Genomic DNA, 288,358 nt, shown 5'->3' on the forward strand with positions numbered 1-288,358 from the left:
TATGTATTCATTCTCCTCATATCTGCATGGCCATGTTTTCCCTGTATTTCATATGTATTCATTCTCCTCATATTTTTTTTTTTTTGGTTTTTGGGGGTGCATTTGAAATTGTTTTTGTGCGCGGTTTTTTGTGGGAACTAACCTCAATTTGTTTCCCATCTTTAAGGGGCCCAGCGAAGACTACGCCGTCAGCGTCCGGCCCGACGACGATCCCGGCCACTCTCCCCAACCCCCAGCCAACACTCCAACTCCACTCCTTCCCCTATTCCCCACTCCTCCCCAGGTGGTCGGACCTGCAACGGCGGACGCCCCGCTTGCTGGCATGCTTTCGCATGCAGATCGCAGAAAGTAAGTTTTATGGATTGTGGTTTTCATGTTTGTCTTTGTGGCCCTAACTGCATGGCCATGTTTTCCCTGTATTTCATATTTATTAATTCTCCTCATATCTGCATGGCCATGTTTTCCCTGTAATTCATATGTATTCATTTTCCTCATATCTGCATGGCCATGTTTTCCCTGTATTTCATATTTATTAATTCTCCTCATATCTGCATGGCCATGTTTTCCCTGTAATTCATATGTATTCATTCTCCTCATATCTGCATGGCCATGTTTTCCCTGTATTTCATATTTATTCATTCTCCTCATATCTGCATGGCCATGTTTTCCCTGTAATTCATATGTATTCATTCTCCTCATATCTGCATGGCCATGTTTTCCCTGTATTTCATATTTATTCATTCTCCTCATATCTGCATGGCCATGTTTTCCCTGTAATTCATATGTATTCATTCTCCTCATATCTGCATGGCCATGTTTTCCCTGTATTTCATATTTATTCATTCTCCTCATATCTGCATGGCCATGTTTTCCCTGTATTTCATATGTATTCATTCTCCTCATATTTTTTTTTTTTGGTTTTTGGGGGTGCATTTGAAATTGTTTTTGTGCGCGTTTTTTTGTGGGAACTAACCCCAATTTGTTTCCCATCTTTAAGGGGCCCAGCGAAGACTACGCCGTCAGTGTCCGGCCCGACGACGATCCCGGCCAATCTCCCCAACCCCCAGCCAACACTCCAACTCCACTCCTTCCCCTATTCCCCACTCCTCCCCAGCCTTCCTACACCCTCTGCCAGATTTTTCTGGCCTCCTTCCCCTCCGTCCCAATTCCCCCTCTCCTCCAACCACCCCTCTTAGAATGACCCCCTCCCCGGAGTCGATCATTACCCCGCCCCGATCTTTGGGGAATGGACCCACCTCCGAGGAGGACGATGGAGGGCCTTCTGTAGCTGGTGTTGGGTCTTCCGGTATGTTTTTTTTTGTGTTTATTTATCGCCACAAACTGTTTGTATGTAATCATGGTTTTTTTTGGTGTTTTTTTTCAAAAAATTTTGGGTTTTGGGCGATTGCCGTAACCTGTTACTGCTGTTTTCAACATACACATAGCACACCTGTCAGAATTTGGACATAGGCCTTGTATTTTTGCCCTACACCATTTTAGTTTGATGAGTTTTAATGCAGTTTTTGAAAATTGATTTTTGTGGAATTTTTTATAAAAATATTTGGTAATGTGGTTTCACTATTGTTGTATTAATCCCCACACTTTTCTCACCCACAGAGGAACAGAGGCTTCGGGACAATTTATCCGCCTGTGTGGCCCAGATGCACTCCAATATCATCGGGGTGCTGGTGGTCCTTGACCGTATGTCGGTCCTCCTTAGGGAGTAGTTTTTTATTTTTGGCCCATTCTGTAAATAAATTGTTTTGTTTGAAGTTACGTTCTGGCTCATTCATTTTTTCAAAACCACATATTGTTTACCCTGACATAAGTAGAGTGTTCCTGCAATGATTTCAAATTTTGGACAATAAGAGTGTGTGTTGTATTTTTATGTCCAATAGCCACAAGAAACACCTAACAGTACCAATCTGATTTCCCTTTTTTGGTGTAGTCACAATTAGATATTTCTACATTTTACAGGTTCCTAGTTGGTGTGCAAGCAGCTTAGGGCAATATTACGAAGCAAAAGGATTGTACAGGCTTCCTTTTGGTGTTGGTTTGGACCCTGAATAAAGAAAACATATTTTCTCAAATGGCATCAGTACTGGATTACCCCTTAGTCAAATGTGACGTGTGTGAACCTGGTTACACTTGGTGGTAACGTTCCCAAAAAGGGACAACATTTCACTCTCAAAACATTTATTATCAGCATAACTGAAAAATCAAAGTGGTCACTCACAAACAAAACACACAGTGATAATTTCAAATACAACACATAACAAAAAAACCACATCACATCCCAAAAATCAAGAACTGGTTAACGAAGGACCATGCCAACATGATTCCACATATATGGCGTTGCAATAAGGGTTCCAGAATATATCCCCAAAATATCCACATACAGGTTTTGTAAGGGTAGCAGGAAGTAGTCATCGTTGGAGTGCCAAAGATTATGTAAAAAAACAGAAGATGGAGCAAAAAATTAGCCAAAAATTAGATGTTCTCAAACAAATCCAACCACATTAGGTATCAACACTGTTTTTTTACAAATAATTACCTAAAAAATCTGGCCACCACATCATCGCGTATGGCCCCCCCACATACTGACCTCCAACCAACCTCGGGGGGGCCATCCTCAGGTAAGGCATCCTCTGGCTGCATTGGGACCCCACTCCTTATGGCGATGTTGTGAAATATCCCACACAGGACCACAATTTTCGAAACCATATCCGGCCAATACATGAGTTCGCCACCAGAGCGGTGGAGGCATCTGAATCGGCCTTTTAAAAGGCCGATACAGCACTCCACCACTTGCCTGGTGGCTGTAAGTGTGGAATTATACTCACTTTGTGGCCCTGGTGTGGGAGCCAAATAAGGAGTGAGCAGCCAGGGCGTGCAAGGGTAGCCACTGTCTCCTGTGAAAAAGAATAGACAACATCAGGCTCACTCTGTATGAAGCTTAACATTGTTATGTACTAAAGGTCTCCACTTACCCAGAAGCCACGCATCACCAGCTTGTAGGTTGTTTAATTTGTGCCATATCCCTGATTGCCGGATGACGAAGGAGTCATGTGAACTTCCTGGTAATTTTGCATTCAGGGACAGGATCTGGAGGGAGGCATCACATACCACCATTACATTGAGGGAGTGATAGTGTTTACAGTTTCTAAATATTGCCTCCAGCCGTGCTGGAGGCTGAAGTGGTATGTGAGTACCATCCACAACCCCTATGATGTGTGAGAAGCCAGCTATTTGGTAAAAATTGGCCTTGGCCACACTAAGGGCACCCATATCCAAAGGCATTTGAATAAAATGATGGAGGTGCTTGAAAAGTGCCTCCATCACTGCCCTCAGGATCCGGGAAAAGGAGGATTGTGAGATGCCCGCCACTATTCCCACCGTTGTTTGGAACGATCCTGAGGCACAGAAATGTAACACCGCCATAAATTGCGTAAGTGGTGGAATTGCTGTAGGACTGTCAATTTGCCACTCAAGATCACTCTCTATTAATGAGAGAGTGTCTATGATGATTTTTGGAGGAAGACGGTATCGTTTTAAAACCTCATCATCTGGCATTCCAAAAAGGGTGACACGTGTTCGAAATATCTGGGGCCTTGCACGCCTACGATGCCTACGCCTGGGACGAGATTGAGGTTGGTCGGCTTCCGGGAGCAGGGCCAGAACAATCCGACCCATATCAACCTGAAATGACAACATTGGAATGTCAGCCTTTTTACCCCACCCATTAAAAATACATGTAACTTTGCTTGAAAATACCATCCATTGATGCTTACATGCCGGGGTATTGTCATGATATGTTGTAACTGCAAATAATAACATCAAAAATATACATCATTTTATGCTGGCCATGTCATTATCACAAATTTAAGCAAGACAAAACATAAAAGGGGACACACACACATTTGGGCAAAGAGCAAAACGACGTTGCGCACACTACGTCAAATTGAGGCCAAATGTAAGCAACCAATGCTCCACCAAAAAAAAAACATTTTTAAGGGATGAATACACATTTCACAAAGCGCTAATTATTTCGCAAATACAAGGCACAATAGGAAGTAGTAAAAATGCGCTAATTAGTTCGCAAATACAAGGCACAATAGGAAGTAGTAAAAATGCGCTAATTAGTTTGCAAATACAAGGCAAAATAGGAAGTAGTAAAAATGCGCTAATTAGTCCGCAAAATAAGGACGCATTTATAAATACGTCACGAGACAAAAACACAATTCTGGTGTATTTCTAGTTTGAACATCACACATGGCTACAGACCAGGGAAACAATGGACAACAGTCAGGCGGTAAGTATTTCATGCATTTTGACTCAATGATTAATTATAAACATAATATTGTGCACGTTGTGAAGTTGAGAATTCTGCAAATTTACCCAAATAGGTGAGGAGGATGACATGGAAGAGGCTGCTGGGCCCAGTATTCCGGGCAAAGCTGCCAAAAAGAAAAGGCAGCCACAATTCACAAGAAAGGAGATGGAGGTTTTGATTCAGAAATGTGTGGACATCCTGCCACAGGCAGACAGGAATATGAGTGCAAGCCAGAAGTGGAGAATGTGGGAAGAGGTAGCCGTGGATGTCAATAGGGTGGGTGATTATGTCCGTCTAGCCCGGGATGTCAAACGGCGGTAAGTAAACACTTGACCACCATAAAACCAAAAACCAAAACAAATTAAAAGTAATGTTTCCAATTTAACCCACAGATGGCAAGACTTCAAATATCGCCTGAAACAAAAAATGGCCGACAGGGCTAGGCATGCAAGGGGGACAGGTGGAGGTCCCACCCCTGTGTCCTTGGAGTTTAATGATTTAGAAGAGCTGGCACAGGGGTGTGTGCAGCCTGTGGAGGTGTTTGGCGTGTCCAACATGGATACGGACATGCCAGACTTTGCGGCTCCTCATGTTGTCCCAGGTAAATGTTGTGATGTCACCAACTGTGAAATGTTATTGTGCCAATATGTAGATTCTAATGTGAGTCTTTTCTCATTTTTCCAACAGAGACACAGGCGGATGAGTCTGCTCCAGAGGGGAGCCTTGGCCGCAGAATTTCTGCTGGCTCTGCAGGGGAGGAACCAGTACATCCGGCTGATTACCCTGCAGAAGCCAGTCCAGGGCAATCCCCCTCGCAGGCAGTGTCCCTCCTCACAGAACTCAATTTTAAATCGGATTTCCATACGGAGATTCTGCAGAGGATGGACGCCAGTCTGGTATGGGTGGCTGAGGCCCTGGAGCAAAATGCTGCGGCCAACGTGACCATTGGTCAGGCCCTGACGGAAAATACCAGAGCCAACATCCGCATCGCCACTGCCCTGGAGCAGCTCGTTCGCCAGCACATGGTGGAGCCGACCTCCCTTCCTGCCGGAACATCAGGATCCTCCACCTCTGGCACAACATCAGCCAATCCTCCAAATGTGCCTAGCCCTGTGCCTAGTCCAGAGGCCACAACATCTGCCTCTGGACAGGCCAGCCCGATGACATCCCGGACCCGGTCTGGCGCCCTCCCTCCCCCAGCCAAACGGGCGAAAAAACGGTGACACCATTGGCTACTTTTCCCACACTCCTTCTGTGCTTGCCTCATATTCCTTTCTGGCCAAAACTTCCCTCTCCTTTCTTGTGAATTGTTTTTAATTTTTGCATTTACGTTTACCCAAAAATTATTGTTTGCACAATTAATAAATATTGTGGAACACTGCCAAAAATGTTTGAGATCAATATGTGTATTTTTTTTTGGGTGGATACCAATAAATTTGGGTGGATACACATGTACGACTTTGTATTCTAACATTATTGAAAAAATGGGTTACTTTTAATCCGGGCCCACAAGCCAACAACGTTCAAAATTAAAAATTACACATTGAAAAAAAAGTGCTCGTTAATTAACGTTTAAAACATTACCTAAGGAGGAATAAACACCTTGCAAACACAAAATGAGGGACCAAACCTAAACATGATGACATTATTGTTACAATAGTCCAAAAACGAACACATTGCGGCCAAAATACACCCCCACAAATGTACGCTAATTGATTGTGTAATCCAGACATTAGCAGCTATGATTTCCACCTGCGTTCGGTTTTGTGCTATCCAAAAAAACTGCTTTCAAAACACATACCAAGCCGTTTTTCAATCCAACACTAATTGAGTTTCTGACAAGCCGTGATTAATCGATACAACATCGTGGAGTGCCGGGACGGAGGAGAAGGCCATCGCCACTGTGGTCGAGTTATCCAGCCCCTAAGCTGTGCGAGCATTTTGAAGGGAAAGAGGATCATCCAGTGACGTATGAGTTGGTACGAACACATTTGACGTTCGCATTTGTTAATGTATGTACGCCCAAAAAACGCCTCGCCACGCCTGCGTTTTTCCATCTCCACCCCCGTCAACGCCCCAAAACACCCTGTTCTGTCAATCACATTTGACATGTCACTTCCTGTACGCTATTTGACGAACGAGACAAAAAAAACTCGCAATCTGCCGTACGCACATGCGCAGGGTAACACTGGCGCATGCGCGGTTACTCAACATCGGAACGCAACGAGCGTACTGCCTTTAACGAACGGCTCTGAATCAGGGTTCAGCATGTGCGGGGACGAGTGAAAGTTCAGTCTAGGCACATCACTAGCTATACAAACGACAGCACGATTGCAATGTCGTAATCGTGCTGTCGTTTGTATATCTACTAGTGGATACCCCCCTTTAGAGGTTTGGCAAAGCCTCTTGTTGGTGTGCAGCATTGTATACAAGCAAGGGAGTGAGATCAATACACTGCCACTGGAGCTTGGGGTATTTTTTGCTTTTTCGACAACTAATATGTCAACATTTAAAAATGCAGACATGGTTAAAATGTCGACATACAGTTTTTTACTTATTATAGCGTAATCCTAAACCTAACTCTAACCCTAAAGTATAAAAAAAACTGTATAGTGTCATTCTGGAGTCGACATATTAAATATCGACATTATAACCATGTCGACATTCAGAACTTATTGACGTTCTGGTGTCGACATTGTGACTGTCGACATGCTGACCGGATCCTGTCTGAGTGCATGACGTACTTACGCAGCAATTATTGACTTATTTCTCTTTCTGGTTTTCAGAGCCTTATTGCTAATGGATTTAAGTGGTATTCATTTTCTTTTAATAGAATGCTAGTAGCAGAGAATAGGTCATTGTTTTCTGTAAAAGAGAACTCCAGACAAAAGTTTTAATTAAAAAAAAAAAATAAATGTGAATAAACATTACCTATTTACCATTCTCTTTTTCTTTCTCAGCTTGCCGAGTCCACGTGAAGTCACTCCTTTCCCCAGTGCTGCTTAGGCTGTAATGGTCCAGAAGCCGCACTCATCGACAATATATTGCCGCATGTTAAAAAAAAAAGACAGCCCGTGTCATCCCCCGTCCCACTGTGCATGTGTCACGCTCCTTCGTGGATCGAACAACAAACCCTCCTGCCTGCTGTTCAGGCACACACAACAGTCACAAGGCCTGTCAGGTCCAATCTCAAAGAAATGATTTTAATTATTTTTGGAGCTCTAATTAATACACAAAATATGCCAAAATAATACAATGAAAGAAGCTGAGGCTGAAATTCTTCTTGAATGTATTTTGCCTACATTATAAATGTTGCATGCATCTTTATGCTAACGCCGCAGCCAATGGGATTCGTACAGAGTCGCCCACCGGCTGTGGTGCTTATCCGCCACTGTGTGCATTAAGGAGAACCATCGGCCGCACGGGTCGCACCATTGGAGTTTGCACCAGCACTATGGCGGTGCAGAATCTCCGTATGAACATGGCCACCGTTGTCACTGGTGACATGCCCACGTCTGAATAGCCACCCCTCTATTACCACCCAGAAATTCCAATTGCAATTGCCTCTTTCTGCATCCACATTCTGCGGCTTTTGGTGGTAGCCATCGGGGGGCGCATGCGCAGTGCAACACGGACTTAAAACATTGTCCGCTTGCGTGCAGCATCAACATAGCCTGCCCCTCTGAGTCAGGTTCTTTAACGTATGTTTAAATGCATTTACATTTTAAATCATCTTTCTAGTTGGAAAAAAAAACCCTCTTTAATTGTAGATCGTTAAAGTGTTTTAAAAGATATTTTTACTTTGTACTCTGCGACTCAGGAACTTTAGGTTCATACACAGAGGGCCCATCCTAATGGACTAATCTCTCAATTGAGACCTTACAGTCTGTTGAATAGATTTTATTGTGTCTTTGGACGATCAAAGGCTTATTATTGTATTGATCTATGAAAATATGAGGCAGAGGTCATTGACTCACTTTGTAATCCCTCAGGCAACAAGCCATTACCGTCATTAATAGAGTCTTTCGGTGTAAAATAGCTGCACAACTGCAAAGACTCTGACCTTAGTTATAGAATTAGGCTAATGAAACCGCCTTCACCAGCAGACTAGCTGTACAGCTATGTGCATTCTTTTGCAAGCGATGGGCTTAGGAAACACATGAAATAGTAACAACCTTCACTGGGTATAAATAAAGACAGATGCTATTGACATACACAGATGATAAAAGTAACTATCATTACTGTCTCTCACTTAATACATTGCACAAAGATGTAGGAGGTCAATGAGTAGTAAACAGAGGAGACCATGAAGTGTAGTGGAGTATTTCAGCTTCTATGAGCTTACAATGTAGTCAGGAGTATATAAGGGGCACTGGAGACATAACCAACCTGTCCGGAACCGTGTCTCTGAATATTCTAGGGTGGTGCCATTATCCTTATGAAGGACATGGTTAGTACCAATAATAGTATTCTTACCACTAGTAGTAACAATAATTTATATAGTAGAACTCTGTCACTGTATGAGTCTCCCTCAGTATTCCTGGAAGACTACTCTGGGGCTTATATTTACTAATGTGAAGTGAAGTGAATGTTAGAAGTGAGAATGTTGCCTATAGCAACCAATGAGATTCTACTTAACATTTATCTAGCACCTTCTAGAAGATAATAGCTAGAATCTGATTGGTTGCTATGGGCGACATCTCCACTTCTAAAGACCCAAACTTTAGTAAATACACCCCTGGGAATCTATCACACTTTCTGTTACCTTCCAAAGTGTGTCCCCTTCTTATAGAAACTCTCTCATATTTAAACGACTGTCTCCCTGAAAGCTGTTAATACATTTATACATAATTACAGTTGTCTCCTTCCAACATAGCCTCCCCCTGCAGTTTTTTGCCTTAATTTTACTCCCTTTGATTTTTTTTTCTTTCGCTAATGCATCTAAAGGACGTTTTGTCCCCACTCTCACTGCCTGAGTAATCTTTTCTTATTGAGCTTTAGCACATTGTATTGTGTGTTTAGTCTCTTTTATACTAGCTTTAAATGTTTTTTTTATCCACCTCTGATTGAGCCTGTTTTTCTAATATGCAATTTTCTTATCACTTACAACAACTGTCGCTTCCTTGGAGAACCATATTGTCTATACATTTCCATTTGCTTTTACTAATAAATCTAACATAAATCTTTGTTGCACTTGATAATGCATTTTTGTATTATTTCTTCCACTATCCATGTGCTCCATTCCCACATTTTTCGGAACATCACATAAATGGTTTTGCCCTTTGACTAAAGTCAGCATTTCTAGAATATAAAACCCTTTTTGGCTGTAATTATTTATTAGCACACACATATTCTGCAGAACTTTACAGAGACTATTTAGTCATTTACATCAGTCCCTGTCCCCGTGGAGCTTACAATCTATGGGGTCTATGTACTAAGCCTTGGACACAGATAAAGTGGACAGTGAAAAAGTGCCACCAATCAGCTACAAAGTGATAGGAGCTGATTGGTTAGCCCATTATCTCTGTCTATTTTATCTCTCTCCACGGCTTAGTACATAGACACCTATATTGGGATGTAGTTAATATACCTACATGCAGCATCCCGGCTGACGAAATCCCGGTGCCAGAATGCCACTACCCGGCCAGAATATCGGTGCCGGCATACCGACAGTAGGTGACATGCCGACGCCGGAATCCAGACAGCCAGGATGACGAGCGTAAGTATAGCGGGCTTGTCAGGTCTTAGCCGCGGGTGGGGGGGTTAGGTTTACCCATCACAGGAGGGGGTTAGGGTTAGGCTAGGGGAGGGGGAGGTTAGGGTCAGGTACCATCAGGGGTGGGTTAGGCTCCACTGGGGGGGAGAGGTTAGGTTTAGGCACTAAGGGGAGAGGGTTAGGTTTAGGCACCAAGGGGGGAGGGTTAGGTTTAGGCACTAATGGGGAGGGTTAGGTGAAGGATGGGGTGGGTGAAGGTTAGTGTTAGGATGCAGGAAAAGAGGGTTAGGGTAGTGCTTTAGTCTCTTGACCAGGTTGGTTTAGCCTTAAAAAAAATGCATCTTTCAATCTCATGGCTAAATCGATGAAAGCTCATCTTTTGATGCAACTCCAAGGCTATTACATTTGGCCCTACATGTTCACATGTGAGAACTAAATCTACGATTGCTGCCTTGCTTGAAGGCTCCTTGGCCATTTGCTTGGTATCAATGCTAAATATAGTGATAGTAATAATAAATTCTACTAATATTATTTTAATAATGATAATAAACAAATACACAATGATGTCGCTACTTTGCCTACAATGTTGGCGAATTTCCTTGCACCTGTTACAACTTTCTCACTCGCCTAACATGTCATTTGCATGTTTCTACTTAGGACACAGTGCATTTAGTTATTTCATTCTTCAGGATTTTGGCTTCCTAATTTAAGTGATATTCCTCCCCTGCTCCACATTGCATATGTTCAGTGTCTCCCTGCTGCCTCCAGCCCTATAAAACAACTTATCGTTCTGCTTGAAGAATGGAAGAAGTTGTTTAGTATCAGCTGTTACACTGTTTCCTGGCAACCAGGGATATTCCATCCTCTGCTTTCACATTTCTGTATGCAGAAGATTCCTAGATTGTGCTGTGTATAATATGCGTCTACAAACTACAATGACAGCTGCCTGCGTTCGCGGGTTATAGAATGCTGGAAACATCTTTAGCATGGATAATACATTGGAGAAGCATTCTAGCAGTTGAGTATAATGTTTTGCATAGGGACACTATCTAACTCTCTAGGAGACCACACTTGTGTTGAATGTATCCTATAAAATGTTCTCGAGTTATTGCTGCACCTGGTATGATTCCAAGACTTGAGGTGGATCTTGGAGCGTAGGTGGGCATGGTGTTGTATTTACGGACTGGGCCAACTTATCTTGTTCTTCATTATGAAGACCTACTTATCTTGTGTATCACCAGATAATAACAGAGACATTGTCAAAGCAAACTATCAACTAATCCAGTGTTGCCCAACCTTTATGAACCTAGAACCGAGGTGTCAAAATGACATTGCTTTGAGATATCAGAAGAGGCAGTTCCCAGTGCAATGTGATGAATAACTGACAATCAAGAGACACCAAAAACAGAATGATCCCACCCTACATGGGTGTGGAACACTAGGTCTACAATAAAAAGGTAGACAAAGTTTAGGTAGACAATACAAGTTAGATAGGTCGACAGGGTCTGAATGTCGACAGGGTCTGAAAGTTGACACACTAAAGGTCGACTAGTAAGAAGGTCGACAGGATCATTAGGTTGCCAAACAAATGGTCGACACATAAATTGTCGACACATGGTTGTTGTTTTTCTAGCCCTATTCTTCACCCTAACCCTCCCTCCTGGTGCCTAACCCTAACCATCGGGGTAGGTGCCTGACCCAAACCGTCCCTTCTAGTGCCTATGTCTAACCCTCCTGTAAGTGCCTAACCCTAACCCTCCCACCTGGTGCCTAACCCTAACTGTCGGAGTAAGTGCCTAACCATAACCCTCTGGTAAGTGCCTAACCTTAACAAAAATAAAAACATTTCTCGACCATTTTTGTGTCGACCATTTGTATGTCAACCTTCTGCCTCTCTTGACCTTCTTAATAGTCGACATTTCGACCTTCAGACCCTGTCGACCTATTGCCTGTCTAGCTTGCATTGTCTACCTAATGTCACGATCAGGGCAGAGAGGCTGCCAAGATCGCGGTCTTTACCGCTCCGGGCACTCTGGCTAGGGGCCCCGGCGGGGGTGCAGGGTCCTGGAGAGTGGCGCTGGGCACAGTGAACTTCTGCAGATTAAGGGCTTCCATCTGGAGGCAGGTGAGAGGGGGTGAGACTGGCAGCACTTCCGCGCTGTAGGCTGCTGGGTGTGGCCATCTTGGATTCTGGTCAGATGTCTGGTTTGGGCCAATCCGGTCACAGCCTGGGCTGGGAGTGCTAGCAGCCAATCCTGCACTACCTGAGGGTACTAAAGGGCTGTCAAGAGGTCCTTTAGTTGCCAGTGCAATGTCTATCACAGCGTATGCTGTGAGCTTGTTCTCTGCGCTCCCTTGCTCCTTAAAGTGCCGTAGTTCCAGTGTGTCTCTAACAGTTTCACCTCTTAGCCTTGTTGCGGTCCTGCTCCTGTTTACTACTCGCCTCATGTACCCGCAACCTGCTGTCTGTCCTGCCGACCTCGGTCCACTGAGTACCGCCAGCGTCTCCTCAGCTATACCTCACCCTACGTGTGTACCCGAGTTACCTTTGCATTCATGAGTCATACCCCCTAAGACCGGCTGCTTTCCAGTACCAACAAACGAATCCTCACTCATCATCCAACTCCACTCCGGGTCCAGGTGCATGCCAAGCCGTGACACCTAAACATTGTCTACCTTTTTATTGTAGACCTAAAGACCGGATACCGTTGCTTTTGGATTGTTCTGTCTATGAGGTGAGGGGCGAGCCTCCACCAAGGCTTCACTATCATAGGTTCAGCATATACATCATTCTTTTATTGCCATCTGGCAGCTAACCACCCTCTTTCTCCTTCCCAACAACAGCAGTGTGCCTTATAACTAATGCAGGGAAATTATACTAATGATCCTATTTGAATGTATATATCTCTGTTTTTTTATTGTAATATAACAGCTTCATAATGGGAGTAAGGTCAATTAGGGAAATTACTACACTCTTCAGGGAAACAGGGAGATTGCTACTATTTAGGGAGTCTCCCTTACAATGAGGGAGAGTTGGCAAGTATGGGCCCCGCCCCCCACTTCACAATGTCAGTAACTGCGGCATTGTGTAGTGGCGTCAAGGCCACAATGACTTAATCGCAACATCACGTACACCGGTCTGCCATCTTTTCTGCTGAAATCCCCCCCTTCACTGCTGAGCCAAACTAGATGCCCCCCCCAACACATGTGCCAAGAATCATGCCTCTATTCGTAATCCTGCAGCATGGACCCAGGTACTTGAAGTGGAGGGAGCCGCAGTTTCTGAATTATGATCAATGCGACCAACTCTATAAGTTACACAAAAACATTTCATTTTATTGTTTTGCAGACAAACGTTGTGAATCTGTTTGCTTGCAACTCTGAATAAGGACCCCAGTGAGTTCCGCAGAACACCTCTGTTCTGTATAGGTCCCATCTGGATAGACCATGCAGCGTACAAAGATCACATGTAGTTTTTGCTCAGGAAACATTTACATAATGTAGAAGTGCAGCTAGAGAGTGTTAGGAGAGGAAGAAAATGGTGGAAGGCCGCACTGCAGTATAAATGCCATGGCACTGTACCACACTTTCAGTTAAACATATTGCGCAATTCAGCATCTGTTACGGCTGATGTTAAACATGATAGTGAGTGGACATCGGGACTGAAACGTGGCAATTGTATTTGTGAGGAGGTTCTTACCTGAGTATCATTTCTGGGCTACGTAGAGGCATTGACTCCATATCAATGAGGCTGACAAAAAAAATCTGTCCATTTTCCACATTTACAATAGTGCTTCAACAAATATACCAATTGCCATTGCAATACATTATGGCTCTATTTGTGAGAGCTCCAGCTGTGGACGCTTAACACACGTTTCAGTAGATGGTGAATGTGCTGCAAAAAGCAATTACAGACTGCGCATTTGCTGCACCAAGCATACGCACATAGGTGTATTTATAATGGGTGCCGGGTGTCCGATGCACAGAGGACCCCACATCGCACACCTCGCACCCAAAGTATACTTACCTTGCTCTGTTAAGTGAGTCCCTCCTCCTCTGCGGCGCCATCTTCCCAGTGACATCATCGGGAAGATGGTGCTGCGCAGTGAAAGCAAAGACTCTGGCATGTTCCTGAAATATACGTACTGTGGTGGAAGGGGTTACTTACCCTCAGAGCCCCCCCCTTAATCCAGCCATGATCAGCGCCTAACCCCCTCCCCGTCTCCTCACAGCCTAACCTCCACCATCAGCATCTTCACACATGTCACATGGCAACAGTTCAGATGTCATTCAGCATTGTGTCCGTATAGAGCAATGATTTTACATTTTTTTTAAATCGAGGCACACTTCATAAGATTTAAAATTGCCAAGGCACACCATCCGGCGATGCGGCATGCGCAACCTATGGAAAACACACTACATTGGCCCCCGCAGGAACAAAACACACTACATTGGCCCCTGCAGGAATAAAACAATCACATTGGTTGGCCCCCACAGAAAAAAAAACATATTGCTCCCCACAAAGAAAAATCACATTGACCTCCACGAGATAAAAACGCACATTGCTCCCCAACTGAGAAAAAAGCATATTGGCTCACCCCACAGGGCTGGCTGGCCACGGGTGGGAAGGGCTGGCTGGCTGGCCATGGGCAGGAAGGGCAGGCTAGGTCACTGGTGCAGGGCGGATGGGAAGGGCTGGCTTGGTCACTGGCGGGGTGGGCGGGCTGGCAGGCAGGCAACGTGGCGTGCATGGCCTGTGATGTCACGCCGCCACGTAAGGCAGGTGATGGTCCGGGCGTGCCTGAGCCTCCCATAGGAGCTCAGCGGCAGCCCAGGCTGCAGTACTGTATAATGTGCTCTGACCGCCGTGGCACACTTTACAACTGCCGCTTGAAAACCGCTCGTATACACTTTCTCAGGATGTCGACCTGGTGCCTTTCGACAGTTTGAACCATGTCGACATTGTGGTGTTGAGATTATGAATGTCAACTTGGTTACTATCGACCTTCTGACCGAATACTGTTTCCCCTAGTACAATCCAGGAAGAAGAGTGACAGAAGGCATTCAATATGCCTGGTGGCCATTCAGACACTAAGGGGTAAATGTAATAAAGGCAATTTACCCAATGTAACCATTGGCAGCAGCATGTTTAGCAAAGGCCTGCACAGATCAGTGAGATTGAAAATGTAAAAAAAAAAGGGAAACAATATATGGGGTCCCCTCAACAGCAAAAGCAGCACCAGGCTCTGGGAGACGGTCCTGGTTATGAAAATACGGGCAGGGGGGGACCAAGGGGTCCCCCATCTTTTCATCAACCAGCACCGGGTTCTATGAGCCGATCGTGGTTGTGGTAATATCACAATCCCACACTAGTCAGCCCAGGCTGGAGGTTTCTCGGGAAGTACTGATCAGACCTGAACAGACTGATAGCCAGGGGCTATCCTCCACACACATGGGCAGTGGGTGCAGAGCTGATTGTGTCAAAAATAGAAACAATATTATCCTTTAGAGGGGGATTACAGGTCCCAGCAAGCCTGCCCCGCTTGCTGACACTTGGAGGCCCACTGGTACCTGTAGTCCTCCTATAACAGAAATAGTAAAATAAAGACAATACACACACACCGAGTGTTGTAATATTTTATTATATACACACGCACACACAGTAAATACTTGCCTTTATTCCCTGGTGCCGGTCGGTCCTCTTCTTTTGGACAAAAAAAAAATACTCACCAACCCCTTGGTTCAGGTCCTCTTCGGTCCTTGTAGAACGTCCATAGGTCTTGGGAAAATAAAAAATACAAAAAAACAATTTGTACTGTACTATAAATAGAGTACTACGCAAATAAAGCTTCATCCGTGGTCTTTTCCATATAAATCTATCGGCGGACCATTGATTGGCTGAGAGAGCCGAGCCCCTGGCTCTCTCAGCCAATAAACGCTTCTCCATAGACTTCAATGGTGGAAATTACTGCAAATAACCTGCCCATCCCCAGCATTAAAGTATTTCTGTCAGTAGTTTAGTCTTGTTAGTTTATTGGTTAGGCTTGTAGTGGGTGGAGTCAGGGGTGTGTTTTTGTGTCAGCTTAGGCTGGCTGGAACATTCTGTTTCCTCTATGATTGTTTACCATCCCGCCCTCTCTCCCTAGTTGTCGGCTTTTGAGGGTTGCGGGAAAGAACGACTGCAGTGACTGTCTCGTCATTAGATTTTGAGGTGCTCATCCTCCCAATACACAGGCTAGGCTGATTTTACCCTACTGGGGTCAACGGCACCATTGGTCCAGATGGGCCTTGTGTCTTGTTTCATTGGGAGGGGAGTTATACATTTCAAGCGGAGTTTCATGAGAGGGCTGAAGACCCCCATCTAGGCCTGATGTATTGTTGTTATTGACGAGTTTAGTTCATTGCCGATGAGTAAGGCCGTTCTTTCTTTCACCGCCATACTATGATATAGCTAATTTCAATAAATAAAGCTGACCTTTGTAACTGACAATAATTGTCTGTGTCATTATTTTAGATAAGTTATGTTTTGATAACTGTCTGGGAGATGTCTGACATCACAGGATAAGTAGTTTATGAGTCCAAGTGGCTTTAAACTTCTTAAACTATCAATATGTGATATTTGCTTATTATATCCCTAGTTCTGTGATTTGCCTGATTGCCCATTGGACCAAACCTTTGGTAACTTGGTATCGAAGTATCTGAAATTTCACCAGTATTCCTGTTTTGTTTTTTTTTATTTAATTTTTTGCTTGCATTCAAGTTTTTTTTTTCAAAATAAAATGCAAAGACCAATTAAAATATACAGTCCATACCAAAATAAATAAATAAATAAATAAATAAATAAGGGCATACAATTATACCATTTGATATACAAATCTGTGCTGATTCATTTTAATGAGAAAATAGAGGGTATTAATTACATCTAATTATGTTAATATATGTCTTGGCATGTTATGCACATTTTGTAGACATAGGGATGCCCTGTCATGGTGCCAATTTAATAATAAAAAAAGTAAATTAAAAATAATTGTACTAATTGTCTTAATTAAACATGTAATTAACATTGTTCTGAACATTTTTTTAGATGATGCATGTTATAGCTTCTTGATCTTTTTCTTTGCCTTTAATAAAATTAAGTTTCAGATTTCATGTTTCATGTTTTCAAGTAAATCTGTTAAATCATTAATGTTGATATAGTAAAATTCTGTTTAAGAACTTATATTAAGCCCAGTGGAGGGCTGGAAGGATTTGGCTTGGACTTACCTATGATTCATGTAACATCCAAATAATAAAAATAAATAAAATGCAATACAACAGCCATGCTAAGTGAACTAGAAGCTTTCCCTGAGAATGTGTGGCCTCCTCTTGAAGCTTTTCACTATTAAATAAAAGAAAACTCTGTTTTCTCCAAACACTTTAAAATTTATATTCCCAAATAAAAATATAGTATATTGTATCACCTATAGAGGGGAATTCATTACAGCTGAATGTGCCTCCGTGATATTTGGCTGCACACACTGACACTTAATGTTGTAGCCACAAATTGCTGATTCTCCACTATAGGGTAGAAGGGAAAATCAGTGATGTTACTGGCCACAAGGTGCCTTCGTTTGAAGGCATTTTACAGACATTGCACTGAACAGCTACACTACGCCACCTGCATCTGGCTAGCAGGGTGCCTGAAACTGCATTCTGTGGCCAGTAGCCCTGCATCCAAAGGACGGTCTTTGCACGCACCCTGCAGTGTGCAAAGCAGCCCAGAACCTCCTGACAGCGCTATAATTTCTCCTGCTGTCTGCTCCGTCCCCCTCGAGTGACGTCAGCTCTGATCCAGTGCTGACAACACCACCTTGGTATAGTAAAAATGTACATAAGATTATCCATAAATAAATAATGTGCAGATATAATTGGTTAATTGTCGCCATGGACGATTCTGTTTTACGTGAGCATCCCTCCCTATGCACAGTGCCTGCCACCTAGAGCTCTTGAACATTTATCCCAGCCTGGGGCCACCACCAGTGTTTGATTGCAGCCACGGCCAGAGATGTTTCATAGAGAGAGGAGCAAAGATCTTCCATCATTGGATCTTCAGGATTCACATACATTGGGATTGGACATCTGTAGTGGAAAGCAACACTGGATTGCATGGGAGACCTGGCCATCAAATCAGTTATAATATCCACAAGTTCCATCCTAGAAGACTAATGGAGCATACACACGGTCAGATTGAACGATTTGAACAATCTGAACGATCTGAACTATTTGATGAACGATTTGACCAACGATTTGAACGATTTGAACTATGAACGATTTTTGACAGCATTAATATGAATGGAATCGTCCAAATCTGACTGCAAACACATCAGATGTCAGATATCTTTATTTGACCATCGGGAACACGCATCATTCATCGTTCAGACATGTCAGGTATGTCAGATTTTCCTTCAGATATGAACGATTGAACGATTTTTTAAATTGTTATCGTTCAGATCTGAAGAAAAATCTGACCGTGTCTATGCACATAAGCCGTTTGGACAGCTCCTCTTCTTATGTCACACCATGAACCGGTGGCTGTGATATTGTATCTGCTGAGGAACCCCACAGTAGTGGTACATGGTGGACTCATAAGACGGGGGTTGCTCAAGCATGGACAATGGATGAAGACAGCTGTCTGTAAACCAGCTTGTACAGGGTTCAACCAGTCAGAAAGCAGTGGGTAAGATGATGATCATTACAATAGTACAGAGTTGTAATCCTCTAATACTTGTGCCTAACATTGACTAAGTATAATTATGTCTAAGATTAATGTAGCCTCAAACATACCATATAGATTTCATTCCATTTCTCCCAGCACGCAGAGTGCCATTACCGAGACAGCCTTTTCTTCCCTTTAGCATTGTGACTGATGGGATCACAGTCAGCTTGTGCTCATTTTAAACATCATTTGCTTCTATCCAAAACTATTTGACCCATTTCCAAGCATCCAGCAGTGCACAGTACAGTAGCAGCTGATGTAAGTAATGATTATTAGAGGTGAAAAGTTCATTTTATTTTTCCTAAAGCTCATCCGAGTATTTTGGTCACGTTCAGAATTCCTACATTTGTTTTGAAGTGACTGATAATTATGCAGGAAAAGTCAGGCGAACACTAATTATTAATAAATAGCAGTGTCAAACAGGACGGTTAATGGGCCTATTTATCAAGCCATAAACATAAAGAAATTGCTGTTTCTGCATGGTTTAGAAATATTTTCATATCAGGCTATTTAAGAAAGGTCTAACTCATGAGAAGTCAGAGATATTGTCTGTGTTACACAAACTAATGCAGGATACCAACCACAGCCCCCATGAGTAAGTGGTCTAGTGCAACTTATCAAGCTATGAATAAACTTAGCTCTTTGGAGTTTGACCCTGGGATAGTGTTGGCCACTGTTGCCTATAGGCTAAAGCAGTGGTTCTCCAACTGGGTGCCACAGAGCACTTGCAGGGATGCCATGGGATGTTGGTCCAGGACTAATTCTATTTATGGTCAATGTGATAGGCAAAACCAGTACTGGGGCTGCCAATCATAAAATATGTGGAAAAACCCTGTCTTCCACCACATAACTAACCCTAAGGATGACAGATAATTTACTTAATTCAATATTTTTTTTCTGAAATTTTCAAGAAGAAACTTTTGGACTAGGGCTGCTGTGAAAAAAATGCTGATACTCTAGGGTGCGGTGATTCAAGAAAGTCTGGGAACCACTGGATCAGACTAAAGCATCACTGGAGAGCAGGGTCGGACTGATTCAGTGGAGAATCGGGTATTTCCCCGGTAGGCCACGCCGCCTGAGAGAACCGCCCCCTGCCATAAGGGGGTGGGGCCATCGTTTGTCATATCTCTGGTTGTGCAATTTGTAGAATTAAAAAAGCCATATGTGCTACATTACTCTCCCCCTAGATCGCCCAATGGGTCAGATGACTGCTATCATGATCAGAGCTGGCCAATATTGCTGTGAGGAATAGAATGTCTCTGCTTCCTCCTCTGCCTTAGAATCTGCCTCTATGCATGTCCCTGTTCCTTTCTCTCTTCTACCTTGTCTTTGTCCTTCTCCTCCTCTAGTCACCACCCCTAGTCCCTGCACCATCCTCTACTCTACCTGCTTCTAGATGTATCCATTCCTCCTCCTCCTCTGGAGCTCCGCAGTGTGCTGAGACCAGGTAACTTTCTTTATGGTGAGTTAAGTATCTGGGGTGGGGTAATGGGTGAATTATTGCAATGGGGGTGAGGAGGATTAATGTTGCTGTCATCTGGGATGTGTGTATGTTAATTTAAATGGGGGTGGGGGGAAGTGTATTAATATTATGAAGGTATATTTTTGTTATAAGGGGGTATATTCAAGCTGTTTTTGGGGGTATAGGAATACTCTATTTGGATAATACGGGTGAAGTAGTGGGAGCAAATGTGGTAATGTACTAATGCTTTCCATATAAACACACATATATATTTATACATTTATTTTTTTATGCTTTCAGAAAAGTGTATGTGTACACCAGAGCACCTGTCAGGCCAATGTTGCTGGTTCCCATTCAAAGAAGTTAATTTACTAAAGTGCGAGTTTTACAAAAGTGGAGATGTTGTCCAAAGCAACCAATCAGATTCTATTATTTTCTAGAAGGTACTAGATAAATGATAAGTAGAACCTGATTGGTTGCTATGGGCAACATCTCCACTTTTGTAAACTCGCACTTTAGTAAATTTACACCAAGGACTTTAAACTTAGCTGGTTCAATAAGTATTTTTTGCTACGTATGGGGAACATAGGATCCACCTTCCATAAGGTAATACTGTCCCAGCCAGTTTAGCATGGAGATGAATTCCCTAGGAAAATCGGGCGCACAAAATAAAACAGCTCTGAGCTGAAAGAAAAATACCTAGATTGACATCTCATACGAGTTGTCTAACTAGAACACTAGGCAGGATATCTTCCACAGAGTCATGGTTTGGAACATGTTTTAAGTATAGTGTGGTGGTATACAATCGGGAAGCCGGCTGCAGGTATCCCGACAGCCGGCTTCCCGACTGCTTTATCCCGGCATGGGGTAAATGACGGGCGTCTATATCTAGACGCCTGTCATTTCCCCGATGCCGGGAGACCGGCGCCCGGCATCCCATTCGAAGGGATGCCGGGAGCCGCGAGTGGACAGCCGCTGGGGGGAGGGTTAGGTTTAGGGCACCCGGGGGGGACGTAGGGTTAGGCACCCCCTGGGAGGGTTAGGGTTATGCTAGAGGGAGGGAGGGTTAGGGTTAGGCACCCCCGGGGGGGACTCAGGGTTAGGCACCCCCCGGGGGACTTAGGTTTAGGCAGCGGGGAAGGGGGCGGGTTTAGGGTTAGGCACTTAGAGGGGGGATTAGGGTTAGGCACTTGGGGGGGAGGAGAGGGTTAGGCACCCCTAATGAGGGTTAGGGTGTTAGGTTAGTTCATACTTACCTTAGCGACGATCGGGATTTCCAGCGCTGTCGGGCTTCCGCTGCCGGGAACTCTGCTTTTGTTGGCAAGGCGCTGCCGGGAATCGAACAGCCGGCCGTATTTCATACCGATTCCAGTGTGGTATATGCTTACTTTCTAATGGTGCTATGCTCACAGTTATATGCTAAAAATTATGCTTTGAGAAATTTCTAAGTGTTTGTTTTCAAAACCACCTTGTCTTTGGTGGTTTTAAAAGGGCAAAAAAATTAAATACAAAACGCGCCTGTGTTAATAACATAGAGAACTTGCCAACTCTCTCTGATTGTCAGAGACTCCCTGAAACAATTGCAATCTCCCTGTCTCCATGAAGAGTCTAGCAATCTCCCTGATTGCACCTAACCCCGATTATGTAGCTGTTATATACTTGGGGGGAAAAAATAAATCAGTGATATATCCACATTCAAATGGTATAATCAGTGCCATCTCCCTGCATTGGTTATAAGATACAATGATCCCTATGGCTACACGCATTTGCATATAAGGTTTCTCTTGGCCACGTATATGGAACCCTTTGTAAAACACAATACATGAACAATCCCTGAAAAGTTTCAGTGTGTTTTCATCAACAAGTAGATCTTACTAAATGATTTGAGGCTCATTTACATTTTGATGTAAGTCAAATTTTATGACACGCCTCACAGACGCAGCAGTACACGTACACTTTAATGCCTCGCTCATAGGTGGTGCTTTCACAATCTCTCTGAAATGCTTTTTCAAAAGTAGGCAGATATGGTTAATAATAGTATTGCCACTTTAAATCCAGGGACAGAAACTGTCAAAGAAGCAGCAACTTTGCCAGCACCGCTTAGCAGGACCTGCAGTCAGGGTATGCAGGGGAGGCAGAGCCTCCCCTGTCATACTCCCTCCTCTATCATACTCCCTGTCATGCTACAGAGTTTTGTTATAGAAACTGTATTTTTATTAGGGGTGTGCACCGGCCACTTTTCGTGTTTTGGTTTTGGATCTGGATCTTTCTTCGTGTTTTGGATCTGGATTGGTTTTGCCAAAACCACCCTTCCGTGTTTTGGGTTCTGGTTTTTGTGTTTTGGATCTGTATTTTTTTTTTAAAAAAAGCATAAAAACAGCTAAAATCACAGAATTTGTCGGTTTTTCTGCTCATATGCTATTATTAACCTCAATAACCTTAATTTCCACTCATTTCCAGTCTATTCTGAACACCTCACAATAGTGTTTTTATGTCCAAAAGGTTGCACCGAGGTAGCTGGATGACTATGCTAAGAGATACGAGTGGGCGGCACAAACACGTGGCCCATCTAGGAGTGACACCGCAGTGGCAGACAGGATGGAAGTTTGAAAAACTAGGCCCCAAACAGTACATAATGCAAAGAAAAAAAAGAGGTGCAAGATGGAATCGTCCTTGGGCCCTCCCACCCACCCTTATGTTGTATAAACAGGACATGCACACTTTAACAAACCAATCATTTCAGCGCCAGGGTCTGCCACATGACTGTGGCTGAAATGATTGGTTCGTTTGGGCCCCCACAAAACAAGATGGCAATTAATCTGTCCCTGCACAAACTGGCTCTACGGAGGCAAGATGTCGTCCTCATCCTCCTCATCCACCGATTCCTCACCCTCTTCAGTGTTGTGTACATCCTCATCCTCACAGAGTATTAATTCGTCCCCACTGGAATCCACCACCACAGGTCCCTCTGTATGTTCTGGAGGCTGGTCTCCCTGGAAGAGTTGATAATTAATTTTTATGAACATCATCTTCTCCATATTTTGTGGAAGCAACCTCCTACGCCTTTCGCTGACAAGGTTCCTGGCTGCACTAAACACTCTTTTGGAGTACACACTGGAGGGGGGGGCAACTCAGGTAAAATAGAGCCAGTTTGTACAGGGGCCTCAAAATTGCCTCTTTTTCCTGCCAGTACAGGTACGGACTGTCTGACATGTCTACTTGGATGCTGTCACCGACGTAATCCTCCACCATTCTGTCAATGGTGACAGTATCATATGCAGTGACAGTAGACATGTCAGAAACTGTTGCCAGGTCCTTCAGTCCGGACCAGATGTCCAAACTTGGTCCTGCCTGCCCTGCATCACTGCCAGCGGGTTGCTTAGAATACCTAAGTTTTTTCCTGGCAGCCCCAGTTGCGGGAGAAAATGAAGAAGGAGCTGTTTACGTGTCACGTTCCGCTTCAGCTGACAGTGTTTTCACCAGCAGGTCTTTGCACCTCTGCAGGCTTGTGTCAGCTGGAAAGAGAGACACCACATAGGCTTTAAACCTTGGATCGAGCACGGTGGCCAAAATGTAGTGGTCTGATTTCAACAGATTGACCACCCTGGAATCCTGGCAAAGCGAATGAAGGGCTTCATCCACAAATCCCACATGCCGAGCGGAATCGCTCCATCTTAGCTCCTCCTTCACTTTCTCCAGCTGCTTCTGCAAAAGCCTGATGAGGGGAATGACCTGACTCAAGCTGGCAGTGTTGAGTTCACGTGTGGCAAGTTCGAAGGGCTGGAGAACCTTGCACAACACGGAAATCATTCTCCACCGCGCTTGAGTCAGGTGCATACCCCTTCCTTTGCCTATGTAATAGGTTTATGTATAGGCTTGATTGGCCTTTTGCTGCTCCTCCATCCTCTGAAGCATATAGAGGGTTGAGTTCCACCGCATCACAACCTCTTGCTTCAGGTGATGCCGGGGCAGGTTCAAGAGTGTTTGCTGGTGCTCCAGTCTTCGGCACGCAGTCGCTCATTGGTGAAAGTGGCCAGAAATTTTTCGGGACACCCAAAGCGTCTCCTGCACGCCCCTGTCGCTTTTCAGAAAATTCTGCACCACCAAGTTTATTGTGTGAGCAAAACATGGGACGTGCTGGAATTTGCCCAGATGTAATGCCCGCACAATATTGGTGGCGTTGTCAGATATCACAAATCCCCAGGAGAGTCTAAGTGGGGTAAGCCACTGGGCGATGATTTCCCTCAGTTTCTCTAAGAGGTTGTCGGCGATGTGCCTCTTACTGAAACCGGTGATACACAGCGTAGCCTGCCTTGGAACGAGCTAGCGTTTCTGAGATGCTGCTGCTGGTGATGCTGCTGTTGTTGCTGCGTAAGGTGATACATCTACCCAGTGGGCTGTCACAGTCATATAGTCCTTAGTCTGCCCTGTTCCACTTGTCCACATGTCCGTGGTTAAGTGGACATTGGGTACAACCACATTTTTCAGGACACTGAGGACACTTTTTCTGACATTTCTGTACAGTCTCGGTATCACCTGCCTAGTGAAGTGGAATCTAGACGGGATTTGGAACCGGGGACACACTACCTCCATCAATTGTCTAAATCCCACTGCACTAATGGCGGATACCGGACGCATGTCTAACACCAACATAGCAGTCAAGGCCTCAGTTATACGTTTTGCTTCAGGATGACTGCTGTCGTACTTCATCCTCCTTGCTAAGGACTGTTGGAGGGTCAATTGTTTAGTAAAAGTAGTGGTGTTCCTACTTCCTCTCTGGGATGATGAACGACTCCCAGCAGCAGAGCAACAGCAGCAGCGGCAGCAGGAGGCGTAGCAATGCAGGATCCTCCGGAGGAATCCCGGATAGGAGAGTCAGTCATGCCAGTGACATGGCCTGCAGGACTACTTCCGATCCTGACTAAGGAGGAAATTGACAAGGAGGGAGTTGACGGTGTGGTTTGCAGGCGCTTGGATACACCAGGACAACGGGATTTAGGTGTCCCTGGACTGCTTACGGTCTTAGCCGAAGTTTCTAAACTTGACAGTAACTTTTTATGAACGCGCTGCAGGTGCCATATAAGGGAGGATGTTCCTAGGTGGTTAACGTCCCTACCCCTACTTATTTCACCTTTACATATGGTACATATGGCAAGACAGTTGTTGTCCGGATTTGGATAGAAATATTGCCAGACCAAAGAGGTGGAATGTTTGGTCTTCTGCCCAGGCATGACCGTGATGGGCTTTTTCATCCCACGGACAACAACTGTCTCCCCCGGAGCCTGATTTAAACAAACCACATCACCATCAGAATCCTCCTCGCCAACTTCCTCCTCAGCGCCAGCTACACCAGTATCCTCATCCTGTTGTACTTCAACAGTGACATCTTCAATTTGCATATCAGCAAGTGGACTGTGGGTGCTCCTTTCAGCACTTCCAGGGGGCGTGCAAATGGTGGAAAGAGCCACCTCTTCCCGTCCAGTGCTGGGAAGGTCAGGCATCGCAACCGCCACCACCCTTGGACTCTCCTTGGGGATTTGTGATATCTTCTTAGAATGCACAGTTCTTCGCTGTGCTTTTGCCAGTTTAACTCGTTTGATTTTTTTTTAGTGGGAGGAGGGCTTCCATCATCATGTGAAGCTGAACCACTAGTCATGAACATAGGGAAAGACCTTAGCCGTTCCTTGCCACTCCGTGTCGTAAATGGCATATTGGCAAGTTTACGTTTCTCTTCAGATGATTTCAATATTTTTTTCAAGGCCATTTTCCTGAACTTTGTCATTTGGGATTGTATGTGCCCACTACTATGACATTGGGCATCGGCCTTGGCAGATGACGTTGATGGCATGTTATCGTCTATGTCATGACTAGTGGCAGCAGCTTCAGCACTAGGAGGAAGTGGTTCTTGATCTTTCCCTATTTTATTTTTATCTGAGAAAGTTTGGTCCTCGATTTATGTTATATTGATATATACGTGCGCACACAAACACAGAAAATATTTTTTTATTTTTGTTGGAGACTAGTGCACTTTGTGGGTTACACCACCCTTTAAGAAATGAGCCAGCCAGCTCTTTACTTATGAGATACAGGCGCACGCTTGGCGCTGCTCCTTTGTTGATGCACGTGCAGCCACAGTGCACACAATTCACAAACACAGAAAATATTTTTTTATTTTGTTTGGAGTGCACTTTGGGGGTTACAGCACCCTTTAACGGTCAAGCCAGCCGGCCCTTTACCTATGACACAGGCGCACGCTTGGCGCTACTTTGTTGATGCACGTGCGGCTACTGCGCACACAATTCACAAACACAAAAATATATATTTTTTTATTTTGTTTGGAGTGCACTTTGGGAGTTACAGCACCCTTTAACGGACAAGCCAGCCGGACCTTTACTTATGGGACACAGGCGCACGCTTGGCGCTGCTCCTTTGTTGATGCACGTGCAGCCACAGTGCACACAATTCACAAACACATAAAATATTTTTTTATTTTGTTTGGAGTGCCCTTTGGGGGTTACAGCACCCTTTAACAGACAAGCCAGCCGGACCTTTACTTATGGGACACAAGCGCACACTTGGCGCTGCTCCTTTGTTGATGCATGTGCAGCCACAGTGTACACAATTCACAAACACAGAAAATATTTTTTTTATTTTGTTTGGAGTGCCCTTTGGGGGTTACAGCACTTTTTAACGGTCAAGCCAGCCGGCCCTTTACCTATGACACAGGCGCACGCTTGGCGATACTTTGTTGATGCACATGCGGCTACTGCGCACACAATTCACAAACACAAAATAATATATTTTTTTATTTTGTTTGGAGTGCCCTTTGGGGGTTACAGCACCCTTTAACGGACAAGCCAGCTGGCCCTTTACTTATGGGACACAGGCGCACGCTTGGCGCTGCTCCTTTGTTGATGCACGTGCAGCCACAGTGCACACAATTCGCAAACACAGAAAATATTTTTTTATTTGGTTTGGAGTGCACTTTAGGGGTTACAGCACCCTTTACCGGTCAAGCCAGCCAGCCCTTTATTTATGACACAGGCGCACGCTTGGCACTACTTTGTTGAGGCACGTGCGGATACTGCGCACACAATTCACAAACACAGAAAAAATGTTTGGTTTTTTTGCACTTGGGGGGAGCACCCCTTATGTACAGAGCACCCCCTAGACAACACTATAGCACCCCTTTAGGACTGAGACACTGCACAGGACTTTGTAGTGGACACAGCCCCTATGGACAACTGACTGCACAACACAGTCCAGCCAGCCCCTATTGACTTTGGAGGAGTGGACACAGCCCCTATGGACAACAGCAGCACAGCACAACACAGCCAGCCCCTATGGACTTTGGAGGAGTGGACACAGCCCCTATGGACAACAGCAGCACAGCACAACACAGCCAGCCCCTATGGACTTTGGAGGAGTGGACACAGCCCCTATGGACAACAGCAGCACAGCACAACACTACACTGCACGACACTACACTACACTACACAGCCCAGCCAGCCCTAACTCCCACCCTCCCTCTTCACTGTCCACAGCCGAGTGAGAAAATGGCGCCGACGCGGGTACCTTATATAGAATCCAAAACCCGTGAGACCCGGAAGGCGGGATGATGACGTTTTGCCTCGATTTCAGATCCGAGTCAGGCGGGAAAAGTCAAGCCTGTCTCGGATCGGCCTCCGATCGGGGGGGTTCAGATTTCTGAAATCCGAACCCGCTCACCCCTAATTTTTATACATGTGTGCCTCCACAGCCATTGACCTCACCGCACATCACTGCAGCTTAGTAAATTTACTCCTTTGGCTTAATTTAAAGCTAGAAGAAAATCCACCAAAATGGTGCAAATTTAAACCTAAATAACACTGCTGTGATGCAATGGGTCATAATCAATTAGCCACGCCAGACCTATTCAATTAGCGGGGAGTCCCCGAGACCCCACACGCAAGCCCCCACAGTCGGACTTTACCTCCCAGCTCATGGAGGTGTGAGGTAAAATCCACCAAATTGGGCTCGCTCGCGGGGAAAACACCCATTGATTCCGCAGTTTACGTGGAATCAGTGTGTTTCCACTTGTGAGTTCCAATTTTTCCACATGGGAAAAAGGCTATTTTATTGAATAGCTTTTCCCTGCGCTGCAGGGATTTTGGCCGGCAATTGGTCGCTGGGGTAAACCCTGTGGCTAATTGAATACGCCCCAAGGAGTGCAATTGCTAACATTTTTACATGCAAGGAAAGTACTACCTGCTTCTGCTAATAAACACTAGGCAGCTTTATTTTAGAAGTGCATTAGGGGTAGAAATCTAGTAAAGTGTGGTTTTGCAAAACAGCACATTTTTTAGCGCTTTGATGTGGGATTTGCCAAACTTGCAGTTAATTAAAGGCCAAACCACACATTAAACGTATCAGTGAAACCTAGCAGGTATGAAACCATAATGCTGATGTTTAGACCTGGTACATATGCAATCCATAGCATTTACTAAGCAGCGGTTTATAAAAGCGAAAACTAAAAGACGTGGTTGGCCCCGGCTGATGTTTATCGATGATTGCAGCTTCATCCCCAAATGTTTAATGCCTCGATACACTTCATTCTGCAGCAAGGGGATTACAATTTGATTCAATTATGCGAATCACGTTATCAAGCCCCAGACTGCCCATATTCCCTCCCAGGACTACGAAATGTAGGAGTCTCCTGGACATTCTGCTACAGTAGGTTATTATGCCTTGAAGTGACATATTTATGTTACACTGGACGCAATCCTGCAAATGGTCATGCAAAGCATCTGTACAGAGGCACGCCAAAAAAGAGGAATGAGATTAAGTGGCTGAATATGTGTACGGTGGTCAAAAAGGTTGGTTTACGCAAATCGTGTAGCAGATCGACATTTCACTCTGTGAATTTAATATTGGAGAATGTGACTCAGCAGTGAGACAGTTTATTGCTTGGTCTGCTATATAAGCCTCCTTGCACATGAGGCAACAGAGCCTCATCTCACTACTTCTGGCCCCATCTATTGCATCACTTTACTAAGTTTACTATGCTCTGGAAATAGCTTCCTTCTGAGTAGTTTTTATGTTTCTAGATAGCACGTACTTTGCCTATCTTCTGTGTCCCGGTGGTCATGTGAGTGTCATTTCCAGCGGAGTCACCTGATGGAGCCGCGTTCTGGTAAGTTCAGTCCCCCAAACACTGATCCCTAACACTCCCTCTAGTACCAAACTGCACCCCCGCCCCTCAAAGCTTAATTCTAGCCCCCTCCTAGTATAAAACCCGTGTCGATATTCTAATACCAACATGTGCTTGTCGACATTTTAACAATGTCAACATCATACATGTCGACATTGTTATTGTCAAACTAATGACTACATCCTGGTTTACCAGTGTTTTTATGGTTCAGCCACCCGCATATGAATACTGATTTCCCTAGGTTTATGGTACACAGAGCAGATACCTCTTCTTACTACTTAAAATGAAAATTCAAATTCCATTATTTAGGCCTCTCCTGCTTAATTTCAATATGCACATTAAGGGATACAGTTGAGTAAAAATGATTATGCAAAGTTTAATATTCCGTGTATTTCAGCATTTTGCAGCCCACTAATTAATTTATGAAGGTCAAGGTGAAAAACTGCAATCAAGCTATAAAAATCTCTCATACTATAAGACAATAATTACTTTTATATTATAAACAACTTTTTATAATATCTTGCAACCAACTTTATGTGGTTAAAAAGGAACCATTACATTCTGTGAATCAATTCTCTAGGACTTTTTGATCAATCCATTGTGCTATTCATTTATTGGTTAGGACTAAATTTTTGATGGTGGGGCTTATTAATATAATATAGTGGTGTCATAAAGCTGTTTATTACTTTACGGTGGATTGCTATTTATTACATATGAATACTAATACAGATGGATATAGGTTTATTTATTCAATGCGAATATTATAGGTATCACTCATTGGTAGACCTTCCATAACTCATGCACCTACCCTTTTTCCAGAGTCCCAACATTCCAGGATCCAAATAAGAAGAACCTTAAGACATACTGTAAGAAGCAGCAGCAGGTATTGAAATCTGCGTGAACAGATAGAGAGAGTGTGAACAGCCCATCAGCTGTCCTGATATCTGGTGGGGCATTCCTGATTTTTGGTGGCTATTCCATTCACTCAGGACTTCACTTGCATGACGGTCATACCCATTCTGGCAGCACAGCATGGAAACCTCTCTTTAGAAATCCTGCATTTGCCCTGACCTACTCTTATAATTAATATTAGCTGTTGTCCGTGGCTTTGCCCATGGTGAAATTGCTTCTGCCAACATTTTTTTTTATTTGAGGTGTTCTAGTTGTATTGCTTTGCATAGGGGCCCTGTCGCAGGAGAAGACCACGTGACCAGCAGCGCTCTATAGACAGGTGGTAGCAGCGCCTTCACCCACCACTCACACCAATGTCACTGTGTGCCCTGTGCACAGACTGTTATGTAGCCTCTCCTATTCACCCACCACTCACACCAATGTCACTGTGTGCCCTGTGCACAGACTGCTATGTAGCCTATCCTAATCACTCACCACTCACACCAATGTCACTGTGTGCCCTGTGCACAGACTGCTATGTAATATGTATCCTATACTATTCACCCACCACTCTCACCAATGTCACTGTGTGCCCTATGCAAAGACTGCTATGTAGCCTATCCTATTCACCTAGCACTCACACCAATGTCACCGTGTGCCCTGTGCACAGACTGCTATGTAACCTATCCTATTCACCCACCACTCACACCAATGTCACTGTGTGTCCTGTGCACAGACTGCAAGGTAGCCTATCCTATTCACCCACCACTCACACCAATGTCACTGTGTGCCCTATGCAAACACTGCTATGTAGCCTATCCTATTCACCTACCACTCACACCAATGTCACCGTGTGCCCTGTGCACAAACTGCTATGTAGCCTATCCTATTCACCCACCACTCACACCAATGTCACCGTGTGCCCTGTGCACAGACTGCTATGTAGCCTATCCTATTCACCCACCACTCACACCAATGTCACCGTGTGCCCTGTGCACAGACTGCTATGTAACCTATCCTATTCACCCACCACTCACACCAATGTCACCGTGTGCCCTGTGCACAGACTGCAAGGTAGCCTATCCTATTCACCCACCACTCACACCAATGTCACCGTGTACCCTATGCAAAGACTGCTATGTAGCCTATCCTATTCACCTACCACTCACACCAATGTCACCGTGTGCCCTGTGCACAAACTGCTATGTAGCCTATCCTATTCACCCACCACTCACACCAATGTCACCGTGTGCCCTGTGCACAGACTGCTATGTAGCCTCTCCTATTCACCCACCACTCACACCAATGTCACTGTGTGCCCTGTGCACAGACTGCTATGTAGCCTAACCTATTCACTCACCACTTACACCAATGTCACTGTGTGCCCTGTGCACAGACTGCTATGTAATATGTAACCTATACTATTCACCCACCACTCACACCAATGTCACTGTGTGCCCTATGCAAAGACTGCTATGTAGCCTATCCTATTCACCCACCACTCACACCAATGTCACCGTGTGCCCTGTGCACAGACTGCTATGTAACCTATCCTATTCACCCACCACTCACACCAATGTCACTGTGTGTCCTGTGCACAGACTGCAAGGTAGCCTATCCTATTCACCCACCACTCACACCAATGTCACCGTATGCACTATGCAAAGACTTCTATGTAGCCTATCCTATTCACCTACCACTCACACCAATATCACCGTGTGCCCTATGCAAAGACTGCTATGTAGCCTATCCTATTCACCTACCACTCACACCAATGTCACCGTGTGCCCTGTGCACAAACTGCTATGTAGCCTATCCTATTCACCCACCACTCACACCAATGTCACCGTGTGCCCTGTGCACAGACTGCTATGTAGCCTCTCCTATTCACCCACCACTCACACCAATGTCACGGTGTGCCCTGTGCACACAATGCTATGTAGCCTATCCTATTCACTCACCACTCACACCAATGTCACTGTGTGCCCTGTGCACAGACTGCTATGTAATATGTAACCTATACTATTCACCCACCACTCACACCAATGTCACTGGGTGCCCTATGCAAAGACTGCTATGTAGCCTATCCTATTCACCTACCACTCACACCAATGTCACCGTGTGCCCTGTGCACAAACTGCTATGTAGCCTATCCTATTCACCCACCACTCACACCAATGTCACCGTGTGCCCTGTGCACAGACTGCTATGTAGCCTCTCCTATTCACCCACCACTCACACCAATGTCACTGTGTGCCCTGTGCACACACTGCTATGTAGCCTATCCTATTCACTCACCACTCACACCAATGTCACTGTGTGCCCTGTGCACAGACTGCTATGTAATATGTAACCTATACTATTCACCCACCACTCACACCAATGTCACTGTGTGCCCTATGCAAAGACTGCTATGTAGCCTATCCTATTCACCTACCACTCACACCAATGTCACTGTGTGCCCTATGCAAAGACTGCTATGTAGCCTATCCTATTCACCCACCACTCACACCAATGTCACCGTGTGCCCTGTGCACAGACTGCTATGTAACCTATCCTATTCACCCACCACTCACACCAATGTCACCGTGTGCCCTGTGCACAGACTGCAAGGTAGCCTATCCTATTCACCCACCACTCACACCAATGTCACCGTGTGCCCTATGCAAAGACTGCTATGTAGCCTATCCTATTCACCTACCACTCACACCAATGTCACCGTGTGCCCTGTGCACAAACTGCTATGTAGCCTATCCTATTCACCCACCACTCACACCAATGTCACCGTGTGCCCTGTGCACAGACTGCTATGTAGCCTCTCCTATTCACCCACCACTCACACCAATGTCACGGTGTGCCCTGTGCACACAATGCTATGTAGCCTATCCTATTCACTCACCACTCACACCAATGTCACTGTGTGCCCTGTGCACAGACTGCTATGTAATATGTAACCTATACTATTCACCCACCACTCACACCAATGTCACTGGGTGCCCTATGCAAAGACTGCTATGTAGCCTATCCTATTCACCTACCACTCACACCAATGTCACTGTGTGCCCTATGCAAAGACTGCTATGTAGCCTATCCTATTCACCCACCACTCACACCAATGTCACCGTGTGCCCTGTGCACAGACTGCTATGTAACCTATCCTATTCACCCACCACTCACACCAATGTCACCGTGTGCCCTGTGCACAGACTGCAAGGTAGCCTATCCTATTCACCCACCACTCACACCAATGTCACCGTGTGCCTTATGCAAAGACTGCTATGTAGCCTATCCTATTCACCTACCACTCACACCAATGTCACCGTGTGCCCTGTGCACAAACTGCTATGTAACCTATCCTATTCACCCACCACTCACACCAATGTCACCGTGTGCCCTGTGCACAGACTGCTATGTAACCTATCCTATTCACCCACCACTCACACCAATGACACCGTGTGCCCTGTGCACAGACTGCAAGGTAGCCTATCCTATTCACCCACCACTCACACCAATGTCACCGTGTGCCCTATGCAAAGACTGCTATGTAGCCTATCCTATTCACCTACCACTGACACCAATGTCACTTCGTGTCCTATGCAAAGACTGCTATGTAGCCTATCCTATTCACCCACCACTCACACCAATGTCACCGTGTGCCCTGTGCACAGACTGCTATGTAACCTATCCTATTCACCCACCACTCACACCAATGTCACTGTGTGTCCTGTGCACAGACTGCAAGGTAGCCTATCCTATTCACCCACCACTCACACCAATGTCACCGTATGCCCTATGCAAAGACTTCTATGTAGCCTATCCTATTCACCTACCACTCACACCAATGTCACCGTGTGCCCTGTGCACAGACTGCTATGTAGCCTATCCTATTCACCCACCACTCATACCAATGTCACCGTGTGCCCTGTGCACAGACTGCTATGTAACCTATCCTATTCACCCACCACTCACACCAATGTCACCGTGTGCCCTGTGCACAGACTGCAAGGTAGCCTATCCTATTCACCCACCACTCACACCAATGTCACCGTGTGCCCTATGCAAAGACTGCTATGCAGCCTATCCTATTCACCTACCACTCACACCAATGTCACCGTGTGCCCTGTGCACAAACTGCTATGTAGCCTATCCTATTCACCCACCACTCACACCAATGTCACCGTGTGCCCTGTGCACAGACTGCTATGTAGCCTCTCCTATTCACCCACCACTCACACCAATGTCACTGTGTGCCCTGTGCACACACTGCTATGTAGCCTATCCTATTCACTCACCACTCACACCAATGTCACTGTGTGCCCTGTGCACAGACTGCTATGTAACATGTAACCTATACTATTCACCCACCACTCACACCAATGTCACTGTGTGCCCTATGCAAAGACTGCTATGTAGCCTATCCTATTCACCTACCACTCACACCAATGTCACTGTGTGCCCTATGCAAAGACTGCTATGTAGCCTATCCTATTCACCCACCACTCACACCAATGTCACCGTGTGCCCTGTGCACAGACTGCTATGTAATCTATCCTATTCACCCACCACTCACACCAATGTCACCGTGTGCCCTGTGCACAGACTGCAAGGTAGCCTATCCTATTCACCCACCACTCACACCAATGTCACCGTGTGCCCTATGCAAAGACTGCTATGTAGCCAATCCTATTCACCTACCACTCACACCAATGTCACCGTGTGCCCTGTGCACAAACTGCTATGTAGCCTATCCTATTCACCCACCACTCACACCAATGTCACCATGTGCCCTGTGCACAGACTGCTATGTAGCCTCTCCTATTCACCCACCACTCACACCAATGTCACGGTGTGCCCTGTGCACACAATGCTATGTAGCCTATCCTATTCACTCACCACTCACACCAATGTCACTGTGTGCCCTGTGCACAGACTGCTATGTAATATGTAACCTATACTATTCACCCACCACTCACACCAATGTCACTGGGTGCCCTATGCAAAGACTGCTATGTAGCCTATCCTATTCACCTACCACTCACACCAATGTCACTGTGTGCCCTATGAAAAGACTGCTATGTAGCCTATCCTATTCACCCACCACTCACACCAATGTCACCGTGTGCCCTGTGCACAGACTGCTATGTAACCTATCCTATTCACCCACCACTCACACCAATGTCACCGTGTGCCCTGTGCACAGACTGCAAGGTAGCCTATCCTATTCACCCACCACTCACACCAATGTCACCGTGTGCCCTATGCAAAGACTGCTATGTAGCCTATCCTATTCACCTACCACTCACACCAATGTCACCGTGTGCCCTGTGCACAAACTGCTATGTAACCTATCCTATTCACCCACCACTCACACCAATGTCACCGTGTGCCTTGTGCACAGACTGCTATGTAGCCTCTCCTATTCACCCACCACTCACACCAATGTCACTGTGTGCCCCGTGCACACACTGCTATGTAGCCTATCCTATTCAACCACCACTCACACCAATGTCACCATGTGCCCTGTGCACAGACTGCTATGTAGCCTATCCTATTCACCCACCACTCACACCAATGTCACTGTGTGCCCTATGCAAAGACTGCTATGTAGCCTATCCTATTCACCTACCACTCACACCAATGTCACCGTGTGCCCTGTGCACAGACTGCTATGTAGCCTATCCTATTCACCCACCACTCACACCAATGTCACTGTGTGCCCTGTTCACAGACTGCTATGTAGCCTCTCCTATTCACCCACCACTCACACCAATGTCACTGTGTGCCCTGTGCACACACTGCTATGTAGCCTATCCTATTCACCCACCACTCACACCACTGTCACCGTGTGCCCTGTGCACAGACTGCAAGGTAGCCTATCCTATTCACCCACCACTCACAACAATGTCAACGTGTGCCCTGTGCACAGACTGCTATGTAGTCTCTCCTATTCACCCACCACTCACACCAATGTCACTGTGTGCCCTGTGCACAGACTGCTATGTAGCTTATCCTATTCACCCACCACTCACACCAATGTCACCATGTGCCCTGTGCACAGACTGCTATGTAGCCTCTCCTATTCACCCACCACTCACACCAATGTCACCGTGTGCCCTGTGCACAGACTGCTATGTAGCCTATCCTATTCACCTACCACTCACACCAATGTCACCGTGTGCCCTGTGCACAGACTTCTATGTAGCCTATCCTATTCACCCACCACTCACACCAATGTCACTGTGTGCCCTGTGCACAGACTGCTATGTAGCCTGTCCTATTCACCCACCACTCACACCAATGTCACTGTGTGCCCTGTGCACAGACTGCTATGTAGCCTATCCTATTCACCCACCATTCACACCAATGTCACCGTGTGCCCTGTGCACAGACTGCTATGTAGCCTGTCCTATTCACCTACCACTCACACCAATGTCACCGTGTGCCCTGTGCACAGACTGCTATGTAGCCTATCCTATTCACCTACCACTCACACCAATGTCACCGTGTGCCCTGTTCACAGACTGCAAGGTAGCCTCTCCTATTCACCTACCACTCACACCAATGTCACTGTGTGCCCTGTGCACAGACTGCTATGTAGCCTCTCCTATTCACCTACCACTCACACCAATGTCACCGTGCGCCCTGTTCACAGACTGCTATGTAGCCTATCCTATTCACCCACCACTCACACCATTGTCACTGTGTGCCCTGTGCACAGACTGCTATGTAGCCTCTCCTATTCACCCACCACTCACACCAATGTCACTGTGTGCCCTGTGCACACACTGCTATGTAGCCTATCCTATTCACTCACCACTCACACCAATGTCACTGTGTGCCCTGTGCACAGACTGCTATGTAATATGTAACCTATACTATTCACCCACCACTCACACCAATGTCACCGTGTGCCCTGTGCACAGACTGCTATGTAACCTATCCTATTCACCCACCACTCACACCAATGTCACCGTGTGCCCTGTGCACAGACTGCAAGGTAGCCTATCCTATTCACCCACCACTCACACCAATGTCACCGTGTGCCCTATGCAAAGACTGCTATGTAGCCTATCCTATTCACCTACCACTCACACCAATGTCACCGTGTGCCCTGTGCACAAACTGCTATGTAGCCTATCCTATTCACCCACCACTCACACCAATGTCACCGTGTGCCCTGTGCACAGACTGCTATGTAGCCTCTCCTATTCACCCACCACTCACACCAATGTCACGGTGTGCCCTGTGCACACAATGCTATGTAGCCTATCCTATTCACTCACCACTCACACCAATGTCACTGTGTGCCCTGTGCACAGACTGCTATGTAATATGTAACCTATACTATTCACCCACCACTCACACCAATGTCACTGGGTGCCCTATGCAAAGACTGCTATGTAGCCTATCCTATTCACCTACCACTCACACCAATGTCACTGTGTGCCCTATGCAAAGACTGCTATGTAGCCTATCCTATTCACCCACCACTCACACCAATGTCACCGTGTGCCCTGTGCACAGACTGCTATGTAACCTATCCTATTCACCCACCACTCACACCAATGTCACCGTGTGCCCTGTGCACAGACTCCAAGGTAGCCTATCCTATTCACCCACCACTCACACCAATGTCACCGTGTGCCCTATGCAAAGACTGCTATGTAGCCTATCCTATTCACCTACCACTCACACCAATGTCACCGTGTGCCCTGTGCACAAACTGCTATGTAACCTATCCTATTCACCCACCACTCACACCAATGTCACCGTGTGCCCTGTGCACAGACTGCTATGTAGCCTATCCTATTCACCCACCACTCACACCAATGACATCGTGTGCCCTGTGCACAGACTGCAAGGTAGCCTATCCTATTCACCCACCACTCACACCAATGTCACCGTGTGCCCTATGCAAAGACTGCTATGTAGCCTATCCTATTCACCTACCACTGACACCAATGTCACTTCGTGTCCTATGCAAAGACTGCTATGTAGCCTATCCTATTCACCCACCACTCACACCAATGTCACCGTGTGCCCTGTGCACAGACTGCTATGTAACCTATCCTATTCACCCACCACTCACACCAATGTCACTGTGTGTCCTGTGCACAGACTGCAAGGTAGCCTATCCTATTCACCCACCACTCACACCAATGTCACCGTATGCCCTATGCAAAGACTTCTATGTAGCCTATCCTATTCACCTACCACTCACACCAATGTCACCGTGTGCCCTGTGCACAGACTGCTATGTAGCCTATCCTATTCACCCACCACTCACACCAATGTCACCGTGTGCCCTGTGCACAGACTGCTATGTAGCCTATCCTATTCACCCACCACTCACACCAATGTCACCGTGTGCCCTGTGCACAGACTTCTATGTAGCCTATCCTATTCACCCACCACTCACACCAATGTCACTGTGTGCCCTGTGCACAGACTGCTATGTAGCCTGTCCTATTCACCCACCACTCACACCAATGTCACTGTGTGCCCTGTGCACAGACTGCTATGTAGCCTATCCTATTCACCCACCATTCACACCAATGTCACCGTGTGCCCTGTGCACAGACTGCTATGTAGCCTGTCCTATTCACCTACCACTCACACCAATGTCACCGTGTGCCCTGTGCACAGACTGCTATGTAGCCTATCCTATTCACCTACCACTCACACCAATGTCACCGTGTGCCCTGTTCACAGACTGCAAGGTAGCCTCTCCTATTCACCTACCACTCACACCAATGTCACTGTGTGCCCTGTGCACAGACTGCTATGTAGCCTCTCCTATTCACCTACCACTCACACCAATGTCACCGTGCGCCCTGTTCACAGACTGCTATGTAGCCTATCCTATTCACCCACCACTCACACCATTGTCACTGTGTGCCCTGTGCACAGACTGCTATGTAGCCTCTCCTATTCACCCACCACTCACACCAATGTCACTGTGTGCCCTGTGCACACACTGCTATGTAGCCTATCCTATTCACTCACCACTCACACCAATGTCACTGTGTGCCCTGTGCACAGACTGCTATGTAATATGTAACCTATACTATTCACCCACCACTCACACCAATGTCACTGTGTGCCCTATGCAAAGACTGCTATGTAGCCTATCCTATTCACCTACCACTCACACCAATGTCACTGTGTGCCCTATGCAAAGACTGCTATGTAGCCTATCCTATTCACCCACCACTCACACCAATGTCACCGTGTGCCCTGTGCACAGACTGCTATGTAACCTATCCTATTCACCCACCACTCACACCAATGTCACCGTGTGCCCTGTGCACAGACTGCAAGGTAGCCTATCCTATTCACCCACCACTCACACCAATGTCACCGTGTGCCCTATGCAAAGACTGCTATGTAGCCTATCCTATTCACCTACCACTCACACCAATGTCACCGTGTGCCCTGTGCACAAACTGCTATGTAGCCTATCCTATTCACCCACCACTCACACCAATGTCACCGTGTGCCCTGTGCACAGACTGCTATGTAGCCTCTCCTATTCACCCACCACTCACACCAATGTCACGGTGTGCCCTGTGCACACAATGCTATGTAGCCTATCCTATTCACTCACCACTCACACCAATGTCACTGTGTGCCCTGTGCACAGACTGCTATGTAATATGTAACCTATACTATTCACCCACCACTCACACCAATGTCACTGGGTGCCCTATGCAAAGACTGCTATGTAGCCTATCCTATTCACCTACCACTCACACCAATGTCACTGTGTGCCCTATGCAAAGACTGCTATGTAGCCTATCCTATTCACCCACCACTCACACCAATGTCACCGTGTGCCCTGTGCACAGACTGCTATGTAACCTATCCTATTCACCCACCACTCACACCAATGTCACCGTGTGCCCTGTGCACAGACTCCAAGGTAGCCTATCCTATTCACCCACCACTCACACCAATGTCACCGTGTGCCCTATGCAAAGACTGCTATGTAGCCTATCCTATTCACCTACCACTCACACCAATGTCACCGTGTGCCCTGTGCACAAACTGCTATGTAACCTATCCTATTCACCCACCACTCACACCAATGTCACCGTGTGCCCTGTGCACAGACTGCTATGTAACCTATCCTATTCACCCACCACTCACACCAATGACATCGTGTGCCCTGTGCACAGACTGCAAGGTAGCCTATCCTATTCACCCACCACTCACACCAATGTCACCGTGTGCCCTATGCAAAGACTGCTATGTAGCCTATCCTATTCACCTACCACTGACACCAATGTCACTTCGTGTCCTATGCAAAGACTGCTATGTAGCCTATCCTATTCACCCACCACTCACACCAATGTCACCGTGTGCCCTGTGCACAGACTGCTATGTAACCTATCCTATTCACCCACCACTCACACCAATGTCACTGTGTGTCCTGTGCACAGACTGCAAGGTAGCCTATCCTATTCACCCACCACTCACACCAATGTCACCGTATGCCCTATGCAAAGACTTCTATGTAGCCTATCCTATTCACCTACCACTCACACCAATGTCACCGTGTGCCCTGTGCACAGACTGCTATGTAGCCTATCCTATTCACCCACCACTCACACCAATGTCACCGTGTGCCCTGTGCACAGACTGCTATGTAGCCTATCCTATTCACCCACCACTCACACCAATGTCACCGTGTGCCCTGTGCACAGACTGCTATGTAGCCTCTCCTATTCACCCACCACTCACACCAATGTCACTGTGTGCCCTGTGCACACACTGCTATGTAGCCTATCCTATTCACTCACCACTCACACCAATGTCACTGTGTGCCCTGTGCACAGACTGCTATGTAATATGTAACCTATACTATTCACCCACCACTCACACCAATGTCACTGTGTGCCCTATGCAAAGACTGCTATGTAGCCTATCCTATTCACCTACCACTCACACCAATGTCACTGTGTGCCCTATGCAAAGACTGCTATGTAGCCTATCCTATTCACCCACCTCTCACACCAATGTCACCGTGTGCCCTGTGCACAGACTGCTATGTAACCTATCCTATTCACCCACCACTCACACCAATGTCACCGTGTGCCCTGTGCACAGACTGCAAGGTAGCCTATCCTATACACCCACCACTCACACCAATGTCACCGTGTGCCCTATGCAAAGACTGCTATGTAGCCAATCCTATTCACCTACCACTCACACCAATGTCACCGTGTGCCCTGTGCACAAACTGCTATGTAGCCTATCCTATTCACCCACCACTCACACCAATGTCACCGTGTGCCCTGTGCACAGACTGCTATGTAGCCTCTCCTATTCACCCACCACTCACACCAATGTCACGGTGTGCCCTGTGCACACAATGCTATGTAGCCTATCCTATTCACTCACCACTCACACCAATGTCACTGTGTGCCCTGTGCACAGACTGCTATGTAATATGTAACCTATACTATTCACCCACCACTCACACCAATGTCACTGGGTGCCCTATGCAAAGACTGCTATGTAGCCTATCCTATTCACCTACCACTCACACCAATGTCACTGTGTGCCCTATGCAAAGACTGCTATGTAGCCTATCCTATTCACCCACCACTCACACCAATGTCACCGTGTGCCCTGTGCACAGACTGCTATGTAACCTATCCTATTCACCCACCACTCACACCAATGTCACCGTGTGCCCTGTGCACAGACTGCAAGGTTGCCTATCCTATTCACCCACCACTCACACCAATGTCACCGTGTGCCCTATGCAAAGACTGCTATGTAGCCTATCCTATTCACCTACCACTCACACCAATGTCACCGTGTGCCCTGTGCACAAACTGCTATGTAACCTATCCTATTCACCCACCACTCACACCAATGTCACCGTGTGCCCTGTGCACAGACTGCTATGTAGCCTCTCCTATTCACCCACCACTCACACCAATGTCACTGTGTGCCCCGTGCACACACTGCTATGTAGCCTATCCTATTCAACCACCACTCACACCAATGTCACCATGTGCCCTGTGCACAGACTGCTATGTAGCCTATCCTATTCACCCACCACTCACACCAATGTCACTGTGTGCCCTATGCAAAGACTGCTATGTAGCCTATCCTATTCACCTACCACTCACACCAATGTCACCGTGTGCCCTGTGCACAGACTGCTATGTAGCCTATCCTATTCACCCACCACTCACACCAATGTCACTGTGTGCCCTGTTCACAGACTGCTATGTAGCCTCTCCTATTCACCCACCACTCACACCAATGTCACTGTGTGCCCTGTGCACACACTGCTATGTAGCCTATCCTATTCACCCACCACTCACACCACTGTCACCGTGTGCCCTGTGCACAGACTGCAAGGTAGCCTATCCTATTCACCCACCACTCACACCAATGTCACCGTGTGCCCTGTGCACAGACTGCTATGTAGTCTCTCCTATTCACCCACCACTCACACCAATGTCACTGTGTGCCCTGTGCACAGACTGCTATGTAGCTTATCCTATTCACCCACCACTCACACCAATGTCACCGTGTGCCCTGTGCACAGACTGCTATGTAGCCTCTCCTATTCACCCACCACTCACACCAATGTCACTGTGTGCCCCATGCACACACTGCTATGTAGCCTATCCTATTCAACCACCACTCACACCAATGTCACCATGTGCCCTGTGCACAGACTGCTATGTAGCCTATCCTATTCACCCACCACTCACACCAATGTCACTGTGTGCCCTATGCAAAGACTGCTATGTAGCCTATCCTATTCACCTACCACTCACACCAATGTCACCGTGTGCCCTGTGCACAGACTGCTATGTAGCCTATCCTATTCACCCACCACTCACACCAATGTCACTGTGTGCCCTGTTCACAGACTGCTATGTAGCCTCTCCTATTCACCCACCACTCACACCAATGTCACTGTGTGCCCTGTGCACACACTGCTATGTAGCCTATCCTATTCACCCACCACTCACACCACTGTCACCGTGTGCCCTGTGCACAGACTGCAAGGTAGCCTATCCTATTCACCCACCACTCACAACAATGTCAACGTGTGCCCTGTGCACAGACTGCTATGTAGTCTCTCCTATTCACCCACCACTCACACCAATGTCACTGTGTGCCCTGTGCACAGACTGCTATGTAGCTTATCCTATTCACCCACCACTCACACCAATGTCACCATGTGCCCTGTGCACAGACTGCTATGTAGCCTCTCCTATTCACCCACCACTCACACCAATGTCACCGTGTGCCCTGTGCACAGACTGCTATGTAGCCTATCCTATTCACCTACCACTCACACCAATGTCACCGTGTGCCCTGTGCACAGACTTCTATGTAGCCTATCCTATTCACCCACCACTCACACCAATGTCACTGTGTGCCCTGTGCACAGACTGCTATGTAGCCTGTCCTATTCACCCACCACTCACACCAATGTCACTGTGTGCCCTGTGCACAGACTGCTATGTAGCCTATCCTATTCACCCACCATTCACACCAATGTCACCGTGTGCCCTGTGCACAGACTGCTATGTAGCCTGTCCTATTCACCTACCACTCACACCAATGTCACCGTGTGCCCTGTGCACAGACTGCTATGTAGCCTATCCTATTCACCTACCACTCACACCAATGTCACCGTGTGCCCTGTTCACAGACTGCAAGGTAGCCTCTCCTATTCACCTACCACTCACACCAATGTCACTGTGTGCCCTGTGCACAGACTGCTATGTAGCCTCTCCTATTCACCTACCACTCACACCAATGTCACCGTGCGCCCTGTTCACAGACTGCTATGTAGCCTATCCTATTCACCCACCACTCACACCATTGTCACTGTGTGCCCTGTGCACAGACTGCTATGTAGCCTCTCCTATTCACCCACCACTCACACCAATGTCACTGTGTGCCCTGTGCACACACTGCTATGTAGCCTATCCTATTCACTCACCACTCACACCAATGTCACTGTGTGCCCTGTGCACAGACTGCTATGTAATATGTAACCTATACTATTCACCCACCACTCACACCAATGTCACTGTGTGCCCTATGCAAAGACTGCTATGTAGCCTATCCTATTCACCTACCACTCACATCAATGTCACTGTGTGCCCTATGCAAAGACTGCTATGTAGCCTATCCTATTCACCCACCACTCACACCAATGTCACCGTGTGCCCTGTGCACAGACTGCTATGTAACCTATCCTATTCACCCACCACTCACACCAATGTCACCGTGTGCCCTGTGCACAGACTGCAAGGTAGCCTATCCTATTCACCCACCACTCACACCAATGTCACCGTGTGCCCTATGCAAAGACTGCTATGTAGCCTATCCTATTCACCTACCACTCACACCAATGTCACCGTGTGCCCTGTGCACAAACTGCTATGTAGCCTATCCTATTCACCCACCACTCACTCCAATGTCACCGTGTGCCCTGTGCACAGACTGCTATGTAGCCTCTCCTATTCACCCACCACTCACACCAATGTCACGGTGTGCCCTGTGCACACAATGCTATGTAGCCTATCCTATTCACTCACCACTCACACCAATGTCACTGTGTGCCCTGTGCACAGACTGCTATGTAATATGTAACCTATACTATTCACCCACCACTCACACCAATGTCACTGGGTGCCCTATGCAAAGACTGCTATGTAGCCTATCCTATTCACCTACCACTCACACCAATGTCACTGTGTGCCCTATGCAAAGACTGCTATGTAGCCTATCCTATTCACCCACCACTCACACCAATGTCACCGTGTGCCCTGTGCACAGACTGCTATGTAACCTATCCTATTCACCCACCACTCACACCAATGTCACCGTGTGCCCTGTGCACAGACTCCAAGGTAGCCTATCCTATTCACCCACCACTCACACCAATGTCACCGTGTGCCCTATGCAAAGACTGCTATGTAGCCTATCCTATTCACCTACCACTCACACCAATGTCACCGTGTGCCCTGTGCACAAACTGCTATGTAACCTATCCTATTCACCCACCACTCACACCAATGTCACCGTGTGCCCTGTGCACAGACTGCTATGTAACCTATCCTATTCACCCACCACTCACACCAATGACACCGTGTGCCCTGTGCACAGACTGCAAGGTAGCCTATCCTATTCACCCACCACTCACACCAATGTCACCGTGTGCCCTATGCAAAGACTGCTATGTAGCCTATCCTATTCACCTACCACTGACACCAATGTCACTTCGTGTCCTATGCAAAGACTGCTATGTAGCCTATCCTATTCACCAAACAACTCACACCAATGTCACCATGTGCCCTGTGCACAGACTGCTATGTAACCTATCCTATTCAACCACCACTCACACCAATGTCACTGTGTGTCCTGTGCACAGACTGCAAGGTAGCCTATCCTATTCACCCACCACTCACACCAATGTCACCGTATGCCCTATGCAAAGACTGCTATGTAGCCTATCCTATTCACCTACCACTCACACCAATGTCACCGTGTGCCCTGTGCACAGACTGCTATGTAGCCTATCCTATTCACCCACCACTCACACCAATGTCACCGTGTGCCCTGTGCACAGACTGCTATGTAGCCTATCCTATTCACCCACCACTCACACCAATGTCACCGTGTGCCCTGTGCACAGACTGCTATGTAGCCTCTCCTATTCACCCACCACTCACACCAATGTCACTGTGTGCCCTGTGCACACACTGCTATGTAGCCTATCCTATTCACTCACCACTCACACCAATGTCACTGTGTGCCCTGTGCACAGACTGCTATGTAATATGTAACCTATACTATTCACCCACCACTCACACCAATGTCACTGTGTGCCCTATGCAAAGACTGCTATGTAGCCTATCCTATTCACCTACCACTCACACCAATGTCACTGTGTGCCCTATGCAAAGACTGCTATGTAGCCTATCCTATTCACCCACCTCTCACACCAATGTCACCGTGTGCCCTGTGCACAGACTGCTATGTAACCTATCCTATTCACCCACCACTCACACCAATGTCACCGTGTGCCCTGTGCACAGACTGCAAGGTAGCCTATCCTATTCACCCACCACTCACACCAATGTCACCGTGTGCCCTATGCAAAGACTGCTATGTAGCCAATCCTATTCACCTACCACTCACACCAATGTCACCGTGTGCCCTGTGCACAAACTGCTATGTAGCCTATCCTATTCACCCACCACTCACACCAATGTCACCGTGTGCCCTGTGCACAGACTGCTATGTAGCCTCTCCTATTCACCCACCACTCACACCAATGTCACGGTGTGCCCTGTGCACACAATGCTATGTAGCCTATCCTATTCACTCACCACTCACACCAATGTCACTGTGTGCCCTGTGCACAGACTGCTATGTAATATGTAACCTATACTATTCACCCACCACTCACACCAATGTCACTGGGTGCCCTATGCAAAGACTGCTATGTAGCCTATCCTATTCACCTACCACTCACACCAATGTCACTGTGTGCCCTATGCAAAGACTGCTATGTAGCCTATCCTATTCACCCACCACTCACACCAATGTCACCGTGTGCCCTGTGCACAGACTGCTATGTAACCTATCCTATTCACCCACCACTCACACCAATGTCACCGTGTGCCCTGTGCACAGACTGCAAGGTAGCCTATCCTATTCACCCACCACTCACACCAATGTCACCGTGTGCCCTATGCAAAGACTGCTATGTAGCCTATCCTATTCACCTACCACTCACACCAATGTCACCGTGTGCCCTGTGCACAAACTGCTATGTAACCTATCCTATTCACCCACCACTCACACCAATGTCACCGTGTGCCCTGTGCACAGACTGCTATGTAGCCTCTCCTATTCACCCACCACTCACACCAATGTCACTGTGTGCCCCGTGCACACACTGCTATGTAGCCTATCCTATTCAACCACCACTCACACCAATGTCACCATGTGCCCTGTGCACAGACTGCTATGTAGCCTATCCTATTCACCCACCACTCACACCAATGTCACCGTGTGCCCTGTGCACAGACTGCTATGTAGTCTCTCCTATTCACCCACCACTCACACCAATGTCACTGTGTGCCCTGTGCACAGACTGCTATGTAGCTTATCCTATTCACCCACCACTCACACCAATGTCACCATGTGCCCTGTGCACAGACTGCTATGTAGCCTCTCCTATTCACCCACCACTCACACCAATGTCACCGTGTGCCCTGTGCACAGACTGCTATGTAGCCTATCCTATTCACCTACCACTCACACCAATGTCACCGTGTGCCCTGTGCACAGACTTCTATGTAGCCTATCTTATTCACCCACCACTCACACCAATGTCACTGTGTGCCCTGTGCACAGACTGCTATGTAGCCTGTCCTATTCACCCACCACTCACACCAATGTCACTGTGTGCCCTGTGCACAGACTGCTATGTAGCCTATCCTAGTCACCCACCATTCACACCAATGTCACCGTGTGCCCTGTGCACAGACTGCTATGTAGCCTGTCCTATTCACCTACCACTCACACCAATGTCACCGTGTGCCCTGTGCACAGACTGCTATGTAGCCTATCCTATTCACCTACCACTCACACCAATGTCACTGTGTGCCCTGTTCACAGACTGCAAGGTAGCCTCTCCTATTCACCTACCACTCACACCAATGTCACTGTGTGCCCTGTGCACAGACTGCTATGTAGCCTCTCCTATTCACCTACCACTCACACCAATGTCACCGTGCGCCCTGTTCACAGACTGCTATGTAGCCTATCCTATTCACCCACCACTCACACCATTGTCACTGTGTGCCCTGTGCACAGACTGCTATGTAGCCTATCCTATTCACCCACCACTCACACCAATGTCACTGGGTGCCCTATGCAAAGACTGCTATGTAGCCTATCCTATTCACCTACCACTCACACCAATGTCACTGTGTGCCCTATGCAAAGACTGCTATGTAGCCTATCCTATTCACCCACCACTCACACCAATGTCACCGTGTGCCCTGTGCACAGACTGCTATGTAACCTATCCTATTCACCCACCACTCACACCAATGTCACCGTGTGCCCTGTGCACAGACTGCAAGGTAGCCTATCCTATTCACCCACCACTCACACCAATGTCACCGTGTGCCCTATGCAAAGACTGCTATGTAGCCTATCCTATTCACCTACCACTCACACCAATGTCACCGTGTGCCCTGTGCACAAACTGCTATGTAGCCTATCCTATTCACCCACCACTCACACCAATGTCACCGTGTGCCCTGTGCACAGACTGCTATGTAGCCTCTCCTATTCACCCACCACTCACACCAATGTCACTGTGTGCCCCGTGCACACACTGCTATGTAGCCTATCCTATTCAACCACCACTCACACCAATGTCACCATGTGCCCTGTGCACAGACTGCTATGTAGCCTATCCTATTCACCCACCACTCACACCAATGTCACTGTGTGCCCTATGCAAAGACTGCTATGTAGCCTATTCTATTCACCTACCACTCACACCAATGTCACCGTGTGCCCTGTGCACAGACTGCAATGTAGCCTATCCTATTCACCCACCACTCACACCAATGTCACTGTGTGCCCTGTGCACAGACTGCTATGTAGCCTCTCCTATTCACCCACCACTCACACCAATGTCACTGTGTGCCCTGTGCACACACTGCTATGTAGCCTATCCTATTCACCTACCACTCACACCACTGTCACCGTGTGCCCTGTGCACAGACTGCAAGGTAGCCTATCCTATTCACCCACCACTCACACCAATGTCACCGTGTGCCCTGTGCACAGACTGCTATGTAGTCTCTCCTATTCACCCACGACTCACACCAATGTCACTGTGTGCCCTGTGCACAGACTGCTATGTAGCTTATCCTATTCACCCACCACTCACACCAATGTCACCATGTGCCCTGTGCACAGACTGCTATGTAGCCTCTCCTATTCACCCACCACTCACACCAATGTCACCGTGTGCCCTGTGCACAGACTGCTATGTAGCCTATCCTATTCACCTACCACTCACACCAATGTCACCGTGTGCCCTGTGCACAGACTTCTATGTAGCCTATCCTATTCACCCACCACTTACACCAATGTCACTGTGTGCCCTGTGCACAGACTGCTATGTAGCCTGTCCTATTCACCCACCACTCACACCAATGTCACTGTGTGCCCTGTGCACAGACTGCTATGTAGCCTATCCTATTCACCCACCATTCACACCAATGTCACCGTGTGCCCTGTGCACAGACTGCTATGTAGCCTGTCCTATTCACCTACCACTCACACCAATGTCACCGTGTGCCCTGTGCACAGACTGCTATGTAGCCTATCTTATTCACCCACCACTCACACCAATGTCACTGTGTGCCCTGTGCACAGACTGCTATGTAGCCTATCCTATTCACCCACCATTCACACCAATGTCACCGTGTGCCCTGTGCACAGACTGCTATGTAGCCTGTCCTATTCACCTACCACTCACACCAATGTCACCGTGTGCCCTGTGCACAGACTGCTATGTAGCCTGTCCTATTCACCCACCACTCACACCAATGTCACTGTGTGCCCTGTGCACAGACTGCTATGTAGCCTATCCTATTCACCCACCATTCACACCAATGTCACCGTGTGCCCTGTGCACAGACTGCTATGTAGCCTATCCTATTCACCTACCACTCACACCAATGTCACCGTGTGCCCTGTTCACAGACTGCAAGGTAGCCTCTCCTATTCACCTACCACTCACACCAATGTCACCGTGTGCCCTGTGCACAGACTGCTATGTAGCCTCTCCTATTCACCTACCACTCACACCAATGTCACCGTGCGCCCTGTTCACTGACTGCTATGTAGCCTATCCTATTCACCCACCACTCACATCATTGTCACTGTGTGCCCTGTGCACAGACTGCTATGTAGCCTATCCTATTCACCCACCACTCACACCAATGTTACCGTGTGCCCTGTGCACAGACTGCTATGTAGCCTATCCTATTCAAGTGACTGCGGGCCCAAAGAAACTTTCCCCCCACCCTTTACTTGCCACGCGCATGGTGCCTCACCTATCTCTTGCATGGATGATGTCAGTAAAAATATTTTTTTTTGTTATTGCTCAGCTTTAACTTGACGGATCGAAAGAAACAAAGTGCAGGTTATTTCTAGGAGTTTCCACTACAAAATGATGCTGTTTTCATGAAAATCAGGACCTCATTTAGAGTCGGTTGTAGCGGTCGCATAGTCGTACGCATCCGATGTTTGTCTTTCTGCGCCTGCGCACGGCTAGCCGTGCGCATGTGCGTACAATCTCTACCGATGCAAAATACTGTTGGTCGTAGGGCTTCCGAAACGGAAGTGGCTTGCGAAAGTTCATTGACAGGAAAGTCCGTTTGTGGGTGTATACAGGGGTGGTGGTCTGCAAACGGAGGCGTGCTTCAGCGTTTCCAGGCATTTTAGGGGAGTGCATAAATTATCTGCTTCGTACGACCATGAATTGTGGATGCATGACAACGTCACTCTACGAACAGGGTGATCGTACAGGCTAAGGTAGGCAAGAAGCGTCCGTAAGCCACAACAGTACAATCGTTAATCCGATGTTACTTGTGATGTTTCTAATTGGATTCATACAAACCAAGCAGGTAAGATTGGTGCATTGTAACTGGTGGTTCTGTGGGTTGTCCCCACAGCATTAATAGCCCTGGATATCTCCTCCCAAATCCTGTAACCTTGTAAATGATTTCACTTGCGTGTGCATTAGGGAATTCGTAACACAACTGTTTATTTGTGCTTTTTTAACTTATTTTTTTCGGGCATTGTTTAAAACATATAGCATTGTGTTTTGCGTAGCAGCCTTTTCAGATACCATACTTTTTAAACCATGTATACATTGATATAGTTAAATATAGACATTTTGTTAATAAATTTTTTTTTTTTTTTTATGAAATTAGCCTTTATTCACAATTTTAGTTACAATTGTTAGGGCAACATTTGCCTATAAATAAAAATAAAAAATAAAAAACACAATTCTAAAATTAAAATAAAGAAAAAAAAAAGAGCTTGAGACATTGGTGACAAGAAATATGGGGACTGGACAAGAGGTGAGGGAGGAGATATCCAGGGCTACTTGCGTTGTTTGGGCCAGCTCAGAGGAAGAGGTAAGCTACGGACAGCCGACTGGCGTGTAACCCGCCGACTGGCCTGGCCAGAGGTAGATGGTATTTCCTCAAGCCTAGGCATAGGGCTCTCCATACTTGCGGGGGTGGCTATTGGGCTGCCAAAGGTGGTGATCCTGGGAGGAAGGGAGTATCGCTCCATCATGGCAGGTGGGTTTGCCTGCTCCTGGGTATTGGCCCAACGATCTATGGCCCCAGCAATGGTCTCCAGGGCCACCGCCACCCTCACCAGAGTGGTCTCCATCCTTAGAAGAACACATCTGTTCTCCTGAGTTTGGGAGACCAACCTGGTGAGGAGAGGCACTGCTCGTTTTGATGATTGCCCTGGAGTAGACTCCACAGGGTCCCCAGATGGAGTACTTGGATCCTCCCCTGCAGAGTCTCCATCTGTGCTGGACCCAGACCTGACCTCAGGAGCAGACACTACCTCCTCTGAGTCTGGAAAAAAAAAAAACCGCATACACGTTTTAGCTTTATACTTTTTTGAGTCCCAAAAATATTTACATTCTTGCACATGTGGAACGTTGAAGTCGGCCATGTCAGTGTCCATAGTGGACACGCCGACTATCTCCTCTTCCGTCACACATCCCTGAGCCAACGTCTCCAACCTCGTCAAGGTCAGCTCCTCAGGGATGGGACTACCACCTGTCCCCGCAGCATTGTCCACCCTACTCCGTAGCTTCCTCTTCAGCTGGTATTTGAAATCAGTCCATCTGACAATGTGATTTGGCATTTTTTAAGGGTTAGTTTATTTATTTAAGATCTCGCTTTTGACTTAAGTACACTCACAATATCATTTTTTTACCTTTTTTTGACGACTTTCATGGTTCTGTGGGTTGTCCCCACAGCATTAATAGCCCTGGATATCTCCTCCCAAATCCTGTCTTTGGCTCCAGCCATATTTCTTGGGGCATGGACAAGGTTATCCATTGTCATGGTCACCAATGTGTCAAGCTCTAGCCTTGAAAACGGTGGCTTTCTGGGCCTTGGCCTGCTTCCCAGCACCTACAATATTTTTTATTTTTGTAAGATATGAACTGTTATTGTGATTTTTAAAACAATGTGTTTAACACTTACCTGCCTCATTTGTCCTCTGCCCACCATGCTCCTCGCTTGCCTTTTTCAAAACTTGTTAGAGAGCTTGAAGAATAGTGCTTTTGATGACTATTTTATAGATGTGAGCGCATCCCTGGATTGGTTACCCATGCATCCCTATTTGCCTACGTACAATGCACACCTTGCCTGCATTCCGTAATCACTGCGTGGGTTGTCCGAGATGTGAGCGCATCACTGGATTGGTTACCCGTGCATCCCTATTTGCCTACGTACAATGCACACCTTGCCTGCATTATTCAATCATTGTGGTTTTTTTGCCTTATTTAAGGCAAAGCCAAATGTTCCCTTACTTTTGGGTTGTAGTTGGAGTGATTTGTGGTGCAGGAAGTGATTGCTAGTGTTTACAGTGTTTGGAGTTGTTTGAGTGGTGCTTGTGTGTGTTGTTTGAGTGGTGCTTGTGTGTGTTTTTTAAGTGGTGCTTGCGTGTGTTGTTTGAGTGGTGCTTGTTTGTTATTTTTTGTGGGGGGGTGGGATTTTTCTTTCTTTTTTGGGGGGGTTCCATTTTTTTTGTTTGTTTTTTGGGGGTTCCATTTTTTTTGGGGGGGGGTTGTTTTTTGGGGGGTTCCATTTTTTTTGTTTTTTTGGGGGGGTGGGTTTTTTGGGGGGGTTCCATTTTTTATTTTTTTTGGGGGGGTTCCATTTTTTTGTTTATTTTTGTTTGTTTTTTTGGGGGAGTTATTTTTTAATTTTTGTTTGTCCATAAATTTACCAAACCCAGTTACTTTGTGTGTTTGGGTGGACGTGTTTTTGGAGGAACAAAATAACAACGTTCTTTGCAGACTCCAGTAAGTATGCCAGCCTACTGCAAGCTGTTTTAGGTGTTTAACAGTCCAGTTTGTACTGGATTCAGGTAAGTGTCTATTTTTAAAAACCTAAGTTTGCCGTATTTAATAATAAAGTGTTTTATGCTGTCTTTTTTACATTTAATAATGCATTTGTGCTTTTTATTGATAAAACAATAATTATGTTTTCAAATATTTATATTGCCCAATTTCAAAGTTAAGGATTGTTTTAACAATAATAGTAGTAATAGACGTGTTTTTATTTCAAAATATTATTTTCTTTTTCTTCCATAAAATAAAAATCTGTACACAAACAACACCTGTAGGGGTTCCCGAAGATGGCACAGCCCGACCCTGTAAGAATATGCACCATTATTACTAAGCTAAGTATTTTTGGAAAAATATTGAAAATTCTTTCTCAACACCACTTATTTTTTTAAATTCCTGCTTTACAGAGCGATGTGGGCCAGCTAATAGTGGCCATGTTGCCCCCCACTAACCTTCCTCAGCCTCCTCCTGGGCATAGGCATAGGAGGCATGCAAGGGCCAAGATATATAGAACACGTGTCACCCTTTTTGGAATGCCTGATGATGTGGTTGTAACCACTTATCGCCTGCCTCCAAATATTATCCTAGACACTCTTTCAATAATAAAGAATGATCTAGAAAGTCAGATTAACATTCCTACAGCAATCACACCACTTACACAGTTGTTGGCGGTGTTACATATCTGCGCCTCAGGGTCCTTCCAAGCCACTGTGGGGCTGGTGGGTGGCCTCTCCCAGCCCTCATTTTCACGGATCCTGAGGCATGTGCTAGATGCATTCTTCAATCATATAGCACATTTTATTAGTATGCCTTTGGATACGGAAGCCCTTGATGTGGTAAAGCAGAATTTTTTTGAGATTGCAGGCTTTCCACACGTCATAGGGGTAGTGGATGGCACTCACATAGCACTTCAACACCTTGCATGCAGGGAACAAATCTATAGGAACCATAAACATTTCCATTCGCTAAATGTAATGGTGCTATGTGATGCCTCCCTCCAGATCCTCTCCCTGAATGCCAAATTTCCAGGCTGCAGCCATGATGCGTACGTGATCCAGCATTCAGGGATTTGGCCAAAATTAAGCACACTGCAAGCTGGTGACACGTGGCTTCTTGGTAAGTATAAATCCAGTATGTAGCTATAGTAATAGTGTAAACATGTTTTCATTGACAATTTATGGATCTTTTGGTGTCCCATTTCCATCAGGTGACAGTGGATATCCTTGCACGCCCTGGCTGCTGACTCCTTATTTGAATCCCACACCAGGGCCACAAACTCAATATAATGCCGCATTTACTGCCACCAGGCAGGTGGTAGAGCACTGTATCGGCCTTTTAAAGGGCCGGTTCCGGTGTCTCCATCACTCTGGTGGTGCACTCATGTACTCGCTGGATATGGTTTCTCGCATTGTGGTCCTATGTGGGATTTTACACAACATTGCAATAAGGAGTCGAGTACCCATGCAGCCAGAGGATGCCTTGCCAGAGGATGGCCCCCCCAGAGGAAGGTGTTGTGATGCTGTTGGGGGGGGGCCAGACGCAATTCTGTGGTTTCAAGATTTTTTAGGTAATAATTTTTTACTTTATTTTTAGTTTTACACTTAGAGCAAATGTATTTTAAGGTGAACCTAATTTTTTTTTTTTTTTATTCTCAAAAAACCAATCACTTTCCGAAACTGAAAAACTAATGGAACCCATTGGCAATACCCTGTACTGTTTTTGGACAAATAACATAATTTTTCCGGATATACCACCACATGTTTAGTTAATTTTGATTCATTTTTTTTATTTTGTCTGTTAAAAAAGAAATATTATTATTGAGTTTAGCTTTTGTTGTTTATGTCTAAGCAAGATATTTTATTTGAGAAAAACCTGAGGCCATTTTTTTGTGTGATTCTGTGATTAAATGCTTTTTACAATTAAAAGCATGTTGGCAACATGTTTGTTATTTAATAAATGTTTTACCAAAAAAAGGTTTGGTGTAAATGTATTTTGAAACCCATTTTGAGGTGGATAATGTAGGGCAACCCCAAACAAAAAACGAAAAAAACATTACTGCAAATGTTCTTAAGGTTAAAATAAACATTTTTGTTTTAGTTACACTATGAAAAGGCACCCAGCTTTGTTAACAAAGTATTTGAAATGCAGAATTACACCATTTAATTTTTATGAAAAAAGAGGACAAATGTTTTTAGAACAAAAACTTTACTTGAATTGTAAACATTTTGAAATATACAATGGGAAAAAAAAAATGCTCCAGACTCCCCACAATCCGCTGTAGGCAGCAGTAGGCCTCCAATAAATGGCCACTTGTTCGAGTGAGCTCCTCGAGTATTCCAACAAGTATGTTGGTTAGATCTGTGGACAGAAAAATTTATTTGTAGGTTAAAAACATCTAAAAAATTACCCACATTTTAACATTAAACATTATTCAATGTCCCAAACAGTGGGTACACACAATGATGTTAGGGTGTGTTCTAAAGTTTACTCCACACAACATTATTATTATGTCTAAACTTTTATGGTGTAAAATCACTTTGAAACCCTAACTATGTGGCATAATCAAAAATACCCTAGGATGATTTATAAACAACTGGGAGGTGTATTCTTAAGTCATGATGGCCATATCCTTAAAACACACTGCACGTATTCACTTCTAGAATGTTCTTGATAATCCAAAACTACAATGTGTTTGTTTGCTATGGCTAACATCACTTTTCCTAATGAAGTTACATCTTAGTACATTTTAAACACAGTATACACAACATTAACAAGGTTAGTCTGGTTCCTATGACCTTCCCAAGTTCTGTGACATGTTTTATTTAAATCTAAAATACAAATCAAAATGTAATCAATTTTTACACCAAAAAAAAAGCATTTTGTAAACCCCAAAAGGCATACATTTTTGGGCACCCCCCAAAAAAAAGGGCCCAGGCACAAAACATAACCACAAAATATTGAGTAACAGGATTACTGCGCAATGATTATGACACCCATACTGTAAAAAAGAAAACAAACACACAGCCAAAATATAAAAAAAAAAACATGGATAACAACAACACAAAAAAAAAGTCAAAAAACATAATATTAAAAAACACATACCATCAGAACCTGGCAAGGAAGCACCCGATGGAGATGGTGCTGGAGATGGAGATGGCGAGAAAGTTGGAGTTGGTGGAATGGTGGTAGGGGAAATGGACTGGAAAAAATCCAAGGGAGGGGATATTTGGGTTGAGGACTCGGGCACGGGAGTGGTGATTTGGGATGAGTGGGCAGGGGAGGGAGGAATACTAGGGGAGTTTTGGAAGAGGGAGGGAGGGTTCAGGGCCGGTTCTAGACATTGTGGAGCTCAGGGCGAAAGTTCACAGTTGCGCGCCCCCCCCAAAAAAAAACAACAACAACTTTTTGTAGATGACGTTCCTCTGCACGCGCTGAAAGCACACGCGTTTCCGGAAAGGGGGTGTGTCCTTGCGGAACACCCCCAATTCAAACTGTGGGGCATGCCCAGCACTTATGAAGGTGCTGGGCTTCCCCCAAGCTCTCCCCTCATGGCGAATAATTGCCATGTGCACTAATGCACCTTACACAGTAATGCCCTTTATAAATACATTATGCCACATGTAGTAATGCCCTTTATAAACAAATTATGCCACATGCAGTAATACCCTGTATAACACATTATACCACACACAGTAATGGCCTTTATAACACATTATGCCACACGTAGTAATGCCCTGTATAACACATTATGCCACACGCAGTAATGCCCTTTCTAATCACATTATACCACACGCAGTAATGTCCTGTATAACACATTATGCCACACGCAGTAATGCCCTGTATAACACGTTATGCCACATGCAGTAATGGCTTTTATAATACATTATGCCACATGCAGTAATGCCCTTTATTATACAGTATCCCCAATTCAAATTACGCCACACATTAGTCCCTTATTCATGTTATGACACACAGTGGTGCCCCTTTTACACAATGCCCAAATTAGTGCCCCTTATACACAAGGCCCACAGAACTGAGTAGTAGTGCCCCTAATACAATATCCACAGTAGTAGTGCCCCCTATAGTAGTGCCCACATTAGTGGTGCCCTAGTAATAATGCCCCCTATAGTAGTGCCCACAGTAGGAATGCCCCCTATAGTAGTGCCCAAAGTTGGAATGTCCCCATTAGTGCCCCCTATAGTAGTGCCCCCAGTAGGAGTGCCCCCTTATAGACATGTCCCCAGTAGTAATGCCCTCTTATAGACATGCCCCAGTAGTAATGTCCCCTTATAGACATGCCCCCAGTAGTAATGCCCCCTTATAGACATGCACCCAGTAGTAATGCCCCTTATAGACATGCCCCCAGTAGTAATGCCCCCTGTAGTAATGCCCCTTATAGACATGCCCCCAGTAGTAATGCCCCTTATAGACATGCCCCCAGAAGTAATGCCCCCTTATAGACATGCCCCAGTAGTAATGCCCCTTATAGACATGCTCCCAGTAGTAATGCCCCCCTATAATCATGTCCCCAGCAGTAATGCTCCCTTATAGACATGCCCCTAGTAGTAATGCCCCCATGCCTTCCTTCTGAAAAATAAAAAATACAAACACAATACTTACCTTAGGCCCCGCTCCTGCATCCACTGCCGTCCAGTCCGACCACGGCTCCAACACGGATCTATGAGAGAGATGTCATGACGTCCCTCCCATAGTGCTCTCTGCTGGAACCGGAGCTCTGGAGTGAGCTTTGGCTGCCTTTGCAGGGAGGGAGCCGGGTGCCCGCTGATAACAAATATCAGCGGGCGCCCGGCAATGCAGGGGGAACCGGTGCTGTCTTTTTTTTTATTATGGGATTTATTTATTTTTTACCTTCAGTGGACTCAGTGGCGCCCTCTAGGGTCCGGCGCCCCGGGCGATGGCCCTGTTAGCCCACCCCTAGAACCGCCACTGGGAGGGTTACTGGGGGAGTATGGTTGTGGGGAGGGAGGGCTGGGTTGAGCGGATGGGGAAGGTGAGGGCTGCAGGTTGGGACCAGCATTGCGGCCAAATCTGCGGGCCCTTCTCTGTCTCCACTGTGGTTCTAAAATGTAAAGATATTAAAAAAAATCTAAGTTTAGTTTTCACTTTCGGCTACACAATACAAGTACACTTTACACATTCAGGACAATAGGGACATCATACAGGAGGGTTTGTTTACATTTAATAAAAGAATTGGAAAAGGAACAGACATTTTTAACAGTCCACTAATTTTAACATTTATACAAACGCATACTTACGTCTGCATAATCGCGCCCGCAAATTTGCCAAAAGGACTGGCGACCGGCGGCGCAAATCAGACCACCGCCTCCATAGTTGCGCTATATTGCGCCGAAATCCCGCTCTGCAAAGGGCTCTCCTCACCTCCGCAAAGGCCGCACGCTTTAAGTGGTTGGAAATGGGAGGCTGGGCGTTTGTAAGCCGCCTGTCCAAAATGTTTACCAGGATGCTCAATTCCCGACGGGTAAAGGCCGCAGCTCTCATGATGGCAATGGCCGATTTTACAGAAAACATGAAATATACATGGGTAAAATAAAGATGATTGGCTAAAATATTTACTCAGTTTCCTAAAAAAAAACCACTATTGGACAATCCTTTAATCATGTGACCCGAAAAATAAGGTCAGATTTGATTGGATAAAACACGCAGTGTGCAATTGCAAACATAAGAGTGCAAATGATCCTAACGCAAAATGCACATGCATTTTTAAAGTTAACACAATTAGCAACAGTACATTCACAGATAATAAACATTACTTTGTTTTGGAATTAAAAAAAAAAAACGAGAATGGGGAAAATCCCCACAAAAAAAACAAAAAACTTTATTGACACATTACAAAAAACTGAATAAAAAGAACAGCAAGAGTTAAACACTCTTAATTAGATAATTGACAACAAGCTAATAACAAGCTGTTCATTAGTCCATGTAAACATGACATGTGACCATCAATACAACACATACGGCCGCAACCATCACAACATAATTAGCATACAGCGACTGACAGCGCCTGACTACGATTGTCTCGTTCGTTCGATCAGATCAGTCGGTAGCTAGAGGAGGTGCAGTGCTAACGAATGGGCGTCACTTTGTTTACGATCGACCAGCCGTACGATCGCTTCCGTTTATGATTTTGCGGCCGTAGCCTGTACGACCGTGCGGCCGCTATGACCGACTCTGAATGAGGTCCTGTGTCAGGAGCCAAGTGCTGCATGTAATGCTACAGTGCAGCATCCGGCTCATGTCACTGAGGAGTCGGCGCGATGGTGTCACCCCTTGGCAGGTGACACCGGGTGTGTCCCACACCCCCTTGTGACACCACTGAAGAGACGGCGAGCGGACCCTTATAGCTCTCTCATCTCATCACTACAGAGGTGACTGCAACATTTTAGCTGCTTGCACCGACTGCTGAAAGTTTACGTGGATACCACAGCAGCAGCTTCAGGCAGTCCGACATTAGAGATGCGCAAAATATTCACAAATACTTAATGATTAATTTAGCACTGCAAATTGGGAGCAATTGCACGCCATTTGTCATCAATTCTGCATCAGCCTTAGTTTTGCAGCTTTAAGCTCATTATTGTGCGGTTCAATATATTTTGTTTTAAAAAAATGGAAACTATTATCAGATTAATCTAATATTAGTTCCTTCATGAACAAAAAACAGCCGTTTATCTGCTGATAACCTTACACAGAGTTTGTGTTCCTTTTCAAACACCGATATGTATTTGTGTATCTGCTACTTCTCTACAGTCTACAGATCCATTTCATTGACTGTCGCCTTTACTGCGCATACTGGGCCTGATTCAGATGTGTCCAGAGATGCATCTGCTGTGTGTAAATATTCTAATGCTGCAGGAGACGTCTGAAAGAAATAGACGCCTAGTGACAGCATCGCAGATCCGAGCGCTGCATCCGAAGACGCAGCATCTGATCACCATTGCGACCAATGGCTGTAGCTTCAGCCATCTGAGAAAGCCAAAGTCTACTCATAATGACCGAATTACCTGCGTTGCTGATGCCAGGAATTCTGCGTAGTCTAAAGCAGAGCCTAGCCTCGGCACTCCCAGAAAACGTGGCAACTCACCCCTCTTTTTTGGGAAAGCAAGCCGGCACCACCCCCTCTTTGCCCCTAAACGGCAGCAGTCTGTCAATCAGGTTGCAGCTACCGGGCACCGCGAACGTGATTGCAGGACTTGTTCTGCACATGCACAGAATGGGTTTATGTACTAAATTGAATCAGGCCCAGTGTACGGGCTATTTCAGGGGAATACGGTGCCAGCTTACCAAGCGTCCAGAGAGCATCACTGATAAATTATAACTCCTTAATAATAAATATTAAGTGTAATCTTGGATACATTTTCATTATTCTTTAAATCTCTATTGTTTATTAATAGCCAACAAATAATATATGAGATGCATTTAAACTTACTACAGTATTAAAAATTCTGATTACATCACAGCTGAAGCTCACAAGAAGTAAGTGATAGACTATGTAATGACTGGCACATACACAGTGTACATAAGCTGTTTAATCTTGGTTAGCCTGGTTAACCAAACAGTGCATACTATCAATATATACACACTGTGGAAAGAACCTTTCACTTTATATCCATCAACTGACTCCAGACGTAGCGTTTGGAAGCTTATAGTGAAAGCCTGTCTGCTACATACTTGTCAACCTTTCAGGAGGGCAGCGCAGTGTGTTAGGTCAGGTCCAACCCATTTCACTAGGAAGCAGACAGGATCCTGGAGAGTGACCTGCTTTCCTGCAGTGCTCTCTGGCACCCTGTGCCGGTCCCGCCCCAAAACCCATTATGTCACGGGAGGGGGCGGAGCCTCCGGCAGGTGGTTTGTGCAGAGCTGCCTGGACACCCCAAGTGGCTCTACTCATGCGGGTGTGGAGCAGCACTGAACCTGCAGCAGGGCTGCCATCAGAAATTATGGGGCCTGGGACTGACGAAATAGGCAAGCCCCCCCCCACTACTCCACACACTTACCTTAGTTACCTCACTCTTCTTATTATTTTGTTCTAGCTGCTCCCCAGTCCTCATATGCCGCGGCTTCTCTCTTATTCAGTGGCGCAGTGAGCGTTATGATGTCCCATCGCGCCGGCTAACAAGAAACACTTTATTGTTCAGGACAGGTGCAACATAGTTAGGAGGTGGAGCAGGATGGCGGCCTGGGCGACTGGGTGAGAAGTGACCCACGAGCAGGGGCGGACCAGAACAAAATGACAGGGGGGGCACCATGATGTAAGGGGAGGGGGCATTTTTGCGCGTGCCCCTGGGAAAGTGGGTGTGTCCTCACAACTAGGGGCATGGTCTCAAAAGGAATGCTTTATCCACAAGCCACGCCCTTGGATGATGCCAGGGAGAGGCAGTGGGTGACGCCAGGGAATGGGTGACAGGGAGAGTCAGGCTGATGCCAGGGGGTGGAAGTGGGTAAAGTAGTGTATGGCAGGGAGAGGCAGTGGGTGACAGGAGAGATGGGTGATGGGTAGAGATAGTGGGAGATGGAGAGGCAGTGGATGACAGGAAAGGGTGATGGGGAGAAGCAGTAAGTGACAGGGAGAGGGTGACGGGAAGAGGCAGTGGGTGATGCCAGGAAGAGGGTGACAGGGAGAGGCAGTGGGTGATGCCAGTGAATGGGCGATGGGGGAGTCAGAAGGTGACACCAGGGGGTGGCAGTGGGTGATGTGGAGAATGACGGGGAGAGACAGTGGCTGGCAGGAGAGGTAGGTGGCTGGTAGAAATAGTGGGAGATGGAGAGGTAGTGGGTGACAGGAAAGGGTGATGAGAAGAGGCAGGGGGTGATAGGGAGAAGCAGAGAGGACGGGGAGAGGGTGATGGGGAGATAGTGATGCAGGGGAGAGGCAGAGGGTGATGGGGAGTGGGTGACAGGGAGAGGCAGTGGGTGACACCAGGTAGAGGGTGACAGGGTGAGGCAGTGGGTGACGCCAGGTAGAGGGTGAAAAAGAGAGGCAGTGGGTGACGCCAGGTAGCGGGTGAAAGTAGTGGGTTACATGTAGAGCATAATGGGGAGAGGCAGTAGGTGATATATGGGGAGCACTGTGCTGGATGGAAAGAGGGCAGTGAGATGGTGGTGGAAGAGGGGTACACTAGGCTGGAGAAGGGTACACTGGGTTGAATGATGGCGGGACACTGTGACTGGACTGGCTGGTGGTGTTCTCGCCGAGGGGCAGTTAGATGGAGGCAGTGGGCTGGTTGGGGAGGGAAGGGGGTAGACACTGGGATGGGGGGAGTCAGTGAGATGTTGGGGGACACTGGGCTGGATGGGGGACACTGGAAAGGATGAGAAGGGGGATCACTGTGCCTGGACTGTTTGCATAGTACCTGTGCCAAATAGAATTGCACATGGCACATGTGCTGGGGTTTTGAAATTGAAGAGAGAGAACAGAGCAATGATCTGCAACACAAAGATGTCATCTGTGGAATTGCTTTTCCACATCTTTTGTTTTGCAGCTCATTGGACTCTTTCTGCAATTTCCAAATCCCGGCACATTTACTATGTGCAATTCTAACCCAGGCACAGTATGTTACTACGAAATAAAAAAATACAACTAAACTTACCTTTTTGGTGTTTTCTCTGCCATGGGGAACCTCTGAAGAAATTGATCCTCCCTTGGCAGACTGTGTCTCCAGTCGGTATTCACTATTCATGTAGGAAATCCCATTGTCAGGAAGATGCCTGTTTTCGTAGGAATATAAGTAATGTCATTATCATACAACAAAGGTTCAACCAGACTCACCACCTGTGTCCCCTCCGGTCTCCTGCCCATGTGTCACTCCTGCCTCGTGCTCCATGTCCCATCTATCCCCGTGTCTTCCAGCTACATACCCCGTGTCATCACTAGCCTCCTGCTCCCTGTGTCACCTCCAGATCCCTGTAACATTCCAACTTCCTGCCCTGTCTCCCCTCCAGATCCCTGCATCATTCCAGCCTCCTGCCATGTGTCACCTCCAGATCCCTGCGCCATTCCAGCTACCTGCTCCATGTTTCCTGCAGCCTCCTACTCCCTGTGTCACCTCCATATCCCTGCAACATTCCAGTTTCGTGCCCTGTGTCTCTTCCAGCCACCTGCTCTGTGTCACTTCCTGCTCCATGTCCCCTCCAGCCACCTGGGTCTCTCCAGCCTCCTGCACCGTATTGCCTCTAGCTCCCTGTGTCATCGTCAGCCTCCTGCCCCATATCCCCTCTGGCCTCCTGTATCTCTCCTTTCCCCTGCCCTGTGTCGCCTCCAGCTCTGTTTCACCTCTATCTCGTGGTGTCATTCAAGCATACTACTCTGTGCCAATCTTGTCTCCTGATCCCTGTGTCACCTCCTGCCCCATGTAACCTGAGCTTCCTGCCTTATGGCACTCCAGCCGTCTGCCCCCTTGTCTTTCCATCCTTCTGCCCCTTGTCTTTCAAGCTCCCTGCCCTTTGTCTTTCAAGCCTCCTGCCCTTTTCTTTCCAGCCTCTTGCCCCCTTGTCTTTCCAGCTCCCTGCCCCTTGTCTTTCCAGCCTCCTGCCCTTTTCTTTCCAGCCTTCTGCCCCCTTGTATTTCCAGCCTTCCGCCCCCTTGTCTTTCCAGCCTCCTGCCCCTTTGTCTTTTGAGCTTCATGCCCCTTTGTCTTTCCAGCCTCCTGCTTGTGTCTTTCAAGCCACCTGCCCCCTTGTCTTTCCAGCCTCCTGCCCCTTGTGTTTCCAGCCTCCTGCCCCCTTGTCATTCTAGCCTCCTTCTCCGTCTTTCAAGCCTTCTGCCTCTTGTCTTTCCAGGCTTACGCCACCTTGTCTTTCCAGCCTCCTGGCACGTCTTTCAAGCCACCTGCCCCCTTGAATTTCCAGCCTTTCGACCCCATGTCTTTCCAGCCTCCTGCCACCTTGTCTTTCCAGCCTCTTGCCCCCTTGTCTTTCCAGCCTCCTGCCCCCTTGTCTTTCCAGCTTTCCTCCCCTTGTCTTTTCAGCCTTCTACCCCCATGTCTTTCCAGCCTCCTGTCCCCTTTCCGCTCCCTTGTCTTTCCAGCCCCCTGTCCCTGTCTTTCAAGGCACCTGCCTCCTGTCCACCCCCTTTTCTTTCCAGCCTCCTGTCCCCTTGTCTTTCCAGCCTGTATCCCCCTCTCTTACTGTTTGCATGGTTCTCTGGTAGCTGGTCCAGCTCACCCGCGTGGCTGGCGGCTCCTCACTTCAGCAGGGAGCGCGACGTGACGTCATGAGGTCAGCATCGCGCTCCCAGCAGTTAGGAGGAACTGTCACTCAGCGGCAGTTCCTGCATAATGGCAACAGATGGTATGGCATACCAGCTTCCAAGTATTTAACGGTACGCCTTACTGCTATATAGGAGGTGGAGCGGGCATCCCTGGGCTTGTGTATCAGCAGCGGCAGGGGTTAGGAGCAGACAGGCCCCTGGAGTGTCTGGCCGCGGCTTTGTTAAGAGGTGGAGCGGGTGGGCTAACCTGGGCTTGTGCGGCAGCGGCAGGGGGTAGGAGCGGACGGGCCCCCCAAGTGTCCTGGCCCGGGACTTCAGTTCTGGCAGTCCCCCCATGATGCTCTACTGTGCACAGGTAGCTGCCCTAAGCAACCTGTTAGTCAGAAGCAGGGGCTGTAGGGCAGCGATGATGTTGCTCGAGAGTTCGGCTCCCTGGTGTTCCCGGTGGAACAAAATAAGGTTAATTAAGCCACACAAACCAGTATCTTGAAAAAAGATGCAATTTATTACAACAAATAACAAGATATAAAATAATAATAGTTACTTAGCTTCGGAATATAAAATAGTTACACGATCCAGGAGCCTCGTTCTATTTCAGAAATAGCTGGATGAACAATTTTCTGGCCACCAACTGCAGTCTGGTCCAGGCATAGGGCAGGCCACTGGAATCTCCTTTGTCTCCTGTTTATATTAGGGGTGTGCACCGGCCACTTTTCGTGTTTTGAGTTTTGGTTTTGGATCTGGATCTTTCTTCGTGTTTTGGATCTGGATTGGTTTTGCCAAAACCACCCTTCTGTGTTTTGGGTTCTGGGTTTTGTGTTTTGGATCTGTATTTTTTTTTTTTAAAAAGCATAAAAACATCTAAAATCACAGAATGTGTGGGTTTTTCTGCTCCTATGCTATTATTAACCTCAATAACATGAATTTCCACTCATTTCCAGTCTATTCTGAACACTGAACACCTCACAATATCATTTTTAAGCCAAAAGGTTGCACTAAGGTAGCTGGATGACTATGCTAAGCGACACGAGTGGGCGGCACATACACGTGGCCCATCTAGGAGTGACACTGCAGTGGCAGGCAGGATGGCAGTTTGAAAAACTAGGCCCCAAACAGTACATAATGCAAAGAAAAAAAAGAGGTTCAAGATGGAATTGTCCTTGTGCCCTCCCAACCACCCTTATGTTGTATAAACAGGACATGCACACTTTAACAAACCAATCATTTCAGCGCCAGGGTCTGCAACACGACTGTGGCTGAAATTATTGGTTCGTTTGGGCCCCCACAAAACAGGCTGGCAATTAATCTGTCCCTGCACAAACTGGCTCTACGGAGGCAAGATGTCATCCTCATCCTCCTCATCCACCGATTCTTCACCCTCTTCAGTGTTGTGTACATCCTCATCCTCACAGAGTATTAATTCGTCCCCGCTGGAATCCACCACCACAGGTCCCTCTGTAGAATTCTGGAGGCTGGTCTCCCTGGAAGAGTTGATAATTCATTTTTATGAACATCATCTTCTCCACATTTTGTGGAAGCAACCTCCTACGACTTTCGCTAACCAAGGTTCCCGGCTGCACTAAACACTCTTTCGGAGTACACACTGGAGAGGGGGCAACTCAGGTAAAATAGAGCCAGTTCGTACAGGGGCCTCCAAATTGCCTCTTTTTCCTGCCAGTACAGGTGCGGACTGTTTGACATCCATACTTGGATGCTGTCACCGATGTAATCCTCCATCATTCTGTCAGTGGTGACAGTATCATATGCAGTGACAGTAGACATGTCAGAAATTGTTGGCACGTCCTTCAGTCTGGACCAGATGTCCAAACCGGCCCTTGACTTATGACACAGGCGCACGCTTGGCGCTGCTACTGTGTTGATTCAAGTGCGGCTACAGCACACACAAGTCACAAACACAGAAAAAAAAATGTTTGTTTTTTTTTGGAGCACTTTGGGGTTACACCACCTTTCAACAGACGAGCCAGCTGGCCCTTGATTTATGACACAGGCGCACGCTTGGCGCTGCTCCTTTGTTGATGCACGTGTGGCTACTGCGTATTCATTTCGCACACAAACACAGAAAAAAAGAAGAATTGTTTATTTTTTTGTGGAGCACACTTTGGGGGTTACACCACCCTTTAACAGACTTATGGGACACAGGCGCACGCTTGGCGCTGCTCCTTTGTTGATACACATGCGGCTACTGCGCATAAATTTCGCACACAAACACAGAAAAAAAAGAATTGTTTATTTTTTGTGGAGCGCACTTTGGGGGTTTCACCACCCTTTAACAGACTTATGGGACACAGGTGCACGCTTGGCGCTGCTCCTTTGTTGATGCACGTGCGGCTACTGCACATACATTTCGCATACAAACACAGAAAAACAAGAATTGTTTAATTTTTGTGGAGCGCACTTTGGGGGATACACCACCCTTTAACAGACTTATGGGACACGGGCGCATGCTTGGCGCTGCTCCTTTGTTGATGCACATGCAACCACAGTGCACACACTTCACAAAAGCAGAAAATTATTTTTTATTTTTGTTGGATTGCACTTTGGGTTATACACCACCCTTTAAGAGATGAGCCAGCCGGCTCTTGATTTATGACACAGGCGCACGCTGGCGCTACTTTGTTGATGCACATGCGGCTACTACGCACACAATTCACAAACACAAAAAAATATATATATATTTTTATTGGAGTGCACTTTGGGGGTTACAGCACCCTTTAACGGACAAGCCAGCTAGCCCTTGATTTATGACACAGGCGCACGCTTGGCGCTACTTTGTTGATGTACGTGCGGCTTCTGCGCACACAATTCACAAACACAGAAAAAAATATTTTTTATTTTTTTTGGAGTGCACTTTGGGGGAGCACCCCTGATGGACAGATCACCCCCTGGACAACACTACAGCACCCCTTTAGGACTACAGCCTTTATGGGACACTGCACAACATTGTCCAGCCAGCCCCTATGGACTTTGGAGTGGACACAGCCCCTATGGACAACTGACTGCACAACACAGCGCAGCCACTCCCTATGACAGCAGCACAACACAGCCCAGCCAGCCCCTATGACAGTAGCACAACACAGCCCAGCCAGCCCCTATGGACAACAGCAGCACAACACAGCCCAGGGCTGCTATGGACTGAGTGGACACAGCCCCTATGGACAACAGCAGCACAACACAACCCAGCCAGCCCTAGCTCCCACCCTCCCTCTTCACTGTCCACAGCCGGAGTGAGAAATGGCGCAGACGCGGGGACTTTTTATAGAATCCAAAACCCGCGAGATCCGGAAGGCGGGATGATGACGTTTTGCCTCAATTTCAGTTCGGAGTCAGGCGGGAAAACCCGAGCCGGACTCGGTTCCAAGCTCGGATCGTGGGGGCTCAGGGGGGTTCAGATTTCAGAAATCCCAACTCGCTCATCCCTAGTTTCTATAGCATCCTCCTTGTCATACCCAGCTAACACTTACTAATATGGGTATAAACATACTTCAAACTACTCTATTGGTTAACTACTGAGAAGGATTTTCTAAAACTTAATGCAGGCGTACATCCCAGTAGACAATGCCTAAAAGATTTATGGCTTGTCTGCTTACCACATTCCTGTACCACTTCATGTCTGATTCACACATAAGAACCATGAAAAGAAATGGCTGTCAGTAGCCATTTTGCTATCCCAATACACCTGGGCAACAGCACCGACGACACATCCCTCCCTAAGGCCCTGTTTTCCGTTCTTGGGGACTCCCCAAAATTCAAAGAATATTCTGGGAGGTATAAATGACCTTTATCAAAGTCTTTTTTAAATTCCATAGAATAAAATAGAGGAATATGTTATTTAATAACTGTAGATTTATTGTACAATATGAATTGCATGTGAAACCAACTTGTAAACAAATTAAAATAAAATAAATAATAAAAAAACATACATTTGTTATGTGATATTTATGTATTCAGCATACAAGAAAGAAAATGCCAAATCAAAGTGATAATGGGCTATGGGGCCTATTCATCAACACTAAAATAACGTTTTTAAGGACATTTTCCTTAAATAACGTTATTTTGGTATTCATGTAGCCACTTAGCACAGGAGATATCACAGATATCTCCTTGCTAAGTTCCCCTGCGTTAATTTCCACACTCCCCATACATTAGTATGGGGATGTGGAAATTATGGTATTCATCAAATTCCGAAAATGATCAATTTTCGGAATTTGATGCAGTTACTATTCGCCACTGTGAGGTGGCGAATAGCAGGTGAAACTTACCTGTATCCGCATGTGCAGGTCCAACGACGAGTCCCTCCGGCGCTCTGCTCCATCCTCAGGCTCCGGAGGCTGGTCGGACATGTGTGCTCCCCAGCAGAGCACATGAAAGTTTAGACAAAAAAAAAAAGGTTTTTTTTTTTCTAATCTGTCATGTGGTCTGCTGGGAAACCACATGACAGACCAGCAGGACGGAGTCGGAGGCTGCTGAGCGGACAGGTAAGTCAGGGGGGGGGAAGGTGAGCGGAGGGGGGAGGGATCGGGGGGGTACGAAACTTAACGCATCTGTAGGCAGTGCTGCGCATGCGCTGGTTTTACAGATGTAACAGCGCATGCGCAGCACTGTTTCCAGATGCGATAAGGTAGTGTAGGCAGGGAAAAGTATCTATTTCCCGAAAAGCTGTCATCGCAAAAATTACAGCTTTTCGGAATAGATACTTATGGAGAGGTGGAATGATGAATTCCACCTATAATTAGCTAGAACTCCATGAGAGTTCTAAAGCTAATTATCTCCAAAGAATTTTTACGTTTAATGAATAGGCCCTATGTGTAAAATGTTTGAATAGTGGGCCTGATTCAGAGCTGAACGCTCTGACCAGAGCGCTCGCTCTGAATCAGGGCCCTCCTACCTTTTTTTGGAGCGTCCTCATGGACGCTCGCATAGCTGTGGGTGACCACCCACAGCTATAGCGAGCGTCCATGATGATGGTCGCGATGGTCTTGACCATCACGACCATCAGGCTTGCGATGGAGACCCTGCGGTAGGGTCTCGCTGCTGCAAGCCCTGGAGTGATTATGGCTCTATCAGAGCCAAAATCACTCCCACTGACATCACTAGTGATGTCAGTGGGGCCGGCTTCAGACGGTAGGCGTTCCCATGGGAACGCCTCCGTCTGGCAGGCACGCCCACCAAAGGGAGCGTGCTGTCAATCAACATCGACAGCACACCCCCTTTGGTGCGAGACCCGGAGCGATGGAGAGCCCGTCGCTCGTCGGTCTCGTGCATGCGCACGACGGAGCTCCCTCCGTCGTGTGCATGCGCAGTGGCGGAACATCGACCCGCTTGCGAGCGTACTGCCGCTCATGAGCGGGTCTGAATGACCCCCAGTATCTGTTGCATCCTGGATTTCCCTGGGCAGGCTAGCTCATAAATACATGCACAGAGCATGCACTGAGAGCACAAAGGTGTCATCACTGGATACCAAGATAAGATTAGATACAGTTCACATAGCTGCTAATCAATTATTATCTGTATACGCAAGTTCAGTACCTTGACATCTCTGTTCTAGCTTTAAAAAAGTTAAATTGCAATTAAAAGAAAAAATTACATTTATAAGTTTATAAACATATTGGGCCCGTTTCTGAGTTGGGACTAAAGCAAAAATGAGGAAGTAACTATGCACCTTGGTAAACCCATGGTGGCACTTATTGATACCCCTTAATTGCTATACTTAAATGTCGCTATTTAGCGCTACAAGTCGCATAAGAAATAACTGCTTTCCAATCTAATTGTGGTTCCAAAGCACAAAAAGTGATATTATTCAATTAAAAGTATAACGCGCTGTGATCTAGACAATTAGCACAAAAAGCAAGTAAATACAAAGGTACAAGCCGATACATAAGCGTGAGCACTGGTCCAGTATGCAGTATTTCAATCCTGAATTTGCGGTCACCGTCACCCAAGGATATGGAGAAATAACTGACTACTGCCCCAGCTCACAAGCCTATATTCGGTACAGACAACAAAAGCACAGAATAACAGATGCTCATTGGTTCTTGTTTCAGGTCACTCTATTCATTGGTCAGTTCATATGGTGTCATCAGAGGTATGGATCAGCTTTCCAACAGCCTCTTTGTGTAGGTTTCACTCTGAAGAACCGGTTCAAACTAGCCAAAGACACTACATACAGAGGCACATTCTAACCACTAATTTCCTATAAATCATAACTTGCGGATGCATGATGCGATCTCCTTGCCAATAGAACCGGAGATCTGCAAATAAACAGGGATTTAGAATGGTACCAAACATGACATGTCTACTAGTTTCTGTACCTTAAATATCATATACATAAATTTCACAACATAATTATAGCTAACAAAACCTCTGAGGGAACCTTTTTATAAGTGCGTGCATGTGTGAGATAGTTGTGTAAATTCGCTGGTATGCGGTGTGCATATTTTTATTTATGTATGTCTTGTGTATAATGCAAATGTGCATAGTGCGTGTGTATGCTTGTGAATACACATATGAGTGTCTATGTGTGAGCATATAAGTCTATGTATGTGCATTATGTGAATCAGTGTATGTGTAATATATATACTTAATATTTGGTTTGCCTAAACCAAATTCCACGGTGTAAGGGTGTTCTTCTTAGAGGGGACCAGCAGACCCTTGCTGGGTCTTGAAGTCTGCTAGCTCATCAAAGGCTTTTCTCTACTTGTTTGAAGTGCAAATATCAGTTCCTCTATGCAGGTTTCTGACAATGGCTTTTAACTGCATTCAGAACACTTTCTCTGAGCATATCAGTCTCTGTGTCACACTTCAATTGCCACAAACATATTGTATCTGTATGCGGAGCTTCTCAATATATATATATATATATATATATATATATGGAAACACACACAGACATATCAGAAATCATCAGTGACCCACATATAACACAGGTATTCGGAGCATACAGTAGCCCTCACACACAATAATAATACCCCCCCACACACATTCACACACATTATTACATCACCCCCAGCACTGACAGTATTAAAACACCCCATCCCCCCAAAGATAAAAATAACTACAGCCCCCCATTGCATAAGTATTCCAACACCCCCCTCCCCTTCCCTCTCAAATGTCATGTAAATATGTAGTCCTCCACTGGCACTTACCTGCCTGGAAGGCTGCTCTGTTTCTGGTCCCTGTGGAGCTCCAGGGTACAGGAAGAGATGACACAGACAGGATAGACTAAAGAAAGGGCGGAGACTCGGGGTGAGGGGGCGGGGTCTTCAGCAGGGACAGGAGGAGATAGATTAATATAGTCAGACAGGGTAAGAGAGGGGGCAGGGCCTCCCGGAGAGGGGGCGCAGCCTTAGCCGGGGAGAGGAAGGAGCCCGGGGAAGGGACAGAGGGCCTGATTCAGAGCCGGACGCTCTGACCAGGGCACTTGCTCTGAATCAGGGCCCTCCTACCTAAAAACGGAGCGGCTTCCTTCCTGGCCGCTCGCATAGCTGTGGGTGACCACCCACAGCTTATGCGAGCGGCCAAAAAGATGGTCGCGATGGTCAAGACCATCGCGACCATCGGGCTTGCGATGAGACCCTGCGGTAGGGTCTCGCTGCCGCAAGCCCAGGAGTGCTTTTGGCTCTATCAGAGCCAAAAGCACTCCCACTGACATCACTAGTGATGTCAGTGGGGCCGGCTCCAGACGGAAGGCGTTCCCATGGAAACGCCTCCGTCTGGGCAGCAACGCCCCTGGCACGCCCACCAAAAGGGGCGTGCTGTCATTCACCATCGACAGCACGCCCCCTTTGGTGTGAGACCCATAGCAACAGCTTGGCTGCCGCTATGCGGGTCTCGCGCATGCGCACGACGGAGCTCCCTCCGTCGTGCGAATGCACAATAAGGCACCATCGACCCGCTTGCGAGCGCTCAGCGATCGCGAGCGGGTCTGAATTAGGCCCAGAGGACAAAGAGGTAGGTGCACAACCCCTGCAGCGGAGCAGCCTCGGAAGGAGTGCTGCTCAGTGTACAGCCACAAGCTACATAGGGTGACAGACAGCCCGGTAACAGGCAGAGAATGCTGCCCAGCCGCTCTGATGCTGCTATAGTCGGAGCGACTGAGAGCACTTTCTGCCTGTCACCCGGCCGTCAGTCATGCCTGCGCACTAGTGATACCGGCCCTCACTGAGGCAAAAGTCTACTGGCCCGGGGGGCATATGGCACCCTGCCTCCCGGCCCAGCCCGCCACTGTGTGTGGCCCACTTTCAACATGGGAAACCTGTTCCTAGGCCAATAAGTATCTTACAAAACAGTTCTGTAACTTTAAAGGTTATTTATCAGTATCCAGTAATGTACCAAACTGTAATGTACTAAACTGGGTGTTATGGTCACCAATGTATCAATGTATATTATCCATGTCCTTGTCCTTCATTGTATTGTATTTTACTGTAAGTCACTTTTTTTGGTTATGTACCTTGTAAGGCGCTGCGGTACACTTGTGGCGCAATATAAATAAACGATAATAATAATAATAATAATAAATAATAATAATACTAAACAATGTTTGCCAATACATTGCAATCACACACATTAATATATATGTAGTCATTTCTCAGAAGCAGACATATCTCTCCTGGATCCAAGTCCTGATTAGCCTGAAGAAGAGGAAGAGATGGTGACTCAATTTTATGTCTGTGTCCCCATAGGTGCAAATGGGCTGGAAAAATCTGCAGATGCTGCTCCTACAGCACCACCGACACCTGGAAGAGATGCTGAAGGTGAGATCCTTAAGGCCATAGCAGCATTTGAGAGTACAGCGGTGGAGTTCATGGCCACACAAATTCAGAAAAACACCCAAATGAACAGGATTTATGGCAAATGAATCATACTTTATCATGTATAAATTCAAATTACCAGAGGTTGTCCACAGCCATAGAGGCACAAACTAGTGACAGTATTCACCTACAAGAATCCCAAACCTCAGCAAGAAGTCCAATTTTGTACTACATGCACTCAGCATGAGGTGCATACTAATGCTATATGAGATTTAGTAATAATATAGCATCCTTAGGTGCACAAATTGTTGCTCGCTTACCTGAAAGCAAACTTTCCACTTCAGTGATCAGCACACCACCAGACAGGTCTGCACCACCAACTCTACCCAGACATGGCCTCCGTATGTCTGGTGGCCCACATACAGGAGTCCTGATGACCCATCCCCTGCATAGCTACTTAAATTAAAAAGATAATGCCCCTGATTCAGAGATGCACACAGTTCATGCATGGCTGCGATTTTTTTTGGGGGGGGGGGTTTTATTCTTTTTTTTTAAATATATAAAACATTACAAAAAAAAAATGTCATGTGGTAGCAATAGAAAAGACATTGCAAAACTATACAATAGAAACTGAGACATGACAAAAATAAACAAGAGCATATGTTTGCCACTATCATAGTAATTGTAAAAATATTAATACACCGGTGTCAAGGTAGATTTAGATGAGTAGCAATATATGAAAGTAGACATCGATGGGCAAGCAGATGGTCAATAAGATGGGGTTTAGAAGAAAGAGAGGAGAAATGGGGAAGAGGGCAAAGAGGAGGGGGGGGAGCTAGTCAGCACTAGATAGTTGTACCATCGGTTCCTGGTATGGGAAGAGCGAGGCTATATAGTAGTTAGGGGAGGTTCAGCCCTAAAATGACTTGTCCAAAAGGATCAAGTTTTGACAAATTGGTCTGGAGTGTCATGAATAACTGACGTGATGCATTCTAATCTATATGTGGACCAGACGGCATTGATGGTAGCAGACAAAGAGAGCATGCCATAAAACACATGTGTTCCACGGAAATATTTAATTAGATCGGGGATGCCCATCTCTCCAGAGTCGCGGTGCTTTTGAAGTAGGTGCATCTTAACTCTAGGTTTTTTCCCAGCCCAAATAAAATGTGAAATCTCAATTTGGAGGTTTTTAGTACAGGGGTGGGGATATGTATTGAGAATGTTTGCCATAGGTATAAGAAACGAGGGAGTATAGTCATCTTGACCGCAGTCTTACATCCTATCCAGGATAAGAATAGCCCATTTCAGGCAGATAGATCTGATGCTAAGAGAGTAATCTTGGGAAATTAGCTGCATAGAGAGCGGAGTGTGATTTGGTTAGATAAACTCCCAAGAATTAAATTTTATCCGTCTGCCACCTAAATGGGTGCGAGGATTGAAGGAGGCGGAGTTCAGTGGTTGGAAAATGAAGGTCTAAGATTTCCATTTTATCTGTATTAAGTTTACAATTAAAATTGGCTATAAATCTCAATTTCAATGAATAAGTGTGAAAGGGATATGTGCAGATTAGTGAGTGTTAAAATAACGTCAGCTGCATACAAGGCACCTTTGTGATCATTGTGTCCAACATGGATACCCAAGATAAGGCGATTAAGTCTAATCCTTGCAGCCAATGGCTCCATCACCAGGGCGAATAAAAGAGGGGAGAGGGGACAGCCCTGGGGTACCATTCCTAATGGGAAAAGAAGTCGACGGGAGGTTGTTAACCAGAATGGAAGTTGCGGGGTTCTGGTAAAGCGAGGACACTCCCTTATAAAATACTCAGTTCATTCAAACCTATATTATTAAGGGTTTGCTGGATTTACGACCAAGCTACACTGTCGAAAGCTTTTTCTGCATCGAGAGCCACCACCAGGGCTGGCATGGATTGTTCATGTGTAAGATAGATAAGGTTGATTAGATGCCTAGTGTTATCAGCAGCTTGTCTATTTGGGATGTAACCTACTTGATCTGGATGAACTAAGGAAGGCAAGATGGGAGCTAGGCAGTTGGCTAAGATTTTGTCAAAGAGCTTTAAGTCAACATTTAAGAGTGAAATTGGTCTCTGTCTGGTTTTGGAATGACAATAATGTTAGCCCTGGTGGTGGCTTCATCGAGCGAGTTACCCTCAAATAGTGAGTTACACAGTAATTTGAGCATTTTCAGCAAAGGTTGTGTGAATTTTTTATAATAGAGGGTGGTGAAACCATCAGGGCTGGGAGCAGCCGAGCGTCGGAGTTATTTTATGGCAGCCTCAATTTCTTCCTCTATAATGGGGACATTGAGGGTAGCAATATGGGTTTCAGAGAGTCAAGGCAAGTGACACGAAGCAAGGTATTGATGAGTGGCATCTAAATTTGAAGGGTCAAATGTGGAGTTGGGCATAAGATTATAAAGGGAAGTGTAATAAGATCAGAATTGGTTGGTCTTTTCTTGTGGGTCATGTGTGATAGAGCCATCAGAGCATCTCAATGAAAAGATGCAATTCTGCGTGCGTTTAGCTCGTAGTCTACGGGCAAGAAGTGTGTCAGCTTTATTAGATTTTTCATTAAATCTCTGACGAACCCATAAAAGAGCCTTAGCTGCTTTCTTTGATAAAATTTGCGAAAGTTGTCCCTTAGGCGCCATAATTTTTGAGTAAGTGTGCTTTTTGGGGTAACGCTGATGAAGTTCAGTTAAATTGGCATGTGAAGACTCAAGTTCAGAAATGCGCTTTCTTCTGAGCTGCCGTGAAATTAATTAATAAGCCGTGAGGAGTAGTCTTATGGGCCTCCCATAATATAGAGGGGGAGATGTCAGGAGTGGCATTGCTAGCAAAATAATCGGTTATGGCTTTAGCAATTTCAACAATGGAAGCTTTTTTTTAAATTAGAGATTCATTGAGACGCCAGCTACGGGCAGATGGGTGTACGCCTGAAGAGGAGAATTCAAGTTCAATGGCTAAATGATCAGACCAGGAAATGGGGAGGACCTGAGCCACGAGGAGTTTTTTGTTGGGAGCCATCAACAAATAAATAATCAAGACGTGTGTGGAGATCATGTGGCAGAGAATAATGAGTGTAACCTCTTGCTGTGGGATATAAAGTTCTCCATGCATCGTACAGATCTTTAAGAGCAATATGAGATAGAAGAAGTTTAGTCACTTTGGTATGGTTGCGAGGATTGCGGTCTGGATTAGATCTATCTAAAGTAGAGTCTAGAGTAACGTTAAAGCCTCTTTCTATGACCACAAGGCCACCGGGGAATTTGGAGAGTTGGTTAAAGAAAGCAGCGAAAAGGGAACCCTGCTGCAGTATATTGAGGCAAGTGTAATCGGGGATTGAGTAAAGGTACCAGAGAGGATAATATAGCGGCCATGATCATCCGCTAAAGATTTGTCGATGGTAATAGGAAGATCACGTTGTATCATAATCGCAGTGCCCCTATGCTTAGTAGACATATTGGAATAGAAGACCTGGGGATATTGTTTGCAGGCTATAGATGGGTGAGGGGGCTTAAAATGTGTTTCTTGCAACATTATAATGTCTGGTTTGTGACGGTTAAAAAATTGCATAGCCATAGCTCTTTCAGTGGGTGAATTTAAACCGTTGACATTTATGGAGAATATTTTAAGCTTCATGGTGGGTAATTAAAGCTTTGGACCATTCTGGAGAAGGTGGTGAGGAACTACATTGCGGGGTACATATTTGCTTCTGAATGCTTTCAGGTAGATCATTTATAAGATCAAAAGTCTTAAATAGCTCATAGCCCTGTGCAGGAGTCTTGATAGTGTAGGTAGATACATTTCTGGTGACTATTAGTTGGAATGGAATGCCCCATTTGTATCTGATTGAGTGATTTCACAGAGTTTTGGTGATGTTGAGAAGGTCTCTACGTTTTTTAAGTGTGGATGGTGCAAGATTTTGGAATAGCTGAAGTTGAGATCCAGAGTAGGATATTGCAGAGGTGCCTCTAATCGACAACATGATTTTTTCCTTTGCTTTATAGTAATGAAAGCAGAGAATGACCTCACATGGCGGTTGATTAGGCGGGGGTTTAGGACGACGTGTGCAGTCCATGTGGAGAAGATTTTTTGAGATGTCAGGAGAAAGATAAAGAAATAGACCTTCTAAGTATTCCGTAAGGGATTCAATAGACACGGTTTTGGGAATATTGCGGATAGGAATATTGTTTCTTTGGTTTTGATTTTCGATGTCTTCTAGATGATCTCTATAGGACTCAACATCAGTTCGAAGATCTGTCAGTGTAAAAGCCTAGGTCAGCGAGTTCGGTCTTGAATTCCGCCAAGACCAATCTCATCTCAGATTGTTTGGTCTTGGTGATTATGGAAATAATATCTTTAGAGGAGAGAGGAGCCTCCGTATAAGGACCATCTTCAATATCTGAGGATAGATCTGTAGTAGGCGATTGCCGAGGAAGGGAGCCTGTTTTTTCCCAAGCATGTGAAAGGTTAGATTTAGGAGTGGCCGAGGGCTTGTGATTTCTCTGTGACATGATAACTTTGAGAAGTCAATTGCAGCAGGAGAAATTAAGGCAGCTAGAAATTTGAAGTGAGGGCTTTAACAGAGTTTCTGTATGAGTGCGAAAAGCTCCAATAATAGTCAGGGCAGATAGAGCAGAATTACACCCTTAAACACTTGGCAGTCACCTCATAGACTATTCATCAGTGAACATTATAAGTAATGATGGCAGACGGTCACTGTAATGAGTGTGAAATGATATGCCGAGGCAACACAGCCTGTGGTATTATAATATGAGTGATGCCTGAGGGAATAAAAGTCACAAGCTGCAAGATGTCCCAGTATTGAAGGGGCTAAACTGTGCAAATAAAAAGCCTAGAGGAGGTATATCAGGACAGTAAGTAGTCCAGCATTACCATGGTGGACCAAGGAGATATGTAGAAAGGCAGATTGTATGTATGTGGTATTTGCCTGTTCACCTGTACTCATAATTAGATATGGCCACTGCAGCTTCCAATATGGTGCTCGTTTGTAGCACTGTGACTATGAGGTCCGTGGGCTGTGTGGGTATATTTCCCAGTTCCCTAGATTGGCAGGCAAGGAGGGCAACCAGGGGCCACAGTGGGTGTGTGCAAGGACCCGCCCGAGAGGGGAGTGGTAAAGTCACCAACGCAGCCACAGAGCTGGGTGTAGTGCGGCTGTGATTTGTTATGAATTTGCAAGTGCAAAAATATGCAAATATCAGCTTGAGAATTTCTCTTATGTACTTCTGTGCAACTGACAGAGCTATACATGCAACGCCCACTTTCCATATATACCGGTGGATCCCATCTCTCCACCATCGATACAACATTGGTCGCAACATCGACTGCCCAAGCAGCCCCTGGCTGGTGCACAGACTCTTTTGTAACTTTCTCAAAATATGGCCATTCTGGCTGTGGTGCTGCAAAAGGAAACACAGTCGCATGCCAAAACACATGACCACCGGCGGTTCCAAAGCTGGGGCTGCAGCACAGCCCAAAACTAGCAGAGAGGCAGACACACAAACTGCACCCTCAAACACTGCCCAGCTGCCCCAACATCACCGGACGGAAGTCAGCAAGAAGCCACTGGCAACTCCATTGCCAGCCATCTTCCATTAGTTAGCTGATAGCTAACTATCCGCCCACCCCTACCCCCTGTGGCGAGTAGCCTGTGTCACTGGGGTGGGGGCGGGTACAGAGTAAGTTAGCCAGTGTAAGCCGGCTGGCAACAGAGCCTGGGGGCGGGTGATCCATTGCCGCTCTGCTGTACTGTATGTGCTGTACCTGGCTGGTCCCTGGTGGCTTCCCACTGACTCTTGATCGGCAATGTTGGGGTGGCCACGTAGTGTTTGGGGATGCAGTTGTTGTGGCTCCCCCTCTTTTATCTTTGGCCTGCGCTGCATTCCCAGCTGCAGAACTGCCGCTGCCTATGACTCTCCCATAACACACTTATGTCACCTTATCTTTAATGATCACTTTAGTTCACCTCACAGTGTCCACCCTAAAACGTCCATGGATCACAGATGATGTCTCAAGTCATAGTGATGTGATACACAAATGTGTACGCCATTGCACACATTGGTTCACACGTGCACAGTAAGGGTATTGCGGTAGCAAACCATTGCTCATCTGTGCAAACATCGGCATCTAAATCAGGCCCAATGCTATTACCTTACATGAACATTCGCTTTGCACATACTTACCAGTAACGTGTGTTCTTTGGGATTTTTTTTAAATTTGCACAAAATGTTTACATAAAAAACTAATTTTTTTGTAAACCCACAACAAATGTTGGAAAGTGCTTATGTTAAATGTTTCACATAATATGTTTAAACAAACAGAGTAAAGCCTCTTTTTTTCAAACTTTTAAATTTTTAGTATTATACTAAACAATTGCCGGTGCAAAAATCCATGAAACACCTCTGCGATATGACATTACATTATCCTACTGTATTTTAATTTTGGCACTAATAAAGCATTAAGTAAAGGTATACTTACATGTGAAAAAGTTGTTAATAAGTGTTTGCTGGAATCGGTATGTTATACCGCCAGACATCAGCCCAGCGGATGAAATACCGACGCCGGAAGGCCGGCATATGGAGATCCCGACAGGGTAAGTAAAAAGGCTATCCCTAACCCTTTCCCCCCCATAACCCTATCCCTCCTTTAAGGGTGCCTAACCCTAACCTTCCCCCTAGTGACTAACCCTAACCTCCCCCCAGGGGTGCCTAAACCTAACCCTCCTGGGGGGGTGCCTAGCCCTAACTTCCCCCCTGGGGGGCCTGACCCTAATCCCCCTTCCCCTAGCCTGACCCTCCCGGGGGGGTGCCTAACCCTAAGCCCCCCCCCCCGGGAGACCCTAATCCTAACCCTTCTCCTACGAACGGTATGCCGGGCGTCAGAATTTTGTCATGGGGCTAATGATAGGCATCGGAATTTAGACGCCTATCATTAGTCCCATGCCAGGATTTCACTGTCGGGAAGCCGTCAGTCTGCATTTTGCCGGCTTCCTGACAACATACCGTGTTTGCCTAGCCTGAATTCCACTGTTTGCGCTCACAGAAATACTTGATGGTAACAAGACCCTTACCTCCTCACTGTCTATTGCATAATCTGGAGGAAGGGGTTGATATCATGCCAGATTATGCAATAGACAGCATCAGAACACAATATCGGACACTTTGCTCAGATGATATAACAAAATTCCACAAGATTTATCAAGACACTGTTACGATCCTGTTGTTGTTGGAGCATGTCAACTGGATCATTCACCTCCAGTCGGAATGCACCTGGTGTCAGCTGACATTAGCAACCTATGTATTCTATGCATTCTTATGTATTCCCTGTTTGCCTTGATTCCTGTGTGTGGTGCAGCTCTACAGCTGCAACCTGTTTAATTATTTAGGGCGTTGGGCTGGCTGGTGCTCTGCTATTGGCCTCTGCTTCTGATAATAGGCAGTCAGCCCTGCTGGTGATAGTTTCTTAGTACCCGCTTCCTGTGTCTAAAGCTGGGTACACACTGACAGATACATTGGACGATCAATTGATCACCCAATTTATCTGCTGCCTGTCGGGCACTGTGTACCAGTGATATGTTGGTGAACGCCGGCGTTCACCGACATATCGCATTGGCTGTGCTGCACAGCCAATGGACAGATATGTCTGCAGACATATCTGTCCATCGGCAGGTGTGTACGGGTAGTCAGCAGACCGCCCGTACACACACAGTGGCAGCCGCAAGGAGGGGGGAGGGACACGCCCCCACCCACCCCTTGTCTCCAGGACCTGCAGGCAGACACAGATGATGGTTGTTCAGTGTGTACGAACAACAATCATCTGCAGATATATCTGTATAGTGTGTACCCACCATAAGTTTCTGTGTCCTGTACTCCAGGTTCCAGTACCTGATTCCTGTGCTAAGACTATTGTTTGGAAGCTTTGCCTAACCATCCCTGAAACCTGCATTGCCTTGTCTAATACCTGAAGGCCCTCCACTAAGTGACTGTGCAATATTTCCTATCCTTGTTACTAAAGTATTTGCCCAGTGCATTCCTATAGCTATGATTCCCCCTTGTGCTTGCTGGAATTTTAGGTTAACTACCACTGCCATCCCAAATTGGACATCCAAGTTTGTACTACATATCTCTTTGCCTTGGACTACAATTGTGGTTTCTTGCTTCACGTGTTGTTACTCTGCTGAAATGCTGTGTTAATTCTCCATACATACTGGTTTGGATTACTACCTCATACTGGACATATTAACCTTGCATATCTTGTACCTTGGAGGATTACTGTCATTACTGTGATATACCTTACCATTATGCTGCTTGAATAAATCTGAGTTTATCTTCAATCCTGTGGACATTAATTACCTACAGCAGGAATCATAGTGCTGCATTCTTGTTCTGCATTCAAGTCCTGGCTTGGAGCTGTGTAATCACTAATCAGTTGCTTCTCACCTGTGTTAAAGCACTGTGTTGCAGTCCAGACCTCATGTTTCTCCGTTATGGTTAAGTCCACATCCACAGTCTACTTTCTATGCTGAGAGAACCCTACCACACCTAACTCCAGTATCCTGTATACATCTAGTATCCTGTAGTTAACCATTGCCCTGCCATCCTGCACCTGCCTCCAGTAACTACTTCATATATAATACTGCGGCCTCTGGTCAATTGTGAGAGTCCTTACTGCTGGAGGTACAAAACCTAGTGGCCGCTTAAATACCAGAGTGCGTTTCCAGCACTAAGGGAACAGCAGGTGACTGTTAGGGGCAGAAGATCCTCCTGTTGGCTCTAAGGGTCTCACGCAATTGTGCCAGAGTTCCCTAAGAGACACCTGAACCTAGATTTTAATAAGCCAAAAGTGAGCTCATTCACTGATCTAGTGGATATGTGTGCCTCATTATACTAATGCTCAGCAGGAGTCTGCGGAAGTGACAATGGAGTCAGAAGCCAGGAGCAATAGCCATAGCTAGAATCAACTGTGTAAGAAATTAATTTAAAAACATTAGTGCAATTATAAATTGTTATTGCCTTTAAATTAAACAACAACATTAAAGGTTACTTCCCAGCAGCCATTTCTTGGACAATTCTTCCACCACAAACTTTTCATAGTGGGAGGACTGAGGATAAAGGCATTGTGGTGTGAACCAGGATACCCACTAACAATATTCATTATGTTTAGTTTTACATCACATACCACCTACAATTTCATGGAATATGTGTGGTGCCTGCTCTTAGGAGGTCTCAGCCAAATGTGTGTGCTGTTTATAGCTCCCAGGACATTAGGCACACCTGCAAGACTATACAAAGCTACCTTTAGTTCATGTCACTGTGATTTTTGACATTGAAAAGCAGATGTAGATTTAGGAGAGGGTCTTCAGGGCTGCCATGACCTGGGAGAGATTGTGGCTAAAAATTTAAGAGGGAAGTTGCCAAGCGACTATGGTAATGTACCTTGATGCATACACAGTGCAACTTAGATGCATTTTCAGTTTACAGATAATCACTCAACTGTGTAATTATCAGCACTGTTTACATCCCTGAATCAGCACTGTGTACGTCTCTGAACCCATATGAAGCGTTTTCAATAGAATATTTAATATTTCACATCAGTCCTTGCCCCAGTGGAGTTTATAATCTATAGGCCTGTTTCAGAGTTGTACACTGTGCCGATGTTTTCGCAGTTGAGCAATTTTTTTGCTACTGCGCTTACGCAAAATGCAGAGGAAGTCTCACTGCGAGTGCAAGCTGTAGCTGAAGATGCCATTCGCAATGTCTCCATGATCATAAGGTCCTGAGTAGACCTCTGTGGTCCATGGGCGTTCCTGGCTGGAGTTATGATGTGGCCAGAAGTGTTCACAAACAGAGGCAAGTCCATGGATGTGTTATGGGATTTCCAGGGGTGTGTCTGCGATCACAGCTGCACTCCCAATCTCAGAACCACAGTATTAGAGGCCATTTTTAAAGATGTAGCTGATCCAGAATCTGCACAGCCCAGGACTTACTCGAAGAGTCGATGTGCATCTAATGTGGTGTCAATAGTTGTGTGTTCTCAACCCCTGGAGGATCTGCACACAACACAGCTAGGGAAAGTAAGTGTAGCAACATTTGCACAGTCCGTCGCACCCTATTTCAGGTGGGTAGTCATTAGCATATTTTTGCACACAGCTGCAAATGCAATAGGCTACAACTCTGAATCAAGCCTTAAATTCCCACAGCCCCACCAGACACACACAATGGTTGATTAAACTACCACTATGTTTGTGAAGCGATATGATGCAAATCCTTATCAAATACCCGAGCCCGGGCTTGTTCGAGGCGCCTAGTAGGGGCCCAGGGCGACCTGTCCAGGGGTAAAAATGCTCCTCTTGGCAGTGCATAGTATTTTTTTTAGGAAGGGGCGTGGTCATGCCTTCCAGATTTTGCCACGCCCCCTCAGAATCACCTAGGTCCACTGTACAGTATGTCTCAACAGCCCTGCCCAGCACACATGAGGGAGTGCTTACTGTCGCTCTTAGAAGATGGTTTTGCAAAGTAGAAATACCCCTGTGAAGTCTAATCTGTGTGACAACGTCCACCTTCCTAACCCTTTATTTCCATCCCTTCCAATCAAATACTCTTTTTCATTTTTGCCTTCTAAAATACTGCGGATGCATCCTCATGTATGGCTCACATTAATCTGGGGAAAACTTTAGCATAGTGAGTATGGCTATGTGCCCTCCTGCACAGCAAGGATCACCCTATAAAATGCGCCCTCTCATTTCAATAATCTTGCTCTGCAAATAAAATGATACTGATTGTGCAGCTGAACTGTACTTTGCAAGGAATGTGCCCAACTGCTCTCCTCTGGTGCTGCATAATGTGACTGCAATGGCCGCCATCTTTTTCACTACACCTACAGTATGTATGCACAATATCACTGTGACAATATAAGTTTTGTTTGTAGAAATGTGTTACTAGGACACACAGGAGCCAGTTCTGTGGGTGCTTGGGAACCCCCAATATTTGTGCTTACTGCTATTGTTGTCACTTTCTATGTTATAAATATTATTATTATTCATTATTATTATTATTATTATCACCCCCCTGCTGCCCGGCCAAGGCGTCGGCTCTCACTACCACTTGTCCCATCCCTCCACCCCAATCCCATTATCTGGTCCATCCCAAGCTCCACTGCCCCATTTCCTCTGCTCTGTCCCAACCTCCCCCACACACAGTCCCCACTCAGTCCAGTCCTCCGCCCTATACAGCCCCCTGATCATGGCTCTCCTCCATACTCACACTTTCCCTGTTACTCTACTGTGGTGCTAAGTCTGTCCCATCTCCCTCAAAGTGGGAGCTGTTGGAGGGGCAGCGCTCGTCCCAGCTTCCTCTGCTAGCGCATTCAACAAATGAGACAGACCTTATTATACAGGTTGTTATTTTTGTTTTCCTTTTAAATTTATTTTTTGTCGAACCGGAAGGTCAAGTCCAGGCTTGAAGTCCTCTGCGCAGGTGTGAACTGGCAAGTCTTGTTTACACCTGCACAGATACATGCAGGACTGAGGGGTCTATGTACTGAGCCTTAGAGAGAGATAAAATGGACAGAGATAAAGTAACAGCCAAACAGCTCCTGTCACTTTTCAAAAACAGCCCGTAACATGACAGTTATCTCTCTCCACTTTATCTCTCTCCAAGGGGTCCATTTTCTAAGCTGTGTTAGGAGATAAAGTGAACGGAGGTAAGGTACCAGCCAATCAGCTCCTAACTGCCATATCACAGGCTGTTTGAAAAATGGCAGTTAGGAGCTGATTGGCTGGTACCTTACCTCCGTTCACTTTATCTCCTAGCAAAGCTTAGTACATAGACCCCTGAATGGCAAATTGTTAAGTCTCCTGTTACCGCTGCCAGCCAGTAGCGCCAGGGAGCTGAGCATCATTCAGTTGTCCCAGGGACATTGATTAGCTTGATTACAGAGCTAATGCTCTTTCCTGTAGTGCAATTTTCTTACGGCCTCCCAAAGCCACCTTGGGAACCCTATGTATGTGTGGCAATAGTTTGCCCTTCGTCATGACAGTGGACTAAGGCATGACATCATAGGAAGCATGGTCCTATCTAGACAGGCAGATAATGAAACAAAACAAGGGAAAAGGAGGCAGACAATGGCCCTGTTTCCCTATAGCCAGAAAGAGAAATAATATAAAATGATATTTAGAAAATGGGTTAATTTCTATGCGGAACAATTAGGTACAAAAATATTTAAGGCTAGCATGCCTCTAGCAATTCTGCCATGTTATAGAAATATAAATATTTACCATATCATATAGCCATGCTATATTACTGCATGTTTCCATTTTAAGAATAATAATCTGAACAGTCTTTAGGAAGAAGCACACTGTAGATTTCATGAGCTCTGCATTTCATTACTGAAGAACAGTAAAGTTGTATTAAATCTTATTACAATCAATGTTGTCCAGCATAGGCAGGGGTTAATCCCTGGGAACATCTGCAGTGGTTTGTTGAATCAATACGTGTGTATGAGACAGTGTGTTCAGCTGCAGAGTGTATATGAAATCTACAGGCAAAAATAAATGGGAGCAGGAATAAGAAAAAAAATTACAATTAAATTTTTTAGGTTATTATTTTAAGGTCTTTTATTTTATTTTTTTCATTAATATCACTGTGTAATTATTATTTACAATTGGGTCTGTCATTCATAGCAATCATAGCCATTCACCAACCATAAATATATTTTTGGGGGGAATTTAGCTCCGTCATTCAGAGATATCATGTGATCCAATCATTTTCATGCAGGCCATAAATTAATCAATGGGATTGGCAAAAGCGAATCTAAGCTTTATTAAGCAATGGTTCCGGCTACTTTTCTTTTCTTTCTGTGTTATTATTATTATTATATATTTTTATAGTGCCACTAATTACACAGTGCTGTACAGAGATTTGTTATTCATATAAGTATGAAGTGTGCGAACAATTGTCCTCTGTTTAAAACATCCCTCTGCATTGTTCCACTACTGTACTTTTTATATATCGGTGTTTATTTTTTAATAACAGGCCACCAAATGAAATAATATATCATGTTATGCTTTGCTATAAGCGCATACACATAAGAAGTGAGTGAGGAAAGAATGATCTCTGCAGCGAAATAATCAGGAATCTCATCCGCTAACTTGGAGAAAAAACAAATAATTCAGGATAAACCAGAATTTCAAAATATAAATGAAATGGGAGATGTGTTTTATAGGAAAAAGACAAGGTAGCATTTTTGTCATTAACACTTACAATTTATGCTGCTTTTTGGTATCAGGTTGGAGGGGGGTATTATTTTAAAATGTAACAGAAGGGACTTAAGTGCAGTTGATGATTGCTTAAGCCAAATTAGGGAAGGAGAGAGCATTTGCCATTATTAAAACTGTACCCAAAACATTGCAGGTCATTTTAATTATAACTGACCTACATGCACGCCATTATTTAATATATTTGTTAATGATAGGGTATTGTCCTATCACTAATGGCAAACTGGACATTTGCTGATTTTTTTTATCTATTTAGTTTTTTGCATAACCCAGGTTGCTGTCACATTATAGTACTCTTAGAATAAATTGACTTCCTTTTGTTCTCTGCTAGGGATGATCAATAAACAAGTATGCCCTATATTATTCTCAATGAAAGGATGAGCTTGTGTATTACTAGAATAATAGTGTATCTATATCTATCTATATATATAATTCTATAAGATCAATATAATAGTAATAATACTAATACTAATAATAATACTACTACTAATAATAATAATAGTTATTTCTGCAAACTTCATATTGCAACAAGGCCGCCCCATTTCCATCCTACTGCCAAGCAAATGACTGGCATCAACTATTTTATTTATACCATCTTCTCTCTTATCAGGCTTGCCAATACTGTCTTCAGGGATCCTTTTATCCAGGGCAGAATATCTAGCCTTCAGCAGGTCTCCTATCTCTGGCCAAGAGATGCTAAACAACCTGGACACTGAAGGCAGTGGACACAAGTGCAAGGACAAGTCCTATCTCTTTGTGTTCTGCATGACCATTACTTAATGCAAACTAGAAAAAAAAATACAAACAGACTGAGAATAAAAAAAAAATGAAGTAACAGAAGGGGATTAGGAGAGAGATGTGAAAGAGAGGCTTGGATGGTATCTGCACTGTCTGCACCGTGATGGGTCCCAGGCAGAGAAGCAGCCAGGAGGAGCTCTGCGTCCAGATGGCCAGGGGGAAAGTGCTTGTCTTGGGTTACTGCAGGGCAGGCAGCTTGGGAAAGCCTGTTACAAGCCCACCAGGTCTGAGGCAGAGGGAACAAGGCAGTATAAAGGAGTAGGCAATGTGCTCCCCCCATTGTTAGCATTACCTGACCCCCCCTGACCCCTTCATGACACAGATGTCTGCTACCTCCATTGCCTCCCACTGCTGCTTGGAGCCCTCCCACCCTTGCACCTGGGTAGCTGAGCCTGGCAGTCTGCTGGCACTGTGCTGTGTGACTGTGGAGAGGGAGACGACCTGACAGAGAGAGGCTGCAGGAGAGAGAGAGAGAAGGAGAGACTGAGCCTGCAGGAGAGAAAGAAATAAACAGAGTGAAGAGAAGGAGGAGGAGGGGAGGAAGAGCTTGCACTGCAGCCTTATGGTAGAAATCAGCACAGATCAGGCTCCTTCCTCCTCCAAGACAGAGCCACACACAGCTCTCTCCCAATAAATGCCTAATGCAGACCACCAGTGACAGCAGCAACTCCTGACGCCCCCCAGTCAGACCACTCTTGTCTACAACACCACCAGGGTCTTGTCAGTGCTGCAATTGCAGCTCAGCCTGGAGGAGACCCCATCCTCCGCCCCCCTGCCTCCCCACCCTCAGGAACCGGGGGAGTGCGCTTTAAGCTGTGGGCAGCTGGAGTTCCTCACTTAGTTTTGACTTACTGGACGTGGATCATCTGGTCTTTGCTGCATTCCTCCTGTTCTTCTTCTTCTTCACTTTGGTTTTTTTGTTTTTATTTTTTACTTTTTTGCACCCCCCCTCCCCCTCCCCTTATTCACAGAAAACAGGAACTTTTTATTTTGCAGTCATCCAGCCTGTGGCGAATGGTGGGAATCTCAAGCCCCTTCCAGTGTAAGTACCTGGTCACGTTTCAGTGCTTTTCAATGAGTTCTTCAGCTGGAGTCAGGGGACCTCTCACCTTGTTTCTACAAATTGTTACACCCGTGTACTGTATACTGGCTGAGTGTGCCTATTTCTGGGGGATGATGGAGATAAGCACAGTATAGTGATATCTATGGGGCAGTATGGTCCTGTTTTTTGGGGTGATGCAGTGGTGCCCTGTGTTAGGTATAGCAAATCTGGAGTGATGTTTTGGGTTGATGCATGCAGAAATGCAGGTCAGGGATGTTTTTTGGTTAATGTGTTATTTTGAGGGTGCACATTACATTGCTGTCGTTGCACTTCATACAAGAGACTTTGTGGGTGGTGCACTTGTGTTTGTGTTTATTATTATCATCATGATTCTTATGCACTAATATATTGTCTATGTTTCTCTGATGTAGCATCAGAAAGGCACATGAATGAAATAAAGAAGGTAGTTTGTGATGGTGAACATATGGCATTTCTATAGGGCAATTTGCATTTTTGCGGCAGGTTTGGATGTGTGCTGTGCTAGTTTATGTGCCTATACCGTTATTAAACTCATCAGCAGAGTTTAAATCGTTTTAATCAGAGAGAACAAAGACGTCTTTATGGCATTTATGGCAAACATAGAAAGCTCTGTTATATTATTTGGAAATGCAGAGGATCCCAGATGCAGTACTCTGTGGTTCCCCAAACCTGATTGCAATTTGAGAATAATCTGCCAGCATAGGACGTTGTAGCAATGTAATTGTAACTAGCTGCTGCCTGCCGACATTAAATTGCAAGCTCACGCGTACAAGCGTTGTGATAACATGTATCCATTTATGTTCATCTTTTACCTCCAGCTCTGTATACAGTCTCTCTGGGTGACATAGAACAGGACATGCCTGCCTCAGTCTCCTTATACAGTATGCTAACACTAACAGTAGCACAAGTTGTATGTGGCTGCATTTATACCCACTAATTCTTTCATCTGCAAATAATGTCTTCTTTATTTCTACAAGTCAAATATTGCTCTTCAACACACAGCGCTGCAAATATCATAGCATTCACATCACATATAGAGCAGGGATATGTATATATATATATATATATATATGTGTGTGTGTATATAAATATATATATATATATATATATATATTCACGTATATGTATGTATATATATATATATATATATATATATAAAGGGATGTGTATGTGTATATATATATATATATATATATATATATACACACACACTCACACACACAAACACCAATTTATAAATATACAATGATTATAACAGTGTCATATAAGTAGAGGGGGAGTGTATTCTCAAATTACCCACTCGTGTTTATTTGCCTGTAAAATAAGTGTTTGTTTATACTGTCAGTGACATCCAGTAAAGCCAGATACACATACAGATGACACATATTTATGTATTATCTGAACAGACTGTAATGGGCAGGTTTAGCAGCCAGGGTGTAGACTATTAATCGCATTCTTTTTGTTATTTTTTTGTTGTATTTATTTATATATTTATTTTTTTAGGGCTTTTTTTTTTTTTTTCTTGTGGAGCCTGTAATCCTGCCGTGGAAATGACCAGGCATCTGGCCTTGTTTTATAACAGATTTGAGGCTTGCCAGAGATAAGCAGGAGTCTGTTTTGGGTCGTTGATAGTGTGTTTTGTATTTCCTGGTGGGACACACAATGTCATACATAGTTTCCTTACTGTGGAAGCAGATTTCCTTAGGAAGCACAGTTTCAGCAAGCAGCTTCCTCCAGCGTCCCAGGCTCCACCAAACCTTTCCAGAATAACATCAGTTTGCCCATCTCTTTAAAAACCATTTTATATATATATATATATATATATATATATATATATATATGCATATGTATATATATATATATATATATATATTTAATTGGCTGCTCCCGACAGTGCATATTGTTGCTGCAGATGCGCCTTACGGCCACGCATATGGAGAGTCACGTTTGCGAGTTCCCAGCCGCCTAGCTGTGTCTATATTTGGTTACAATATCACTAGATCAATTTACTAATCCAAGATGTGTGTGTGTGAGGCTGAGGCCAGTTGCTATATGTAGCATATTGTGATGAATGGTTTGGATGAAATGAAATGTAAAGTCCTGATCAATATACAGTGCTTCTTGCAGGAGTTCTTTAAGCACTTTAAAATTATTGGGGGAAAACAAGTCAGCCTGCCCAGCAGTATTATTAGTGAGTGTATCTGGAGAGTGGTCAGCGCACGGGCAAAGTGCTCAGGGGTCGATATCATTTCAGTTATGGCTAAATAACAGTTTATTGGAACTTGGAAGCGGTGTTTTGCTGTAGGAGAGGATAGTGGCATTTAATAGACGTCCCTGCAGCCAAATGCTTTAACTGCAAGTGGTTATTATAGCTAAGGATGCTCCTATCTAGAGGCAATCTGTTGGATTAAATATAAATATTGTAAAGTTGTAATGGGTTTGGTCACGGTGCTAAATAAAGCCAAGGAGCTTTTGAATTCCCGGCTGTTGTCGAACTACTAGTTCCAGTATTGCGTTAGCAGGTTATGCTGAAACTTGTAGTTCCACAGCAGCATACATTTACATTGAGGTGGAAGCTACTATGGAGGTGAGTTGTGAGGTTAGTAGTGCTACATGGAATTAGTGTTACACTCTGCTGCTCTTTCACTATAATGCTTTGTCATTATATGATTTTTAGATAATTTACCATAGAACACATACAGTAGTCTGCAGGTTGTCGCCAGACAACCAATCTCATTTCTTATGGCACCACCTGACAGTGTGACATCCTTTTGTGCAGATGTGAGAAGCTCATGGACAGTGGTTATTGTGTACTTTATCTCCACAGCACACTTGGCCAGCCCAATTTCTCCTCTATACTTAGGGGATTGAAAAGGGGACAGTAATAGAGTGCTTGGCCGCCAGTGATGATGAAAGCCCCAGTTCTTTGTTCTGTGGGAAGCTGTCATATGCTTGGCTGGGAGATGGCTTATCAGGCGCGGTATAAAGGTGATCTGGGGACTCGGTGCACGGTTCTCACGCTCAGCCCTGCATCATCCTGTTATAACAAGTGGGGTTTTCTTATGGTCCTATGTGGCAGCTTGTGAGAGAGATAGGGAATAACTTCCTTCCCAACACCAACTACTACAGTCTCAGGATGGAAATGTCCGGTTACAGACTAAGATATATATATATAGATAGATAGATAGATAGATAGATAGATAGATAGATATTATATATATATAACTATCTCTCTCTCTCTCTCTCTATACATAAAATGCATGTATGTTTGTGTGAATGTATGCATACATACACACACATAAATGTTTATACATATATATACACACACAATATATATATATATATATATATATATATACATACACACATAAAGTACAGTATATTCACACACACATATAGACATACACACACATATATATAGAGAGAGATATACACACACACATATATATATATATATATATATATATATACATAAAATATAGTATATATAGATATATAGAGGGATAGATAAATATGCTTAATAATCACATATTTATACACACATATATACATATATATATATATATATATAGCATTAGACAAACGTTAAGACATTACTTTACTATATTCATTTCGTAAATAATAATAATAATAATAATAATAATAATAATAATAATAGATAAATGCCTTTGTATTCTGTATTTCCTATATCTAGCGCATAGAAGTCCTCAGGATGTAAGAGCCGGGCATATAAGACATGAGTACAATATAATGGAGCTAATGTCAGGGATAAGTGCAGAGCAGCTCGGGCGTGTTGTGCAAACAGAGGAAGCGCCTAGCGGCAGCCGAACCTTCCGTGGCCATCTGTACAGGAGCACTGTACACCTGTCCATCCATTCTAATGGAGAAACCACTTATTCTTAATGAACAGTAAAAATAAGTCACCCTAACTAATTTTATAGTCGCTTTAATTCATGTATAACGTTTCTTATATTCCTTATACTTACTCACTAATATATATTTACATGTAAATAGACGATAGTGTCAGCGCAGATACGCGTTGTATAACTGTAGTAAATCCAGCTCTGTGTTGCACATAGCACAGTGATGGGAAGATGACGGGAGCATTACAACAAAAAGCCTAAGACAGGGCTTATACCGTCACCCCCTATGAAAGGTCACATGAATCCCCGCGACATCTGTTTACAGTAATTATCAGCATAATTAAGATAAGAATGACAAATGCAGTAACAGAGACTGAAGATGGTCATATGTTGGGTTTCTCACATTATTATCACACGGTACAGTACACCAGCTCTGTACTGTAACCCTTTCCCTGCCAAGTGGGTGGGTCAGCAGAAGAAGGGTTAACTATTTTAAGATCGTCATTTAAAAAAAATTAATAATAATATTTTAAAGGGAAAAGCCCCATGTGACGTAACGCTGGGTAGCTGTGTGTTTTGAATTAGGCAGATCAGGAAATGTATCTTGTTTTAAGCAGATACATTCAGTGACATTGTATAGCAGGGTTCCTCACTGGTGGGTAGTATAATAGATTATTACTCATAAAGTAATGACAAAGCTCCCAGCACAACTCATTGCCTGTTGTTACTAATGCAGAAATATGTCGACTGATTAACATTAAAGAGTCATTGCTCTGTGAGATAGGAAAATGTTTGTACATTATTGGATTAGCTGGATTTGGGAGAGATCCCTCTGTATCTGGTGTTAATGGCAGTACACAGGGATGGAGGGCTTCCCTACCCCCAGTGCCTGACTGATCACTATCCATTCTCACATTATACAATACATTGAAATATTTGCCACCTGTGTGCATCAACCAAAGTACATATAGAACACAATTCAAAGCATAGACCTCCATAATTTTATGTATATATATATATATATATATATATATATATACATACACACACACACACACTCTGAACATGTCTTCATTCTGTAAAAATGAGGGACTAATAAAACGGCATCAGGATTATCTGAAACATCACTCGCCTCTGGTAATACTGCGTTATATTCCTACAACAGGCTGTGAGGGAGTGATCTACAAGCCCAGCACATTACCCCCTGTATATATAGTGTAATGTAAAATCATTGTCAATAATTAGCATGAATAATTAATAAAACTAATTAAACACCAAGGCGCTACATATTCCTAACCATCTGTTAACAGAGAGGGATAGAAAAAGAGAGATGGTTGTGTGTTATATAGTTTCATTACCTAGAGAGAGAGAGAGAGAGAGAGAGAGAGAGAGAGAGAGTGTGTGTGTGTGTGTGTGTGTGTGTGTGTGTGTGTGTGTGTGTGTGTGTGTGTGTGTGTGTCATTCATACATATATACAAACAAACATTGGGCACATTTAAACATGGATGACCATGGGTTGATCCCAAGCTGAATTTATCATTTAGTAGTGTATTGTAATGAAGACTATTTTGTTTGAAAACATGCCTTCTTTATGATTACAGAAATCATTGGGCGTCAGGCCTGGAGGTGTTTAGATGCTATAATAAAGTTTAAACACCGGATTGTGTATATTTTTAGCCCAGCGTTTCTTGCAACATTTTGTTTAATAGTTAATCATTTTTCTTTTTAATCACTGTCTGAGCTTTGCCAATGCCTCATCCACCCCACCCTCTTCCTACTCTCTCACACACACACCTTCTTCCTCTGCTCTCCTCTCCAATCTCCCCATAGCCTTCCTTCTTCAATCTGGGCCATGCTGATACTGTGTAATCAGCCTGCTGCACATTGCCTGTCTCTCCAGCCTCACACATTGTGCTGTCCTGATGACAAGCCTCTGGCTTTAGATAAGCTAAGAAGGGTGTTTAATGAATACAGAAAGCCACTGTACCTCATCTGCCCTCAACCACTTATTTTTTCCTCACCTTCCTCTTTCCTATCACACACACACACACACACACACACACACACACACACACACACACACACACACACACACACACACACACACACACACACACACACACACACACACACACACACCAACACACACACACATACACCCCCCCCCCTAATATCTATATCCATCTACAGGCTATCTATCTATATATCTATCTATCTATCTATCTATCTATCTATCTATCTATCTATCTATCTATCTATCCCCCATAAAACTACTATCTCAAATATGCTCTGTCTTCCATTTTTCTGTTTGCTCCTGGATAACAGGTCACTGGAAGTAGTGAAGATGTAACCTGTTATCTTCTACTCTTGGTTGTGGGAAAATCATTTGCATTTCTGATGAATCCTGCAGCAGAAATGTAGATAAGGGCACTTGTGTGTGTATGTGTGTGCTGGAGTGTGCACATGTTTGTGTCTGTGGGTGGGTGTCATCCAATTGCTAATGCTTCAAGCTAGATCTTGACTCTATCTGCCATCACCTCTTGCCTTAAAAACATTTCCATGAGTGAGATTAGCACTAGCCTTTATCAGGAATTTGAGGTTAGCTAGTAAGTCAACACAATGGAGCAGGAACAACTGATAATTTATGATATGGGCTTAGGACCGTTAACTGTAACAGAAAATGTAGTGGGACTTTATCATCTGGAACTAAGTAGGAAGTGAGTCACCCTGTGCTGGGAGCTTTGATTTATGATGGATTTCACTTCCTTTATCCCATCATTTATTTATCTGGAGATCGATCTGCTGATTTTTCCCTTCCTATAGCTCTCCCAATATTTATAGAACAAAATAGGAAGTCTACTACTCCATACAGAACGTCTACTGCTATTTTTCTTCCAAAACACCTGCTGAAAATGCTTTCTAATGCCAATCAATCTTTGTATTGAGTTTCTGAATCCCTTTTTTGGTACTAGCAACAATAGACATTAGCATTTGTCAAATGCTTTTTCTGATGTAATAACACGGAATGGTATTGAAATGCCGATGGTTCAAATGCTGTTTAGCTGCCGGTTCAAATACCAGCTGCGGATGCCCAACAGGATGAAGATCCCAACTGGGGCAGGTAAGTACTATTACCCTCCCCTGTCCCCCCCCTTTCCCTTACCTTCCCTTAGGTGTGCCTAACCCTAAAACTCCCGGGGTGGTTCCTAACCCAAAGTCCTCCTGGGGGTGCCTATTCCTAACCCCCCTTCCCGCACCCTAAACCTATCCCTCCCAGGGGACTGCCTAACCCTAACCTCCCCCCAGTAGCACCTAACCCTAACCCCCCCTTCCCATAGCCTAACCCTAAAACCCTCCCTGGGGTGGTGCCTAACCCTAAGTCCCCCAGAGGTGCCTAAAGATAACCCTCCCCCCCTGCAGCTAACAGTAAGGGTGCCCCGGATTTACCTCGTTTGGTCCGGTGTCCTTCTGTGTTCCGGTGTCAGGATTAAGATAAGTGTCATCATTTTGACGCCTATCTTAAATACCCCGTCAGACATTAGCTGTTGGGATTTTGACTAGCGGCATCTAACTACATCAAAATAAGGATACTATCACATAGTCCTGCATTTCCTAGTAGTGATGGGGCAACATGGTGGCATAATGGTGAGCATATCTGCTTTACAGCACTAAGGGTATGAGTTCAATACCCAGTCACGGTCTATATGTGTGGAGTTTGTATGTTATCCCCATGCTTTCTTGGGTTTCCTCTAGGACGGTGCTATGTTATCCTTCCACAACCCAAAATATACTGTTATAGGGTAACAGAACACTAGTTCATGCACTCTGGGTATATTTACTAAAGTCTGGGTTTTTAGAAGTGAAGATGTTGCCCATAGCAACCAATGAGATTCTAGCTATTATCTTCTAGAAGGTACGATATCAATGATAAGTAGAATCTGATTGGTTGCAATGGGCAACATCACAACTTCTTAAAACATGCACCTTAGTAAATATACCCCCTCTTGTGCGTTAGGAATTTAGACTGTGTGCTCAAACGGGGCATGGGATGATATGAATGATATATATATTCTCTGTACAGTGCTGTGTAAATAAATGATAACAATAATAATATGCACATGGCCTGTCAATGTACATTTTCCAATGTCTAGTCTGTTTTTTTGGGCAGATTGGTGATAATTGTTCAGTTGCTCAATTGTATGAAGTCTATAGCCAGCGCTATGATTATGTATTATGGGGTGCATAGGAAAATGGGTGATGTTGGTGGTCGTAAAGAGACCATGTCACGATGGCACTTCATGTCCAACGCCCTCAATTATACCGTTGTTATTGTGATAACTGATTAAGGCCTCGGTCTATATAAAATCTAATTAGTATGAAACCTGTTTGCTGTTAAAGACCAGTAAACCTTTTTCTCAGACCCTGACACGCAGCCTGCCCCTCCCACAGTTCATTAAATAGCTCTGCTGGGGTAATAATGTTTTTTATTTTCTTCTTTCTTCAACTGTTCATGCTACTAGTGGGAAATTACTACTACACTGTGTGGTTCCTGCTGTGCACACTGACAACCTCAGGCTGAACTCTCAACGCGTCTGCTCAGACACTCAACCCAAGATGGAGCCTCTGTTGCTACGGTCTTCTCTACCCGTGCTTCTCACTGAAGCCCTGTGCAAGGGGGCGATGAAAGGGGTGAGGTGGAAAACAAAGCCGTTAAGGGTCTACTAGTCCTTTAAACCAGAATGACTCTCTAGGATGGTGATGAGCAACATGGGGCCACATCCAGCCCTCCAAATCTTAACTTGTGACCCCCAGGTCCTTCTGGCTTTGTTGCCATATTTGTTTGTTTTAGATTGTTTAAATATCTGTCTGTATGTTATTACATAAAGGTTACCCGTTCTTCGATCATGTGTATTGTTTGAACTTGCCGAGATTAAGGATAGTGTGTGGGCCATTTGAATTTAATTTTATCGGGCCACCCAATGCGTCCCCTGGAGTCTATCAGGTTATCTGTCACTGCTCTAGGAAGTACTTATCTCAACCTACCTTCCCTTGTAACAATCCAAATAATAGATACTGTACATTCTCACATAATTTAAGGGATCTACTTATATGTTGAAGTTTTAGTAGATCAAACAATGTCTTGGGTACTACATCAAGACATTGCAGTTTCGTTGCAAGCGCCAAAGCCAAGGTTAAGACAATATAGTTTTCTTACTTCTCTTCCATGAACTGAACATATTGACATTTGAGGAATCCAATTGCTTCAGTGAACATGATAAACCACTACCGTTTACAGACTGACCAGCTGCAATGACACTTATATTAATGTCATCTGTGCTTTCAGATGGCTTTATCACCAGAGCTGACTACTAGGGGTTGACACTGGGTGTTACAATGGCTTAGGGTGAAGGCATGAACATGTTATTGTCGACACGCCCCCCGCTTTAAAATGCAGAGATTACCGGCATTGTACAGCGGGGGCGTGGCCATGATGAAGCAATTCAGCGCGAATCGCATCATCTGCCGCCCAGACAGCCCACTTCACCTGGTATAAAGGCTGCTGGGGGTGGGAGGTGGCCAGCTCCAGGTGACTTGTCCACTTTTTCGGGCGGTCGGGAGCACCACCTGATTTTTGGGAGCCACCCGGCCGTTGCGGGAATGTAGGCCAGTATACGAGTATTGTACGTTACAGTTTACCATTGTGCTGTGAAAACTTGTGTTTTTTATTTTTTGGGGCAATTTCCCTGCAGATTTGTGTACATTTTCTGAAGGCCAAATGTGTCAACTCCGAAGGGAAGAGTGATAAGAGGGAAGAGAGAAAAACACCATCATTTGTGTCCCTGTGTTTTTCAATTTGTGCAGGATTTGAAGAGCTATTTTGTTAAACTGCTACATCTGCTTCAATATGAATATTGAATCACTACTGCTAAAGTAACACCCTGTAATTTAGGAGCCTCTGTAATCTTTTGTTAATGCAAGTGGTTTTCGGAGGTAAAAAAAAAAACATCAATTTTCTATTCTGAAATTCCTTTGCCTAATGTAAATTTTTGGTTCCTACCACTTATCTTTGGTGGCTGAAAATGGTATTCTACAATTAGAATGCAGGGAATGTGCCTGGTGGAATGTTTTTTTTCTTTCAGGTAGCATTAGCGTCGCACAGATGCAAACAATATATTAAATGGCATATTTCACATATTATAGTGTGCGTTTTATTTTTTTGTTCTTTTAACTGATTGACATTTTATGAGAACGCTCAAATATTAATAATCACAGTGGTCTAACAAGTGAACAACATTTTTTGCATTTTTTTCAGACTTTGCTAAATATTTTCCTTGTAAGGGATTAAAGTCCTGTTTTTGTTTTTAATTTACTTTGTTCGTAGAGGTTCCACTTTCATTAAATGGTACAGTTTTAATTTTTCTCTTAAATTGCTGCTCGGTTTAACCTCATGTATAGGTGCAGTTGGTGATAGCCGCTTTGTGGCTGTGGAGGGATTAATGCAGGAAAGGGATCTTGCGATACGCCTGCAGCCATTTGCAAAACAGTATTCCTATGGCCACGCATGCGCAGTGTCATAAAAATGAAATGGTAGAGATATTGGAGCTGCTCTCCTGTTAAAAATATCTTTTGATAAAAAGCCCCCAAAAAAGCAAAAAAAACTATACAAAAAATAAAAATGTTTTATTTGTCATGCTATGCCTTGTTAAGGAATGTTAATTTCCAGGGCTGGGGCACTTTTTATGTTAAATAGAGGGCTTCACTTATTTAAATTAATACATTTAAATGTGTCACACGAAAAAAAACAAAGAACATTAAGGTAGAGACATTCTTTGAAATCGCTTGTAAATACAACCAGGAAATTGTGGCCATTCTAGCTCCCAGTCATTAGATGCACTAATTACATTAAGTTTAGGGTAAATAGTTTAGTTAAGGTGGATGGGTTTACCAGATAAAAGACACACAAAAGAGGATGCTATTTAGTAAACATAGTGTTGCAGATTGTGGCCTAAAGGCTGATGCCTACTGGTCATCCCTAATACTCCATAGAGTACAACTGTCAATAGTGCAAAGCAATTTGCATTAGAGTAAAGCTGGGTACACACTGACAGATATATTAGCTGATCAATTGATTGGCCAATATATCTGGTGCCAGTCGGCCAGTGTGTACCTGCGATATGTCTGTGAACGACGTTGTTCACAGACACATCCCGTCGGCTGTGCTGTACAGCCAATGGATGGATATATCTGCAGACATATCTGTGTGTATGGGCGGTCTACCGACTGCCCAGAAACATGCAGCGGCAGCCGCGGAGAGGTGGGCAGACATGCCCCCGACCCGCCCCCCCGGCCAGGGGGACCCGTGGTTGTCTGTAAGATGTTGGGCGTTCAGTGTATATGAACGGCCATCATCTACAGATATATCTGCTAGGTGTGTACCCACCTTTAGTGTGTACTGGACTCAACTGTGTTACCATGTGTTCAGTCTGTCTGTTGCATTATTAATTCTCTACATGGCTTCACTAATAATAATAATAATAAAAATATTAATCTATATATTACTATTAGTATCTTTAATTTAAATAAAAGACAAGTTTTTGTGACATCTATGGGGGAATTTACCAGACTTGGAGGCCTATTTCCTATGCCTTGGATGGAGATAAAGTTAACGGAAATAAGGTACCAGCCAATCAGCTCCTTACTGCCATGTCACAGGCTGTGCTTGAAAAATGACAGTTAGGAGCTGGTTGGCTGGTACTGTATCTTCGTCACCTTTATCTCCATCCAAGGCTTAATAAATAGACCCCTTGTACTGATAACAGGAACAGTAAGGTGTGAAGTTCCTACTTGCTAGAGATCACAATCTATTCCTTCCTTCAGTCCCTTGGTTGAATGTTTTCTGATCAGTTTGACTGATAATTTAAAGGGTTTGAAGACTATGCTATGGTCTTCACTATGTTAAAAAGTTTACCCAATAGCTTAAAAATGAGGCGACACTGGGAGGGATCCTCTTGGGGAAAGCTCCAAAAAGAAGCCCAGATGCTACTAATGAGAACAAGCTCCAGAAAATGTAGCTTTCTGGAGCTTGATGCATGTGGAAATGCCGGCAAACCTCCGGAAACTGGATTTTTGAGGATAGTGCATCCTGCCCTGTGTCTCCAGCTTGTTTACGTGTCCCCAGTGGACACCATGCGTCCAGATTGTAAGTGTCTATGGTGGGTACCTGTCATTCACAGTGGGAGTGGTAGTTGTACCCAGTAGGGGGAGCCTACTTAGTTATCCCCCTTGTGCCTATACCCAACAAACCTTTGTAGCTAATTGTACAGTCTCAGGTGCCTATTCATCAACACTAAAATTCCGGTAACCACGAGGAAACTCCAGTTTCCGCATAATTTAGTTACCAGGCCATTCATCATCAGGGGTCCGAGTTTGCTTGCGAGAACAAGCGCCATCTTCAGATGGCGCTTGTTCTCAGATCCCCGCCCATTCCTATGGGAAGGAGTTCTGGGGATGCGAAGAGGGATCCCTCTGCTGCCTCCTCACTACTTCCCTAGCGGCTGTGCGCATGAGTAGCCTTGGGTCTAGCATACATAGTCTGGACGACTGGGAGGAGGTAAGTAACGCTGCTACTTCTGTAGCTGCGATACTAACCGCGGGGACAGCTGCTTTTCGGAGTAGCTGTCCCCGCACCGAAGCAATGATGAATTGCTCTAGTGTCAAGTTTCCCCCGCTGCGAGTTGGATACTTAAGTATACCTCGCAGTGAGATGATAACATAATCATCAGGGGCCATACAGCCTCCGATTATGAATTAGCCCCCCCAATGCCTAAATATTATCAAGTAGCAATAATGATGATTATTTTATTAAATTTATCAATCAAATCTGGCCTAAGCAGCTGAGTGATGAATACCGTCCCGGAGGGTTAAATTACCACTTCGCCGAGCCATTCTCTACCAATAATATGATGTGCTAGTCGTCTTGAACTGAATGTTCAGAATTGGGCTTTCAATTCCACTTAATTAAAAAAAAAAAAATAGATTAATATTAAAAAATATATATATTTTTTAGAAGATATTGACCATTTAAAATATGCTTTAATCATATAGTATCGCATTTCTGTGCACCGCCCTTGTGAAAGAACAGATAGCATGCTGGAATGATAAATGCATTGTTGCGTCATGTGTAGTATTTAGCTACATATACTGTATATATTTAATAGTTTGCACTATATACTGTTTATTGAATTGTTTTGATTGTTGCACAATAACCAGAGGCGGCTGCTGCCACTGCCCACTATTCCTAAGTGCAGATATTTTTGTGTATCTTTTGATGCACATGTGGAATGTTTTGATTTTAATCTTTCTGAAATTGACTTCGTGTGTATTAATGCGTACCATCCTATGCGTCGGAGACTATTACAATTATATTTTTATTACAATATTTTTGCAATGCAGACCCTATGCACTATGACTCTTCATAAACATATTATAAATGTTTTGTTTAATTGAAGGCCGTCATGCTAAAAAAAAAGAAAAAAAAAGCCTATTAAATCATCTATTATAGAGGAGCCATGCATTGTACTGTACATGGCTTTGCAGCTTTTTGAAGTCAGCGGTTAAAGTGATATCAGCTACTTGTGTGCAGTTGTGGCATCAGCTGTGAGGACATTGACCAAATCATATTTGCAGCTGGGCAATTACAATGCACCCTAAGATCTGTGAGTTTCAACCATGAACACAGATGCCTTCAAAGTTGTGTTTTTCTTCCATGTGGAAGTCATTGGCATAGAACAGATGCCTTCATTTTGGAGAAACCAGGCTCTGGATATAATTGGTTCTCTCTTCCCATGTTCTCTAGGGACAGTCTTTTGCAGATTAAATTAGATGAAAAAGAAAATGAACAGAAAACAAAAGCTTTTCATGGTATTTTCACTGCCCTTCCCTGGACGACTTTGCTGTTGAGAGATTTCTTTGTGTTTAATGATACCACATTCTCTTTAGTACACAGTAGCATAAATTAAATACATATATCACTATGGCATTTGAAAGGCTATCTCATTATTTATTCATTCTGATTTCTGGTTATAGTAGACAGATTATTATAGTTAGTTATTAAGCATTAATGGTGAATGCCATTAAGTTTGCCTTGCGTTGTAATTTTGTAAAGCGTTTATTTTTAACAACCGACATGCATTTGCTGATAGTTAAAGTAGATGATAAGGTAAGGCAGACAGGATGTTAGACCATCAAAATAAAGCACTGTACACAGCACAGCTGAAGGGCTAATGGATTGCTCCCATTATAGAGACAGCCATTGAACAAGGCACATAGATAGACCTCTATACTATAGAACTCACCGAGCCACGCAGGAGGGAAGTCGACATGTAAATGGAATGATACATTTTTGCAATCATTAATATTATCATTTATTACACCAGTCATATTACACGTTGCTGTACAGAGGCTATGCAATAATTCACATCAGTCCCTGTCTCAGTGGAGCTTAGAGAAGATTCATCAAAACTTCTTAAGTGGAGGTTTTGTCCATAGCAACCAATCAGATAGTAGCTATTATTATATAGAATGCATTAGATATATGATAGCTAGAATCTGATTGTCCTCTTTAGAAGTTTGGATAAATCTCCCCACTTGGATTATCTGCCACGCACTCATACATATATTGGGATCCATTTTGCCAGAAGCCAATCAACATACCAGTATGTCTTTGGACTGTGGGAGGATGATGGAGCACCCAGAGGAAACCTATGTGTTCACGTGGAGAACATATAAACTCCACACAGATAGGGACTTGGTCAGAATCAACCCATGACCCCTGTGCTATGTGGTAGAGATGCTAACTACTGTGCAAACACGATGTTCTAATTTTAATGCTGATGGATAATTATGCACCTGTAGGAAAGCTTTTCACCTCTGTATTGCCTATACCTCTATAATAAATGAGCAGTAGACTCATTGTCTACTACACATACTGTTGAAGGGGAACAACTGAACAGTAGGAATCAGTGATGTCAATAAGGCATGAGGCACAAAATAGTTATTGAGTCAGCCCACAAAATGGCTATCTAGCATACAGTACTTGCTCACTCTTCCGGAATGGCTGGGAGGCTCCCAAAAATCGTCTGGCGCTCCTGGCCGCCCAAAAGAATAGCCAAGTCGCCTGGAGCCACGTGGCACCCCAGCCATGGCCGTCCACTTCCCAAGTGAAGTGGGAAGTACAGGCAGCCAATGACGTGATTCGCGCTGATTCACGACATTGTAGCCCTGCCGTCGACTACACAATGCAGGATTGTGTCGTGGAGGCGGGGCTATGAGGATAAAGTACCAATCAGCTACTGTCAGCTTACATGCTGTGTTTAAAAAAATGACAGGAGCTGATTGGTTGGTACTTTATCTCTCCCCACTTTATCAGTCTCCAAGTGTTAGTACATCTCCCCTTATAGTCAATTTAGCAATAATCACGATATTGACTCCAATATTTTCAGCCAATATCAACTCGATTATTAGCAGTTTTTACCTATCTTTCACTGCTATGCAGCAAAAATCCCCGCAGGTAGTATATCTTTATATGTACACTATATATAACCCTTCCCAGCGCTTGTCTGGTCATATGCTCATATGCTCCCTCCCACAAACACTCCGCCATCTCCAACACCACATTATTATTATTATTATTATTATTATTATTATTATTATTATTATTATTATTATATTTATAAGGTGCTACAAGGATTCTGTAGTGCCTTACACATACTTGCCTACTTTTCTTATCTCCTCTGCGGGAGAAGCAGCTGGCTACTCTTGGGAGAGGAGCCAGTATCTCATGTCATTACCGCGATTCGTGGGTCCTTGTGGAGAGGTAAACTGAAATTATTCTATTTGCTTAATTTTAGCCCCACCCACTCCATACCGACCGCCATTCCCAGTATGGCACGCCTTCAAATAACGTCAGGCTGTGGGTAAAGCCCAGCCCTACGTCACTGGCTGGGCTTCTCCCAGCTCTCTGCCGTCAGTGAATGGATGCCGCACGCATGCGCGCAGCATCCATTTACACTCTGGGGGTCCGGCACCGCCACACAGCTGCGGCAGTGGGGTCCCCAACCTCCCGATTTGACCACCCGCGGGGCACTTCGGCCCACAAGTGGAACAGCGGGACAGTACTGTCCCGCTGAAATCGGGATATGGGGAGAGGTGCGCCCTCTATGGGTGGTGCCCATTTGCGACCGCACTGGTCGAACACCCCTAGAGCCGATCTTGGTAGAAGGCCCCTGCACATACAAATTTACAATCTATAGGGGATATGGGTGGGCACAATGGGGAGAGGATGGGCACAATGCAGAGGTAGGAGGACGGTGGTAGGCAAGGCTGAAAATATAAGTGTAAGTATGTGTATGTCAGTGCTGCACACTTGCCTACTCTCCCGGGACTATCGGGAGCCTCCTGAAAATCACAAGAGTAGACAAGTCCCCCGCATTGTCCGCCGGCACGTGAAAGTGGGCGGATCTGGGGAGATGACGCAATTCGCGCTGAATCGCTGCATCGTGTCCCCGACCCCTGCTTTGTAATGCCGGTAAATATCTGCATTATAAAGCGGGGGGCGGGGTCGCGATGACCTGATCGCGCGGACACACCCCCGTGTACGGCAGCTGCTCCCACCCTCCCTGCTGCACCGACCTGGCACCCCCCTCCCGGAAGGAGCTGTCAGAAAGTCAGTAAGTATGCTGTGCTGTAAGGAACAGTTAGGGGTAAATTTACTAAAGTGAGAGTTTTTAGAAGTGAGTTTTAAAAGTGATGTTGCCCATAGCAACCAATCAGATTCTAGCTATTATTTTCTAGAAGGTGCTAGTTAAATGTTAAGTAGAATCTGATTGGTTGCTATGGGCAACATCACTTTTAAAACTCACTTCTAAAAACTCTCACCTTAGTAAATTTACCCCCTACAGTCAGTGGAGGCCCAGCACTTTTCAGGGCAAGGTTAAAAAAAAATCCAAAGTCATTCAGGGGACGTTTATAACTTTATATACTGGATAACGTAGCTTTCTTTATTGATTGTCAATAAAGTAACAAATGAAACTAATAATACAGTATTTATTCAAATTACAAGCGACTTGTTCAGCATATTTATGATAATCCGACCTTAATCCATAGGGAAAAATGTCATATGCAAAACAGAATTTTCTGTGAAAGGTTATTCAACATGTAAACACACACATCCCAATTGTAAAGCGCAATGGAATATGTTTGCGCTATATCAGTAAATGTCAATAAATAATACGTACTGTATAACTCTACATGCAATGCTTTGCAGGTTTTATGGCCGACATCACAAAACAATGGCTTGAGATAAGAGAGTCAGTGATATTACATACAATATCAAATATAGAGCCTCATTTACTAACGAGTTTTAAATCACCAAAACGAGGGATAAATGACACTGTGTATGATAAATGGTGCTCCAGCCAATCAGCTCCCAACTGTCAACGGTTAGAAAAATGACAGTTGGGAGCTGATTGGCTGGAGCACCATATATCAAACACAGTGAAATGTATCACTCGTTTTGCTGATGAAACTCGTTAGTAAATAGAGGCCTTACTCTTATATCTCTATTGGCAGATGGCAAGTGCTGAGCTTGTTGCCGCTGTATGTTGTGCCTTAATATAGCAAAATGATAAGAAGATACCATTATTTCTGTAGTTGTGGTTATCAAGGTAGCTGTTGCTACTTCTGTCTATAAAGGAGTTAAATCAAGTAATCTGACAGCACCTGCTTATATTTATGAATACTAAATGGGAGAGAATACATCTCAATAAACTATAAACTCTATGGGGCCTATTTATCATCACTTAATTTTCACAAAAGCAGGTGAAAATGCACATTTTCACCTGCAATCGGGCCATTCATCAAAAAGGTAAAGCAGGAGATATCACAGATATCTCCTACTTACCTTCCCTTTGCGAAATGGCCCGCTGTCCCCATACACTAGTATGGGGACAGTATTCATCAAGCTACGAAAACATCATATATTCGGAGCTTGACTGAAGGAGCATTCGCTATTTCAGATGGCGAATGCTCCCTGCATCACAACCCGCTCCTTCCCTATGGGAAGAAGGTCCGGGTTGCTAAGAGGGATCCTTTCAGATCCCACTGCCTCTGTCCGGCTCCTTCCGCCGGACGTCGGGCTTTTGTGCGCATGCGTGACCTGTAGGTCGCACATGTCCACTCCCGTCACTGCTCCGACAGGAGCAGTGAAAGGATTCACTGCTTTGAAGCCGCATGTCGGGGCAGCTGATTTCGCATCAGCTGTCACCGCGCCAGAGCAAAGATGATTTGCTCCGGCAGCCACGGCGAGTTAAGATGTTATCGGGGTCTGTTCGACCATGGGAGCGCCAGGTCATACTTAGAAATGCTCCAGAGTTTTGACTATAAAAATTAGAATTAAAATTTAAAGAAATTATTATAAATATCTTCTTTGTATTAATCTAATCATTTTTATAGTCAAAACTCTGGTGTAAAGAGTGTATGGCAGGTGAGGCGCTGCCTCCCCGTCTACCTTTTCCGCACATTCCTGATTAAAATACACCCAATATCCAACACTATATACTGATGCACCTTTGTATAATGCCCACATGAAACCTCGTCCAATTGCGTCACTCCCTGCGGTGACACCTGGTGTGGGGAGGGATGCCATGCAAGCGGCACTGCCGCTCGCCGCCGAAAAGGGGCAGTGGCCTCGGGTAGGGGGTGTGTTATCGGGGAAGGGGGCGTGGCCTCATGGCCCGAACCTCCCTGGCCTGGTGGTGGGGGGTGCGGGCAGTGCCGGCTCCCTCACTGTGACAGGAGCCGAGTACTGCACTTAATGCTATAGTGCAGCACCCGGCTTCTGTCACTGAGGGGGAGCCTGCACCTTGGTGTCACCGCTTGACGGGTGAAACACGAGTGCGGCCTGCACCCTCCGCACCCCCTTGTGACGCCACAGCCCTCGGTTTCATATGTGTATGTGTAAATATGGCTCTGATACCAACCAGTGCCTCCCCGCATGTCACGGGGGAGCGCACATATTGAGCGTTCACACTGAGCGATGTAGGCAATTTGTTGTTATGAAACGGCAAATCAGCCGGACATTGCTCCACTGTGTACCCAGCTTTACTTAACTGCTTCATGGGATAGTGCACTTGCCAGGGAGTCAGGGGTAAGGTTTGTCCTAAAGTGGAGAACCTCTTAAATGGTCCATTCACACCCATTCTGATTTCTCTGTTTTGATTTTTCAGTACTAAGTAAAGAGCATTCGTCATATTTTCCATTTCATGTTTATCTTTAAAACCTTTAAATCCTAAATGTTCATATGCCAAAGATGACGTATATTAGTGACTTTTAACCACAGTGAGGATAGAAGCCACCTGCAGATCATTCACTTCACCTGGACTCTCTGCCTGGGAGCCTGCCATGCAGCTGGTTAATCTATTGTGTCTTTATGCGTGAGTGTATGTGTGTGTATGTGTGTGTGCGTGTGTCTGTGTGTGTCGGTGCATTTATGAGAGCCTGCGAGAACGGCTCTCGGCTTGTTATTACTACCATATGACCTGAATAGCCAAGAATGCTACATGCATAGAGAACATAACCATCTAGGCTCTCTGTTTAGCTATCAAATGGTAAGCCAGGAGCCTTGTACAGCTAATGAGACAGCTGGACTCTTTAATAGTATAGTTTAGTGTTTGTTTGTTGTAGGTCTACCTACTGATTATTACTATATTTAGCTAAACTGACATTCTCTCTAAGCTATCTCATGGCTTTGTACATCTGGGAGAAATTATACTTAGTAACATAAACAGAATTTGGCGACTGGAAAGAGCCTACAGGTCCATCAAGTCTGCCTGTTTTTCGTTGTGTTATGTTTTTGGCGGGAGGGGTTGTTGTGCTTTTAAAATATATGTTTTAAAGCATAGCATTAGCTATATGTTTGTCCCATGCACTTTTGAATTTGCCTAAATAAGCCCCTCCCCCAGTGATGCAATGGTGTGAATCACCACATCATGTACAGGGGTGCCCAACTCTTTCACAAATCCGTGGGACTCCCCATACATTTGGGAGTCTCCTGGACGTTATGTAGTTTAATTCCCGTCGGTCGCGATGCCAGCGCTCACGATGATGGCGCCGGAATCCCGACACCAGTCAGAATCCTGGCACCAGCATCCCTACCTCCGGCATCCTGACGGTAAGTAGAGGGGTTAGTGGGGGGGGGGGCTAGAGTTTGGCACTAGGGGTGGTTAGGGTTAGGCACTAGCAGGGGCGCAGAAAGGGGGGGAGCGGGTACAGATTAAAAATAAATATATAAAAAATAAAACTTATACTTTAATATTTTGACACATCGAAAAAAAAATGTTTTATTCATAGAATAAAGCATCTTTCTATCAGTTACTTCTGATATCGCGATCCTGCTATTCTTGTTAAATAGGCTTATGGAGGCTATTGCCAGTGGTACTCAGTGGCAACACTATGGGTGATGATACCCAGTGTGGTAACTAAGTACTTCTCATGTTTGCCAAAAGGACATGTGACCTCATGCCCACGAGGCCACGCCCCCGATATGTGACATTTTGGGGGCATGACTGCATGTTACACCCCTGTTCTCGTAATTCTGGGGGTTAGCCCAGCGCTCCAGGAGCACAGTGGATAAAGTACGCATGCGATTTTCATCCATTACCATCTAAGGGAGTGACACCAAAATAGCAGAGCAGCTGAAATTTTGAGAGCTATGCCCTTGCATGGTGTCACCCGATGTGGCCCAGAGTGACGCCACTGGTGGTACCCTCTCTGTGTTTTCACCAGCCATAGTCCCCTGTCCTTTGACATTATCATTCTATACTTTTATCACCATTTGTTCTATATTCCGCTTATGGAGCTTTGTTGACCAGGGTCAGAGGCGCTCGCTATTTGCGAGCGCTTGCTCTGAATCAGGACGGATTTTTTTTTTAAATCCGCCTCCAGGCCGCTCGCATAGCTGTGGGTGATCACCCACAGCTTGTGCAGGCAGCCTGGCGATGTTCGCGATTATCGCGACCATCGGGCTTGCGATGAGATCCTTGTGGTAGGGTCTCGTCCACCGCAAGCCCCAGTGAACTTCCTGCTCTAATAGAGCAGGAAGTTCACTACAGACATCACTTGTGATGTCAGTAGGGTCGCCCACAAACGGCAGGCGTTCCTTCGGGAACTCCTCCATTTGTGCTGCCACCCCCCCCGACCCGCCTACAAAACGGGGCGAGCTGTCGATCAACATCAACAGCCGCCCCGTTTTGCTGCGAGCCCCAAGCGAGTGAAGTTCTCACTCGCTCTGGGCTCACGCGTGCTCACTGCTCGACCCGCTTGTGAGCGCTATGTGCTGGCGAGCGGGGCTGAATCAGGCCCCATGTCCATTATTTTACATTTAGATGTTTTACATTTTAAAATTAAATTCCACACTTTAGTCCATTCTTGTATATTCTCTAATATACTGTGCAATCAATAACATTGAGATAGAATCTCACTTGTATGTACTAATGCGTACAGCTGCACATTTATGTGAGATTACAAGCTGCATATGGAGTGGTCGTCCAATTCTGTCCTGACGTTCAAATTTATCCATAAAATGAAATTTAATAGTATAATTAAAGGCAGCATATCGTAAATATGCCCCTCAAAAATTCTAAATAAATACTTGTATTCATTGTACCAGTCAGCACATTTTAAACAAAGCATCTTTTGGAAGCAAAAAAACATTTTAGTTTACAAAACTAGCCAGCGGAACATATTTGTAAACATATTTAATATAAAGACGTGTTCTTCATTTTAAGTTAAGAAAACCATTAAGTTTTGACTGCTTAAACTGTTACTGATACAGTTTACTTTTCATAAAAAGGGGCCTAGAAAAACAGGATAGTTGTATTAAAGTGCTAATTTGATATAAGACGCAGCATATCTGGATAAATTAATACCAAATGTTGGCCATATGCCATGGGAAATATGTTTGGAACATGCAGGAATTCTGTAATGGGTAATGGCAATTGATTTCTTATGGGGTCGATTCATATAGTCATACTGTTTGCATCCTGTTACATTTTGAATAATAAAGAGATATCAAAATGATTTGCCAAAAGTGTATAAAACTTTTCCTTATTGCAGCTGAATTCTGTCCAGCGTTTACAGAGTGCAGAATGGAAGTGGTGTTATTCGGGGGGAGAGGGAAGAGGGGAGATGAAAGAACCACAGAATACGAAAGTGGACTGGAATTAAACAGAAACCTCAAATTATTGCATTCTTTTGAAAAAGGAATACATTTCGCATATGGTTAAGATTGATAAAAAAAAAAAAACTAAAAAAAATTGTGTTCCAGCGATTACATTCCCATCTGTGATTAAGGCTCCCCGTCTACATCTGGTTTTTACATTATATTGCTGTAACAAAAATCCTTTATAAGGCAGGGTTCACTCTGTATTTTATATTAGTTGCAGACCCAACTACTGCACGGATTTCGAGTTTTGACATGTGTTGCTCATTACTTCATACCATTGAGAAAAAGTAATATTTGTTTGTGGAGGTATGTTTCTCACAATTTCCATAGCAATGCGAGATGTTTTTGGATTATTTTTTTTTTTAATCTTTTTACTGTAGTCTTTGAAACTTATAGATTGCTTATGACATAGTTTTCGGATGAGTTACGGCTCAGTGGTCTATCACATGTCATTTTGGGGTGAAGGTAATGCAGAAACAAGTAGGGCTTTGTAAAAGGGACATGACAACTTCAACATATGTTTGTTGCAGAAATGGAGTCCCCCTGTGAAATAAATGGAAAAACACCTATCGTTTGTCATGTTTAAAAGAAATTCGTTACAGTATTTAAAAAAAAATAAAAAATCCTACTAATTTACCAAATTGGTATAAAATTGGTAAAAAATCTACAAAAAAAGTGATGTCAAAATATGTAAAATCTCCAATAAATAATATCTGTATAAAAGTGCGAGTTCTGGGGGTCTGTGGATACCATGAGAAATTTTAGCCCCTGGTGCAGAGAAAAGTGACCTCACATACATGAAAGTGAGATCAATTGTCCAACATAATTATTTGTTCTCCTGGATCAAAACCATTAGGATTTTGAACACAAATATTTGCAGCAGTTAGCCAATTTGGTTGAAAATCAAGCCAAAATGTGTCACCAGCATTAGTCAACTGGAACTATATGGACAGATTGGCAAATGTGAAATCTTGCATTGGGCATATTAATTCATAATTATCATGTCTCACTGAGGTGTGCAAAGTTAACAATATGGCTTCTTAAAACACAACACCAAGCGAGCAGGAGGAACTGTGAGAGTCATGGACAGATGGTGACTGGAGGACCTCAAGTTTATGTCAAAGGATGGCATAGTAAAAGACTGAGGAAAGACAGTAAAGGCACACTAGACGAGGAGACGGGAGCGCGCATCGTCAGCGACATAACGGATACACACTGGCTGATGTACCCAATATGTAGTCCGATCCTCTACAATAGTGATTGAGCAGTCATGCCCCGCCTCTGTCCCGCCCTTAAATCCTCGTCACGACCCCCTCCTGTGCATATCCAGCTGCCTCCACCCTGAAAAAGTATGGCTTACACTGGGTCTGGTTCTGAAGTGGGTTTTCCGGATGAATCCAGCAGATTTGAGCATAGAGCGCATGCACGGTAGGAAGAATGCAGCGAATTGGCTGGATCAGGCACATGCACATGGACGGAGAATGCAAATGCTGATTGATCAGAAGTCTGTTTCCATAATATGTGCATTTCTGGGCTGTGATTGGGCAGCGACCAGGCGGACGCACAGATTGTTCAGTCTAGTGGGAGTGTCATGGGCGGGTAAGCCAACTTCCATAACGCGCAGACGGAGATGGGACTCCTGTTTCAGATAGACCTTTGGCACCCAGCATGGTGGGGTGGCATATCCAGGTACTAATGGATGTCCAGCATGCACGGGCGGATTCTCGCATTAGAATAAACAAGTATGTAGGCTGTCGCAACTGTACGGAAAAGCAGCCGCAGATCCGTCCTACTCAGAATCAGCCATATTATGGCAAATGGAGAATGAAAAATTAAAACAAGTGTAAGTTGCCTTTTAAATACACTTTGCTTAAAGTGCAACTGGCACCACCTACCCTCTGTAAGTAGAGACAGTCATATTGGAAACTGACCTAATTTTCATAAGAATGCAAACTAATTACTAGAATCCATAGGCGTGTGCACAGGGATGGGGGGGTAGGGGGTAGCCTAATGTTGTGCACCTTCCATACGCAGGGCCAGCAGTTGAATCATAGTCTGACGAGCATGTCCACCCCCCAGCACTCTGATCAGTGGGCACTATGAGTCACGGTATGACATCACAACGTCACATCAGGGCTGAGAATATAGAGAGAGGAGAAGCACTGCCGTCCTCCACTCTCTGAGTCTGGGAGGAGGGCACTGTTGCAAAGAGGACGCTAACTTGGGAGGCAGACAGTGACTGATAGACAGCTGCAGGGAGAGACTTTTGGGCATATATTTGGCTATTTTAAGAATAATAACTAATAACAAGCTACCAATATACATAAAAATATTAAACTGTTTTTTTTCTTTATATGACCTTTTTTCTGTGAAAAATATTGTTTATTCAGGTTTAGTCTCCCATATTCACAATGATTGGGACCAGGGGTATTTTGGATATCGGTATATTCTGTATTTTGGAATATTTGCATACCATAATGAAATATCTTGGGAACGGGACCCAAATCCAAAAACAGAATGCATTTATGTTTTATATACACCTTATAAACTGCAGGTCATTTTATACAATATTTAAAATAATTTTGTGGCTCAAACAAAGTTTGTGTACATACATGAAATTCATTAATGTTTCATATACATATACAGTTTCATATACAGTACACCTTATACACACAGCCTGAAGGTAAGTTTATACAATATTTTTAATAATTTTGTGCCTTAAACAAAGTTTGTCTACATTGAACCATCACATGCTAAGAAAATTCCGTATCTCAGAATATTTGGATATGGGAGACTCAACCTGTATTGTAATATACTCTTATACAAATTGCATATGACTATAATAACTAAGTTTGCTATCCTGGGCTAACTTGATTAATAAAAAAAAATTAGCTTTCACAAAATGTGTTATTTATTTTATATTATTATAATTTAGTAAGAAATTGTATCTATTGTTTAATACATGCTTGCCAACAAGTGAGGGTGCGGCATAGGTTGGTGGTGTAGGGGACGCCAGGTCAGCTCAGCTGGGGAAAGTGAGGGGCATGGTACGGCATAGGTTGGTGGTGTAGGGGACGCCAGGTCAGCTCAACGGGGGAAAGTGAGGGGGCATGGTACGGCATAGGTTGGTGGTGTAGGGTCGCCAGGTCAGCTCAGTGGGGGAAAGTGACGGGGCATGGTGCGGCATAGGTTGGTGGTGTAGGGGACGCCAGGTCAGCTCAGCTGAGGAAAGTGAGGAGGCATGGTACGGCATAGGTTGGTGGTGTAGGGGACGCCAGGTCAGCTCAGCTGGGGAAAGTGAGGGGGCATGGTACGGCATAGGTTGGTGGTGTAGGGGACGCCAGGTCATCTCAGCTGCGGAAAGTGAGGGTGCATGGTACGGCATAGGTTGGTGGTGCAGGGAGCGTGCTGACATGATGTGCCGTTATGGCTTCTTCAGTTTGACAGATTTAAAAGATTTTCAAACACACGGCAATAACAATACACAAAACCGTTGCTTGTGAAAGGGACTGATCCTACACCGGCTTGTGAAAGGGACTGATCCTACGCACGGTTTGTGAAAGGGACTGATCCTACGCACGGCTTGTGAAAGGGACTGATCCTACGCACGGCTTGTGAAAGGGACTGATCCTACGCACGGTTTGTGAAAGGGACTGATCCTACGCACGGCTTGTGAAAGGGACTGATCCTACGCACGGCTTGTGAAATTGACTGATCCTACGCACGGCTTGTGAAAGGGACTGATCCTACGCACGGCTTGTGAAAGGGACTGATCCTACGCAGGGCTTGTGAAAGGGACTGATCCTACGCACGGCTTGTGAAAGGGACTGATCCTACGCAGGGCTTGTGAAAGGGACTGATCCTACGCACGGCTTGTGAAAGGGACTGATCCTACGCACGGCTTGTGAAAGGGACTGATCCTACGCACGGCTTGTGAAAGGGACTGATCCTACGCACGGCTTGTGAAAGGGACTGATCCTATGCACGGCTTGTGAAAGGGACTGATCCTAAGCACGGCTTGTGAAAGGGACTGATCCAACGCACGGCTTGTGAAAGGGACTGATCCTAAGCACGGCTTGTGAAAGGAACTGATCCTGGCGTTTTTTTGGTCTGGACAAAAACATTGTGTGTGAAACTAGCCTACCTCCATAAGCATAAAGCAGTTAACATCATCTTCAGATTGCATTAACCAACCTAAAATAGTGTTAGACACACCCAATAGACGGTGCTAGACACATCCGATAGGCAGTGCTAGATATGCCCTTCAGTCAGTGCACGCCCTAATATAATGTGCTGTGCATTCCTGTGGTAGAATCGTGCATATAGTGGAGGCAGCCATATTGGAGGTTCAACTAATCAAATAATGAGGAGGCGGTCCTAGTGAATTGATAGGCTGAGCAGTGGGAAAATGGGATAACACAAGTACCAGCAGACTGATACTTTTAGATTATGGACAGGTAGGGGTATATTTACTTAGGTGCAGGTTTATAGAAGTGGAGATGTTGCCCATAGCAACCAATCAGATTCTAGCTATTATCTTAGAAGGGGCTAGATAAATGGTAAGTAGAATCTGTTTGGTTGCTAGGGGCAACACTTCCACTTCTATAAGCCCGCACTTTAGTAAATATACACTGTAGTGTTTTGGTGAATTGTTTTGATAGTTTTCTCATGTATGTTTGTAAACAGTTGAAAGATAAGAAAAAGTGCATTCAACGGTTTTTCTTTGGGATACAGGATCCTCAATCCGCATTTCGCTTAACCGTTTGATAACTCTACACATTATCTTCATTACTGTCAAAATATTTAGCATTTAAAAATCTCAACTCAGTGTTGTTTCTTAAATTCAGTAAATAGTTTTTTTTTTTTAATGGATACATGATTAATTGTCCAAAGATATAGGGCCTAGGAAAGTATAAAGAAACCTATAAGAAAAGATACAATCACATTTAAACAGCCATTTTCCATCTTAATTAGATTTGCCTTAATTTACAAGTCATGCTCATGACGGACAGTTTGTAGTGTTGAATCCATTACTCGGGTCAATACCATTGCACGTATTGATTGTTATTTAGGTTTTGATTAAATGTAGCTGAAGAATCAATCAGATTGTAACATTATTAACATTGTATTAGCTTGATACAGGTTGAGTCTCCCATATCCAAATATTCCGAAATACGGAATATTCCGAATTACGGAATATTTTTGGTATGACTGAGAATGTGAAACCTTTGCTTTCTGATGGTTCAATGTACACAAACTTGTTTTAAAGCACAATTTCATTAAAATACAGTATACAATAACCTTCAGGCTGTGTGTATAAGGTGTATATGAAACATAAATTAATTTCATGTATGTACACAAACTTTTTTTGATGCTCAAAATTATAAAAAATAGCTGCAGGCTGTGTGTATAAGGTGTATATAGAACATAAATGCATTCTGTGTTTAGTTTTGGGTCCAATACCCAAGATATTTCATTATAGTATGCAAATATTCCAAAATACGGAATAATCCGATATCCAAAATACCCCTGGTCCCGAGCATTTTGGATATGGGAGACTCAACCTGTACCAGCATTCAGCAAGCAATATCTTAATTCTGATTACCAGGGAGGAATACGATGGCCATACCCACTGCAGTATTTGCATTAATATCCAGCAACTGGCTCGATATTGGGAGGTGATAAGGACTCCCATGTTTGACAATAATACAATTAAAATCGATCAGAACATTAACGGACGTGTAAGTGTGTTTGGGAGATGTCCACAGATGACCTCTAATGTTCTCTGGTGGCCTGTTCCAGCCACAGTAATGGGCCCAATAATGTCCGTCTGCTCAGCGTGAAATGCTGAATTGGTGGATCTCTGACAATTTGGAAACTTGTAAGTTGGTCTGTAAGCGCAGAGCGTCAGGTTCGGACCGTGTTCTCCTATTAAAAATACAGAGAATACACTAAGACATTTTTTAAGTACTAAAACCACTTTAAAAATATTAAGAATGCAGCTTGGCCAGACATCCCTCTGAAGTCCATATGGACAAGAAATTTAGGTTTCACTTTCCATGGGTGTTATGGTAATTAAGTCACTGTCTGTTTCTGCAATTGTACTTCCCAGAACAGTAAGTTAAGTATTCCTTGGGCCTACTGCAAAATGTGAAAATGGCTGGGCCATGAATATGACTTTGGTGCTTTGTTTATTCTGACCTATTATGGCAGTTTTTTTTTCAAAACATATATGTTTCTATGCCATTAATATTTGCTGAAAGATTGAGGGGGAGATGTACCGTACCAAGCCCATAGCAGCCAATCAACATCTAGCTATCATTTATCGAGTACATTCTATAATATGGTTGCTAGAAGCTAATTTGTTTCTATAGATGACTTATTTACTTTTCCTCTTTAGAAGGTTTGAAACATCTCCCCTATAGTCTCTAATCTTTTGCATCATTTAATCCAAAAAGTGCCAACCAATCAGCTTCTTCTATCTGTCACTTTTCAAACACAGGGGTTTATGTACTAAGCAGTGTTAGGAGACAGAGGGCCTGATTCAGACCCGCTCGCGAGCGCTCGCAAGTGGGTCGATGGTGCCCAAGTGCGCATGCGCACAATGGAGGCGGCTTCGTCGTGCGCATATGCGAGACCCGAATAACGACGGCCAAGCCGTCGTTAAGGGTCTCGCACCAAAGGGGGCGTGCTGTCGATGGTGATTGACAGCACGCCCCCTTTGGTAGGCATGCCGGGGGCGTGGCTGCCCAGACGGAGGCGTTCCCACGGGATTATTAGATTAATCGAGTACATTGAAAGGCATCAGAACTGCTCGCAGTGCTTGTGGTAGGTTTTTCTTACCGCTATCACTGCGAGTAGTTCAGGCTAAAAGACAACCAAGTGACGTGGTCGATGACGCTCCTTTACTAATTATGCACTCCCATTAAACACCCTTTTGAACGTTTGGCACGCCTGCATTCGGATCTCCACACCCCCGTTTTCAAGCACCTTCCCCTGTTACCACCCACAAACGGTACATTCTGTCAATCACGTTAGCAGCCCCTCGCTGTTTTGCGAGCGCACGATTTCAGACCGCAATGACTGTTTTGCGCATGCGCATTACGACCCACACGCATGCGCAGTTGTGCGAACATCGCTCGGAGCAAACAAGCGGCCGCTTGCGAACGGCTCTGAATCAGGCCCTCTGTCTCTTATCACTGCTTAGTACATAGGGGGTCATTCAGACCCGCTCGTGAGCGGCAGTACGCTCACAAGCGGGTCGATGTTCCCCCACTGCGCATGCGGGCCGGGGGCGTGCCTGCCAGACGGAGGCGTTCCCATGGGAACGCCTACCGTCTGAAGCCGGCCCCACTGACTAGTGATGTCAGTGGGAGTGATTTTGGCTCTGATGATTTTGGCATCATCATGGACGCTCGCCATAGCTGTGGGTGGTCACCCACAGCTATACGAGCGTCCGGGAGGACGCTCCATTTTCATGGAGGAGGGCCCTGATTCAGAGAGAGCGCTCTGGTCAGAGCGTTCAGCTCTGAATCAGGCCCATAGACCCCACAGTCTGTAAAATGACAGAAGCGGTTTGGTTAGTTCTCTCCAAGGTTTGATAAATCTCCCCCTGATCTTAAAATGGAGAATCCGTATGAATTCTCTTAGGGATGGCCATTGGTAGTCTAATCATCGATGGTCACTATCGACGGTACAATCGGTAATTATCGTTGATGGCACAAAACCATCTACAGTGAACAATCAATGGTTTGCACCTCTCCGCCACTGGTGCTGGAGGGCATGACGGGCTCGTAGGGTGGGGCTTAGTGGGCCACCTGGAGGCGGGGCTAAGATCCATGCGACAAGAAAAAGAAAAAAAAACTTTGGTTCCCAGTCTGCCATCCATGGAGGAGAACCATTCAATCTCCGCCAGCGATGGCAAAACAATCAACCATTGGTCGGTAACCATCGAAGGTTGTTAACTATCAATGGTTAGGCTACATAGCAGTCTGTGCCCAGGGCACACAGTGACATTGGTTTGAGAGGTGGGTGAATAGGATAGGCTACATAGCAGTCTGTGCCCGGGGAACACAGTGACATTGGTGTGAGTGGTGGGTGAATAGGAGAGGCTACATAGCAGTCTGTGCACAGGGCACACAGTGACATTGGTGTGAGTGGTGGGTGAATAGGATAGGCTACATAGCAGTCTGTGCACAGGGCACACGGTGACATTGGTGTGAGTGGTGGGTGAATAGGAAAGGCTACATAGCAGTCTGTGCACAGGGCACACGGTGACATTGGTGTGAGTGGTGGGTGAATAGGATAGGCTACATAGCAGTCTGTGCACAGGGCACACGGTGACATTGGTGTGAGTGGTGGGTGAATAGGAGAGGTTACATAGCAGTCTGTGCACAGGGCACACGGTGACATTGGTGTGAGAGGTGGGTGAATAGGAGAGGTTACATAGCAGTCTGTGCACAGGGCACACGGTGACATTGGTGTGAGTGGTGGGTGAATAGTATAGGCTATATAGCAGTCTGTGCACAGGGCACACGGTGACATTGGTGTGAGTGGTGGGTGAATAGGAAAGGCTACATAGCAGTCTGTGCACAGGGCACACGGTGACATTGGTGTGAGTGGTGGTGAATAGGATAGGCTACATAGCAGTCTGTGCACAGGGCACACGGTGACATTGGTGTGAGTGGTGGGTGAATAGGATAGGCTACATAGCAGTCTGTGCACAGGGCACACAGTGACATTGGTGTGAGTGGTGGGTGAATATACATAGCAGTCTGTGCACAGGGCACACAGTGACATTGGTGTGAGTGGTGGGTGAATAGGATACATAGCAGTCTGTGCACAGGGCACACAGTGACATTGGTGTGAGTGGTGGGTGAATAGGATACATAGCAGTCTGTGCACATGGCACACAGTGACATTGGTGTGAGTGGTGGGTGAATAGGATACATAGCAGTCTGTGCACAGGGCACACAGTGACATTGGTGTGAGTGGTGGGTGAAGGTGCTGCTGCCACCAATCTGTATAGCGCTGCTGGTCACTCCCGCGACAGGACACCTATTCCAAGCAATACAACTAGCATGCCTCAAATTAAAAAAAAATGTTGCAGAAGCGATTTAATCGTGGGCGATGCCGCGGGCAACAGCTAGTAATACATCAATAAAACAAAAAATTAAAAATCATCGTCTTCCAGTATTTTAGCGTTTCTACTTAGAAGAAAGTCTGAATTTCCTGATTCAAATGTTACCTATTCAGAGACTATCTGATTTATCTCTTTTTTCCCTTGGATGTAGTACTGGGTCCTCGGCAGTATTAGTGCGCTGTGCCCCCACACAGAGCTCTGAGAATAATGTAACTGCGCTGGCTGATCCCAGGTCAGTATGATGCGTGAAATCAATTTATTTGAATCTCTTTGCCTCTATAGGAATTTGGCTGTTTGCCAGTTGTTTTCATTTAATGTCCTTTGTGTTGAACACAGACAAGCAGGATTGCCTTTGTGTTCTGTTTTTTTCCTCCGCTCTCCGTTGCTTGCTGACTATTTTGCGACCATATTATACTCAATGATCTCTGAGATGTAAAGGGAATGGATTTTTGTATTACTGTGAAAGATTAGGATGAAATTAAATTGAAAATGAATACATGTACAAACTATTAGCCAATTTACAATTCACAAATCATTCGACTGTCTTGCTGTGAACAAAAGCTGCATGTGTACATATATGTACAGCTTATATGTATACATTTGTGCTTATGTATAGGCAGATGCATTGGTGATGTGTCTGGTGAGCTGTAAGCTGGTATCGCTGGGCTAGATTTCATCCCATTTAAACATTTTACTATCATTTGGTGGCTGCAACCTCATAATGTGGTGCATTGTGTTGTAGACTATTTTGACTACTGCAGGCTTTTGTGAATAGGTTTGATCCCCCTGGTCATGATATCAATAATATAAATATTAGCTGCTTCAAATGTGAGTATAGGAATACGTATCCCCTACAAATTTGGAGGGGGGGGGGGGGGGAGTTATTGGCAAATTGGCAATGTGTCACCGAGCATCACCAGAACGCTTGGCCGCGAACGTAGCAGCCAGTTATGGTACCCCAGACATTGCAAGTTGTCCTGCGCACTACTACAGGGTGCAAATGAACACACCTCCCCAATCCGTTAGCTCGGGCCAACGTTCAGCTGGGGTCATAAGGCATGAATAAAGTTGATCGCTGTGAGAACTGCACTGTCTGCACCAATGGATGTTTTTTCTAGCGTAGGTCTGACTGGTAGCAACTGTGTCAGGTAACGCACAGCCTGGCATGGTCGCAAATGATGTTACCACGCCAGGCAAGTGGTTATACGCATTTACAATGCATTTTACATAGGGTAATGAGTTTGGTTTTATTCATTTATATACTAGAACTAATTTTTCATGTACTGCATAGGCTGGTAGTAATTTTTAGGGGCCAAATCAATTCCTGCATGTGCTAGCCACTTTTTTACAGGATACGTATCACCGGCTGATGTCTGCTTGCAGCCTATGGAACGACCAGCCTAATCTGCCTACCTTAATGGACAGGTATGTACGTAACGCAAGCTGCCAGCTGATGTCGTTAACTAGGTCCTGATGTTCTACATGACAGAAATCTTGCCAACTCTTCATAGAGAAACTGGCTTAAAATCATAAGTAAGAAAAGAAATAAAAAATAGAGACAGGAATGATGCTCACAGCTTGGAGTGTTTTCCTTGCATGAATTTGACATGCGGTACTTGTGCTAGGCATGCTATCATAACAGGTATTTCTAAATAGGAAAATGAGGAATGTCTTGTGTGACACTGACAGATTTTGCTGCACCGCACAAAGTAATACAGATATGACATACAGGGAAATAGTATTATTAAGCAGCCATAAACATATAACATTACTAGAGCTGTGAAGATCAGAATATTATTGCAAGTTAATTCAGCGTCATCTATAGGACACTGTCAGTGTGTGACTAGCCCAGATCACATGGCTCAGGACCAGCCTGCCCTGCACATTTCCCTGTGTAGTGCTGAAACAGCACGGGTCTCTGTGGGGAATTACAGCTCATAAACAAGGCTGTCTCTGATCATCTCGAGCCATATGGTTGCCCTACACTAAACCCATTTCATATAACCATCCAGCCACACTGGAAAACAGCCCCACTGATTGGAAATGTGCAGCGGATCTGCATAATGTTCACTTTTATATGTGCACCCTGAGGGATTGTGTTTAACCCCCTCTTAACAGTGCTAATCAAGTACATGTGACTGAGTGTGTGTGTGTGTTAGTCCGACCAGCTAACTTTTGTGTAATTTAAATATGCACTTGAGCACTGATGTGGCCTGATTTTAGAATTTAGCACCTATGGGCCTGATTCAGAGCCGCTCGTAAGCGGCCGCTCGTTCGTTCTGACCAATGTTCGCACATCTGCGCATGCGTACGGATTGTAATACGCATGCGCGAACCAGTCAGTGCGGCCGAAAATCGTTTGTTCGCTATATAGCGAATGCCTGCTACTTTGAGTGACAGAAGGAGGCGTATGTGGGTGGTAACAGGGGAAGGTGCTTGAAAACGGGGAGTGGAGAACAGAACGCAGGCGTGCTTAAAGGTCAAAACGGGCGTTTTAAGGGAGTGCATAATTAATACAGCAGCGTCATTGACCACGTCACTTGTTTTTTTTTAACTCAGAACTGCTCGCAAAATAGCGGTTGAAAAAACCAACCACAAGAATGGCGAGCAGTTCATACACTGTACGATGTACTCGATTAATCTAATAAATAGCGGACATGACGTATGGTGCGAGCGGCAAGGGGGCGTTTTTTTCTAAATTACAACCGCAAGTTTTGCTCGCTCGTTCAGACTTAGAGGCATGAACAGACCGCAAAGTGCGAACGGTTCATTTGAATAGCCACCCCTTTTTATAAAACGAACGACCGCAAATAGCGAGCGGCTCTGAATCAGGCCCTATATTTAGCTTTTGGAGTGTAATCCATACTTGCCAACTCTCCCTGATTGTCAGGAAGACTCCCTGAAATCAGAGCAATCTCCCTGACTCCCTGAAGAGTATAGTAATCTCCCTGATTGTACCTTACCCCCATTATGTAGCTGTTATATAAAACAAAAACAGAGATATATACATTCAAATGGGATCATTAGTATAATTTCCCTGCATTGGGTATAAGACACAATGATCCCTATTGATACATGTATTTTCTGAAAAGTATCAGTGTGTTGTCATCAACAAGTAGATCTTACTGACTGCTTTGGGGCTCATTTACATTTGGATGTAAATCAATCCTATGACACGCCTCTCAGATGTAGCAGTACACGCTCATTTTACCGCTGCGCTCATAGCTGTTACTTTCACAATCTCCCTGAAATGCTTTTTAAAAGTAGACAAGTATGGTGTATGTGTGTGTATTTATTTACATATATATATATATATATCGTACTTGATTACCCTCCTGGAAAGGCCAGGAGGTTCCAGAAAATCGGGTGCTGCTCCCCACCACCCAGAAAGGCATACAAGTATCCGCAGTGCCCCCCTGTCCACCTGACGCCACCCACTTCCCCAAGTAAAGTGGGCGGGCCAGGCGGCCAATAACGCGAATCGTGCTGTATTGCATCATGGGAGCCACATTCCCTGCTTTACAATGTCCACAATGCCACGCTCCCCTACGCGGCCTCTCTCCTGGAGGGGGCAGACAGAATGTCAGCAAGTGACACATATGTTTCAATGCATATATATATATATATATATATATATAGTAAAGAGAAGTCTGCAGAATGTCACACGAGAGCTAGTAATACTATATATAATCGTGTGTGTTTTAATTTATGCTAAAGTTAAGTGAAGGCCCCCATAGATCAGCAATTGATTGCAGCAATCTGCAATCGATTGTGTATAAAAATCTTTCCCTTTTTCAATCGATTGTGGCAATTCTGCAATCGATTGAAAAAGGGAAATATTTTTATACACAATCGATTGCAGATTGTATGATTGCTGCAATCAATTGCTGATGTATGGGGGCCTTAACAGTACCATGACGCGTGTGCGGAATGACATGTGTGAGAGGCTGAGAGCCCATCAGCCTGCTTTCCCGGGGCCGGGCTGTGCGGAAGCTGATAGGCAGACCCTTGGAGCCGGGCCCCGGGGTCAGAGCCGTGCACGCTTCCTTCTTACAATCACCCGCAGAGCAGAGCATGCCTGCACAGGGTGTGTATGACCGGGCTGCATCCTGTGCTCAGCCGGGGTTCCTTCCATTCACTCAGCCCATTGTGTGCAGCAGCAGGGCTGGCCCGGGCTCTCTCCCCTATCCCCTCTCAGTGCTGACAGATACAGCTCCTGGCATCTGCCCCACTACAGCCCAGGCTGTGTGACTGTACTGTCTATTACATATGGGAATGGGATATTGGCTATACATGATACTGCTGCACTGGATGTATGCATAGCATAGGAATAGCATGACACGGTTGCTATTACTCTTATCTATATTATGTCATTACACTTTTTCAGTGACTCCATTGACTAGCAAAAGGCAAGTTCTCATAGAGGTACATCACAGTCCATTGCAGACCATGGACAGCTCAGCCCCAAGCTGCTGCAGAATCTCTTTTCAGTACAGTTGATAATAACTAATCTACATTTTAATAGGACATAATATAGATACATATTTGCACTGCTATATTGTACTTTCTTTAGGCACTGCACCTATAATACAGACCAGATCCTGTAATATCACAGGCGTGCCACACTTTAAGGATAAGCTCATTGAAATAAATAATTGCAGGATCTCCTTATTCTCCTTTATTCCACACGAGATCAGTGACATTGCATTAAGGGGAGCTCTACAATCATGGAGCAGGATAAACAGCAGCGCACCTAATGCCTATAGAGTGTGGTTTAACATGATGAAGTCAGGTAAGGTCATTAAAAAAGATCGTCCATTTCTTCCATCTGTCACTCATTATATATATCACATTGTATCTTTGTGATTTATTAAACCACTTGGCTGTTACTGGTGATTCAAATAGTTGCTCATTTGCGCCACCTGGTGGATCTTCAAAGACAACGTTCTAACAATTACAGTCCACAGCATTCCACACATTCCAATTAAAATCATACAGTCAGCACTGAGTGTGCAGTAAGATGACAAGTGACTGGAAGAGATAACGGTGTAAGCACCATCCTGCTCACTGAACCCAGCGGCACGTCTGTGTCTCTTTGTTCCTGGTCACATGAATTGTTATACTGGTATAGATGCTGTGGTTGATGTGAGGGGTCATATAGTTTATTCCTTTTAAAACAGGGTAGTAACTGAGCTATGCACACTTATCACATTAGGTAGTCACCATTCTTTAATTTCTTCTAATATGGAGACATTGTTTTGCATGGTATTTCCTCAGCAGTTTGATATCGTCCACATCTGTGATATACACTAGTAGCACAATTAAGAAGCTGGAATCTATTTTATTTCTTTTTATTTATTGTTTGTATCTGCATTCGTCCTTTTTGGCTTTTTCCTGAATGGTGACACCGTTGCTTTTACTGTCATCATAAGCTTCAGTCATAGCTTTCCATAAAGAGGGATAGCAACAGTACTCAACTTCCCATCTGGAAACAAAATGGAACTAGAGACTTGTTAGAAATAGAAGATGCAAGTTGTGCTCCATTATTTGTGCCCATCGCCCCATAATGGACCTATATGTCTCTAGTCAGACCCGGTACTACAAATCGTGGGGACTTCAGTGGTATGTATGGGCTGTGTAACAGTAAATTCTACTGATTTGGGTGTTCTTCGTCCTACCCACCTGATCGGCCAATAGGACGCCTTATGTAAATCAATGAGGCCAGTCACTATAGGGGCACTGTAAGAGTATGATAATGTTCCCTCACCCTATGGCACATGCTCACCAGTGGCTGGCATGTTAATGCCTTTATAGTGCAGAGCTCTGCCTGTCCACTGTAGCCTTCCCACTCATGTGTATAAGAATGAGACGTGTAAGACAGTATGGCACAGATAGTATGGCGGTGGAGAGATAGAGCACCGCCAAGTGACTTATTAGTGCACCAGTCATGTGTTTTACAGGGAGACCAAAAGGAGGGGACGATACATATTTAACTTATATTACTATCAAATAACCTCAACCCCAAATGTGACAGGTCCACATTAGGACACCGTACTTTGGCCTTGTTACATGCCAGTCTTCATGTGACCTCCATCCCATTAGTGTGCAGTGATGCGAGGCGCACAGTTATATTCAGACACCTTGCATGAAAACATTTAGTACATGTGTGTATCACCTATGGACTAGAATACCCACTCACTTACATTTATAGTATATGCAAATTACACAGCACTCTATATAACTACAATGTTTAGTGGACTTTTCCAACAGCACTGATCCAACACCCTGCTGTTACCAATGACCAAAGGGCTATTTTTATTTCTCTTCCTATGTGGATGAGATTTGGAGACCTTTCATATTTTAATAATAATAATATTAATAATAATGCCATTCACAGTTATACTGAATAACAGTTACAAGCATACAACGTCAAACAAGGTTGTCAAGAACAGCTCTGGAGTCCTGCAATAGCGCCTGCAGTGTGGTGTGGGGTGGGCACTGAGGGGAGGCTGACCAGATGGCAGTCATCATTGTACAGAGCTGCCAGTTTTTGTCCCTGACGATAAGAGGAGGCAAGGATCACTGGAGCATGTGAAATCACCAACTAACTCACCATCAGTCACAACCAAGAGTGGCTGACATTAAAACAATGGCTTTTCAATAAAACGTTAAGAGGCCTTGTGCAATGAATTTAGTTGAATTTAAATACTGCCATCCATTTAGCCGACGAGAATCAAACAGTCTATACCAGTGTGCATGCAGCACAGTCTGTTCAGTTAATACAGCCTTAGAGTAGGGAGGGTGAATAAAGAATTCTATTTTATTGCATAGACTGTTTGCAGTTCATCATCAGGATTCTCAGTCAAGCCACCTGTTCATTGAGCTGATAGAATCATTGAGACATTACTGACATAGCAAGATGGAAGCGTGCGTATATTTGCTAGTAGACCACATGTGTGTATAGGAATAGGAATGACAAGCATTATACCCGTCAAATATTTGCCTTTTGTACCTTTAATACTAAATATATCCCCATTAAGTATAAACAGCTGTGAATTTTATTATTATTATTATTATTATGGAGCAAAGAATTATTTTGGCTCTTCAGTCTTTTAATACTTACAGCTATATATTTATTATTGTATAGGAATACAGGGCCTGATTCATCACGGATGGCACTGCAATCACTTATGCAGATACAATGCCATCGCAGGCCGAGAGATGGGACGTCAGCGTTTGTGGGTGTTGACTGGGTAATGGTCGGAGAAACGCAGGCGCGCCTGTCCATTTGAACGTCGTTGCTTGGGCGTGCATACGTTAGCCACTGCAGCGGCAGACGCAGCTTGTGTACTCACTGCGTGCGACGAGGTTAGCAATTTCCGAGTAAGGTCAGACCTGCTGTAAGTGTGCGTGAGGGGCCGATGTTACTCGATGTTCCCGATGTATATGCAGGACTGCAGGGTATTACGGATGTGAGATAGCGGTAGTGAGCGTCTCTATGCTGGTTGTGTGACGGCTTTGCAATTGCATTCATTAGCATATTTTCGCAACAGACCGTTGTGAATCAGGCCCATAATTAGTATACTTATATTAGGCATGTGGTACACCAGTACAGTAACCATTTAACATAGTAGTGTTCCACAGCTGGAACGATATTAAATGTATTGCACAGAATGTAATTGATTGCTGTACTGATGTGAAACTAGGACAGTCTGCCCATACAGCCGTCCCATTAGGTGGGATTGCCCTATCAGTGGGACACTTTAGGAAAACACTAATAGCCTCCAGCTAGGTGGAAAATTTGAAAACTGAAGAAAACCATCCACAGATTTGAATGTGAAAGCTTTGCCGTTCCACTAGCTCTATGGGCTTAGCAGAGACCCGTCTCTAATGTGCCAGCCACAATTTGTAGCCACTGGTCTGAGAGTTAACATGGGGGAGAATGTGGACATTAGCGAGCCCGCCCATCCAAGCTGGTTTGTCACTAACTCATGAAACCTTCCTTAGGACGAGGGTCTATTTAGCGTTTATCAATGCTCCATGGCTGATCATTGAGTGCTGCCTCTTCATTCAGTTTATCAAGTCTTGCACACAGAGAGCTAAGAGGGTAGGGGGATAAAAAGCCTTATTCAGCTTTGTTAAAGCCAACAAGAAGTAAAATCTGCCATTTGAACCCTTTCTTGGCCTGTTAATGCGGCCCGGCTTAGAAAAGCCCCTTTATTTGGTGGTTTAGAATATCTGAAACTATTAATTCTCTCCAGTTGAATAGCTGGTGGCAGACAAGAGCAGATGGGGTAGGGGTGTGTATTTGGCCTGGTATATTGCTTTCAATTAGGATCAATCAGGTGTCAGCTCCTTTTGAATGAACTCACTTAATACCCACTGTGTGAGTCATGAATTCACCATGCGTCACATCAGAGGAGCTTATAAGTAGAACTTAGCAGTAGCCAAAGCACAGGCACCAGATCCTCCCTGACTCCTGGCTACTGCTGTCCTCCCTGCCTCCCAGATGCATTTTTATAGCATCTTGTACCATGCTGGTAAGTCCCGTTCTTCACTATAGCAGCCCTGTCCGGTATAATATGTATATTAGTATCAGCTGAGCACTTGGCTGGTGTCTGGGAAAGAAGCTAATGATGCTCTTAAGATGTATATCAAAAACTCTCTTGGCACCTTCCATTTACGCAGTTCTATTATCCATTGTGTTTTGCCTGAACTACAAATCTCTCATTGCATCCTGATTATTAGCTATGCTTCTTAACGCCCTCGCTATAAATACATTTTTTAAATGATGCAAAGTGTTATTGTAGCTGTGTTAAATAAAAAATGAAGAAGGAAAAAAACAAAACAAAAAAAAACATATCAAGGAATATGAGTTCAGGGAGAGCTGCCAAAATGCTTGAAGTCTGCAACTATTAAATAATGAGGAAGAGGGAAAATAAAAAGTGGGATTGCAGCTGGCTGCTGACGGAGAGAGAAAAAAAAACATGAAGTATTCTCAGATGCTCAGGCATTCTGTCAAACCCTGTTTCTACAACTAACTTCAAGGTGACAATCCCCAGGGATCCTGCTTATGTTGACGTGGATCAATTTAAAGTGGCAATTACTCCAGTCAGATAAAGAGTCTAAAAGCCAAAGTAAAGGCTTCCTAATCACACGGTACATGGGAGGTGAATTTTAAATCAGGGCACTGTGCAAATTTTTTTTGTTCATCCAGATTTTTATTTTTTTATTTTTTGAGGTGACTTATTAGTTGGCGTGTGCAGCAGGTATTGTGTTGCATTGTGTCATAGACCACTTGAGCCCATTCATAGCAAATATAACATGCCATAAGAAATCGCTTCCAGTGTAGACAGGGTTAACCGTAACCAAAACTGATAACTTGATTGGCAACAAAAGCAGTAGGCTTTGGCTGAGGTGACCACGCATTGTAATAGTCATTGTTTTTAGGAGCGCACTCTTTTCTATCTTTTCTAGCAATTCTAACATGCTTAGCATGTCATTCTGGTACAGACATGGTTAAATCCAATCTTAAATGGCGGGAATCTGATTTTTGGCAAGTGAAGTATTGGTGTGGCTGATATTCTACTACAAGTTTTATTAGTAGGTTATTATTAATATTATTATTTATTATTTTTCTATTTCACTTGCCAATGTGAGCCTGTAAGGTGGATGCTCTTGTGAGGCAGCTCTTGCATATTTCTGCAGCTATGTTTCTACTCAGTAACCTGGGGATGAAGACTGTTGGGAGGAGGTTTGTTACAGTTTAAAGTTAACGCATAGATCTCATGACTGTACTGAACGGCTGGGTTGCAATCGAAATTCGCTATTGTAAGTGACTTGAGACATGGATGTGTAGAGCACAGGTTCTCAAACTCTGTCCTCAGGACCCCAAACAGTGCATGTTTTCCAGGTCTCCTCACAGAATCGCAAGTGAAATAATTGGCTCCACCTGTGGATGTTGTAAAATGTGCCAGTGAGTAATGAATACACCTGTACACCTGCTGGGTGACCTGAAAAACGTGCACTGTGTGGGGTCCTGAGGACCAAGTTTGAGAAGCACTGGTGTAGAGGACCGAATGCTGCTAGAGTGTATTGGACAGGATGCTGCTGGTGGACTTAATACTGCTGGAGTGTGGAGGCCCGAACGCTGATGGATTGTAGAGGCCTGAATGCAGCTGGAGTGTTAAAGGGGGGCATCCACTAGACTATTTTAGCCATGTCCAACCTCTAAAGTATTTTCCCTTGAGTTTTCCCTAGAAATTTGATCTTCCACTTCAACGATTTGCAAACGATTAAACTATAACGATATCGTTATCGTTCAGTCGCCTGCTAAAATAGTCTAGTGGATGCTCCCCATTAGATCAGAACGTTGCTGGAGTGTAGAGGACCAAATGCTGCTGGAGTGTAGTCGATTGAATGTTGCTAAAGTGTATTGGACTGAATGCTGCCAGAGGTCTGCACCCTGCTGGAGTGGCGAGGTCTGCACCCAGCTGGAGTGCATTGCACAGAATATTACTACAGTTTATAGCAGGGGTGGGGAACCTTTTTTCTGCCGAGGGCCATTTTTATATATACTGTATATAACATTATTCGCACGTTGGCGGGGCCACAATCGCCAGTGATTACAGCAATGCCCGGAGCATCCTGAGGGTGCTCCGGGGAGCTGTAAGGGCAGCGATGTGACCATCTGAAGTATCCTAATGACGCTCCAGGTGGAACTGCTGCATATATTCTGGCTGCAGGGTACCATTTTAGGCACACTGCTAGCCAGATGAGGTTAGCAGAAAAAAGCTCCAAGGACCAGACCAAATTATTCTGCGGGCCTTATATGGCCCCCGGGCCTGAGGTTCCCCATCCCTCGTTTAGTGGTCTGAATGCTGCTAGAGTGTATTGGAAAGAATCATGCTAGAGTGTTAAGGACCAATGTTGCTGGAGTGTATTGCACAGAATGCTGCTAGTGGCTGAACGGTGCTGGAGTGTATTGCACAGAATGCTGCTGGAGTGTATTGCACAGAATGCTGCTAGTGGACTGAATGTTGCTGGAGTGTATTGCACAGAATGCTGCTATTGCACAGAATGCTGCTGGAGTGTATTGCACAGAATGCTGCTAGTGCACAGAATGCTGCTGGAGTGTATTGCACAGAATGCTGGTATTGCACAGAATGCTGCTGGAGTGTATTTCACAGAATACTGCTACTGCACAGAATGCTGCTGGAGTGTATTTCACAGAATGCTGCTGGAGTGTATTGCACAGAATGCTGCTAGTGCACAGAATGCTGCTGGAGTGTATTGCACAGAATGCTGCTAGTGCACAGAATGCTGCTGGAGTGTATTGCACAGAATGCTGCTAGTGCACAGAATGCTGCTGGAGTGTATTGCACAGAATGCTGCTGGAGTGTATTGCACAGAACGCTGCTAGTGCACAGAATGCTGCTGGAGTGTATTGCACAGAACGCTTCTAGTGCACAGAATGCTTCTAGTGCACAGAATGCTGCTGGAGTGTATTGCACAGAACGCTTCTAGTGCACAGAATGCTGCTGGAGTGTATTGCACAGAACGCTGCTAGTGCACAGAATGCTGCTGGAGTGTATTGCACAGAATGCTGCTAGTGCACAGAATGGTGCTGGAGTGTATTGCACAGAACGCTGCTAGTGGACTGAACGGTGCTGGAGTGTATTGCACAGAATGCTGCTATTGCACAGAATGCTGCTGGAGTGTATTGCACAGAATGCTGCTATTGCACAGAATGCTGCTGGAGTGTATTGCACAGACCGCTGCTAGTGCACAGAATGGTGCTGGAGTGTATTGCACAGAATGCTGCTAGTGGACTGAATGTTGCTGGAGTGTATTGCACAGAATGCTGCTACTGCACAGAATGCTGCTGGAGTGTATTGCACAGAACGCTTCTAGTGCACAGAATGCTGCTGGAGTGTATTGCACAGAATGCTGCTGGAGTGTATTGCACAGAATGCTGCTACTGCACAGAATGGTGCTGGAGTGTATTGCACAGAACGCTGCTGGCTTGTATAGGAACCAAACGCTGCTAGAGTTAAGCAGTAGCTGAGGAAAACCTTGGGAAACTTGTGCTTTGTTGGAATGATGCATAAGAGACTTCCTGAAGATCTGGAATATAATAATTACTTCATCCCTCCTTGACTGAAACATACACTAGCAAAGGTACTTTAAAGAGAGGCAGCGTGTGCTGTTCTTATGCTGCAAAACTGTTCTCCACAGACACTGGGAAGGTTTAGTAAGGGTTATGTTCAAAGAGAGAGAGTTTTAAACAGCAGCTATTTTCCTGGGGCTCTGCATTCTGTACAAACCTGAGCGCACTACATAAGACACGCTTGTCAGGCGTATGTTTCTCCTATGAGGTAGGATCTTGTACAAAGGACTAAAGAGGCACTGCTGAGAGGAAAATAGCCAGCCTTACATAAAGCAGCCTAACAAAAGCATGCAGCTTTATGTATCATGGTGTCCATTAAAGCTTATTAGGGAAGAGTGCATTGAACCCAGTGAGCTTTGCGTTATTCACTGGAAGGATAAACATAAGGGTGTGCGAAATTCAGAATCAGGAGGACATGATTGTTAAGCTTTTGAAAATAGCTTTGCAGGAGATACTTTGTTTTCACCTCCTATGGATCAGCATGGAAAAGGTAAAATAGTGGATGCTGCAAATGTTTGGAGACTATCAATCCGCAGTACACAGGGGAGCCAGGACCGCCGTGGGGAATAAGTGCCTGTCTTCTGAGTGTGTGTTACGCATACTTCCAGGGCTAACAAAGCGAAGGCACCGGACACTTTTGTTCAGTGGGAAGAATTGGGATATTTAACAAAAAAACAAAAAAAAGAATACAAAAAAAAAAATACTTATAAAAAAAACAAAAAACAGTTAATTGTGTGATCTCTGCAGCCAGACCTGTTTACCAGTGTGAGGAATGCAATTGTGCCTGGGTGCGTGTCATGGAATAAGGGGGCCCAGCTATCTGTGTTAAGTCAGAGATAATAAGGAGAAGGGTTAATTGATTTTCCTGGGCAAAGAGCTGAATCATTGAATTGTGAGCAGACCGTCCTGTCCCCCTGCCTTGTGTGTGAAACATGAATGGCTAGATAGAGGGAGACGAGTCAGCAGGAGAGACCTGGGCTTGTGGTAATTTGCGCACACATCCCTGTCATTGTTCTGCCTGGAGAGACAGGGCTGGGTTCAAGGCCACATGTGCTCCTGTCATCATTTCTGCTCCAAGTGCTATACGGAGTGTCAGCTCTCCATCTGTCTAGCATCCTGCCTCCAGCCACAGCAGCCAGCCCGCCCGCATGGCCAGGCATCCATTCCAGAGCAGGAGCAGCCCCTAGCCCCACACAGCCGGCTCCCATACACCGAGAGGCGAAGAAGGAGAACTCCTATCGGGGGCTGTGGACCTCTGCAGGATGCCTGGTGAGGATTGCACCCTGGGATGGATCTGCTGCCCTATGATGCAGATAAGAAATAATACAGAAATCTCTCTTATCTATCCTATCTAATCTATTTATCCAATCTACCTACAATGTAATTTTATATACTGGTACATGCACTTTCTGTTTGTAATACAGGGTGTCATTGTGTGTGTGTGTGTGTGTGTGTATATATATTATATATATATATATATATATTATATTCTCATACATTTTAAACATGTCACAGATGTGTGTGTGTGTGTGTGTGTATTTATGTGTTTAGGTATACATAGTGCTTTTAGCTGGATTACAGTATGTATACTATATATGATATAAAACTGATTACTGGTCCTTGTTGATTTGTGATGGTACAGACACTTCCCACCTCAGTCGAGCTATGAATTATATTGTCAAGAATCCTATATTCGGAATGAGGTGAGAATATCTGCAGAACTCAGTAACACACCGTACCCTGGCTAGGAATTTTTTTTTCTTTCTTATTACGATTTCATTATATTTTCTTGCTCCAAGTCAAATATGCAGAACAAAATATTAATCTTGGATGCAAGTCCAGTCCCCAATTTCAGATGCGCTGCCAGTAATAACACATCTGGCTTAGCTGGAGAGGACCAGTGGAAAGAGAATGGGTTGGGTAGATGTGTCAGGGGACAAGGTAGGCCATGTAACACTTGTATTGCTGGTGAGCTTGTGGTACTGAAAGAATGTTTGAACAGAAAGACAGTTCACTGATGTTTCCTGACATTCCTGGATTCCTCGGTCTTATTGAGGGAGGTCACTGAGCTTTTTAGTCGCAGAGTCTGTGCACAGCGCAGATGGTGTTTTGAAACACTATCCAGCTGCCAGCTTTTTTGTGGCCACATTTGTGTGAAGGTATTGGCAGTTGTGTGGAGAATGTCTTCTCTTAGGGTTGAACTGTGGTCACAGTCCTGGTTCGGCATGTTTGGTTATGCAAGGCAGTAGTACTGAAAGGTGAAGAAACCTCAGCTGGGTTTGAGGGCTGTATGGCCAGAGACTATATATGTTATGTACAGTATACACGTGTATGTTTTATATACATCTTTTAGCCCATTTAGTGTTTGCATCATATTGACTGTGAAAATTTATGCATTTCTATTATACGTTTTTTTTTTTTTTTATTGCTCAATTATATATATATATAATATTATTTTTAGAGACTGCTTGGTATCTTCTCTCTTGCATCAATTTACTATCTGGTTGTCTTTGTACGTTTCTTTACCCTTGCTAGTGGCTCTTGGCTTTCCTGTATTACATTCCAAGTCAGAACATTTAATTATTTTATTTTCTGTATATTGATCTAGCGGGTAGACACAGATTTCATGTCCTGATCTACAGTATAATATGACAATAAGATTCCGATTGTTATAGTTGTATTTAAAACAAAAGACACAATGCTTTTCACGTTTAGATGCAGTAAACGGTAGCATTTGCGTTTAAAAATAAACCAGATGCACCACAATGCAGAACGATATTCATACAAACAATTCCAGTTTAATCTGTCATCAGTATTTATACCACATTCCTTGTTAAACAAGCTTAAATTATTACTGCCTTCCTCTAAAAGTAGAAGCAAGCACTCATGTTTTTCAATGTTTGCTGTTAGTGCCAGCAAGGCTTGCACTTGGAAACAGAGAATACATTCACAGCTGTGACTGGGAGCAAGTGCCAAAAGAGAGAGACTTGAGCGAATCTGACACTTGGCTATTTTTGACACCCATCTGTAGTGTGTGTTGTGTGTTTTTTTTTTTTTTTTTTTTTTTAATACTCTCCGGTAGGACAAACTGCCTCTCAGTCTGTTTATTGCACATTTCAGCATTTTCATAAATACATTGGCCTTAGTGTCCGGCGTGTGCTTTGCTTAGACACAGGGTTTGATGCGCTGATGTTTTCTTTTAATGGAATCTTGTTTCAGTGACAACGTGTTTAACCCTCTATCTGCCTACCCAGGGCTGGCTGGTGTAACTTTGGTTCAACAGAATTTATTAATCAGAGTGGCAATCAACAGACAGATTATGAATTGAGAACTGCATCTAATAAGGAATATTGTCCCTTCACTGGACCACTAAACTAGTGTGTGTGTGTGTGTGTGTGTGTGTGTGTGTGTGTGTGTGTGTGTGTGTGTGTGTGTGTCATTCTATATCTTTCTCAGTGTAATATGCATGGACCTCATGCAGAAGGGAAAATCATACTTTGTTTTAAAGAACAATACCTAACTGAAGGATTCCAAAAATTGTCCTAATTGCTATTGTTATACAGTGCCGTTTGACGCTGCCAATTTAATTCAGTGTATGGATGCATCAGCTGTGCTCAGTGCACATTAAAAACTTTTTGGCCGTAGTAAATGACAGAGGGGCCAGATTTACATTCTCTGCCTTCCTACACCAGTCTTTCTGTGCTGCCCCATATTCCCACCCATCTTTCATTGTAGCTTGCTATGGTCCAAGCCTCTACTGCATCCTCCATTTAATAAGGTAATAGTAAATTCTTAATAATAATAATAATCATAATTAATAATAGGCAAGTAGTAAGGTAATAATGTACACAATAAAAAATAAATGTCATGCAAAGAGAGAAGACTGCTGTCACTGCTACGTTGGTGCCCTGAGACCGGGCCTAAGTGACCTTTACACAATTCCAGGAATAGTAGGGATCAGTGTTAGAAAACGTTTCAAATACTTTTACTGACCATATAATAAATATTTATGATGTGACAATCATGCTGCCGACATACTGAGTGTTATGCCGATGTAGAATAATCACAATAGTGCAGTGACCGTCAACCTTTAATGCTTCGTCGGCTGGATTGTCCGGCCCTTTAACCTTCAAAAGAGCCGCACATTACTCTTACACTCAGTAATACGTTAAATCAATACATGTAATCAATGAATGAGTCACCTGTCCGTAATAACATATCAGCTGGTATTTCAGATGAGAATTACAAGCAATTATGACCACAAAGCAGGAAGGCGCTGAGGGCTGCAAGTAAAGGATGGGAGGGCCACAAGTGGCCCTAGGCCCGCCGGTTGGCCGTCGCCACAATAGACTACATACATGGACATGCGGGTTTCAAGCACCCCTACTGACATGGCTCACCATATAATATGTGTAGTTTTGTAGGGTCTATAGAATCCAGTGTCTCCTTATGCAAATGTATAATTTGTCCAGTTAAAAAAATAGTAAAAGCATATTAATAATATTAATCCGCACTAGTCCAAGGAAGTGATAAAAGATGGGATAAATAAGGTAATGAGACCTTTACATTCTGTATATGATCCCAAATAGTGTAACACTTGCCAGTCCTGTCATTTGTAGTCACATCTAACCATGTGCTCTCTTGTATCAGATCCTAAATGATAAAATATTATTAATGATAAGTAACAGTTATATAGGAACAGAGCTTTTAAACGTTTTTTCTCCCCTACCAGCCGTACGCCTTTGTACATGCACGAATAAGCACACACGTGCACGATAAAATACATTGCAGTGTTTGTTAAAATGCATCTTATTAAATGAATGACAGACGGTTTAAAAATGTAATAGTAGAATAAGTACATGGAAGGATGCTGATGGTTGGACCAGGACAAAAAGGTACTGGCCGAAGGCTGGGCTTCCATGATGGTGACATTTACATGCGAGTTTATGGTACAGTAATATAGACTCTGATTCATACATGCCTACCCTCCTGGTTTTCGCGGGAGGCTCACTGTTAATTTCGTAACCCCCCGCACCCCTGGAAGAGTAGGCACTTCACTAAGAAGTGGGCAGAATGCGGGAGAATCTCTGTGGCGATCAGGGGTTCCTGTGTAGAGGGCGAGGCTTAAAGACGCGATTCTTCATGTATTGAGCAATTTAGCCCCGCCCCTATGTAAAGTGCGCCAACCGTGGCTATTTACTGTGAAGGGGACGGGGCTTAATGACCAGAACCGCCAGGCCCCGCCCCCGTCACAACTCGCTTGCTTCTCCTCCCCAGACACATTGGCAAACGCAGGGGGGTTTCCGTCTGCCTGGAAACCCCCCTCTCCAGCACACACCATGACCACAATAGAAATAGTAATATAATAGAATGTTATTAGTGCTGCATGTTCTTCTCAGTATCACAAATGAAATGATTAGCACCAACTGTGGATCTTTTAAAATGTGTCAGCCAGTAATAAATACACCTCTGCACCAACTAGGAAATGTGGAAAACATGCACTGTTAGGGTGCACTGCTATTGACCATCAATAGGGTTAATTATTAATACTGTATAATAATACACTATCCAGTACATAAGGAGACCAATATGTACATATATGTCCAGGGCAGTGCTAGGTTCTTCTGCTGCTACCCCAGACTCCCGGACTTCCTCCAATGCTCTGGAATGGTGCTCACATCTGAAAAAAACATTTATCTCAGACAGGATGGCACTACTGCCGCATCTAATGGCTTACTGTGATCGCTGGTCCTGTATATGCTGGAATTATGCAACACAATATATTAAAGCTGGATAATATATGGACTGGCCACACTCGCTCTAAAATCAAGCATTTGGAAACCCCCCTCTAGAAATCCTGCGTTTGTCACTGGGACATCTCCCAGGGAGGAGAAATTAAAGGTAGGCAACTATGCTCTGATTGTGACCAGCCAACAACATTGCCACAAACCTCTAAAGATAATAACTAACCTATCCTAACAACCAAACCACAAACCTAACAACTGAGGGGTACAATAGGATGAAATAAGCATTACAATGTACATATTACATAATAAGTAAGGTTTATAATAAACAAGTCATGATACAAGTGTGAGCAGAAGAACATGCTGCTTACAATTTAATGGGGAGGGACTGGGCGTCCCAATGATTAGGTCAAGCTGTTTCAGCAGAAACTACAAATCTTCATTTATTATAACATTTTGATCACTTTTGACATCTTTTACTATACATGTATTTTTCTAGCTGGCTGGAGCTTATTGTATAATAGTTTCTTACAATATAATGGCAGGAGACAGGTATGTCCAAAGCTTGTAGGGTTATAGTCGACCACCAGCTTAGGACCAGAAGTTTTGAATTTTTTGCTTGGTAAGAAGGAGTGCTGTAAAAGAAAGCAATTCTTTTATATGTAGGTTACATTTTAAATGGTATACAATAGACAAGAGCAATATAATGAGTGCAATATTTCCCATGCTGGTTTAGTAATCAACTACATCTGTGTGATCATTGAGGATGGGACACTCTTATTTTCTGGTGATCATCAAATCCGATTGTTGCAGCTAAAATATTTTTAAAATGGTTTATTCTACAAAAAAAAAAAAAAAAATAGTTGGTCTTTTTTAACCAATTTAGTGTTTGCATATTGACTGGGATCATTTATGCATTTCTATTATACGTTGTTTTTTACTGCTCAATTTAAGTTTATGCTTTTTTTTTGTTTTTGTCTATTCTATATACATAACTCATTGTTATAGTGGATTAGAGTGTGTGTGTGTGTGTGTGTGTGTGTGTGTGTGTGTGTGTGTGTGTGTGTGTGTGTGTGTGTGTGTGTGTGTGTGTGTGTGTGTGTGTGTGTGTGTGTGTGTGTGTGTGTGTGTGTGTGTGTGTGTGTGTGTCTGTCTGTGTGTGTGTAATATGTATAATATCACAATGAACAACAGTCACCTAATTGCTAACTAGTTGGGAACAGTATCGTGATACTAAAATATTATTTTGTTTCTTACTGCAGCACCACAATTTATTCTCTAAGGAGCTAATGATGTAGTTTTCACAGTATGGTAGGGTAGTACTGTATGGGGATGATGCTACTAATATATTATGTCTGTAAATGCACTTTCACTGTGATTTGTTATTAAAGTGATCATGTGACCAGGGACCATACCAGTTGGTTCTCGCTCCATGACTTTGCCAGAATCCTTACCGGTTTCTGTGTGCCAGTACCCAAGACCCTTACTGTTGCCTTCATTACTGGTTTTATGGATAATTAGGCCACTGGGGACAATGTTTAATTGGTGTTTATAGCCGGTACTCTTTTAATTGACCTAATAAGCAGTATGGCAGGTCTTGCAACATGACGAAATGCAAAATCATAGTTTCTTTAATCAAGTCTATAAAAACAAAGTGATTTACATATGAGAATACAATATTTCAAAATATATGTATATTTTCATTTAACTCCTCTAAATCTACAAAAGGTCAGCTGTCAGTTTTATAATGACCAATTGGAGAAGGTCAGGTCATTTATTCAGTTTACCATTCCCCTTTAAAAGGTTTTCAGTTAATGTGCCCATCCACTACAAGATCTGAAAACGACTGCACGATTATGACATTGTAATCGTTCAGTCGTTTGTCAGTCTTGTGATGAGCCTGCACTGAACGAGTAGACGTTCAGTGCAGGGTCATCAATCATCTGGAAACATGCTGAACCTGACAATATCGTCAGGTTGACCAGCATGTTGGAAAGATGATAGATGTCTAAATTACCAGCGGGCACGCGCATCGCTGGTCATTTTTAGACACTTTTGCAAACGATTGAACAATGAAACGATAATTATCGTTCAGTGGATACCCCCTTTACTGTTTTGAGAAATGCCTACAATTGACCAATCGTCGCTAAATAAAATGAGGACACTGCCACCACTTAGAATACTGGTGTCTTTGTTTTTGCTGCTGTATATGAATACATTTAGTTATATTGGTCAAACACTTGCTACTGAAAAGTTTTGTGACACTGACATCTGCAGGTTAAAAGATGGTACTGCACTCATTTAAAAGCAAAGTACTCTATAAATCTATAAAATCAAACTTTTGTGTTATTCTGTAAGGAAATATGGGGGAGATATATTATAGCGGCACAGATCTTGCTGCTATACTGCTTCACCTCATTACTGAGGTGAAGCAGGAAGCACTAAAGATGAGATGTAAGAACATCTCATCTGCCGGAGGGAAAACTCCCCCCCTCTGATGATCCCCTGCTGAGCTGACACAGCATCAGCCTAATGCTGATGCACTGTGTCTCACGACCGGCCAGTCACCACTAGGCATGCGCGGGATCTCTCGAGCATTGCAAGATCCCTCAGACAGCTATCACAGCAGGGACAGCGCTGTCCCTGCTGTGGTGATAGGGCAGCGACAGTTGCAGCTGTCGATATTGAAAGCTACAGCTACAATGCCCTCCATATCGATGCTGCTATCTTGTAGATGGCAGCCCTGATAATAACAGGGGGCGCCGATAAGTGCGCTGATACCACTTCTTCCCCATATCAACACTTGGTACATCTACCCCTATGTCACTAATATCACTTTACATTTACAGAACATTTCAGAATCATGCTTTGGAGATGCAACCATTTTAATACATTATACCACCCAATAAGCATGGAAAAATATACAAACCAGTAGTTGCCTACTCTCCCAAAATCTAAAGGAGACTCCCAAATTTCAATGAGTTCCCCTGGACTCCCAGGAATGTATAGGTAGCCCTCCCTGCCCACGTATCCAGAGGAATGACGCGTTTCGCTGTGAATCACATTATTAAGCCCCACTCTTCTGCTCTTCAGCATTTTTGCTGAGGGTGCGGAGCTATGATGCAAATAAGAACATCATGCCCCTCCCACCAGCACCATGTACCTCCCCTTCAAAGATCTTTTGGAAGGGACCAGCAAAAACTAAAGTAGGTAAGCATGGCTGTGCTAATATTGTGAATGTTTACTCTAGAAGCCCCATATAAAACCAGTATGGGTCGGACAACATTGATGTAATAATGGGAAGAGAAGATCTCTGGTCTGCAAAACACACCACCTATCGCCCGTGTCTCAGGTTGAGTACGTTTCCTTAAAAGGAGAGTCGGTTATCAGTCAACATCAGCCAGCAATAATAATCTTCCTTTAGATGATTTCTTGGCATTAGGTCAGACCACCCTTTCTATGCTCCTGCTCGCCAGATGTGCTTTGGAACCGTTCCTTTTTCAAAGTTCATGTTTCAAAAATGGATTTGTTTTTAGAATCTGGTTTTACTTAAGACATCTCCATCATGGAGTGCATTTCATAAATTAGCCACATATTTTTCTTAGCAGAGAACTTAACTGACTGTAATTTTTAACACATGGCTACATCATGTGAGATTTTCAAAACACTTGCACATAAGTTTAAGATGGTCCCAGTAGAAATGATCCATCAACTCACAGCCAGACCCTATTTATTTTTATTTTTTTATACAGCATATCCGCATTTTCTATTTAGCTTCGCTATATATCATAAAAACTTCTTTCTGGTCTATTCGAATAGTGCATTGTTTATTGAAAACTGTAAACTAGTTTACTGTCTGCTGAAAATTGATTTAGGCATTTACTGCTGCTCTGTTTTTTTAAGTGTTTTTTGTTTTGTTTCAGAATTGATTCTTGCAAAGCGATATTTATTTTTTCTTTGGCCTAAAAAGTGCAGGACCTGAGTTGCTGTGCGTATGTAATTGCTAGTGGCAGCACTGATTGACTGTTTTGGCATTGATGCATGCAGACTTCAGACAAATTAAGCCCACGCTTGCCGACTTTCTGACATTTCCTTGCAGCCCTGCGCCCCGCTTTACAATGTCGAGATTTATGGCATTGTAAAGCCGGCGATGGGGCTACGGTGACACGATTCAGTGCTAATCGTGTCATCGGGCCCCTCTGGATCATCCACTTTGACAGGTAAGTGCGGGGTGGGGAGGGGTCTATGGCGGGAAAACCAGGATACTCTCCATCTCCTGCTGAGGGCCAGTAACACCACTGATATGCGGGAGACCCCCGGCCATTGCTGGAGAGTCGGCAAGTATGATTAAGAACCGACCCAGACAAACCGAACAGATTTGCTACTCTGAGCCACACTCTTCCCCCAAAATACCCACTTTTGGGTGAAGTTCCACACCTCGTGCACACGTCGCCCATTTTGAAACGCGATTTGGGACTGTGATCCTAAAGGTATGGATTTGGGTAATGCATGTGTACCTCCCAACAATGAGGCATGGCGAATCTGGACACCCTAAGCCCTGGTCTGCTGGGACTCCACCTGAAGTTTCCCTAGAACACCCACTTTTGGACAAAACCCTTATTTCCATACAAGAACTACTCCTTACGGGGCCTGCAATTTGAGACTAAAATTGCCAGGTATGATGCATGGATCTCCCTTGTATGGGAATGTAGAGAGCTTACTGCTACCACTGGTGGATAAGCTTTGAATACAAGGTTGAAAAATAACCTGTTTTCTTTCACTTCCATTCTACATCCGACAAATTCTATTAATATCAGACCGTGAGATCTTGTTTTTCGACCTGTGGAACAGTCTATGTAATAGAGTACAGAAGATTTTATTAATACTTGACTCTTGTTGATCTTTTATGATGTTTCATAAGTAACAGTATTCTATGTTACAGTGGATGAGTAATCAACACTTAACCTTCTACTGATTCTATAGTACATAAAAAAACAAACTGACAGCTCCTACTGTACCTCCTTAATGCCACTGACATTTTGTATAGATTGCGGAGGTATTTTAATAGTTTACAAATACAGTATGTATGTATGCCTCCCGACTCTTGAGGTATGTATGTCTTCCATCTCCAGATGAGGAGATTTATTTTTTTTTCTTCATTCATTTTAATGCCTAAAGCAGTGGTTCCCAAACCTTTCAAATCACGGCGCCATAGAGTATCAGCATTTTTTCCACGGCACCCCTGTACCAAGTTGTTGTTTTTTTTTTTTAAAGAAATTCAGCAAAAATTAAATTAAGTAAATCGTGCTAATTTGTCACCCTTAGGGGCAGTTATGTGGTGGTTGACAGGGCTGCGCTTCTTTTTGTACACATTTTTATGATGGGCAAAACCTGTGATAATGGCTCAATCACACTGACCAATGTGTTGGTTTTTTTTAAAAAAAATTCAATAAAAATTAAATGGGGAAAAAACAAAAAAATTATAGACCACCAACTGACTTTTGGGAACCACTGGTCTAAAGTATGCTAAATTACATTTGATACCACCCCCTTGTGTCCCCAAGGATCCTCTGTGTCTAAAAAAATAAAATTGGCATGTTTTCCCTTGCACCCTATAGAGATGTGAGGGAAAACTTGTGATGCCAACCGTACCGTACGTGAACACTGCCATTTTGTTCTGTATCAAGTGCAGCTCTACTGGTGAATCATGTTCAATTGAATTCCCCTCTATGTATCTGTGTCTCTGCCATCTGTGTGAGTCTTATCACCGAGCAGCATCATAATGGATTTGCTGTATGTGACTAACAGCTTTCTGGATGAGAAATCTCATAGGCTGGAATTATACAGTGAGTTGCTGTTTACCATACACAGACAGCAAAGAAATCTGTATGTGATGTGTGAAGTGCACTTGTTACATGAACCAACCTTCTGGTGATTACCGCGCAGGTGATATTAGACCATCCATGGGTACAAGTCCTGGAATATGTCTATTCACAAGCTCAGTGTTCTATTTAAACCACCAGTATTACCCACAACACCTAATAATGAAGGTAACTCCTCACTCTAGGAATTGTGGTCATAGGGGGCAAGTCAACTCGGCACGCTGTGGATAGTGTGGGAGGGAGCTCCCGGAGCTATTCAATCCAGCGCCATTTTAGGGGCGACTAATTTGCCGGCCTCGAGGCTGTTTTCCGGCTTAGCTCGGCGCTAATGCCGGTTTGCGCGACGAAACACCCAGGTTAAGTCACGAGAACCGGCATTCTCCGACTTAAGTGATTGTAGTCTGACTAAACTGCGAGGTAAATTGTATAGCTCCAGGACCAACTTCTGGGCGCTATTCCACTCCCGCTGAATTGAATCGCCCCTATAGACCTGTAAGGCAATCATGGCTAATATATATAATATTCCCAAGGTCTATGTTGACTGGCGCTATTAACTTTGGCTGCTGCTTGTCGGCCATGCTTCTTATCAGGAAGAAAGCAACAGAATTCCATATTACGTGACTCTTGTGCTCGGTATGAAGCTGTAAAGTTCTGCTGTGCAAGTAATCTTACCTCCCATCTTCCCTGGCCTTGTTCATCTCTTATCTTGAGACAAGCTCCTTATTTCAGTCCTAATTTAATTCACACTGAGCCTACCAGGCCAATAATAAACTCTGTGCCTTCAATAAAGTTCTATCACTTGAATCACCTCTGCTGTCTGAACAAAGCCTATTAAATCTCACCATTCTTATTCACACTGGGAGCACAGGGCTCGATTCAGACCTGCTCGCAAGATACGTTCGCACGCACCCAGCACATGCAAATCTGCCGAAGGCAGGCAATCGCACGGCATTAACATGCCCACTATATCTTAGCGTGCGATCGCTCTGTGTATGCAGATTCCCACCAGCCTGTCTTAGGACTCCCACTTTCCAATGTTATGTCATGAAAGTGTATGCAACCATCGAGTACCATCGGAAGCGGCCGCGAGTGCTTCAGTGTAAATTCAGCCAGGTGACGTGTACTATGACGCTGCGTCTTAATTATGCACGCCTCTGAACTACGTCGAGATGCTCAGGCACGCCTGCGTTCGCACCACCACTCCCCCGTTTTCATGGACCATCCCCTGTCACCACCCACAAATGGCTTGTCCTGTCACTCTTAACTAGCGAGCTGTCTATGCGCAGCGAGTGAATGCTTCCCGATCGTATGGACTAGTTTGTGCACTGCGATACGTACGCATGTGCAGATTGTAAAAATCGGCTGGCTGTGTGCGAGCGCAGCCTAGCAAGCGGGTCTGAATTGGGCCCACAGGCTCTAAAGTTTGTCATCAATATCAGAATTTTAATAGCTTCAAATGTATATCAAATCTGAACGAATCCGACATCGGCAAATCGCTGCCATTTAGCGAGGGTGCACGCGATATTGTTTTTGGCTTTTTTGTATCGGTCAAAATGCTGGATGACTGAGCTTCCGTAAGTGATTTCTCTGCAGTGAACGATCATGGTTTTAATGTTCATGTTCTATCCTTTGCTCACATTGTATGTGTTTAATAATGATTTGATTTTACCGATCTTATTCTCACCATTATGCATGTGTGTGGATCATCCTCTAAGGTGCCCCTGGGGCTCAGCAGTCACTGGCTCGGGTGACCCTAACCCACTTTTAGGATGCTTTTGGTTAGGGAGGAAGGAGTTGGGAGGAGTCCCAAACTAGTATGTTGCCTAAGACCCCCATGGAGCCCCTGTGTACAAAACTCTTGATACCTGAAACAACCCCTAAAATGGGTACATGTTGTTTCTTACAGTTACATTATGGAGGAGTAATCTTACAAGCCTCAAATGAGGGTGTGGGTTTTATAGCATAAGGGAAAACCGTCTGGGCTCCAATTGGTTTAGAACATAATTCAATATATTACTCATAATGGATAGTGTGCAGATTACAAGAGTAATGATCATCACTACGCAGATACTACTTTCTCTAAGGTTCCCTGTCCCCACATGATGGCAAGCAGTTCCAGATGGGCTTGATGACTAGATCTACTAGTACTTAGCTATCAACTGTAGAGGGTAATTCAAATACGTTTCTGTTAACTCTTAAGCGGCCCATACACAGGGCCTGATTCAGACCCGCTCGCAAGCGGGTCGATGTTGGCCCAGTGCGCATGCGCACGACGGAGGCGGCTCCGTTGTGAGCATGCGCGAGACCCAAAAATCAAGGAGGACGGCCCTGATTCAGAGCGAGCACTCTGTCAGAGCGTCCGGCTCTGAATCAGGGCCACTGTGCCATAAATCAGCCGATCTGACTGATTGGTGCGATTTGGCTGCTGTATTGCACCATGTGTGGGCATGATATCGGACAGAGTGCGCACCCGTGGAGTTATACATCGCACCCCCAGATCTTACAGCAGGTTCAGTCGATCTGGGGATGCGATGTGCGATCCAATGCAGCGCTGGGGGAGGGGGAAGCCGGCATATCGGGCGGTCGGCCACCCGATTGCACCGTGTGGGGGGACCGCCCGATATGTTGGACGTCAGATCCCCCATCGCGTCGCACGGTGCACAGCGCACCGTGTCTGGCCGGCATTAAACCCAAAGACTCTTAAACCTTCCAAACAAACATATTTGTCCTCTTCTGAACAAGCTTATTCCTAGCAATAGCAGGAAAAGCCATTACTTGTTTACCACTCGCAACACCTATCACTGGGGTGCACCCTAGTGTGTTAAGACATCTCTTTGCTCAAAAGCTTTGAAATTCTGGGTATAATTACCATACTATCGGTAGACTTCTATGATCTGCTGTTGTATAGTGGAGTTATTGTTCCTTTACCCTATGTGGTGTTGCTGACAGTGCCTGTTGGACATTTGTTGTAAGGTCTTTATTTCTAAATGGTTATTTCATTACTTAAATGGGTTATCTACTAATTTTGCTTTAAGTACTTCAGTGCTGCTCTTCAGTTTACAGTAGGTTCTTTATAAAATCTTTAATTCTTATATCCAATTTAAAATATTTGTGCAGTTTCTTTTTTGTCACATATAGATATAATTACAGCCTGGTTATAGTACATTTTATAGTAGTTTAATTAGAATTTTATGTTGTCTATACAGATGTCATAGTTGATCTACCCTAAATCCGCCACGTGGTGAGAGATGTGTCATAGGCCTGTATTCAATTCCAGGTGAAAAGTCTGAACCTGCGGTAAAGTATCGCGAGTGATGTCATTTTGCCAGGTGGAAAGTTTCCTCTGTATTCTTGCGTCTTTTCGCCGGTGCGGAAAGTCAATACAATGTTTCACCTCTGAATAGCTGGCGGAAAAAAGTGCAGAATTGCGGTTTTGGGGTGCAATGGTGCGGAAACCACTCTGCACCCTTTGGACAGACCCCCAAAGGATAACTGCATCCAAAAAAAACCCCAAAAGAGGAACACCCCAAAAAAGCACTTTGAAAATGGGTGCGAAAAAGTACTAAGTGGCGGTGCAAAAGCTAGCGAAATAGACTTTTGGGGGGTCTGATAGTATGGGGGAGGTGTGTGTGTTTTTTTTTTATTTTTTTTATTGCAGGTGTTTGCTGAAGGTGCGTTTTTTGCAGCACTTAAAACTTGACTTTAGTGATTTTTAACTATGCTAGCACCTATTTTTAAGTACCCCAAATGTGAGCGGAATACTTATTTTCTCAAAAAAATAACTGCTTAATGCTAATCTTCACCACTTGTGCAAAGCCGCTATTTGGGAGCAATTGACAGCAGTTAAGTACCCTAAATGGCTTCAGCAAGGCTAATCGGGAACATCTTCATTGATCCCCAATGTTAGTGCATCTTTTGGGGGGTGTTAGGCCGATTTCACCAATTCTGCCAACACTTTTCACCTGCTAGAGTTTTGCAAGGACGCGTTTTCGCGTCCTTTTGGAATTGAATACAGCGAATAGCGGAGGCTCGCAAGGTAAGTCTCCACGGCTAAAACACACAAAGTCGTCAAAGTGTGGCATGCAAAAAAGTATCGCAGGTGTGAAACTAATTGAATGCGGCGTTGCGATGTGATGGACTATGTCTGTACTACTTGTAGATCTGTGTGTCGTGGTTGCCTACTCCACTGGTTCGGCCAGGAGCGTCCCAAAAATCGGGTGCCGCTCCCGGCCCCCCGCAAGAGAAGCCAACTGTCCCGGATGGTCCACTGCGCCCACCCCCCTTGGTTGCACCCACTTATCGAGCAAAAGTGGGCGATCTGCGGGGGTAGTAACTCTATTCGTGCTGTATCGCTTAATTTGTAACATCTGCATTGTAAAGCGCGGGGGTGTGGCTGCGATGACAACATCGCGCCCAGCACCGCCCACTTACGCCGCCACCACACCCCCCTGCTGCACCGACCTGGCTGTGTGCGACTGAGTGTATAGGAAGCACAATGGAACTTGGCATGGATAAAAGCTGCAGTCGCTGCATGGTAGTGGCAAATGAGTAATTATTACCCCCTTAATCTATGTGCAAAGTGCAGGTTTTTAGAAGTGGAGGAGTTGCCCATAGTAACCAATCAGAATCTAGCTATTATTACCTAGCACAGTCTAGAAGATGAGTAGAATCTGAATGGTTGCTATGGGCAACACCTCCACTTCTATGAACCCGCACATTAGTAAATATACCCCAGAGACTTAGTTGCACAGAGTTATACAAGTGTCGCATATCAAAATAATCAGCAGTCTCCTGGTGCATCCTAGTTGCATTGGATTGCAACTAAGACACATTTTCGACAAAAAAGAAACCCAGTGCTATCAGAGCTTGGAGAGGGTTATAAAGTACCAACCAATCAGCTCCCAGCTTTCATTTTGTAGACTGTGCTAGATAAATGATAGCTACAATCTGGTTGCTATGGCCAACTTCTCCACTGTTATGGTGCATACACACGATCAGATTTTTCCTTCAGATATGAACGATAACGATTTAAAAATCGTTCAGTCGTTCATATCTGAAGGAAAATCTGACATATCTGACATGCCTGGACGATCAACGATGCGTGTTCCCGTTTGTCAGATAACGATATCTGACATCTGATGGGTTTGCAGTCAGACTTGGACGATTCCATTCATTTTAATGTAGTCAAAAATCGTTCAATCGTTCAAATCATTCAAAACTTTGGTCAAATCGTTTAATCGTTCAATCGTTCATCTGACAAATCTGACAAGTGTGACAAATCTGACCGTGTGTACGCTCCATAAGTCTCGAAGGTTTGATACATCTCCCATTAAATAATGCTGCAGCATGTTGTGGGAAAGGTATGTGTGTTTTTCTCAGTGTCATTCTAATACAGTACATTCATTCCATCGCTGCCATGGGGTTATAATGACACTGGGAATGGGGGATGGTCTATATCTCCTTTATCATGGGGTTTTTTAAATGGCTATATAAGCACCAACACTGCTACAATGTCTGTCTATCTGCCGCCTAACTTCAAACACTGAGGTGAGCAGTAATTGGATTTGAGTCATCACTGTGGTAGTTTTAATCCCCACAGATAATATTTATTGAATAAAAAGCATCTGAGATCTTCATGTGTCTATTGATTCTAGCTGCTGTCTGCCAACTCCAGCCAAATGCGATTCCAAACCCTGCTGGCATCAATGGATTAAGCAGAGTTGATTGTTTGCCAACCAGATGTTTAAGGAATAAAAACACATTCATCTCCCCCGAGAATGAGAGATGTTTATTTTAAACCGGGAATTCCTTCTCCATTCTGGAACTGACACCTCGTACCCAAAATCAATTTATATACCTGTCCTACTATAATGAGTAGCTGTAAATTTTGCAAAGGAAGTCCAATCAGTGTAGTACAGACGTGTTCCTGTTCCTGAGTGTAAACATATGGATATGGGCAGATAATGTTGTCTTTTATCTGATGTTCTGTATTCTGCTTTTCCTCAACCTGGACAGAAATAAAAGACTTTCTAGATAACAATTAGGCATACAAGAACATTTGGTAAGCATTGTATTCATCAGCGTTTTGCTGGCAAACATTTAATAGACATGAACTATTTCATCACATCATATTTTACTGTTTGTTTGATGCATTTGTATGTAATCGTCACTAAATGATATATGGGATTACTTATTAAATGTAATACAGGCCTCTCTGAAGCTTCCCCATGCTCTAACCAGGGCTGATGTGGTATAAGTGCCACACAGTACAACTTTCGCAATCTCAAGGTGGCTATAGCAGAGGATGTTAATAAAAAAATAAAACTTAAACATTTTTAAAGTTTTATTTTTTCTGAATGGCAGCACAATTTAAAAAATTTTTTTTTTTAGTAGATTGAACTGGAAGCCCAAGGCCTTCATCATATGTCTGGCGAAGTGGTCGTACCAAAGCCAGCCAGTACTACCAGGACACTTAGCTGCTTCGGCGACTGTTATCGCTGCACATGATGATTTCCATTGATACATTTATTAACTAAAATGAGAGCTGCCATGCTGTTTTTTTTTTTTTTTTTTTCCCTATGTGACTAGTTCATGTACTGTATTTTTGGAGATAGGGTTTCAAGACCATACACAGTTTTCATGTTGAGGTCTTGTCAGTCACCCATTAAGTGGCAATAAACATATCTCTTCCTGCTACCAGCTCCTCTTCATATGCAGCCAAATATTCTCCTCGTTTATACTCCCCGATGTTAGCCTGCCCATTACAGCAATTAACAGAACCCCCAACATAACAGGAGATAAATGATGGGGGGGAAAACAGTCGGCTTTTTTGTATTTTTGCAAATTCAAATAAGGTATGGCCGCAAAGAGAGCATGGCGAGAACTCAGGGCCCGATTCAGACCCGTACGCTAAGCCGTGGACGCATGCTATGGGCGATTGTCGCCCGTCTGCGTATGCATCGCAGTGCGCAAATCAGTAATTGCAATCAGGAATCGTATCCTCTTAACACAAAGACTGAGCACTACTTTGAGTGACAGCGCCGTTTGTGGGTGGTAACAGGGGAAGGATGCTGCGAATGCAGGCGTGTCTGGGTGTCAAAACAGAGTTTTATGGGTGTGCATAATTAGCATGGAAGCGTCATTGTCACTTGGTTGTATATCAGCCTGCAGTGATCAGTGCTTGGGGTGGGGTAGAGTCTACCTCAAGCGCTGAGTGCAGCTCCAATGGTTCTGATTAATCGCACACTTCTATGTGCTAAGAAAGAAAAGTGGGCGTCTTTATACCGGTGTGTGCTCACTCTACCGTCGCTCTCTAAGACATAGAAGGCGTACTTCCACCAGACAGTGTGATCACGGAATTTGCATACGAGAATTGGCAGCGAGAGAGCGCACGCTGGTGCCAAGTGCATGCACAAACCAGACGGGCCTCGATGGGCCCCAACTGCCAGCACATCAACAGCAACTCTGAAGCCTAGATAAGGGCCAACTGCCAGTCCATCACCAACAGCTCAACGTATCCAAACTCCACTCCCAATAACACACAAGATACCCACTTAGACCGGTGGCATTGCTGACCCCAGTAGGGGAAAATCAACCTAACCCATGTATTGGCTGGAGAGCACTTACCACAAGATGGCCACTGCTACCGTTATTTCCCAAAGCCACAACAAAAGCCAACAAGTAAGATAGGGAGACTTAGGTTTAGGCTGCGGGGAAGGGGGTGTTAGGTTTAGGCACTTACAGGGGGGTTAGGGTTAGGCACCGCTAAGGGAGGGTTAGGGTAGTCAATAGGGAAACACTTACCTGTCTGGATTAGAGCCGCCGGTCTTCCAGCGTCTGCATTAGAACCGCCGGGCATGTGTCCGGCAGTAAATCATACCGATCCCGAGTGAAAGCGCGGCCCCATAGCTTAGAATGGAGTCTGGGCTCTTCCGCAAAATAAAGAACACCATAGCTTTGCAATGCAAAACTATTGTAAAAAGCATAGCATGCTGTCAGCTTTCTCCCACAGTGCATTGTGCCTCCATTACCCATCCTGTGCATGCACTGTGGACGAGCAAAACCTAATGCTGTCTTTCGCATTTGCAAAAGACTGGAAGAAAAAGCCACTTCAGGCTCCTTTTCTATATGCCAGGACAGACCTTTCGTGCGAGGCCTTTCCCGGCATTGCAAAATATATAAAATACCACCCGCGCACGCAGGTGGGGGGTGGGGGGGGTTTTCAGAGTACCTAGAAACACCCCCTGCCCATTGCTCAATCGCCGGCAGAATATTTATTAGATGATGCCTGCTGTATGTTTTTCTGGGTGGGGGGCAGGATGATATCTATTAGATGATGCCTGCTGTATGTTTTTCTGGGTGGGGGGCAGGATGATATCTATTAGATGATGCCAGGTGTCTGCAGTATGTTTTTCCTGGGGGGTGGGTGGTGGGAGGATAATATTTCTTTTGCTTTTTTCACTTTCTTTTTTTAAATATACTTTTTGTTTAACCCCTCTGGGGCATCAATCATGTAATAAATACCTTCTCTTGTAGACCACAAGTGATTCACTAATGAATACAAACAATTGGACCCCATGACTGACACCTACGATTCCCATCGCCCACGTGACCTTTATCCACTCCACTATCTTTCAGTCAAATCCAACAATTCTGTTTCTCTATTAAATTATTGTGGGATGCTATGAAGCATTATGGAGTTTGGCCCCGGCAGCTAAAGCCAGGGCCTTAACTAGCGGTGTGCGACGGCACATAGCGCAGGACTCTTGGGCGGCAAAGTTGCCACCCCACGGCCCCTGCTTCTGGCTTCAGGATGCCTGCTGTCAGGTGCTGTGTAGTTGCCATACTTGCCTACTCTCCCATAATGTCCAGGAGACTCTGGAATATCAGGCTCTGCCTCCACTGTGAGAGCGCAAGATTCGGGTGATCATGGCCCAGTCCCCCACAGCGTAATGATGTAAAAAATGTATTGCATGGTGTTGGGTGGGGGAGGGAGGCACCACCCGCCTGGACCTCAAAACCATCAAGGAGGAAAGTTTGGTTTTTCTGGCCACTACTAGACCAGTCCCCACACCCTCACCCAGCATGACGTTAAAATCATTGCTAGCAATGTGAATCATTGCTAGCAATGTGTTAAACAGGAGACAACAATTTAGACAACCAGTTGTATAACTCTTACATAGGGAAAGCAGGAAAATGCCTGTATTTGCTCAGATTCTTCTAAACTAAATCCATTTACAAGCTCCTTCTTAACCTGTCCTCATTAACGAAACACAATTTAGCATGATCAATATGACTTTAGTTATTTTATGTATTATGCCATAAATGCAACTGGAACTTCCTAAATGTAGACACTTTGTTAATATTCCTCTTTCTGAGCTGTTTAGATAATAGAGCAGAAAACTTCCTCCTTCATAGAACAAATATAAATAAATAAAGAGAATTGGTTGCAATTACTGGAAGGTTTTAATGATTCCGTTCTGCTTAGTTAATATACCACAGAGTTGCATCAAATGGAAAGGACTGCATTAGGAATACTGCATGCTTGTCTTGATACATAAGTGAAGTTTGCTGTCAATAATTATCCACTTAGTATTAGAGTCAATGTGCAGCGTTCTACTACAAATGCCTGGGCTGGATGATCTCTGCAAAGATTTTTTTTCTTTATATATAATTTATTCTCAAATTGAAGTGTAAGTTAAAGGGGGGGATGTTAGTGCTGGAGAAGCCAGAATGTGATTGCTTGTGACACATACTTGCCGACTGTTTAATATTCCTCCCTGGGAGATGCTCTGGGAGGTGACGCAGGTAGGTTAGTTTCACACAAAATGCGGGAGAAGTGCCTATCCTTCCGGGGTTACCCGAAAAATCGGGGGCCTCCCGCGAAAACCGGGAGGTTAGGCATGTATGTTGTGACAGTCACCAGAGCTTTCTACGTTTTGCATCTCCCTGAAGAGAAGGCCCAAGAGACAAATGCAGGAGGCATCATACCAATGTAAAGACTTAACCATGATTACGTGATTTGCATGATCAGTTATTGGCCATCTTTCACATTGCAGGAACGATAAGCAGGATCCAGGAGGGAGGCCTACTCTCTTGGGAGTCCAGTAGAACTCACAATTGAGGAGTCTCCTGGAAATTTAGACCTAGTAGGCAAACATGATTTTGCCTTCTCCGACTCAGAACCAATAATACTGATTTTCACTCAAGCTTTTCTCTACCTGGCTGCTGTCAAAAGCAGTCAGTTGGCATTTAGGGGTCTATTTACTAAGCAGTGTTAGGAGAAGTGAAGAGTGAAAATTGATAAGGTGCCAGCCAATCAGCTCCCAACTGTCATTTTTCAAACACAGCCTGTGAGATGGCAGTTAGGAGCTGATTGGCTGGCACCTTATCACTTTTTACTCTTGACTTTTCACTTCTCCTAACACTGCTTAGTAAATAGACCCCTTACTGAGGGTCAGCACCGGACAAGTAGCTCTAAAGTAGTTTTTTTTATTGGTTTATAGGTCACCAGTAGTTTTTAATCTCTATTCTATTGATAAACATGTGGACTCTTCTATGTAGGCAAACAGGACTACAGCAAGGTGACCTGTAGGCGTTCCTTGGTGGATCAGACACTGATGAATGGTTGTATTTGTCCATAAGGAACAAGAGTACTATATATGGATACCTTTGCTGCTGTAGAATGGGCAAGGTAGTGATAGTTTTACCCATCACTCGGTTATATAGACTAAACACTTAACGATGCGAGATGTGTACCCAGCGATGTGACCCCTCCCCCAGCCTACGGGCCAACATATCGGATGGCCGGTGCACACTAGACTATCTGGTGCGCGACCGCCCGATATGTTGGCCCCTGCCGCGTGGGGATTGTCAGTTGCATCATCAGGTTGGCCTGCATGTAGGGCCGACCTGACTATGTGGCTGACTACCCCACGGGAGCGCACACAGGATGATATAGATGCGTCGGAATCAGCCATATTATTCAGAAAATTGTCTAGTGTATGCACCTTTTGAGCCTATATAAAATGTGTTTATTGGATCATATTGACATTGGGCCTGATTCAGCAAGGATTGCAACTGCGATTAAGCATGCAATCTGGCAATTGTTACGTTCTGTGTATGCATCGCAGTGCTCGAACCAGCAACTCTGATCGGGACTGTGATCGCAGTGACTATGCAGAGTGATATACAGGAAGTGCCATTTATGGGAGGTGACAGGGAAGGGGGGGGTCGGCAAAACGCAGTGCGTTTGAACGCCGTTGCATTGGCATGCATAAATTATCCACTGCGATGCCATACGCAGCCTGAGTACTCAGAGTGCAATGAGGTTAGCAATTCCTGAGGTCAGAGCTTGTGCAAGTGTGCGTGAGGCTGCCATGGTACTCTGTGGTACAGATGGTTTTGCAGTCTTGCTAAACATTACGGTTGTGTGTGTAAGGTTGGCGTCCTTATGTAGTGCTGCAACTGTATAGCGATCGCAATGGCTTAGCAGATCTTTGCAGTGAGACTCGCTATTGCAATCGCAGTTGCGATCCTTGCTAAATCAGCCCAATGTCAAAAGAGGAGGCTGGAAATAATGTATTTCACAACTGGAACAGAGACGTTCATACACCATAAAGGAATATACTATATATTGAATTGTGATGCCATAATATATAGCTACAACAGCAAATCTTTTGTTGCCCTTTTTTTAACTAAAAAAATAGGAGATTCAGTTCCGTTAGCTATAGAATGTTTTACATTTATAAAAGCATTTGGGCTATAGATACTCAATAGAAAGGGATTTGTTTCTTTGTCCCATAGGGTTTAAATGTAATCCTATTACTTAACCCTATTGTAAAACAGAATGAACCAAAAGGAATCCTGCTATCCTTCACTTACACTATACCGGCAATTACTGCTTAATAAACTACATTGAGATTCCTTATTGTCATAATATAAATCTGTTTGCTCTCGACAATGTTTTAAGGGTATTGAATGAATGGATAATGTTAGATTTCTTGGTTCAGAACACATACAACAGTCTATGTTCTCGTTAAGGTTAAAACACACGGAAACATATATTGCACTATGAAATGGATCTCGGTGGCATGCTTGTGTTTTTTTTTTTTTTTTTTTTTTTTTTTTAACATACATATAATTTAATTAATTCTAGATGAGTAATTTAAAAAATAGTATTTGTCCGGATACTGGGAAACTTTTTTTCCATGGCTTAAGGTCGAACATTTTTAACACAAGTCGTATGCTGAGGCTCCAAGCCAATATTCTGGGATGGTTATTTGGTCCAGACGGTGCCGGGTAATGAGGGTGGGGTGCGGCAAAGGAGACTGTGACCATCACAGCGTGAGTGTGTTGACGATGACAGATTGTGACAAAAGCCAAGACTGGCTCTAAGTTACACATAAATACAGTGCAGTTGTGTTTCTGTTGCCGAATAAATGAGTAGTTGGAAGCCATTATCAGTGGTGCTGGTGAATAAATCATCTTTCATAGGGCTTTTGCATTCTGTGGCATTGAATTACCGTGGTAATAGAAAATGTTCATTTCTAAAGCACACCATGAAATACCCGGCTATCTTCATTGAAATCTGTTGGCCTCTTTTACATTAAACAATAACATATGTTTCAGCATTGCAATAGACCTACTTTTTGTAGAACAAAGTAGCTGTATATGGACATTTTAATTTTAAGATTATATAAATGTTCCAAGAAGACAAGTAGTCATGGTTACATTACTTTAAACTAGTCGCCCCGTCCTTTACCTCCTAACTTCCTTAACTGTGGCCGCTGCAGCCATAAAAAGAGAAAAAAAAGCTGACATTATCTGGTTACCCTCATCCATTAATCAGTGGACAATTCAGAATGTTTTTATTGTTACCAATGACCAGAACCACACACTGTTTGCCTAATCTGTCTGTCTGTTTAGAAGTATGGTACTCCACAAGCAAGTTCTGGGTCACGTCTGTGACTTCAATCATTTTAAACTGTGCACCATTATGCATTATCAGCCCATTGTATACAGGTCAGGATACAGAAAACTTCTACTAGAAGTATTGTGTTTTTAGTTTAAGAACTACAGAGTACTAAGGTATGTATTGTACAGTGGCCCTGATTCAGAGCGTTGTTGTGTTTTTTTTTTTTGTGTGGCCTCCTGGCTGCTCGCTTATATGTGGGTGACCACCCACAGCTATTGCGAGCGGCCAGGATGATGGTCGCGATGGTCAAGACCATTGTGACCATCGGGCTTGCGACGAGACCCTTGTGGTAGGGTCTCGTGGCCGCATGCCCCAGAGAGATTTCAGCTCTAACGGAGCCGGAATCTCTCCACTGACATCACTCGTGATGTCAGTGGGGCCGCCCCCAAATGGCAGGCGTTCTCATGGGAACGCCTCCGTTTGGGCAGCCACCCCCTCGGTTCGCCCACCAAAGGGGACGAGCTGTCACTCAACATCGACAGCTCGCCCCCTTTGGTGCGAGACCCGGAGTGACAGATTGCCCGTTGCTAGCCGGGTCTCGCGCACGACGGAGCCGCATGCGTTGTGGGCCACCATCGACCCGGTTGCGAGCGCCCAGCGTTTGCGACCGGGTCTGAATCAGGGTCAGAGTTTGAGAACCTGTGACAACTTTGCACTAGAAAAATAATGACACTGGGCGAGATGCACTAAACGGAAAACGCGGTAAAAACCCTGTTTCCTGGGTTTCACCCCATTTTCCATATGCACTATTGTCCTGGCCGCCGGGCTCCGATGCGGAGGGTAACGCCAGCTTTTGCTCAGGCCCAGTAATCCCTCTTGATAAACATGGATGGGATTATGCAATTTGCGCCATGACTGCATGTACCACCCAGCCTGCGGGCAGGTAAGTACTGCTGTGAAACAGCCTTCTCTCTCAAGAGTCTTGGTGGTCTCCCACTAATATGGGACAGTTTAGAAGAGTAGGCAACTATGGGGTAAAAAAAGAGGATAGTACTGTATATAATAGTGAAGCAACAGTGGTGACCTCACCAGGTTTAATGGAATCTGGAAGTTCTGCTGTGACCGTAATATACCCTACCACCATTTGGTATTATGGGGTCTATGCAGGGGGGTATTAAGAGAGGAGGGGGCCTGTGTTCTCTCCCTATCTGGGGGCCACCTCCTCTCTCCCTGGCTGCCATCAGCGAACAGACAGCAGCAGTAGACTCCGGGCACAGACTGTCTGTGCCCGGAGTCTACTGCGCAGGTCACCAGAAAAATGGCATGGCAGTCTTTTTCCCGGTGATTTCCTACTGCCAATACGCAAAACGCTAGGAAAATGGCAGTGGTGGCCATTTTCCAGGCGTTTTTGTGTAGGGCTGCCCTGTGAGACTTCGGAATGGTAAGTATTAAAAGTGTGTGGGCCCTCCCTGGACCCAGGGGCCTGTGTTCACCGCACACCCTGCATCCATTGTAAATACGCCCCTGGGTCTATGTACTAATCCTTGGAGAAAAAGTACCAACCAATCTACTCCTAACTGTCACTATACAGGATGTTTGAAAAATGCCAGTTGGGAGCTGATTGGTTGGTACTTTAGCTCCATCCACTTTATCTCTCTCCAAGGCTAGTACATAGACCCCCTAGTATTTAATTTCTGATTATATGTGGCCAGAGGAGTAGCGTGGAACCATGGCACCTGGAGAAAGTGCATGTCATAGCCCCCCATTCTCCCTGTACTGAACTGTGCCATGGGCCAGCATACAGGGGTAATACTGAAATGAAGGGAAAAACAGCAAACAGTGGCAGTATCACGCTGGGCATGGAGGTCCCATTGGGGGAATGGAATGCTTCGGTGATACACTATCTCACATTAATGGGTAGCTCCTTTGGCATTGCTTTATTTATGTATAGCACCTAGGATCTGACTTGTATGTCATTTGAATCATTGTTATTAGTCAATAGGGGAGATTGTATTATATGTTCTGATCATTTAACTTAAATTGACAGAATACATGTGCTAGAGTGAGATTCCACAGGGTGCACAGCTTATTACTGCCCCAAGCAGCTGTCACTGGAGTGGGAACACCTATGGGAAGCTCCTATATTAATGTGAGTACTACTAACCATGTTCTGTTCTACCACCATTATTATTATTCCAGGTCTCCTAATATTTTTTAAAAGACCTTTCAAATAACACTTTGTGGTCATGCCTAGGAACACCTCATAACTTTACATAGCAAAGCAGTGAATTTGTTTAATCTAATACCTTATAATTGAAGTTTAGGACTTTACCTCAGATGTGTCACTTTTAAGTCCATTGAAACAAAATGAATGCATGAGAAGAGAAAAAGAGGAGAGGGGAGAGGAAAGTGCCATCAGAGACGGGAGGTGACAGAAGCCAATAAGAAAAGGAGAGGAGAGTGGTGGTGACAGAAGCCAATAAGGAGAGGGAATGGGTGGTGACAAAAGCCAATAAGAAAGGAGAGGGGAGGGGCAAAGAGCCGATCCCATGGTAGAGAGGGGAGGGAATTAAAGAGGTGAGAAGTGACTGTAATCAATCTGCCAGGAAAGGGGAGGTGACAGAAGATGATCACAGAGGAGGGTGGGCCGGAGGGGAGGCAATCTGGGCAGCTTGAGGGAGCATGAAATGTAGAAACAGATCTCTGATCTGTAACTTATTTAGGATATAGAGAAAACAAACCAAGATAAAAATAACAGGCGGCCGTCATACTGTGCAGCGCTCCATGAATTATGGAACCCTGAGTGGCGCCTTCTGTCAATTTTGGCGCCCGGAGCTCCTGCTCCACTGGAACCACCCTCGCTGCTCCCCTGTATGTGACGGTGCCATACTTTGTTTATCATGGAGTGGTGGGGGTAGGTAGATGCTAAAATCAAATGCATTTGTACAAGATTTTTGTTTTTAAAAAGTCCCATCATAGTCTGTAGATGTGGGTATTCCGCAAGTCTGGAGGCTGCATAAAAACTTGACTTAGAGCAGGGATGGGGAACCTCAGGCTCAGGCCCCTGGAATCATTTGGTCTGGCCCTTGGAGCTTTTTTCTGCTAGCCTCATCTGGATAGCAGGGTGCCTAGAATGGCACCCTGCAGCCAGAATCTATACAGCAGTGCCGCCTGGAGCATCCTTAGGGCGCTTCAGACGGTCACACCGCTGCCCTTACAGCTCCCCGAAGCATCCGCAGGATACTCCAGGCATTGCTGTAATCACTGGCGATTGTGGCTCCCTCCCTGTGTGACATCACACGGAGGGGGCGTGGCCTGCACCAGGCCCGCAAATGTTATATATACAGTATATATCAAAATGCCCCTCAGCAGAAAAAAGGTTCCCCACCCCTGACCTAGAGGATCTATAGAAATTAAAAGCAATAATAATAATAATTATGTGCCTATATTTGAATGCATTTCACTTTCCATACACTGAAAGCATTGTTAGTTTATCCATAATAAAAATTCAGGCAATTTTATTATTGCCCAGTTTAAATTCTTTTTATGATTAACTAACCTCTTCACAGCTCAGGGGAGCTGGAGAAACCTTTTTATTCTCCGATCAACTACCCAATTTTTGTGTACTCTGCAGCTGGCTCATTAGCGTAAAATTGCCAATTTATTTTTCAAAATAGCAGCTATTTCTGTGACACCGGCAAGCAGGTGGCAAATTGTTTACATTCTCTCCACAAAATTGCATTGTATCACAGGAGTCAAGCTAAAATCAATAATATTATCTCTTAACACAGCTTTTTGATTTTTGCTGCTTTTGGTTTTGCCATTTAAAAGAACTGCTTTAGAGCAAGTGATTTGAGCACACAGCATAAGCATATTAATATATGTGTAGACCATGCTGCAATCATCGCCCTGGATTGGGCTGGATTGCAGCATGAAAAGTAGCAATGTTACAGAATTAAACCTGCAAAAATGAATTTGAGATGTTGCCGAGTAAGGGTGAAGCGCGTTGTGTTGCTCTCTCTTTGGTCGGAACAGCTTTGTTTAATCAAATCATTGCTCACCGAACACTACCCCCATTTCAATAAAATCTATCCCACTTCATAAGTCACTGACTTGAGTCAATAAATAAAGTTCTGATCTGACAGTAATGTACGCAACTGTTTTACCTTTATATGTTTACCTATCATGTAGATCAAAGCGAGTTATTTCCATTAGCATAGGAGTTTCCTAGCTCTTAGGATATATTTCACAATATCGCCATATTAAAAACTCCTCATGGCAGCTCCGTGTTAGCCAGAGCACATAACTGATGTAATTCACCAAATATCCATTAATAACTATTGCATGTATCAATAGATTTTTGAGGTTTAATTTCTCTTTAGAAGAAGAGATAAAAGGGAATCGATTGACTGTCAGGTTGATGGAGAATATAAAATGAGCTGGCTTTGAAAGCATTTGATTTTAACCCTTCTGTTACTGCTACAATAGAACAGGAAAGATTTACTGCCCAGCATCGCCATACAGATAGAATTGTGGGTTTGCATTGTCCTTTACTTTTTTTTTTTTTTAAGTATATCCAGATGTGTGGCTTCAGCCCATTGCTCCAGTCCAGTAAAACTAAATTGTGCTTGTTCCATTGCTTTGTTGTTGGATGTTTCACTAAATCCTTTGGAGCGTGCCTGTGTATGTCTGTACGTATGTGTCTGTGTGTCTTTGTGCATTTGTATGTCCCTGAGTATCTTTGTGCCCTTGTCTGTGTCTTTTTTTTTTTTGTGTGTGTCTGCTTCTATGGGGGCTTCAATTGTTTTTTTTTTTTTGTGGAGATAATGGGTAACCGACGGAGCAATTCAATTGTCTGGGGCGGCTATTAATTATCATGCTTGCCGAGCCCAAAAGCAGAGGATTTATTAAGCAGCTAAACCCCTCTAAAGTACTGGTTAGATTGCCCAAACCACAGACTTTTCATATATTACTGCTCGACACCTCAGAGGCTGCAAGCAGAAATGTCTGTGCCTTTGGCACTAGCGCCCAATTGGAGCAACAATTGAATTGCTCCGTCGAGCGCCCATTCCTGAGCGGCATGCAAAAAAACTATTTCATTTCCCTCTATATTCCTTTTTTGCCTGTCTCTGGGTTTTTGTGTATCTGTAAACTTGTGTGTGTGTCTGTCTTATGTATATGTCCTCGTGTATTTCTTTTTGTGTATGTAGGTCTCTGTGTTTGCATCTGTGTGTCCTTGTTTGTCTGTATCAAAGTGTCCCTATGCGTTTCTTTTTGTGTCTTTGGGGGAGATTTATAAAGAGACAAATTACCAACCAATCGGTTTCTGTCATTTTTCAAATACTGCCTATTGGCAGTTAGGTGCTGATTGGTTAGTACTTTGGGGTCTATTCATATAACGGTGAAAAGCCTTTTAACAGTAATAACAAGGTTCTTCACTGCTTCACTATATTAAGATTTATCCAGCGGTGCCCCTAATTAGTCTACATATCTCTTCTACACACACTAGTATGGGGAGAGCGACTCATAGATGCATGGAAAGCTCTGCTTTTTGTTTTTGCTTCGAAATTTTTTTTTTTTTTGCCATGTCAGGATGGCTTACTGAGTCTTCCAAGGGGAGAAGAGCAGCGAAGACCGCTGTCTTCCTGCCTTCTCCCTGTTCTCCCCTCCCCCGAACTGACTCCAGCCAATCAGCAGAGCCTCTGCGGAGAGGAGCAGTGATGCATACCTCCCAACATTTAAGATTCTGGGGGCGTGGCATATTGGAAAAGGGGGTGTGGCTTTTGTATGATATCTGAGTGATGTTAAGGTAACATTATGAAGAACATAAACAATAGTGGGGAAGTTCACCGCAGGCCAGTTGTGTAGACAACATTTTAAAGTGTTCATATCTGGTGCTAATATATACAGATTGCCACCACTTGAAACTTGTGAGCAAGCAAAATGGCTGGCCATGAGAAAAGCAAGGAGTCTCCAAGTGTATACCTACCACTATCAGAGTTTGGCCCTGTGATTTGTTGATGGACATGGCAAACGCTAGCTCCAGGGGGAATTGGAGATGCTTGCATTGAAATGGTAGCTCTGTAAATATCATGGGAAACTTGGATGTGAGTAAATTTTCTTCCCTTTGCTGTTCTTGTCGAAATGGTAGCTCCGATTATATTTTTTCAAAGACTCGTAATATGTAATCTCATATGTTACATAGTTTGCACTCCTCCATCTTCCTGATTTTGGTATTAGAGGACGAGCGCTGTATTCAATGAAAGGATCATAGTGAAATTCCAGTCTTGGCATAGAAGCCCAATTAGCCCTCTTCAAATTAGTGGGTGTAATACGTTGCTGTTAAAACCTTGCATCGTGCGGTTTGTCCAATTGGGATGCTCAAAATGATGTTTGATAGTCAGCACCAGCCTGTTGGTGATAATAGTCTCAGGGTTGCCGACTTTTCCCGGTCATTGTGGGAGAGTTGGCAAGTCTGCTCTTGGGTCTCAGGTGTCCGAAGCTTCATCTGTCGCTGAGCTATATATACACATGTATATTATATGCATCTATATGTATATGTGTGTGAGAGATGACTAATATATATATATATATATATTTATTTATTTCGCACAAAATCTAGATGAATAGACCCCTTCATCTGTCTCCACTTTTTTTTTTTTTTCCCAGGTTTTGATAAGTGTGTGTGTGTGTGTGTGTGTGTGTGCGCTGCCCATGCAATTTCTGCTTTCATAGAATGTACAGAGATGGAATTACCCTGGAGAAAGGAGCCCTGCAGCCGAAGTCTGGAGACCTGGGCAAAAGACTGCAGTTAAAAACCCTGAGTGGGGACATTATTACATCGTCTTCAGGTTTGATGGGACATGTACTGCCTACTGTTCCATCTGGTGCTTATGATAGCTCGGTGTATTAGCATGCTGCCAGTTCATAATGTATTCAGGGCAAGACAGCATCCCTTGCATACCAATTGAGGCATCTTCCTGTGAAAGCTGCCTCTGAATTTCAATGATGTTTTTGCCTACTGTGCCATGACTGAACTCTCCATCTCGTTCTGAAGATAAACACGTACTGCTTCGGTATTTTTTATTTTTTCTCAAAATAGTTTAAGGGAGAGCATCCCTTTCTTTTGATTTGTTGTGTGTGTGTATATGTGTTATATATATTATAGAAGCATGAAGGTGCAGCACTCCCCTCTCAATAAATCAAGCAGAGACCAAAGGATCTATATATATAATATTAGGGGTGAGCGGGTTCGGTTTTACTCGGATCTTTTTATTGGCTATCGCCTATCATGTGTTTTGGATAGCCAATATAATCAATCCGAATTTGCGGTAAAGTGGCGATAAGAACAGAGTAAAACCGAGCCTGCACATCCCTATTATAATATAATATAATATAATATATAATTTAAAAAAACATAGCATATTTATCAATTGTTTCCCCTCTGTTGTTTTTAGTATTTGGCAACAACTCACTTGATTGGAGCCTAATTTAAGAAAAATCTGATGCGGTTTTCAGCACAATTTAAAAAAAAAAAAAAAAAATGTTTTCTACTGAACTTTTTATTTTCTGTTTTTTTTTTTTTTTTTGTAGTTTGTGTGTTGTATAGTAGCATTATTAATGGGGTCATTTCCGTTGTTGTTTTAAATATGCCTTGTTTTCCCTTCTTAACAAAATGTTAGTGCTACCCCTGGGACACCCTCTTTCGTGTGTCCTCCTGCCCACATAACCCACTGTGCAGTCATGCAATGGATCAATTGTGCAAGGGGGGTAGGGGTTGTGATGCTATCCATTGCATTATCATGTCATTGTACTTTCCCTTTTGAACTTGTAGGGGAGGTCCGAAAAGTAGTCCAGTATGATTTTGCAGGCGAGCTGGATGAATTCCAAGAGCCAGGTTGCAAATACGTTTAAACAATTATGCGAGCCCCAAACTTTTTGGATATGGATATCAATGAATGCACATCTTCTCTGGCCCCATCTAATAGCCTGCTGCCTCCCATATGTGACAGGCTGGACCTGAGTACTATCGTATTTTGTCCACCCCTGTTTTACCGGTATGTTATACTTTGCTTTATGTGGTCTAACAAATGGACACATGGTGAAATGTCTTCAGAGAAGAGTGCGATTGCCCCAAGTGTAACCCCTATATTGTCCCAACGAAAAACCAAATTCTAACTCTGAACATACCCCACGGCTTCAACTATACTACAAGCCCTCATTAAAGAAGTTGCAGTGACATTTGGTGCATTCACAATTCTCAGTGAAACTGACCATTCTGCTGACGTTTAAAGTTCCGGCGATACAATCTGTATTTGTAAATTTGCATTTTATTTTTTTTTTTGTGGATTTTATAGTGTATAAATAGTTAGGAGCACTATGTTGGGGTTTGCAGTCTGTGCACCTCTGAAGTTATAGGAGGAATCCAATGACACAGGCACAATGTAAAAATATGCTTTTCTATCCTAGTGCAACAATAAACCTAGCCCAGGCTTTAAAACTATCCCAAGTCCTGTCAGTTTTCTGACTTCCCTGCCTAAAGCCTGTAAATGTTTGAAATCCTTACCATATACTGTAATTTGTGCAAGTGAATGTCTTGATAGAGTTGTATCTTTCCCGCCATGTTTGCAAATGGGAATGGAACCCCCACCAGCGGAAACCTTTGACCCCCTAATGCAGTGGTGGAGAATCTTTTTTTTTTTTTTTTTCTGCCAAGGGCCATTTTGATATATAAAACATTTGCAGGCCACGCCCCCTCCATGTGACTTCACACAGGGGCGAGGCCACAATCGCCAGTGATTACAGCAATGCTTGGAGCATTCCGCGGACGCTCCAGAGAGCTGTAAGGGCAGCGGTGTGACCGTCTGAGGTGTCCTAAGGACACTCCAGGCTGCACTGCTGCATAGATTCTGGCTGCAGGCTGCCATTTTAGACACCCTGATAGCCAGATGAGGCTAGCGGAAAAAAAGTTCTGGAGGGCCAGACCAAATGATTCTGCTGGCCTTATATGGCCCCTGAACCTGAGGTTCCCCATCCCTGCCCTAGTATGTTAAACCTTCCCTGGTTATAGTATATAAATAAAGCATACAAAGGGCCTAATTGCCCGAGTGTCTGCCCTACTTATCGACATTTACACCTGCCTCCTGCGAGGTGCAGGAGATGCAACTGAATTTAGCGTCCACAATGCACAAGCGCGACTTAAAATAGCAAGTATCTCTGGCTACACACCAATGACACCCCCCGACACACTCCCGAGATGGCTATCTTGCGTTATCGCCGTACAGTTACTACCCAGAAAAGCCAGTTGCAGCCGCAGTGAAACCTCTGAATCGCAAAGATGTGTATGCACTATGCAGTCTGCAAGAAAAGCCTAGATGCTGCCACTTTTGGACTTGCATGCAATTCAAACATGCCCATAATGTAGAAGTGGGTTCCTTAAAAAAAAAAAAAGTTTGACAATGATTTGGTCGACATGGAAATATCCATGTCGACCAAATCATTGTCAAATTTATTTTTTTTTGGTCTACATGATTTTTATATTTTTAGGGTTAGGCACTAGGAGGGACGGTTACCATGTCGACCTTTTTGTACCTGTCTACCTTCTAAACTGTCTAACTTGTGCCATGTTGACCTATTTTTTTTCATGTTGACGAGATTAGTGTCGCTTTTTATATTCTCAACCTTTTGTATCACAACGGTATAAGTGCGTCAGATGAATCAATGTTCGACTAGATATCTTCAAATCGCAAATATAACTCCTTTTGTAATATAAAAATGCTAAATATTGTGCGACTTATTCACATTCGTGGTCAACCAAATGAGCACTAAATTAAATCAATGTAGCTGTAGCTTTCTAATTGCCCACAGGTTACTTCTCCTCTTCCTACCAAACTGCCTCTTTGTAGTGCTATTAAGATTCCGTGTTCAGTCCATCCATATAATGATTTTAAATGGCGTTTGGCGTGAATGTTTCTGGTACAGTATGTGGGGGAGAGCTGCTCCTTTTTTCATTTTTCCAAATCCTTCGTTAACAGGATTATGTTATGTAGAAGATTTTTCACAGTAACTGGCAATTTAGCATTGATAAGCGGGCTGTTATACCAACATGTGCAGAGATAATTGAGGGTCACTTTCTGTTTTTATATTGGAATTCAGGACAGAAGCCAGCCGTGCATCAGCACAATGCACCAGTAATCCAGCACCTCTCCCCAGGGGCTGAGTGGATGCTCTGTCATCTTGACGGTAGGATCTTAAAGGGACAGTTACCCTAAAGAAAAAAGGTTTTTTAGTGCATCGTAAATTTGTGGATAGCGATGACTCGGGAGGGGAAAAAGCTTAATAGCTCAAATAATAGCTCTGAGCTGTAATGACTTGGCATGCTCCATTTATAACCTGCAGTCATATTGACAATGGAATATAACTCTGATTCACAGGAAATTAATGTTAAAACCTTTGTCGCTACAGAATTGTCAGTTTATTGCAAACCCGTTCGAATGCTTTTATAGTCATCCATGCCACCTGCAACCAGAAATCATTATTAAATGTTATTACATAGCTGGGCACTGGTGATGGGACGTGGGGACATTTATGAAGACTGGGGCAAAGGAATAGGTTGGGCTGGCCATAGCACCTATCACAGTGGGCGTGATGCACTAACACAGTGCAGTACTTACCGCCAGTCATCGCATTTGTACTGATTGCATATGCACTAACATATGCGATCAGTACAGCAAAGGACAGATCTTCCGATGAGAGCTGTCCTTTGCGATCTCCGCTGCACCCTGGACTTCTGGGTTTATGACCCGGGAGTCCATCTGCGCTTGCACGGAGTGACGCGGCGGCCACGGGGCATGCTGGGAGGGATCCGATCGAATCCCTCATAGCAGAGCGATGCGGTAGAAGCCCATAGGCTTCTATAGGGTAGTGCCAGCAAAAGCTGGCGTTACTCTCCGCATCGGAGCCCGGCGACCAGGACAATAGTGTATATGGAAAATGGGGCGAAACCCCAGAAACAGGGTTTTTACCGCATTTTCCGTTTAGTGCATCTTTTTTCTAGTGCAAAGTTGTCATAGGTTCAGACCCGCTCACGAGCGCTATGCGCTCGCAAGCTGGTCGATGGTGGCCCAGTCCGCATTCGCACGACTGAGCCGGCTTTGTCATGCGCGAGACCTGGATAGCGACGGGTAAACAGTCGCTCCGGGTCTCGTACCAAAGGGGGCGTGCTGTCGATGTTGAGTGACAGCACGCCCCCTTTGGTGGGCGGACCGGGGGCGTGGCTGCCCAGACGGAGGCGTTCCCATGGGAACGCCTACCATCTGGGGCCGGCCCCACTGACACCGCAAGTGATGTCAGTGGGAGTGCTTTCGGCTCTGGTAGAGCCGAAAGCACTGTAGGGCTTGCAGCAACAAGACCCTACCACAAGGGTCTTGTCGCAAGCGTGATGGACTTGACCATCGCGACTATCTTCCTGGCCGCTCGCTGTAGGTGTGGGTGGTCACCCACAGGTATGCGAGCGACCAGGAGGCAGTTCTGAAAAACAAGAAGGACGGCCCTGATTCAGAGCGAGCGCTCTGTCAGTCCGGCTCTGACTCAGGCCCTCTGTCCTCAGGACCCCAAACAGTGCATGTTTTCCAGGTCACCTCACAGAATCACAAGTGAAATAATTAACTCCACCTGTAGAACTTTAAAATGTGTCGGTGAGTAATGACTACACCTGTGCACTTGCTAGGTGACCTGGAACATGTGGGGTCCTGAGGACAGAGTTTGAGAACCTCTGCTAAGTCTACCCATAACTTTATCCGTTATGTTCATGAGGCCTAGAAACTAGTTACATTGCTGCTTTTGTCAATATGTATATGCCATTATTTTGACTTGCTCGGAAAAGTAAAGGCTCATATCCACTACACGAGAAATCGGACAATTTTAATTATAACGATATCATTATAGTTCATCGTCCGCAATATCGTGCAGTGGATATGCCGTCAACTACCAGCTATGCGCGCTCCCACTGGTCGTTGATGACATCGATCATCACCCGTACTTGCAGGGCAACCTGACTATATCGTCGGGTTATGAAAGTACGGGGATGAGGAAGGGTGATGTCACTGACCGATATATCGTGGGTACTCAATGCTGTTAATGACATTGAGCACACCACTGCCGGGGAAACACTTAGACGATATCGCTCGTGGAGCATATAGTCTAGTGCAGGCCTGGCCAAGCTGTGGCTCTCCAGGTGTTGTGAAACTACAAGTCCCAGCATGCCTTGCCAGAGTTTTAGCATTCCCTAATAGCAAAACTGTGGCAAGGCATGCTGGGACCTGTAGTTTCACAACAGCTGGAGAGCCACAGGTTGGCCAGGCCTGGTCTAGTGGATACCCGCCTTTAGACTGATAATGATCCTGTGTTATAAGCCACACTGTTATACTTTGTTGTTAATATATATTCTATTGGAAGGTCTGTAGCAACAAAACTTACACCTAGTGCACAGGTTCTCAAACTCTGTCCTCAGGACCCCAAACAGTGCATGTTTTCCAGGTCTCCTCACAGAATCACAAGCTGAATAATTAGTTCCACATGTGAATCTTTTAAAAGGTGTCAGTGAGTAATGAATACACCTGTGCACCTGCTAGGTGACCTGTGTGGGGTCCTGAGGACCGAGTTGGAGACCTACTGACCTAGTCCATTACTGAATGAGTGGGAAATGCATTATGCATCCAAACTATATTTATTGCCTTTCAACCTATTCCCAGTCTCCTGTACCAATACCTGTAAACCTTGAGACCTACAACAATGGGACAAAATAAGCCCGGTCAGTCATCTACTCAAACTACGCTCCGATCTTCACCAAAAAATGCCCACTTTTTTTTTTTTCTCACAAGCCCCTTTTAAAAGGTCCGTGATTTGGGATTGTCTATATTCAGGACAGTTGGGATGTATGTCTCCCTGTACATGAAACATGCTAATTTATATGGTATATAGGGGCTGATTTAGCATTGCACCTAAGTGCGATGCTGAACGCAGATTCTGTTCTGCAAATGTGCAGAACAGGTCCTGCGTGATCACATGCAGCCCCTGCTATGCCTCTGCCTGATTGACAGGCAGAGGCATTTCCGTCCTAAGCTGAATCGCCCCCATAGTTAACAAATTGCCTTGTGCCTAGCACACACCATACTTGCCGATGTTTCACTGGCCTCCCCCGGGAGACACCTGGGGAAACGGGGCCTTATCGCCACAAAACGCTTCTTCAAATCCCCAGACCACCTACTTCACCGGGGAAGTGGTTTGTACTCGGGCGGCTGGTGTACTCTCCTGGAGAGAGTTCCAGTATGGAACACACTTTATTTTATGACTCCCATAACGATGCTAAAGTAAAGAGGCATGACAGTACACATATAGCCTTCACTTCATGGAACATATAATCATTGCATAGCTAAACTGACTACACTGACAATGATGAAGTAGCAGATTTTATGTATGTGCTGCTTAGTATGCGTAACAAGTTTTGTATGTACGTATGTATATCCGTCTTAGTTGGTCTGGTGAATATAAATTGTAATGAATCCGGGAAAGAGAGTGATCTAAATGTCATCCTTCAAGGTGCAGCAAGATGAATAACAATACGCATCAATGGAATTAGACTGTCAACAATTACGTAGTGCTTGTAAATAAGAGAACATTTAAAGGCTGTGCTAGGAAACAATAATTATAAACTAGTGGAAGGAAGTTGCTGACCCCAGACGGATTCGGCAGCAGTTTACCAGTGCCTGTACTCTTAATTCAAACTGTACATTTTCAAGTGGATGAATAATTTTCTGATTCCTAAAGTCAGAGACTTAAGAGGGGGCCGGTGTGCAGTCACTGGGACCCCATTCTCTACCCAGAAGCACACTGAGCACAGCAGACTACAAGCACTAAAGTAGACTCTACTGCGCAGGTCACCGGGGAAATGGTGCGGCAACTATTTTCCCAGTGATTATCCTACTGCGCCTGCTGAAAACGCTGGGAAAATGGCAACAGTGGCCATTTTCCAGGCGATTTGTACAGTGTTGCTACCTCCGATGCAGGACTCCGGGGAGTAACGTATTTATTTAATAAATGGGTGCAGTGTGGGCCTGCACCCATTATACAGCACATTGGAACTAAAGAGATGTTTGTTTTTCCGTATGAATGCGTGTGAGCTAGTGTTTCCTAAGGATCAGGACTTTACTATGTTTTTTGAATTTTTTTGTATCTTTTAATTGGAATTAGTTGAAGAATCTAAATGAAAACATGGAACTGTAAAGCTTGGTTAGTAATGGTTAACGTTTCGTAAGTCAGCCCTGATGCTGTGAACATGTGGCCCTCAAGTGCCTCACCTGTGGCTTCCTACCTAGAACTAAGTTTTCAGTGTTCGTCCTCATTCCCTTAATTCAGTTGTGAACATTATGCTCCCTAACCATCTCCAAATCTTGGAGAGCCGTCATACTTGCCTACACTCCTGGAAGTCTTTCCAGGTAGCTCCCCGAACCTCCGGAAGAGTCGGTAGATACCTGCCCACTTCCTAGTGAAGTGGGCAGGATGGGGAGAATTTACTGGAAGTTTGTGGATCCGTATAGAGGGGGCGGGGCTAAAATGTCACAGATCAAGTTTAGGCCCGCCCCCTGCTTGCGGGCCTACAAATCTGGTACTTTTTCCTGAAAAGGACGGGGCCTAACTATATTCTCCCGAACCTGCCATCAGTATCTCCTCTCCGGGCTGCTCTCGGATGGGAGTTTTCAAAAGTCGGTAAGTATGCGTAAAGTTGAGAAGTTGCTCATGGCAACCAAATAGCTTCTAACTGGCATTTTTCTAGCACAGCATTTAAAATGACAGCTAGAAGCTGATTGGTTGGTACTTTTATTTCTCTCCCTCCAAGATTTGATAAATTTCCCTCTTAGTCATATCAGTGACTTTCCATGGTGTATATATCTGATTATAGTTGAGAGCGTCCCAATGGGTCAACCCCAATCAGTGACTAATTCCTGCTCTCACAATAATTGTTTTTTTTTACCTCTTTATATAAGGCCAACTTTATATATATATATATATATATATATATATATATATATATATAATCTCTATATCTATCAGGATATACTGATGAAAAGACCTATGTGGTCTTGAAACGTTGACTGTTCATGGAATAAACCACTATTTTGCTGTTTGAAGCCTGCTGAGTGCCGCCTGATCCCTTTGTTTTAAGGGGGTCTCGGATGTGTACATTTACTTTGGATGGCACCTCGGCATCATTTCAACTATTACGAGTGCTATATATATAATTATTAATATTATTATTATAATTTTTTTTTTTTTTTTTACTTATTGACTAAATATTCCAATGCTGTAAAATAAGAGCACTTTATATAGGCAGATATCTACCCGGCGGAGCTTACAATCTAATTCTCAGCTGTTATTTTCTTGCAAAATAAATACATTCACAGCCATCATGTATACAGTTCTGCCATTTGACAGCAATGCGATAACGTTTCAGTGTTTTATCAAGGTCAAGTTCTGTAAACCTTTCTTGAGGTATCAGTAGCTTTTATTCAGGTGAGGCGCACCTGTTTGGTGACAGGTCTAGAAAATGATCATATCATGAACTGAGACTTTAATGGGGGCAGAGCTGCTCCTGAACGCCTCTTAGACATGACATGTTTTCCCTGCTACTTCAACACTTTGCTTTTCAAAACATTATAACAGGCTTAGGTTTCCAAAGAGGGACGTGGGAGGCAATGTGGGTAATTCAAGCTAGTATTGTCAGCACTTACAAGATTCTTGAAATGTTTCATGATGGCCAACAGTACTGTTAACATCTGGACATCTAATGAGACAAGTCCCATTTATTTCAGTGAAAAGAGAACATTGTACAGAGGATAATACAGCTGGCTTTCACTCCAGATTTATCATGTCTTTGGTCTGCTGTGCTCACATTGGGTCTCTAGAAAGTTTACTCTCTCTGAACTTGTGACTGGTGATTTTCAAAGCATCACATTCACAGCCGTAAATTCTTATTCTGTATGGGCTGCCCAACAATAAGAATAATGTACTGTTATTTACCACTAATTTATGTCTTATTTTTACTATCCTAGTACTATTAGTACTTAACTCATTTCTGCAAGTATGGATAAACAGAACAATATTGCAGTAATTTAATAGTTTGGAAGCAGCCAAATTCCAGGAATAGGATAATACATTGCATTTATTACTTATTTTATTAACATTCATGTATATAGCACCAGCCCACCCCATTGTGACTTGCAAAACTGGTAATATCAGACAGACAAAGGGGTAAGAGGGCCCTGCTCGCAAGCTTATAATTAATAGAAACTGAGAAACACGTTATTTTAAAAAATTAAAAAATATATATTTTTTGCAGGCAGGATAAAAACATAATAAAAGTAAAATGAATGAATAACAAAAATGAGCAAACCTTTCAAAATAGAAGAACTTTGCAATGATTAACAAAAAAAATAAAATAGGGGTCTCTCCATAATATCAAATTTGATTTATTTTTATATATTGTTACTTATGGTCTTTGTGGCTGCTTTAAAACACTGCGAGATTATTCTATACACTGTTGTACTCGTCATAAAATTATATGTAATCCCATCCACCCTTCACCCTGGCACTTTACTTGCCGAGAGCAGTAGTTAGCTAAGCTACCCGGTCTTCTTTGTGTACAGAGCCATAAATTATTCTGAGACATTAAAAAAAGGAAAGTGAGAGATGGGGTAATTATGTTGGAAAATATATTCCGCTGGATATTTATTTCGCCATTAACTGTGTGTTTGTGATGATTTGTCTGCAGACTTGTCATTGAGGTCACATAATAGGAGTGAGCAGCGTGATACCTAATTTATATATATATGGAGAGAGAGAAACAACCTCCGAGCATGACATTTAGGAAAAGCACAATTCTCGCTCTCCTACCTTTAGTATTTTAGAATAAAAAATTATTTTCTTCTGCTCCACAAACAATATCTGAGATGTTCAATATCCATTTCAATGTGAGCACTTTTCTACAACCAATAAATTAAATTCAAGTTATTTCATACAAAATGGTTTCTATTTCCATTTAGAAATATGTATGTGAATGTATATAAGAAAAGATTGTCTGTCTTTCATACAATAATGTTTACCCGTCACAAACTCTCGCAGACATTATGCAGCCCTGCCTCCTGCCTATACCTGACACAGGTGCCCAGTGTTTGTGCTCTGCTTGTTTCCTGGAGAATTCAACCAACATGTACTGTATTAAGAGAGTTTGTTAATGATAGCGGTCTAAGCTCGTATATTACACTCCCTTCCCTATTCGCTGCAACAAACTTTGGAAGGCAGCGGCTGATGACAGCTATTTGTTAGTTTTTAAAAAAAAAAAAAATTTTATTTAGAAGTAACATTTTCAATTTTACAATACTCCAAACCTATTTCTGTTTATAAGTGTTTATTTTATTTAGAAAGTAACATTTTCAAGTCTACAATACGGTAAATCTATTCCTGTTAGAAGTGGGGCAGCACAGATGGTGTAATGGTTAGCATTACTGCCTCACAGCACTGAGGTCGTTGGTTCGATACCCACTGCGGCCCTAACTGTGTGGAGTTGGTATATTCTCCCTGTGCTTGCGTGGGTTTCCTCCGGGTACTCTGGTTTCCTCCCACACTCCAAAAATATACTGGCAGGTTAATTGGCTCCTAACAAAAATTACCCCTAGTGTGTGTAAGTGCGTGTGCATGTGGTAGGGAATATAGATTGTAAGCTCCACTGGGGCAGGGACTGATGTGAATGGACGAATATTTTCTGTAAAAGCGCTACGGGATATGTGTACGCTATATAAATAACTGGTAATAAAAGTGTTTATTTTATTTTAAAACATTCTCATTTATTATATAATGAGAGAGAGCAATACAAAAGAAATGTTCATTTGTATAACAAGCTGTATATTTAATGTAAGCTACTGAGTCACTTAGGGCTATATAGATAGTCACTATGGGGTCTATTTATGTTTTCATTGGAGAAAAAACTCTTATCTCAGCTTGTCACAGTTTGCCAAGAGGTAACCACAGATAAACTCACTGATTTCTTCTATGGTGCTTCTTTGACCACATCAGTCGTGAGCTTCTCACTATTAAAAACATCATCCTGAGATGGCTATCAATGGGGGGATTCAATTCAACGCAAGCTTCCGGAGCTATTCAATTCAGTGCGCTGTGTGGTCGGAGAATGTCGGTTATCGCGCCTTAACAAGGGTGTTAAGGCGCATTAACCGGCATTCTCTGACCAAAGTGCCAAGCACGCGGCTGTTAGCGCCGCGCTAAGCAGAAAAACTGTTGCGTGCCCGGCACTTTGGTCTGATTTCTCCTCGCATCCCCGGGGGGGATGCGAGAAGAAATCCTTAGTGCGCCCAAACAGCGCGTTGAATTGAATAGCTGTTGGAGCTCCCTCCCGCGGCTATTCAACATCGCATTGAATCGCCCCCAGTGTTCTCAATTTAGAGTTGTACTCTATGCCGATGTTTTCACCACTGCGCATGCGGCAAAGTACATTAGCATAATCGCACGCTGCAAGTCATTATTCGCAATGTGATTGACAGGCAGGGAGCGTTTGGGGCAACGAGGAGTGTCTTCTAAAATTGCAGGCGCGTCTCAACTGATTTGGGGACGTGTCCTGCGTCTGCGATCCTATACGCAGGGAACATGGTTTGGGCGTCTTGGTTACGGCTGCCATTCTGAGTGACCATAGCACAAGTCCCGGCCGCTGTTGCATTAGCATAGCTTCGCGTTTCCAAAGCTGACAAAAACGCAGCTGCGGCAGCATTGGAGAACAATGAATCAGGTCCTATATCCGCAAATCGGTACCAGCAAAGTCAAAGAATCTGCTTGATCCCTGCCAGATTAAAGAACCTTGCTCATGAGGGCCCGTCAGCTGCACGAGCGCATGTAATTCCCTTCCCTAGCAGCATTCCGCTACCAGTTACCCATTGCAAAGCTGTCAGGTTGGGGTCGCTATGAGCCCCAGCATAGTTAATTAGGGTGGTACTTAATTATGTATTACTGGAAATGGGTACTGGTGACATCTAAAAGCCTCTGCGGTGGTTTTATCGAAATTTCTAAAACTGAAAACTGGATGCCTTAAGGGGCACATACACTTCCCGACTGTGAAACGGGAGCACGATTATGACATTGTAATCGTGCTGTCGTGTCAGTCTGTGATGTGCCTACACTGACCGATCAGTCGTTCAGTGTAGGCACATCCATCAGCCCCGTATATGCTGAACCTTACGTGATCGTCAAGTTGTCCAGCATGTACGGGCAATGATGGATGTCAAAATGACCAGTGGGCACGCGCATCGCTGGTCGTTTTTGACATTTTACATGGCCGATTTGCGGACGATTAGCAAGCGATTGAACGATAACTGTTGTTATCGTTCAATCTGCCTGTTTATTCACCTAGTGGATACGCACCTTTGCCCATGTCAACCAATAGTAGAACGTACTAGATATGATAGCTGGAATTTCATTGGTTGCTCTGGGAAACACCCCCACCTTTCTCCTTTCTTTACATATCAAATATTTCTATACATTTTCTATAATATATATTATACAAATTTATTTGAGGGGGGGGGGGGTAAACAGCAAACCTAGTCCCCATATTCATATGGAATGGTTTACTGTGGCTGACATCTGGGAGTGAATATCGTACATTATATTTATTCCATATGTGAAAGGATTTGAAAACTCCCTTCATACTCTACATTAAAGTCTCGATTGAAATGCTTATATATTCCATATTGTTTACATAATGTAAACATCCATAGTACTTTTGACCTGGAAGCACAGCTCACACAGTTATTGTGGCACACATACATTCTTTCACTGTTCTATGTCACCATGCAGGCTGGATGAATTACATGTGTTCAATTTTACTAAATAACTTCTGATGCCTCCCTGGGTCCCGTGGTTTATTTACAAATGAAGAGCTTGATCTAAGAAATGCTATTGGTAAAAAGACACAGGACGGAGCCCAGACGCATTCTTATAGTCAAGCCCAACACTTATGTCAACTGTGAGTCTGATCAAAGACCATTCTTTTGGCCCTGCAGACAGCTAATGATATCTGTTCTCCAAGTATGTATAAACAGAGCACTACATGTTTTAAGGACATGGGAAAAAAAAAAACAACAATGTCCTATTCTCAGAAATCCTGTAGTCATTCAAATCGATTGTGCATGTTACTGGGGAAAAAACATAGCCCATATTGAAATAATAAAAAAAGTCTGTGTCTCAGTTGCTTTCATTAATGTAACTGATATGAATACATTAATTTTAATTTAGGACATTAAACCCATGACACTATAGCATAGCATTTCCCTTTATAAATTAACTTTTCAACTTGTAGGGACATCGTGACCATATTCCTATGTGTGACTCCGCCAATGCTCTATAGAGCATTTTCGTTACCTAGGAGACTGCCAGCCTCTCAGACTTAAGATTTTGCAATGCACCAGAGTGAGGGCCTATTTGGTTATCTTTTAAAAGATGTTAAATGTCGGTCAGCAAAAGAATGGTAGGAATAGTGGGCAAATACAGTTATTGAAACCTAAACAAGTAATTTAACAATTATTATTAATTATTATTATTTATTATATAATAATTTGAGATGGTCTATTCTTTAACCATCATCCACTGCGGCCATGGACGAGACAATTTTACAGCGGTGGGAGAGCGTTGGTCATGCAGAGTAAGTGTAAAGGGGCCCATTCACCAAATAGCCTATTCACCTTTGATCAGCAAAAATCCAACTTGTTGGAAATTCTTGATTCGCGGATTCTGATTTGTTTTGGTCGGAAATCCGCGATTCCCCGATTCAAACATGTTGATTTTGCCTTTATTTTTTTTTACTAAATCATCGGCAAAACGCAGAATATGGCCGATAGATTGTTGGTGTATAGGCCCCATAACGGCAGTCCATGGTGGGGGCAGGGCTAAGGAGACCCGGTGTACGATGGGTCCAAATTATTAGTAATTAATATTATTAACTTGCATCCACAAGAGGTTACTATGGGGGAAATTCAGTTAGGTGTGGGAATTACCACGCAGGGAAAAGTTCTCGGGCTATTAAAATATTCAGCATTTTCCCAGTGCGGTAAACCCTGGGTTAATCCGCGCTAACCCATAGATTCAGTGAAAAGTGCTGCAGTCTATGGGTTTTCCGAACATTAAATGCAGAGTCTGCATTTTAACACAGATTTTTCATGCAGATCCTAAGGCTGTGAGGAAAAATCCACACACTGGGATCTAGCACGCGGGGTCTTGGGCAGCGTGTTCAATTCGCTGTGGGGTAAGCCTTGCACCTAATTGAATTCAATGCGATTAGATCTTTACATTGCAGTTACACACTATAGACCACCATGGATATCAGGTGTGGTCTAAAAACTCACAACCTAGGGGTCTATTTACTAAGCAGTGTTAGGAGACGGAGTGAAAAGTGATAAGGTGCCAGCCAATCAGCTCCTAACGGTCATTTTTCAAACACAGCCTATGAGATGGCAGTTGGGAGCTGATTGGCTGGCACCTTATCACTTTCTTATCACTTTTCACTCTGTCTCCTGACACTGCTTAGTGAATAGACCCCCTAATCTCCATTTCAAACCTCGGCCAGAGAGGGCAGTAAAGGTTACCTGCACTGACAGCGGTGGATTATTTCCCTCTCGGCTTGTGCTATTTTTCACTCTTTGGTTAGATCATAGTCCTAAACTTTACATTTTTAACTCAAAATGGCTGTCTCCAGCTTGTCTTTTCTTACCATAATCCAAAACAAATGCCCCAGGTCTGTGCATTGTTAGAAGATATTTCCTGAATTTATTTTCAAACCTTCTACTCCAGCAGGGGGGGTGCATTGAGTGTACGGGGATTAAGATTGACCCATTATATCACCACGTATCTCCATCATGAACTGATTGCTCTGAATGTAAAACGAGGAGCAGATGGTATCACTTTGGCTTTATTTCAATGACCCTTGGGTTGAAGTCTTGGTTGGTCAGAATGGAGACTCCATTCTAAGCTGGATTTTGACTGACAGCCAAGTTCCTTAGTGGAAGTATAATGTAATCATTGCCAGCTCTTTATTTCCACAACCTAGAACATCCAACAAAAGCCCTAATATGAAACTGAAAACAGAATTCAATTTTGTTATTTAATTGTGTCCATAAGAATAGCATGTCCACATGGAAAGTGAGAACCGCTTGAGTGGAGCACAAATGCCTGGATACATGCCAGCCATGCCAGCTCCTCATGTTGTGCCATATTGTGGCAAGTGGTAATAACTGGTATTAGCCATTATGCCACCATTATGCACCAATTTTTTTCATTGCCACTTCTTTTATTCTAAGCAACAGTCTTTTTAGGGATAATTATTTAAGGGAAAACAGATTTGGCTGGGTCAGAGCGATGTTTTGTTGTAAATACTTTCATTAGAGGATACACATTGTGCTTTATTTCTGTACAGCAATCCCCAAGCCGAAATCCCCTCCCTCCCTTTACTGTTCCCACATGTTTCCAATCTGGGTATCTGGAAAGTCTTCTCCAATAGTTCAGCGTGAGTGTTAGCAGAATGGAATCCAGATGGAACAGCATTCTCGCTGCTATCTGTAAACTAGCTCTGGCAAACGTCCCCCTATCTTTCTTTGGATAGAGAGAAATACTTGCGTTTATTTAGATGGTGTGCATTAATTGTCGCCCTCGTTCTGTTGCAGTCTGAGTTAAAAAGGCATTTAATTCCCCTGCAGAGAATGAAGCAAAGGTTGGCTGAGGTGAGCAGCGTGTGATAAGGTGAATGGCATTGGGATAGCTTTATCTAGTGTGGAAATAATAAACACTTTTTTGTTTTTCTTGCCCGATGTGCTTTGCGGGTATTATCTTTTGGGAGAGTTGGTTTTGTGAATCACTAAAGAAACTTTCATCAGTCTAGTTCAGGGATGGGCAAAATACGTCCCGCAAGCTAATCCTGCCTGGCCCGCTGCCTCTCGCCACTGCGATGACTAACGTCCGGATGAGCCGCTTGTCATTACGCTACAGCACCTCCGTCCCGTGGCCGCCATTGAGAACAATCCAGTGCAGGCGGGAGCTGCTGTATGCTGCAGGCTACACACTCTCCAGTTCTGTGTTGCACTGCGGTGTGACTGTCTCCCAGCTCCTCCTACCAGAGCAGTGCTTGATGAGTGCATGTCCCGGAAGATGAGCCGCAGTACAAACCGCAGCGGTGACTGTCAGCCGCAGCAGAAATATTTTTACAGTGCCCCTGCAGTAAAATCAATTATAAAAATAATATATAAAATCATTCCTGTACCCTCCTAACAGGGCATACGGTCTTTAATCTTTCTATGTTTTAGAAGTGAAGAGCTGGTTTTCTGTTGCTTTCATTTGGCAATAATAGGGTGAATTTACTATACGGCTGTTTTCAGTCACCGCATCTTTGTCGGTTTTGGTTTAAAGGGGTAATCATAGTAAATATAAAACCAGGCAAGCTTTGTATTTAATATTGTTGCCCCTTTTAAATCCATAATCCAATACCGCCACAAACGCAGCGGCTTTGAAACCGCTGCATAGTTAATATACCCAGTCTCCAGGAATATGTGCATACGTGACTAGGTCCGTCAAGATATTTGACGTGCAGCCCCCTGCATGTTCACTGAAAAGCGTTAAGTGGCCCCCAAGCTGAAATAATTGCCCACCCATGGTCTAGTTAATGCTTTGTATCCCTGTGTATGGTGAATTCTGAACATTACTGTATATGCTTCTTTTTTTTTTTTATGTAGTAATTAATGTTCATCAGTGGGGGAACTGCAGTGGGTGCAGGGTATGTGGCCGTTGTGGGGGCTCACAATGCTGGGTTGACCCAAGACCCACACACCCTACTCTTCAGAATAACCATTTTGAAGGTCTCTGGCGAGTACGGTAGAATCACCAGGCCCAGACCTGATTATTGTAATGGGCCTTGGTGATGCACAGTTTTCTCATTAAACATTCATTATTAAACATTTACACAATGACAGAGACATGATGGGAATTATACCTCTTTTCCACCAAAAACCCAGGTCCGACCTGGGTTTTTGGACATGGTTCCAACCCTGGTCAGACCCAGGTCAGACCCATTTACACTGCACCTTTCATCTGGGTTACTCCCAGGTCAGCCCTGTTCACACTGAACTCAGGTCTGCCCTGCTAAACCTGTGAGGTCATTAAAAGTGGGAGGTGTGCTCCACAGCCACCAATCAGCTCATTTTAGGCATGATCCAGGTCAGATAACCCGGGTTGCACCGTTTACACTGCACCATTACCCGGGTCCATCCCTGGTAGCTACCTGGGTTGGATTGCAGGGTCACTTGACCCAGGTTATTTTTCAGGGACCCATTTACACTGAGCTGCGACCTGGGTAGACCCAGCAAAAACCCAGGTTTTTGCTCTGGTGTAAAAGGGGTATTAGAGTACATCCAGTTAAGAGTTGTTAAAATATTATTCTGACCAAAAGAAAAAAAATTAAAGCCTGCAGATTGCAACAGACTCTGCCACCCAGTGGCCAAATTATCATGAAAGGCAAAACGGTGAGCAGCTTTGCTTGGTATTGTTAATCAATGTTTCTCTATTAGACTGAATAAATAAAAACTAAACAACATAACTTTTTTTTTTCTTTCTTTTTTTTAACACCTTAGTGCCTTTATGTGAAGTTGAGCAGCCAGGCATGTTTAGCGATTAGCTGTTTGTTTTCTTGTCTGCAGCTAGTGCCTATGTAAATCAATCTTACCATATTCTGAATTTTCATTTGGCCTCATTCCACCATCTCCGTCAAGAGCTGCACGCTTATCCTTTGTGCAGTTGAGGACTGGGGTTGTTTTCTCGTTTAATAGCTCACTGGGAAAATCTAGTACACAGGTGTCAGCCATAATCTGAGCCCACTTCTGACATCCTTTAGCTAATGATTCCAGATGATGATGCCAAATGTTTATTCATTTGAACCAACTTGACCTACAAAGAATGAACCAGACAAGTGAGAGGCTGTGTGCAGTTCTCGCTCATATTAGCAGTGTGATTGTAGAAGATGCTGTGGACTTAAATGGCAAAAAAATCTCATTCTACGTAGTCATTCAAAGAACTGAAGCATTGCTGTCAGTGTTTTTATTGTCTATTAAGTTTAATGCAGAAGTGTAGACTCTTTATTGCAAGGTGGAAACATTGGTCCCGTTGATTCTGTCTCCTGTAAAATGTGATTTGCTGGTCTGCCTAATTCAGCCCGCTGCTTTGTATTGCCTCATAGGTACCATACACACTGGTAATGGAGAGGCAACACATTTTAAAAGAGAAGACAAACCTTGCACATTGTACATTCCTCTTTTTAACAGAGCATGTATAGCATGTTCAATAAGCCTCCCTTCAGTGTGATGTATATTGGGAATATTGAAATGACCACTTGCCAGTTATGCTGGGCATACACTATACAATTATCTGTCCAATCTGGCTGGTTGTAATGAAAACCTGGTAATGTATGGGAGCAAATGGCAATCGACTATTTGCTTACAAACACTGGAAAACGGACAAAAATGGTAGTTTAGACAAATTGGTTAAAACAGACCTATTTAACCAATTTGAACTATTGTTTTTTTGTCCATTTTCTAGTGTTTAAAACCATATGATCGATTGTCATTTGCTCCCATACATTACCAGGTTTTAATTCCAACCAGCCAGATTGGACACATATCTATCTGTCAGATATCTGTCCAGTGTATTCCCAGCATAAGTGTGTTATAGGCATATTTTTATAATGGGTTCAGGGTATACGGTACATGCGGGCTCTACACTGCACTCCATGTACCCATAGTATACTTACCTTGTGCCAGCAAACTGGTCCCTCCTCCTTCGGAGCACCATTTTCCCAGTGACCTATTTGGGCAGATGGCACCGCGCAGTGAAAGCAAAGTCTCTGGCACTGTACTGTACCAGAGCCTCACTGTACTGTACCAGAGCCTCACTGTACTGTACCAGAGCCTCACATTACTGTACCAGAACCTTTGCTCTCTTGTGCGCATACGCCATCTTTCTCGAATATCACTGGAAAGATGGCGCCACGGAGGGGGAGGGAAAAGGTAAGATGGGCCACTGCTTAGAGGAGGGAGCTCTCAGATGCTAATGCGCCCTGGTGTTTGTATATGTCGATTTTTGCTTACGTTATGCTTTGGTCTACCTGAGTTAAAGCACTTATAACTGCTAGCAGTTTTAGGGGGGAGGTGTACCAAACCATATGCTGGGCACACACTGGCCGATATATCGGCCGTTCAATTGAATGGCCTCTATATCGTGTGTGCAGACGATAGGTCTGTGAATAACGTTCACAGACAAATCGCGTCAGCTGTGCAGCACTTAACAATCGTCAGGACGGCAGATCAGCCGGATGGTGATCAGTCGTCCTAGCGTGTACCCAGCTTTATGGCATCATTTATCAACTATTTTTATCATACGCAATGAGTGATAAAACTTGTTGCATACGATAATGGTGTGTCATCCAATCAGTTCTTAACTGTCGTATGTTTGAAAAATGACAGGAGCTGATTGGCTGGAGCACCATTTATCATATGCAAGGAGTTTTATCACTCGTTGCGTATGATAAAACTCATTTATAAGTATGCCCCTAAAAGATGCATACACACAACGATTTTTTGAACTATTATAACTATTATCGTTCATGCGCGTTCACGTTTGTAGTTCAGTCAGACTGACCAACTCAACGTTTTTCAGTAAGGGAATATGCAAAAATCGTTTGTAGCTCAAAAAAATTGTTCATTACATTTAGTAAATGAACGATTTTGGTTAAACTATTTTCGTTCATTTTTCCCTTGAAAAAATGAACTAAAATCGTTTACTAAAATCGTTCATTTACTAAAGTGTGTGTGTGTGTGTGTATATGCAGCTTAAGAGCTAGAAAGTGGAGAAGTTGCTCTTAGCAACTAATCAGCTCTAGCTACCATTAAAATTACAGAAGCGAATTGGTTGCTGTGGTCAACTTCTCCACGTTCCGAAGATTTTACACATCTCCCCTTTAAACTGCTAGCACTGAACACCTGATTATAAATCCTGTGTGTAAAAAACCCATACAGCATGGGTTCCTGGTCCTTAAGGCACCCTGAAGTGGGGTACACACTTCAACCATAGATCTAATGACTGACCGATGTTGTGATTTTGGCAAGGCTGCACAAAACCATAATATTCCCGCCCAGTAGTGATGTAATTTTTTTATGTTTCCTACGGCACACATATTGTGCAGTTGTTTGGTTGACTGTATACACGATAAGCTGTGAATAATATACGATGTATCGCATCTTCCGTGCAGCACGGTCGTTGCGATACTGTTATCTGTGAGAGACGTAGTTCACAGATTTACTGTGTGTATACATTTGCAGAAGGTCGGTACGATATATCGTTTGTCAGCTGTAGGATCATATTTAGAAGCGTGTACATGGCATAACAGTCCAGGTTCTAAGGATATCTAAGCTTGAGCGCAGGTGGCATAATTAGTACCTCAATCAATTTGATTTAACCATCTGTGCTCAAGCATGAACATCCATAAAACCAGACTGTTTGGGTGGCTTGAGGACAGAGTTTGGGAACGACGGCTGTCCTCCATTGTCATATCATATATCTAATGACACACGTGTGTGTGTGTGTGTGTGTGTGTGTGTGTTAGTTTTTTTTTGTTGTTTTTTTTTCTTAGTTTCATTTTTGATTCTTATAACTAGTTCAAGAAACCAGAAGAAAATAGTGAACTCATTTCTGAAATGAATAAAATAAAAGTAAATGCACACTTATCCAAAGTACATGAGCTCCTAAAACGTCTAGTATAAACTTATAACTCCAGGGAAGTTCTGGTACCTTGTTTTCTGATTACCAACGCCTCTTTTTTTCAAAGACCAAAAAAAAAGACCGTTCATTACACTCTACAAGGGTATGTAAACCTAGGCAAGATTTCTTTTACACTTCTAAAATGATATGCAAATAAGTAAGCAATACCTGTTCAGGAAATGTCAGGGCTGGCCCATGGCATGCTGGGAACAGTGAGAAAGTTAATGACTTGCAGCAATGTCATTTGTGTTTCCTAGAATTTACTTTTCTCAATAGGAGCAGCTTATTTGCTTGTTATCTGTAGGGAGCAGCCTAAACAGAACTCCCACATTTTTAAAAATGTATACCCCTTTTACACCAGAGCAAAAACCTGGGTTTTTGCTGGGTCTACCCGGGTGGCAGCTCAGTGTAAAAGGGTCCCTGAAAAATAACCCAGGTCAAGTGACCCGGCAATCCAACCCAGGTAGCTACCAGGGTCGAACCCAGGATGGACCTGGGTAATGGTGCAGTGTAAACGGCGCAACCCTGGTTATCCGACCTGGGTCATGCCTAAAATGAGCTGATTGGTGGTTGTTGAGCAGTCACCTGCCACTTTTTATGACCTCACAAGTTTAACAGGGCAGACCTGGGTTCAGTGTGAATGGGGCTGACCTGAGAATAACGCAGATCGATGGTGCTGTGTAAACGGTGTCTGACCTGGGATGGAACTTGGAACCATGTCTGAAAACTCAGGTCGGACCCGAGTTTTTGGTGGAAAAGAGGTATAAGTGTGGCAGCGTAAATGTGCCACAATAGGTAAGGGGAGGAGGGTCGGGGTCAGGGGCGTAACTAGAACTGTTTGGGCCCCATAGCAACATTTTTAAGGGGCCCCCCTAACTTAGGTCTTACACAAAGCCCATAGTAGTTCCACTAAAACATTAAATGCCCACTGTAATGGTGCCCCTTATGCAATGCCCACTGTAATGGTGCCCCTTACTCAGTGCCCCCAGTAGTAATAATACCCCCTATAGTAATGCACCTTGTAACAATGCACCTAAAAGTAATGCCCCCTGTAGTAGTGCCCCCAGTAAAAATGCCCCCTGCAGTGCCACCAGTAGTAATGCTCCCTGTAATGCCCCTTGAAGTGCCCCCAGTAGTAAGGGCACCTGTAGTGCCCCCAGTTACAATGGTCCCAATAGTGCCCCCAGTAGTAAGGCCCCTGTAGTGCCCCCATATGACGTCCCCAGGAGTAAGGCCCCTGTAGTACCCCCATATGATGCCCCTGTAGTGTACATATCTATATCTAGATATAGATATATATTGGAGCTGTCTGTATAATTAAGATAAAGGGCACTGTAGATCTTAATAAAATGAGCAGTCTGTTATGGAAGTCAGTCACTTTTACTCACCCCTATAAGATCCGCTGCGCTGGGACAGACAGTGGAGAACAGTGCTGAGTTGCAGGCACACAGGTGGCCTCTCTATGTGTGGTCGGTTGTACTTTAGTTCCTGGTCTCCCTGCTCCTCGGTGGATGACACAGTGCAGCGGGAGGGAGGCCAGGGATACCGGGAGGAGGACCTGTGCAGCGTCATGACGCGATATGTGCAGGCGCCTGATCACGGGCCAGTGCCACAACAAAAGTGATGGGGAAGGCGGTGCGTTCTTCGGAAGGGGGAGGGGAGCCAAACGGGCGACCAGCGGGCTAATTAAGTTAAAACAGTATTTAATATTAGCCTCAGACTCGCGGCAGAGATGCGGTTTGTGCCAGTGAGCACTCGGGGCCCCTCATGACCTCGGGGCCCGGTGGTGTGCCCCTTGTACCCCCCTGTCGCCGGGCCTGAATCCGTCCTCCGGCTGCTGCTGGCGCCGGGGGGGAAATGAAGAAGCCGGGCGCCCGCTGGTAACACAATCTCAGCGGGCGCCCAGCAAATGGAGGGTGCAGGGGGTGCGATCGCTGGGCTGGCGGGCCCCTTAAGCCGCCGGGCCCCATAGCAACCGCACCCCCTGCACCCTCCATAGTTACGCCACTGGTCGGGGTGGGCAAGCACTTCAGAACCATAAGGCCCCCATACATCTGTGACTGATCTTCGCGATGGGATCGGAAACTCATATCGGCGGCCATCGATGTTCCGCAATCCGTCGGAGGATCTGTGAAATTTTACATGTTAAATTTCACCGATCTGCCAATTACGATATATATTTTTTTTTTTAAGCGTTATCGGCATATCTGTGAAATCCAAACATGGTGGTGGATTTCAACGATCCTGCGATGCCAGGTTGCAGGATGGCTACAAACTCTGTCCTCAGGATCCCACACAGGTCACATTTTCCAGATCACACAGCAGGTGCACAGGTGTATTCATTGCTCACTGACGCTTTTTAAAAGATCCATAGGTGGAGCTAATTATTTCACTTGTGATTCTGTGAGGAGACCTGCAAAACATTCAGCTGTTTGGGGTCCTGAGGACCGAGTTTGAGAACCTGTGCTGTAGAGTAGTGTTACCTATGGTCGGTCCTTATGAAACCCTTACAGTGCATGTTTTCAAGGTATCTTCGGCAATAATTAGAACCACCTGTTTGTCAATTAACACACCTGTGCTCCAGCTAAATGATTTGGAAAACAAGCACTGTTAGGGCTCCATCAGGACCGGGTTTGAGAAACTGCAGTAGAGAACCAATATTAACCACTCATTCATCAAGACCTGACACATAGCGAGAGCGCGCATCGCCGGTCGTTTCCGACATTATAGTGCACGATTAATGAGCGATTGAACGATTACGATGTTGTAATCATTCAATCGCTCATTAAAATCGCCTAGTGGATGTGCACCTATAGATCTCACAACATTTCCCCATCTCTACACCTAGCTAAACAACCTTACCTTGCACTGTCTGCCCTTTTGTCCACTCGTCCTCCCTAACCTGCCATATTTAAACGGAAAATCTTCCAGTCCTAATAACATGTCTGGATCTTATGCTGTCATCAATCTAGACGCACAGGAACTGCAGGCTGTGAATTACGCCAGCTTGCAATATTTACAGTAATTGGAATACACCTGTAATCTTTTTTTTTTTTTTTTTCTATTTAAGCTGTGGTATAAACTGGACTATTTGTGCATTTTCCCCCCTAATGAACAAGTATAAACAATCCGCTGCTGTGTAAAGAAAGAAAAAGCTTTTTACTATGTGACATATGGTATTTATCTATTGTTGCTTTGGAATAAAACAAGAGAAAATAGGGTGGGAGATAGAGCCAGGAGACACGCAGCATTGTACTGAGTCTCTCACAGTATGACAACAAAAGCCGCACAGAGGCCAGCAGGTGCTTAGAAGGGAAGGCAGGGAGGACACAGCGAGATGCCAATAACTCACCTGTAGAACAGAGCATCAGGTTTTGGTTTGTTGGAGCTGTCATATGGGGATTCATTACCGTCCTGCCTCTTTATTTATTTATTTCTCTCCCATACTTGCATTAAAGCTTTGAATTGGACTGCCATTATCGCTTCCGCCCCGGCTGTGGAAGAAGCATCTGTGCACATTTGAATTTAAATAAGCTCAAAAGATTATAGTTCACTGTTTTAAAATGAGGTCTGTCTATCAGGGGTGCTCGCTCCTTTTTAATCATAACGGAAAGAGATTTAAAAAAAACAAAAACCTGTTTGAATGTCGTCGTTGTGATTTTGTGCAGATTCTTTATATATTTGTTGTTATTGTTGTACGTATAAAGATTACATGGAGAATAAAAGGTTTGGTCTATTTTTTTGTTTTATGCTGTTCTGCAGATCGTACTGAGAAGCGCTCCACGATGCCGGACTCGCCTGTGGAGGTAAAGACACAATCCAGGCTGACGCCGCCGACAATGCCGCCTCCCCCGACCACACAGGGAGCCCCAAGAACGAGCTCGTTCACACCTACAACGTGTAAGAAATTCTTTACTGGACTAATTTAAGTGAAATACCTAGTGGCTAATGATTATAGCCTAATGTCTTTTTAAACCTTTAACAGTCACATTAATGTATGGGTAATTTTGTGTTTGTATGATTTTTAATAATCTATTACAATTCCCAATACTTGGTGAGAGATGAGAAATGATACCGGTTATACCATGTGGTTAGCATGATGGCTCGGTGGTTAGCATTACTGCCTTGCACCGCTGGTGCCATAGGTTAGAGTCTGAAAAGGCTCACTTGTGTGGTGTTTGTATGTTCTCCCTAAATGTTTTTGAGTTTCTTCTGGCTGCTCCAGTTTCATCTCACAATCCAAAGACCTACATAATTGGCTTCTGACTGAAACATTAACCCTAACTTGTTTCTGTTTGGTAGGTAATATAGGGGGAGATGTATCGAGATGTGTACATTGGTGAAGTTGCTATAGCAAACTGTCAGCTTCTATCTGTCATTTTATTTACTGTACTAGCTCAAACCTTATTGGTTGCTATGGGCAACTTGTCCACTATTTAGACTGCTTGATACATCTTCCTCATAGACTGTAAGCTCCACAGAGGCATTGACTGATGTGGATGATTATTTATCTGTAAAGCAGTATGTAATACAACAGTTAATTAATTAATATTTTAACATTTCTAATGAATTAGCAAATGAAAGGCATGTACAAAAACACAGGTGTCTTCCTGTTTTGGTTCTCCGCTCTCCAAGAGACACAGACCTGCTTTGTTTACATGTAGTTCGGTAACCATTGTATGAATGACATCACCAGTTAAATTGTAGGGCAGTAACTACCCCACCAGCTTGGTTCGTAGACATGATTGCTATATTTAGGATAAACTGTGCAAATGGTTTGCTTTGTATAAATAGGTACTTTAAAAATGTACATCATTGGGCCTTTTGCAAAGTATATTTCCTGCTGGTTTAATGCCACTGAAATGGCCAATCAAACCTTGTGAATTGGAAAGTTTCACATTTTATATGCTATGACATGCAAGTATTGTTCAAGGATGAAGAATGCAGCGTAAAGCATTGTTACAGCTGTGTGGAAACTGATATATGAATTAGAATTTAGATACACTTGAGGGAACACACAAATATATATGAAAAAATACATGTAAACAGCAGATCGCGAACATATATATAATATATTTTATGTCCAGCTAACACTCTTTCTGCCTTGTTTCAGGTGTAGTGTTATGACTTATAATATCTGTCGTTGTTATAAGCAAATTAGGGAGTATGGTGTAGAAAGAAATTCTCCTCTGCAACTGACCAATTTGGTGCCCTAGTCATGGGCAAACGCAGGGGGGTTTCCATCTGCCTGGAAACCCCCCTCCCCAGCACATACCATGACCACAGTAGAATTAGTAATATAATAGAATTTTACTAGTGCTACATGTTCTTCTCAGTATCACAAATTAAATAATTAGAACCACCTGTGGATCTTTTAACATGTATCAGCCAGTAATAAATAACCTGTGCACCAACTAGGAGATCTGGAAAACATGCACTGTTAGGGATGCACTGCTATAGAGCCCAATATGTACATATATGTCCAGGGAAGTGCTAGGTTCTTCTGCTGCTCCTCCAGGCTCCCGGACTTGCTCCAATGCTCTGGAATGGTGCCATCTAAAATAAAAACATTCAGCTCAGGCAGGATGGCTTACCACCGCATCAAATGACTTACTGTGATCCTGTATATGCTGGAATTATGACACACAATACACATTGTATGACGCATATTAAAGCTAGATAAGTACTAATTCTGCCCTTTTCATGGACTGGCCACACTCTCTCTAAAATCAGGCATTTGGAAACCCCCCTCTAGAAATCCTGCGTTTGCCACTGCTAGTCAAGATTTTAGCTGGTTCTGCACAGCGACGCGTATTTGAAGGGTGATTGATAATCACACTTCTCTTCATATGATCCCAGCACTACTATGGCGGGCACCCCCTCCCTCAGTCACCCGGGGTACTTGACTTGCCTGCCTTCCCCTAGTTAAGTCCCTGTGGCCTACCCCTTGGCACCCCCTCTGGAGCGAAGTCGCCCTGTGCCCAGTACCGGCCCTGACTGTAGCATTGAAAAGAGGATTGACAAAGGTCGATGTCAGGTTTTTGTTTAAAAATATACCAGAGTGGTAATGTGGAGATGATAGGACTGCTTTTATGCTTTATCCATCAGTAACCAATGGCACAAGTCATTCACCAACAGCACTGAATGGAGCTCCGTCCCCTCCTAATGGCTTTAGCAACGGACCTTCCTCCTCCTCCTCATCCTCGTTGGCGAATCAGCAGTTGCCTCCAGCATGTGGTGCGCGACAGCTCAGCAAACTGAAGAGGTTCCTTACTACATTACAGCAGTTTGGCAATGACATATCACCAGAAATCGGGGAAAGAGTGCGCACACTTGTGCTTGGATTAGTGGTAAGTAAAATGGCATCGCAGGTCTCCAGAGTTCCGTTTTATTACAATTAATTTTAGAACACTTTTGTTTTTGTGCTGCGCAAAAATAAATAATATAAAAATGAAACCTGTATGTGAGGGAAAAAAGTATTATAGTTGGTTATCTTTTAGATACCCTAAATGTATTTCTCCAAACTCCATTTTTTTATATTTCAGAGAACACGGAATAACATGAGGCTCAGGGGCCACAGAATATAGACAAACAAATCCTTATTTAAACTGGGGGGGGGGGGGGGGGGTTTACAGGAAATTTTAATAATTTAGTTAAAAGTAAAATCTCAGCTGCAGATTTTTCCCGGTGCCTGATACAGAGGTGGACGGTGATGCAGCCACGACACTGGCTTCTAATGCCACGTGACTGCGTCTTTATTCTGATTCCATAGCCGGTGGGATACATTACAGAGACGTCCACCAGCTGCCACTTCTATCTGAAACTCTGTGTAATAAGTGGCACCATCGGCCGTACATTGATCACGCCATCGGACTTTAAAGCAGCCCTATAGTTGCTCGGACTGTCCTTGGGAACATGGCCGCCGTTGCAACTGCAAAAAAAAAAACGTAGTCGCTGACCGCGACACCCCCGCATCTACCACCCAGGAACGCCCTCAAATTGTATCTTCCTGCATCCAAATTCATTCTGCATTCACCATCGATAACCATCGGGACACATGCATAGTGTACAAAAAACATTGGACAGCTCCGCAAACATTGACATAGCTCCCGTCTGTGAATCGGACCCGAATTGCATTATTATGCTGTCATCGCTGCCAACCTTTTTCCATGCCGGTTCGTGATTAACAGACTCTGGTGGGACAGCCGATTGCAGTACCGCAACATAGGCAAACGCAGGGGGGTTCCGGTTGCCTGGAAACCCCCCTCCCCAGCCCAAACCATAACCACAATAGAAACCGTAATATAATACAATTTTACTAGTGCTGCATGTTCTTCTCAGTTTCACAAATGTAATAATTAGCAGCACCTGTGGAACTTTTAACATGTGCCAGCCAGTAATAAATACACCTGTGCACCAACTAGGAGAGTTAGAAAACATTTTTTCACACTGTTAGGAGTGCACTGCTATAGAACATCAATAGGGTTAATTATTAATACTGTATAATCATACACTATCCAGTGCATAATGAGACCAATATGTACTGTACATATATGTCCAGGGGCGGGATGCACCAAATGGAAAATGCGGTAAAACCCCTGTTTACCGCATTTTCCGTGTGCAGCAATATCCTGGCCGCCGGGCTGCGATGCGGAGGGTAACGCCAGCTGTTGCTGGTGTTACCCTATAGAAGCCTATGGACTTCTACCGCATCGCGCTGGTATGAGGGATCCGATCGGATCACTCCCAGCATGCCCCGCAGCCGTGCCGTCACTGTGCATGCGCAGATGGACTCCCGGGTCATAAACCCGGAAGTCCACTGTGCGGGAGAGATCGCAAAGGACAGCTCTTATCGGAAGAGCTGTCCTTTGCTGTACAGATCGCATATGTTAGTGCATATGCGATCTGTACAATGGCGATGTCCGGCGGTGTTAGGCAGTAAGCATTAGTGCAGCCCGCCCCAGGGCAGTGCTAGGTTTTTCTGCTGCCCCCCAGGCTCCCAGGGGTATATTTATTAAAGTGTGAGATGTTGCCCATAGCAATGATCAGATTTTACTTAACATGTAACTAGCATCTTTTACAAGATAATAGCTATAATCTGATTGGATGCTAAGTGCAACCTCTCCTCTACTAAAAACCTGCACTTTAGTAAATTTACCCTCCAGACTTGCTCCCATGCTCTGGAATGGAGCCCACATCTGAAATAAAAACCTTCAGCTCAGGTAGGATGGCCCTACTGCTGCATCTAATGGCTTACTGTGATCGCTGGTCCTGTATATGCTGGAATGATAACATGCAATACACTTTAACGCATATTAAAGCTGGTTAAGTGCTGATTATTCATGGACACTCACTCTTAAATCAAGCATTTGGAAACCCCTCTCTAGAAATCCTGCGTTTGCCACTGCGCAAGTTTTGGTGTGCAGTTGAGAACTGCGCCACAGAGTCTGACACATTGGTCAAGTGGAATCCCAGCAGCATACGGCTAATACTTATCCTCTTTATGGTTATAGCGGTCTGTTTAATGATGCACTAATTGCAGTCAGTCCTCCAAAAACAAAAAGGTTTCCAGAGCATTGCAGCATTATTTAATATCCGGTGCTGTTTAACCTATTATGTAGAGATATGCAGCGGCCGCTCTACTTAACTTTCGCATAAGCAGTCCACATAGTGAAGATTGTTAAGCAGTAGCTAAAATCGTAGCTATTTAATGCAAAGCTGTACATTATTTATCGCTTAAGAAAAAAGTAAATCCTAAATGGGCCCTAAGGACATGATCTGCGAAAAAACTGTATTGAAAAATAACGAAGGATAGGGAATATCAAGTATAGTGGGAAAACCGATTGCAATGACTGGCATAAAAGTGCAACACATTCAGCGTTCCTCATTAATATGGAGATATGTACATGCGATGTGCCTGCAACATAATGGTTACTCATTGTAACTGGCTGCATTGTCTTCTGTCTTGGGACCAGGTTACATTCTTCCTTGTAAATAGTGGAATGGTGTGCTGACAGATTTATGAGTCATATATCTCCTTTCATTAGATCATGTACTTAAATTATGCAGAAAACAGAGTTACCAGGCGATAAGTAGCAAGATAATCCTAATTACATTACCCCTTTTCAGGCTGGTAGTAATTATCGCATTACCAAAGGAGAATACAGACATTTCGTCCATGCCCTGTCACTTATAGGTACACACTTAAAAAAAGTCATTTTATTTCACTGTTTAGTCTACCCCCTTATACGTTGTTGTTGTTTTATGTACTTTCTATATTGAAGTTGTTGTGTTTTCAATGTAATTGTTCATCTGTGTGGCACCATGGGCACTTGGTAGCATAATATAAATAAAGGATGATGATGATTTAAAAATCACATGTTAAAGGATATCGCTGTATTAATTTTTACTTACATGCCCCTCTTCCCTTAATTGTGACCAGGGGCGTAACTATTTAAAGGCCCCATAGCAAAAATTTGTAAGGGCCACCCAATGGCGAAAAACGTATATAACACATGTAACTTTGACCAAGAAGATGGGCCCCCCTAAGCACTGGGCGCCATAGCTGCACCCCTTGCACCTATGGTAGTTACACCCATGATTGTGACCCCCACAGCTCTGGAGAACTCACTTCCCCACTCCCCATTGCTCTGACTTGTTCTCTGTGAAGGTCAGCAGGGAACGTCGGACCAGTAACTGAGGAATGGAATACTAAGGGTATATGGGTAGGTTGAGAAATTGAATCTGCTCATATGATTTACGAGACCCTTTTTTAGTTAAGCATAGGGTGTCCTTGCAGCCTCCTGAATACACTTCTGCACACATTTCCAGCATTACAGAACATAGTGTTTCTTATTTATGAGCAGTGTTTGTTGTGTCAGAGATGCATTGCTTAAGGCTACAGCAGGACCATACCCTTAATTCAGCCCCATAAACATGGATACATATGGAGGTGCATTCAGAAATCTGCTACTGTAGTGGTCTGATGCGCACGGCCCACACAGCTCATAGTCGGAGTCCAGACCGGGAGGTCACATGGCAAATGGTCAAAATAAAGATGCAGAATAATCCAGGCAGTGGCCAATACCAGATACATAAACTAGACTGTGGCATGACCAAGTCTTGAAGGGGGAAGGGAAAGGCCTGGCACCTAAAACACATCCAGTGTGTTCCAATTACCTGGTCTTCACATGCTATTATTAAATTAACTACCTTTCCCCTTAGGACTCCCCTCAAGTACTTGGATGCTTGTCAAACATCGGGAAATCCAAAGCTATAGCAGGGCCAGAACAGAGAAACTAGGTAGCAACAATAAGGAAATAAGGTAAAATGGGACAACGAGAAATAGGAGTAGATGTACTAAACCATGGAGAGACTGAGAGTACCAACTAATCAGCTCCTATCTCTCTCCACTTTGGCTCTCTCCAAGGCTTGGTACATTTCCCCCATAGACTGATAGAAACATAAATGGCACAAAGACTGGGGCAATAAGCTCTAATCGAGGTAATAATTTGGGGCTGAACACAGGGACAGGCACAGCCGGACTGGCAATTCTGGCAAATGCCAGAAGGGCCGATAGCCAGATTGGTACAGCCGTGTGAATGCCTGGCCGAGCAGCTCTGCTCAGACATGGCCCTTTTCCTACACACTGGGACGACTGTACTGAAGTATAGCTCGAGTCCGTCCCTTGGGACAGGCAACATAATGTTCCAATACTGATCACTCCAGGAGGTTGTTGGGAACTTGCTACAACTGGGTGGTTAGAGTAGAGAAGACAACGGACAGAAAGACAAGACCCACATGAGAAGATGAAGCGTAATACACCACAGCAACTACTCCAATAGCCCAGTAGCTTGGGAGCAGAAACCGAAACAATGAAGTAGGTGCAAACCCCAACAGAGCCCCACACTCTGTCAGTAACCGCTGGAATAGGAGGCACAAATAGTGTACTATATAAATCTCCCTCGTTGTTAATGCATGGAGGTGCAGTGCCATATACTATGTGATTGGGCATATGGAATATAGTGTTCATTCTAGCACCCTGCACCTGTCACAACTTGTGCAGTTCCTCTTTCCTGCCTGGGGTGTCGCGCTCTGCTCTGGTGCTTCTAGCATACTCAGCTAATGCAACAAACTGCTGAGATACAGACCAGTGTGTGCTAGAAGAACCAGAGGAAAGAGCGACACCTCAGTCAGGAAAGAAGAACTGCACGGGTTGTGACAGATGCAGGGAGCTAGAATGAACACTGGAATATATGTTCTACATAAGAAAAAAAAAAAAAGAATTGGAAATAAACATCTCCTACACACAGGAGACGCCAACTTTTTGTGGACTTAACCAGAATTCATTGGTTCTCTATGAAACAATGTATTTGTGTTTGTCTGGTGCCAGATTACAATGCCTTTATAATGTTACTAGTACATAGTGAATTCATAGGCTGCATATCCATTTAGTCCTTCCAATGGCTGCCCCCACCGTACGTACAGTAGTTAAAAGGTCTGCTGTAAATATCTCCTACTTATACATCCCATGTTTTCTGTGTGGGTAAACATTTTATTTAGGACTTAAATCAAGGCGCTAAAGAAAATACTTAGACTTACCCTTTGCAATAATTTTGTGCTGCTAACCTTTTTTAAAGTGGTGGCAATCAGCTAAACAATTTTATTTTATTTTTTTTATATCCTACAGAATTCTACGCTGACAATTGAAGAATTTCATTCCAAACTGCAAGAAGCGACTAACTTTCCGCTGCGACCCTTTGTCATCCCATTTTTAAAGGTATTGCACAGTTCATCGATCTGGAAATGATTTCAAACCTTATTGTTGCTAGGTCACAAATGTGTGTTTCGCTTTTAAAGAGAGAAAATGGAAAATAAATCTGAGCTGTGAGGACTGTGCTGTGATGGAGACAAGCCCTGGGTGATTCTTTGCCCTTAGCTATTTCTTTGTGTTATTAATGGTTGTGTGGTGTGACAGCTCTATGGGTAAATAATTTAGGATGGTTTAGTCCTCTCCATTACTGTCTGCGGCAGAGAAGCTGGGCAGTGTAAAAGCGATGGTGGTGCACATCTTTAGTAGAACTGGAGGTGATGGTCATTGTTTATGCAGGTCATTTAACAACCTATCATAGGGGCTGATTCTGCGTTGTACGCAGTCTCGGCCTTCCTGCGTCTTTATGTTAATGCCGCTACTAATACCCTTCCCTGGTGTAATTCGATGCGTCCAATGTGCAATGAGTAAGAAGTCCACTCACAGCGTCTATAGATGCTGCATTACCGCCTGGTGCTTCTTTAGATGCACCACCGAAACTTGCACCAGCCCTGTGGTAGGTGCAGTTTCTCCGGCCTCCTATGTGAGCGGCCATGCGTCTCAGTATGCAGCCGCTTTCCGCAACATGCCTGTGACACTCCATTAAGATGCAGCATCTCTGTACATCCTTTTAGCCACCCCATCACCTGTTACCTTCCATTCACAGTCCAGGAACGCCTCTTTTCTGATACCGTGTCTAAATTTCTGCTGCGACTCTGTATGAACAAAGGCCCTCATTCAGAGCCGTACACTCTGAGCAGAGCGCACGCTCTGAATGAGGGCCGGCCTCCATGAAAATGGAGCGTCCTTCTGGACGCTCGTATAGCTGTGGGTCACCACCCACAGGCTATACGAGCGTGCATTTTGATGGCCGCGATGGTCGAGACCATCGCGACCATCGAAATTGCGAGCCGGAGCCTGCGGTTGAGGTTTTCAACCGCAAGCTCCGGAGTGATTTTGGCTCTATCAGAGCCAAAATCACTCCCACTGACATCACTAGTGATGTCAGTGGGCCGGCTTTTGACGGGAGGCGTTCCCGTGGGAACGCCCCCGTCAGGGAGGCACGCCTACCAAAGGGGGCGTGCTGTCAATCAACATTGACAGCACGCCCCCTTTGATCGGACACAAAGAGCGAAGGACTTTCCTTCGCTCGTTGCGTCTGGCGCATGCGCACGACGGAGCTCCCTCCGTCGTGCGCATGCTCAGTCCAGAACATCGACCCACTTGCGAGCGGACAGCCGCTCGCGAGTGGGTCTGAATCAGGCCCAAAGTCAGGATGCATGCGCAGTGGGACTCGGATGCATTCGCAGGCGATAAATATCGCTTCAGTGTCTGACATCAGAGTTACAATAGACCCCTTTTTTAAAAAAAATAAGAGGGCTTATTCCTATTTCTCTATGTATAAAAATAAATGACATAAAGAAACCAGAGATTTCTCCAGTGATGCCAAACTGATTGTCTGACAATACTGCCGCCATTGCCAGCTATGGCGGCAAAGCGTTTTTTATTTATTTTTATTTTTTATCAACTTGGGGGGAGATGTACTAAGGCTCTGGAAAGTGATACATTTCAGAGTGATAAATTACCAGCCAATTATCTCCTAACTGTCATGTTACAGGCTGTGTTTGAAAAATGACAGTTAGGAGCTGATTGGTTGGTAGTTTATCACTCTCCAAATTATCACTCTTCAGCGCTTAGTACATCTACCCCAGGGCCTGTGATAAAAAAGTTCAGCTTCAGACCCGTGTTGTGATGGTGATATTTTTTTGTGTGTGCACGGCCTTAGTGGCTCTCATATATGCGCTGTTTGGGAAAAGACGACATTGCGTACTTCACATGCGCTGCCTCATTGGGTTGAACATTCAAAATAGGGTCACTCTCTGACAAGTACGTATTGAGTCAACGACACTGGTTGCTGGAGTGGTCAGTGACTGCAAGACCTCTCCGGCGCGTGACATATTGATACAGCGGATTCCTGTAATGAGTGGCCATACAGGATGTGTCAATCTGTAAAAAACATGTATGTCATGTTAAAATAGTAAGTAAAGCCACATTTTAATTTACACATATAATCTATATATTAAATCATGCTGAGCTGAATAATCGTATATCATACCGTTCACTGTATCATACCTCCCAACATATGGGAGTGATGAGGCGGGATTCCCTGTGCGTGCCTTAAATAGGGGTGTGGCCTCACGTTTCGCCCTCATTTCCATCACTCTGGGCGTGTGCCCAACGCTCCTCCAGGCTCACCCCACCGCACTGTTTAGAAAGCGCTCTCCCTACCTTCCTCCCCACAGAACACATTGGCCCGCGGATGGGGTGATGGGACAGTTCCCGAAAAGCAGGACGGCTGGTGGTTCTGGTATATTATACTTTCTTGGCTCATATCTGAAAAGTTCAGCTTTGTGTTTTAATGGACCTATAAGCTTATTTTAGCAACATAGAATAGTTGTTCATCATTTTAACTTGTCCTAAAGAATGGTAAAAGCTAATGTGTTTGTAACCCACGGCTACCATAATACATTACTTAATGCCATGTGCTAATCCTCATTAAATAAGACTTGTTCTTAAAAAGGATACATTTGTAAACCACTGACTTGTATTTAATATAATATAGTGGTTATATTAATCAGCAAACTGTGTTCCCTTCACAGGTCATGGAAGATAAGAATTACGAAAACAGTCTCTTTAACAGAGCTATGTTGTTGGGCTCAGTGCGTTTATTATCTTCCCACAAAATAGCAGCAATACATATGTATAGCACATTATGTTCTTAACTCACACTAACAAACCTCGCACAAGAATACGTCTCTGCCAAGACTGAGTAATTACAGAAAATGATAGACATGTAGGCACTGAATTTCTGCAGTAAAGATATTTCGATGGGTATTTTAAGGCAATTCTCTGCTGAACCTAGCGTGATCTTGTGACTTTTTGCACGTTGCTCTGTAAAATGACAGGTAACTCCCTGCAAAAATGCGTAACAGCCTGTTATAAAGCCAGCAGAGATAGGAGCGCATGCAAATGAAGTACAATGCAATTCTCATCGTGGCTTAATATGGAAAAAAAAAAATAGAAACATTTTCTACAATTTGGGAACTTTTGATTTAGAGGGAGATTTAATAAAGCTTGGAGAGAGATAACATTGTGAGAGAAAGCACCAACCAATCAGCTCCTAACAGTCATTTTTCAAACACCGCCTGTAAGGTGACAGGAGCTGATTGGTTGGTGCTTTATCTCTCTCAATTTTATCTCTCTCCAAGCTTTATTAAATCTCCCCCTTAATCTGTAACGGCTTTCAAAATGTGTTCAAGAAATATAAGCAGGCTTTAGGGGTCGGGTATCCGTTCCTGGTGCACATATTGCCGGCGGTCGCAATGCCGACACCTAAAATCCTAACCTTGACCCTCCAGTACTGCAGCCAAACACTATCTCCCCCCCTCGGCCTACCCCTAAACCTAACTCTTAATACTTACCTGCGGTATCTCAGACGCTGGGATCCTGACCCATATTGGGATTTCGGCATCGGGCTTGTGAGTGCCAGCTTTTTGCGTGCCAGGACGTAACTACATCCCAGCCTTAATATTTAGTGTTAGTCTTAAAACAATGTTAAAACACAACTTAAAATGAAACTCCACTCAAATCTGAAAAATGCAGCTTTCAGTCCAGTATCCTAAATTCATCCCAATCTCAGTAGTTTGCTCACTATGGCCTCTTGTTATCTAATATGTACTTTGTGCCTCCCGTGCTGGCAGTATGTAGTGACCGGAATCTGTATTTCGAAGCCTATCTTAAGTCCCGTGTCGGGATTCAGACCGACGGCATGCCGTCTGCCGGTCTGCTAACTACATCCCGTAGTGACTATACTGCTTTTATACAGACAGCGGGATGGAGTGCAGCTGACATCATTTGTACAACACAGCCAACACCTAGTTGACGCTGAGCTACAATGGCTGTGGGTTGAATTGTCACAATTTAACCCACTGTATTTATCCCTCTCCCTCCAACAAAAGTCTAACATGCCATGCAACAAATACTTTAGCTATGGCTGCATATGATGTGCTTCAGTGTCCTTACCGCAAAGCACAGTAAGATAGTCTTCAAATGCTAGTAACCTATAATATTGTGTTCCAAATGCAGATAAACGTTAGCTGACACCATTCTAATGATGCCAAATCGGGAGCATTGGTTTTGGCAAAATGAATTGTGCGGCGCTTCATTCATTTTCATTTATTAATGTACTTATAACAGGAAAAAAAAAATTGTATATAATTGTGTGTGTATATAGAGATAGAGATATATATATATATATATATATATATATATATATATGCGTGTGTGATATATATAATCATACATATTATAAAAATATACACATACAATCTATCTCACTTCAGGGTCAAATTGGCTGCCACATAAAGAGAAAAGCTTACAAGGACACTTCCTCATTCTTCTATCAGAGCTGTGCGCCATATGGCCGCCATATCATTTACTTTGGATCACTGGAATCAAAGATGCAACTTTTTTTTTTTCTAATTTTAGTGCTTTTCCTCAAAGGAGACATTAATGACAAAAACCATATGGTTGTGGGAACACGGGGCCTTAATAAGTGCATTCAAACGCAGCTGTAACAATATGCATTAAAATCTTGTTTTCATTAAGCTAATGCAACCCGCAGACCCACGATTCCATTCTGAGTTTATGGAGAAACATTTACTGGAAGGATATTAGACACCATCCTAATTACCTAATCTGGCACCAGAACTAGAACAAACAAAATTGCTTTGTATTACCATTTTTTTTTTTTAATTGAAAGAACATGTTTATAGAATTGCTGAATTAAAAAAAAAAATGGGGAGGAAAAAGAAAAATGTTCTAACCGTGTCATCGTTACTTTTGAATTTGTCAGAGGCAGCATTTCTGCTTTTCATTAGCTATTAAACAATGAAGGGCTGGGGATATTGTGTTCGATTGAGTTGTTCAATTTGCGTTAATTTTATTGTCATGTGTACAGCAACTTTTGTATCATTCTGGAAGGAGATGTATCAAACCTGCTACTGAGTAGAGAAGTTGCCCATAGTAACCAATCAGCTTATAGCTAGCATTTTATAGAATGGACTTCACACATGCTAGCTATAAGCGGATTGGTTGCTATGGGCAATACCTCCACCTGTCCACTTTAGAAAGTTTAATAAATCTGCCCCCAAGTTTGATGAATATATGGTCATTCCTTGATCAGGCCGAGCAGCTGAACCACTGTTCTGCTACTAGGGTTGAATGTGACGGCACACACTGGCCAAAATCTTTCACCTATTACTCACATTTGCCAACAAGCTAGATAATGGTCCTGTTGAATTAATTAGGATCTTCATCAGCCACTGTTGTGTGTTTATGGCCGGTTACATTGCGGTGTCAGGCCAATTGCCCAATATCCCCTGTCGTGGATGATTGATGTGATCCACACATAAAGACAACATATCATTGTTAAATATACAGTGGGGCAGATGTACTAAGCTCTGGAGAATGATAAACTACTAACTAATCAGCTCCTAACTGTCATTTTTCAAACACAGCCTATAACATGACTGTTAGGCGCTGATTGGTTGGTAGGTTATCACTTTCCAGAGCTTAGTACATCTGCCCCACAATGTCTAAAACTAATTTTAAACATTTGCAGCAAGAACATTGGCAAATTGAATTAAAACCATGTACTTTGCTGCGCACGACACTCTCTGCCCAAGACAGCTGCCTTGGCTAGGCTCTCTTTTGGACCATCACTGGCAATGTAGCATGTAGTTTTCCTAATGGGCTAGAAAAATGTAATTATAATGGCTATAGGTGTAACCGCTTTAGCAACTGAACTTTTTTTCTTTTTAATATCCCTGGGCAGTTGCATAGTTATTTTTGTCAGCGCTGTATTTGGTACTGAGTTCTGTGTGATCAATCAGATGCTGTGTTGTTAATGTATAGAGGTTGGTCCTGGCCGCAAGCCCAACAGACTCTGCCAAAAGTCATCTGCTCACAGCACAGCCAGCATGTAATAGTAATTTTTCCTAATTATCATTCAGGAATTTGTCTCTGTGAGACTGCAAAAATAAATGTATTTTTTCTTAGTGCAATGATACTTTTTTTAGACTCTGGGCAACGATACGGTATTTATAAACCTCATTGCCTGGGACCCTTCTCCTGGACAAACATTACAACTTTATTCCTATTGAAAATTTTGCCAGGTGCATTTGATCAGTGTGGGCATAACCGTGCATCTAGTTTAGTGTTTAATAAATATGAGCAGCAGAGGCTCCTGCCCTCTTACCTAAGGGGGGCTGCCACCGCTGCTGCTGGCCTTGGTCTCGGCGCCTGCTAAAATGAATCGGGAAGGCTTCTGGACCTACGCATGAGCGGCGATGCGCATGCCTAACACAAACTTCTCGGGCTGCATTGGATGCAGCCACGAGAAGCCCTGTAGGGCTGCCCGAAAGTCTCTGTTTATCGCAGCCCGGACTGGCAGTTCCAGGGGTAGTGACACCTCCCCCTGGCTGCCTATCTTCCGTGTGACTGGCAGATGGCGCTTCCAATAGGAAGCCACCTCCAGTCACAGTGAAGCCAGTGCAGTCACGAACTGCACTGGCTCACTGAACAGGGGAGGATCTTACTGGGGGGGCTGCAGCCTCGTAAGATCCGCCACTGGATATGAGGTTGCAGAATATATTATGTATTTCATGGCCCCGCATACTATAGACGCTATTATTTTTATTTATTTATTTTTACTGCATTTCATCAATACAGCACTAAGTGTTGCAATATCTAGTGACCTTACCTTTTGAGTGCAGACCGCTGTTCTGCCATTGTTGCCTCCCTGTGATACTTTACTTGGAACACGAGGAAAAAGAATGATTATAGATTTGTTTAATCGGTTAGATCATGAATCGGCAAGCTTCTTTCTTCTGCCTTTGCAACAATCTGTCTTCTCAACGTGTCTTGTATATTTTGTAGGCCAATCTGCCTCTTCTACAACGGGAACTTCTGCACTGTGCAAGGCTGGCCAAGCAGAACCCAGCCCAGTACCTTGCCCAACATGAGCAACTGCTCCTGGATGCCAGCACCACCTCACCTGTTGATTCCTCCGAGCTGCTTCTCGATGTGAACGAAAACGGGAAGAGGAGAACTCCTGATAGGTAAATAATATCAGGTTCTAAACTTTGTTGTTGTTGTTTAAAAAAACAACAAAAACTTTTTTACGCTCTATAAAAAAGTGCTCCTACTTTGCAGCACTTTTGAATGTCAATAATTGTCCGTTAAATTACTTTTCAATCTTTGCTAGCATTATAAACATACAGCAGCCTCTGTACCAGATCTTATTTTCCGACAATCTTTGCTGTTCTATTTAAATAAGAATAGACAAGAATGAAACTTGGCAAACTTAAGAGATCTATTAACTGCCCACCTTTAGGCTCATCTATTGTTATACCCACCTCCAACCGTGCTGCACCCCCATGGTAATATTATGGAGTGGGTGGGGTTATGTCTGGCGCGGAAACAGTCTTGCAATATCACAGCAGGAAAATAAGGCATTGGTGCTATACCTCCGTATTTTTGTTTAGCATACATGACTTTTTGTTGTCCTGTCTGAATTGCAAGTTCGATTGGGCAGGGAAATTGCATGACTCCTGCGTATTATGTTGTGTAAAATTAGATTTACTATATACAGAAAAAAAACCAATCGAGAAATGTATTCAATTTTATTTGTTGGACAAGCGAGGAAACAATATCTTCTTTTTTTTTCCCTTACAACAAAATTGAATTGCACTATTCTAGCAGCAAAAGATAAGTTAGACACAACAAATCATCTTTCACATCCCCTGTATGTTCTCTGCAGACTAAATACACTTCTTACTATTTCTAATATCCTAATAAAATAGGTCTTATCTGGCTGCTCCACTCGCCTGGCCCCACAAGCGCTTCCAAAAGATTCCAGGAAATATGTACTAAAAATAAAAAACACATAAAACATGGTTAGAGGAAGAAAAAAGACATTTAAATTACAAGGTCTATTCCAGTTACTGTCTCCCCCCTTCCTCCCCTATTTCCAGTAGAATATAATATATGTGAAATGCATATGTGGCACCACCCAACATATGTTTACAGACTTGATATGTTTTTTTTATTGTTATCAAGGAATGCAACCAAATTGCCAATGAAGTGCACATAGTAAAATGTATAACAGGATGTGGATTGTAACTGTTTTCTGCTGATGTTTGGTAGCAGAATTCCAGTTTAGGTGTTAGCGATTTGATTAAAGTGAGCTCACGGAAGCAAAGCTCTTGTTATCTGTTACGTCGTTATGTGCCGTGAAATAAATATAACAATGGTAACTTTAAATATCTTACTCTCGGCTAATAAAACCATGGGAGCCCCTTCACCGGGCTTTGTAGTTAACCATTACTCTCACCGCAGGAACTGTATATACCCCCACCGCAGGTATTTCTCTAGGTGGTTTTGCTGGATGAATTTTTTAACTTTAACTTTTTATTAATTTATTTTTGTTATATTTTACCAGTTTTAATAAAGGCAAAATGGGTAATTTGCCTGGCCCAACAGGATACAGGGCCCACACTTCTCAGTAATTTAAGTGTTTCTATCACAGTCCCCTGGTGTCTTCAAAAGACCAGAGACTCTTGTTTCAAAGAGGAGAGAACCCCCCTTTCAAATAGAGATGAGCAGTTCGGTTTTGGCTCTGATCTTTCCGCCAGGTTCTAATCTCGGAACAAGGCAAAACGTCATCTTTCATGGATATCTTGGCACAGATTTCCATAAAATGTTTTGATCCCAGTCAAAACCGAATCGCTAATCTCTACTTTCAAGTTCAATGTATAGATAAAACATTCAATAAAGAGGGCCTAACCTCAATCTTACCGTATAAAGACTAACTCTTTTCCCAAAAATTATATCCAGAGCCTCAATATGATTCTAAAGCAAGTTGTAACACTTGACCCAGTAGCAACATCTTTGCTCTCAAGAAATCATCCTATAACTGTTTCTAAAATAGTCCCCATTGGTGTTCTTATTTTTTGAGATTGGGGACCCACTATTTTTATCATTGCCCAGGAACCACCAATATGTTTAATGTGGCTCTCTCTCCACCGCTGACACCTAGGAGCTGATTCTGAGTCAGGCGTAAAGCCGATATTCATGTAAGTTGGCAACTTTTTTTTTTTTTTTGCAACTGCTCATGTGTTTAGCGGTGTGAACGCACAGTCGCAGGACCGATTGAGCCAAACTGACTCTGAAATGTTCTGGGCCTTGACTAGCAGGCAGTTTTGTGTTTGCACGAAGATATTCTATCTTATGGGTGTGTTAAGGGAGTGTCGTGGTCGCGTAGCTGGAATGGTTTTGAACTCTGACCCTTAATTGCTTACACTAAAGGCCATCAGACAGAGATTCTGCCCCTAGCATGTGGCTTGTGCAAGTCTTAAAGGTGCTTCCGATGGTTGTGAATGCAAACCCTCATAGTGGGCGTCCCGGCCCTTGCGTATTCAGGCGTATGGATGTACACAAAGAAAGATGCTAACAATAGCAGGCAAGACTACAGTAAAAGAAGCTAATTCGGTCGCACCAGCATCCAACAGAGAATCGCCACCCTATTGTGCCCAGATCATTGATAGGGTGAGTTGCCCATAAGTAATTTCTTTTTCATTGTTTTACTGGAATCCAACCATTGCATTGTACATGTATTTAAAACTTCATCTGAAATACTCACTGATGGTTCCATTGAGTATTAGGAGTAGATTACCAATGCCAAGATCTTATACAGGAGTCATATAATATGAATTCAAGACAGTAGATCATGTTCTCTTACAGCCTCCAGAACTATGGTTTGGGAAGTGCTGTACTTTATAATTTACGTCATAAAAATTTAGAAATAGAGAAATTTATATAATTTTTTTTTCTACGTAAGCCCTCCCTTCAACAGATTAATATATATATATTTTTTTAAAACATATTGAAATGGAACTGGCATATATCTCTGTTGTTTTCTCCTTTGATGTGGTTATCTCTACAAACTTACTCTTCTCAAGCGTGAAATTAGACGTGTCAAAAATTTTAGCCAGGAGCTGTTTTTCAGAAGCCGATTGCATGCAAATTTCTTTGACACCGTGCTAAAATAGGACTTTAAAGAATATTGAGTAGCAAGGCGCTAGAAATTATGATATGGTGTTTAGCTTGTGTATGCGTTTTGTTGTTTTGAATGCTATAAAATTATTTACTTTTTAATTATGTGTATTTAGGAGTATACAGTTTTAAATTAAACCATATCAGCATTATAAGCAATTAAGTCTTAGATTATCCAATTTAATCTTGTTAAATCCTCTGTTTAATTTTGTAATTTTTCTAATTTAAAAAAAAAATACAAAATTTGTTTATGGAGCCCAAATGGTTGTTGAGGTTTTTATATTTATGATTTGGTGTGATAGGACTAATGAAGAAGGATATTTTGTGTTTTCAAAAGGTACGCAAACACTTATTTTATTCAAATGTTTTTTAAATTCAGGTATTCTGTTTTTATCACTTCGAAGGTTGATTGATGGCTTGTTTCATTTTAAAGTACAGGTACCACTAAACCTAAAACACAAATGATCTTATAGAAAGGGAACTTTGTGTTTAGTAATTCCGTGGGAGGACTCTGCAGCTCTTGGGGCTGATAACAGAGAACAATATCTTGTACTGATCTACAAAGCTAAAGTAAATACAATGTTAAATGTGGTGTCAAGGTATGAGGAATATTTGCGTGTATATATGTGAGTATGTATGTGTGTGTGTGTGTATTATATATATAATGTGCACGTGTATATATATGTGTGTGTGTGTTTGTGTGTGTATATATATATATATATATATATATCTCTGACTCAATGTTCCTAGTTGCTTTTTTTTTGTGAGGCAACTTGTTGTGTTATATTTCCTAGTATTTTAACCTATATGTGGACTTTCTGCAGAGCATGTCTTAGGTTTTTTTTTTGTTTGTTTTTTTTGTTTTATTGCAAAGCCATATATATAACATCTAGTACTCTAAGCACCAGAAAAAACATTAAAGAACTTTGAACCTCACATTTCCGGTGTGTTTTTGGTCCCCAGTTTGGTAGTGCTTATGTACCTAGTGTTGTCTCGAAAGGAGTATTTGTTCTGGAAGTTTGGGAGTCTTATACGTGAAAGGATATTTATTGATCATAATTGTCCCCCTGCTATTTGCCATACAACATGGTTATGGAGGAAGAAAACCAACATTGTTTAATTTATCTGGGAAACCTAGACTATTGTCCACTGATGCTACAGCCATTTGAGAATGGACTATTTATCAGGATGGTTCTTTGCCAGGGACAGTTTCTGAATGTGGTTGCTATCCCCATTGCAAGTTCTGGCAAGCTATAGACCGATCAGCCCGTCGGTGACATTTATTAATGTACTGTATATTCTACCAAATGAAAAACCTGCATACCCTACCCTTATGTAGGCTTTTTTTTAAGTAGGGCAGAGTGTTTCTGTTAAACAGGAAGGGTTAACAAATGGAGGCAAATACTATATACCATGTAAAAAAATAAAAAAAAAATAGCTATTTTGAAATATCTAGCGCTGTTATGCTGATGCAGTCGACGTAAGTTTTGTGAATTGCCTTTTTCGTGGAAATTTAGGTTTAATCTGGTTTGAGCAGTCTGACAGTGAAGCTTTATGTTTTACTGAATGTTTTCTTGGTGCATATGGTCTGGCACGGATGAGCAGCCACGGTGAGATTTTGGAGTCTATTAAACTGGCTCATTAAAAAGATCAATCTGTTTCGGTAATAACACTGGGAGCCATCAGTCACTGAAAGAGTAAAAACAAAAAAAAAACCTGACACGTGAGCGTAAAACACAACTGATGAATTTGTCCATGGCGTGTCATGGCAGCAGCAATGAGATCAGTACATATCTCGCTATTGGAGTCTGTTCTTGGCTAGTCTAATGCTTTGTTCTACATTGCAGGTTCTATTAACTTCTCTTTAAAAGAGGGAGGTTTATCAATCCTTCTAAAAAGGAGAACAGTAGGTTTTGACCGATCAACCAATCAGATTATAGCTATCATTAATCTAGTACATTCTATAAAACGATAGCTGGCATCTGGTTGCTTTGTGCACATCTCCTTCTCTTTAGAAGGTTTGCTATACCTCCCCCTAAGGCATAAAGTAGATCAAACATGGGGACTACCCCATACGTAAAATAAAAGTTCTTCATTAGAGGTTTCAGGTTTTGCTTAATGACCATTTTTCTCCATGGTCAGTGAGGAACAGATTGGGGTATGACCCTAGTTGTAGTTGCTGGGTGCCAGATGTGACCAAACCGTGTTCTACATGATCTCCACTGGGTCTGTCTTCACGTAAGATCATTAAAATACACTTAGATTACATTTGTAGTACATTACACATATTTTCTTTTCAGAACCAAAGAAAATGGCTTTGACAGAGAGCCTTTGCACTCAGAGCATCCAAGCAAGCGGCCATGCACTATTAGCCCCGGCCAGCGGTTCAGTCCAAATAATGGCTTATCCTATCAACCCAATGGTCTGCCTCACCCTACCCCACCGCCACCTCAGCATTATCGTTTGGATGATATGGCCATTGCCCACCACTACAGGGACTCGTACAGACACCCTAACCACAGGGACCTCAGGGACAGAAACAGACCTATGGGTAAGAGAACTAGAGGTCTTTTTATATTTCTCCTGTGTTTAATGCGGCTTTGTAGAGAATATTAACTTAGTTACTGCTACTTGATTATATGGCGGTAATTTAGAAGTAAAAAAAATAAATAAAACACTGTGGTCATTGTTATAGTAGAAAATATTATAATATTAAAACTGAAACTCAATAAATCACAATTGCTATTGATTTAAGTGTAGGAGAAAAGCTCTTGAAATAACAGCCAGTTGCTTTCGACAGTGAAAGTGGTAATTAAACACTTGGAGCTCCCACTGAAGACCTGACAGCCAAACTAGAGCAGCTTATCTCCTACTCTTGAAATCAGATTTATCAATGACAGAGGGGATGTAAATATACAGCGCATGGAGTGCGTCAATTGCTTCGCAGCTAGGAATTCAATACATTCTGACATTCTGTCTTGCTATTGTCTCCTTTGAGCCGTGTACTATTTACTTACCCAAAGGAACAGAATATTAGAATTTTCTCTGTATTCTTTATTTTCCACTGGGACAAAGTTATTAACTCTCCACCACCGCGGGAAAAATAGACACTTTTAAAGCTATTGTTGAAAGACTTAATCCATTTCTCAAAAGGGTGTTAATTAGTGTTGAGACTATACATCTGCTTTGTCTAGGGTTGCACGGAACACGTCAAGAAGAAATGATAGACCATAGACTAACAGACAGAGAGTGGGCAGAAGAATGGAAGCACCTTGACCATGTAAGAACCTCTCAATCTTCATAAAAGTTTTGCAGGATATTATGGAAATACAAATGCTATTAGGGGCTTCTGTTCATTTTACAATGATGATTTTATTGTAAGCAATATGAACAATCATACATCATACTAGAGACAATTAAGACCCTTTATAATTATGGTATATGTTATTTTAATAACAATATAAGTTTTTTGAGATTCTTGCAGCATATAAAAAGAATGATTTCATGTCTAGGAGTCATATTCAAATATTATTAATTGGTAACGTTAAACAAGTATTCTAACACTGCAGGATAATGTTCCCCGGATAGCGCAAGAATTTTATTGTAGTTTAAGCTGGCAGGTAATGCAACACGGCCAAACTATCTACTAAACTTTTCCAGCAGATCTAGAGATGGCAGTTACAACTGATAATCTTCACCAAAACACAGTTTCTCTTCTATGGAATTTTTTTAATATTTGCAGTTATCGGAACCCAAGAGATGGCTACTCAACTATGTTAATGTCTCCGTAACTCCCTGTCCCCATCCCTCCCCGCCACAGTGGATAAAAAAGCAATTTGCCCTGCCTTGTTTTTTTGTTTGTTTTTTTTGCTTTCTTCGCGGCCTTAGTTTAACTATCTTGTAGAGTGGCAAAATTTTTCAACATGGTAAAAACATTAATAGCAGTTGACAAGTTCTATTGAAGCTAAAATGAAAGGGGAGAAGAATGTGAGAGCTAATGGGGGTATCCAATTAGCAGCGCTAAAGTAGCACTTCTAATTGATCGCGGCGGGGCTATCCAGTTAGCCCCGAAGTGCCGCCCGACACTGGCGCTTATTGTGGATATTCCACGATAAGTGCTGTTTTTTCACAACTTAAATGGCAAAAACACATAGGTCCACAAGCTTATCGCGGGTCCTATGTGTTTTCGGGAGAACTATCCTATTTCGACCTAAATAATAGGATAGGGTGAAAAAAAAAATCGGCGAACAATCTCTGTTTTCCGCTGATCGCGGCTATCCCACCTAAGACTTCGATCTTAGAAAACTCACTTGATATTTATCAGTAGCACTCTCCACCTCACAAGTAGATAGGTTAGAAATAACATTATTATACGTACATTTACCCGCCAGAAGGCAACAGAAACATTAGTAACAAATTTTAGAAGATGAGGAAGGGGATGTTCCATATTGAAAATGGCAAGTTTACAAGTAATTCCACTACCTAGCCATTATGGTTATGTCTCTAGTCAACTACAGCATTTGGCTATTTCAGCCCAACTTTGTATAAATGAAAGAGGTAGGAGACAATAGAATCTGTATACAATATTGTTGTGTGGAGACAATGTCTTAGTGCTTACCAAAGTAGCTGCCTGAAACTATCCCTCCCCACCCCCACCCCTTGCTATGCTCCATGTGCCTAACTAATTTACAGTATATCATCTTTATATGCTGTACACTGTCTTCACGCACAGTTGTCGAGATCTAAATAATGGCACACATTTCCATTGCATTTTGCAGCAGCCCTATGCAAATTTCAAGTATGCAAGATTACGAAGTCATAATATATTTAAAACGAATAACTCTACCATCATCACAGATGGCAGATGAAAGTACTTTCCGAGTGTTTGAAAGCTAGGCTTAATGAATGTTGCATGTTCACAGACAGATCTTGTGTCTTTTTGAGCTATTATACTTTTATGCTCCGAGTTATAAAAGCGGGGAACCGTAAGATACAGTTCTCATTTTGGTAAATGCATACGAGCTATGTATTAACTCTACATTTTAATGGTATGAGGACTTTTAGGCAAGGGCTAAAAAAAAATTAAAAAACATGTTTTGCTGGGTTTTTTTTCCTAACAGCTGTTAAACTGCATAATGGATATGGTGGAAAAAACAAGACGATCCCTCACTGTGCTACGGCGATGTCAAGAGGCCGACCGCGAAGAGCTTAATTACTGGATCAGGCGGTACAGTGATGCAGAGGATTTAAAAAAAGGTAGCAGCAGCACCAGCCATTCCAGACAACAGAGTCCAGTGAATCAAGATCCTGTCCCCTTAGGTACATTAGCATAACCATTGGTTAGGACACTTGTCCTAAGAGTCATGAATAATCATTCTCTTCCTTGTGACGGTGGATCTGAAATGATGATGGGTTTGTTGACTTTCCTATACAATGTTGCAGAATTGTTCTATGGGGGTCTATCCCCTGTGATAATTAAGGTTTGAACTTGCTTTGAGTTTAATCCAAGTATTGGAGGAATTCATCATGCCTCCTATACTTCCTTAATTATCACTTCTGAAAAGCTGCTCTTTTTGCGGAGACAGCTTTTCGGATATAGGGCACTTTTTTCCTGCTGCCTGGACTTTTCACAGCTTGAATACAGGCTGCGAAGAGACAGTAAAGCAGTAGGAGAGAAGACTGGCGTCTTTGTTAGCGAGGGCCATGCTGCCGAATGCAGCATGGCCCCCGCCGATGCTTTGTCGCTACTGGCACCAGCAAGTGTGTATGCACCTCGACGGGTCCCGACGCTAACCAGGTCGGTGCACACTAGACATAATCTAGTGTATACCGGCCTTTAGGTTTTGTTAATGAATAATGCTGTGATTTCAAGGTAAAATAAATTCTCAACTAGAGATGAGCGGTTCAGTTCTACTCTGTTTCGTTTGGATGTGAAAAATGGCATCTTACCGGCTATCCGGCTCGCTTGTTTGGATAACCAATAGGATAAATCGGAACTTGCGCTAAATTGGCGAAAAGAACCGAGTAGAACCGAACCACACAGCTCTATTCTATTCTGCTGTATGTAGTAACAGTGCAGTAACTGGTGAAACCCCTAACAGAGATAATTTTTTAACAAGGTCATGTAGGCCATATCCAACACTCTTGCTGATATTTGCTTATTGCTGATATTTCCCATTAACATAGTTTTATTATTTATCCCTTATTAATAAAGTGTCACTGTTTTATGCAGAGCTACACATTAAGGTCATTGTGTTGTCTTTCCGGAGTTTGGTCCCGATAGGTGCTGCTTGCCTAATAGAAACCTATGAGCTTCTTATCGGGAGACTTCCCTAAGAGGGATCTCCCGCAACTCGCGCATGCACTGGCCGACGGCCGTGCATGTGCAGAGGACCTCCACCTGTCATAAAGCCGGAAGTCCCCCACACCGTAGTGGACTCTCATCGGGAGAGCTGTTCTTTGCTTAAATAATCATGCATATGGCGTTACTAAATGCTGGGATGCATGGTATCCAAAATGCGATGCTTGATGCATCCCGCCTGTTATATGTGGAGGAAGGTGCTAAGACTGGGGAGAGTTTCACACAACCGAAGCTAAGCATTAAAAGTCTTGTAGCCATACATGGGATGAGGAAGTGGGAAACACTGTTATTAAAATGTATTTGTGTGAGGACAAAAATATAGGATGGACAGGATTTGTGGGGATTAGTTGAATGCGAGGGTCAACACTTTGACTTCCCATTATTTTTGAATGAACTGTTATTATTTCAACGTCTCTAGTGTTTATATCCAGTGCTATTTTTCAGCAGGAACTCTGGGTCTCATTCAGACCCGCTCGCGAGCTCAGGACACTCGCAAGCGGGTCGATGGTACCCAAATGCGCATGTGCACGACGGAGGCTGCTCCATCGTGCGCATGTGCGAGACCCGGCGAGCGAAGGGGAAGCAGTCGCTCGGGGTCTCGCACCAAAGGGGGCATGCTGTCGATGGTGATTGGGCGTGCCAGGGGCGTGGCTGCCCAGACAGAGGCGTTCCCATGGGAACGCCTACCATTTGTGTCCGGCCCCACTGACCTCACTAGTGATGTCAGTGGGAGTGATTTTGGCTCTGATAGAGCCAAAATCACTCCAGGGCTTGCGGCAACGAGACCCTAACGCAAGGGTCTCATCGCAAGCCCGATGGTCACGATGGTCTTGACCATCGCGACAATCATCATGGACGCTCGCATAAGCTGTGGGTTGTCACCCACAGCTATGCGAGCGGCCAGGAGGCCGCACCAATTTTAGGTAGGCCGGCCCTCTGTTCCTTGACTTCTCATTAACTATGACGTAATATCTTATGGAAAATAAATTTTTGCCCAGGACAAGTTTTAGTTTAAACGTCGCGATCCGGGTCACAAAGACCGGGATCATGTCGCATGCCACCCGATTGCTCGGCTTCAGTGGCGATTAGAGATTACATCATCTTCAAGCATCCACTGAAACGCCGGAAGAGCCGGGTCACTGCAGACCCGGCACGGACTCTGGTATATCCTGGGTCGGCGCCACAATATGAAAGTGTTTTGTGCTGGGTCTGATCCAGGTTGAAACAGTGTTCCATCGTTAGTTGAGCCAGGAAAGCTAGAAATTAAGGGGAGATTATACAGAATACAATAGTATTTATTAATACAATATTTATTTTGTGCCACTTTCTTTGTTGGTAAAAAAAAAAGTTTAAAATGAAATAAGGTTCAAATGTAGAGTAGGCGCTACAGCAAATTGCAAGGGGTCAATTAAATTACAGGTGATGCCCACAATTTAGTGAGCAATGAGAATTAAAAGACAAGAATTTGGGGTGAAATTGGAAGGAATTTGATTTGCTGTTGCTGGCATTCTAACGCCATGGCAACAGCACCGCTCAGGCGTCGCCCGCAATTCACTGGTAATTGAATTGACATTTGGCACATGCCTTTGCAATGAGATGTCCGTTTAAAGTTTGCTATATCTATAGTTTACTACTCCTTGGGTTAATGTGACCACCAATGGCACCGTTCCATTGAAGCTTATATTCCAATTTACCTTGGCCTAGAAAGTAGAATGGCACCTATTTATAATTAATGAAAATGTCTAGATAAATTAGGTATATCTGTGCAGAATGACTTATAACTCTTTTTTTCTAATTAGTTTATTTTCTAAATATATTTAATGGTAAGTGTCTTTGGACTGCCAAGGCTGTGTTATACTGCCTCTTTATCTCCTTGTTAATGAGAAAATATGGGTTTCTCTGTGTAGCTAAATGCTAACTCCACTATTTTGGCTAGCAGGCTCCCAGATAGAATAACACTGCAAATAATCAGATATAATTTAGTCTGATTAAAATCACAACAAAGTATTTTTAGTGCCTAATTTGTAATAGCACATAGTTTTGTCATATATTTTTCACAGCTGTTCAACAGCTCGGCTAATCTGATCTTGGAAGCATTCTCTCTCCACTCTGAAATATTTCTATGGTTACAACATGTCATTTCATTCTCACGGAAGAGCGGTTTATGAGGTAAACCCTTTTCTGATAGACCTTTTCAGTTCAAAGTACAGCGAGGAACTAACCTGAGTGCAAACTACTTTATTACATCACTTGATTGTATAGGTGCCAGTGCGACTGCCTGAAAGCAATCAGAATTGTGTGCTCCAAAATAGGGACCAGTAGTTTTTATTTTCTGCAGATATGCCCCACTTTATACTGTAATTCTGGAAGTGAAACGCGTTACTGGCAATAGAATCTGGTGCACTTATGCCTTTTTATATGTTTTTGCTTTTTTTTGCAGTTTGACTTTCAATTCTATTTTTATTGCTTTGTGACATATTTTTATCGATCATTGATTTTGATACCCTCCACTGTATCTCAAGCTCAATTCTCAACTTTATTCACCGACTTTCAAAATATTTTACTTTATAATTTTTTGGAATTTAAGAAATAAAATTTTGTCTATAAAATGTTGAAATTTAATGTTAGGAATGGGGGTTTGCAGGATACTTTGGTAAACGACATAACAAGCCAGAACATACTTGCGAAATAAACCCCAAGATCAATGAAAAAAAAAAAATATCTAACAAATGTTGTCTTTATTATAGTATAACAGCTGGTAGAAAAACACCAACGTTTCTGACCCCGCTAGACCTTTTTAAGATGTGTCCCCATACACTATTGCTGCAGTCATGCCAAACAGCTCCTCTCTGCGCGCCAGGTCCTGGGCAACTTTGCTTGTGTAGAGTGTCTTTTTGCGCTCAAAAATACCTCCTAATCGCAATGCGCTTATTAATTTGATATGCATCACTTGTACATTTGTCTGCGATTGAGTCTGAATCTGTGTACGAAATGCTCTGATGCAGCCTCCTTGGATTTGTTCCCACACCATATACAAGCGTTACGACTACAACGCATTTTAGGGCGAAAAATAAATGCGCAGCGTTAGCAGTGTCTCACAGTACCCGGCAGCTCGCTTGTGCCAGGAGTCTCGCACTGCATGGCATATTGAGGCTAGATTTATGAGGACACATCTGTAGGTGTGTGTGTATGTATGTGATGTATGTGTGTGTATATATATATATATATATACATAAATAAAATTTTAATTATATGTGTGTGTGGATGCAGTAAATATCCCGACTGTCGGAATCCCGAAGAGAAGTAGTGGGGTTGGACACTAAGGGGGGAGGGTTAGATTTAGGTACTAGGGGGGGAGTTTAGGGTCAGGCATCGGGGAGGGAGGGAGTGGGTTAGGGTTACAATACCAACACTTTGTCATTATTCTATCGGGATGCCGGCTGTTGGGATTCTGACCGCCATGATCCGACAGGATTTATTTAAATAAATATTTATTTATTTTTCTCTACTGATATTGTCTGAAATATGTAGTTTTTACTTATTTTGCTGCATCAAATACTGCCACCTCCTAACAACCGTATAATAACTAGACACATATTTGTCATACTGAAGGGGTAGTGTGTCAATCAAAAGTTATTCCTGAAACTGGAAATGTTTTATTGTTCTTTGATGGATTGCGCCTATTACTGTAAACGGTAAAGGACACTGCCTGGTTTTGCTGTGAAACAGCTCTGATCATTTATAAAGCTTCTATAGAAATTGTAACAGCCATTCCAGTTTTATTACCGGGGAGTCAGAGTATCATCAGTGAGATGTAATGTAATTGCAGTGCGCTCACATTACTTCCTGCTTTACCCTTTCAGCGCCGCCACTGCGCATGCGTCGACGTTCGTTGGCGCAAGCCGTAGTCACGAATAATCTTGCGAAAGGTAGACCATAGTCTACTGTAGGTTAACACCATCTAAAGATGGTATTAGCGGCTGAGCGCCAAGCCGTGCTTTGCATTCTGGAGCTTGGTACAACCGGCAGCACAGCAGCCCGGATAGAAACCTCTGGGGCTGCAGCTGTTGTCGGAAATCGAGGGACCGCGGCAGATATCGGAGACATCTGTTGTGGTTTCCTTGTTACATCTTGGGGATAATTAATATTCTTTCGGGTATCCGCAAATATACTTTAATAGGCTTCTAAAGGTAAGGTATTAAGGTATGACCCCCACGGTCTGCATCTGGAAGCTGACATTTCTGAGCTTGAACTCCCTATCCTCTCTGTGAATGTTTAGTGTATAGATATCAATTTGCATTCATTTCATAGGAATATTTGTGACTTGTCAAAGAATGTCATAGTGTGCTCTGCAGAAAGCATGAAACAGCTGTGACAATAAGATTGTTGTATACAACAGACAATACTTGCAGCGTGATATTGGAGTGGGCTAAACTGCCAGTCTGAAGTACTAACAAATGAGCAATACTCAATGCGCTTTTTTTTTTTTTCTTCCTACTCTACAGAATCGCATCGGGAATTCCCTCACAGGCCAACTTCTGGATACGTGCCAGAGGAGATTTGGAAGAAAGCTGGTAAGGAATGTTTAGAAACAGAGACAGAGTGTTCTGGCAGATGCGTACAGTTGTTATTACACTGACGTGAGGAATAGAGAGAGACTGATTAGTAACTGAGTAAAGGTGCAATAATCTTCAATAACTGCTGAAAATTCTAACACCGTTTGCATGGAATGCCTTTGTAGAACCCCAAGAGATGGTATTGATCTTGCTTGTTTCCCGTGTCGTCATTCTGCATTAACCAAAGCAGCATTTATACATTAGGCTACATCGTTAAGATGCTCCCTTAATGGTTCAGTAAACATATGTTAATTTGGTGAATAAGGTTTAATTTGAAACATATAGGTAGATTGTGGGTCTTTTTATACCTGCCATTTGTTCTTAATTATTTTCCCAAATTTGAATCCTGTTCCATATTTTATGGTTTAATGGCTGTTATTTGAACCTTATCAATTATAATATGTAAATAGTGGTGTTATATTTCCATTGGTACAAAAAATTTTTTATTTGCTTCACATTATTGTGCAAAAACAGAGGAATAGAAGGCTTATCTAAGAGGGGTGTGTGTGTATATGTATATATATATATATATATATATATATATATATATAGATATTTTGTTGCTATCCAGCAGACTCCTCTTAGGCGTCGTAAGAGATGAATGTATTCTAAGGGGTCTATACAATGTGAGTACTGAACCATATGTCTTGTGTGAAAATTTCCATAACTGATAGAAGCACTGTATATCTTTTATTAACTGAGCACAGTATGTGATAAGAAGGAGCCCCCAATTTATTTTTCAATAGTAAATGACCATGATAGGCATTTTGTTGCACTTCGAAGGTGCCACCCTTTACCCTTCGTCTCTGTAATAAATTAAATCAATACATCTAATCAAAGGAAGAGACAAATATTAAAATAGATCCCAAATATACTCCAAAATATTCTTCACGTTTCGCTATACTGTATATCATTCAAACTCCACTATTCAACCCAAAATATCTCTCAGACCCTCCACAGTTCCCACTCACATAACACCATTATTTGCCCATTAGAGATACATTTACCCCGAAACATGTTCTAAAACTTATCTCAACTTCCGTTTTTCACTCCTCAAAGTCTCCTAAAACTTTAGTGGCTCATTCACACACATGCAATGGGAAAATGGGTAAAAACACATGAAGAAAAAAAATGCATTTGTTGCATTTTAGTGATGCTGTCAAGTGCATTTGGGTGCATTTGGAGTTATCCAAGAGACCAGTAATGAGGAAAAATTGTGTATCAATATTTCAGTCTGATGGAAATTCATTGTATATTGTTATATACAGCTCTAAATGTATAAATTCTCCTGACTGCCTTTGAAATGTCTGTATCACTGTTAAAATTTGAATGGAATTAATTCCTTAATCAAAAAGCTCTTTGACATTGTTCCGAAAAGTCTGATAAAGACAATAAACCACCATTGATATCAAATTCTAAGTATACTTCTTTTTGTGTAAACACGGTTTGTTTGCATTTGGTAATAAATATGCAAGCACCTTGCGAACATACTAGCAATTCTTTTTGCAGATCTGTGCGTGCCTGTGGGACTAGAATAGGAATGCATAATTTAAATATAAATTGCCTGATTAGCATATACAATTAGTCAAGCTGTAGCTTTGATCGTAAGCAAAAATTATTGTCCTGTATTGCCACTTAGGTAGAATTTTAATTCACCTTGAATATTCAACGTAAATTAGGCCTTGGCAGCATTATTCACGTCTGTGATAGTACTATCACCTCCCCAACACACCAATACCCCCCCAAAAAAAATAAAATAAATACAAAGTACAAATATGAAAGAAAAACAGTGTTTATGGAAAAAAAATATTTAATATTTCATTTTTTAAGAGTTTAAATATTAGGAAATGTAATTTGCTGTTATGGTAGCAATTTATTATTTAGAAATTGTGGGAAAATCAGACATGTTCTGGTGTGTTGCTAATGGTTTGTGGTAATAATAATTTCTTTAGTGGTTTACAAATAGTCTCCCAACAAGACTCTTCCTGAAGTGTATTCATTTGCTCTTAATTTTTAATATCTGGTAATATGATTCTATTAGAAATCTATATTGTTAATTAAACAGAACATTTTAATTAAGGTGCTTTTAAAGTGAGTGAAACAATTAGAAGAAAACACTTGAATGAAACATGTCATAATTAGTTTTAATAGAGTGTTAATTGGTACAACGTTTGCCAAGTTAATAATTACTGCTTATTAAATTTTCAATTATTCATTGTCATTTTGGTTTGAATAAAGATGAAAATTAGATAAACTGGATCAAGTGGAGGATATCTTGCACTGATAATTAAATTAGATAATTTTCATTAAATTTAAGCAAAGAATTTTATTTAACTAATGTTTTTGTGCCAAGAGTAAATGTGTAGAATGATTGAACAAATTTACCCTCCTTTTTTATTTATTTTTTTTTACTATATTTTAGATGTAAGATGCACTGAAAATACTTTTTAGATTGCATACTACTTTTTAAAAATGTTTTTAATTACAGTAGACAAACTGGAAAAGCAACTTACAAGACAATCATTATTAATGTTGAAGTATTCAATATATGGTATTCTCTTTGTTATGACAGTACGCAAATTAAGGATTCCATGTACATGTTTTAATTAGTATCAGCAATTTAAAAAAAATATGTCATATGAAACAAATATATTAGTCATCTGAATAAATGCAGCCTCTAAAATTTTAAGTGATTTTAGCTACTTCCAAACTGAAACCGCATCTATGTCCCAACACTCATTTAATTTAGAGCAAAGCTGGTGAAATACCAAGAATACATATAAGTATTCTAAAATTTGCTTTTGCATATCAATGTCATTGACATTTTTTTTTAAATTCTTCTAAAAGTATAAATAAATAATAATTCAGCATTCATTAAGTAGCAGATACGGAGAATGGTGTTAATAGGTATATAGTCGGTTATTTTAATACAGGACTAGGAATTTAGATGAAAATGAATAAGACAAGAATATTGAGTTGTTTAATTAAATAATTTACACATCAGTACACTGTGTTGACATTTAAGATTTTTCAGAAATGTGCTTTATATGAATGTGGTATGTATTCTATTCTCTCTCTCTCTCTAAAATCTGTATGTATGTATATGTATGTGTGCATATATATATATATTATATTATAATATAATATAATTTTCATGCCGATAAATTGCAATTTTAATAAGTGTACCAGCCACCTACACCTGTGGTGGCACACTCATTGTGGAGTGAACAATATCCTTAAAAATGGCGAATATGAATGCAATATAAATTTTTCTAGGAACCAGTCATATCATGAAGACTCAATGATGCGATTTGATTCTAGTAAATTGAAAGGCGGCATTGTCACATATATATTCGTTCAATCTATATAATAAATAAATAAACTTCAATTTTGCTAATTCCTGCAGATTGTGTGTACCTAGGTAGTACATAAAAATGTGTGTAAAAAAATAAATATATATATATCTCATACATACATGTGCATGTTAATGTTTGTCTAGTTGTAATGCACTCTTCTAAACTTCGTTCTGGAGCTTGACAACAATATGCGCAGTTTCAGAGCATGCTCCATTTATTTTACAGAAGAAGCAGTCAACGAGGTGAAAAGACAGGCAATGACAGAATTGCAAAAAGCAGTGTCTGAGGCAGAAAGAAAAGCCCACGAAATGATTACTACAGAAAGAGCTAAAATGGAAAGGACGGTGGCAGAAGCTAAGAGGCAGGCCGCAGAGGATGCGCTCTCAGTTATCAATCAGCAAGAAGACTCAAGCGAGGTAAGATATTCCCGTACTGATTTATTGATGACCATGTATACCATTTCAGTTCCCTCTGGTCATAATTATGAATCTATTCCATTAATTTATTATTAATATTATAGAACATAATTAACTTCCAACATTTTTCTTTTTACCTAGAAATGTGTGCTATTGTTAAGCAAGGTTTCCAGATATACATACATTATTCTTGGCCTGTCCATATCAGTTTGAAAATGTTATATTGGTTAGAGTTATATTTGGCAAATCTAGTTTTGTTATATGTTCATCTCTAATACAGCTCAGTAATTCCTATGACCGTTGAAAAGGCATACTGAGGCTTCTGTAAAAAAATCCACATGAAAGAAGCCTATCTATATTCTGTTTTATATCACATATATTTGTTTTGGGGCTTATAAAGGCTATTTATTATTGGTGGGGCTTCAAAAGAAGAGAAAATATATGTGAGAGAACCTTAAGACGCAGGGAGCTTTGTGTCATTTATATATGTTTTGCACCACTGGGAATCCTTTATTTTCAACAATAACAATATGAACAAGCTGCTTCTATGTTTGATGAATGACCTTCCTATTACTACTATGACCTAAATTTTCAACATATTGGTGGTCTGTTCCTTTAAGCAAAAACAAACAGCCTGAGTCATAGATGCTAAACATGTCCTTCTATGTGGTAACAGATACAGCTTGTAAATATATATATATATATATATATAATATATATATTTCTCCACAAACACACACACGTTGATTATGTATGACAAGCCCCTAATATACTTTATCTACTATATTTTATGTCATACCCTATTGTTTATGCACTTAAAAAAACGTGGGAATATGCTACATACGAGTATTATTTTTACACTTCCTGCTTGCATAAAGACCTAAGTTTCAATAACTCTTCAATAAAGTGCTTGTCGGTAATAAGAGACGTAATTCAGTCACTTGAAGTGGGAAACCTTGGAGAGAGAAAAATTGGTTGGAGATAAAGTACCAACCAAGCTGCTCCTAACTATCAATTTTCAAACCCGGCCTGTAAAGTGACAAGAGCTGATTGGTTGGTACTTTCTCTCCAAGGTTTTTATACATGTCACCTTTGCACAAAGAGGAAGAAAGCATTTTGTGATTTATTTATTTTTGTAATCATTTATGAGCATTAAGTAGGAACCAGGCATCTGCGGTGCTTTGCAATGCATATTGGTTCAGTGGACCAACTAAAATCAAATTCACAAGCAAACTTAATTTTAGTGTCTAAGCAGGGGTGAAACTATAGAGGGTGCAGTGGCTGTGGGATCCAAAGGGTAGATGGCCCTGGTAATACCTGATTAGTCTCCCTTATTTGGCCTCCACATCCCCCTGTGACCCCCTGCCTTGCTCTTTAGAGATCTTTTCTGAACAAATCCTGCCCTTTGGTTTCATGCTTCGGACCGCACATGCTCTGAATAGAGCAGGAAGGGGACACAGGTGGAGTAAATCACATTGCCAGGCTTTGTATCAAAATTGGGTTATGGTCCAGGCAATGCACGGTCCCCCCCCTCCTGTGTCTGAGACAATGCTAATATATGCGCAAAGGTTCATTCCATGTCAGGTGAGCCAATTTTTTTTTTTCTTTTAAAAAGTATTGTTTATTAAATAGATCACTATAATATACATCAAACAATTAGCAGAAATATTGGAGTAACAAAATATAAACATATACAAGTACATATGTATATAAAAATACAGGTACAACTGCTATAAACACCAGATAACATATGAGGGATCTAGTTTTACAAGGAAAAAAATTAGAAAACCTGAGAGCCTTAACCAGCAACAAAAAAAAGAGCGTCAAGGACAGGAAAAAGTAGAAGAGCATGTTAGAAGAGAGTAGGTAGTGAGACAGTTGGGAGGGACCAAGGGAGAGGTTACCAGTAGCAGGATCAATTCAGGAGTCAACTGTGGAATGGGTAGGAGGCCTGCTGAGTGGTCAGCCAGGGGCCCAAATTTTATTAGAAGACTTAGATGAGTGGTTAATTATGTTAGACATGTATTCCATGTTGTGGACATACCATATCCGGGCCAAGACTGCCTACATAGGTGATGGTAATGGTCTTTTCCAGTTGGCAGCTATTTGGCATGTCATGGTTACGGAAATAGGTCATAGTAGCTCGTTTTGATGTCTAGAGAGAGTGGGTAGGCTTAAGGGGAGAAGGAAATATTTGGGGTCCAATGGGATAGCAACGTTGAGTACGTGAGAGAGAATGGCGATCACTTCTTGCCAAATTGGCGAGATCCGTGGGCAAGCCACCCATATGTGAAAATGGTGCCTTTCTCCGAGCATCCTCTCCAACATCTATCCGAGGCATCAGGGAACATAGCTTTCAGATGGGAAGGTACATAGTACCAGCGGTATAAAAGCTTGTATACATTTTCTTTGATCTTAACACACATGGAACTACAAACTGCATTATCCCAAGTTTTTGACCTTTCCTCGGGGTCTAAAGTGATTCCTAAATCTGCTTCGCATGCCAGTTCGTGGGAGTCCCCCATATGGGGTGTATCCTTGCTAAGTAACATATAATTTAGAAGTGAATCCTCTAGTTGAAGATTATCTTCCTTTGAATCTCTCTGTTGGAGACAAAGGACTCCCAGTTAAGATTAATTTAATCTTGGAGTGAAAATGACGAATTTGTAGGAAACTAAAAAATTCTCTAGTTGGGATTGCCGACTTTTCCTGAATGTCCGAGAATTGAGGGAAATTAACATCTGTAATATCATGTAAATATAAAATTTTCCCTATTCTCCAAGTATTAAAAAAAGACTTGGACATACCTGGGGGGGAATTCAGGGTTAAGGAATAATGGGAAGAGGGGAGGAGAGCCTGGGGATAATTGAAAGCGCCTGTTAGTTTCCCGTTCACTGTCCATCTGGGATATCACTATGGGGTGGGAGGCGACACTCTGAGGACAGCGAGTCCTGGGAAGCCACAAAAGGTAGGAGAGAGTCGATAAGCCCATCTCCTCAGCTTCGATATCAACCCAGACCCTCCCTGTATTAGAAGCACACCATTGAGAGCTGTGCTGCATAATAGTATTTCTGAAAATTGGTAATACCCAGTTCGCAATTTTGAGAAGGACGCTGAAGCAATTTCAGTTTAATCCTGGGGACGTTTTCGGTCCCAGATAAATGGGGAAGATTGGAATTGTAAAAATGTTAAAATATACGGAGGGACATACATCTGTAAAGTTTGAAATAATTATAAGAGCCAAGGGAGTACGTTCATTTTTATAGAATTCTGCCAATCCAAGATCTAAAGTGGCTTGACCACGCATTGAGGTCCGATTTATAATTTGGTCAAGAATATGGGGATAATTGGCTGATGGTATCAGTGGGTTAAATAAACGCCTAGGTATTTTCCGTTTATGCCATGTAAAGGGAGGGGAATGAGGCTTCAAGAGTTTGTTTTACTGAGGCAGGGATATAAAAATCAAGAACTTCAGTTTTGTTGGTATTTATTTTATATCCTGAGTGACGGAAGTATAAGTCTATCTCACAGAGGAGAGGCTGAAGAGATAGGGTAGGGTTAGAGAGGGAGAGTAAAACGTCATCCGCCGCCAGAGGCTCCATAACTAAAGAAAAAATGAATGGCGATAGAGGGCAGCCATTGGCGATCCCAAAGCTAGTGGAAATTGCATTGTTAAGGGAGACCCTAGCTGTTGGGGAGCAGTACAGAGAAGAAATTCCATCATTTGCCAGAGAAACCCATTTTGCGGAGGACTGCAAAAATAAAGGGCCATGAAATACGATTGAATGCTTTCTCTGCCTCTAAGGCTAAAATAAGAGAAGGAAGCTTTTGTCTATGAATGGAGTGGATGAGAGCAATGGCTCTCCTGGTGTTATCAGAGACATGGCATCCAGAAATAAATCAGACCTGATCGGATTGAATTAAGTGAGGGAGAAATGGGTCCAGACACGAGGCCAGAATTTTGGCATAAATTTTCAATTTGACATTCAATAAAGAGATTGGTCTATAATTAGGACACGGAATTGGATCTTTATCAGGTTTGGGGATCACCACTATGTCAGCTAGGGTGGTAGATGATCTCATCGACTGGATGGTGGCAGTAGTCTCCTCTACCAAGAGAGAATCATTGAGGGCAGATAACTGGGACTCCGATACACATGGCAGGGGAGTGGCAGAAAGGTATGAACGCACTTTTTTTTTTTTTTTTAGCTCCAGTGGGGGAGGGGGGGCATGTGAGGAATTGGTGAGATTATAGAGTGAACTATAAAAGTTTCTAAATTCCTCAACCATCTCCTCGGGGTCATAGGTTAGGGAGTTAAGTTTGAGTGTATATTTTGTCCACCATGCCAATTGCTTGTTTGCTGTTAAGTTTATTCGCCAACAATGATTCCATTTTATCAGCTTTATTGTAAAAACGTTGGCGAAATTTTTGTAAAACCAGGGCGGCACAGTGGGACAAAAGTGTATTTAGTTGGCCTTTTAAGCTTTTGATTTGAGACAACAGGGAGGCACAGGGAGATACCTTGTGTTGGGCAGTCTGCACAGAGATTTGTGATTCAAGAGACAGAATATCCGTGTCGCTTTTTTCCTGATCGACAAAGTATTAGCCATGATAAAACTCCTTATGGTGGCCTTTTGAACCTCCCAGAGTATACTGGGGGAAATATTCAGAGTAGTATTTTCTGCAAAGTAGTGGGTGACTGCTAATGGGGGCGTCCAGAATGGGGGCGTCTCCTTTCCCTCAGAAGTGCAATAAAGAGACGCCCTCTTTCTTGATTAGCACCCTTCCTTATTGGTTTAAAAGCATGGAGTATGGTAATGTATATGCACACTGTATTAGGCACAATTCTAGGTAAGTCCTACAAGTTATATACTGTAGTGCAACTTTGGTTCATTTTTGGGGCATGGGTCCCCCTGGATTGCGTTGGTTAATCTGTCTCAGGGCACCGCATTATAACACATTTTCCTTTTATAACACATTTTAACCCTTCACTGTGTGTGTTTAATATATATGTACTACACTTTTTTATTTTCATTCTTTATATGCAGCTGCTCCTAACTATCTCTTTACACTGCACTTTTCTTACTATGGTGGTGTCCTGGGACAGTTTGGCTGGGCCGGTTTTGGGGGGTCCTGTGCTGTGGATTTGAACCCTAGTATGTTAGGGACCTACCCGAAAGAGGTTACCTGGATATGGTGGGTAGGCCCATAACCTTGGCCATGATTATACTAAAATCTCTATTGATTGCAAAATTTTATTGCATTTATATATATTATTAATAATTTGGAGTTGTGCACCTGAGATTTGTCTGTTTCTGTGCCTGCAATTAGTCTCATCAGGTAGCACCTCCCATCATATATATAGTCAGGTTGTGCAGTCCAGCAATCTTTCCCATATACTGAGTTCATATATGTACCTACAGGATAAACTCTACAAAACAATCCATCGTCCGTGCCATATAGAAACATATGATCTTTGCCACTTATGAAATGTAACAGACACATGTTTAGTGTCTGCTGAAAGCTGGACCCAAAATAAGTCATATATCTGGTTTTACAGCTCTCCACCCCATAGCCCTCAGCCATTGTGCACCGTTCAGAATACCAGCATTATCGTTTTTCAGCAAATTAGGCAAGAAACTATAGGCTTAAAAAGTACAATTAGAAAACAATGTAAAGTCAGAAAACTGCCACACAGCTCCGAGTCTAACATGTAGCTGCGACTTAACAGGCAGAGCTACAATTTAATTTGTTGCAGGCTCCTTTGAGGATGAAAGACCCGTGTGGGATCAGTAGATGCCCAGAGTTTCCTGTAATGCTTAGCAGATGAGTTCCCAAAAACAAAAGGAATTATTTTGCAACATCTGAAAGTTTCTCAGGAAGGGAGTCAAAAGGGAAGCAAACTGCACCATGGCAGGAATCAAATGAGACCGGCACTTAATTGGCTTGGCATCGTGATGTGAACGCGTCAAATATTGATAAGCTTAGTATTCAATCGGGTCTTTGCTCTGTAACATTAGCAGCTATTGTTCACAAATTACCAATACGTTAAAGGGAAACCGGGATAGTAACCGTGTACAATTGTACATATGTTTAAACACGGCGCTAAGTGCTTGTGTGTAGTTTTCTATTTCATTAAACACGTTTTATACAGTGATCCTGTGGGAGGAATTGTTTATCTCCGTAACCCTTCCCAATAAGTCCCATGGTAGGCACTTAAGTATAGTGAGCTTTATTGTCCATTCATCTGTGCAGCGGTTTTGCAATTTATTGTGTAATAGCAGCAGAAAGCATCATGTGTTATCTTATCCTCAGCACTATATTCAGATGAATGTCTTTGGCTATTATAGTATAAAGGGCAGCACGGATGGTGCAATGGTTAGCATTGCAGCATTGAGTTTATACTTCTGATTTCCCAACACGTCCTTGTGCCCAGTGCTAGGGTGGGTTTCCTCTGGGTACTACGGTCCTCCCTTCACAATCCAAAAATATACTGGTAGTCAATTGGCTTCTGAGAAAAATTAACCTTTGTATGTATGCGTGTGTGTACATGTGGTAAGGAACATAGATTGTAAGCTCCACTGGGGCAGCAGGGACTGATGTGAATGGCTAAATTTTCTCTGTAAAGCGCTGCAGAATACGTGCACTATATAAATAGCGGTTAATAAATAATTAATGAGAGTTCATAGTTAAGGCTCCTGTAAGACAATATTTTTTTTTTCAAGAGACCAGGAGTGGTTACAGGATATGTAAGGGCCCAGTAACTTCTCCCCCCTGCTGTACTGCCATGAAGGCCCCTGATGAGCACGGTAGAGTACACCACAGTAATGCATACAACAAGGGCATGCACCAAAAGTCTCTGGGCCCTTAGCAATTGGGCTGCACAGCAACTTTCTTAAGAAGCATCCTATCCCATTATAGGATCAGTCATTATGCCTAAATAGTAACTTAACTATTGGCCAGCTCAACTAGCTGATAAGAACTGCTACATACCTGTGTTAATGCACTTGCTGTTATCATGTGACCTTGGAATCAGTAGACAGATGTCCTAAAACATGACATTTCAGATGAAGAAACCTTTATATAGACCAACGATGAGATTAAGCACACTTCATTAGGCACATCAATCATGCCACCCACCTGTAACCACACCACAACAATTACATAAATACATTATGGAATGCTGGAATAAAGCAGCACGTCCCCGGGGCAGAGTTGGATCATGAACTGGCTTTAAGTACGCTTAATACCTCCTGCACCTTGTTTATGAGGGCCACCTATTGCCCGTCACTGTTTTAGAAACTTAATGACCAATGGTTCCAGTAGCAGATACTGATGGATAGTCTCATGTCCTTAGAACTGATGTGGGATCTTATGAGAAAATGTTAGGACAGAAATGTTCAAACTTTGGGTTAGAGCCACAATTGTGGTACCAGTATCTGTTTATAAGGTCCCCTGATATTCAGATATGCATTCTATTCTATTCAGGATATCTTCCATTGGGGTCCCAGTACAATGGCAACGACATTTGTGGGTAGCAGGGCAATGGCATGCTTTCCTTTTAGCATCCCAGAACTCTAACATAATGGGGTCCTTGCATTTGGGAGATCCACGTCAATAAAATTAAAGAAAAGGTACTATATCCATTGTTTCAGCATTTATAAGACAAAAAGGAGGAGGCTTGGGGGAAAGGGGGAGATCATAAATTATTACAACTGGTCTATGTGTCGCACACTCTTTACTCCAGTTACCAAAGCCAAACTTTTCTTTATCATTCAAATGTATTCAATAATGAAATGACTTTTTAATCCTTACTCAGCCCCGCCATAAAAATGGCTATACCTACCATAGTTACCATGTAGTAATACCCTAAATTTATACAACTTTTTAGTCCCCTGATAACACTGGGCAATGACGTTATATAGTCAACTTGAGAATCTATACCTTACAATGGAATACCCTGTTTTGATTCAACAAGATATTTTATTTATTTATTTTAAAAGAAACACTGAAGTTATAACGGGGAAGATGTAATATAGCAGGTGAAGCAGGAAGCACTAACTATGAGAAGTATTAACATCTCATCGACCGGCCCAGGTGACCTCCGGCGATCTCTGCCTGAGTACACAGCGCATCAGCCTATTGCTGATGCACTGTGTCTCAGTCCTGGCCGGCTCCACTGAGCATGCGCGGGATCTCACAAGCATCGAGAGATCCCAAGGGCAGCCCTGGAGCCGGCAGCCCCCACAGCAGGGACAGTGCATAGGGCATCGCCTAGCTGTCGATGGCGACAACTGCAGCGGGCGGAACGGTCAGGCGAACTGACCATTCATACATAACACAGGCTATTGGTGCAACTATCTTGTAGATATCAGTGCCGATAATGACAGGGGCGCATAGCGTCATACATGGGGGAGAAGCGATAGCGCACATAACGTGCGCTGATGTCGCTTTGGCGGTTCATACATCTCCCCCAATGTGATGTGTGTTTTTAAAAGCAGCAGTAAAGCTTTAAAAAAATCCCATTGTTGTGTCTTTGTCTTTTTCAAAACGACACCATAGCAAAAGTAAATATATCCTGATTCTATTTACTCCATGTCGTAATAGGTTTTGACATCTCCAAAACTGAGCTAAGTTTAGACAATGTGAGCTACAGACCAGAAGGACTGAATTAAAAGCAGGTGATGCCAGACATCCAGTCTACAACCTGAACGTTTAACTACCAAAAAAAACATCTGTTTCTGTGTTTTGGATTTTTTCTTTCTTTCTTCGGATATTTTGAAGTGTTTTCAAAAGATGGGAACAATTTTAGAAATAAAAAAAGAAACTATTCCAGCACATGCATTTGTAATTATCTGGTTGATTCTGTATATTCTATGCGTTTGAATGGAGTCACATCTGATTTTAATCTGATGGAGCCAGTAACTATTGGACAGATACCATATTTCCACATGGCAAACTTTCCAGAAACTTTCTAAAGTCTCATTCAGACTCTTTCAGACTTTTATAGGCGCATTTGGATTTATTTTCAAGAAAATGAACTTTCTATCGTTTCGTTCTTTGAGAAGATGGATCAAAATGTGCCTAGTATATGATTCTCATTGCCTGCCGTATATATCTAAATGACACACAAATTTATTTTTGTGGTCGTAAGTACAGTTTGTGTGTGTGTATATACATACCATCTTTAACTGAATGTGAAACTTTTAAGACTGAGGGCTCTATTTATTAACATTATTTTTACTAAAATAAAGTGAAAAGGTGTTTTCACACCCTTTTCACATTATTTTAGTTTCACCTGTAGTTATTACAGGGCAATTGGAGTAGAATTAGTAAAATTCTACTCCAACCCCTAGTATCACTTATTTTTAGTAAAGCAGATCGCATTTCCCATAATTGTAATGGGAAATGTGATCCGACCAGAGTTACTAAAAATAAATTGTAAAAAAAATACCGGGGGAAGCCCTGTGATAATAACGCCACCTGGAGGTGGCGTTATCCAGGGTCTCCCCCCAGTTACCGGGCTCCCACTCTGCTCTAATGGGGAGAGCAGAGGCGGGAGCCGGTACCAGTAATCAGCTATGTGGTCTAAATAGACTGCAAGCTGATTGCTGTAAAAAAAAGAAAAAAAAACATTTAAATTTTTTTTTTTTTTACTTACCTGAATCCAGGGACCGGTGATCGGGCCTCCGGTGATGGCTCCTCTCCGGTCAGCTGGTCTCCCATAGTGCACTGCGGCCCGGTCATCAGGTGATCGGGTCCCAGTGCAGTATGGGAGATCACTTGATCGGGAAGCCCGGAGAAAATAACCGGAGGCCAGGAGGATGCAGGTAAGTGTAATGGAGGAGGAGGGGGGGTCGCGGGGGCCGGGGCTTAGCGTCGGTGGGGGGTAGCAGCGACGGTGGGTCGGCGCATGCGCGGGCTCTTAGTCGCGGTATTTTATCCGAAAATACCCCGACTAGAGTGCGGATGGGATCCGCAGGGACAGAGCTTTATCACAAGCTCTGTCCCTGCAAGGGATTTATAGTAAATCCCTGTGATATTGCCTGAATTCGCGGTAATATCACACTACAATCCGCATTCAATATGCGGATTGTAGTAAATAGAGCCATAAGGGGCGTATTCAACAACACTAAAATAACGTTTTTAAGGACATTTTCCTTAAATAACGTTATTTTGGTATTCATGTAGCCACTTAGCACAGGAGATATCACAGATATCTCCTTGCTAAGTTCCCCTGCTTTAATTTCCACACTCCCCATACATTAGTATGGGGATGTGGAAATTGTGGTATTCATCAAATTCCGAAAATTCTCAATTTTCGGAATTTGATGCAGTTACTATTCGCCACTGTGAGGTGGCGAATAGCAGGTGGAACATACCTGTATCCGCGTGTGCAGGTCCCCCGATGAGTCCCTCCGGCGCTCTGCTCCGTCCTCAGGCTCCGGAGGCTGGTCGGACATGTGTGCTCCCCAGCAGAGCACAAGAAAGTTTAGACCAAAAAAAAAAGTTTTTCTTTTTTTCTAATCTGTCATGTGGTCTGCTGGGAAACCACATGACAGACCAGCAGGACGGAGCCGGAGGCTGCTGCGCGGACAGGTAAGTCTGGGGGGGGGGGGGAAGGTGAGCGGAGGGGGGTGGGGGGGTACACTACCTTAACGCATCTGTAGGCAGTGCTGCGCATGCGCTGGTTTTCCAGATGTAACAGCGCATGCGCAGCACTGTTTCCAGATGCGATAAGGTAGTGTAGGCAGGGAAAAGTATCTATTTCCCGAAAAGCTGTCATCGCAAAAATGACAGCTTTTCGGAATAGATACTTATGGAGAGGTGGAATGATGAATTCCACCTATAATTAGGTAGAACTCCATGCGAGTTCTAAAGCTAATTATCTCCAGAGAATTTTTAGGTTTGATGAATAGGCCCCTATGGAATGTATTGAAGACCTTTTGCATTTTGGCCCCCAAAAATAACACTTGTTATCAATGCATATAACGTTTATGGGCTATTTTGGAAAAAACCCTTGCCGGGACAGCAGTTCCAATAAAAGCCTGTTCTGTCGAATAATGAATAGTAAAGTGATAGCTTGCCCTATTTTGTTTCCCAGGATCTGACGTGACTTACCTACTGTGCATGCGTAGACATCGGGCTGTGCAAGTGAATGGCGTAGGCTGCGGCAGGGGAATCCAAAGATCCTTCTCCAGCGAACATATAGCTTTAGCTCTAATTCAACATATGCCTTATGCAAGAGATATCAAAGTGAGGTGTAATACTATCTACTCCATTCTAGGCTTAATAAATAGAAAAAAATCCCAGGTCGATGTGCAATAACCCAGGATTTTTAGTTCACTGGAAAGGGGTAATAGAGGCAGGTATGGAGGCAGCTTATCCATGAGTGTTCCCTGTTCTTCCCTTGCGCATTGCGGAACTCATAAAATTTTACAATGAAGCCATTAGCAATATTCAATCAGTGACTGGTTTTATAATTATTCTTAGAGTTAAAGTGCACCTGTGACCTGTTCATAGAGGGCTGATCCAATAATCAGTACCTTGTGCCTCAGTGATGCCGCCACTTACTAGCACATTGTAGGCTAGATGTAGGTACAGCCCACATAATGTCTGCTTATTACACAGTACATATTAATAGTAAGGATTGCCTGTTTGCTTACTCTTTGTATACTCCTGTTCAGTCATCACATGTGATTGGACCCCACACTAATGTCCTTTTATCTAGATTCATACTACCCAAGCTTTTCAAATATTGTTAAAAAGTACAGCAATCCCACAGGATAAAAGACAACTCACTAGTCAAAAGATGAGACACACGGGGAGTGTGTATGACACAATGTACACAGGAAAAAGGTGCTATAATCCATGGCAGGCAATATATCTGATTTATTTACTAAACAATGGTTTTGTTATCAGTTTAAAGGCAATACACTCCTTTTGTAAAACCACCGTTTAGTAATGGAGCGTACACACGGTCAGATTTGTCAGACTTGTCAGATTTGTCAGATGAACGATTGAACGATTAAACGATCTGAACGATTTGAACGATTTGACCAAAGTTTTGAACGATTTGAACGATTGAACGATTTTTGACTGCATTAAAATGAATGGAATCGTCCAAGTCTGACTGCAAACCCATCAGATGTCAGATATCGTTATCTGACAAACGGGAACGCGCATCGTTGATCGTCCATCGTTCAGGCATGTCAGATATGAACGATTTTCCTTCAGATATGAATGACTGAACGATTTTTAAATCGTTATCGTCCATATCTGAAGAAAAAATCTGATCGTGTGTATGCACCATAAGGGATGTAGCCGGCAACACGTTTAGTAAATATGCACACAAGACACTTACGCTTTAGTTTTAAAACACTTTATTTTTGTGATTTCATTAAAATGTGTTTGTAACAATATGCTGATAGCATTCTGTTGGTATTCCAGTACAGTCTGTGTCTAACCTGTAAATAAATATTTGAACCGCCATGATTTAGTCATATAGGGCCTGTATCCCCTAAATCAGGCTTGCCTACCCTCCCGATTTTGTCCGGGAGCTTCCCGAATATCTGGTGCAGCTCCAGACCCCCCCGAAAAGGCAGGCAAGCCTCCTGGCATCCACCAACCCTTCCAACCTCTCCCCAGAATAAACTAGAAATCCCCACAGCGGGGGGGGTTGACGCGATTCGCGCTCAACCGCGTCATCCTGGCCCTGCTTCACAATACCGAAAATAACGGCATTGTGAAGAGGGGGACGGGCCACGATGACTCGATCGTGCGGCTCCGCCCACACATGCCCCCCGCTGTTAGCCGACAATCGTCTCCCTCCCGTAAGGAGGGAGCTGATTGTCGGCAGGTATGACCTAAATATTCTCATTTTTGTACTCTGTGAATGCACCAAACGGCACCCATATTTTCATGCGAGTATCTTAGAGCTGTGGCCTCTTATATTATAAACCTTAGATCAGACCACAAAAAGTGTCTCCAAATGAAGCTCATAGGAGCAATAGAAGTTTCAGCGCCTGTTCATCAAACTCCACCATCTTCAATATTTTTGCAACACTGTACTTCAACTTAAAATTGTTATTCATGGTTCTGTGGGGTTCATCGGTGTGATTTTATCAAATGAATATTTTGGCCTGTGTTGGCGGAGGTTCCTTTGCACTGCATCAAAGAAAACAGGAACTAGACATGTTCCCTTTTTAATAACCTGCATTGTTGTCTGTGTGTCACAGTAAAATATGGTCCCACCTTTCATTTGAAGGCACTTTGAAAACTTTAAGCGAAGTTAGGCAGATGATCGAAAGACGGTAAAATATCAAATACATTTTATGGGTTTCAAGCTGAGAAACTTGAAAGAAAAACTAGCAGTGGAGGTTTTTTTTTTTTTTTTCTTTTCTAATTTATTTTTGAAAGAACCGTAATGTCTTTGCTGGTAGCGTCTTCTGTCATCTGCTGCAGAAAAACCAGAGCAGATTGTTTACATAGCATTTTGCATTTTCACTATAATAAGGCAAATTCAGTGGATTTGCACAAATGTCTCACCATGTGTTCAGAACACATTTCGTACTTTTCCCACCTGTGCCTGTAATTTGCAGTTCGTTTAATGTTAGTCTTTGAGGGAATAAACATAGTTAAGCCATTAAATGTTCTTATGGAATTTTTTTTTTTTCTCCCTTCATCTAGAGTTGCTGGAACTGTGGACGGAAGGCAAGTGAAACCTGCAGTGGCTGCAACACTGCGCGGTATTGCGGATCGTTCTGTCAGCACAAAGACTGGGAGAAACATCACCATATTTGTGGACAGACTCAACAGCAAGGAGATACACCAGCAGTCAGCTCCTCTGTTACACCGAGCAGTGGTGCAGGAAGCCCTATTGACACACCACCAGCCGCCACGCCTCGATCCACCACCCCCGCCACACCGTCCACTATAGAGACAGCTGCCCGTTAAAATACAAAGACAAAACAATATTTAAAAATAAAAAAAACTGAGTTTTTAAAGTTTTCAAAAACAATTCAAAGAAACCAAGTCCTCATCCTCAGATGTTCAAAGATTTAACATGAACTATCGTAATGCATTACTACAATAACAATGGACTACTTTTGTCGTGAAGTAGTAGTAGAACAGTGAAGGCCAGTAACGGGTCACAATGACTTCTTATGGAAATCAAAGATATCTTTTCTTTAGAAAACTGAAAGAGAGTACAGAATATAACACAATGCTAGATTTGACCTCCTCCCTGGTATTTTTCAGTAGCTGGGATTTTAAAACTAGATGACCTCATTAACAGATGCTTTACCAAACAGCAAACCAAGAGATTGCTAACTGCTGTTGAGAGCAAAAAGGCTCCTATGAAAAATTAAATAATTGTTCTTTAACAAAGGGAAAAAAAACACCTTGAGGGCATGAGCTTTGGATACAGCAGTAGACATTTTAACAAGTAGATGAATGGCGTCCGCGAGTATCGGACTGAACTTTGAAGACCCACTACAAACATCCGCAGATGTGCAGCAGATTGGAGGGAAACACAGATGTTCATCTTTTTCCACTAATATCCAGGTCAATAATATGAAAGACGAGCTGCAGTGGGATGTATTAATACAACAGCAGATATGCCATTATGTTAAAGGCTTCTTTTGATAAGGAATGGGTCTAATCCAATAGTTAGGTAGCAACTTGGCAATCATGACACCAAGCAATTGCCCCCTTCGCCCCCCCCAAAAAATAAACAAAAACTTTTCAGCGTTGAATCACTTTTGCAAAGTTCCACAGAGACAATCGGGTCTATTTTAATTTTTTTGTTTTGTTTTATATTGAAAGCAACAAAATGATTTAAAAAAAATATATATGTAAACACAGCGGCTTGAGCTCCAGCCCACACTTAAACAAAAATGAATTTTCCACTAGTAGTTCTCTTTCTGTGTTTAAAACACTCCTGTCCTGTGAGATTCCCCAATGGTGTTTTCTTGTAAATGTGATGGACAAATGTGAAGAAGCATTGTAGTTTTACTCATGCCCACATTAACCTCTTTATTCTTAGCTGGTGAGAAACCTGTCTCTTTCTATGCTGCTTTTATATCTGTATATGTAAGTGATAATTCTCTAGTAGTACAGCCCCCTTTATTTTTTTTTATTTTTTTTTTAGTCTATTCAGAAAGAAAAATTAACACTATCTGCCGGAGCTGCTAACTCACTCTGTTATAGGATTTTTTGTTTTGTTTTCCTGAAAACTAGCATGCTTCACGGAATGCTAACCTATTGGTGTTTTTGTAGAAGGGATGTACATAAATGTATTTTTGCACTGTCACAACGACTCCCTAGGCATGCATTTTATTTTGACAAACTCATTTTTAAATATTCTCTATCCACTTCACCAATCAGTCGATCCTTCGCATAAACCACAGTGGATTTTATTTTCTGTTTTCATGTGTTTTTTTTTTGGTTTTTTTTTAAAGGTTCACGAATAGGGACTTTTTTAAATAAAAAAACAAAAAGCAAAAATCAAAACAAAATATCCCTTAAATCTTAAAGGGCAGTGCATGTGTTTTTGCTGTAAGACAATGTATTACTGATTTTACAATATGATAATTAGATTTCCAAATGCTGAGATGTAGATTGACAGCTTTAACTGCTGAATGTCAGGTTATACAGTATTCTACATAATGGGAAGTCAGCCAAAGACTGATCTTAAGGACCAAAATCTGATATTTTTTTTTGATTTTTTTTTTCTTATCGAAAGCGCCAATACGATATTCCAAAAGATCAGCAAGTTAAACATGTCCAGTAAGGTATAGTGTGACTTAATTGATCCTTTTTATTGTCCGGTATCCAGACCACAAGTTCCAGTTATATGTAATTACAATAGTCTAGGGCAGGGAGAGATGACATATAGCGCTCCAGCTGTACTACATCTCCCTTAATGTTGTTCTGGGAAGTGACTGCAGAAACACCAATCTCTATAATGTCTACACCCAGTTATGGAGTGCCAACATATGCTCATCCCTTGTCTGGGTCTTGGATCTGTGCTATATCAAGGTTATGCGATCTGGGCTTGCAACTTTTCTGAGCTAACTTGCTAAGGCTTACAGGTATGTTTCCTGTATGAGAGGATGGCATAATGCAATAAAGTATTTTTACAATACTTAATATTCTATTTATGTTTTGTGGTTGGTTAGTCATAAAAAAAAATGTTGTCCAAAAAGTATGTAATAATAATGTTCATTCTGTACTAAAAATAAATCTCTCTATTCAGAGCAGTACAGGTTGAGTCTCCCATATCCAAATACTTCGAAATACGGAATGTTCCGAAATACGTAATTTTTTTAGAATGACTGAGATAGTGACACCTTTGCTTTCTGATGGTTCAATGAGCACAGACTTTTTTTTAAAGACACACAATTATTAAAAATATTGTATAAAATTATCTTCCAGCTGTGTGCATAAGGTGTATATGAAACATAAATGCATTCTGTGTTTAGATTTGGGTCCCATTCCCAAGATATCTCATTATGGTAAACAATTATTCCAAAATACAGAATATTCCAATAGCCAAAATACCCCTGGTCCCAAGCATTTTTTATATGGGAGACTCAACCTGTATCTTTGTAAAATTAAAAAGATAAAGTTAGCCTATTGCTGGATGACCGGCTGATTGAATTTGAAGAGAATGAAGCACATCATCAGGGCCTCTAACAAGTGACTACTTACAATGGCACTTCCAAATACATTTACAAATTATTTTCCATGGTGCCGTCAAATACTTTGTTCTCCGTTCTATGTACCGTGGTGCTCCCAGATCCAGGAGTCTATTTACTAAGCCTTGGATGGAAAACGGAGCAAGTACCAGTCAATTGCCTCCTAACTGACATGTCACAGGCTGTAATTGAAAAATGATAGTTGGGAGCTGGCTAGTTGGTACTTTATCTCCGTCCACTTTATCTTCCTCCAAGGTTTAGTAAATAGACATACCCAGTACTGTGGTGCTCCCAGATCCATTGCCATGTTGCTTCCAGATCTAGTGACTCTCTGCATTGTATTGTTGTTTCAATTTGACACTGAACAGTTCTTTCTATTGGAGCTTTTGCATGTTCAGGGTAGGAAGAAATAGCAATCCCAAAAATGATGGTAATTTACATATAGCATATCTGTCAATCAAGAAAAGCTGTTCTATTATGCAGCAGCTCTTGTTTTTATTTCTGTGTACAACATGGATTAATAACAATATGTCTCATTACTTTGTATTCAGGGCATCCTGAGTGAAATCAGACACCACGTTCCCTCCTCCTCGCTAAAGCTTTCTCTATTTCCTCCTTTCTTTCCTCCTATTTTGCTACAGCCTCCTCAGTGGCAAAAAGTTTCACTCTACCTCTGACAGCATGTATATTGCACCAGTATCTATCGAAACTGGTCTAGTCAAACCAAATGGGCACAAAAATAACAGGATACCAAAATCAAAGCTCATACAGCTGCAAACCATATCACGTCTTGGTAACAAAGCAGACCTCATTATGTTAAAGAAAAAGAAAAAAAAAAAAGTTACTTTCCTTTTTTGCTTGTCACTTATATGCAGGCTATGTGAGAGTATCATTTGTAGGAATAACACTTTAAAATAATAATAATTAAAAAAAAGTTAACTTCATTGGATATGACTAAATGGTGGTCGCTGATAGGACTAGGGTACCCTCCCTCTATCCCTCGCCCCTGCTCTTCTTCCTTCTGATCTCTCTCTCTTGATCTATGTCACGTGACTGTGACAGGACCGCCTCTTGTCTTGTTTTTATTTGTTTTAATTTTTTTTTTCTGTTTTTTTCTTGAGCTTTAATTTGTGTAGGTGCATGTCTTGGGGATTTAAAAATACAAGGCTGGTTTACTAATGCAAAGCATGCCTAAGTCTGGAATACTTAAAGTTAGGGTGGGGTGGGCAAAAGTGACTCCATGTTGTCCGAATTCTTCAAAGGACAGTAAATCAAATTGGAGACTGTTGAAATGCAGATTTGAAGTACTTTAAAATAAAATAAAAAAAAAAAAATAAAGTCATTTTATTTTGGGTTCTACAACGTTATTGTGAAAAAAGTTGTTGTGCAATACTTACTTCAGACATGTACCACAAGTCAATGGTAGACTAACACTGGGTGACAGGGGGAGGGAGGGGGAGACATCATGCTTTTGTCGGCATAATCTTGAGCTTTTAAGTCTACTATGTCTGAACGGTGGGTTCTTGTTTATTCTTTTCCTTTAGTTGGACTGTATTGTATGGTCTGTCAACCTGTGAATCTTTAAAGTATGATTCAGGTATTGTTGTATTCTTTACTGTGTATTAAAAAAACGTGATAAAAAAAACTTGTTATATATATATTTTTTTTAAGTGTATAATTCCTGTATTACATTGTTGTTGTTTTGCAGGTTTAACAAGTACACAAATTAGATGTACAGTAATATATAAATGTGTTGGGTTATCCAAATAGTCTGCAGCATAGGTTACTGCATTTTTATCATAGACCTATTTTCCCCACGTATACTGTAATCTGCTCCATTCCTAACAGATTCCAGTCTCCATTTGGGATTTTTGGCACTGCGGCATGTGTCTTCACAATCTTTTATTATGTCCAGGAACAGTAATATGTACTAGCAACCTGCAGCTCTATTGTGTAATTGTAAAACACAAACTTTCAAAAATAAAAAAAGTGGATCGCATGGTTATACATTACTAGCATAGGCTATGCCCTCTATTAGGCAAAGGGAAAACTGGTACCCAAAGTTGAAAAAGCTGTTCGTTCATGTTATCATTCAATACGTTGTGATTTTTGAAGTCCCTGTAGTTCATGGAGAGAGAATCTAATTATCACTGAGTCAAATACACTATGCCCCTGGTTCAACATAAAAACCTGACCTCTATTGATACTAAGGGGAGTATTAAGAGGACAAGTGGAGAATTTGCCCATAGCAACAACCAATCGGCTTCTACCTATCCTATATCTAGTACATTCTAGAAGATGATAGACAGAAGCTGATTTGGTTGCTATGGGTAACTTCTCTACTTACCCTGTTTAGTAGTTGTGATACATTTCCTTTTCAGCAAACACACCCATGGCTGTTTCTAGTGTCTGGAGCTCCCAGTGCGAACAGTCAAAATGCGCCCTCCCCCCTTAAGAAGCAGTAGTTACTAATTTTGAGTGCGCGCCTCTGGGAAGGGGGCATGAACTCACTAAGGGTTGTAGTCTCACTGTAAGGAGGTGTGGTCTCAAAAAGACCACAGAATGTCAGCCGCTGTGACTGCAGAGCCCACGGGTGGCTAACCAGTAAAAAGCAAAGAGTCCAAAGATATCTGTAGTCAAGTTAAAGAGCCGTAGGCGCGCACTCAAAAATGGGGCGTGGCCTAGCTGTCCCAAGGCTATGCCTCATTTTTGTATGCAGGCCTTTGGTATGACATTTGCAAAAGCATAACTTTGTGTCACACCCATGTTTTTAGTCATGCTGGGGGTGAGTCCAGCACATTGAAAATACAAACCAGATCCACATGAAATATACTGAAAAAGCCACTTCAGCATAAAATACACTGCAACAAGCCACTTCCACATAAAATTCATTGAAACAGAAAGAGCCACATAAGTTTTTGAAAGCACATCCACATAAAATACAATTTGAAATCCAGAGCCATATAAAATACATTGAAAAAAACAAGATTCACATAATACACACTTAAGCTCCTCCATGTGTCACTCCAGCCCCCTCCTTTGCTGGTCCAGCCCACATTCATGTGTCATTGCAGCACCCCCAGGCCACTGCAGCGGCCCCTCATTTGTCACTCCAGCCACCCCCCAGAGTTATCTCAACAGCCCCACTCTGCCCCCTTAAGCATGAAAGCAGGCATGATCCCCCCCCCAGCTCTCAGGCTACCCCCCACTGGCTCTCAGGCAATAGTGCCCATTACGCTGTGCCTCCTGTATTTGTGCCCCTTAAGCAATGCCCCCTGTAGTTTTGCCCCTTATACAGTGCCCCTTATGCAGTACAGGAAAGTGAATATACTGAGGAGGACAGGTCTCCAGACATGATTATTACAAAATAGCTAGATGATGGAAAGTTGCAGACCTAAGGGTTTTTGAGCACAATAGCCTACTAGCCAGACAGTATCTGATTTTTTTTATTTTCTCTCATCCAGAATCATTAATACATTATACACATACATACTTGCCAAATTTGCCCCTTTTCCTTTTTCTCTTTGGAGTCTCTCTGCTGCCTGTGGGCTGTGTTCGGCGGTGAAGTCTCCAGACCAGTCCGTGCTCCCATGTCCATGCCCAGTCCAGTGTCCCGACTCCAAACAAAATGGCACCCGCCCGGGCTCCTCGACATCTAGATGTGCCTTAAATAGGCTGCTGCTTGGCATGACGTCACAACGCAGCCGCGTCATTCGTTGGGTGGGCGGGGATGGACAGGGTGAGACCGGAGGAAGGAGCAACACTGGCGAGCACAGGGCAGCGGTCGCTGCTGCCTCTGCAACTTGTCTGTGAGTCTGACTGATAGGGCCAGGGCGAAACACGGCCGCCCCTAGAAACGGCACTGCCCCATACACATACAATACACAGATAAGCCCATGTAATTTCTCCAGTGTTGCCTTTTAAATAGTTTGGGGACTATGGGCCTATTCAGACTTGTACACATATGCGATGGTTTGCGTACAAGTCCAGTGGTGGGAGGACTGCGCATAAGCAGAACGGGTCCAGTGTCATGGCATGCAGTGCCCCCTGAACCACAGCTGATGGATTAGCTGTGGCCATTTGGGGGTGTTGCTATGCTCAAACCCCCGAAAACGGGGGCTTGTGCATATTCCGACGCAGATTTACTGGCCTCAGCAGCGCAGATCAGGCAGCCAATCCGAGTAGCTTTAGGCTTTGCGATTGATGGTGGCAGAGGCTGGCGGGAGGAGTCTTCTGTCCTCAGATGCCCCCCGCAGCATTAGGATATTTGCACACAGCAGCTGCAACCAAAGGTGTAGAAGCTGTGTGTATAGCGTACAGCTCTGTATCAGGCCCTACAGGCCGCCTTTCATAATGCTTGTGCCCTTTCCCTTCCCTGTAAACTGGTCTCCATGGTGCACGCCTGTTATCCTTGTGTCACTTGTGTTATTTATGTATATATTAACATTTACTTGTATAGTGCCAGCATATTCTGTTCCGTGTACCGTAATAAAACAAGACTGGGTCATAACACAGACAGAGGTCAGAGGGCCCTGCTTGCTAGCTTACCATCTATATACTGTACAGATGTAGCCACGCTACATCGTTGCCGCGATGTGTGCACATCGCGGCAGAGCTTGGCTGGCGTTCACCCATTACAGTCTATGGCGGGAGGCGTGCGCATGCCATAGACGTGGGCACACTAGTTGCGCCATCCATGCCGCGATGCGCTCGCACCGCGGGATGGATGAGCGTGGCTACATCTGTATGTGTCATGTAAGCCTCCTCTTTAGCCACCATGTTTCCTGTGCTCCTTTTACCTGCAGTTCACATTCCCATGTTTTATCTGCTTCAATGCTGCATTTCTGGCTTGCCACTGCCTCTTTGCCTCACGTTTGCCAAGTTGGAACACTGGATCTCATTTATTACCGGGCTAGTAACAGGTCTAAACAGAGTTCCCTTTGTGTTGCTCAATTTCTTACTAGGCAGTGACAGCAAGGCGTTAGTGATGTCTGTTCTTCTCATCTCTCTTTCAGCTCCTGCAATTTTTCAATCAACCTGCAAAGTGACAGGAGCTGATTTAGTTGGTACTTTAACTCCATCCTCTTTATCTCTCTTCAAAGCTTAGTACATAGAACCCCATAATCTCTCTGTACGTTCTCTCCCCAAGCTTTGATACATCTCCCCCCAAAGTATCTCTGGCATCCCCCCTACCTCTTGCCTCATATCTGCACCTTTTTCTTATCTCTCATGTCTCTCCTACTACCACACCTTACACCTATCTTTTTCCCTACACTATTTCTTTACTGCCCTCTTCCCTCTTTCCTCATCTTGGCCAACCCCATTGGCTACTTGCCTAAAGTCTGCTCCTTGGTCTTCTTGCCTCAGCTATACCCCTTTTTGTCTTAGTCGTGCCTTCCTCTGTTGCCTAGCATTTTTTTTTCTCTTGGTATTTCTGCCATGGATCCCATAACTGTGCCTCATATTTGCCCAACTTGCCTCCCTCACGCACCCTTTCTTCCACTTCTGGTCTTCTGTAGTCCTTTTGTGTCCTTGCTGTTTTTGTCTCCCTCCCCAATTACTTGCCTACTGCTCCCTTACTTGCTTCATTTGACACCTTGGTTCCATCATCCTCTTGATAGGACAGCTCCGCATCTACAAGGGCTTTCCTGGTATTTCTGGCTGGAAAACTTAAGTACTACTGTCCTCATCCGTAATAAATCAAATCATGTGCCCCACGTTTAAATATTATAATTGCAATGTAACCTGTTGTTTCTGTACAAAAAAAAACAGCTCCATAATTAACACTTACTTAAAATCTCATTTTCACCCAGTGTTATCCCAATGCAATCTTGAGATATTTAACAATGCACATTGGTATGCAGTTTGCGCTTAAGTAATTTGCTCGGTTTAAAGACCGCACATCAAGGGTCAGAAGACCCAATACAGCTCTCATACCCTTTGGACCAACACTTCATTCTCCCATTATTTTCTCTCTTAAACAAGTAGGAGGCTGCGCCGAGTGCATCCATTTGCTGATTGTAAAGCCGTGATCTGTTATTCCTGATGATGGTGTAAGAGCAAAGTATCCAAACCACCACCCAACCGGTGGCCCACCATGAATGAATGAGCATAAACGTAATCTCCGATTGTTGCAAGCCTGACTAATGCCTGACTTGTACAGTATTGCGGGTTATGTAAAAGGTTCCAAGATTATGGAATCAGCAAGCATGACTTTGGTAAATTTACCACTAAATTTTAAGGCAAGACCAGCATGAACACTGATTACCTCTTTTTAATTTTTAGCAAGCTCACACCAGTTCTCGGAACCTGTTTCACAAACCCCTTATTGTTTTTAAATTAAGAAAACACAACTTTAGAGCATTTTGGAATAACATGAAATGCAAATACATATTTAAAAGAAAAAAGTATAAGACAAAAGAAAGTTGTAAGAACATATAAGATACAATTCTGTGCTGGTGTGCTTATATATTTTATAAGAAGTGTTTATTCAATAATGCTTGTCTCATAAAATCAAGTAAGAACTAATTTGTATATAAAAAAGCAACAATATGACATCACATTGACACAATTGTATAGAAATGAAGCATACATAATTGCAATATTAAAAGTAAGAAAAAGAAAATGTCTGTCTTAAATAATAAGATAGCTCAGATGTAATACTTACTGCACAAAAATCTGATCTCTTGTGCCAGTGAATAGAATTCCATGTAGATAAAAAAAAACAAAAAACACTTGTATTGTTGAAAAGAAGCAATAGTTATTTGAAATTAATTTGTGGCATGAGATAGTCAGTCAGTTAAGGGTGGTAATTACCTCCAGTGTAGTATATGATAGAAGACCTGATTCTTGAAAGCCGGGAACACGTGCTGTATTGAGCTTCTGTAAATATATAGTATCCTCGTTCAACAAAAGCTCACTGGTAGTAAGCATGCAGAATCAGCTCCAGGCTGCAGTGTGTCCTCCTGTATAAGCTGGTTTATATGCTCGGTTGGCCTGTAATAGGACCTCTGCTGGTGTCCGGTATATTTGCCTTTACGGTGCTCAATGATCACCAATGCCCCTGGTCAGCTGTAAGCAAGTTATAAAGCCACAAATCCCTTTTGTTGATGTGAAGTATCTCATTCTGGCTGCATCCAAGACACCTTAGTGGAGCCTGAAGTGCACCACCAATTTATGCTGTGGCTGGCGTTTTACCAGTTATGAGCCATTCCTTAGCATTTGCATAGTAGTGGGGAGTTACAGGACAGCCTATGTTACAAACACTCTGTACTGTTCTAGTCCACAAGTAAAGAGGCAGAGAAGAATATTGTGGCATGGTTGTTGGCCTAATCCCACCCTAAGTGACATATGCTCCTCTTATTGATTATTTGCTAACACATAGATGCAAAAGGGATGGTTGAGAGTTGTATGCTATTTGCGGTCTCATTGTGTGCTTGAAAATTTCCCCCCCTTTCAAAGTTGGCCACATCTGTGCGGCCATCTATCCGTGTGTAATGTTCTCGATTTCATTCTAATTTCCTGCCAGGCCAGAGCAGTTAGACCACTGCTTCCTCTCACGGCCATTAGACTGCGCCTCATATCAGTCATACTGTCCCAACACCAGTTGTAAGATGGCGGGGTTGGCGAAAAACCTGATCAAACACTGAGGTGCATATTATGATCAGATTTCTACGTCTAAAGGGCACATCAGCAGCTGAAAATCATTGGCAACTTGTTGAGGTGTATCTTGATCGTGTCACGAAAACAGGTTTGGGTTTGGTGCACTGCCCTTGGTAACGGCAGGCCAGACGTTCAAGAGGAGCAGCGATCCAGCTGGCCAACCACGTCCACCACAGATGACAAATTGTGCCGCCTTGAAAAGTGTGGTTCAGGAGGACAGACGTATTTGAGTTAGTGATATTGCTGATGAACTGAACATCTCAGTAGTTACTGTGCACAGCATCATTCATGAGTAACTGGGGTACAGGAAAAATCGTTCACGCTGTATACAGAAGCAACTAATAAAAAAAAATTACACTGATTTCTTCTCTGCCGAGATAGATGCCTTGGTGTACCATTGGAACAAATGCTTAGACTTTTATGGGGACTATGTGGAACAATAATCTGTACCAAGGCCATACTATTGACTATATGTATATGTACGGGTTGAATACATTTACACAATGAGATGTCTTGTTACCTTATTTATTGAACCACCCTCATACTTCTCATGAGGAAGGTTAGTGGTAGTGGTGTGTTCCACAGTGTCAACTTTGTTAATAAGTATAGTACACAGTATCACAAGTTGAACCCCTGTAGCAGAGATATTTGTAATGAGCAGCCTCCATCCATCCTTTTATCCATCCATCCAGTGCAGTGAATTTGGTGGACAGACAGGTCACATGAAAGCCAACAAGGTGGAGACAAGTTAAGTCCAAATTTAATCCAAGGTCTGGTACACAGTCAATTCCGAACAACAGTGTTAGACAATAGACAAGTCCAGATAATGGAGTTGGGTCGTTACACAGAGAATTCACAAGTTTGTCAGAGAGAAGCCAAAAGAACAATGGTTGCTATGTAATTAATTATAATAATAAAGGTGTATACCAGGGAGATTAATATAATAATAAGGTGTATACAGCACTCAGCTGCTGCCTCTGTAATTGCAAGATATGGGTTCTTGCAAAAAAAAAAGTAAGGTTACTACTATTGATTAGCTATGTATACATTTTATTTACTTTAGTAGTAATCATATATTCAAATATAAAAATACACCAAGTAAACTGTACAGATAACGAATAAATAACATTAGAATTCAGCATAAAATTCAAACAATTAAATCTGAATCCAGAATAATTAATATGTATACATAAACAATGTCCAAATGCATCAGTGTATGAATAACTACAACTGTGTTTGCATGGGCTTTCTAAGGGGTATACTTACTAAAGTGCGGGTTTATAGAAGTAGAGATGTTGCCCATAGCAACTAATCAGATTCTAGCTATTATCTTCTAAAAGTTGATAGATAAATAAGTAGAATCTGATTGGTTACTTTGGGCAACATCTCCGCTTCTATAAACCTGCACTTTAGTACATATACCCCATGATGATAAAGGCAATTTCCTTCCTAAAATAGATCTCCATATGCAGTCAGCGTTAATCACTCTCTGGTTAGTAAGCTGTGTTAGCAATATTTTAGTGCTTGTTAATTGTAGGAACAATTGGATCAAATAGAAACAAATAGCCACTCACAGGATATTATATATCCAGCCTCCCAATCCGATTCCTTATACTCCAATATCACTTCATATGGATAGTGTTCCACTTAAAATACAGAGAGAGATCCCAATATCTAATAATCAGATAAAAACCAGCATGATGTCATCCAACCAAACAACCCGCGGTATGAGACTGCAGCAGTATTACAAAGACAAAGGCCTAATGAGACAAATTAACTTGAGGCATACTATATATGCTACAAAGCTTAGGTCATGCAAGAACTTGAATGGATATATAGATAAAGTGTTGCCTGTTTCTCAGCAATTTACTTCAGTAGGCATTCTAATATACGAGGAGGTTGCAATGGTGATGCTGAAAAACCTTACACCAGAGTATGACTTCTTACTAGTGGCTTTAGAGTCTAGTGCTACAAAGCTATCAACATAGATTGTATGGGCCAAGTACAGATGTTTCAAATGTCATATGTTGGGACATAAAGCCTGAGCAAGCAGAGCAAGTGAACAAAGTGGTACCTTATCAGATAAGCATGACCGCAGGAATGAGTCAGCATTGAATGTAGCAGACAGCCACTGCAAAGACTGCAGGTACATTGACTTAGGAGCCACAAAACAACAAGAATTTGTTCAAGTCACTTAAGCCATGTGAAACAGTGAATATCAGGGGAATAGGAGGCACAAAAGTAAGGACAATTGCCGTAAGCTTAAGAATTAAAGGCAAAACAGTTATTACAGATATAGACTATGTACTACTTGTGCCTGATCTAGGAATAAATTTAATTGCCATTAGTATCCTGGAGATTGATACAGAGTCTAATTCACAAAGGGTCAGTGCATTGTGTACAACCAAAGAGGGACTGTAGTTGCTGCAGCAACCTGTTGCTAACAACTGTATATCCTAGGCAAAGATGAATGTTGTGTGATGGCAGCTTCTGAGTCCAATCAGTAAATGGAGCTATGGCATATAAGACTAGGTCACCTAGGGTACAACAATATACAGAACCTTCTAGATGGCATGGCGACTTCTAGATGGCATGGCGACAGGTGAACAATCCTGAAAGACCAGAATGTGAAAGTTGCATGAAAGACAAGTAAAAACATTCACCTTTCCCGAGTCAGCATCTAAAGCTAGAGCACTGTTGGAACTAGTGTATATTGATGTATGTGGACCAATGGAAGTGGAATCCTTAAGTGGGAATGGATATTCCATGACACTAATTAATGATGCTACTAGGATAACACATGTTTACTTCCTAAGCAACAAAAGTGAAGTTACAGGCAAGATCAGACAGGCCTGAAAATAGAAGTTTTAAGATCTGACAATAGAGGAGAATACAAAAGTATGTATATTGTTCCACAAGTGCCATCATGCCGGGGCTGCATGCCTGGGACTTGTAGTCCACCTGTAACATACAATATTATCTACTATTTTATTACTAATAAGTAGAGATGTGCGGGTTCGGTTTTACTTGGTTCTTTTCACCAAAATGATCGCAAGTTCGGATTAGTTCGGATTTATTTTATTGGCTATCGAAAACACGTGATAGCCGATAGCCAATAAGATGCAGTATTTGAGATACTAACATATCTGAGTAAAACGGAACCCGCACATGTCTACTGTTAAGCCTGCACCCACCGCTGCCAGGAGTGCAGGGAATAGCTTTCAGCCCAGGGCTGGTAGTTCTTCGAGAGGGGGGCCCCAATTTATTTTTGGGTTCCCACTTTCCAAGGAATTCCAGCCTTGGACTGACCAGTTTAGGGCTGGTTAATGTGATAGCAGAGGGACCCAACGCTGTGTGTTCCCCTGCATTGTCATTATATCCCTGGCTGGTTCAGCCTGATGATGGTTATTGGAAAATAGGGGGGAATCCCAAATTGTTTTTCCTCTGATTTTCCAATACCAGACCAGACTGAGAGGTCTGGGGCTGTTTATAGACCCCCCACATACACACACGCATCACACACCACACACACACATTATATATATATATATATATGTATATATATATATAAATATTAACTCCTTGTTGACATTTTAACCTAACTAGCCTGCACAGATCATATTGATTTGTGCAGTGCTTCTGTTTGGACAGATTTGACGTCAGTTTTGAACTCAAAACCAACGCCATTTAGATCACCAAAAACTGACTGATATCGACGTCGGGTTTCAATTGAAGCTGAAACCCGATGTATAATAAAAAGTTGGATTTTAGACAGCGAAATGCCGTAGATGTACGTTGGTAACCATTGGTTTTGATTTAGAACCAACAGTAAATTTACCCCGTAGTGTTTCACGAGACCACTTCAGCTAAAGGCAAGCAAGATATCTTAAAACTAAAAATATTTGTAATGCTAGACATGCCTACAGCTGGAAGCATGTCAGAGATTGAAACAGTAAACTCAGATGATCAATCGAAAAGCAGTTCTGTGAAGAGCAACTACATAAAACCTCCCAAAAGATATAGAGAACCTTAAACGCTCCAAGAAGTGAAGTCAAGTAGTGACTGGTGAGAGTAAAAATCTACAAACAAAAAAAACAAAAATGGCAGCTGCTCAATCAATCTAGCAGTACTAATCAGGTGCATGAAAGGGAGGGGTCAGACTAAGTAGAAAAAGGAGGGGGATTTAACCCCCTATTGTACCTCAGCACACTGAATAATACCTGCAACAATATATGAAGACTATATGGTCATAGAAATTCAGAGATATTAGTTGCATGCATTTGCAAATACATGGGAGGCTGCTGGGCCACATCACGGCTTCTCTGTTACCAGCAGTCCCTAACACTAAGGGGTTCACGTCCGAGGCGCAGTGCACCCCAAAAAACATCCAGCCCAGGACCCCCCCAGGGCATCACACGAAAATGGATAAAGAGTGACAGTGCAGTGTAAAGTATAGCTGTGTGTAAGTAATCATTAAGTGTGGAATGAGAGGTTAAAATATATGTGAAAAAATACATGAATAATAAACAAACATAAAAGGTGATGTGAAAAGCAACTATGTGTATTAAGTGGTGATGCCCTGAGGAGGCCCAGCCAGACCAGTCCCGGGGGCCCTACGCCCAAACGCTCACCCCAAATGTAAAATATACCAATTATAAGGCCTCATGATAAAGGCACATATATAATTTTGTCAAATGTAAGGCCTCATGATAAAGGCACATACATAAATGCATCCAAATTGAGAGCCAGCTTACCTGGGAGTCACCCCTGGGAACTCCAACTAGCACTACTAGAACCAGCATGCCCTACTAATGCTGGCTCTTTCATGCAACTCATAACAAACAAACAAAAATGGCAGCTGCTCAATCAATCTAGCAGTACTAATCAGGTGCATGAAAGGGAGGGGTCAGACTAAGTAGAAAAAGGAGGGGGATTTAACCCCCTATTGTACCTCAGCACACTGAATAATACCTGCAACAATATATGAAGACTATATGGTCATAGAAATTCAGAGATATTAGTTGCATGCATTTGCAAATACATGGGAGGCTGCTGGGCCACGTCACGGCTTCTCTGTTACCAGCAGTCCCTAACACTAAGGGGTTCACGTCCGAGGCGCAGTGCACCCCAAAAAACGTCCAGCTCATTCCACACTTAATGATTACTTACACACAGCTATACTTTACACTGCACTGTCACTCTTTATCCATTTTCGTGTGATGCCCTGGGGGGGTCCTGGGCTGGACGTTTTTTGAGAGTAAAAATCTACCATAAATCTACCATAAATCCAAAAGATGACAACAAATGTCTACCAGGTAGGAAACAGGATTATTCCAGAGACCATCTTTAATGTTTCTATGTGAATTATATATGTAAAAGTATATGATTCACTTTGTATTGCTAATGTTCAAAATGTTTTTATAAGAGAATAAATTAGATATTTTACCCCTATAAATTTGGGCAACTCAGTCTTGTTTTCGGTAACATAGGTTCTCAATTGTTTGTCCAAAGGAACCAATCATCTTAAGAGCATTGTATTGTTTTCACCATATGTGTGTTTTATGTGGAATTAAAGGAGATTTTATATATATATATATATATATATATATATATATTTTTTTTTTGTGTGATCAACCATGCTTCCCAAAATATAGTGCATTCTAAACGGACTCCAATTAACATCTAACATCAATTAGCGCTGGTTTCAGGTTCCACTTCCACTTTGTGTACTAAACAAATGTCCACGAAGAGGAACAAATAGCGAAGGTCAAGCTATTGCTAAGTGACATATTCAAGATTAAAAATATGTGCCTGCGCACCATTTATCAGGTCTGAGGATTATATAAAACCTAAGTGCTTAGACTGCAACCATAGATCATTAGGGCTATATTGAAATAATGCTTAACAAGTCCAGGATAGCAGATGCAAGAGCAGTCAGCATACCCGTCAACAAAAGTATTCAAATTTCAAAAGCTACGTGTCCAATTACAAGTGCAGAAACTGAAAAATGTCAACAGTCACTTTCCTATCAAGGCGGAGTATGTGACACTTACTGACACAGCCAAAGAGGGGTAATTGCTGAAAGAGACTATGGGGTAAATTTACTAAGATGACTATTTCTATTCAATGTCATCCGAGATCAATCTTGGATGACATCGTCCGTATTTGTGTGTTTAATTTTTCAACAGGTTACTGAGGTCCTGATTCAGTAAGGAATACAGTTGCTAATACGCATGCAATCGGCCGATTGTTGCGTACTGCGCATTCGTATGCATCGCCATGCACGCTCTCGAACTACCCATTGTGATCAGAACTGCGATCGCAGTGACTACGAAGGCCCATCGCAGAGCGATTGACAGGAAGTTCCATTTGTGGGTAGTGACAGGGGTTGTGGTCAGCCGAATGCAGGCGTGCCCGTGAGCTTGAACGCCGTTGAATGGGCGTGCATAAATTATCCACTGCAATGCCCTATGCAGCCTGAGGCCTCATAGTGTGCGCTGAAGTTAGCAATTTCTGAGTAAGGTCCGACCTTATGCAAGTGTGCGTGGGGCTGCGATGGTACTCGATTGTACCAATGGTTTCGCAGTCTTGCTAAACAATATGTATGTGTGTAAGGTAAAGTGGGCTTCCTTATGTTGTGCTGAGATTGCATTGCAATCGCAATGGATTAGCATACTTTCGCAGTGAGACTGCATGCGTAATTGCTATTGCAATCGCATCTGCGTTCCTTGCTGAATCAGGCCCTGAATTTACTAAGCTGCCGAGTTGCTGTCATTCGTGTTGTTCAATGGTGTAATCATTCCATATCATTTGTATTTTTCATTTGTATTTAGCGTTCGATTTTGACTAACAGATGCACGGATGGATCAGGGAGATCCGTCTGTGCTTCTGTGTTTTAAAAAATTAAAACCTGTGTAAACAAAAAAGAAAAATGGCGTGGCCCCCTCCCAAAAGAACAACCAGCACCAGGCTTTGAAGACACAGTACTGGTTGTGTTAAATACAGGGGACAAACAACGTAGGGGTCCCCTGTATTAAGCACAACCAGCACCAGGCTATTCAGAACAGGCGCTGGTATTACCCCCTGCTAGAAAAAGCCCAGTGCTGGTAAAGGAAATTACAGAACCAGGACTAGATCAGAGCCCAGTGCTGGTTGCTCTAAATACAGGGGACCCCTACGCCGTTTGTCCCCTTTGGCAACCATGGCCGGTTCTGAATAGCCTTGTGCTGGCTGTGCTTAATACAGGGGGGAGAGGCACGCCATTTTTTTTTTTTCTTGTCACACAATGTTTTAATTTTTTTAAACACAGAAGCTCAGACAGATCTCACTGATCTGTCCGTGCATCTGTGTTTATTTTTTTTACACACAGATGCATGCATCACGGGTCTTCCTGATCCATGTGTGCAGAGTTGTCTGTGATGGTTAAGTATGTTCATATGTCAAACTCAAATTGAAAAAGGTGTTCTATTTGAGCTTTCTATTTGGGCTCGTTTTTGAGTCTTTTGCGGCCGATTTTCACTATATTACGTCCGCAATGACAAATTTGAATCCTTAGTAAATTGTGTGGTCCTATTGATGTCAATGGCAAAATACTGCCGAGTTCAATCAATGGTCTATGTGTCTGAAAACATGTCACCGTCTGATTTGTGGGTGTTCGGCCAAGATTTAGATATCGAATGGAGCAAAGTCGGACCATTTTAGTGTTTGGTAAATTCTGAATATGCATTGCTTCCTCAGAAGAGCAATAGACTCCCATATAATGTACTATATGATCTGTATATGGCAGTCCATCCTTTCCTTTCATCAAGTCCATATTACCTTATTATTCCTTCATTTTCTTAATCTTCACATTCCCTTCAAGTAACCTACTAGAGTCCTTTCCTTCTTCAGTTCATTTGTACACAAAATGGTTCTTGCCTTACCCTGCATATAACTTACTTTGATAAAGCATTAAGTCAAAGGGTTGCCATTTAATTGTCTTTTTCCTTAATATAATCTCCAGAGTAGAAGTATCTTATTTCCATATTTAAACTACCTGATCTTTATTTTATTGATTCAACAAGGCTGTCCCTATTATGTTCAGCAAATTCTGAAATTCTATCCTCAGTGTTTCTAGTATCATCAAATATTGAATTAAAATGTACTCTTATATTATCAAATTAAAGACTTTGCTTGATTTGCACTGTGTATTATGGCCTTGTGCTGAGTGCTTGTGGTTTTATTCATGAAGATAATGTTCTGTACACTGCTTTCCTTATTTAGAACGTGTTCATCTTCCAGCTACATAGTATTAAAGAATTAATAATTCAGTGACACTTTAGCATTGCATGGTTCATGGATTGTTCTCCTTAATTGCATCATGTACAACATAATGTTTTAAGCTTTCTAAAATACAGTATAAAAAGAAAACATAGAAAAACATGGTGGATACTGACAATATTTTAGTTTTAAGAGAAAAGGTACATTGATGATCATTTCTATGTCACTATAAAAACCTTTCCCAAAATTTCAGGGAAAAATATTGGAACAAAATTGATGACATGCTCAGCACATACCTGTATTTACAAATACAACCTGCTCATAGCCAACCTCCAAACAAAACAATACAAAGGGCTTCAATGCTGCTTGACCTTACTACTGTCACCACAAATGATCAGACAGTAGATATCAGGACAACTAATCAGTAGTAGAGACTAGGATATAAACCTGATATTACACTCACATGTTACATATTGTTGCAACATTTAGTAATAATATTTTCTGGAATTTACCAAAGTACATTTGTTGAGAGTTGATACATGTATTCCAGAGTTGATATATGTATTCCAATTGTCCTGTTGCTGAGTTTAGCTGCAGATCAGACACCTGTTTATAGGCACCACTTTAGTGCCAAGTTTATTAAGCCTATAGCTGTCACCCCTTGCTTCCTTTTGTTAAGAGCTGCCACACTAACCGCAGAGGCTCATGCACCCCAATGGGTCTCAGTCATTGCTAGGAGACCAGGATGCCGGGCACCCACATCAAGTTGGCTGCAATGCAGGCTGATTCTGGTGGTTTTTCAGCAGCCAGGACTCCTACCCACGGCTTATGCCTGGTAGTTCCAGCTAGTTCATTGATTAGGGGGGAATCACCAGCTTCTTGTCCTCTGTATTTTGCTTCTTGGTCCTGGTCCCTGTGCTCTGGTGGATACTCTGTGTTGCTGTTGATCCCTGGCTGTTATGCCACCATTCTTGCCCTGGTTTTAGCCTTCTGCCTGCTGCCTGGGAGATCCTGCAGCTCAGTTCACTGAGATACTGTACTATCAGTCCTCTGTCCTGCTGCAATTGCAATCCAGCATTATTACTACCAACTCCAGTCCTGCAGCAATTGCAGTCCAGCCTGCATTACTATACTAACTCCAGTCCTGCTGCAATTGCAATCCAGCCTGCATTACCATACTAACTCCAGTCCTGCTGCAATTGCAATCCAGCCTGCATTACTATGCCAACTCAAGTCCTGCTGCAATTGCAATCCAGCCTGCATTACTATACCAACTTCAGTCCTGCTGCAATTGCAATCCAGCCTTCATTACCATACTAACTCCAGTCCTGCTGCAATTGCAATCCAGCCTGCATTACTATACCAACTTCAGTCCTGCTGCAATTGCAATCCAGCCTTCATTACCATACTAACTCCAGTCCTGCTGCAATTGCAATACTGCCTGCATTACCATACTAATTCCAGTCCTGCTGCAATTGCAATCCAGCCTGCATTACTATGCCAACTCAAGTCCTGCTGCAATTGCAATCCAGCCTGCATTACAATACCAACTTCAGTCCTGCTGCAATTGCAATCCAGCCTGCATTACTATACCAACTTCAGTCCTGCTGCAATTGCAATCCAGCCTGCATTACTATACCAACTCAAGTCCTGCTGCTTTTGCAATCCAGCCCACATTTATTACACCAATTCCAGTCCTGTTTAATTTGGCAATGCAGTCTGCAGTTTATACCTACTCCAGCCTTACTTCCTGCTGCCACCTGGTTATTAACGTAAACTCCTGCTATCCTGACTTAAGTACTGGTGGCATCCAAGTACCGGTGCGAATATTAATCTCTATGAAAAAACAGCGGCTGTTATAGGTGAAGACCTCTGTAGCAGGATTCTAGGAGTTAATGTGATTTCCTGGGTGAGCCCTAAAATCCTTTGGGACCTTAGTGTAGTAATAGTGCTCACAACATTTATCTGTTGCTATAGACATTAGTCTTCTTATTGGGTATTACCAGGGGCGGATTGGGCATTACTTTTGCGGGGAAAATCCCGGTGGGCCGATTGGTTGTGGGGCCGCTTCTTATTTGAGGCCCCGCCCCCTGATTTGCGTCACCAGGTCCCAGCCGGCTCCTGTGTGTTTTACACAAGCAGCCTGGCTGCCTATCAGTACTGCCTGGCTGCGCCTTAGCCTCTCTCGCGAGAAGAGAGGCCAGCGGCCAGCATCCTATCAAGGCTCCACCCAGCGTACAGTCAGAGTGAGGTGAAGTGGCGCAGGACCGCGGGTGACAGCGTGGCCGCGGTGAGGGTAAGTTGCTGCGGGGATGGGGGGCCGCCTGCCGGTCAGAGCAGTCTTTCAGCCTGATCACATCCTCTCCACTCTCCCCTCCCAAGGCTGTGAAGTGTCATGTTTAAGTTTCATTTCACAGCCTGGGGAGGGGGCAGAGTGGAGAGGAGACAATCGGGTCTGGCTGCAGTCTAGGGGGTGGTGATCTGTCTGTGGGGGAGGGGGGGTCTGATATACTAGGGGTGGGGCTGGAGAGATGATGATCTGTCTGTGGGGGAGGGGGGGTCTGATATATTAGGGGCGGGGGAGATGATCTGTCTGGGGGAGGGGGGGTCTGCTATATTAGGGGCGGGGGAGATGATCTGTCTGTGGGGAGGGGGTGCTCTGCTATACTATGAGTGGGGGAGATGATGATCTGTCTGGGGGAGGGGGGGTCTGCTATACTAAGGGCGGGGGAGATGATCTGTCTGGAAAGGGGGGTCTGCTATACTAGGGGTGGGGGAGATGATCTGTCTGGGAAGGGGGGTCTGCTATACTAGGGATGGGGGAGATGATGATCTATCTGGGGAAGGGGGGGTCTGCTATACTAAGGGCGGGGGAGATGATCTGTCTGTGAGGAGGGGGTCTGCTATACTAGGGGTGGGGGAGATGATGATCTGTCTGGGGGAGGGGGGGTCTACTATACTAAGGGCTGGGGAGATGATCTGTCTGGGGATGGGGGACTGCTACCTTAGGGGTGGGGGAGATGATCTGTCTGGGGACTGGGGGTCTGCTATACTAAGGGCGGGGGAGATGATGTCTGGGGATGGGGGTCTGCTACCTTAGGGGTGGGGGAGATGGTCTGTCTGGGGGACGGGGGTCTGCTATACTAAGGGCGGGGGAGATGATGATCTGTCTGGGGATGGGGGTCTGCTACACTAGGGGTGGGGGAGATGATGATCTGTCTGGGGGAGGGGGGGTCTACTATACTAAGGGCTGGGGAGATGATCTGTCTGGGGATGGGGGACTGCTACCTTAGGGGTGGGGGAGATGATCTGTCTGGGGACGGGGGGTCTGCTATACTAAGGGCGGGGGAGATGATGTCTGGGGATGGGGGTCTGCTACCTTAGGGGTGGGGGAGATGGTCTGTCTGGGGGAAGGGGGGTCTGCTATACTAAGGGCGGGGGAAATGATGATCTGTCTGTGGGGACGGGGGGGTTGATCTGTCTGTGGGGAGGGGGTTATTCTGTGCTAAGGGGAGATCTGTGTGTGAGAAAGAAGGGCTATTCTGTGCTAGGGCAGGAGGACGCCACTGAGGAGACACAGGAGGATGGCGCTCGGGAGACGCAGGAGGATGGCACTGTGGGTGGATGGTGCCGGAGAGAATTGTGGGTGGCACTGGAGAGGCGCAGGGAGATAGCGCTGAAGAAACACACGAGAGGGGATAGGTTGGAGACACACCAAGACGGTGGTGCCGGAGACTCACATATAGGATGGTAGGAATGCTGATACTATTAGAAGAAAACACTGGGGCACAATAATCTTCAGTAAGATAACAATTGTAATGAAACCATATTCTGATGTAAATGGTACCAAAGGAGCAAATATATTTTATTAATATAAAATTGTTTTATATGGTAAACCCACATTTATTATCTGGTTGAACCTCTGTTGCATGATAATGACATTGGTTTTATTGGGACACATACAGACGGCTTCCAGACCATGGGATCTCGTGCATGAATAGCAAATACCAACTCAAGACACTGCCTGTCCAGGGAGGATCAATTTCTTCAGAGATTCCCCGTTGCAGAGAAATCATATAGGTAAGAAAATGCTCATTCACATGCTCGCTGTGGTTATTCACTGGAGAGAGGGACTGTGGGCATGGCTATCAGCTCCTGGAGCGGTAGGCATGCCCCCAGTATGACTATGACTGAAACAGGGGGAGTGGCTTGCAGGCATGGTGTTTTGCATTAGGCCACACCCCTTTACACAAGGCCACACCCACTTTTTACGGCGCGCACACCGAGGTACACTTTCACGTTTTTTTCCAGGGCCACTTTCATTTCCCAATCCGCCCCTGGGTATTACCCTTGAATTACAAAAGTGTTACCCATTTGCCAATCTATTGGCTTTTACAGTGACATCCAAACCAACTGAAATAAAGAATGTTTTTTTTCCATGTGTTTCCTTTTTTGTTTATTAAAAAAAAATACATAGAATTATTTACATTTGCAAAATCTGTAAGCCATCCCTTCATCCGCCTTATCTTTAGCTCTGGGTCCAGATACAGGAAGGCATTCTCTTCTCCTCTGCAGTCTTCCCTTCTCAATCTCTCTATCTCTCTCTCTGGGTCAAGGTTGCGCCCTAATGATTGTTCTGCTAGTTCACCTTCGGAAACCTTGTTATAACTTTTACTCTTTATAGATTGTCAAGTTTGAATATCTTCTCGTAATTCCATCAAAGTTGCATTGGACTCATTGGGTACTGATCAGAGGACCTCACTTAAGCCATCCAATCAATAGTAGCGATGAGCAAAACCTTTGTGCGGGACACAAACCAGGCACCAATTTACAACACACTATCAGTCACAATGAATGAAGTCTGGAAGTGTGTGCTTTGGGTGGGTATAGTGAAATGAGGGGGGAGGGGTAGGGATGCTATTGATGTTTTATGTAAAGAACTGCTGGGAGTGTGGGCTTTGGGTGGATAGGATGAGATAGGGGGTTACTGGTGTTATTGCTGTGTTGCAGTTTGTAAAGAGTTGCTGTGAATGTGTGCAGCTATGTCTGGCAGATTTTACTACTACAATAAGGTTAATTGACGTTTATTTTTAGATCTTTGTTTGTAGCATGTCAATGTGTCAGTGTGTCACAGAAGAAAAATGTGTGAGAATCACTGTTTTAGATTATAAGTAGAGCACAACCCTCTACATTTCTATTTTATTACATCTTTACATACTTGGCAATCTCAACTGATTTTCCGATGTTTGCGAACTGTACAATTAAGGGCTCTATTTATGATTATCTAGGTTTTTTCAACAATTCAAAGCATTATTTAGTTCTGCTTTTTCTTGACAAATTAACAAAGTTTGTTTACTGGGACAGCAACAGCACTTCTGTAAGGAGGGTGTGCCAGGCCTCAATCTTTTGCTTCAAACTTTATACTGTTGCACTGTTTGGGGCCTCCAGCTGATGTGTCAATACAAAAATATCTTAAGGGCATATTTATTAATTCTCAGGTCATGGCAAAAGGTGTACGACAATCCCCCTCTGTCAAGACTGCGACTATTTCAGTACATAAAGATAGATTACTTTTTCCAAAGTTCCTTTGTGGTCATTGGAGGAGCTATCCTGCTTGCTGGCGTTCTTCACATGCAGGGAATAGAGAGTTAAAGTGATCATCTGTTTCCAAGGTGTTGTCAGGTCGTGGGTTTCCTAGATTGCTCATATTCCATTTGGGTCACATGTTCTGAACTTCCTATGGATCACAGGGCCTGATTCAGAGCCGGACGCTATTTGCGCTCGCTCGTTCAGAAAAAAGGGGTGGCTTTTCAAATGAACCATTCGCTCTTTGCGGTCTGATCACGCCTCTAGGTCTGAACGAGCGTACAAAACATGCGGTCGTTTTTTTTAAAACTACGCCCCCTGGCCGCTCGCATCCTACGTCATGTCCGCTATTTATTAGATTAATCGAGTACATCGACTAGCGTATGAACTGCTCGCTATTCTTGTGGTTGGTTTTTCCTACCTACCGCAACCTTGCGAGCAGTTCTGACTATAAAATAACCCAGTGACGTGGTCAATGACGCTGCTGTATTAATTATGCACACCCTTAAAACGCCCGTTTTGACCTTTAAGCACGCCTGTATTCTGATCTCCACTCCCCGTTTTCAAGCACCTTCCCCTGTTACCACCCACATACACCTCCTCCTGTCACTCAAAATAGCAGGCATTCGCTATTTAGCGAACAAACGATTTTCGGCCGCACTGACTGGTTCGCGCATGCGTATTACGATCCGTACGCATGCGCAGTTGTGCAAACATCGCTCGCGATGAACGAGCGGCCGCTTACGAGCGGCTCTGAATCAGGCCCACAGACCTCTAGTATAGAGCCTTTTACTGTGTCTCAGTGTCTGTGCAACGTTATTTTCAGGTCTTTCTTGGACTCCTGCCAGATCCCTTGCTGTGCCTGTGGGTTGCTGTGGACTTTGATATATATACGCTCATGTTCCAGCTTAACTTCTGATGCCAGTTACCAGCCGCACTACAGAGATCAGCATAGCCATTACCTAAGTATTGCTTTCTGCTCCACTGCTGTGGTTTCACCTTTTGCTGCACTATTTACTTTGTCTGTTGCCTCTCACTCCTGTGGCTCAACCCCGTTCTGGATTCTAGTAACACCGCAGGGCTCAACCCTGTTCCGGAACCACACCGCTTCACAGAGGTCAACCCTGCTTCAACCTTCATTGCTTCATGGGGCTCAACCCCACTCCGGATTCTAGTTACATCGCAGGGCTCAACCCTGTTCCGCAACTACACCGCTTCACAGGGCTCAACCCTGCTTCAACCATCGCATCACTGGGCTCAACCCTGCTCCGATCTCACTGCATCACAGGACTCAACCCTGCTCTGACCTCACCGCATCACAGGGCTCAACCCTACTCCGGCCGAACCGCATCACAGGGCTCAACCCTGCTCCAACCTCATCGAATCACAGGGCTCAACCCTGCTCTGATCTCATCGCATCACAGGGCTCAACCCTGCTCCGACCTCACCGCTTCACAGAGGTCAACCCTGCTTCAACCTTCATTGCTTCGTGGGGCTCAACCCCGCTCCGGATTCTAGTTACATCGCAGGGCTCAACCCTGTTCCGCAACTACACCGCTTCACAGGGCTCAACCCTGCTTCAACCATCGCATCACAGGGCTCAACCCTGCTCCGATCTCACTGCATCACAGGACTCAACCCTGCTCTGACCTCACCGCATCACAGGGCTCAACCCTGCTCCGGCTGAACCGCATCACAGGGCTCAACCCTGCTCTGACCTCATCGAATCACAGGGCTCAACCCTGCTCCGATCTCATCGCATCACAGGGCTCAACCCTGCTCCGACCTCACCGCATCACAGGGCTCAACCCTGCTTCAACCTCACAGCATCACAGGGCTCAACCCTGCTCCGTCTTTCACCGCATCACAGGGCTCACTCTGCTCCGGATCTACATCACTATAGGGTTCCACCCAGGTGAAGCTCCTCTATACTATCCTGAGGTGTATACTAGACTCGGGGTTCCCCACCATATTAACTTTTCTGTATTAAAGACTATATGGGGGTTTTTTCTCCTATACTCATTATTGCTTTTGTGAACCTCAGTTTTGTTGAGACTTTATGTGAGACATTGCTATTATATTTCTCCTGTGAATAAATTCTATTTACTTTAATTCCGTGCTACCGAGATTTCATGAAAAGGTCGTACCTAAAGCCACCCCAGTTTATTGTGCCTAGTAGGCCTGCCTCCTCCCAGGAGTCTCAAGTGTCGGCAGCCGTGACACCCTCTCCTTCCAGGTCTAAGACATACACAACCCACCAGGAAATACACTATCACCTACCAACCCCCCTTTCCCCCTAAACCTTCCCTTCTCCCACTGGGACATACACTACCGGCTGTACCAATCCCTCCCTCAGTGCATACATACACTACCCACTTGGTCCAGCCGGCGGTCACTGCTGTTGTCTCCTCCAGGGCCACCATGATGGGCCTGGGTACTGGGGGTATGGCCAAATGTGGGAGGTGTGGCCAGGCCCCCTACACATGTCAAATAACTATACACAGGGGGGGCACCCAGAGCTGCTCAGCTAGTGACAGATCCAGGGAGGGGGGCAATCAGTGCAATCACTCGCTGAGCAGCATCAGGACTGCCTGATGCTGCTCAGAGACAGCAGCCTCCCTGGATCCTCCACATCCCAGTACACAGCAGAGCGTTCTGGGCTGTGGAGAGAGCAGCAGCAGTCAGACCTCTCTCTCCCTGGGTGGGATGCATGACGCATCGCAAGCATAACAGCATTTACTAATGCCGTATGCTTGTAGAAATGACAAAGGACATCTCTCCTGGTAAGAGCGGTCTTTTGCAATAGAAGGACAAGGGTTTAGGACCCGGGAGTCCTGCGCATGCATCGAGTGACACACCACAGGGGATGCCGGGAGGGATTCCGATCGATCCCTTTTAAGGGGAAATGCGCTTCTAATGGATAGCGGCGTCTAAAGATGGCGTTGCCCACCACATTCAAGCTCCGGAATGTATCACATTCTGGAGCTTGGTTCATATGCTGTAAACGGGCAAACCTCCGAAGACTGTATTTTCAGAGGTTTGACCACAAACTATAGTTTACTGCATTCCACTACCTGTCTGATGTGCTGCTGCCTGTTATGAGGGGGCGTGGGCCTCTCCAACAAGCCTGGGCCTGCGCCGCTGGTCTCCTCCCCACTGTTGATGAATTCCAGGGAAGAATCAGCCTTGTTTCAATTCAAGATGGCTGGAACTGCTGTATCCGAATAGAGCAGTTTCAGATCAGGCATGTAGAGTTTAAACAGGCTGCTCTTCCCACGAGCTAGCTGAGGGAGGTGACGGTTAGGTAAGTGTTGGGGTTGCCTAAGGAGTGTGTACACCTCGTAGGAATACCTATACCCCTTTACCCTCTGGGGCCTGACCCTCCCTCCCCAGTTCACTACTGGTCCTCTGTCCCCCACTCACAACCCTCCCTTTAACACTCATGGACAGTCCCCTCCTCACCAGATTCTGGATCCCCCCCTCCTGCTCAGTGGCAGACGAGCCCCCAAGCTCCCCCCAGGCCCTATGCATTTGGCTGTATTACCTTGTGCATAATCCTATCCTGCCCTATCTTAAAATGTACCCCTTCTCCAACGTAAATGACAGTTACGACTTGATAAATAAGCCACTATGTCACTACAATGAAAGTATTTAATAAACATTAGTAAATTGGTTAATAGTTGTGGAGAAAAAACTAAATAGATTGACAGGTATGTGTTCCTGTTTTGATACCAGTGAACAGATGGAGCAAAGATTATTTCAGTGAAAAGTGGATCATAGCCCAGGATATATTATGCAATTAACTTGAATAACCCAAGCTATTCACATCTAAACTAATCAGAGATCTGTCACAAAATAGCAAGATTCTCCAAGATTGCTTCATCAGTAAATATGGCGAAGGATTCCGTGATCTCATACAACCTTCCTTATATGCATGTTCTAATTAAAATCTATAGTAAATATGAATTTTAAGCAATTAATAATAAATAGTGAGGTCTCCAGCAGCACTAAGAGGCACAAAACAGAGTAGTAGATTTATTAAACAGCGAATAAATGACATTGACATCTCTGGCTTGTTAAGAGACCTTTATCAAGGCCAAAGCTTCAATGTAATTAATACTTGCTCTTAATAGCTCTAGTAATCTGTTTAAGATTTGTGAGTGCTCCAGCTGACTTATCTATTTATATCTACATAAATATATTTAGATTTTTATTTTACATCTCTGTGCGTGTACCTGCTGTATTATAATAATTTGAATGACAACTAAATGGAGCATTTTATTACAGCTCAGATTGTTATTAGGTCAGAAGATTGTTATCAGGTAAGTCAGTGTCACAAGAGCTTCACTTCTGGACATGCTAAGAACGCGAATTTTGTGAAATAAGTGTAACACCATTTGATTGTCGCTTGTAGCTCTAAAAATACACAACTGTGGTCACTCTCTGTCAAATTTATTTCAAAACAGTTATTTATACAACGCACACATATCACATAGTGCTTAATAGAGAATATTTAGTCATTCACATGACTCCCTGCCCTCTTGGAGTTTACAATGTATGGGCCTGGTTCAGCAATGGACCCAATGCTTATATTTACGCAGATCGAGCTATTACTCTCCCATTGCGCATGCATGTAATTAGCATTGCGAAAGTGTCGCGATTGCTTTGCGATTACGTAAACACAGAGGATCCATTTTCAAAGTGAGAGAAATGTGGTCAGCTTTGAGGGAGGTAACGGGGGGGGTGACTCGGTAAACGCAGGCGTGTCTGAACGTTTAACGCTGTGTCATGGGCGTGCATAAATTCGCCATTGCGATTGCATATGCAGCATGAGAGTTCTCTGCGTGCGAGGAGAGCTGCAGTATTTACGGCTGGGCAGACTTGCCGTACATGCTGCGTGAGTTCTTGATGTGCATCGATTGTACCGATGTTTACACAGTAGTGCGACATTGGACGGAGAAGGAGGCGTGTTTATGCTGGCTGTGCTTAGGCAGGCATTAGCATATTTTCAAAGCTGCCTTCTGTGCGAAATCGCAGTTGCGATTGCAATAGCGTCCTCTGCTCAATCAGGCCCAATATACCTTATCCCATGGACACACACACGGGTTTTTTTTTTGTCTATAAGCCTACCAGTGTATTTTTGGATTGTGGGAGGAATCCGGAACGTGCGCAAACACAGGACCGAATTCAGAGATTTGCGTAAAGTTGACCTTTACATAAATTTCCAATGTTTGTAGGAGCCGCACTGCTCGCTTGCAGATCTGTGTTTGTGATTTTGGTCGCAGTGCCCTAAAGCTGCTGACATTTGGAGGTGGCAACAGGAAGCGTTCCAAAAAACAGGGGGTGTGTTGGCCCCATTTTATAGGTGTGCTGAAGCCACTGGCTGCATCCTTGGCCTAAGCAGCGTGATTTTCTCAGACATCCTGAGTAACCTGATGCCCGATGTTCACGCAGTTGATCCAAAGGCTGCTTCTTTTTACGCAGCAGTGGATCAGAAGTGCCTGCAGTGAGCGTCTTTTTACTTAAGATGCCTCCTGCGGCTTTTGCATATTTTAGCACAGTCGCTGCATACAAACATATAAATCCATACAGATACACTAGGGCAGGGGTCCCCAACCACGGTCCTCAAGGCACACTAACAGTCCAGGTTTTAAGGATAGCCATACTTGAGCACAGGTGACTTAATTAGTACCTCAGTTATTTTGATTTAACCTTTTGTGCTCAAGCATGGCTATCACTAAAACCAGGACTGTTAGTGTGCCTTGAGTACCGAGGTTGGGAATCACTGCACTAGGGCCTTAGGGCCTGATTCATTACGGATCGCTATTGCGATTACGCACCCAAGCCCACTCTGAAAATATACTAATGATTGCAATCGCAATGCCATCACAGGCCAACATAAAGATGCCCTCTTCCCTTTTCTCACATCCGTAATACTTTGTAAGTCTGTGAAAACATCGGTACCATCGAGTACCATCGCTCGCAGCATCACGCACGATTACACAAGGTCAGACCTTACTCAGAAATTGCTAAACTTCCTGCACGCAGTGAGAGCTCAGGCTGCGTAGGGCATCGCAGTGGCTAATTTATGCACGCCCCTGTAACGGCGTTCAAACGCACTGACACGCCTGCGTTGTGCCGATCACATCCCCCGTCAACTTTCTTAAATACTTCCTATGAATCACTCTGCGATGACTCTCTGTGGTCTCTGCAACAGGTGGCCGTCTGTGTGCGTAATCGCGATCCGTAATGAATTAGGCCCCTAAACGGGAATCAAACTCATGACCTGAGTGCTGTGTAGCAATAATGCTAAAGACTATATGGACTGGTACTCGTCTGCACGCCTGAAGGCCGGGTAATACTAGCACCTTGGTTATTATTATCCATTAGTTGAATACGGTTTGTTATAATGCTCATGATAATTAAACATGGACTAGCTTTTCCCGATTTTTGTTTAAAAAAAGGTCACTGCAGGATGTGTGCCGACCATTCAATTTCAGGAGATGGGTTTGAAACCTAAGCTTGTGCCTAGGTGTGCAGGAAAGCGGGAACATCTTTGGAGGTGCCCTATGTTAAACCTATTTTACTTAACATAATAAACCTTTCTGTTCTTCACTTAAAATACTGTTAACTGTAGTCTTATTTATAATCACCGGCGGCTCCTTACCTGTATGGCCGGGGGTCTGCACATCATAGGCTGTAGGCTATGGAGCCCTCTTCTCCCTGCCATCCCAGTGATTGACAGGTGATGTCACCGGGAGGCGTGGCTTAAGTCCGGCAGCCGAAAGAGACGGAGCCTAAATAAGGGGCGTGGCTTTAGCCCGGAGCTGCAGGCAGACAGACTGGCTTTTAGGGGCTGCATGAGCTGCAGTCCCTAGAAGCTAGATAGGGCTGCCGTAATAGCAGGGGAGTGGCTTCCCATGAGAAGTACTCTCTCTACTACTGTCACTCACCATCGACAACACGCCCCCTTTGGTGCGAGACCCCGAGCGACAGCTTCCCCGTCGCTCGCCGGGTCTCGCGCATGCGCACGACGGAGCAGCCTCTGTCATACACATGCGCATTTAGGTACCGTCGACCCGCTTGCGAGCGTCCTGCACTCGCGAGCGGGTCTGAATGAGACCCTCAGGCCCCTAATGATGTACAGATGTTTCCACATTCACCTGTCCTCAAGTCGTGCCTCAATGACTTTGAGATGCAGCCGTGCCAAGCGTCCCACCAGAGACTTTACCACAAACGTACACTGCAAGGGTACTCTGAATACTGACACCTGCATTTTATGTAGCTTCTGTTGCGACTTTGGGCCTGACGCTGATTCCCAATTATCGGGAATCTGCATGTGCACAGTACCTGTTCTGCACGTGTGCAATCAGGCAGAGGCGTTTACAGGGCAGTGTGGGACGGGGACGGCCTGCATTCCTGTAAGCGGGGGCGTTTCGCCGCCATTTTCCTGGGAGTGGCAAGGCCAGGATCTGCGTCCACGAATGCCAAATCCTGGCCTCGCATGCCAGCCAGCCTGCATAAACTGGGGCTTACTCAGCTGGGCGGAGCCATCCAACATAGTGACTCGGTCGCAGCGCTGGGATCGCAGATGCAGCAGGAGATGTCAGACACCTCCTGCTGCATTTGCATTTTAGCAAGGATTGTGTGCGGCTTTGCAATTCTGTCCTCTGCTGACAGGGTAAAAAGGCAGAATATGGAGGACTGATACGAATGGTCCGTGTCATGCCTCATGCCATGCTTAATCTGCGACTTTATACTAATTGTAAGTACCTAGGACACTATAAGTGATATTATATGCGGCTATGATGCCAATAAGGTGCAAAATTCAGGGAAAAGTAGTGAAAGTAGAGGAATTGATACTCACACACGCCACATGGCGTAAAAAGGATTGTCGTAAGAGGACAGATCTGTACAAGAAAATCCTGTCAGTGGTCCTTCATCTGCGGATCTACGTGAGCAGGAAGAATCAGAAGCTACTGCGCGAATCCAGGACCCTGGTTATGTAGGGTTTTGCATATCAATAAGCCAATCTTGAAACAGATTTGTCACCTTACATACAGCCAGTGAAGCAACTGGAGAACAGATGTAATGTGGCAGGAACAGGGTTGGTTAGGTAACAGCTTAGCTGCTGCATTTCTTTTACTGGAGCACCCAGGTAGAGTCCACTGCAGTGTTCCAAGCGTGAGGAGACAGATGTATATAAGCGTGTCGCTGGAACTTCTGGGGTGTGAAATGATTGATTCTGGCTATTTGTTCTATGGTTGAAAGCTGATGTTTTAAATTAATACCAAGCAACCATCACGTGCAACAAAGATTCCACAAATAATCAGACTTGTGCAAATCTGAACCTATAAGCTTAAGTCCAGTTTGCTGGCACTGAGGCAATCTTGTCATTTTATGACTTTAATAAATCATGAGTGTGAAAATATTGTGATTGCCCTACAAAACAACGTCTCCTTTCTGCACTGCTTTGCAAGCCTCCGTCAACCAGTGTGCCTAGTCCGTGCTTTACTAGGAATATCCACCTCCTTGCGTCAACCTGTGCAACAATCTGCTCTTTCTCAAATGCCACCTCCTTGCTCCATAAACCTATGACAATTTGCATGATATCTAGCTGCACGTGGGCAAATTGAGGTGTAGTTACTGTTATGTCAGTTTGGACCTTTAAGAAGTTTCTCAGTTACAGAGAACTGTCTGCAGCTGTCTCCCCGTGCGTGGGTTTCTTTCGGGTTCTCTGGTTCATTCCCACAATAAGTACATGTGTTAGGGAATATACAGTGTAAGCTCCACTGGGGCCGAGACTGATGTGACATGGCCAAATATTCTTTGTTAAAAGCGCTGTGGAAAATGTATGCGCTACATAATCAACATAAATAAATTAGATCTACACAGCGGGATTGGCCAGTGACTTGTGCGGTCATCAGCCAATCAGGACAATATAAAATGTTCCCATCCGTTATGTATGTTAGGGCTTGTTGCCTAGTAAATGGATCCGTACAACTTGACCTTAAAGTGTGTGTCTACATTGGGCAGAGTTTATAGGTGGGATGCATCAAGCATCATATTTTGCATGCGATGCATCCCACCACTCATCGCATGCATGCTGGCGTTAATAACGTCGGTATGCATGAAGTAAAACGCAAAGGACAGCTCTCCCGATAAGAGCTGTGCTTTGCGATAGAAGGACTTCCGCGTTAATGACTCTCTGAGCATGCATCATAAGATGATTGGATCCCTCTCACAAAACACTGCGATAAGAAGCCCATAGGGTCTTATTGGGCAAAGCCATCTGACAATGGTGTTGCCCACTGGGTCCAAGCTGCGGGAAGCTATGCTTTCCAAAGATTAGTACATATGAGAAATGCTGTCAAACCCCCAAAACTGCATTTTCGGGGGTTTGATCAAATTTTTTTAGCTTTTATGCATTTCGCCCTAAATGGGAGAGGTTTGTGTTGTACGTCTTTATTCTTTTATAGTCACTGGTTTATTTTTAGGCTATGTCGTCTTTGCCACCTAGTTACTTTTCACAATAACACTCATGGAATAAAAAGAGAAGCAATGAGCAATGAGAAGCAATGAGCAGATGGCGTGTACAATTGCTTAACTAAGAAAGGGCATAAGAAACATCTGTGTGCTGGTTCCATAGCCAATGCTAGTCTACAATACATACATTGATACATTTACAATATAATAATTTTTTTTTGCTGAGAAATGACAACATGACATATATGTTTTCATGTTGTGATGAATAACATAGAATGTCGGAGAGACCTTGGAAATATGCAATCATTGTAATAATGGTTTGGCCACCAGGTGATTGTTCCATTTGACTATAGGGAACCAGGAACATAATTACTCTCCCATGAGAAATCTCAGACCAAGACCGGTACCAATCATCAGTTACTGCAAACACAGAGATGACGTTCTTACTGGCAAGGGCGGCATAAGGGAGGAAGGGGCCTGTGTGCAGTCTTGGTGCAGACCCCCTCCTCTCTTGCGGGCGGTGCAGGTGTGTAAACGCCGGCACTGTGCATGAGCAGGTCTCTGGGTACATGGTGCTTTTTCTAAAGTGCACACGCAAATCTTTGGGAAAATGGCCACTGCGTCGTTTTTCCAGTGATTTGTGCCACCATGCTGCCACGGGACTCCGGAGAGGTAAAGTAAGTATAATACATGGGTGCACGGTGTGTAGTGTGGGCCACCCTGGACCTCATGTGCACTCATTATAGATATACTACTGCTTACTGGATATTAAGATTTTGGCAAAGATAGATCCTGATTATAAATACTGTAGGACATATAAATAACGGAACGCTGAAGTAAGCGGCCTATAAAACTCAAGGCTGGGACAGGTTCTGTGCAAAATGTCATGTACATTGTGGTCTCCATTTTGTTATTGTGGTGAGGTGTCACTTTGGGCCTGAATCAGAGACGGACGCTCTGAAAGAGCACTCGCTCTGAATCAGGGGTTTTTTGCTTTTTTTTTGGAGCGGCCTGCTGGCCGCTCGCATAGCTGTGTGTTCCCACCTACAGCTATTGCGATCGGCCAGGATGATGGTCGTGATGGTCAAGACCATCGCGACCATCGGGCTTGCGACGAGACCCTTGTGGTAGGGTCTCGTGACCGCAAGCCCCAGAGAGTTCCGGCTCTAATAGAGCCGGAAGCTCTCCCACTGACATCACTGGTGATGTCAATGGGGCCGCCCACAAACGGCAGGCGTTCGCTTGGGAACGCCTCCATTTGTGAAGTCACCCCCCGCAACGCCTACATAAGGGGGCGAGCTGTCGATCAACATCGACAGTCGTCCCTTTTGTAGTGAGCAACGGAGCGAGTGCTTTTTGTGCTCGCTCCGGGGCACGCGCAGCAGCGTGCGCACTGGGTCACCATCGACTTGCTTGCGAGTGCTATGCACTTGTGAGCGGGTCTGAATCAGGCCCTTTGTTCAGGCTATAGCTGCGTGGAGGTGGTGATTGAGTGTGTCCTCAGGTTTATAGTGGATGGCTGGCTTGTGAGCTCCCTTTTTTTTCTGAATTTCCCTCCCATTTTTGGTATGTCATTTTGTCAGCTTTGTGAGTGGTTGGCGGGAATGAACAGCAGTCCAGTAGCCATATTGCTGACCTGAGGAAGTGCACTCCCCTTTAATACACTTATTAGGCTGATTTCTCCTTACTGGGGTCAGCAGTTCCATTTTGACTAGGTGGGCTTTATGTGTGTCATTGGTAAGGCAGTTGGAGACGTCTCAGTAAGCTTACATTAAGTCAAGTAGCTCCACTGATCAGCTGGCTGCTCTTTCTTTATTCTTATATGTATATATACTCAGGAAAAAGGATGGCACGCCAGGCCCAAGGACCTCACTGGTAAAGTATCACTGACAACTGTCAACGTTTCAGAGCATTGGCTTGTTGTTGTCAATGTTTCAGAACATCCGAGCAGCTCTGAAGGGAAAGGTGATTGAACAACCTGTTGCCATGGCTCACTGTGACACCCTCTCCCCCACTCACTTACCTTCGGTGATCGGTGCTCCAGTCCTGTGGGGCTCTGGTCAGCTTGTCTCCAGGCCTGTACTGTGTTCTATGCAGCAGCTGACCAGGGTCACAGTGCAGGAGCCAGGAGACTAACTGCCGGAGCCCCAGAGGACATCACCGGAGCACCGATCACCAGAGGTAAGTGAGTGGGGGGTTGGGGGGTACAGTGATGCAGGTAAGTTTTTTGTTAACTATTTTTTTTGCAGTGATCAGCTTGTGGTCTGTTTAGACCACACAGTTGATCACTGGGGTCCAGCTCCTAGCTCTGCTCTGCCTGATAAGGCCATCTCCAGGTGGCGTTATTATCACAGGACTTCACGGGTAATTTTTCACATTTTATTTTTGTTAACTCTGGGCAGATCACATTTCCCATTACAATTATGGGAAATGTGATCTGCTTACTAAAAATATGTGATAATTAGGGTTTGGAGTCGAATTTTACGAATTCTACTCCAATTGCCCTTTAGTAAATTTATGTGAATCAAAAATAATGTGAAAATGGTGTGAAAACACCCCTTTTCACTTTATGTTAGTAAGAATAATGTTAATAAATAGTACAGTTGAGTGGGTTCGGTTCCCTGAGAACCGAACCCACCCAAACTTCAGGGATCCGAGGTAGATCTGAGTCGTCTGAAAATGAGGCAAAACGTCATCATCCCGCTGTCAGATTCTCGCGGGTTTTGTATTCTATAAAGGTACCGTGATCGCCGCCATTTTTCAGTCCGACTGTGGAGAGTGAAGAGGGTGGGAGCTGGGACCTGTGCTGTGGTTATTAATTGCACGCTGACTCTTTGCTTAGGGGCTGACTACTGTTGTCCATAAGGGCTGGCTGGCTGTTGTCTATAGAGGGGCTGGCTAGCTGTTGTCTATAGAGGGGCTGGCTGGCTGTTGTTATGTCCAGAGGGGCTGGTGGCTGTCGTTGTGCTGTCCAGAGGGGCTGGCTGTTGTCCTGTGCATAGGGGCTGGCTGGCTGTAGTGCTGTGTTGTCTAGGGGGTGCTCTGTCCTTCGGGGGTGCTCTTCACCCAACCCCTAGTGTGAAATTTTTTTAAAAAAATTGTGTTAGCCACACTTGTCATCAGTGCAGGGGTGCTGTGCTGCTGTCTTTTAAGGGGCTGCTACCTCTTTCAGGGGTTCACCCCAGTGTTAAAAAAATATATAAAAAATTTTTTTGTGTGGGTGTTAGCTACACCTGCCATCGGCGTAGCTGCGGAGGGGTGCTGTGCTGCTGTCTGTCAAGGGCTGCTGCCCAAAAAATAAAAACAACTAATTTTTTGTGTGCTGGTGAGCCACACCTGGCTGTCACTGTCATCAGCGTAGCTGCTCAGGGGTGCTGTGCTGCTGTCTGTCAAGGGCTGCTGTCTAAAAAATAAAACCAATTTTTTTTGTTTGTGCGTGTCAGCCACACCTGGCTGTCATTGTCATCGGCGTAGCTGCGCAGGGGTATTTTTATTGCATTTTGTAAAAAAAAACAGTAATAAAAAAATCTATTTTTAAAAAAAAAAAAAAAAACATGAATATTGCAATGAAAACTTTTTTTTTTATGTTCTTGGGTTACAAAAAGTTGTTTTTTTTTAATCTTAAACATAGCAGAAATGTTATCCTAACCACTTATAAAGTTATATGCTCTAAAAAACGAAAGCCTATATTTTTTTACAAACCTATATAGAGTGGACATCCTAAATTCTAAAACTGTTCTATTCAAAAACATAAACAAAAGCAAAGATTATAAGTCTAAAATAATAAGGCCAAAAATTGGGTGGACCACACATGGCTGATTGATCAACCATGGCGACTGGATTAGTGTCATAAGGAAGAGGAGGCTGCACACTGGGTGTCATGTTATGAGTTGGCCATATGGGGTATGTTGTTGTTAAGGGATCAGGCTGGTTATCAGTGGACACATTTTTATAGTTGTTGTTATTTTGGGTTGCCATCTCCTGAAGGGCATAGACACTTCCTGATGAACAGAGCTCTGCTCTCTTGAGGGAAGCCAAACAGGTGGGAGACCTGTTCCAACATCTGAAGATCTTCTCTCTCCACATCATTTATTATGTCATCGGGAACATCTAGCTCCTCTTTCTGTTCCCTGCTCACCCTTTTTGGACAGGAAGTCCAGGATGGATGGTTTGGAAGAAGAAGGCCTAGCAACAGATGGGGATGGTCATTATCAAGACCTGGTCCCCCCAGTGGGTGTAGTCTGGGAGGTATTGGTTGGCATGCAGGCCTCCATGTTGTCTGTGCTTACTATTTCGTATTTCAGTTTGCGATTCAGGTAGGAATGTCTGGATGTCTTAGTGCATTCAGGCCAGATACGATACATAAATTCCCAGACAGATTCCGGACAGATGAATCCTTTGCTTGTGATAATCTTTGGTAATTCCTGGCAAAGGTGGGTGTTATAGCCAGACACTTTGATGGCTGTAAGTTTGAACTGCTTTATAGAAAACATATGAATGAAACCTATCCACACTGCAGAAAATGATGGAGAAATCTCTTGAAGTTCAGCACCTAGAGCATCTTTTTTCATGTTCTCTGAGGCCTCTCCTGACTGTGAAGAAAGATTATCCACACTGTAGTTTTCTATTGTGACTTTTAATGGTGATTTCAATGTTGTCCACTGACTGAGATCCATCTCATCTGAGGGTTGGGTTTTCCCCATGCAAATGAGACAATTCACATCCAGAAGGTGACTCTTGTATTTAGCCGCGGTGTCAGTCTCTCTTTTGGCAGAATTTGCACAATCTTGGGGGCACCATGATGAATCAAACAGATCTTCCAGGGTAAACATCTGATCTGGTGTTGTATCTATTTCTATTAAACCTTTGTGTGTGAGTTTAGTTATCTTCCGCTTATGGTGGAGCTCTTTTTCTGCTTTCTCAATGATCTCCAGACACAACGTAAAACTTAAACCTTAAACTGAAATGTTGCATTTAATGTTCCGCTTGTTCACATATCTAAGTAATATGGTTACGTGGACAGTGGGAACAACAGCAATTTGAAGGCCACTAACTACCGTATATACTCGAGTATAAGCCGAGTTTTTCAGCACATTTTTTGTGCTGAAAAAGCCCCCCCTCGGCTTATACTCGAGTGACCAGGGCCGGTTCTCCCATTACGCAGCTGAGTAGGACGCCACATATTGGAGGATGCCTCACTCAGCTGCGTACCATGTGGGCCACGGTGCAGACTGTCTCTGTGACCCAGCTGCACCGTGTGTGTAGCGCTGACTGGACGGAGTTTGGTCAGCACTACACAGTGCCAAACACACAGACGCCACCGCCGGCAGCTGTCTGTTTGTTGTAATTAGCAGCCGATGAGAGTCTGTCAGACTCTCATTGGCTGCTGCTGCTCCCACTGCGGGAGCCATCTTCCGGCTCCTGCAGTGGGTAATGGGAGATAAGTCATGATGTCATGACGTCTCTCCCATAATGCAAAGCGGCCGGAGGAGCCGGTAGCAGCATCGGGACCAGGAGCAGGATTTCAGGTAAGTGTTTTTTTTTTATTACGTCTCTCTCTACTGGGGGGGCTACTACTGGGGGCAGTAAGGTGGGGGAAATTACTACTGGGCACACTACCAGGGGGGGATTACTACTGGGGGCACTACCATATGGGGATTACTACTGGGGGCACTACCAGGGGGGGATTACTACTGGGGGCACTACCAGGGGGGATATTACTACTGGGGGCATTACCAGGGGGGATTAATACTGGGGGCACTACCAGGGGGGGATATTACTACTGGGGGCACTACCAGGGGGGATATTACTACTGGGGGCACTACCAGGGGGGATATTACTACTGGGGGCATTACCAGGGGGATTACTACTGGGAGCACTACAGGGGGGCTACTACTGGGGGCACTGCAAGGGGGGATACTACTGGGAGCACTACAAGGGGGGCTACTACTGGGGGCAATTTTTTTATTTTTAAATTTACCAGTAGCTGCTGCATTTCCCACCCTAGGCTTATACACGAGTCAATAAGTTTTCCCAGTTTTTTGTGGTAAAATTAGGTATCTCGGCTTATATTCGGGTCGACTTATACTCAAGTATATACGGTAACTGTTTTTTTTTATGTCCCTGTACAGGTTGGGAAATTCCTTTACAGAAGGTTTACAAAGGATTATTTAATTCAATTGTTTATTTCTTTTTGGAAAGCATGCATCCTAGTCCCCTTTTGTGATGAAAAAAATCTACTCCAAGCAAGCAGGCAGGGCGCTCAAGAATTACCCAAGAAAGACACAATGTAAAACTTAAACCTTAAATCTGAAATGTTGCATTTAATGCTCTGTTCTGCTTGTTCACACATCTGATATGGTTAAGTGGACAGTGGGAACAACGGCAGTTTGTACTAAGGCCACTAAAACTAACTGGTTTTTTTTTATGTTCCTGTACAGGTTGGGAAATGCCTTTACAGAAGATAATCCAAAAGATTATTTCAGTCAATTGTTTTTGGAAGCACTCTTCCTGGTCCCCTTCTGGGATGAAAATCCACTCCTAGCTGTAGAAGCAGGTGCAGGTTTTTCAAGAAAGACACAACGTAAGGCCTTAAATCAGGGGTAGCCAACCTCGGTCCTAGAGAGCTCACATTTTCCAGATGACCTAGCTGGCGCACAAGTGTATTCATAACTCACCAACACATTTAGAAAGATCCACAGATGGAGTTAATTATTATAGTTGTGATTCTGTGAGACCTGGAAAACATGCACTGTTGGTAGATCTCGAGGACCAGGGTTGACTACTCCTGCATTAAATCATAGATATTACGCTTGAAGCCACTAACTATGTTTTTTTTATGTCCCTGAACAGGTTGGGAAATGCTATTTTCAGGTGGAAAGCACTACTAGAAGTCTTCCTGGTCCCCTTCTGGGATGAGAAAATCAACTCCCAGCAGCATCAGCCATGCTCAAGGATTCTTCTGTGGCAAGGACTGCCTCCTCCCCTCCCCTTCTCCCTCATAAATTTTCTTCGGAATCAAAAAATTTAATTAAATAAAATTTACTACCAATCAAATCATCCCTTCCTGGCCCTGCCATGCCTTCATCAACATACATACTCCAACTCCCTCAGGCCTCTCTTGAATAATAAAAGTGTTTCCTGATGTGCCATGTTTGAAGTTGAACTGCCATGTGTTTGTGCCGCCCACTGCTTGCTGCTTAGCTTAGCTTAGTCAGCCAGCTAGCTTGGTGCAAATTTTGGGCCTAAACTGGATGAAAACAATATAGTGAGCTGTGAGGTGGTCAAAATTGACTGGTAACGAGTGGAAATAAATGTTATTGAGGTTAATAATACTGTAGGAACAAAAAAAGGACCATTTTATGTGATTTTAGCTGTTTTTATGATTTTTTTAAGAAAAATACAGATCTAAAACCAAAACCGAAAAACAAAACACAGAGGTGAGGTTTTGGCAAAACCCATCCAGATCCAAAACCAGGGGAGATCCAGATCCAAGATCAAAACCAAAACACGGGGGTCAGTGCACATCTCTAATAAATAGACCCCATATTCTTATTGCAGCTCCTGTCATATTACGCATTATATTGTTTCATCTTTTTCTGCAGTTTGTTTACTGTCATGGTTATGGGGTATACACATTAGCCACGCCCCTGGAGATGTCATCGGATCTCCGCTGGGACTGAGCTGCGGCATGGTGAGATGAGCACTGGGTGGAACCACATATTTAATTACATTTTGTATATGCTGTTTTATGTCTTGATAAAAGAGCCAACGCTCTCATATTTGTTCTATATACAGTAGAAGTAAAATGTTATATTTCCTATACACTAGCCATTAGCTTACAAGTTATATTATCCATTAGCCATCACATTGAAATATCTAGGAAGGAGATTGAAGTTTGTTATACAATAGCCACCAGGTTGGAGGTATGATTTAATGAAGCCACTAGAGCCCTACTATATGAAACAGATTAATATGAAACAGATTAAGGGGTACATATACTAAGATCTATTAAGAAGTGATGGTGCCCATAGCAACCAATCAGATTCCAGGTATTATCTTCTAGAAGGTGCTAGATAAATGAGAATAAATCTTATTGGTTGTTATGGGCAACATCACTTCTTAATAGAACTACCATCTTAGTAAATTTACCCCTAAAGGTCTGATATGAAATATACACCAGAATGGAGGTTTGTTATTCATTATGACTAGTTGAAGACCCACTATAAACTGGACACCAAAATAGAGCTTTGCTAAATAATAGACACCAGATTGAAGGTCTTCTTTTACACCACCATATAATATTACATAAAAACCATTCAACATCCATAAGTCATTTGTGCAATTCCAAGTACCCTACAAGCCAAATACAGGTGCCATGGGGCTGCAACAGGCAGTGGTACTGCTGGCACTCTTCTGGTTATGGTCCTTCCATTCATTACCAAGAGATTGTTGTGATTACACTGACACTGATATTTCCCCTGATGCGTTTCATTTCCTTGCTCCATGAACAACTGAAGCCTTTGCATGTTTCTTACAGAATGGTCCCTGTCTTATGCTTTGGGCAGTAGATCCAGCAGAGTTGCAATTTAATAACCATCTCTTTTTTTATAAATTCTTTGTGAGCATGTTAACATATTGAGAACGATACAGAGCCAGACACCCATAATTTATCCGCATTTCATGCATGCAAAGAAAATGCATATATTCATCCATAGCCTGCAACGCAATCCACATGCCCTCACTGACCTTAGCCTATGTGAGAACGGCCTATTTCAGCTCTGTTAGGCCACCAACGCTGCAAGTGGAGATGTGACTGAATTGCTTACAATGGTACATACGCTTAGTCCGAATGGACTTTATTTCAACTCGGCATCAGCCCCAATGTACAAACTGATCACCTTAATTATCTTGTTGCTTACAGCTTAATGACTTCTAGAGCAGAAAAAAGAATATGTGTTGGGGCTGGTTCTGAGATGCGAAGCGGCTGTACTTAAATGATGCCGTGGAAGCAAGATTTACTATCTTATGCTAATGCAGCAATCCGTAGCACTAATGTGAGAACCCGTGCCTCTTCAGGTGGAAAGCTGCACCGCCCACTGTTTTGCTGCGCACAACCCCAACTGTCACCATTAGTATCGGAATTTGAAACTGCCCCATGCTAGGTGCAGAAGATCCGGCTGCAAACAGGCCTCCATGACACTCCTCTGAGATAGATGAGATCACAACATTGTCTCCAATTTCACCCAAAGCGGGACACAGCCAAGACCTGTCCGCCATATAATCAGCTGGAGCTACCCTAATATGGACATGGCACAGTACGCTATTTGTGTCTGTCAAAGGAGCTGCATGTGATTTAAACTTATGCCCAATATGCAGAGCCGGCGCTAAGCATAGGCATTATAGGCAAATGCCTAGGGGCATCTGGATTGCCTTGGGCCATCCCAAGCCTAGGGTCAGCTGCAAATTGGGGCAGCGGCGGGCCGCTACCCTGATCGGAGCTCAGCTCTGGTCGGGCAGCGGTCAGAATCAGCTTCTGCGCATGTGCAGAAGCCCATTCTGTTCTACAAGTGAAATGGCTGCAGGAGGGCTGCTTCGCATGTCCAGCCTCCACAGCTCCTCCCATGGGCCTTTGCATAGCTTGTGAGACACACCTACCGACTCCAACAGGCTTCACTTCACACACCAAGGAGCTGGGACAAGCAGGGTGGCCAGCCTGTACTTACTATTCCTGTGCCCTGTGATGAGTCTTAAGTAAGGCAGCTGTATTGTGAGAGATGGGTTAGGGGTGCTGACAGTGCTGTGAGGGGTGTGGTGCTGGGTGAGTGGCGATGGGTGCTGTGATCTGTGCTGTGATGGTGCTGTGCTGGTGGGTGAGTGGTGGTTCACTTGGGGAGGGGTGCTGGGTGAAGAGTGCTGTGGTGGGTGAGGGTTGTTGTGCTGCTGGAAGAGAGGTGCTGGGTGAGGGGTACTATACTGCTGGGAGAAGGGTGCTAGAAGAGGGGTGCTGTTCTGGGTGAGGGGCGTTATGCTGCTGGGATAGGGGTGCTATACTGCTGCGTGAGGAGTGCTAGAAGATGAGTGCTGCACTGGGAAAGAGGTGCTATGCTGGGAGAGGGGAGAGGAGTGCTGTGATGGGTGCTGTGCTGTGATCTGTGCTGTGCTGGTAGGTGAAAGGTGGTGTGCTGCTGGGAGAGGGGTGCTGTGCTGGGAGAAGGGTAATGAGTGCTGTGCTGCTGGGAGAGGAGTGCTGTGCTGGGTGAGAGGTGATTTGTTTCTGGGAGAGGGGTGCTGTGCTGGGTGAGGGGTGATCTGCTGCTGGGAGAGGGGTGCTGTGCTGGGAGAAGGGTGCTTTGTGAGGGGTGCTGTGCCGGGAGAAGAGTACTGTGCTGTCCCGTAACTAGGGTATTTGGAGTCCAGGGCAAATCTAAAAATGGAGTCCCTCCACCCCATGTCTGTGGGCCGCAGGCACGCATTGCAAAAAAAATGGGCGTGGTCACAAGGGGCATGGTCACTTTAAAATGGGGCGTGTCAACATGACACACACCCCTTTCTCATCACTCTGAACATTCCTTTCCATTCCATATGCACCTTAATGCAGTGCCCCAGGTAGTAGTGCCCCTTATACAGTGCCCCCAGTAGTGGTCCCCGTTATGCAGGTCCCCAGTAGTGATCCCCCTTATGCAGTGCCCCATGTAGTGGTCCCTCCTATGCAGTGCCCCCAGTAGTGCCCATTATACAGTGCACCCAGTAGTGGTCCAGTTTCATGCCCCTTGAACCCCCAGTTGTAAGCCCCTTATATAGTGCTCCCCAGTAGTAGTCCCCCCTATGCAGTGCCCCAGTAGTGGTCACCCCTATGCAGTGCCCCTTATATAGTGCCCCCAGTAGTCCACCCATGCAGTGCTCCTGTAGTGGTCCCCCGATGCAGTGCCCTTTATATAGTGCCCCCAGTAGTAGTCCCCCTCTATGCAGTGCCCCCAGTAGTGGTCCCCTGATGCAGTGCCTCCAGTAGTAGTGCCCCCAGTGTGGTCCCCCCTCCAATGCAGTGCCCCCAGTAGTAGCCCCACAAAAGTAGTCCCCAGTAGAGGTCCCCTCCGACGCAGTGCCCTCAGTAGCAGTCCCCCCCAGTAGTGATCACCCCAACGATGCAGTGCCTCCAATAGTAGCTTCCCCAGTAGAGGTTCCCCCTTGATGCAGAGCCCCCAGTAATGCAGAAAAACACAAGTAAAACAACAAACATCCACACAGCAGTCCTCCCAGGCTTACACGCTCTGCATTATGGGTGAGATGTCATGATGTCTCTCCCATCATCCACTGCAGGATCCGGAAGGCAGAGCTCATGATTGAGCACCAACCCGGCTCTTGCAGGGGCGCAGCAGCAGCCAATGAGAGGCTGTCTGACTCTCATTGGCTGCTGAAACACACACATTGCCGCCGTGCTGGCAGCGATGTGTGTGTAAATGTGTAGTGCGACCGCACTCATTGCGGTCTGTACTACACAGGCTAACTAGGACGGGCCGGTACCGTGGCCGGTGGGGGCGGCGGGCGCCCAGGGCATGAGCCCCAGTGGCCCTGCCCTAGTTACGCCGCCAGTGCTGTGTGAGGGGTGCTGTGCTGCTGGCAGAGGAGTGCTGTGCTGGGTGAGGAGTGATCTGCTGAGATAGGGGTGCTGTGCTGGGAGAAGGGTGCTGTGTTGCTGGGAGAGGGGTGCTGTGCTCTGAGAAGGGCGCTGGGTGAGGGGTGATCTGCTGCTGGGAGAGGGGTGCTGTGCTGGGTGAGGTGTACTGTGCTGTGATGGGTGCTGTGCAGTGAGGGTTGCTGGGAAACGAGAGCCTGGGGTGCTGCGCTGTGAGGGGTCAATGTGCCCTATAGAATGCCTTCTAAGGTGGGGGTATGAGGGCATGTCCCCTAAAACCTGTCCCTTTTTTTTAGTTATAGTAGTGTGCTGTGAGTGGAGAGCATGGGGTGCTGTGCTGTGAGGGATGCTGTACTGTGATGGGTGAGGGCTGCTGTGCTGAGAGTGGTGCAGTGAAGGGGGCACTATGTGGTGGTGTGAGGGGGCTGTAAGTGGTGCTGTAGGGAGGGTCAGTGAATGCTGTTAGGTGGGCAATAACTGGGTTAGTGTATGTGTTGTATATATGTATTTGTATATATATATGTGTGTGTGTGTGTGTGTGTGTGTGTGTGTGTGTGTGTGTGTGTGTGTGTGTGTGTGTGTGCAAAGAGTCCCACATTGGGGGGAGGGGGCACCAGCCAGAATCTTGCCTATGGCATCAAATTGGTCAGGGCCGGCTTTGCCAATATGTGCATTTATCCCCACCAACAGCTGCCATTACCCACAAATGTTATAATAAAACACAGTCATTGGTGATTTTTTCTTTGCTTATGCTACTTATCAAGCTCAGCCAAGGTAGAATTCCATCCAGTGGGAGATCACAATTTAGCTGAAATTGTGGTTTCTTGTCATTGTAAAGTGGTAATCTAGAAAAGCCACTTCATGAGTAACACGATCTTCCCTGACATCACAAATATGCCTTCAATGTTTTGGCAAATGTGCAAGAGTCTCTGTACATGGAGGTTATACACATGAATAAAATATGGGATGTCTGCTGCTATTTGTGTGGTATTTGCCTTAACCACAAGACAGCAGCGATATTTGAGCCATTGTCAGATATAACATTTCCAATTTGTAGCTGTCTGGAGGACAAACAGAGTTACATTTTGCTACTTGTGCAAGCATATCGTTAGCTATAAACTTAAGGTGAGTATGGCAGCGTTTAACTTGGTGTCTAGTGTAATGCAGACCTTCAATTAAAGCACTTAACTTAACATCAGCAATCACAATGATTTATTATCATTATTAGAATGTTTTTATATATATTGTGCATATTATATTATGCAGCACTGTATATAGACTATGGGCCTAATTGAGAGGTTGGCGCAAATCCCGTAACCACTGCGTCTTTGTATGCAGTGGTTGTGATAAAATATGCAGATGTCGAAGCCGCTGAAATTTGTATTGAGATGCCCTCTGTATTGCATTGTATACATTTTGGCAACCATTCCTGATCTTAGTTTTAAGCCATACTTTATGTCTTTCTTTCCAACTGACACAGGGCCTGATTCAGACCCGGTCGCAAGCGCTGAGCACTCGCAACCGGGTCGATGGTGGGCCACAGCGCATGCGCACGACAGAGCCGGCTCCATCATGCGCATGCGCGAAACCCGGCTAGCGACGGACAATCCGTCGCTCCGGGTCTCGCACCAAAGGAGACGAGCTGTCGATGTTGAGTGACAGCTCGCCTCCTTTGGTGGGCGGCCGGGGGGGGGGGGTGGCTGCCCAAACGGGGGCATTCCCATGAGGACGCCTGCCGTTTGGGGGCGGCCCCACTGACATCACAAGTGATGTCAGTGGGGAGCTTCCGGCTCTGTTAGAGCCGAAAGCTCTCTGCGGCTTGCGATGAATGAGACCCTACCACAAGGGTCTCATCACAAGCCCGATGGTCGCGATGGTCTTGACCATCGCGACTATCATCATGGCCGCTCGCTATAGCTGTGGGTGGTCACTGACAGATATGCGAGCGGCCAAGAGGCCGCTCCAAAAAAAAAAGCTGTGAGGAAAATAAGGCAATTTGGAAACTCTTGTGCAAACTAGCTTTGGTGTACTCAAGCTGCCCGCCCTCAGAAAGCACAGACGGGAATCTTGTGAACGATCAGCGTAGGAGGCTACTTCCTCAAAATGTGGAAAAACTCATGTTAATAAAAATTAACTACAAATTCTATGAGGAAGACCTTTGCAGCCAATTGCAACAAACAAAGTACAACAGTGGATTCAAGTAGGGATGAGCTAATATTGTGTGATGATGATGTTAACACTGATGAGGGTGAGGAGGATGATAATTACATCTTTCCAGTGTAGAAATGATTAACAACACTGTTAGCTGCCTTAAGCCCATTGGTACAGTAGCTTGTTTTGTGGGGGTCCAAACAAATAAAGCACTTCAGCCACAAAAGTGTCAGTCCCTGTCACTGAACTGCTTGGTTTGTTAAACTGTGCATCTCCTTTTTTATATACAACATCTGGGTAGGTGGGGGGGCCAAGGACAATTCCATCTTGCAGCACTTTTCTTTCTAGGAGCTGTATTTTGTGGGGGGGGGGCATTGGTTATGCTCTTTTTTTGCATAGACAAACATTTTTATTGGTTATTGCTCTAACACATAACTAATTTGCAACACAGAAATAATGTGGTGCCTCACAAAATATAAAATTAACAGAATTATGAAGCATATTTACTTTATTTAGTGTTATTTAGTAATATTAACAAGAAGATACATGGACACTTTCAGTTTAAATTTTTTTAATTAATCAATTGATCATTCTTTTTTTGCTGCCTTAAAATACATTCTCCACCTCCATTTCCCTGTACTGCCCATGGGCCTCCGAGCTAGTTTCCCTCATACTCAGACTGTCTGGTGCATCTCATAAATGTACTACAGGGGTTTTTACTTCAATTAGGAAGGAGAGAGAGGGGTAGTATGGCCAGCTTCTCTTGCAACCCTTGCCAGGAATCTATGGCTATATTAACAACAACATTGTATTCTTTTGCAGCCTTTTCTCTTCTTATGCTGCCCATCCACTAGGCGATTAAACCTAGCGATTGAGAGATAACAACCGTCACTATCGCTCAATCGTTTGGTAATCGCCCGCAAATCGGGCAGTAAAATGTTAAAAACGACCAGCAATGCACGGGACTGCTGGTTGCTTTTAACACCTATCATCGTCCGAACATAATGGTCAACCTGACGACCACTGTCAGGTTGCCATGTTCGGGGATGAAAGATCTGCATACACTGAACATCTGAACGTTCAGTGTATGTACTTCACCCCTAGGGGGACGATGGCACGTTTATGATGTAATCATGCCGTCGTCCCTGCATCTAGTAGTGGATGGGAAGCATTAGTTGTTGAAAAAAAGATCTCGCAAGGTCATGTCTCAAATGTAATTTTCGTAATTAAACAATCAACTAATGCTCTACTTGCTTTCCACTTCATACTCCATCTCCATTTCCTTGTACTGCCCTCGAGCCTCTGAGCTAATTACCATTATTATGCTCAGACTATCTAGTGCACCTCATAAATGTACTACAGGGGTTATTAGGAAGGAGCAGGGGTAGTATGGCCAGCTTCTCTTGCAACCAATGTCAGGAATCCTTGGCTATATTAACAACAACATTGTATTGTTTTACAGACTTTCCTCTTCTCGGTTGCTGTAAACCAGCAAAAATTTTATTTTCTTAATTAATCAAGCAACTAACCAATGCTTTACTCCACCTCCATTTGCCTGTAATGCTCTCGGGCATCTGATCTAATTCTTGATTAATGAAAACATTCTTTCTATGGAGTCATATAGCTTATTAAACTGCCATCCAATCTGCCACTACTGTGCCAAAATATTCATAGATGTGCTATATTCTTTTAAGGTGCTGTGTATTTGTGCCCCTGCTCTGTTGCTTAGTTTGTCTTTGGCCAATATTGGTGAACAATATTGTAAGCTGTGAGGTGGTCAAAATTGACTGGAAATGATTGGAAATTCATTTTATTAGGTTAATAATACGGTTGGATCAAAAACAGGCCCACATTACATGATTTTAGCTGTTTTTATAATTTAAAAAAAAAAAAATACAGTTCCAAAACCAAAACACGTGAGGGTGGTTTTGGCAAAATCAATACATGATGATGAAATATAACCAAATCCAAAACACGGGGTCCACGCACCTCTCTAATATTATGCATGTTTGATAAACATCTTTATAAACAGAGCTACAGTATAGAACAGGGGAACAGCTTCCATTCAGCACACCACATTTAGAGGTTATATTTAGCAGAGAGGAAACAGTATTTTGTGTTTGGATGCAGAAGGTATCTATGTTATAACCACTGCCCTACAAGTGCCCTATCTTTTCCCACTTTTGGAAAAACAAAGTTGGCGTGCTGCTGGGCTGCTAGAGAGAATGGACGTATTTTTCCTTTTGGTTAGAGGTGATGAGGCAAATGTCAGGCACAAATTGTACTAGTAATAGCCAGAGAATCTCCAATGTCATTAATGTACTTCTAAAACTCTGATGACATCTTCTGCAAAGAGCTCTGCAGCAAATGCTGTGCACTGTTGCTTCTGTAATAAATGACGCTGCTGTTCAGTGGGGTTTCTGTGTTCACAACAGGAGCACTCAGGATAAACTGTCAATGTAACTTGTAAGTGTAACACACATTAAGGAAACGTATATTAATATTGATTATGTCAAAATTCTTTTTGACGAATGTCATTTATTGCGGTAAGACAAACATAGATCACAGTGTAGATCACACTGCATGATCTAATTTTTGTAAAAAGAAATTTAAGTAGATGCTTTGCAGGTATACTGTATGTTTCCCTAAAAGTTTAGAAGCATTTTTTCTAAACATTTTAGTGAGCTGTAGCCAAACTACTAGGAATTGAGAATTCTCCTTAAAACACTTTTCTTGCAGAGCAAACCTGTTATAAATGTCTGTAAGAGTACAGGCATTTTGTTGCTATAGTGTGGGCAGGGAATGGTATTGCTAAGGGGCCCAGAGGCTTATGGGGCCCATAGGCGAAACTGGGGGGTGGTCCAGGGGTGCACAGGACCACCCATTAGCCCAGTTGCCGAACCACCGCTGCCCGCCCATCACCGTCCAGGATAGTGACCGGCAGCCGCCCTGCACCCACCCACAATCGGAACTGAGCTCCGATCGGGCAGCTCTAGTCTACAGCTTCTGCGCATGCCCAGCAGCAGCTCTTCTCACAGGCAGCGGCGAAGACGGAGCAGCATGGGCTGGGGTATGACGCTGATGCATACTGGGGCCGGGGGCTAGGGCAGAGAGATGCACACTGGGGCCGGGGGATGGGGCAGAGAGACGCACACTGGGGCCAGGGGAATGGGGCTGAGAGCGACAGGGGGTCCTGGGGATGGAGAGGCCCAGGGGGTCCTGGGGAGAGACAAAGGGGCCTGGAGAAGGAGAGAAACAGAGAGCTGGAGACATTGGGGGGTCTGGAGTACCACAGGGGAGCCTGGAGAAAGACAGAAGTTTGATCAGGGAAATTCACATTGTTCCTGCACAAAAGCTTCTGTTACTACAGTATGTATTATCTGGTTATGATGATGACATTAGTTATATTTCTATGTAAACAGGCATCTTCCAGACAATGTGATCTCCTGCATGAATAGTGAATACCGGCTGAAGACGCTGCCCAGTGAGGCTCAAATTCCTCAGAGGTTCCCCGTTGCAGAGAAACTACCATATAGGTAAGAAAAGACTTTCAAACTGACTGGGGCCCCAAAAACCCGCCTAGGGGTGACACCAAGGTGACAGGAGCCGGATGCTGCACTGTAGTATTAAGTGCAGCACTCGGCTCCTGACAGCATGAGTGAGCCGGCACTGCACAGTGTTCACCCATACTTCTGGCACCCCCCACCACACCGGACCACTGGGGTTCGGGCGGCAAGGCCATACCCCTTCCCAAGTGACCATTCCCCCTTTCCGGCGGCTCAGCCACGCACACAAGGTCCCTCCCGCACAGCGTAACACCATGGGGACAGATGCCACTGGTGTGTGTGATGCTATTTTCTTTTCCGAGAAACAGTAACAATATCTGACATGCTAAAACTGGAACCACCCATTACCAGATCTCTAGTTTCGCCTATGATGGGGCCCTGGACCCAACTCATTGAGTTGTCTACCAAGTTCACAGAATTGGGTCTAAGTGATGGAAGGGAGGGTGGTGCCAGCAGGGAGCCATGATCCCAGATGGATTCAGTGCACCTGGGTAATTTCACTGACTATTCTAAGTTACCTCCAACACGGCGCTGATGGTGACCCCCTAATTGTATCTGCCATGGATTGGAGATCCAATTCTCTCTTTCACTCCCCTCTCTACATCCATTTGTGCCCCTTGACCTCTGCTTCCCTTTCTTAGCACTGAGTAAAAACTGAGTGCGTGTGGGAGGCACAGGGGAAGGACGGTGTCAGGTCACTGGATTTTTGTTGACCCAGATCAGGTACTCAATGGTTGGCTAGGAGATAGCATGAAGCTAGGCTGGTTGATGAAGCTTTTCCTCATGCAGATAATAATGATGAGAGACAGAATATGGAGCAGACTGATGAGTTGCCTTATGGCCTGGAGAGCAGAGAACTGGAACAGGAATACTTGATACATGAGGAGATATTATAGACATGATCAGGCTGGTAAATACAGCAGGCACTGAAATACCAGAAGGCAGGTACTGTAAATAATCTTTAGCAAGAGCAATACACAGCTGGAGATAGATGAAAGGTATCGTTATATATGGTACTTGACTGTAAGAGATGTAATAGTTTGAGGTGTAAAGCACACCACTAGGAGCAAATGATGGCACTGGATGCAGATAGCGCCCAGCCTGCAACTTAGTGTATGAAAATACTTACTGTGAGCAGCACACAATCTTGAATAGGTGTTTGGCACTTGTGAATAGCGCACAACCTGGAATGGATGCTGATATTTGCTGTGAGTAGTGCACAGTCTGAAGTGGATGCTGGCACTTGTTATGAGTAGCACACAACCTGGAGTGGATGCTGGCACTTGCTGGGAGTAGCGTACAGCCTGGATTGGATGCTGGCACTTGTTGGGAGTAGCGCACTGCCTGGAGGGGATGCTGGCACTTGCTGGGACTAGCATACAGCCTGGAGTGGATGCTGGCACTTTCTGGGAGTAACATTGAGCCTGGAGTGGATCCTGGTACTTGCTGGGAGTAGCATACAGCCTGGAGTGGATGCTGGCTCATTGGAGTAACGCACAGCCTGAAGTGGATGCTGGCACTTGTTGTGAGTAATGCCAACCTGGAGTGGATGTTGGCACTTGTTGGGAGCAGTGCACAGCCTGGAGTGGATGCTGACACTTGCCTGGAGTATCGTACAGCCTGGAGTGGATGCTAGCTCATTGGAGTAATGCACAGCCTGCAGTGGATGCTGGCACTTCTTGTGAGTAGCACATGGAGTGGGTGCTGGCACTTGCTGTGAGTAGTGGATAGCCTGGAATGGATGCTGGCATTTGCTATGACTAGTGTACAGCCTGTAATGGATGTTGGCACTTGTTGGGAGTAGCGTACAGCCAGGAGTGGATGCTGACTCATTGGAGTATTGCACAGCTTGGAGTAGATGCTGGCACTTGTTGGGAGTAGCGCACAGCCTGGAGTGGATGCTGGCACTTGTTATGAGTAG

At 43.8% G+C, this 288,358-nt stretch overlaps 1 protein-coding gene across 3 annotated transcripts; it reads left to right on the forward strand.

Moving 5' to 3' along the window:
* Positions 1-88,108: 88,108 nt before the first annotated feature.
* On the forward strand, positions 88,109-239,721 carry RUNX1T1 (RUNX1 partner transcriptional co-repressor 1). 3 transcript variants are annotated; one of them, XM_088471387.1, is made up of 11 exons: positions 88,109-88,716; positions 188,420-188,557; positions 190,766-191,007; positions 196,347-196,436; positions 203,466-203,647; positions 208,943-209,193; positions 209,837-209,922; positions 211,763-211,961; positions 217,509-217,577; positions 221,201-221,391; positions 235,082-239,721. In XM_088471387.1, the coding sequence occupies exons 1-11, from the start codon at positions 88,689-88,691 to the stop codon at positions 235,346-235,348; spliced, it is 1,743 nt and encodes a 580-aa protein (XP_088327513.1). In that variant the 5' UTR covers positions 88,109-88,688; the 3' UTR covers positions 235,349-239,721. The 3 variants fall into 3 exon arrangements, with proteins under 3 accessions (XP_088327513.1, XP_088327511.1, XP_088327514.1); XM_088471385.1 differs by lacking the exon at positions 88,109-88,716 and adding an exon at positions 128,492-128,580; XM_088471388.1 differs by lacking the exon at positions 88,109-88,716 and adding an exon at positions 133,263-133,478.
* The last annotated feature ends 48,637 nt before the right edge of the window (positions 239,722-288,358 follow it).

The sequence above is a fragment of the Taudactylus pleione genome, unplaced genomic scaffold (assembly GCF_031769625.1).
Source record: "Taudactylus pleione unplaced genomic scaffold, aTauple2 ptg000114l, whole genome shotgun sequence".
NCBI lineage: Eukaryota > Metazoa > Chordata > Amphibia > Anura > Myobatrachidae > Taudactylus > Taudactylus pleione.

What these genes read in the sequence shown, in the direction of transcription:
- RUNX1T1 (XM_088471385.1), top strand. Translation starts at nt 128,550, where the DNA reads ATGCATTTTTATAGCATCTTGTACCATGCTG. An exon ending in TAGCATCTTGTACCATGCTG is followed by an intron (nt 128,581 to 188,419) that starts GTAAGTCCCGTT and finishes GCTGTTCTGCAG; the next exon opens with ATCGTACTGAGAAGCGCTCC. An exon ending in GGACAGAAACAGACCTATGG is followed by an intron (nt 209,194 to 209,836) that starts GTAAGAGAACTA and finishes TGCTTTGTCTAG; the next exon opens with GGTTGCACGGAACACGTCAA.